Here is a 260730-nt window from a genome sequence, read left to right as displayed (position 1 = left end):
GTTTTCGGTCTTTTGAATAATATCTAAGGAGCTTATTTTTCCACCATATTTTACAGTTTGTCTTATAATCATTTAGATATTTTGGATATGTACATTTGAAATTTAAGTGGTGGGACAGGAAATGTACCAAAATCCTGGAATGTCCCTACTACTGGCTGCTGATGGCAAAGCAGTTTACCAACCTTTCTGTTGCTAATGATTTAAAGGTGGTTGCTCTGGTGTTGCTAAGGTGGTTTTCAAGGTATGGCTATGGTATAACTAACTGTTGATTGCTGCAGTGATGCTGAGGAGATACTCTGTGGTTGATAAGCCTACGGGTTTGTTGGAGAGATGCTGCAAAGCCGTTTCTACAGTGTTGCAGGAGTTGATGTTGATGTGGATGCTATAAAAAAGGGTTGGCTGTTAAGGTGTTACTTTGATTTTGACATGGTGCACCAGGTGTTTACTGAGTGTTTCCAGATGTAATTCAATATACAGTTACAGCCTTTGGGTACATGATTCATGGATTTTCATGTTTCAAAAGAACCTTTTAAATGGTTCAATGTAGCACCATTGTTTCAAGACAAAGAGCCCTTTTTATGTACAGTATAAAAACGTTTGGGCACCACCTAATAATTTTGATGATTTTTCTTTATAAATAATTGGTTGTCCAGATCAGCAATTTCAGTTAACTGAAATAAAGTTTTTAGGATTTTTAGGATTTAGAGAAAATGTGCAATAATTCTTTAAACAAAATGAGTCAGGTGCATAAATTTGGGCCCCAACAGAAAAATTACATCAATATTTAGTAGATCTTTTGCAGTAACAACAGCCTCTAAACTCTTCTTATAGCTTCCAATGAGAGTCTGGTTAAAGCTTCTGATTGAAGGTATTTTGGATCTTCTTTATAAATCATCTCCAGTTCAGTCAGGTTTGATTCAGGTTTCTGATCATGAACAGCCTTTACGCTTTAAATCACACCACAGATTTATAATAATATTGTGGCGGCTGTGGGTTGTGTGTGTGGCTGCCTGCAGGCATGTTTCTGCTCTCCTGTGTGCGAGGATGACAGGGGTGGGGCATCTCTCTTGGGAGGGGTTATGCAGAGAGGGTGGGCACCACTCTGGATCTGCCATCTGGGAGACACACAGCTGGGTTGGTGGCCTTTGGGCTATTTTAGCTCTGTGGTTATGGTTTTAGCTCTCCAAGTCGTGTTAAAAGACTGTAAGTGAGTGGCAAGCCTGTTCAATAAAGGAGCTGTTGAGCATTCAGCATGAGTTTCACGGGTCTTCCTTCCTCTTCCATGCCACATTTGGTGTCAGAAGTGACCCTGCTGGAAGATATTGAGCTGCTGGCAGGGGAAATCGAACGGCTGAGGAGGAAGACAGCGGACCAACGGACTAGAGGCAAGGCTCTCCAGCGGAGTGGACTCGGACCTGACGGCGTCAGCGGGCTGTTCGGAGGTTGTGGCCGGGGAGAGGACGACGCGAGCACGGCGGCGCTGGCTCCCAGAGCGGATGGCGCGAGGACGGCGGCGCTGGCTCACGGAGCGGATGGCGCAAGGACAGCGGACCAACCATCGGAGGCGGCCGCCAAAATGCTAGTGGCGGACAGATGCCGACAGCAGGGAGAGACACTGGGCGTGCTGGCATCGGAGATGGCCCTACTAACCCGCCAAGCTTACCCGACGTTTCCGCGAGCGGCCCAGAGGAGGCTCGCGTTGGATCACTTTCTGCGCGCCCTCGAGCCGAGCGAGCTGCGCAAACACGTGAGGCTGGCCGACCCGCAGACCCTGGAGTCCGCGGTGGAGGTGACGGAGCGGTCCGTACTCATCCTCTCAAGCCATCCTGGACCGTGGGGGGTGTCGCCGGTTGCCCGTGATTCGCAGAGGTGGGGTCGGAGCCGGTCTGATGCCCAACTGGAGTGCTGGCGCTGCGGGGGGGCGTGGCCACAAGCGAGCGCACTGCAGCCGGCCGGGAAACAGAGCCGGGACCACCCAGTGAGGGTTACGGTGGCCCCAGGAATGCTATGCTTACCCTCGGGATCTGATTCCGTAACTGCCGGACTCAGCGGCTATTTCCTGAAATGCACATTGAATGGAGTGACAGTGAACGCGCTGGTGGACACGGGCTCGTCAGTCTCACTGATACGGCCCGAGCTAGCGACGGAGGTGGCGGCCGAGTTTGTGACTGACAACAGCCAGCGCATCGCTCTCTCTTCAGTCACCGGGGATCCTATAGGTCTCCTAGGATTAACGGAGTTGACGATTGATGTCGGCAAGGGGCCCTTTCAACAACAGTTCTGGGTAGGACGCATCAACGACCCGTGCATTCTGGGCAAGGACCTGCTCTCACGCGTCGGAGCTATCATTGACTGTGCACGGGGCTCGGTGCTGGTGACTGGACTCCCCGTAGAGATACCGTTTGCGCGAACTGATCGGCCGTTTTCGCACGAGTTTCGCTGTGTCTGAGCGCGAGTGTACTAAAACTAGCCTTGCGGTTCATTCGATAAACACGGGTGACGCCCAGCCCATCAGGCTGAGGCCGCACCGTCTGGCGTTAGCAAAGCGTGTAGCGGCGGAGCAGTTAGTTCGCGAGATGGCGAGTACGGCATTATTGAGCCTTCGAGCAGCCCGTGGTCGGCCCCGGTGGTCCTTGCGAAAAAGAAGGATGGAAATTGGTGCTTTTGCGTGGATTATCGGCGACTTAACGCTGTCACGAAGCTTGACTCCTACCCGCTCCCCAGGATCGACGATACGCTGGACCAGCTGTCTGGCTCAGCCTGGTTCAGCTCGTTAGACCTGAGGAGCGGATATTGGCAGGTGCCCCTCGCGGCGGGGGATAGGGAGAAAACCGCTTTCTCCCTCGGCTCAGCCGTATGGCATTTCACGGTGCTTCTGTTCGGATTGTGTAACTCGCCGGCTACTTTTGAGCGTCTTATGGAGCGTGTTTTATGCGGAGTTCCGCGGTCGTGCTGCGTCGTTTATTTGGATGATGTCTTGGCGCACAGAACCGACTTCGACTCCGCACTGTCTCACCTTGAAATGGTGCTCGGCGCGATTCAGGCGGCTAACCTGAAGCTCAATCCGGCAAAGTGTAATCTGCTAAGGCAGCGCGTGAGCTTCCTGGGCCACGTAGTGAGCGGTGCTGGCATGGAAACCGATCCCAAAAAGACGGAGGCGGTCCGTGACTGGCCCACACCGCGAGACGCAAAAATGGTTCGCAGCTTCGTGGGGCTCGCCTCGTATTACAGGCGGTTTATTAGGGGGTTCGCAGACGTGGCAGCAACGCTTCATGCTCTGACTAAGCCTAGTGTGAAATTCCGCTGGTCTGACGAGGCGGAGCGGGCATTCGAGGAGCTAAAAAGCCGCCTGTGCAATGCTCCGATTCTAGCGTATCCGAAGGTGTCTGAGAGTTTCATTGTGGATACTGATGCGAGCAACCATGGCCTCGGAGCAGTCCTGTCGCAGGTTCAGGACGGCTCCGCGCGCGTAATAGCGTACTATAGCCGCCGCCTAGACAAGGCGGAGCGCAACTATTGCGTAACGCGCCGGGAACTACTCGCAGTGGTCGAAAGCCTTAAACATTTCCGAGCATACGTGTATGGGGTGCCCTTTCTGCTGTGCACTGACCCCGCCTCGCTACAGTGGCTCATGCATTTCCGCGAGCCCGAGGGCCAACTCGCGCGCTGGTTATCTAGACTCCAGGAGTTTCATTTTGAGGTTGTGCACCGCCCGGGCCGTGGCCACAGTAACGCGGATGCTTTGACGTGCCGGCCGTGTGTGGCCGCCGACTGCAAACATTGTGCTCGTGCTGAGGAGAAATCTGCTGAGACCGCACGCTGCGCTGCAATCTCCGGGGATGTTACTGGCGCTGTCGGGGTGGCTCAGGTGTCCGTAGAGCAGCTCCGCGATGCGCAACGGGCGGATCGCGAATTATCATGGGCAGTACACGCGCTCAGTGCGAACGTCACACCGTCGTGGGGGGAGGTGGTGCCGCTGGGCCCGATTGCTAAGGCGTTGCGCTCCAACTGGGCTAGTTTTAGTTTGTCCGACGGCGTGCTGTGCCATACCTGGGAGGATCCGGCGAACGGGTGGCGCGTTTTTCAGGTGGTGGTACCGCGGGCGCTTAGGGGATCGTCCTACGGGGAGTTCATGGGTCACCTGGGGCTGGGCACTTTGGTGTCACCAAGACTCTGAAGCGCCTGAGGCAATGCTTCTATTGGCCTGGGTGTAGAACCGACGTGGAACTCTTCGTGCACTGCTGTGAAGTGTGCGCTGCCAAGAAGGGCCCCTCGAGGGCGCCCTGTGCCCCACTTCACCCTTACCAGTGCGGCAGCCCGATGGAGCGGGTGGCCGTGGACGTGCTGGGCCCCTTTCCGGTGACGAACTCTGGAAATCGTTTTGTTCTGGTGGCGATGGACTATTTCACGAAGTGGCCAGAGGCCTACGCGGTGCCGGACCAAGGGGCGGTCACTACTGCGGATATCCTGGTGCGGGAGTTCTTTTGCAGTTTCGGGGTTCCGGAAGAACTGCACAGCGACCAGGGGAGAAATTTCGAGTCGGAGGTCATGGCGGAGGTCTGCCGCCCCTTCATCCGCAGAGTGACGGACTTGTGGAATGTTTTAACCGCACGCTGGTGGCGCAGTTGGCCATGGTGTCGGACAAGAACTGGGACAGGCACCTGCCGGTAGTGCTGCTGGCCTGTCGCTCCGCTGTGCAGGAGACGACGGGATTCACGCCGGCTCTGCTTATGTTCGGGCGCGAACTGAGGACGCCGGGTACGCTTCGGACACGCCAACTTTTGTCTCGGACCTTATTTCTTCGCTGGAATTGGCACACCGTCTAGCACGCTCCAACCAGTCTGCTGCCGGACAGAAGCAGAAGCGTGCGTACGACACGCGCTGCTTTGGGGACCCGTTGGCGGTGGGGGCGAGGGTTTGGCTATATAACCCTCAGCGGAAGAAGGGACTGTGCCCGAAGCTCCAGTCGGCCTGGGTGGGTCCGTGCTTGGTGCTGTCCAGGCTGGAGGAGGTGGTGTACCGTGATAGGCTGTCCCCCTATAGGCTGAGACTGTCGGACACTGTGGACGGTGGTGCGGAGCCTGCCGGCCTTGCACTTGTGCCTGACCTGAACTCTGGCTCTTTGGAGCCGCTGGCAGCCCTCCAGGCTGCCGCGGGCACGGAGGCCGCCCGCCCGCCTTAATGACTTTGTTTGCGACTGATTGTAAAAATAAATAAATAAATAAATAAATAAATGTTCTGTTGTACACGGGGTTGGTGGGGTCGCCGGGACGGCTGACCCTTGGGAGGGGGGCTATGTGGCGGCTCTGGGTTGTGTGTGTGGCTGCCTGCAGGCATGTTTCTGCTCTCCTGTGTGCGAGGATGACAGGGGTGGGGCATCTCCTTTGGGAGGGGTTATGCAGAGAGGGTGGGCACCACTCTGGATCTGCCATCTGGGAGACACACAGCTGGGTTGGTGGCCTTTGGGCTATTTTAGCTCTGTGGTTATGGTTTTAGCTCTCCTAGTCGTGTTAAAAGACTGTAAGTGAGTGGCAAGCCAGTTCAATAAAGGAGCTGTTGAGCATTCAGCATGAGTCTCACGGGTCTTCCTTCCTCTTCCACGCCACAATATTCAGGTCTGGGGACTGAGATGATCTGAGATGATCACTCCAGAACGTTGTTCTTGTTCCTCTGCATGATTGTGAGCAGAGTTTAGTGTTTAGGGTCGTTGTCTTGTTGAAGTATTCAGCCCCGGCACAACTTTAACTCACTGATTTTTGAACATTGTTCTCAAGAATCTGCTGATATTGACTGAAATTCATGCAACTCTAAACTTTAACAAGATTCTCAGTACCTGCACTGATCACACAGCCCCACAGCATGATGAACCACCACCACATTTTACTGTGGGGAGCAGAAAAGTGTTTATCTTTGAATACTGTGTTCTTTTTCCTCCATACATAAACAACCGCCCTCCAAATAACTCAATTTTAGTTTCATCAGTCCACAGAACCTTATTCCAAAATGAAGCTGGCTTGTCTAAATGTGCTTTAGCTTTAGCATACCTCAAGTGACTCTGTTTGTGGCGTGTGCACAGAAAAGGCTTCTTCTGCATTAATTATTCTTCCATACAGCCTCTCCTTGTGTAAAGTGCGCTGAACAGCTGAACGATGCACAGTGACTCCATCTGCAGGAAGATGATGATGTAGGTGTTTGGAGCTCTGGAGGTCTGTGGGATGACTATGACTGTTCTCACCATCCTTCTCCTCTGATTATCTGAGATTTTTATTGTTCTGCTACTTCAGGTCTTAACTAGAACTGTGCCTGTGGTCTTTTATTTGAGCCCTGATGTTGAACAATCTTTGTTTTCAGGTCATTTGAGAGTCGTGTTTTGAGGCTTCAATGTTGTCGCTTTTCAGAGAAGATGAGAAAAGAGGAGAAAAACTTGCAATTGGCTCCTTAACAATTTTTCATAATTGGATTGCCCTGTGTATGTAGGTCAAGGATCAAATAGCTTAACAAAAAATATTGTTAATAATTAGTGCTAAAGGTATTCAAATAAATAAAATTGTTCACCTGTCTAATTTAATTTAAAGAATCCTATAAACTCCATTTCACTTCTCAAATATGTGTTCTTTTGCTATATGATATATTTAACTAAAATTACTGATTCAAACAACCAATGATTTCTTTAAAAGGCCCAAACTTTTTCATACCACTGTATATAGCCTCAATTCAGGCTCACCAGTGTACAGTGTATCACTGAGAAAATAGCTGGATGTATAGAGGTTACATATTATAAAACAAGCTTTTAAGTTCTTTTTAATCAGAGTTCACAGTTTCTTCAAGTTCAGAGATCTCCTCGTGGTCTGTCTGTCTCTCCAAACGGAGTCTGGCACTGCCCTCTGCTGGACACACTCCGACTGAGTGTTTCAACCACAGACAGAGTGGCTATTGTACACAGCTGTAACTCAATACAGATCTAGAATTCATACACAAACTGAGACCCAGCACCTCCACCCACACACACCCACACACACACACACACACACACTCACACACTCACACAATACAGGTACAAGGTCAGTCCACCTGCAAAACTCAACTCACTGGCCTTTTAAAACTAAGCATATACAGGTCCTTCTAAAACAATTAGCATATTGTGATAAAGTTCATTATTTTCTGTAATGTACTGATAAACATTAGACTTTCATATATTTCAGATTCATTACACACAACTGAAATAGTTCAAGCCTTTTATTGTTTTAATATTGATGATTTTGGCAAAAAAGTAAGGAAAAAACAAAAATCCCTGTCTCAAAAAATGTGCATATTTCATCCGACCAATAAAAGAAAAGTGTTTTTAATACAAAAAGGTCAACCTTCAAATAATTATGTTCAGTTATGCACTCAATACTTGGTCAGGAATCCTTTTGCAGAAATGACTGCTTCAATGTGGCGTGAAGCCAATCAGCCTGTGGCACTGCTGAGGTATTCTGGAGGCCCAGGATGCTTCTATAGCAGCCTTAAGCTCATCCAGAGTGTTGGGTCTCAATATCCCACAGATTCTCTATGGGGTTCAGGTCAGGAGAGCTGGCAGGCCAACTGAGCACAGTAATACCATGGTCAGTAAACCATTTACCAGTGGTTTTGGCACTGTGAGCAGGTGCCAGGTCCTGCTGAAAAATGAAATCTTCATCTCCATAAAGCTTTTCAGCAGATGGAAGCATGAAGTGCTCCAAAATCTCCTGATAGCTGCATTGACCCTGCCCTTGATAAAACACAGTGGACCACGACCAGCAGCTGACATGGCACCCCACACCATCACTTGACACTGGACTTTTTTGCATTTTGGCATTTCCTTCTCCCCAGTCTTCCTCCAGACTCTGGAACCTTGATTTCAGAACGACATGCAAAAATTGCTTTTATATGAAAAAAGTACTTTGGAGCACTGAGCAACAGTCCAGTGCTGCTTCTCTGCAGCCCAGGTTCAAAAATGTCTTGATCTGGGGAATGCGGCACCTGTAGCCCATTTCCTGCACACGCCTGTGCACGGTGGCTCTGGATGTTTCTACTCCAGACTCAGTCCACTGCTTCCACAGGTCCCCCAAGGTCTGGAATCGACTCTTCTCCACAATCTTCCTCAGGGTCCGGTCACCTCTTCTCGTTCTGCAGCGTTTTCTGCCACACTTTTTCCTTCCCACAGACTTCCTACTGAGTTGTCTTGATACAGCACTCTGGGAACAGCCTATTCTTTCAGAAATCTCTTTCTGTGTCTTACCCTCTTGCTTGAGGTTATCAATGATGGCCTTCTGGACAGCAGTCAGGTCGGCAGTCTTACCCATGATTGCGGTTTTGAGTAATGAACCAGGCTGGGAGTTTTTAAAAGCCTCAGGAATCTTTTGCAGGTGTTTAGAGTTAATTCGTTGATTCAGATGATTAGGTTAATAGCTCGTTTAGAAAACCTTTTTTGATATGCTAATTTTGAGAGTTAGGAATTTTGGGTTTTTATGACCTGTATGCCAAAATCATCAGTATTAAAACAATAAAAGACCTGAAATATTTCAGTTGGTGTGCAATGAATCTAAAATATATGAAGTTTTTTTTTTCATTGCATTATGGAAAATAATGAACTTTATCACAATATGCTAATTTTTTTTAGAAGGACCTGTATGTGTGCTTTGTGTGTTTCAACCAATGGTAACACTTTATTTTAAGGAACACAAATTAGGCGCTTATTAATGTCTTATTATTTGCTTAACAAAGCCAAAATTTGACATTTATGAAAGATTTATTCACTACTTATTTGGCTTCATTCTGTGAAAGTGTTATTGGTGCTTAATTAGTGGTCTGTTATGTAGAAATGATTAATAATGGCTGTATTAGTTCTTAATTAGTTCAGAATAAACGGCTTGTACTCTTACCCTCTTGCTTAAGGGTGTCAATGATGGCCTTCTGGACAGCAGTCAGGTCGGCAGTCTTACCCATGATTGCGGTTTAGACAAACAAGTATCAGCAGTTACAGCGCGATAGGGCGGGACTATGCTTTGGATGATGTTCGGAGAAAAGACGCTAAAATTGGCTCTCAGTTTGAATGAACTGAATGAATATACAGGTTATGGTTTGCCCTCGTTTCTTGGACGGAGGGACCAATGCAGTGAGCACTGTGTCAACCAGCTGGATACCTGACTCTGACCCAACAGTCCCCGCAGTCCTTCTAAAGTTATCTGGCAAGGTGAGTCCTTAATTTAAACAGTAGCTCATCATAACACAGTTTAAAGAATCCACATGCTGATAATAAGGCTAAGTTTTTTAAGCAGTTTAAAAATTATAGTGAGGTGTACATTCTTGCTAAACTGCTTAGTCAACACAATTTAAGTTATGAGTTATAACTAGCTACCTTAGCTATAGTTTAACTAGCTAACCTAGCTTTAAGTTAACTAGCTACTTTATCTTTAGTTTAACTAGCCAACCTAGCTACCAGATAACCTAGCTTTAAGTTAACTAGTTACCTTTGCTTAAATTTAACTAGCCAGCCTAGCTTTAATGTAACTAGCTAGCTTAGCTTTAAGTTAACTAGCTACCTTTGCTTTAATTTAACTAGCCAGCCTAGCTTTAATGTAACTAGCTAGCTTAGCTTTATTTTAACTAGCCAGCCTAGCTTTAATGTAACTAGCTAGCTTAGCTTTATTTTAACTAACCAGCCTAGCTTTAATTTAACTAGCTAGCTTAGCTTTATTTTAACTAGCCAGACTAGTTTTAATGTAACTAGCTAGCTTGACTTTATTTTAACTAGCCAGCCTATCTTTAATGTAACTAGCTAGCTTAGCTTTATTTTAACTAACCAGCCTAACTTTAATTTAACTAGCTAACTTAGCTTTATTTTAACTAACCAGCCTAGCTTTAATTTAACTAGCTAGCTTAGCTTTATTTTAACTAACCAGCCTAACTTTAATTGAACTAGCTAGCTTAGCTTTATTTTAACTTGCTAAACTAACTTTAACTTAACTAGCTAACCTAGCTTTAATTTAACTAGCTAATCAAGCTTTAATTAAACTAGCTAACCAATCTTTAATTTAACTAGCTAACCTAACTTTAATTTAACTAGCTAACCTAACTTTAATTTAACTATCTAGTCTAGCTTTAATTTAACTAACTAACCAAGCTTTATTTTAACCTACTAACCAAGCTTTAATTTAACTAGCTAACCTAACTTTAATTTAACTAGCTAACCTAACTTTAAGTCAACTAGCTACCTTTGCTTTAATTGAACTAGCTAACCTAGCTTTAAGTTATAATTTATAGCTAGCTAACCTAGCATTCATTTATAAGTTATAATTAGCTAATCTTTAATTTATGTTATAACTAGTTAACCTATCTTTAATTTTGGATTTATTACTAGCTAACCTAGCTTTAATTTATAAGTTATAACTAGCTAACTTAGCTTTATTTTAACTAGCTAAACTAACTTTAATTTAACTAGCTAACCTAGCTTTAATTTAACTAGCTACTTTATCTTTAGTTTAACTAGCCAACCTAGCTACCAGCTAACCTAGCTTTAAGTTAACTAGTTACCTTTGCTTTAATTTAACTAGCCAGCCTAGCTTTAATGTAACTAGCTAGCTTAGCTTTAAGTTAACTAGCTACCTTTGCTTTAATTTAACTAGCCAGCCTAGCTTTAATGTAACTAGCTAGCTTAGCTTTATTTTAACTAGCCAGCCTAGCTTTAATGTAACTAGCTAGCTTAGCTTTATTTTAACTAACCAGCCTAGCTTTAATTTAACTAGCTAGCTTAGCTTTATTTTAACTAGCCAGCCTAGCTTTAATTTAACTATCTAGCTTAGCTTTATTTTAACTAACCAGCCTAGCTTTAATTTAACTAGCTAGCTTAGCTTTATTTTAACTAAACAGCCTAGCTTTAATTTAACTAGCTAACTTAGCTTTATTTTAACTAGCCAGCCTAGCTTTAATGTAACTAGCTAGCTTAGCTTTATTTTAACTAGCCAGCCTAGCTTTAGTGTAACTAGCTAGCTTGACTTTATTTTAACTAGCCAGCCTAGCCTTAATGTAACTAGCTAGCTTAGCTTTATTTTAACTAACCAGCCTAGCTTTAATTTAACTAGCTAGCTTAGCTTTATTTTAACTAACCAGCCTAGCTTTAATTTAACTAGCTAGCTTAGCTTTATTTTAACTAGCTAAACTAACTTTAACTTAACTAGCTAACCTAGCTTTAATTTAACTAGCTAAGCAAGCTTTAATTAAACCAGCTAACCAATCTTTAATTTAACTAGCTAACCTAACTTTAATTTAACTAGCTAACCTAGCTTTAATTTAACTATCTAGTCTAGCTTTAATTTAAGTAACTAACCAAGCTTTAATTTAACTAGCTAACCTAACTTTAATTTAACTAGCTAACCTAACTTTAATTTAACTAGCTAACCTAACTTTAATTTAACTAGCTACCTTTACTTTAATTGAACTAGCTAACCTAGTTTTAAGTTATAATTTATAGCTAGCTAACCTAGCATTCATTTATAAGTTATAATTAGCTAACCTATCTTTAATTTATGTTATAACTAGTTAACCTATCTTTAATTTTGGATTTATTACTAGCTAACCTAGCTTTAATTTATAAGTTATAACTAGCTAACTTAGCTTTATTTTAACTAGCTAAACTAACTTTAATTTAACTAGCTAACCTAGCTTTAATTTAACTAACTAAGCAAGCTTTAATTAAACTAGCTAACCTAGCTTTAATTTAACTAGCTAACCTAACTTTAATTTTACTAGCTAACCAAGCTTTAATTTAACTAGCTAACCTAACTTTAATTTAACTAGCTAGTCTAGCTTTAATTTAACTAACTAACCTAGCTTTAATTTAACTAACTAACCTAACTTTAATTTAACTAGCTAACCTAGCTTTAATTTAACTATCTAGTCTAGCTTTAATTTAACTAACTAACCTAACTTTAATTTAACTAGCTAACCTAGCTTTAATTTAACTAGCTAACCTAACTTTAATTTAACTAGCTAACCTAACTTTAAGTTAACTAGCTACCTTTGCTTTAATTGAACTAGATAACCTAGCTTTAAGTTATAATTTATAGCTAGCTAACCTAGCATTCATTTTTAAGTTATAATTAGCTAACCTATCTTTAATTTATGTTATAACTAGTTAACCTAGTTGTGAAGAAGCCTCACAAGCATATCCTACACTTCAGCACAGCACACTTCAGCTTCCATGGCACATGGCAAAAGTCATGGAACACAGTACTAGTTCCTCCCATCAGCCATAACATGCCTAGTTCCACTAGGTTCTAGGCAGATCTAACCAACGAGTTTCGGGAGCCCATTACCCACAGGATTTCCTTTTGTGAAATGTTGATCTTTATTGTCTCTGAAGATGTATTTGGGATTCTCACGTATGTTTCATTAAAAGATCAACTTTGTCACAGAGGACATGAGATACCTCTGAGATTAAAAACTGAGAATATTTTTTTGTAATGTCTTCCTCTCCTGGCCACAGTGGGGACTGCATGTACCCAAGTCATGTGCTGTGACTAGGCTTTGCCCCTCACCTGAGGCACATCAGTGAGACACAGCTGTAGCTCTTTCAGAGGTCTGATTGGAACTCGGTGTGTGTTGCTCTCTTAGAAGCCTCTGGCTGCATCTAGAAACTTTTGCTACTTCTCATCTCCTCCTCCTTCTTTCCTATGGCTCCTCTCCTACCCCAGAAGAAGGTGGAGAAATTGAGAAGAGAAGAGGTGGAGGAATGCAGAGTAGGAGCAGGAATTGGGGGAAATGGCACAGCTGAGCCTTAATGTTGACCACTAATAAACTGAGCCAATCAAGACACTAACTTTCAGCTCACCCTAATACTTCCCAGCCAATCACAGCTGCTGCAAACAGTCAGAAAATACATAGTCATTCTTTTAATTGTGTTAATTGTGAAACTTTCATGAAATATTTGTCAATCAAATAAAAAGTGGAAGCCTGTTGTTATTTGTTTTATTTAATTTTATTTATCTATTTTTTATTTGTTCCATAATAAGTGGACTGTTCTACAGTCATGTAAGGGTTTTTAAAAAAGTTGTATAATTTTTACACATACACAGGTGATTTTTTTTTTTTTATAAATAATTACTTTAATAAAAAAACGTGTGCTCTACTGCTTTGTGGGCGTGGCCACAGTGATGTCACTTCAAAATGTTTAAAACATTAGAAGAACTTAAGAACCAAAGCTTTTAAAACCATGAATAAACGCAATCTGTTAAATCCGCACAAACAGCAAACAAACTAGTTTAAGAAAATATAGTTTATTATGAATTAAAAGATTATTAAATCTGATGAATGCATTAATTAATGTAGATAATAAATTATAAAAGGAATGGTAAGACACTGTTATAAAGTGTTGCTGGGAAAAACTGTGCTGAAACTATTTAATAAATGTAAATTTTCACTATATATTTTTTACGTTATGGATTACATTATCATATTATAATTTTTATTGATATATATATATTTATTTATTCATTATTTATTTATTCATATAGTAATGCTTTTTGCATTTTCTCTTATTTTGTATTAATGTATTTTTTGTTAATGTATGGGTATTTCTTTTTAACTTTATTACTTTATTATTTATTTATTTAAAAAAAAGAAGTTCTCAATTATTTCTTTATATATTTTTATTAGGTAATAATTTGGTGGTGGTTCCATCATGCTGATCTGAACAACTAATGATTTATAAAGGAAAAGCATATAAATTATCAACTTATAACTTTTTCATACCACTGTATGATCTGTGCGCAGGTATTGAGAATCTTGTTAAAGTTTAGGGTCTCATGTATTCCAGTCAATATTCTTCTAAACAATGTTCAAGAATCAGTGAGAAAGCTAAAGTTGTGCCGGGGCTGGATACTTCAACAAGACAATGACTCTTAACACTAAACACTAAACTCTGCTCACAATCTACTAAAACATTCATGCAGAGGAACAAGCACAACATTCTGGAATGATCCTCTCAGATCCTCTCAGATCATCTCAGACCCCAGACCTGAATATTATTAAAAGATCCATGGTGTAATTTAAAGTGGGCTGTTCATGACCAGAAACCATCAAACCTGACTGAACTGGAGATGTTTTGTAAAGAAGCCAGAATCCAGACTCTCATTGGAAGCTACAGGAAGCGTTTAGAGGCTGTTATTTCTGCAAAAGGAGGATCTACTAAATGCAACTGAAATTACTGATCTGAACAACTAATGATTTATAAAGGAAAATCATAAAAATTATCAGGGGTGCTCAAACCTTTTCATACCACTGTAGATATTTTCTGACAATATTATATACAAAATGTAATAAATCAGTAATTGTTTAAAATAAAAATAAAATAAATAATAAAAATGAGAAATAAATCATTAGGAAGAGTTTTCATTAATTACATATTTCATTTAATTGTCCAATTGTGAAAAAAACTTAAATCATTTATGTAATTCTTGTTTATTTTTTGTATATCTTTGATCAATAGTTTATCCTAAATCATGTATTACTTAATTTGTTTATTTACTTATTTATCATTTTGTGCATGCTGTTGCACTATGAAATAATCAAATCTGTGAGCATCATCCATCAGAGTGGGCGGGTCTAACGCTGATCGGTGCAGGTTGATCGCCGAGTTGTAGGATGTATTTAAAGTGATTAATCAAATTTATTTTAAGGAATTTAAGGAATATACAGCTCTGGACAAAATTAAGACACCACTTCAGTTTCTGAATCAGTTTCTCTGATTTTGCTATTTATAGGTTTATGTTTAAGTAAAATGAACAATGATGTTTTATTCTATAAACTACAGACAACATTTCTCCCAAATTCCAAATAAAATTTTTGTCATTTAGAGCATTTATTTACAGAAAATGAGAAATGGCTGAAATAACAAAAAAAGATGCAGAGCTTTCAGACCTCAAATAATGCAAAGTGAATAATAGAACAGTAGTAATAGAGAGGCCTGAGTCTAAATAAATGAACAGTGCTCAGCAGAGTGGACTACAGTTCTGCCTTTAACACGGTCATTCCTCACAAACTCACAAACAAACTGTATGTACTCGGCCTGCACCCGACCCTTTGCAGCTGGCTGTTGGATTTCCTGACTGGCAGGCCTCAGTCTGTCAGGATTGGAGACAGGACTTCAGCCAGTATCACCACTTACACAGGCACCCCACAGGGATGTGTCCTCAGCCCTATCCTCTACACCCTGTTCACCCACGACTGTGTCGCTTCCCATAAGGACAACATCATCCTGAAGTTTGCAGATGACACCGCAGTGATAGGACGTATCAGTGGCGGAGATGAAGCGGCTTACAGAAGGGAGGTGACAAGACTGGTGTCATGGTGTGAGGACAACAACCTCGCCCTCAACAAAGACAAGACGAAGGAGCTGATAGTGGATATGAGGAGGGAGAGGAGACCTCATCAGCCACTGTTCATCCGGGAGCTTGAAATGGAGAGGGTGAACAGTTTTAAATACCTGGGCATCCACATCAGTGAGGACTTCACTTGGACATTGAACACCACACAGCTGGTCAAAAAGGCTCAACAGCGGCTGTACTTCCTGAGGAGGCTGAGGAAGTTCAGGATGTCTCCCAAGATACTCTGCAACTTCTACAGCTGTGTTATTGAGAGCCTCTTGACCAACTGTATCACCGTGTGGTACGGCAACACTACTGCGACGGACCGTACACGCCTGCAGAGAGTGGTAAAGACTGCGGAGAAGATCATCAGAACTCCACTGCCCTCTCTGCAGAGCATCTACCACCACAGAGTCCTCAGGAGAGCTGCCTCCATCCTCAAAGACTCTACCCACCCCCAGCAAGGACTGTTCACTCTTCTGCCTTCAGGCCGGAGGTACAGAAGTGTGAAATGCAAAACCACCAGGCTAAAGAACTCATTCTTCCCCACTGCTACCAGACTCTTGAACCTACCTCAGAAATAACCATTCACATTACTCTCTACACGTTTACATGTCAAGGACATTTCTCAGAGACACATGCTTACTTTACTTTGCAAAATTTTATAATTGCACTACTGAACCTTTTGCACTTTTTTCATATTCCACTGCTGTAGATAACATGTACTTACTTGTAAATAATATCCATACCCCATTACTGCTTTCATGTATATATTTCCATCATGGATGTAAAGTTAACACTAATTAATATTTATATTTTGTTTTTTATTCTTTCTTTATTGTATATTTTCTATTTTTATCTTTATGCGGCATACTTGGCGAGGGGCAAAGAAAGAATTTCATTGTACGAGGAAACTTGTTTCTTACTGTGCACATGACAATAAACTCTTTGAAACTTTGAAACAGAGTCGATAGTGATTTACATATTGAGTGTGCTGCAGTATAGTAGAGTTAATCACTAGATGGCGCTGTCTGTCTTAAATTATTTAATTGCTTTAAATTTCTGGCTGTGACCAAGGCCCAGCGAGTACTGAACAGCCATAACATTAAAACCACCTGACTAATAATGTGTCAAAACAGCAGAGTTGCTACATAAACGTCTGGTGAACAAGACTAACATTAGCAGTAGATGTTATAAAAAAATAACATTCTAGGAAGGTTCCACAAATCTACCTGACAATTTGGTTATGGGACATAAAAGGTCATGGGACAGGATCCTCATTTAAATATCATCGGCATATCAGTTTAATTGTAGAGGTAGTGTATATTGTAGAGATTGTGTAGAGCTGAATCTAGCCTGATATGCTCCAGCTCCAGCTCTCTGGTCTACCTGTAAAGTGTGGGGTTCTCCTGCACCTGAGTCCCATCATTAGATAATGATCAGTCCTGCAGGAGCTGGAGCAGGTCTGTTACAGCAGGAAAAAACTCATCCTCTGCAGGTGGAGTGCAGGACTGAGGAAAAGCCTATGAGTGAAAAAATCAACAAAATGTTTTGGTACTGGTTAACAGGAATAAAAGAGCATCAGTAATAAAGGGCCACCATACATATGTGGTTAATTAAAATTGATTGCCTTTGTTTTGCGTTATAGGGTGATTATTCATTTTATTTTTTAGAGAACAACTTATGTCCCACGTTATCAATTCATGTAACAAAATAAATAAGATATAAAATGTTAAAACACTGTAAAGTATAATACGCAACAATAAAAAAAACTGTAATAAATATCACAATAATAACAATAATAATAATAATGTATTCATATATTTTGCTACTTTGACTCAGACTTTGAACATATTCTGTTCTTATAAAACTTTTTAAAGAAAAAAAGGCTAAATTCATTTAATCACAGTGTTTACATTTGGTGAGAAATGTAAATAAATAAACATAACATTTTAAATGTGATAATAATACAAATGAATCTTTTTTTCTTTCTAATGAAGGCATCCAGCTACTCTATTTGCTGATGTGCAAATGCACTCACACAGCTTGTCTAATGATTGTAGAGCAGTATTGCCTAAAGGATATGACTCTCTAAAACAGATTAACATGATCCTGCGTTACCAAAATATTAAAATAATGACTTTTCTTATCTTTGTCGAAAGAGAAATAAAGCAGTATTGTTTCTCTGATAAACTGCTGAAGTGTTTCTGAGATATAGAAAAGAACTGAATGAGAAATGAGGAGATTTAAAACTTTAATTTAAACTTTTATATAAATTTAAAGTAGAAAGCTTAGTCTAAAAAATAATGAAGCCACATGTAAAAGATTATTTGGATTAAATAAATTAGAGGATTGTTCCACTGAATTTCAGAAGCAATTTGTTTAAATTAAATCTCACACTGGTCTTAAACAGGACTAAACCATGCAATAGATCCCTTGAATATTTATTTCCTATGGCGCCATGCCTTATGCCAGGCGTGGGCTATAGAAGGGTATAAAGCCCCCGGTATTGAGCTGTGGAGAGGTGGAACTGTGTTCCCTGGAATGATGGCGCTTTATTCAAAACTTTTTGTGTTGTGTGATAAGTTGAGGAGTTGAGGATGAATTCATGCTCATATTTACACTTGGAGGAAAAGTAGAGTAAATGTGAATAAATGTAAAATACACTGCCTGGCCCAAAAAAGTCTCCATCTGGATGTAAGTAAGTAAATGATGTGGGGTTGGTTGATGCTGCAGTTGGTCTGCAGGTTTAGGTTCAGCAACAGTATGTGCTGAAAGAATGAGGTCAGCTGACTATCTGAATATACTGAATATAGACCAGGTTATTCCATCAATGGATTTTTTCTTCCCTGATGTTACAAGCATATTCCAAGATAACAATATCAGGATTCATTGGGCTGGAATTGTAAAAGAGTGATTCAGGGAGCATGAGATCATCATTTTCTAGACCTTAACCTCATTGAGAATCCTTGGGATGTGCTGGAGAAGGCTTTGTGCAGCAGTCAGACTCTAAAAATTCTATTATAATATTAGAGTGACTTTTTTTTTGGCCAAGCAGTGTACCGTCAAAATAATAATAAATAATACTATAATAAACATTTCAATTTGCAAAATTTTTGACCCAGACATTCCTCTAAAAATGTCTCTAGAAATGATCAGTTTATTTTAAAATCACAGTGTTTTTTTACTTACACACATAAATTACTTTCACATTTACGCTTGGTGGACAACATATTTTAAAAGTTATAAAATGTAAAACATACAGTAAAAATAACAACAGATATTTATTTTATTTTATTTTTTTTTCCTCTAATAATGAAAATTGAAGGTTTTTTATTTGCATTTTCTATATCTTTATAATCTAAAATAAAAATAATGTGTTATCTACGTTTTATTATTACCTTTTGCTTGCTGTTAAACAATATGTTCCGTTATATATACATATTGGCAACTGTTAACATAAAAATAATCCAAAAATGTGATTTTATATAGATAAAAGTTAATAAAACTATTTTTAAAAAGGTAAATATATATATATATATATATATATATATATATATATATATATATTATAGGCGGGGTTAAAAACGAACTAGAGGCGCGTCTTCTGGTGGTGTGGGCGGGACATGTGTTCATAGGGGCGGGGCCTCTGAAGTGTTTCGCCCTTTGGTTAAAGTCGAAGTTGTGGTGAAAACAGGCCGAGCGGAGAGAGAGAGAGGAGCTGCAGTGGAGCATGGACTTCAGTTTACCTCTAAACCCCAAACCCAGGACCTGAACCAGGACCTGACCCGCCAGCTCACACCCACACCGGCACGGTGAGTCCCCGCGCTGCTCCGGAGCTGCTGAGAGGAGTTCCAGCGGAGCGTGAGAACTTCAGCTCTCAGCAGCAACAGGCGAGTCAGGAGCCTCTACTCAACCCTCTCTCTCACACACACACTATATACACACACCCGCCCTGATACAATGATAACTGCATAAACTGTGTTATTATAAGATTAATTTAGTCATTATCACTTTTTATGTGAGGAATATTTACAGTGTTTCAAACTGGTGGGTTGCCAGAGCTGCACCTGTGGTGTTTTTACTCATCTGTAACGTAGGTCTGTTGAAGTTTACAAAGTTGGGTAAAATTGAGAATATGGCTGCTTATTTAACTTACTATTATATGTTAGAACTTTTAGAGGTTCTTCTTTTAGGGTTCAAAACTGTAGATGAACCCATTAAGGAGTCTTTATGCGTATTCTAATTATTGCAGTGGATTAAGATTAATCTGTTTCAATATTTAGAGTAAGTTACTTGAAATAGATGGGTTGCCAGAGCTACACCTTTGTTTTTTTAGTAATTAACCCAGAGTTGAAAAAGGTATGGCTGTATTTGCTTCTTAAAACACTTATCTTTTTTTCCACATCCAAACAGTGGATTTTGATACAGACAGTGTGTTAGCCTTGCTCTGTGACCTTAAGGCCATTAGACTTCTACTTTTATTATAGTTTTTCTGACTAATTTAACCTCTCTGCTGTTGCTGTAGGTTAGAATTGACCACAATCTTGAGGTTTGAATATTTAGAGTAGTTGAAATTGGTGGGTTGCCAGATCTCTGTTGAGCTTATAAAGTAGAAAGTTTGTAGACAGTTTGGTTGTTTATTTTCTGTTTAAAATGGGAATTGTTAAATTTCAATGTGGTGGAACCCAGGCCAATCAGGAGGCAGTATATTACATGTTTTCCCATAGTGCACAGGGTTATGTATATAGATGTTCAGATGTTTCTGCCCTGGTTTAGTTTCAGCTCAAACCTAACAAACCTGATCCAGCTCATCAAAGAGATCAGGACCAGATAAGTGAGGAGGAGTGCTGAGGGTTTGGTTGGTTTGAATCTTTGGAGGAGGGCGGGTCCACTGGAACAGGGTGGGAGGACTTTACAACAATATTGAGAAATATTGGGGAGAGATTCTCTTGGTTTCTGGTTGGTAGAAGTTTTTAAAGATTCTAGTTAGTGTCTAAATCGATTTTTCTCAGGTATATAAAGAATGTATGTACCTGAATGTAGGCTGTGGGGTAGCCTGGTGATCCAGTAAAGCCTGTGAATGTTTCAGTTTCACAATATTGGAAAAAAATGAGATCACATCACTTTTCAGTCTGCAAAATTTATTGCAATATTAAAAACAGGAGTTTTCACTTTTCTCCAGAGTCGTTCTGACTGATTAAGTTAACTCAGCTCTATCTGTTACTGCAGTGGATTAGGATTAACCATAGTGTTTGGGTTTTATAATGTGAATCAGTTTTTAGCAGTGTGTATTAGTGTGTATCAGGTTTTAGCAGTGTGTGTGTCAGTTTTTAGCAGTGTGTAGCAGTTTGTGTCAGTGTGCATCACTGTGTATTAGTGTGTATCAGTTTTTTAGCAGTGTGTATCAGTTAGCGTGTGCAGTAGTAAAGGCAGGCTGTGTGAAGCAGCAGTCCTGCTCAGTGTTGTTGGTCTCTGTCGTTAAGGCCGTTCTGACCTTCAGTTTCACACCAGCTGAAAGTTCATTCAGAGTCTAATGAGCATTCTTTGGGCGGCCGGAGCTCTTTTCATATGAATATGAGTTGTAGGCCCAGTCCAGCGTTAAATGAGTGTGCTCTGTTGTTCTGCTCCTGCATCCTCTGTCTTCAGGATTCAGTATTATCTGGTGTGATGAAGGCACACCTCTCACGGGCACGGGCCGGTTACTCTCACCCCTCCTTCAGAACCTCAGTCTTCCATTGGACGATCAAAGCCTGGCTGTGGCATCATCCTCATCCTGCCATGTGAGAACCGTGAGCAGGACAGACGAGAGTCAAAACAGGGAGTGTGTGATATAGATACAATATAGATAAGCTTTATTTAAAAAACAAAACAGTAATATATTTGATATATATTATATTTGATTGTTCTAATATTTTTAGGGATTCACTGATGTGGGGATTCTGGGCCAACACTGATATCCAATATTATTTCTATTTACATATTAAAGACATTATTAATAGCGCTGCCACTATGAGCAGGAGGTCGCAGGTTTGAACCCCCGCTCATGCAGCTTTGCCATCAAGCTGCCGGCGCTCAGAGGGAGCACAATTGGCTCTGCTCCCTCCGGGTGGGAAGATGGCGCTCTCTCCCCACATCACTCCTAGGGTGATGTCCACAGCACAGAGCGTCTGTGAGCTGATGTATCAGAACCGAGTCGCTGCTCTTTCCTTCGAGCGCGCTGGCTGCTCTACAATGCTGCATTATTGGCTGTGTAAATTGGGGAGAAAATGGGAAAAAATAGAAATAAAATTATATTAAAAAAAGACATTATTAATGTAATTATTATTTTATTTATAATTAAAAAAAACATTAATATTATTAATTAATGTACCGCAAATGAATCATATGATCTTTAATGGAACATATGAACACAGAAAACATGTTTTGTAACTTTATTGGGAATTTTTTAAAAGTGTAATTCTGCAGTTTGGGGTTTGTGTAGTTGCTCTCTGCTGTGGAGTTGGGTTGAGCTTGACCGACCTTGTTTAACATGAAAAACCAACAAATTAACAGAAGGATATCAGAATGTTTCTTTTGTGTTCTTGGCTACTTTAAAGGCTAAACTGATGTCACTTACTCTTTGTGAAGTCATTTAAAGCAACAGCGCATTATTTAAAGATGGAATGTGGTGGAATAATAAGTCATATATACACATTTTATTTTCTAAAAATAAGGTTATTATTAGTAATCTTAACAATCTTAACAATAAAATATTTGACAAAACATATAAAACAAAAGATTATTTGGTGATATTTTAGATGCAAATGTTTCGTTCTTTGTGCAAAAACAGCATGATACTCTTCATTAAATAAAAATGTCTTTAGCGTTAACTTTGCAGGTAGTACTTTAATTGGTCTATAAATTACAATGGGAGTTCTGAGGTTTTCATTCTTTGATGATGTTGTATTTGATGCATCAGTTAAAACCTCTGCATACTAAATGCAGAGGTTAGTTTTTGCAGTTTAATTTGCCTGTCGCCTATGCTGTCGGCCAATCACAAGTGCCTTCGGGTCAATCGTGCAGTGCGTTCGGGTCATGGCGTTCGCCCTGTTTGCGTGTGCACATTGTTCATTTTCTCTGCAGTTCTGTCACATTGTTTACTGACGCCACGTGAACATTGTCTCTGCAAGATGTATTCTAAGACCCTGTTTATACCTGGTCACTTCATGTTATTAGTATCTTAATTGTATCCTGATCAGATTTTTTATCACATGCATATTTACTCTCGGTACACAAATGCATCTCTGAGTAGTCAGATTACAATCCAATTGCTGTTTAGGATGTAATATGCAATTGAAAAATTCACTCGTTACGTGTTCATTATTGCTGGTGTTTTGGTTGTACTGGCAGGAGTTTCACTTGTACTGGGAGGAGTTTAATTGCTGAATGTGTCTTTTAGATATGGATGTGTTTACACTGCTATAACACATGGAACAGTTGAGTCTCAGATCATCTTCTAAAGTGGTTTAAGTCAGTGGATTTGTTTTGACTGAATAAGTTGTGTTTACACAGGTATTTCTATTTGTTTTGGCCTTATCCAGATACTCTAGATACCTACTGGATACCTAATCCTGATACTTAAAACCCACTAATAGCCGTAAAAAGGGGTCCTAGACTTTGGCAGTGACTTTCCTGCCGACCCACCCACCAGAGAAGCATGTGAGAAAGTCAGTGATGGGCGGCTGGCTGTGGGCGGAGGGTGAGGAGGATATGTTAGCTGGCACAGACCGTGTGGCCTTCCTCTCTGTCAGAGGCCAGAACTTAGGCACTTCCAGAGGATACAATGAAAGGAAAAGGAGCTACATTAACACCCCCATGTCCCTGTTTGCTGGATACATGTGATACCGAGGCTGAAAGAAACTATTGTGTGGCCTCCTCTCTTTTTTTCTCCAGCGTGCTGCTTTTTCCCCTGCATAAGGGGACATGTCGCTATTTAACTCGCCCTCATTGTTCCCGTTTCTCCTCTTTTATGAAGGCTGGAGCGTTCGAGCTGCTTCGGCTCCTTTGTGTATCGATTGGAAACCAGGAAGACTTGCTTGCTCGCTTACACCCCTCATTATTTTTAAAATTAGTTTTAATTTTCACCACCGACGCTCCCCGCGCGCAGCTCCGCCCCTCTCTCCCTCCCTCCCGTGCAACAGAAAAAGCATCAGAAGTTGTTCATTTGTTGAAGTTTATTTGTATCTTCTAACATATTTAGAGTGTTTTTTAATCACTTTTTTCTCTCTCACAATGTTAATCCTTTACAGCTTCAAAAACATGTATTATGCAAATTAGACTTCTAGCGACTTTTAGGAGATTTTAGTAGGGAAAAAAAACGATTTAAATCGAAAATCTTTTTTTTTTTTTTTTTTTTTTTTTTTAATGGAAGATCTTTTTTGGGCCATATCGCCCAGCTCTACAAGACACTATTATGTGGCTTTTGCGATTTTACGCTTTTGATATCTTTATTCAAATTATATCGTATTATCAGCAATTAAGAAATCTATTGTGATATGAACTTTTGCCATATCGTCCAGCCTTAACTATAGGCATTAGGGGTATGCATAACAGGGCATCTCACCATGCGATATCATCACACTACATTTCCCACGATAACAACATCACAATACTGCGCTAATATGCGGCCCCTGAAGGCTCCTGAAAGCAGCAGTGATGTGTTTTTGTTGGTGAATGGATCTGTTGTGGCCATAGTGTCATGTCCGTCATAAAACCTTCATTCAGCCCAGACCAACCTGAGCCTTCTGTCGTGTGTGATTGAGAAGAACCATGAGAATAGTGTGTTTATTTGTTTGTGTTATCAGCCGAGTCCACAGGAAGCTGATAAAGTTCTTTTGATGGCTGGAGAGAGCTGATATGTATACTGCTTTGTGTTTGTAGAACTCAGGGGGTCATTGCTCAATGTCAAAAGCAACCACATGAATTAAAGTATCCTTTTTGAGCCGCAGATGTGCAACCGGATACCTGAATGAATGATATGTAGGTGAACAAGACTGTAGCCTACTTCAGTCTTGATCGACATGGAAGAAATGACCTTGAGGCCACAGCTCACAGCTTTCTGCACAGCTCTGCTGTTCGATGGTGGACTAAGTGAAAACAGGCTAGTGGATATTAATGTTGTGACAGCTGTGTCCGTCTTGGTATGATATTTTCTCGTGTTTCATGGACTTGAGTTCCCAACCCCAAGCTCCTCCTGGCCCTCACCTTCTTATCTTCCTGACCCCAGGCTCTGGACTCTAGAACTGTTTGCTTTCCTAGCTGGGATTTATTTTCTCAGAGGCCCAGCCTATAGCTTATGCTCAAGCCTCCATTTGCATTGGTCACCACAGAGTTAAGAATGTGTTGGAGATTATAGCGTCTGCGTCTGAGCTAAAACACCAGTTATTTAACTGCTCGTGCCCGTGCCTGTACCTGTTTGCTGTACCCATATGATCCATGATGTAAATGCACTTGTTTGCCTGGTGCTTTGTATGAATCATGGCTGGCAGGTTTGAAGTCACTACTACAGGTATTTTTGCTTTAGCCATGTTTGCTGTGTGATGATAACGATGTTAAGTTAATAACACACAGCTTAAGGAATGACTGTTTTCTGTATGTGCCTTTCTGTTTGCTTTGTGTTGTCAATAGCAGTGGCTTCCCTGTGGGCTGTATTTGGGATTTAATACAGACTACACACACACACATACACACACACACACACACACACTTCATTCATTGTTGAACACAAATAAACTCCATGACCTAATCAAAGGTCACCGGACTTTAAAGTCTCATTAGTCCCAGTTAGAATTTCAAAACATTTACAAGAGTCATTTGAATCTGAGGGCATCCAATTTTGGACCAATAATGAGATTATGGCTTTGTTTTTTCAGAGGTGAGCCTTTTCCAGAGTGAGGGATTTGGGATTTGGCCCATTTGCCCGGCATTCCCAATGGAGTCCTACAAAGTCAGTGGCCTTTCAAACACTGGACTACAGCAGAGCTACACCCAGCCTTCTCGTACAAGAGGCCAAAACAGCAGCTATGGACTGAGCATCAGAGTCCAAGGCATTGATGGACATCCCTATGTGGTGCTTAATAATCAGGACAGAGGGAACAACCCTTATGCTGCCCCCAACAATAATGGGTTCATTGACTCTGAAGGGTCCTTTATTGACAACTACCAGGACTATGACTTCAGAGGAGCCAGGGAAAACATGTCCAGTAACCCATTTGCAGAATACAGAGCCCAAAATCAAAAGCAAAAAGTCGGCCCTCACAATGGGGTCTCTGATCCCAGAGAGGCTCAGTTGAAGAAGACACCTCTGCTAAACTTTCAGAAGCATCCAGAGCTCCTCAAGCCTTATGACCCAGAAAATAACACCCTTGATAATTTCCAAAGTGTCCCACCCCAACCTCTCTCTGCTACTGAGACCAGAAACCTATATCCGGGGTCTTTACCCAAGGAGAAATCTACAGACGTTACAAATGCAAGATTTTCCAGCCTGGAACAACCAAAAAAAGCCATAGATCCACCAGCACAGGATGCAAGGCAACAGCCCCAACCACAAGCATTGTCTCAAACATATCCATCCAAGGTCCAACCTCAAACAGGTCCATCTAAAACCCAAGTGCTAACACAACCTCAGGCTGTTTCCAAACCTCAAGGCCATGCTCAACCCCAGATCTCCAAGACTCAATCCCAAACTCAAGTCAAGCCTCCGTCCCCATCACAGCCACAGCAACGCCTTCCAGTTCCACAAGCATCTTCTGCCACCAGTGTTGCCAATGAAAAGCCACCTTGTAAGACCCCAAGCACAGCAAGCAGCGCAAACTCCAGCCTGGAACGAAGTCGTAGACAACCCGACGTCCTTCCTTTGCGGCGGACTGACTCCAGCGGTCCTGTGCTTCAGTCATCACGCTCCCGCCATTCTTCCATGTCCTCAACTACGCCAACCAAGGAGGAGCAGCTGGAGGCACTGTACGCAGACACCATAAACCGCCATGAGAACCGCCGCTACATCCCCTTCCTGCCAGGAACCGGCCGTGATATTGATACTGACTCTATTCCAGGCGTAGATGCACTCATTAATAAATTCAACGGCAAAGAAGGCCAGCAGAGGAGAGGACGAACTGGCAGAAGAAACCGAATTAATCCGGAGGACCGCAAGCGTTCCCGCAGCGTGGACAGTGCCTTGCCCTTTGGTCTCCAGGGTGATGCAGAGTACCTGGACGAAGTGAGCCGAAACAAAGGAAGGTCCACTGAGCATCTGCTTAGGCCTTCACAGCTTCTACAGAAGTCCCCCCTTTCCCCACCGTCTACTTTTGGACGCAGAACAGCCTTCAGAGATGTGTCGCTGGTTAGCAGCGCTCCCGGCTCTCCACAGGGAACCGTCTCCAATGCTACAGCTTCTATTATGGGATATAAGAAGCCACCTTCCCGACCCTCCATTCTGCCTCTGGAGAGCAAGATAACTGAAGCAGAGAAGATAACACCAAGTACAAGGACTCTGACCAGTGTGGCTACAGCATCCCTGTCCAGACAGGTTCCTAACGGCAACAAGAAGACCAGTTCAGAGATTGATGGCGAGGTAAGAAAGGTCAGTTTTCTTCTTTTCTGATATGTCTTCTCATTTGTTGGACATTTCATAAGGTTTAGTTCAGGTGTAATTTTAGACCTATGTCTCTTCTTTACAGTAAGATTATACTGGCTGTATGACTTTAACAAAATTGTTTATTTTGTGCCACTAATTACAAGTATTGTATGGTTTTAGAATCTTTTGGTACGCGGTACAGAGACATTTCGGTCAGTGCCTTTTTGGTATCGAATTTCGAAACCAAGCTCTAATTGTCTCAGCTGTTTATTAATTAGCACTAGTTCAGACATTATTAATTATTACTATTAATAATTAATAATAATATTAATTAAAAATAAACATAATTACTCATTTGTTTGACTAGGCCTGTCACAATAATTACAATTTTGATTCATCATACAATATATGGACATGACCTCTATAATTTTTGTTCAGTTCTTAATTTGACCATTACCAGTATGTAACAGAGCATATTACAGGAATGAGGTGTGATGATTTTGTTCAAATACGTTTTTTTATTTATGTTTTGTTTAATGTAGAACATTAAACCATTTTTATAATTCACTTCCTATGTAATGTAGTGTATTTCTTCTTGTTGCGCATTAAAAATGTGTTTTCATATTAAGATATATGCGTTAAAATGGTAAAAAGAAAATATTGTTTATCGCAGTTATGTCTTTTATATATATATATATATATATATATATATATATTATATTATATATATATATATATATATATATATATATATATATTATATATATTATTGGTGCTATACTGCCTCTATATATATATATATATATATATATATATAGAGGCAGTATAGCGCCAATAACAACATATTTACTGTGGCCTACTAATGTCTCAGTTAATCATGTTTAATAATGTCTTAACTAGTGTCAATTAATAATAAGTGAAGACATTACTTAATGTTTATTACACTTGCAAGTACTGTACGTTTTGCTTCTTATAATATGTAAAGTGTTATCATTTTATCAGAATATTAAAACAAGTATGCTCTTTTTACTCAAAAATAAGTTCAAAATGAGCTCAAGTCATTGAGACCTGCAGAACAAAAACAGTAAATAAAAGTTCTTTCCCAACATGAGATAGTAGTATACTGTATTTTACATTATATTGAGTCTACATATAATCAGCTATAAAGAGCCACACATTTTTGATAGATATCACAAAACTAAAAAAGCTGAAATAAACATAACAGGAGTTTTAAATCTGTAGTTTTTTTTTAAGGTTTGGACAAGTTCACTGTTTTTTCTTTGGGAGGAAAATCTGCTGGAAACTTTCAGACCTGTTCTGATGTTTTATGTTTTTATGCTTTTTCCTGGAACAGACAACACCTGATCTTCTCAAAGGTCAGCAAGAACTTTCCCAACAAACACACGACGAGACCGCCAAGCAGATCTTATTCAATTATCTCAAAGATGGGTGAGTTCTCAGAAAACCGTCCTTTTCTTTTCTGTGCTCCAAACATGAAATCAGTGGACTAAAGAGAGATTTGTTCTTCCTGCAGATTCACATTCTCTGTCTTAGTAAAAACATAACCTCTGAGTAATGTTTAGACAGGCAGCCCCAGTTCAGAGCCGTGTATTGTTCTCTGGTTTAAAGATTTCTGCTCCTTCAGTTGCTTTATAAGATCTTGTAAGTGCTGTGGATGCGTCATTACATCAAAATGTAATTTTCCTATTAAATCTCCCAAACGGGTTTTATCATAGTCCAGCTCACAGTGATAACAGTGCATGCATTCAGACTTCCCAAAACCACACTGAGTAGACTCAGCTGTTTAATTAATGCTCCTACACACACACACACACACACACACACACACACGAACACACACACACACACACACACACATGAACACACACACAGTGTGAATCAGTACGGAACGGGCAGGAGGTATTCTGGCGGGGGTGACACATCTTTCCCTTAAGGCCATCAGCAGGTCAGTGAGACTAAACTGTGGTCCAGCCTCACCGCTGAAATACAGCAGATAGATAATACAATACCAGTTAAACCTTTAGACACACATTCTTCTTAATATTTTTGCTTTTTATTGGTATTATTATTACATTGTAGATTAATATTATAGGCTTAAAAACTATGAAGGAACACATGCAGTTAGGTAGTAGACAAAAAAAGTGTTTAACTTTCACCCCATATAAAAAACCCAACCCAGGATTGGGATGAGTTTGAGCTCAGAGTGAAGGAAAAACAGTTAATAAGAGCTCAGAACCTCCAGAACTCTTTTAAGAGAACCATTCCAGGTTCTGCCTCATGAATCCAGCTGAGAGAATCAGCCAAGAGTTTGCAAAATCAGTATTAAATAAAAAAGAGATACATTTAAGAACCTAAGTATAAAACATAAAACTTATTCTGGCTTATTTAACACTTTTTTTGTTTACTTTATAACTTCATATGTTTTCCTTCACAGTTTATTCTTTAGAATAATCTACAATATAGGAAAAAAAATATTAAATGACAAGGGGTACATCCAAACTTTTGACTAGTACTGTACAACAATCACATGTTCCCCAGGGATAACTGACTGTAATTAGGAGGAGAATAGCATCTCTGTTAGTCCCACTCCGGGTCGGAACGCTGTTATTGCACTATGCATCTTTGGTGGAGCATCACAGTTCCTCTCTCCAGAACTGTGTAACACTGAGTAACCTGAGTCATATTAGTGTACAATATTTATATAATATGTAAATATTTATAATAATAAATATATATAAGATGTAATATTACTCTTCCATTGTCGTCTGCATGCTTTTACCCCTTGAGATACTGCTCTGTATTAGGATAGATACTACAGTTTCAACCATACGAAGATATAAAGCATTTCTTTCACACTGTTGGTAGGAGAGATGGGCAATAAAATAAGATCATGGTATTTTAGGGTATTTTTTGCGATAATGTTATTTATGGTGATTACACAAAATCTGTTTTTTTTTTATAATATCACGAATATACCAGTACAACATAACAAATGTTTTTTTTTTTAAGTTTATTGTTATATAGATAACTCAGACTTTGTGTAGAATGGAATACTATCCTGTAAAAATCAAGTGTCTCCAAAATAGAGACCTTACGAGAGACTTAACTTTTCATAAATTTTTAAAACTATTTCTAACTTTGCATAGAAATCAATGTAGAATGAAAATTTATTCCAGTTAATTTTAGAGTATTTCTGTTGTAAGACAGAATGAATTACACAGTGTACAGAGCTGTCCAGAAGTATCATCTCTCCTCCCTAAAACATGCGTGAGTTTGTGTATGTATGTGTATGTATGTGTGTGTGTGTGATTATGTGCGTGTTTGCATACATATGTGTGTGTGTGTGTGTGTGTGTATGGCGCATGTGGTGTGTGTGGGGCTGTTAAGTAGGGCTGAATAATATAAGTGACATTGGCACAATTTGTTGTTTTGCATTAAATATTTACAACATACTTACAACATATGTATCACCCTAAAAAAAACAACCCCAGAAAAAACAGAAAATAATCATTTCTGCCAAACCATGACATTCTTGAAGTCATATAGTGCTTTGTTGGTATATCTGCTGGAAGATAAAAATGTTAAGTGCTTTTTCTTTGAAAAACACATTTTAGGCTTCAGACAAATGTTTTCATTTTCTTTTGCATTCCTATTACAAAACATATTAACAGATTTCACCCCAAATCAACATTTAGATATTAATAATCACTATTGAAAATGGGAAAATAAAAGATACTGGGTGGATCTGTCAGAAAGAGAGGATATTGTGCTGTGACTGTTGCTCATGTCCGCGCTGCGATGCTGAAGCGATGTATTGTGCGAGTCGGTCTGGGGTCGGTTCAGCTCCTCCCACAGGCTGGAGTCAGGAGGTCTGCTCTGCTCTGATTAACGAGGGCTAGAGTTCCTCAGAGCCGCTGCTGTTTCCTGCTGTTCCGCTCTAATCCCGGCGATCACTGCTCCACTTCAAAGACCTGCAGAGGAGTCCCGTAGCCCTGCCGCGCTCGGCACCGCACTCCGGTAACCGTGCACTCCGCTAACTGCTGCTTCATTAGACCCTCTGCCCTCACTCTACAGCTCTACACTGAGCTTCAGGGAGACTCCAGCCAACCTGAGATCAATACACACTACTGACAGCGTATACAGCACTGTTTTACAGACCTGATCACATTATTTATAATATTCTCTCTCCACAATAAGAGAATTTATACTGTAAAAACTCACATTAGATCCCATTAGAACAGATGCAGGTAAATATAATACAGAATACACTGCAGTTGTGATCAAAACTTACATCTGCTGGTTGTAATGCCTTCTATGATGTATTCCTGGTAACATGTGACACTGTCTCATAATTTATGTCGCCTTACAAGTGAATCAGCCTCCCTCACAAGATAGCACCTCACGACGTATATAGGCATGCACTAGGGGTGTGCCATATCGCATCGTACGCGATAATATTGCCAATATTTTTGAATATCGTGAACGATATTTTACCCAGAAATATCGTGCTATATCACCCACCCATAATTATCACATCAGGGTGCAACTTTTAGCTGTTTTAGCAAAAGATAAATTCACACTGTTCTCATTTCCCATTATATATCTACTAGAGACAGATTATATCTGTCCAGTATCATTTATTTTACTTTAATCCTGGATATATGGAGTCATGACAATCTGGATCCTTGACTTCTGTTACAAATCTGAAGAAATGTGGAATAATATATGCAAAACATTGTAGTTTTGTTGTTTTTGTCCACGTTTGGTGAATCAGGCAGTAGCTGTTTACAACATGTTTTCAAATATGCATCAGGAATCAGTTCCAAATGATGAAATTCTCCAAAAAAATAACTAAAGTAAATTATTTGTACATTGAGCATTCTAGAAACACTTTAAACAAGTTTTATTTATTCTGCTGCAAAGAGGTACATGGTTTAATTAGTTCTGTTTATTGTATAGTAGGAGGTAACATTGGGCCTCGGCTGTCACGAGCCATACCTGTCTGAGCAGTTTTAGAGATGCAACTCAACCAATGAGTAAACAGTTTTCTATTCAGACTATTCTTCATCAGTGGAGTACCTGTGAGATGACGACATGAAACTGTTCAGTTTTATTGTCACAAAGAAGTGTGTGTGGTTGGGGGGGGGGGGGGGGGGGTGTATAAGCAGGTTCTGTGCTGCAGGTTTCTGTTGTTGTACAGTAGGGCAAATGGAATGCAGACGCGCAGCCTGCGTTTCCTGCATGACTGTAATATATATGACTGTAATATGTTGGACCAGCGTAACGGTACGTCCAGTGCATGTACTGTAATATAACGTCCTGTACTGCTGTTCTGAAGCGTTACGGCTCTGACTGAACCATGCAGGACGAGTGTAATGATACATTCAGTGCATTAGACTGTAATATAATGTCCTGCACTGCTGCTCCAAAGTGTTACGGCTCTGACTTAACCATGCAGGACCTGCTTTAAGGTCCAGTGCATGTATTGGAATATAATTCCTGTACTGCTGTTCTGAAGCGTTACGGCTCTGACTGAACCATGCAGGACGAGTGTAATGATACATTCAGTGCATTAGACTGTAATATAATGTCCTGCACTGCTGCTCCAAAGCGTTACGGCTCTGATCTGGCAGTGCAGAACCTGTGTAGAGATATGTACAGTGCATTAGACTGTAATATTATGTTGTGTGCTGCTCTTCTGAAGCATTACGGCTCTGACTTGTCAGTGCAAAACCAGTGTCATGATATGTCCCGTGCATTAATCTGTAATATAATGTCTTGTACTGCTGTTCTGAAGTGCAGGGCCGACGTAACGATGGGTCCTGTGAAGACACATTCTCAGGCATGTGCTTGGCCGCCAGTAGGCGGAGTAATTAGGGGTGGCAGGTCAGGGGGTGACTGATCAAAGCTGAGCCCGCTTCCCTCTCAGCTCAGGCTAAGAGCCAGACTGATTTTTTTCCCAGAAATGTCAAGGATTAAACTCTAATCCACTTCACTCTCACACACACGTGAGCATGTTTTTCTAACTTTTTTAGATGTTAGGCATACATACTATATCCAAAATGTGTTATTTATGTATATATATACTCCAACTAGCCATAACATTAGTACCACCTGAGTAGGTCCCGCTTATGACTACAACACACAAGATGACCATTCAAGGAAATCCACAAGACCTCTAAATGTGTTCTGGTCTTTGGCATAAAGACTAGTGTTTGAAACATGTTCTTTAAGAACTGTGTAAGGTTGTGAGTTGGAATATCAGTAGATTGCTTAGTCCAGACAGAATATTGTGACTAATACTGTACTCCTGTATCTGTTTATCTGCATTTCACTCTGTTCTATAATACTCAGAACCCCACAGGAGAGAAAACCACCACAGATCAGGTATTATTATTATTATTATTATTATTATTATTATTTGGGTGATGGATCATTATTCTCAGCACTGCAGTGATTAGCACTGATTAGCTGGTATGAGTGGATCAGATACAGCAGTGCTGCTGGAGTTTTTAAACACGTCAGTGTTGTCGCTGGACTGAGAATAGTCCACCAACCAGAAATACCCTGTGGGCAGTGTGGGGAGCGTGTTCTGTGGGCACTGATGAAGAACTAAAGGATGACCAACACTGTAAACTGTGCAGCAACAGATTCAGATCTTCTGTCTCTGACTTTACTTTATCTACAGGGTGTTTCAGCTGTAGGTAGGAGTGTGTAATAGAGTGGAGGACAGTGAGAGATTAAACACAGTGTTTAAAAACTCCAGCAGCACTGCTGTATCTGATCCACTCACTGTACCAGCTCAACACACTTAACACCTCATACACCACCATCATGCTACTCAGTGCTAATCACTGCAGTGCTGAGAATAATGATCCTCCACCCAAATAATAATAAGAATAATAATAATAAGAATAATAATAATAATAGCTGATCTGTGCTGGTGGAGTTCTGAGTATTGAAGAACAGGGTGAAAGGAGGAGAATAATAAAGTATACAGAGAAACAGATACAAGACTACAGTCTACTGTAATTATTATACAACTAAAAAGTGTTTTACTACTATGTGATTAGGGCAGCTGATCAAATGGATAATAGGTGTATAAACAAGGAGATCAGTTGATCAGTTTGATCACCAATACACTACCGCTGCCCCAGCTAGTGAATTGGGACACGGCCGGTAAAAACGCCCTTATAATGAGAGAGGGATCCCAAGAATGGGCAGAAAACGAGAATGGGTAGAAACTAAAGTCACGCCAAGTGCAACAGAGAGACAGAGGAACAAAAGTTTGCCAGAAAAGCATTTTATTTATTTTTTGTTCATTATCATTCATTATAGTTCAAACAACCTCACGGGCCAGATGGTTCATGCTTGCGGGCCACATCTGCCCACGTGTTGCCTATTGCCGACCCCTGATACAATGTATAAAAAAAAAAGGTGTTTAAATTGCTTTTATACTAAAACCTGTGTTTCTTGCAGAAGCAACGACAGCGACGACACCACCAAGAGGAAGGTCAACCTGGTGTTCGAGAAGATCCAGACACTGAAGTCCAGGGCCGCGGGCGGCGTGCAGGCGGACAACAAAGTGAGCAGTTGTTGTGCTGTAGTAATTGGTCTCAGCGCAGAGCTAATGCTGTGAGCTCCTTATCGGAGGCCCGCTCAGAGCGGCTTTAGGCCGCGGAGAGGAAAAGCCAGCCGCCTGTATTTACCCAGCCTGCGCTGCGCTGCACTCCCGGCTAATGTTTAAACATGTGCGTGCTGAAGAAGAAAGCACACGGGTACAAATGTTAACGCTCTGCACTCGCTGCCAAAACCCCAGCCTCTCACTCCTACCAAGAAAAATGATCCGCACTTTTTTTGTTTCTTAATGCGCACTTGCCAAGGTGTAAAAAAGAACGATTGCTTTTGAACTCTTTGAAGTTTGGTAAATGATAGTCATGGGAAAATATTGACTGGAATGCATAAAACATGACTGTGGAGCAGCAGAGTACATAAAACATAGATCACTGTATTATAAATTAAGATTATGTGGCTCAGGATTGGATGTACTAAAATACAGTACAGAATGACTGTGTCCTTTTATTGATTTACCGTTGCATATGCAATACATGTCTAAACGTTTGTGGATACCTTTTCCAGTGAATGCAGCATTTATACTTGTTGCCGACATAGATTTGCAAGTGCACACAGCTAGTCCCTGTAGAGTCAAGGATTGCTAATAGAATAGAATTCTCTGTAGCAGATAAACATCAACTAGTTAGGATGAGGTGTGATGAGATGGTAAAATGATGTGTTGATCATCGTCCAACATTCTGACATCACTGAAGCTCTAGTAGCTGAATGCAATCAAATTCTCACAGTAATGCTCCTCAAGAATCTAGTAGAAAGTCTTCCCTTGACAGTAGAGACAGTTACTCCAACAAAAGCAGGATAAACTCTTTTGAATATGCTTATAGGTTCCATTTCAGAATAAGCCTCAGCTTGACGCTCTACCACACTCCCTTTGGTTAAGTCCACCAAAAAACAAAAAAAAGGAAATACGACAAGAAATCCACAGAACCATTGGGTTTAAAGTTGAACAGTTTACTTCTTCCAAGTTAGGTTACATTCTTCCAAAGTCCTTCCAAAGTTAACCAAAAAGGGGAACTTAACAAAGAAAGAAAGAGAGAGAGAGGTCAAAAAACTGTTTGGCTTTAAGGCTCCATCTTCACCTTCTTGTTCACCAACTGCCCTATACCCCTCCCTCTCCTGATTCTCTCTGGAACTCTTAGCCCCTCCCACAGCCTCCTTCTCATGGTAGAGTCCAATTACCCACAGCTAGCAAGGCAACCACTCTGTTCTAAATCTAACTTTCCACAATACATAAATGATCTATATAAATACCTAAATTCTATATATTAACATATGAACTGTAAATCCTTCAAATAAAAATTAATTGTACGTAATAATGAACTTGAAATATGTTATTCTTTCTAATAATCCAACAACCAGATAAACATTATATACATAAACTAAATTTAGGCTCTTACATTACCGGCCCCTAATTGTTCTCAAAGCTTTGAAACAATTACCAAAATTTAACTGAAAATAAGTAAGAGCCTTCAATCAAATTGGGCCTGCTAAATACTCATCAGTCATTGTCAGATTCATAAAGAAGACACAACTTTGTTACTGGGCGACACAGTTCATTGGTCTTGGTCTTGATTCTGACTTGACGGACAAAGCCATTCCTGTCTGGGAAAGTTTCCACTATTCTTCCAAGTGGCCATGAATTTCTGGGTGACGTGTCATCAATTATCAATACCACATCATTGACACAGAAGTTTCTTCCAGGCGTAAACCACCTCTGACGTTCTTGAAGCTGTGTTAGGTATTCTTTACACCAGCGCTTCCAAAAGAGGTCTGTGAGGTATTGTATCTGTCTCCATCTGCGATTGGCATAATTGTCGTCTTTGTTGAATACTCCTGGAGGTAACTCTGACTTCTTCTTGAGTAATAGCAAGTGATTGGGTGTCAAGGCTTCTACGTCATTGAGATCTGATGATGCCTTTGTGAGAGGCCTGCTGTTTATGATGGCTTCGGCTTCACACAGCAAGGTATGAAGACCTTCATCAGTCAAAAGTTGTTCTCTAGCTGTGATGTTCAGAACTTTTCTCACTGAGCGAATGAGCCGCTCCCAGCTTCCTCCATGGTGAGAACCTGCTGGTGGATTGAAGTGCCATTGTATGTCCTTTTGTTGCAAGTGTTTAGTGATCTTAGTGGTGTTCCATTCTTTTATTGATTTCTTCAATTCACTGTCAGCAGATCGCAAGTTCGTTCCATTGTCAGAGTACATCTCCTTGACTTGTCCTCTCCTGGATACAAATCTTCTTATTGCGTTAAGACATGCATCTGTGTCAAGTGAAGTTGCAACTTCCAAATGTACGGCTCGTATGGCAAGACATGTAAATATTACACCGTATCTCTTTTCTTGCCCTCTTCCTCTTTTCACCAGGAACGGGCCAAAGTAGTCTACACCAACTCTTGTGAATGGAGGATCATCTGGTTGGACCCTGCATTTCGGCAGATCCGCCATGAGCTGCTTACCAGCAGTTCCATGTAGTCTTTTGCATACAACACATTTGGATAAGAATCTTCTTATGGCTCCATTAGCTCCAGGAATCCAGAATCTTTGACGGAGTTGAGCCAACATATGATTTCTTCCTGCATGCGCTGTGACATTGTGTATATGTCTCAGGATGAGCAATGTGATGTGTGATTTCCTTGGCAAGACAATTGGCTGCTTGGAATCATCTGGTATTGTTGCTCGACTCAATCGTCCTCCAACTCTAATGATCCCATCTTGAAGTACTGGATTCAACTTGTAGAGTAGGCTGTTTTTCTTCACCCTTTGATGTTGCTTTAATGCTGCCAAGTCTTCACTGAAATTTTGTTTCTGACAAAGCTTTACAATTGCTTCTTCTGATCTGGTTAAATCTTCACAGTTTAGCTCTGTTCCCTTCAGAGATTTCTTGAACTGGTTCATCATGCTTTCCGAGTTTACTTCCTTTCTCTTTTCTTTCAGTTTCTTTAGCAACTCTTTTAATCTCAGAAACCAAGCAACTATCCGTTTCAGTTTTGTCCAGGATGAGTAGGCAGTCATCAACTGGTCCATTCCGTTTTGAGCTTCCTGAAACTGAATGACATGAGCTTGTGCTGATCTTCTGATCTCCAAGTCATCAGTGTCCAGCATTCCTGGATCTGGATTCTTGGGCCATTGATCTTGTGCACAATGCAAGAAACTTGGTCCTGAGAGCCAGCTTTTATTTTTTAAGAATGCTTCAACAGACTGTCCTCGAGAAACTTTATCAGCAGGATTCAAATTGGTACCGACATATCTCCACTGTGAAGCCTGAGAATGCTCCAGGATTGTTGCGATTCTATTCGCCACGAAAGTCTTGAATCTTGTGCTTTCACTGTTCAAGTACTTTAGCACAGTTGCGCTATCTGTCCAAAATACAGATGTGTGAAGTTCCAATTCCAGTTCTTTCTTCAGCAATCTGTCCATCTTGACTGCAACTGTGGCTGCTGTTAATTCCATTCTTGGTATAGTTGGAGCCTTTAAAGGTGTGACCCGGGCCTTTGCCATCACCAGAGTGGAATGAGCTTCACCAGATGCATTACGTAGCAGTAGATAGCTCACAGTTCCATAAGCATCTGCACTTGCGTCAGCAAAGTGATGTAGCTGTGCGAAAACTAATTCACCAAACTGTTTTGGTTTGATACATCTGTCAATTCCAAAATCTGCAAGCTGCTGCAAACTTGAAATCCACTTGTTCCAGTCCTTAACAATGTTATCAGGCAGGTTCTCATCCCAACTGTACTTCTGTCGGCATAAATCTTGCAAGATTCCTTTAGCTGGAAGTACTATTGGAGAAAGAAAGCCTAATGGATCAAAAATGGAACTGACAATGGAAAACAAACCTCTCCTAGTATGCGGTCGTTCTTTTAGGTTGATCTTGAACCTGAACTGGTCCGACTCAGCACACCACTGGATTCCCAATGCTCTTTCCATAGGCAAATTGTCCACGTCCAAATCCAGATCTTGAAATCCTTCTGCTCTGTCCTGCTCAGGAATTGAGTTGAGCACCTTTCGGTTGTTGCTTGCCCACTTTGTCAGTCGAAAACCACCCTTTGCCAACATGCTTCTCAAGTCAGTGCAAAGAGCAATCGCTGTGTTTTCATCTTTAACTGACATCAGAAAATCATCTACATAACAATTTTTCTTGACTGTCTTAACAGCGTGTTGTCCAAATTCCTCCTCAGAATCTGTAGCACATTTTTGAAGTGCAAAAGTTGCTACACTTTGCGATGATGTTGCCCCAAAAATGTGAACCAGCATCTTGTGTTCGACAAGTTCTTGTTCATAGTTTCCATCCGGCCACCAGAGGAATCTAATAAGATCTGTGTCATCATTGCTGACTCTGACCTGGTAGAACATAGCTTCTACATCGGCCATAACTGCCACAGTCTCTTGCCGGAACCTCATGAGAACTCCTACTAGTGAACTTGTTAAGTCTGGTCCTTGTAGGAGCTGTTGGTTAAGCGATGTTCCTTGAAAGCTCGCTCCGCAATCAAAGACAACACGCAATTTTCGCTTGACTGGATGTCTGACTCCATGATGAGGCAGATACCAGGTTCGTCCCTCAGTAGGCTCAATTTCAGCGCCTTGGAGCTTAACTGCATAGCCTTTCTTGAAGAGTTCATTCATAAATGCCACATATTCACTGTGAAACTTGACATCTCTTGTAAATCTTTTCCTCAAGTTCAGTGCTCGTTGCTCAGCAACTGATCTGTTGTTTGGGATACACATAGATTTGTTTCTCAGTGGAAGACAAATACTATAATGACCATCCACCAATGTTGCAGACAAGGACACCTTGTCAATAAACTGGTGATCATCCTTGGACATTTCGATGCTCTCATCTAGCCCAGCATCAGGAAAGTCTTGCTTGAATTGCAGCTGCCAGAGGTCTTCTAACTTGGCTACTGAAATCCGATTTACAGTGAAGTCTGACAATTTCTTTGCCTCTTTTGCATTGTATCCACTTCTAAGCGGTCCATTTATCGTCCAGCCCAATACTGTTCTTACGGCATATGGTCCATCATCCACACTATTAACCACTTGTAGTGGCTCCATTGCCTTGGGAACATTTGCTCCTATGAGCAATCCAACCTCCGACTGGATGCTGGGAAGTTTCACATCTTTTAGATGAGGCCATCTGTTAACATCCTTTTGATGGGGAATATTGTCTTTAGTCACAGGAATGGTTTTCTGTGAAAACACCTCTGAAAGTGCAATAAACTGGTTACCATCCAAACTACAGATCTCCAGTCCAGTCACAACGCAAGTGTTCATCATAGTTTTCTTTCCCATTGTCCGCAATAAGATGCTTGTGTTGCGCCCATTCATGTTGAGCTGGTTTATCAGTGATTCAGTTGCAAATGTAGCTGAGCTACCTGGGTCCAAAAACGCATATGTGGTGACTATTTTTGTTCCCTTCTGTGCTTTAACACGCACTGGAATGATGGAAAGAACACATTCTTCTTTACCGGCCCCAATAGCACCACAAGCTTCTGTTGTTTGTACAAGGGCACTTGATACAGATTGTTGCTCACAGACTTCCATAGATGTTTCATCCTTTGAGTCCTTATTTTTCACGTGCAGCAGTGTTGGATGTATTCGAGAGCATTCTTGGCACTGTGATTTCTCTTTACAGCTACTGCTCATGTGACCATGTTTCAAACATGCAAAGCACAGACCCTTGCTTCTCAAGAATTCAATTTTCTCCTGGTGGGGCTTACTTCTTAGTTTTCTGCAAACCATGAGTCCATGTTGCTCTCCTCCACAATAAAGACAAGGTTTACCGCTCGTATCAACAGCTTGTGCCTTTGGTGTTGTTTGTTGAGTGTTCTCGCTTTTGCCTTTATTTCCAATTCCTGGAGAGGCAACCGCAGTTGAGAACACCTTTGGTCTGACTGTCTCAGCATGTAGTGTCTTTGGTTTCTGTCGAACTGGGTCTCTCATGCTTGTACTGGTTTCTTTTATGTTACCATAGAGTGGATGTAACATATATTTTACTTGTTTGTTGACAAAGTCAACAAAATCCTTAAATTTAACCCGTGCCTTTGTTTTTTCTTGTAAGTCACAGGCAAATTTTCTCCAAGCTTCTTTAAGTTTATATGGAAGTTTGTTTGCCAGCGCCTTTATGTTTGCTGTGTTATCCAAGTCTTCCATATAACTAATGTCTGACATTGCATTGGAGCAGCTGGTGAGAAACAGTGCAAAAGACTGTAACGCAGCGCCATCTTCTGGCTTGATTATCTTCCAGTCCAAAGTCTCTTTGATATATGCTTCTGCTATCTTGTATTCATCACCAAAGAACTCTCTTAGCATCTGCTTTGCCTTCATGTACCCTGCCGATGGCTCCATGTGGATACAACTTTTCACCAATTCGTGTGGCTGTCCACTTGTATATTGCAACAGAAATTGTAGCCGATCACGATTGTCACTAGTACGACCTTCAATTCCATGCTCAATAGATCTAATGAAAGATTTATACTCAAGTGGATCCCCCTTGAATATTGGAACTCTGAGTTCGGGAAGCAATGACATTTTGTGATTCTTTACAAGGTACTCTGTGACATTGGCTTGTTGAGAGATAGCTATGCATAGACTATCAAATGCAGATTCGTGCTTGTTTTCAATGCCTTGTGTGGTCAAAGTTCCTGGATGCGTGTCAGGTGGAGTTTTATGCTCAGCACCGGATGAAGGTGAGGCCTTCAGTGATGGTTGAAAACTAGCATTCTTTGTTTTTTCATCTTGCACGCCAACCTTAGTGATGCTCTCAGCTTCTTGTCCACGTTCATATTTTTGCAAAACTTCCATTTTTGCACCAGACTCTGCCAGAGCAGTATGCACTGCATGCATTTCCTTTCTTGCCTTTAGTACAGCTTCTACTCTTTTTTGTTCAGCCTCAAACTCTGCTTCCCGCAGTCTTTTAGTAGCAAACCAATCTGCTTCTTCCTTTTCTAAGGCTAACTTTTCACTTAAAGCTGCAGCCTTTGCCTTTAATGCTGCATGTTCCATCTCAGCCCTCATTCTTGCAGAGGAAGTTGAAGACAACATGCTTCCACATTGTGAACCAGATCTACTTGCCCGTTTAGAGCTTGATTTTGAAGATGTGGACCTACTATCCTTAGGAGTTACTTGTTTATCATACTCTTCAGCCTGCTCAGAGCGTTTCATGACTCCTTTCATCCAATCCTCACATTTCCAGAAGAAGTCATCTAAAGATTTATTTCTGGAATCGAACCAATCTCTTTGATCATTCAAAAAATCATCCTCAGTCATGTATTGTTGCAAACCAGAATTTATCTCCAAAAATTCTTGGTGCAAACGATGAAAATCGACACGCAATTTGTTTTTAACAATGTCAGCATTTGCGTCATCTTCCATTAGCTGCTCAATCTTTTTCACCGTATTAGTTATTTGGGACAGCTTGCCTCTGCGTGCCTGAACTTGTCTAGATTTGTACTCTTCTAAAGCCTTCTCTGTCATTTTTACTATCCGTTTTCCACTTTTTGCTTCTTCATCCATGATGAATACAATTCCCACTTACGTAGTAAAGATTACAGTGCTGAAAACCTAGATTTACATGTGTTCCAATTCCTCCATAGAATGCACACTGTCCTCCATTTTGGCTTCAACTAGCATCAAGCAGCCAAACAAGAAAAATGACTTACAACTTGTGTTTTTTTCGACATCCAGTTTCCATCCTCCACAATCTCAGTTCCACAGCTTCCAAGTGTTCCATTAATCCATGTACAGCCAGTTTTTTGACTACAATATAGGTTCCATTTCAGAATAAGCCTCAGCTTGACGCTCTACCACACTCCCTTTGGTTAAGTCCACCAAAAAACAAAAAAAAGGAAATACGACAAGAAATCCACAGAACCATTGGGTTTAAAGTTGAACAGTTTACTTCTTCCAAGTTAGGTTACATTCTTCCAAAGTCCTTCCAAAGTTAACCAAAAAGGGGAACTTAACAAAGAAAGAAAGAGAGAGAGAGGTCAAAAAACTGTTTGGCTTTAAGGCTCCATCTTCACCTTCTTGTTCACCAACTGCCCTATACCCCTCCCTCTCCTGATTCTCTCTGGAACTCTTAGCCCCTCCCACAGCCTCCTTCTCATGGTAGAGTCCAATTACCCACAGCTAGCAAGGCAACCACTCTGTTCTAAATCTAACTTTCCACAATACATAAATGATCTATATAAATACCTAAATTCTATATATTAACATATGAACTGTAAATCCTTCAAATAAAAATTAATTGTACGTAATAATGAACTTGAAATATGTTATTCTTTCTAATAATCCAACAACCAGATAAACATTATATACATAAACTAAATTTAGGCTCTTACAATGCTTGACTGCAGAAGCAGTCAATGAAACTTTTTTCCCTACGTATAGTGTACTAATGATTTTGCATATTGTACAAGCTGTGCATATTTTTTTGTTTTACTTTTTTAAATGATGTGAATCTGGCAGTTGATCTTGTTTTTATTTTATTATCATTTTTTTTCCACAGTGAATAGACCAATAGAAATGTTTAAAAATCTATAATTTGTATAACATATGTGCATGATCACTTCAGCACACCTAAAGCATGTTAAAGTGTGCCGTCTAATCACATCTAAACTCTCCTCTGCAGCCTCCAGACCTGTCGGCCCAGGCCAGAGCCCTGCAGGAGCAGAAAGCTGAACTGGAGAAGGAGATTTCTCATCTCAGAACGCAGCTGCAGGACGAAAATAAGGTATTGTCTTCTGTCCCTGACTATGAGACTCACTCTCAGAGCTGTGATTACTGTCCTGACAGAGACATTAACAGGGAAATTAAAGCAGGTTCAGCTCAGACCTCCCGGGCAGTGTGTTTACCCTCCCGCGCCTGCGGTCTCCCGGCCTACTGAAAATCCCCCTCCAGAACATGTAATCATATTAAACAATTACAGGATTGTCAAGAAAAGAAAGGGCCAGAAAAGGCTGCAGATGATCAGACACAGCGAGTTTAGCTGCATGAAGAGGTTACCAGGGGTGAAGAGTTCAGGGAGAGGTCAGAGTTTACTGTTTAACAGTTCTGGAATTTTATTTAATAATTATATATGAATTTATTTATTTATTCATGCAGTATAGATTGCATTATAGTGTAAGATGACAATTATTTATTTTCATATGTTTAATTAATTTATTAACTCAGAATTAATTATTAAATTAATACCTGCTCAATTCTTGATTCTTCTAAAACCAAGAGTACTATAAAACAATCTATCGTTATTATTTGGTGTAGGTGCATTTTGAAGTATTTCTGAGGAAATTCAAGGAGGGAGTCAAATATTTGATTGTATTCAGCAACAAAAGTGTTAATAAGCACAGGATGTTAGATGATGTTGGTGTCACCTGGTCAGGTAACATATTTTATTGATGAATATATCCTCAGGATAGGACACACATTTTAGACATATGTTGGAAAAAACATTTTAGGGTGCCATTACTTTTGCACATGCCACCTTTAATGACTAGTAAATCTGTGAAACAGTATTTGTGCACTTCCAAAAAAAATCTATTAGTGAAGACTGGAAAGATGTATGTGCCTATGTTAAACAAAAAAAATTGCCTATGGTAATAAAACAATCTTTTTTTAGTACTGTATTGTACTGTATTGCACTATAAGGAGCACCGAATTTTAAGGCACATTATCCATAAATGTCTATTTTCTGGTTTATTTTCATACATAAGGCTCACTAGATTATATTTTAATATGCAACACTAGTAAGGAACAGAGGTGTCGCCATGTTTTACCTCTAATTCCTCAGGTCTCACTGCTGTAAAGCTCAAGTATTTAAACAAAACTGTAGTTAAAAAGAAGCATCAAATGAGCACTGGACATTATCCTATAAGATTTCTCTCCTGAAAACTGTTGATTTGAGTGAGTAAAGCGTTTATGTTTACTTACCGTAAGCTTAGATTTTCAGATTTTCACTAAGGCTGGGTGCAGCAGCTTTAGCATTAGCAGCTAACTGCTAGTGCTACACTGAGTAGGCCAGGGTGATATTAACTAGCGGTTCGTCTCATGTAGCTTGTTTTGTAACGCTTAACATGTAGCTTGTGTAAATGCGTAGGTTGCGGTACTATATATTTGTCTGTGCACGGCGAAGGAGCTAGCACTAAGCTAGCGTGGTTAGTTGATAATGCTAATGCTGCTCCAGCAGTGTTACCCGTGGTTAGAAGCAGGCAACAGGCTAGTAATACTTGAAAGAATAGTGAAAGAACTAGCTCATAGCGTGATTAGTGGCTAATGCTAATCAAGCAGTGCTAGTCGGGGTTAGCAGCAGGCTTTTTAATTTTCCTGTTGTTTTAAAGAACATTTTAAAGATACGAAACTGTGGGAGATACAGTTAATTTTTTGTTTCAGAGTCATAAAACCCATATACTGTTCTCTGTTGTGTTATAGAAGCAGAAGAGTCTGAGCGAGGCTCAGGAGAAGACCGGCGCTGGACTGAAGGACCTGCAGAAAGAGCTGGAGCTGAGCCAGGAGGAGTGCAGCAGACTGAGGGACAAACTGACCAAAACAGAGGCAGACCTGCGCACCACACTGGAGGAGTAAGACACGCTCTGAGAAAAAAGCTCTCTAATATATAAACTGTTAGGGCTGTGTGCTGGACTTACAGCTCAATATATCACTATACATATATATATATATATATATATATATATATATATATATATATATATATATATATATATATATATATATATATATATATTGTAAGCAAGGCAAGCTTTTTGGTGTTTGATTCTAAGATTTTAGGAAAACGCTTATAATATAAAAACACACATTACGTTAATAGAAATATGAGTAAAATAAGTTTATTTATACAATTATAACACTGAAATCTAACGGCAGAGTACAACACTAAGTGAAACACTTCTGACACCAATGTTCACATATAAACTAATTATAACAAATCTGAGATTTTCTTTAATTTTGTGTTGCTAAACAAAAGATTCTCACAGATCTCTCAGTTGGTAATGACCCTGCTGCTGCTGCTGCTGCTGCTCAGGGCTTCAGCAGTGTTGATCACAGTGTTCCTCTATCTCTCTGCTATAATGGCAGCTCTGTTCAGCAGGTTAGCGGAGCATTGTTCCTCTGCAGAGCTCCGTGTAGCTGTGTGCAGGTGGCTTACCTGAGATTACTCGTGCAGGTGGACGATAGTGCAGGTGTGAACACTGCAGGGACAGTTAATAGTTAATGGACTGCAAGTACTCACTCAGAGAGCAGCAAGATATGATTCAGTGCACAGGTGTTCTGACCCTGTGAAGCCGGTGTATGTGTGTGTGTGTGTGTGTGTGTGTGTGTGTGTGTGTCCTTTGTACACACTCAGCACTACAGTGTCTTGATTTTAATGGAAACCCAGAGAACAGAATACTTGGAGCAGCACTGCCAAAAAAATTAAACCACCTCTTTTAGTTTAGTTTAATTAGGGTTAGAAAAGTCTTATTGCAGAACATATATATATATATATACACACATACACACACAGCACCAGACCAAAGTTTAACTGTTCTGCATCCTCAAACTATGAAGAAAACCATATGGAGCTATTTGTTAAACAAAAAGTGTTAAACAAATCAGAATATGTTTTATATTTTAGATTCTTCAAAGTAGCACCTCTTGTTTAGATTAGACCATTTTGCACACCTTAGCTGGATTTTCTCAGTCAGCTTGAGGTATGAGGTAGAGTCATCTGGAATTCAGGCTTTCAGTTAACAGCTGTGCTCATCAAGAGTTAATTACCTGAATTTGTTTTCTCTTAATAAAGTGTTTGAGAGCATCAGTTGTAAAGTAGTGAAGAGGTAGAGTTACAGGTATACAGTGAATAGCCATATCTAATCTATGATATGAGAAGCAACAACTACTCAACTGAGAAAAGAAAACAAACTTTAAGAACTTTGAAAGTATCCTCGAGTGCAGTCTCAAAGACCATCAAAAATGTTATGATGAAACTGGCTCTCATCAGGACCGCCCCAGGAAAGGAAGTTTTACACAGGGCCATTTAGGTTTGGATTTTTCCCCCCTAATAATAAAAACATATTATATACCTATATATCATTTAAAAACTGCATTTTGGGTTTACTTGTGTTGTCTGTAACTGATATCTAAATTTGTTTGATGATCTGAAACAACTAAGAGTGAAAAATATGCAAAAAATGGGCAAACACTTTTTATTACCACTGATTGTTATATGTATGTATAATACGATTTGTCGATTAGTCAAAGGTTATGTCTGCCCTGTCCTCTATCTCTAAATATAAAGTGTGTGTATGTGTGTGTGTGTGTGTGTGTGTGTTTCAGACTGTTCCAGGTAAAGATGGAGAGAGAGCAGTATCAGACAGAGATCAGAGATCTGCAGGACCAGCTCTCAGAGATGCACGACGAGCTGGACGGAGCAAAGCGCTCACAAACTGAGAGTGCAGAGAAGGAGACCCTGATGGAGGTAACACACACACACACACACACACACACACACTGCAGCTGATGTTTAGAACACTGCTGCATTAGTCTGAACGCTGATAAACTGAAGGTGAAGTTCAGTGGAAGTTTTCTATGCAAATGTTTTTATGTTTGATCTGATCGTGGTCGGCGGTTTCGGCCGGTAGCTGTTTGGTGTCCGGCGCTGGATGATCACGTGTTTTATGATCCTCTCAGGACCTGATGCAGCTGAAGCTGGATCTGCAGGATGTGCTGGTGGCTAAAGAGGAGCAGGAGGAGGTGCTGAGGAGGCGTGAGAGGGAGCTGACCGCTCTGAAAGGAGCTCTGAAGGAGGAGGTGTCCACTCACGATCAGGAAGTGGATAAACTGAGGGATCAGTACGAGAAAGAGCTGCGAAAACTACAGACATCTGTGGAAGAGGCTAAGCAGGTACCACACAACTGTTCTCACTGAGCTGTTCTTCCACCTGCTGTTTATTCGTCCATCTTATCATTTCATCCCATTGTCCGTCCATCCATCCATCCATCCATCCATCCGTTCGTCTATCCAGTAATTTATAGATCCATTTGTCCCTCCATACATCCATACATTAATTTATGTATTTGTTCATCTATTCATTTCCTCATTGTTCATCTATTTATCCTAGAAACATATATGTGTCCATCTTTCAGTTAATCAGTTTATGTTCTTCCTTTCATCTCGTTCATCCTCTATTTATAAGCAGCTTAAAGGAGAAATCTGGTGTAAAATAGACTTGGATTGTAGTGAAACATGATAACGAGTACAAACTTTTGTCAAATATCCCACCTCCATTCACCTCCAGCATTCTGAAATATCGGGGTTTTAGCCGATGCTCCCAACATGCTTACAATAATAGCAATAGGGGCATAGCATTACCCATGCAAATAAATCAGACCTGAAATCCCACAAGTAGCTCCACAGTTAATGGTAGAATTCTGAGGGTCCTGACAAATAAAATGAGGAACTGAGAACTTTGAACGTGCAAAACTAGTTTATTAAAAACACTGTTTGTACACACAGTAGCTTCAGGTAGTTCTCCTGGCACTGCTATCATGAAATGAAGTCACAATATTTTGACTGACGAGCACGATTGAATAGGTAGGATAGCGGAACAGATTGCATAATTAGTGGAAATGCCTGAATATTTTATTATATATAAAATTTTTCCCAACCCCTGTTGGACCAGCTCCAGACCAAAACTAATGCAGGTATTTGCATAACATATCAGCTGTAGTTTCATTTGTGCTCATCAGTTGACTTAATTTCCAGATGAAGGCACCTGGAGAACTACTTGAAGGTACTGTGTGTATAAATAGTTTTTTTTAAATAAACTACCTGCACTTGTAAAGCTCTCACTGCCTTATTTTAAATGTCAGGGTTCTCAAAATTCTACTAATGAAGTGTGGAGTTTGTTAATGGTGTAAAAATAGACATTTATTTGTATAGGAAATACTATTCTCTATCACTAGCGTTGTAACTCTTGGGAGCATCGGCTAAAAGTGCTGTATTTTTGAATGTTGGAGTGAACAAAGTTGGGCTATTCAACAAAGTTTGTACTAGTTATCATGTTTCATTTCTTCCAATTTCACACCAGATTTATCCTTTAAAGCACTGATGTATTGATTGCTTTAGATATCAGTGGAATACATGTAAACTATGTAAAACGGCAGTGTGTGTGTGTTTTGTAGTGTGTGTGGTGTGTGCATGCGGTTCAGGTTATTGATGTACAGAGACAGCATGTTTCAGGCTGTGAGATGTTTGTGTTGAGCTGCTGGTGATTTAATTCAGGTGGACAGGAGGACTGAGCAGCGGTGTGTCAGCAGATCAGAGAGAGTCATATTTCATGGAAACTCCTCTCTTCGTGTTTATGTTGACAGGAGATCCAGGGCGATAAAGGAATATGAGATGAATGAGTGATAGTGAGAGAGCTGGTTTTAAAAGCTGAAGATATTGTGATGAATACATGCAGGAAAACCTACCGTATTTTTCACACTATGAGGTGAACTTCTAATTTCAATAAACTTCTAATTTCTGGTCTATTTTAATACATAAGGCACACCAGATTATAAGGCAAATTTAAACAACACTAGTAAGAAACAAGGGTGTCTCCATGTTCCCCTTCTAATTCAGTGACAAGACTTGTAAAGCTGAGCTAAGTTAAGTAAACAAATTCTTAAACAAATAACATTTTGGATGTTAAACTACACACATTTCTCCTGAAACTCCTGAAAACTGTTTATTTGTGTGAGTAAAGCGCCTCCATTTATTTACAGTAAGCTTAGATTTACAGATTTCCACTATAGCTGGGTGCAGCAATATTATCATTAGCAGCTAACCGCTAGCGCTAACTGCAGTTAGCGCAAGTAATTGCCGCCTGACAGCACTACATTAAGGAACCCTGAGTGTTCTGGTAAGCCAGGGTGATATTAGCTAGCGGTTTGTCCCATTAATCTTGTTTTAACACAGTAAACACGCAGTCTACAGTCTGATATACTCGCCTCTGAATGGTGAAAGAGCTAGCGCTTAGCACGGTTAGCTGGTAATGCTAATACTGCTTAAACTCCTGTATAGCACTGCACTTCAGCATTAAAATTAATACATAAGGCGCACCGGATTATAAGGCGCACTGACAATTTTTGGGAAAATGAAAGGTTTTTTAAGTGCACAGCACTGTTTATCTGTTATCAAACACCAGTCAGGAAGGTTTTGGGGGGGTCAGGAGGGGTTTTTGGGAGCGATCAGGAGAGGGTCCTGAGGAAAAGCTGAACAGTAACAGGTGGTGGAATGAAAGAGAGGTTTAAGAGGCAGGGGGTGATTTTTGTTGTATCTGCTATTCTGGAGCTGTCCTGTTTGTGCCGGGTGGAGCTCCTTCATGTCCTGAATGGGGCTTTCCTCTCACTGTGCACCCCCAAGGCTGAGATCACTTCCTGTCCAACAACAAAGGCACTTCCTGTCCGGAAGATGCAGTTGTTGTCTCACTGTAGGCCTCTGTTGGGAAGATAAACACAATAACATGCTGTAATAAACCGGTCATCAGGGTTATTTGTGCTGTAGTGCAGTGAACACATTGGCTTACTGTCTCTTCGTGGGAGTTTTGGTTTTAGGAATCAGAATGGAAGGTTTTTATGAGTTTGATGGATCATCGGACATGATGTTGTGGATTAGCAGGCATACATATGGCGTTTAATGTCATATTTAATCTTTCATGACCATTTCTTAATGTAGTTCTGTGCAGGTTAGAGGCAATCTAAATGGCCTCTGTTCTGATTGGATGCCCCTTACATAGCTTCATTCAAATACAGTATTGGTTCAAATGTTCGTGGAAAGTGGAATCTCTCCTAATAAAGGCATTTTAGATTTATTTATGTCATAGCTAACAAGCTTTTTATTCAGATTAATTAGCCTTAGAGTCTCACATTCTTTCCAAAGCATCGGCTTTGCTCACATCCGCAGAATGGTAAGAGTGGATGTGTGGGTGGATGTTTTAAATGTAGGGCCTTCAACCACAGATGCAGCTCCTTCTTATTGAAAGTGGGTGACTCTATGCAACCTCTTGTTTGGTTTTAGCTAATAGCTAATTTAGGTATTTATTTTATCTAACTCTGACATCTTTTGGACTTTGTTTGGAGTCTTGGAATACAGTAGAAGTGCCGCTGATGCTGAAAGCAGTTCTAATATTATACAAAATACTGAAGTACGATTTAAAATAAATCAGTAATTGGTTGGATAAATAATTGGCCTTTTTACTTATTTGGTTGCCAGATATCTACCAAAATGTAAATAAAAATGCCCTGTGTTGTATTAAAAAATATAGTGGTTAGCTCTGCTCACTCATACTGCAGTCCTTAGATGTGTTTTACTTTAAAAAAGAATTATATCATTTATAAACATTTTTTAATAGAAAATTCACTGGATCTTGCGGGGGAAATATAGTACAGTTAATGATAACTTTTTAACACATGCTATTAATCTCTAAACTTACTTTTTGTACTCAAGTTAATAACATGACCATGAACATAAAATTTACAGAGGCTGGTGGCCTCTGTAAGTGCGATTCATTACAGAAAATTGTTGTGTTGATTGACTCCACTAGAAAAAACATCAGTTTAAAAGAAAGCAGGATATGGGCCCTTTAAAACAATCCAGCTCTTATAAGCTCTCTTCACAGTGTCACAGTTCTGCAGTGCAGATCAATGTATTGTCACTAAGCATTGTTACACCCCTGCTGTGTTCAAGACCAGAACAAATAGAAAGTTTAAGCTGTGTGTGTGTGTGTGTGTGTGTTGTTATTGAGTGGTTTGCTCTCTGTGTCTGTGTTTGCATTGATGGCTCGGCCCCATGTGGAGCAGAATGCTGTAAAGTGGAGCACTGAATCTGCCTCTCTGCTGCTTAATTGCAGTGGCAGGCCGTCACTAATCTAATGGGGCGCTGATGGGGAGACTCGCTGGCCTGAACTGGGCCTTTCTATGTTTCTTTCATTTTCTTTTCATCGTTTCTTTCTCTCTCTCTCTCTCTCATTCACTTGCTCTCGGTTGTGTTGTTTTGTGATTGTGTGAGGTTGGCACTGAAGCATTCAGTGGGCCACTGTGTAGAGAAATGTTGGAGGGACATTATTGAGATGTTGAGGAGTATTATCATTATGAACAGACACTCTGCATTTATCACTTTGCTTCTCAGCTGAGCTTCAGATGGTCGGCTTTGAAGACTACAATGCAAAACTTCTGTAAACTTGACAGTAGTTACAATATTATTAATCATTACATGTTTTTATATAATGTTTCATTTCAGTATTATTTACAACATCCTTAACCATTCAAATTTACTAATGTTTAATAATGTCTTAACAGAGACTTGGTCTCTGTTTTGGTCTTTGGTTGTAGTAAAACACGATAAAGAGTACTAACCTTTGTTGAATAGCCCACCTCCGCTCTCCAGCAGCTTTCCAAGATCCAGCAATTTTGTGCAGTTTGTCCAAACAGGCTAGAATAGGTTTTAATAGAGCATATAAATCACAGATAAATCGCTTTTTACACAGTTATTCACACTTCATTGGTAGAAGCCGGAGAGCCCTGACATTTAAAACGAGGCATTAAGAACTTAAACATGCACAAGACGTTTATTAAAAACCACTGATTACAACCCATCGCATAACCCATGATAGTGCTATCCCATGATTTTTGGCATGCTAGTTTAAAAATTGTACTCAGGATGTTCCATATCCTCAGTAAATGAAAACATTTGATTCCAAGACTTTTTGGAGCTTTTCTGTTGGTCCATTAATTATAAAATTATGATGCAACATAAGAAAGAACTACCAAATTTGCATCATGGCCAAAAAGTAAAAAATAGTAAAAAATATATATAATATATTTTATTTTTATGTATGTTTTCTATTTTTAAATATATATATATATTTTAGGTCTGTTAAAATAACATACTGTTGTCATATTAAAAAACATATGCCACAGATACTATGATAATATAACCACATAATAAAGCTTTTAGTTTATTAGGTATATTCAGACATTGCACACACTTAATATCCTGCATAAATAGATAATATCCTGCATAAATACTGTATAGTAATAAACATGTTTTTAACCAATTTAATGTACTCGCTTATTCACATTTAATGGTAATAAGCAGGTATAACATAATGTGCTATGTCGAGGTCAGCTGATTAGGGTAATGCCCACATATTATATAATACATCTATACTTCTATGTATCACAAAAAGGTCAAGGTGGGATGAGATGTGAGGGTGCTGTGTCTACTGGCCTGTGTAAATATATATTGTAATGTACGCATGGCGATACGTTGTGATTGTTTAAATCAAATTTCATGGTATAAAAAAAAACATATTTAAGAAATCGGAGTTAAAGAAAAGTTTTCTACTTATCCAATCAGAACAATAGGATCTAATGTTAAAGTCCAACACTGCTACAGTCATATGAAAAAGTTTGGTCACGCCTATTAATCTTAATAATTTTTAGTTCTAAATATTATTTAAATATTAATATTTGGGTGTTTGTAACAGCCATTTCAGTTTGATATATCTAATAACTGATGGACACAGTAATATTTCAGGATTGAAATGAGGTTTATTGTACTAACAGAAAATGTACAATATGCATTAAACCAAAATCTCACCGGTGCAAAAGTATGGGCACCCTTATCATTTTATTGATTTGAATACTCCTAACTACTTTTTACTGACTTACTGAAGCACAAAATTGGTTTGGTAACCTCATCTGCAGCAAGATGATGCTGCAGCTCTTTGTGTCTGTGGATTTTCCTTGACTGTTCTCACCATTCTTCTTCTCTGCCTTTCTGATATTTTTCTTGGCCTGCCACTTCTGGGCTTAACAAGAACTGTCCCTGTGCTCTTCCATTTCCTTACTATGTTCCTCACAGTGGAAACTGACAGGTTAAATCTCTGAGACAACTTCTTGTATTCTTCCCCTGAACAACTATGTTGAACAATCTTTGATGAGCCCATGATGCCACTCTTCAGAGGAGATTCAAATAGGAGAACAACTTGCAGTTGGCCACCTTAAATACCTTTTCTCATGATTGGATACACCTGGCTATGAAGTTCAAAGCTCAATGAGGTTACCAAATCAATTTTGTGCTTCAGTAAGTCAGTAAAAAGTAGTTAGGAGTATTCAAATCAATAAAATGATAAGGGTGCCCATACTTTTACACCGGTCAAATTTTGGTTTAATGCATATTGCACATTTTCTGTTAGTACAATAAACCTCATTTCAATCCTGAAATATTACTGTGTCCATCAGTTATTAGATATATCAAACTGAAATGGCTGTTACAAACACCCAAATATTTACAACTAAAAATGATTTAGATTAATGGGGGTGCCCAAACTTTTTCATATGACTGTATCTAGTGGGTGGGGTTTAAACACAACACTAAATGAACCACTTCTGACACCAATCTTTACATCTAAACTAATAATTAAAAATCCATACTGTGTTTTTGAGTACAATACAGCATTGAAAAATAAAATATATATAAAACAGCATTTAATTATACCCCTAATATCTACCTGTATGGAGGAGGCTTACTGCACTGGGGCTCGTATTTACCACAGGTTCCTTCAGTGGGAACCCATGAAGGTGATCTCACCCCTGTCAGGGTCAGCGCTTAGACAGCTGTGCCACTCAGGAAATCTCCACGTTTTATATTTTTAGCTAAACTAACACTATACAGTGTACAGTAACCAGGTCTGGGCTCATCACCGGGCAGCGCTGTTGTTGGTGGTCCCCTGGGCCGGGGGGGGGTGATGGGACAGTGGGCGGGGCCGGTGTTCGCTGCAGGTCTGTGTGTGTTAGTGTGGTTTCCGGAGCTGCTGGTGACTCGGCTGTTTGGGAAATGGAGAGTCCCACAGGACGTGGTGTGTTTCCTCAGCTGATGATAGCAGCGCTGCTGTGGGCTGTTCCATGAGCTAGATTTAAGAGGGGGGGGGGGGGGGGGGGGGTTGGTTGATGGTAGGTGACAGCAGGAGGGAGAGGAGGAGAGATAAAGAGAAAGAGAGAGGGAGGAAGAGAAAGAATAAGGTTGTGAACAGCTTCTTAGGAAGTGGGGCTCAGCTTGAGTCTAGTGATGTGATGTATTCCATATGCTTCCTGTCCTGCTCAACACTTCCACAACTATCAATAGTTTGGCCCACTTCCTAGTGTAGGTAGTTTTATTGTGTATTGTGTGTTCTGTCCTCTGAAGGCCTTATATCTCTGTAATGAGAAGATCCATTTATCATTGATTTAACGTCTGTTAATATCATTTTAAAAGCCAATTCCATCTGAAAACCATTCAAAGCAGTCAGTAAAGTGTTACATACAGATCTGGAAAAAAAACTACCCTAAAAATGACGAGTTTCTTTGATTTTACCAAATTGAAAACCTCTGGAATATAATCAAGAGGAAAATAGTTAATGACACATCATCAAACCAAACTGAACAGCTTGAACTTTTGCACCAGGAGTAAAGCAGCATGAAGTTATCCAAAAGCAGTGTGTAAGACTGGTGGAGGAGAACATGATGCCAAGATGCATAAAAACTGGGCCTAAAAAACAGGGTTATTCCACCAAATATTGATTTCTGGAAACTTTTTAATATGAACTTATTTTTTGGATTATTTGAGGTCTGAAAACTTATTTGGAATTTGGGAGAAATGTTGTCTGTAGTTTATAGAATAAACAAAATGTTCTGTTTACACAAACATATTCCTATAAATAGCAAAATCAGAGAAACTGATTCAGAAACTGAAGTGGTCTTTGATTTTTTTTCAGAGCTGTATATCAGTTATAACAGTTTAGCCCCTGCCATTTACATAAGATGAAAAATCCTTTATTTTAGAATACACACAACCGTGTGGCTATTCACACGAGTCTTAAAAATGGATTATAGTTTTAATATTTACGAAAAGTCAACATTGATGTGTTCTCTCAAGCAAATAATCTGGAAACTTTTTTATGCATTATATTATATTTTCATAATCAAAATCAAGAATTTCTGCTTTTGTACAGTTTGGAGCTTTTTCTCTTCTGTCTGTTTAATCCCCAGTTTATTTACTGAAGTATAATCTTTCCTTTTCCATTTTTCATATTTCGCGTAGATGTTTTTGATTTGATTCTTTGAAATTCATCTGGTACTTGAACATAGTTCTCTAAAGACTATGTTCAATGTGCACCTAAACCTAAAAAGACACAATTAAACATATTTGAATATAAATAAACCCCCACTGTGATTGTCTTGCATTAATTATTTTTGTTTTATGTTTTAATATCCATTAAAAAATAATAAATCCATTAATAAACGTTTCAATCTTGAGGCAACATTTTATGTAATCACAGCAAACTTTGTAATTAATTAGCTTGTATTTTAAATGCATCAACAGGCATAATAAAGTTACATAGGCTTTTGTCCATAATATAAAAATAAATAAACTGTGAGACAAATTAAATGTGGCCTTTTGAATTAATAAAGAGAGGATTTGTGATGAGCGCAGTGATCTTCTGTTGCTGATTCTTCTTCTTTGTATTATCTTTGTTGTTGTCTCTATTAGCGCGGCCCCTCGGCCTATGGTAAATGGGGCACGGTGGGGTTGCAGCAGGACGGGGGCAGGCTATAGCGCTGACCTGAATTCTTCTGCCCATTGTTCTCTCCAGCACGGGTGCCTGCCCGGGCCTGGGTAGTCAGGGTCCACACTGCCAAAGCATGTGTAGGGCTGAGGGTCCCAACAGGCACCCCCTGAATAGCTCGGCAGGAAGGCGGTCTGTGGATGATTAAGAGTGGAAACAGAAAACTGAGGATTTCTCCTTGAACTCCCAGGGTTTGACCTTGCTGGCAGTCGATTAAAAACAGGAGAGCAGGGCATATCCTGCACGGCCCGCAGACTGCTGGAGGGGCCTGGAGAGCATCCAAGACATCTTAATACTAATCGAGAGGGCAGTGATACCTGTGCTGGTATAGATGGGGGGCTCTGTCTTGGCTTGGTATCAATTTGTGCTTCTTCTAGAGCTGGATACTGTAGCAGGCAGAAGTTTTAGCATCTGAGAAAAAGATATGTGGAGTTTAATGTGCAAAACACACTCACTGAGATACATTAAACACATTCCATGACTGTTTAAGGTACTTCTTTGTAGGCAATGTATTTCAGTTTGACACCATTACATGGTTGTGTTCATGTAAAAAGTATTTAGGTTGCAAATCGAGTAAAATATCTGTCAAAAACTATACTGACTTGCTGAAACGTTAAGACAGGTGTTGAATTTTGATTGGAAATAAATGTGACTCATTCATTTAAAACTGATTTTGGGTTAACATTAGGCTCCAGTGTTGAGTTTTGATTAGAAATCACAGTCACACATCAGCCAAACCCAACACTGGCTAGACATCAACCTCCGAACTTAGAGATATTGCAGTTTGGGTTGGGAATCAAAGTTACATATCTGTCAAAAAACAATAATATGTTGATGTCAACATTTTTCATCACATATCTGTCAAAAACCAGCACTAGCTTATAGTCAAGCTCACATCATTAGATTAGAGTTACATATTCCAGATCTTTCAAAAACCAACACTGAGTTCACATTAATCTGCAACATTAGACACCATTAATCAATATCTAGCAATCCTGAATTTTAAGCCACTCAGGCCACAGGACTCAGTCAACGACCCAGTACTGCGTACGTATACCTTCATGTGCAGGATGGAGCTCACTGCTGCTGAGAGGTTTCAGGTTTTGTTTGACTACACTGAAGGCCTTGTCCGTTCAGGCATGTGTGAGGCTGTTTAGAAACCCCTGAAACCTGCATGCTGGAGGAGCCCGAAGCCGTGACCCCGCCGCTCGGCCCAGCACCAACAGAACGCTCCTCATTCACAGAGAAAGCTTCTCTCCTTCGTCTCGCCGCAGACCAGCCCATTCCAGGAGACTTATGCTAACTGGAAGAGGGCCAATGGCTCTCAAGCAGCGCTCCTTCATTTCCACAGCGAGCTCTTCTCCCTGCATGCTCTCCTCCCCGTCTATGAGGCTTTTGTTCCACGCCAGGGCTATTGTAATTCATACCGGCAGGATGAAGAAACAGACCCAGGCTTATTTGGAGCCTCGGAGTGAAGCTTGAGCTTTGGTGCTGCTGCAGCCATGAAAGAGCGAGCACTTTGTGTGCGCCTGATAAAGTTTCCAGTGCTTGGAGAAGCTGCTTTCTCAGCTTGCGCCCTTATCTTTATCTGTGTCAGGCTCTTTCTCGTCTCTTTGTTCAAACAAGTGGTTGGGGTATAGAGAAGGGTAACGTTTGGACATTGGGGCCATGGCTTGATGCGTTGAGGATATGTAACAAAAAAAACTTAGAAATAGCATTTATTTAAAATTCTACTTTGCTGATAAAAATGCATATACATATACAGTCATGTGAAAAAAATACAGCACACGGCATAAAAATCTGCTCTTTTTGAACATATTTAATCATATGGTCATTTGAGCTTATTTTAACAGTAAGTATTGCAAGATAGAGTGTGTTCAAATATAATTTTTTACACACAAAAGCTGTAAAATGTTAAGAACACCAATGCAAAGAAAAGGTAGGACACATTATGTGTATAGCCGGTATTTTGGCGGAAATAACTTCAATAAGACGTCTCTCTGATATTGACTGGGAGAAAGTGTTTCCTACTCCTCCATGCAGTATTCTTTCAGTTGTGTGATGCTTAATCAACAGTGTGTGTATAGATAGTCTCACATATCCCTCTATTCTCCAAGCACCCTCTGAAACAATAAATGATTAAAACAGTAAATAAGTAAAACTGTCAGAAGAATGAAATATGGATAATATAATAATATAAATCTCCATTTATAACTAAGTTTATGCGACAAAGAATTTTATATCTGTCAAGCCCCAGTATAAACAGACAGAGACACTTCAGCAGGATATCCTGACACACTGGTTACACTTCCTTTCCTCTCTGCATTCCCCTAAAGAATGGGTTTTTCAGATTGCAGGTTTACTCAGCAAAGATATGGTGTTGATTCAACAATTCTTCATTACATAGATTTTTCTCATGTGCTTACACTGGGCAGATAACATCTAGGAGATGTTTCAAGAAAAATACAGTTTTCAGCTACTTCATCACCATTGCTGCTCATTCAGCGTATTTCCACCTAGTCCACTGAGTCACTGCATGCTTGTTTTGTTCTGTTTCTTATCACACAGCCTCAAGGTTGTCGTGTTCACGTGAGGACAGATATAATATCAGGAGGACAGATTGTTCCTCGCTGTGAGTTCTACTCTAATATTTACATTGTAATATTAAATTGTGTTGTTTTTTTACATTTTGTAACAAATAATTCAGTTTTATCTGGAAAAGAAGAGATAAGAACAGTCATTCAGAAATATCTGAAGCTCAAGGCTGTGAAGGCTAATGTCACTCACTGGTTTATGTGGGTGGACTGTTTCAGTTAACCTTCCTGTTACATTTAAATTAATGTCTTAAAATAAAGATGTAATGACTCAAAATAAGGATGTAATATCTTAAAATAGTGACATAATATCTCAAAATAATGACTTAATGTCTCAAAATGACTTTATGTGTCAAAGTAACGACAGTCTCAAAATAATGAAATTTTAAGGACTTATTATATAATCATTTAGTATCTCAAACTAACGATTTAATGTCTCAAAAATAATGACATAGTATCTCGCAGTCATAATATCTCAGAATAATGATTTAATTACTTGGAAAAATGATTTAATTTTCTTAGAATAATGATCAAGGATGTCAAAATAATTACTTAATATCTCAAAAATAAATAACAGATTTTAACATGGTGAGAATGCATCTCGAAATAATATATTTGAATGATTTTGTAATTTTATCTGGAAAATAATGAGTTAATATTTCCCAATATCTAAAAAAGCATCTCATTTCATAACAATGATTGTTGCCAAGTATGTCAAAATAACGAATAACAAAATAAAAATTAGGTGCATTTTCTTATTCTTCTTAATTTTATTTAAAGAAGTGATAAACAAGTTCCATAAAAGGCCTCCAATGTAGTCTAAATTTTGCATCCTCTTTTGTCACTACTGGGTCAAAAGAACTGGAACAGTATATATTTAAAAGTTACATGTATATTAGCAAACATAATGCAAATTTTACTTTACATTTACATTACATTACATTTGCCAGACTCTTTTATAAAAATAATACAAATAATGATGTACATTTAGCAATAGAGGACTTTTGAAGTTCAGGGTAAAAACATCTTTAGACAGGGCCTAAAGGAGGCTGAAGGGTAATGGTGGGATAGAGAAGTGAAGAAGGGGAAGAAGGAAATGAGGTTAGAAGTAGTTATTGTGTTAGAGGTGTTAGGAGAGGAAGTGCTCTTTGAAGAGCTCAGTCTTCAGGAGTTTATTAAAGATAGTGAGAGATTCTCCTGATCTGGTAGTAGAAGGTAGTTAGTTAGAGGTGTTAGGAGAGTAAGAGCTCTTTGAAGAGCTCTGTCTTCAGGAGTTTATTAAAGATAGTGAGAGATTCTCCTGATCTGGTAGTAGAAGGTAGTTAGTTAGAGGTGTTAAGAGAGTAAGTGCTCTTTGAAGAGCTCAGTCTTCAGGAGTTTATTAAAGATAGTGAGAGATTCTCCTGATCTGGTAGTAGAAGGTAGTTAGTTAGAGGTGTTAGGAGAGTAGGTGCTCTTTGAAGAGCTCTGTCATCAGAAGTTCCTGTTCTGGACACATCATTATGTTAAATAGTCCCAACAATATAAGGTTTAATGCTCTAAGAATAGTGGGATTTAAAGCTCTGAGATGAGTGAGTTTGAGGCGTAACGTGACTGAAGGGTTAGGATAAATACAGAGTGCAGTATTTTATCTGTTTTTCAGTTTAATCCACAGCGCTCTGCAGCCGTATTACAGACCTGTGATTAAAGCGCGCTTGCTCTGGGTTCACTGTGGGTCAGATGATTTTATAAGGGATATGTGTGATGATGTGAGAGTGGATTAGAGCAGATTACGAGTGAGAGGTGCTGGGGTGCGTGTGAAAGCGCTGGGCGAGTAGATGAGTGGGTGGGGGGGTTGTGTTTGGATGTGAGGGGGCTTTAGACAGGTTTATAGTTGCTGCTCTGTGTTTGGGGAAGGTTGTAAACGTCAGGGCTGAAGGTCTCTGGCTCCTGGGCTGATTTAGCAGGAGATGGAGAGAGTGATCTGAGAGGATCTGCAGTGGGAGTGCTGTGTTGTCATGATGTGGATGAAGAGCACCTGCTGATTGTTGAGTAGCTTTCTCTCACGATACATTGAATATGATAACGATGATATCACAATACTGCGATTCTATGATACTCAATAGATTACAAGACAATTCTCCACAATACTGTACAGCATCTGTGTTACTGAAGATTATAAAATATTCCTAAATAGTCAAATACCAGGAATTATGAATTTATTGTGTCACCGAATTTATCAACCAATATTTTTACTGCAGGTTTGACCCTATTCATGTGATTAGCACCAAGTGAGTATAAAGTGTCTTTGTTTCTTCTAATTTTATTCCCAAATATTTATCCATTTTCTGGCCAATTTACACAGCCAATTACCCAATCCATTCATTAGGACTCCCCCTATCACTAGTGATGCCCCAACACCAGGGTGAAGGGTGCAGACTGACACATGCTCCTCTGATACATGTGTGGTCAGCTTCCACCTCTTTTAGAACTTCTGCTGATGCAGCATTGCAAAGCGCAGTGACTTGGTTCTGATACATCAGCTCACAGACGCCTCGTGCTGCAGACATCACTCTAGGAGTGATGAGGGGAAAGAGCGCCATCTAACCACTCAGAGAGAGCAAGGCCAATTGTGCTCTCTCGGGGCTCCGGTAGCCGATGGCAAGCTACATAAACAGGATTCGAATCGGCGATCTCCTTGTAGTGGCAGCGCTTAGCCCACTGAACCACTTAGAGCCCAGAGCGGCTATGTTTTAATAAAAATATCCATATTTAACACCATAATGATGATAATGTATTGCAATCGAATATGATGCAACATATCACGATATCGATAATTTGTCCCACCCCTAGTTGAAGCAGCTAGAGATACAATGGAGAGCAATGACTGTAGATAATAAGAATGCCATGGTTCCATTCATTCCCAAAATCGTAGTCTGACTTCTTTTTTTTCTTCAGTCATTTTTCTCCTTTCTTTCTGTCTTTTTCTTTCTGTCTCTCTCTCTCTCTCTCTCTCCCTCCCCCTGATGATGCTGTGTCTGTGCTGATGGGGATTTACAGTGTTAGATACACACTGTGGTATTAAGCGGTTGTGAGTGAGGTGAGGACAGGTGTGTGATGAAGCTTCTCCTGCAGATCAGCAGCTGTTCTGGGGCTAAAAGCTAACAGAGGTACAGCATCTCCAGCTGTTTCCCATTACAGTGATATCCAGATGACTGGCCTTATTTCACAATCAATAATCAATTAAACAAAATGAACCATCACACATACTTAAAGTTTTACACACAATCAGATGTTTATTAATAATTTCTCTCATTACTAAGATAGTTTATATTATAGAAAATGCAGATCGCTTTAGAACAGATGCAGGTAAACAAAAAATACAGTAAAAAAGAAGAATTCTTGTTCTGAAGAATGTAAATGTTAAGATCATGTGAGTCTGATGTAATTCTGAACAGTCTGATCTGTTTATATGTCTGTAAAAGTTTACAAGCTCATCTAGTCCCTGTAGAGAAGTGCTGCCAGTATACTGCAATGTAAAATGCCCAATGCCAGGCTTGGGCTAAGCATCCTGACGCTCTAATGCTCTAGATGTTCAATGCAATCAAATCCTCACAGCATTGTTACAAAATCTAGTAAAAGCCTGGAATCTGGACACTAGTGACAGTTACACCAACAAAACAATATACAATCTTTTTAACTCTTGATTTCAGAAGAAGGAGACACTGAAAAATATTTACCACTGCAAAACAATAAAAATTAAAGTATTAATTAACATTTTCTTTAAAAAAAAACTGTTTTAACTGTTTTAAACGTATGTCTGAAAACTTTTGCCAATTATGTAAACAACAGTAACTTATAAAGACTAATACAGTTACATACTGTAAATATAAATCATCAGTACTTAAGTACAGAGTACAGGTGCATCTCAAAAAATGTGAATATCTCTAAAAAGTTACTTTATTTTAGTAATTCAGTTGAAAATGCAAAAATCATACATTATATATATGTGTATTAAACACACAAAGTGTTTGTTTCTTTTGTTGTTGATTATTATGCCTTACAGCCAAATGAAAACCCAAAAATCAGTATCCCAATAAATTAGAATATTATATAAGACCAATTGGTACTTTTGGCAGTGTGGGAAGTGTGGCAAGTCCTGCTGGAAAATGAAATCTGCATCTCTATAAATGTTATCAGCAGAGGGAAGCATGAAGTGCTGTAAGATTTTGTGGGAAAGCAAAACTGCACTGACTTTAGACTTGATAATAAAACACAGTGGATCAACACCAGCAGATGACATGTCTCTTTATCCAAACCATCACTGATTGGTGGAAACTTCACACTAGACCTCGAGCAGTTTGGACTGTGTGTCTCTCCACTCTTCCTCCAGACTCTGCTCCTCTGATTTACAAATGAAATGTAAAATAAATACTTTGAAGGCCTCAGAAAAACTGCTAAGAATCCCTGCAATGGAAATATGTACACTAATGTCTGAAATTATAAATTTAATTCTTTAAAGCCTCCTCTCACAAAAAAATGTATAATACTTTATAAATAAAAATGATCAGAATAAATCAATGCTCACTTTTATTTGCATTTAGCAAAATAAAAACATGACATCCCTGTCAAACATAAACCTATAACCTATATACAAATTACCAATATAAATAACTTTACATTACAACAGAGGCAGAGCTTCTTATTCTTTTGTAAACATATTTAACAGATCAAAACAAAAGTGCTTCAACCAGAATAGGGAATACAAAAAGCCTTCATATATAAAGGGAACATGATATCCCTGTCAAATAAACAAACCTATATAAACTTTAAATAACTTAGATACATAAACATAAACTACAAAAGTGTTTTAGTCAGAATAAGGAAGATGTTGTGTGTAGTGAATCTGCTTGAGGTGGAGGAACGGATGTATTACTGTTGCTGGTCGGCTCCACTCTCCAGAACAATTTGGAGCAAGCTGACACCTGAAGTTTATCAAACCTTTGAACGCCGAACCACTGCATTAGACCTGCCTCCCTCAACTATGCGCTCATTCTTAATCTAAAATGTCCTGCGATGAAAACGAGCGGGTTAGGGTCGGTTTCGTTTCATTGCGGGCGGGTTTTAGGTGCGGAGCTGAGATCCGCTCGGTTAGGGTCGGTTTTGTTTCATTGCGGGCGGGTTTTAGGTGCGGAGCTGAGATCCGCTCGGTTAGGGTCGGTTTCGTTTCATCGCTGGCGGGTTTTAGGTGCGGAGCTGAGATCCGCTCGGTTAGGGTCGGTTTTGTTTCATTGCGGGCGGGTTTTAGGTGCGGAGCTGAGATCCGCTCGGTTAGGGTCGGTTTCGTTTCATCGCTGGCGGGTTTTAGGTGCGGAGCTGAGATCCGCTCGGTTAGGGTCGGTTTCGTTTCATTGCGGGCGGGTTTTAGGTGCGGAGCTGAGATCCGCTCGGTTAGGGTCGGTTTCGCTTCATCGCGGGTGGGTTTCAGGTGCGGAGAGGAGCGCAGCCGAGATCCGCGCGGTTAGGGTCGGTTTTGCTTCATCTCGGGAGATTTTAGGTGCGGAGCAGAGAGGAGGCGACCCAGGTCTAGCCTAGCCTAGCCTAGCCTATCTGGCTACGTGCCTGTATAATTGCGTCATCACGCACTGACGTAGCCCGGCTATGTTCAGGGCTGCAGTGAACTGACGCCGCTAAAAAACGCCTGTCTGTAAATAATACATATCGATATATCACAAAAATGATATCACCGTTATTGAAACATTTCTTATCGCGATAAATACCGATATCGAAATATTGTCATCTGCTGGTGTTGATCCACTGTGTTTTATTATCAAGTCTAAAGTCAGTGCAGTTTTGTTTTCCCACAAAATCTTACAGCACTTCATGCTTCCCTCTGCTACTGACAACTTTTGAAGATGCAGATTTCATTTTCCAGCAGGATTTGGCACACTGCCCACACTGTCAAAAGAACCAATTGGTCGTATATAATATTCTAATTTTTTTTTTTACACTGATTTTTGGGTTTTCATTGGCTGTAAGCCACAATCATTCTAATTTGTTGAGATGCACCTGTTTGTAGTGCATGCATGCACTTCACAGTGATAATAATAGTGCTCTGTGAATTGTTTGTATTTAGAAATGATGATAGTATTATTATTAAGCTGGAATGCTCATGGATTGTACCACAGCCTGCTGTAATCAGAGGAGAGGTCAGACTGGTCTTCACTGAGACCAGAATAAAACCTGCTTTCAGGCCTGAGTGTGTTTCAGAATTCCTTGCGGGTGAGAGGTCACGGGGGAAGACTGTTGAGGGCTTTTTAGAGTGTGTTTAATTAGAGAATTGGCAGGACAGAATGCAGTGTAATGTTCTGTTTCTGGATGTTTGATAAGGGCTGTTCTACTGCAGGCTTTCCAGGAAGTGAGTGTGTATTCTGATCCAGTACTGTAGTGTAACCAGCAGAACACACCGCTCGACCTCTGACGCAGTTCAGCACAACACCAGTGACCATGGCAACCCTGTGGGTGCTGATCTGTACCACTCTGTTCTGTTTCAAAACCGTGCAGAGCTTCTCAGATTTCATAACTCTCATCAAAATCTTCAGGGCTTTCCATTTACTTACTGGACTTTCTCCTAAAACACTGCAGGCCCTATTTTATATAGTGATCTATAGCTCACTGGTCAATTGTACATTGCACAGCTGGATTAAGAGCGTGTTGGTATGTCTTTATTATTGTGCAAAAGGCATGGACTAATTCTCTTAATTAATCATGGGTGTGTTTTTGGGCGTAACGTGAAATAAACCAATCAGTGTCTCAGTTGTCATTCTCTTAAAGAGCCACGTGCGCTCTGACATTGGTACGTTTATATCTTAACAGCGCGGTGCTTTGTGCATCTCAGCAGAGGATACTGACCTTCGCGTTCATGCTGTTGATTAACTGTTGTCAGGGTTCATTTCAATCAGTGGAGCTCCTGTGTTTTCTGCCGCTTAAATACAAGCATGCCAGAAATTTACCTGAACGCATTTCACTTCCAGACCACCAAAACACTGTATGTTCCAGTATGTGTGCACACACTTTCTAATGAATGCATTCACTTGATTTAAAGTACACCCACTGCACACACAGATGTGCAAATGGACAGTCATTGCTTGTATTGTGTATTGTGTAAAGAAGAATAGGAATAAAATATCAAAGAAAATCCAGTTTGAGAAGTACATGATTATATATAATATTATAGGCATATAGTTCACATAGCTTACACAGTAAAAATCAGTACTGAATCTACAGTAAATATAATCGTAGAGCTTTATAGCATCTGGTAGGATCACAGATCTGTTTGACTACCGGCCTGAATAATTTAAAGCAAACAATAACGATTTTTAAACGTGTGATATGGTAAAAAAAAAAAGTGGCAAAATGACCAAAACATGCAAACCAGTGTTTGTTATTCAGACTTGTTATTGAGAAATGTTACATTTTGTTGGGTTTTGGCCAAAATGTCATATTTGTTTCTTCCAACCCAATATCATGTTACTCTAATACTGCATACACAGTGCATATTAATATCATAGCTTGTTAGGTCATAAACATCTGGTGAAATCTTACAAAATCTCCTGTATTCCTGTAAGTTTGGACAGAAGTTTTAGTTCTTTTCTTTCAGTGTTTTTCTTTATTTCTTTTATTTAATCACATTGTACATGTGATTGAATGTGATTTCATGTAAAAGACATGAAAACAGTTAAGGGACACATATGGAATTCTGTAGTAAACAGTAAAAAAAGTGTTATTCCTCCACATTAGTCCCCTGATCTAAACCTGATGAACTGAGATGGTGATTTGAGGTGATTTAATTGGGATGAGCTGGAGCTTCACAGCGTGAAGGAAAAGCAGCAACTACTGTTCAGCACCTCCAGAAACTCCTTCAAGACCCTGAGAAAACTATTTCCGGTGACTCTCCCTCATGAAGACACTGAGATTAAAATACCAAGAGTGTGCAGATCTGTCCTCACAGATAAATGTGATCCTTAGATAAATCTAAAATATAAAAAAAAATCTGGTTTTACACTTTTTTTTTTTTAATTTACTAAATAATTCAACATGTGTTCCTGTATATATTTAATATTGTCTTCAATATTAAATTTATAATGTAAAAATAAAAAAAACATAAAAACATTGAATGAAAGAGGTGTGTTTAAACGTTTGACTAGTACTGTATGTCATTTAGACGTAGTAGGATTAATCTTGCATGTCGTGATCTGGACAATAAAATTCTTACAGCAATGCTTCAAAATCAAGTTGAAAGGCCCTACTGGAGTGGATTTTTTTTAATACATTATTTTTTAATACTTAACAAAATTATTTTAAAAGAAGGAATAATGAATGAATGAATGAATAATTGAATGGGCAGGTGTCCCAATACTTTTGTCCATACAGTGTATAAGCATAACATCTTTTTTTTCTGCATTTAGAATGTGCAGCGAGGGAAAACCCTGACTAAAAACAAAAACAAAGAGGCAGATTAGCACCATAAAATATATTAATAAACGTTAACAATATAATATTCAGCTCTGTTTAGCCAGTATTGATTGTATTCAGTGTTTGTAACAGTGTATTCTTGGCATGTAGCTGGACTGCAGGTACTTATTAACAGGCTCCTCACCCAGGACCTCTTGACCTTTGTTGGTTGGGGTTAAGGCTGTAGTGAATTAAGAAGTTTGGTTAATGATCTATCCTCATGCTATGTGATTTTTACAGAGCACTGCACCAGGGGCTTCAGGACCATAAACACAGCTCTCATAAACCTAAACCTCTAATGAGCAGAGGTTAGGCTGAGGGTGACACTGCAGAATGTTAACATGAGATATATCACAATTACATACAGATACGTTATATTTAAGACACACTGCATCAAGAACCTTTATTCAACAAAAGCTGATCTATATATGAACTATATAAACAACATATTACTTTAATGTATTCACTAATACCACTTACTGTACACAAAACAAGCCTTATGCTCACCATGTCCAGAAGAAGCTCCGCCCACTTCTCTACAATACAGAGTTACTATATTCACTAATATCACTTACAACTTTACTACTGTACACAACACATCACCATGTCCAGAAGCATTCAGCATGTGCTTATTTAAGTTGTGGATGATTACTGAACTCATGATTTGTGTTGCAGTCCATTAGTTCTGAGGAATTTCAGATTCCTCTGTACAAATTGCATTTTCTGTTTGCATGCAGGTAAGTAAGTGTGTGTGTTTGTGTGTGTTGTTGTAGGCTCAGGCCAGCCCAGTCTACAGGTGTGTGTAATTAAAGGTGTTAATTAGCTCTATTGCCTGGTAATCTTCCTGCAGAGGAATTCCAGCCCTTAAGTAGCTTTGAGGTCCTGTATTTTTGTAGCTTTTGGCGACTGAGCTTTAAACAGAACTCAGAACTGTAGCTCAGCCTGTTTCACAGGGACTGTTTATTTTTATACGAGATGCTAGATGTTCAGGTGTTAGAGTTGTTAGTATTACAACTGTTTTATATTTGTTAAAATATAATGTAGGGGTGGGAATCACAGGGCACCACATGTTATAAGGACAAAATCTCAATACTGTTGTAAACGTGCAATGAAGAATATTGTTAAGTTCTGTGAAACTGATACCAGTAAATCCTTAATTTATTATTAATTGATTAATTCATAATTATTAATTATCTTTAAGCAACGAATTGGTAAAATATTATACCTGTAATTCCGATTGCTTCTTCAGCTTTAACTAAAGCTTTCTCTGTTAGGCTGGGTTCATGTATATTTCCGGTAGTTAATGTAATAAGTCAAGACTGTGATGTAACAGTTTACGGGCTCATTTCCAGCTCTCTTTTTTTTTTCCATTTTATTTAAATTTTTTCCCATTTTCTCCCCAATTTACACGGCCATGACTAGCACATGCCTCCTCTGATATATATGAAGTCAGCCGCTGCCTCTTTTTGAACTGATGCTAATGCAACACTGTCAAGTAGCGTCACAGCGCACTCGGAGGAAAGTGCAGCGACTCGGAGGAAAGTGCAGCGACTCGGTTCTGATACATCAGCTCACAGAAACCTTGTGCTGAGAGACGTTACCCCAACCTCAGGGCTCCAGTAGCCGATGGCAAGCTACATAAACAGGATTCGAACCAGTGATCTCCTGATCATAATGACAGCACTTATCCGAATGGACCACTCAGAGCCCCCAGCTCTGTTTTGGTTATGCTGGGTTTTCTTTTGAAGTTGGAACAACAGTGTTTGAAGTTTATGGTTTGTCACTTCCATGTTCTGAACTCTCATTATTTAACTTTATTCAGCTGTACCAAGATAAACACAGTCTGACATTCAGTGGCCCTTTCAGTTCAAACTCATGTGTGAAGCTTCTGATAACAGTAGTGTTTTCCCTCCTGTTTTGGATGGTCAAACCTGTTGTGTAACATACCTGCATATAACTGGTGTTCTACCTGCTCTTCCAGTTTCAGGACAAACCCTGCTGCTGTGTGTACTTCCTGCTGATTGACAGGAGCTGTCATTAACTCTGGATCTCTGTTCATTCACTAAAAAGCACAGTAAAGGAGCTCAGGCATCTGTCTGGACACATTTTGAGACACTGTATTGTCTGTGGGGCGTACACAAAGTCACCAGAAGCCTCCGGAACACGTCATGCACGCAGCAGAGTTGTGAAAACTGCCAGAGCTGGTGCCTCCATTCATAAGACTTGGCATGAAGAAATCGGAGTGAGCCCAAAAGCACTGCCGCCAAATCCTGCCTTATAAATCCACCCAGCCACCAGCGGCGCTCAGCCTAATTAAAGAATTTGGTCATGTTTACAGACAAATACTTAACGAGCGAGAGTTCTCAGGCTTAAAGAGACCGAGAACACGTTTAATGTGGCAGGTGCAGGCTATTGAGGAACTGTAGTGGTCATGCCCAGCTGACTCTAAATGGGCTGGGCAGATTATCTGGATTGGTCCAGTCAGTTAAATCTCCTCGGTCTGTTAGTGGTTACGGGGCTTTTGTGCCGGCCAGTGGTGTTTAAAGCAGCGTCCCAGGAGGCCTGCAAGTTCTTTTTTTTTTTTTTAGTCTCTATTCAGTTAGGACCGAGAACTTCCAGAGTGTACACACTTAAAATAAAGGGTGTACCTGCAGGAGGAGATTGGGACCAGGCCCAGTTTGTTTGATTAGCGTGATCGCTCGGGCTTGTGCACATACGCATCTTGAGTGATCAGTTTCTGAGACTGGACAACCATATTATACACAAGTCTGTTGAACACTGTTGGAACGTGGCGTCCACTTTAGCACTTCTAGGCAGTAAACACACACACACACACACGAGTGAATGATTGGTTATTTGATTATATGAGCACCAGCATCATTACAAAGAACCCCATATTTATTGAGAATTATTTCAAGATTCATCCCCGATTAGTGTTTTTGTCCTCTTTTTGTTGTGTCCTCTCAGCCTGATGTTCTATTAGCTGAAGAGACTGTAACTGGTTAGCATTTAGCCTTCCTACTACGCTGCCCTGAGAGCACAAATGGGCAAAGGGCCATACTTAAGGGCCCAACAGTGGCAGCTTGCTGAACCCATGTATCAAAACCAGTGCTGGGGCCCAACCGTAATCCAACAAGAACTATTGAGGGCCTAATAAACCCAGCAGTCAAGCGTATCAAACCCAACTGATCACTGAACATGTCAGTGATGCTACCTTGGTGAAAATCTTCCTATATGTGCAACACAATCAATAGAACATCACTGTGTTGCATAGTTAATATATATTTATAGTACGTATCAGATGCACTGTTTACATGTGGGCACATCATCTGTGGATAATATGAATTAACTTTGCTAATTTGCACAACATTTCTGTTTAGTTTTTTTGTTTGTTTTTAATCCAGCTTTTAGACGATAAAGTGTAATCTAAAATGATTGTAATAAATATTGGGTACCACGTTAAAACAAGACAACCTTTATAAAGGGTTTATAAATGGTTTACAATTAGTTTATTAATAGTTACTAATTAGGTTGTAAATGCCTTAAAAATCATTAATAATCAGTTATAACACATACATAGAAAGAGCAACAATATAGATGGCTGTGGGTTCACTATTTGGCAAACAACAGGTCATTGTTGCCCTTTCTACGTATGTGTTATAACTGATTATTAATGATTTTTAACCTAATTAGTAACCATTAATAAACTAATTGTAACCCATTTATAAACCCTTAATAAAGGTAGTCTTATTTTAAAGTGGTACCAAATATTGTATTCAGGTTCAGGTCAGCTTACTTCCACCTGCTTTTCTGCATTGAATTCTGGGTTCGTTGCTGTTTTGGAGATTAGTAAATAAATACATTATTGGGTTATAAATTAACTGCTCTCTCTTTGCTCTCCTCTGTGTGTGTGTGTGTGTAGAGTAATGCGACGGTGTGTAAACAGAAGGCGGAGGTGGACGTGGCGCGGGGGGCAGCGGAGGGTCAGGCGCAGCGCTTGTCTCAGGAAGTGGAGCGCCTGAGGAGAAGAGCTCAGGAACTGGAGAACGAAGTGGCAAAACTCAACCGTATCATTGATGAAGCCAAGCTGCAGGAGAGCCGGCTGGGAGAGAAGGCCAACCGCCTGGAGGTCAGACACACAAATATAATACATGTAAACACAATAAAAAATACCAGATGTAATTGATAAGAATAATTTATATACATATATTTAGTTTTAGCAAATCAACACATGATTGGTTGAGTCCACTCTCAGGTTCTTATTGTGTAAGGTTTTCAGTACAGATGCTGAAGACCATCTACCCTGAATCCGCAGGGAACTTGAACTTTAATCTTAACTGGAATTTTCTATGTAAATACTACAAGCATGACACTGAACAACGTGTATCCATGTTATTTTCAGTGTTGTGTGTAAAACGAGTTCAAAGAGCGAGTTCATTGAACACGCTCATTTTTTCGTATACGTTGAACTGAACGCAACACATTATTTAATAAAGAACTTGAACGTGATTTAGTTCACAGCAGACATCCCTGTAAATGAACGTTGGCTAGTTAATAACCTACTGGCAACGACGCGGAGAGCGCGGAGAGAAAGAGAGAGAGAGAGAGAGAGAGAGTGAGAGAGAGAGAGAGAGAGCGAGCGGCCAATGACGGGAGTGAGAGAAAGCGCTGAAATAAAAAAAAAATGTCTAGTGGAAGTGATGCACGGAGACAGACACCGATTCTCCTTATGAACATTTTCATCAGCTGGTAAGAAACCCACAATTACAGTATCATGAGCAAATATCTACAATGAGCAGTTTAAAGATCGTATAGTGATTTCTAGCTTGTAGTGTTAAAAAAAGTATTTATTTGAATATCTCACCAAAAATCAAAATGAACTGAACTAGTTCAGAATTAAAATTGTAAACTTTGAACATGAACTGTTCACTTTGAGCGTGTATGAACTGAACTTGAACTAGTTCAGAACAGCTGTGAACTGGCACAAGACTGGTTATTTTGTAGTCCTCAGAGATCTATAGGGACACTTCTTAAGGCCTGTGAGGGTCTGAGAGTCCCTAATTGAATATGTTTTATTGTACTGTGTCATATAATGATGATGTATGGTGTGTTTTGTGACTACAGAAAGAGAAGAGGCAGCTGGAGGAGTCTCTTGCTGAAGTTCGAGAAGAAGAAGAAGAGATGAGCAAGGCAAACCGTGCCCTGACCGCACGTTTGGAGGATGTACAGGTTAGGAAACCACTTCTGCAACACAACTCAACTCACAAATCGTGAAAAGAAGATGCACATATTTTTACCATTGCTTTGTTTTTGGAAAGATGTGCAACCATTTTTTCTTTATTTTTTTTATATCCTCCACAGAGAAATCTGACCAAGATGGTGCAGGAGCACAGAGAGCTGGAGGAACGTCTGAAGGATGAGAAGAGCCAGAAGGAAAAGTTTAAAAGTACAAAGAATGAGATTGAGGAAGAGAGGAGGTTGCTGGACAGAACTGTGGAGAAACTGCAGAGAGAGGTGAGATAAAAGTGAAAACAAATTGATATAGACAGGGTTTTTTGAAAGCATCACAACACAGTGAATTCAAGTCAAGACCAGATTTTACTGTTTTCTAGCTTTAGATGGTCTAAGGTGTTCTTTAATTGGTAATTTAATGTTGGTAATTTAGGCAAAAACACACCATATGCTTGTTTGCAAGCCAGTTGTGGTTGGTTGTGATTGGTCCCTGCTCAACTTTTTTAAAAGTTACATGGCCACTTATACCAGTTTTATATCAGTTGTGGCCAGTCTGTAGCAAATCTGTTGCTATGTGCTTTGCAGCATGGCCAACAGGCTTTAAATACCAGGAGATGAGTCTCAGAAGGTTGAAATGAAGGGCAAGACATCCTCAGCATGGCTCCTGATGGTGCTTGTGGTTCAAACAGTGACCTCTTGCTTCTTCTTGCAGTGAAGGTGATCTCACTGACTCTCTTTTTTGGTGCTCAAAGTTCAGGCATTAGTCTCTCGCCTTTATTCAAACCTTCTGTTGGTGCTCAAATTTCAGCAACTGGCCTCTCCCCATGACCCAGACCATTTACTGATCCTCAGAATTGAGTTACTGGTCTCTTACTGCTTTCATTTTGCAGAATTGCTTTTCAGACCTTCCCATGGTGCTCAAAGTTGAGGCGTCAGCCTTTAACCACTTCCCAAATCTTCCACTGGTGCTTAAATTCAGGTCCCACCCTCTTTCTGGTCTTTGTGCTACCAAGACTTTAAATTTGTGCTTAAATTTGTGCTTAAATTTATGCTTAAATTTGTGCTTAATTGCTTTCCAGACCTTTTGATGATGTTAGAACTTCATGAACTGGCCTCTGAATGCTTCCCAGATCTTATATTGGTTCTAAAAAATTGAGCATTGACCTCTTATTGTTTCCAAACCTTCTGTTGGGTTTCAAAAGTCCAGTCTCTTGCCTGTGCCCGGATCTTCTGTTGTTACTGGAAGTTCAGGCACCTGTTTCTTACTACTTCTTAGACCTTCCAGTGTATCATAAGGTTGAGGCACCTGTCTTTCACCATGTCTCAGACCTATTGGAGCTCAAAGTTTAAGCATCATCCTCTGACCATGATCCAGAGCTTCTGCTGGTCTTTAGAAATTAGGCACTGATCTCCAGCTTCTTTCTAGACCAGGGGTGTCCAAACTTTATTTGTTGGGGGCCAGAAGGAGAAATATTTATCTTTGACAGTGTTGTGCAAACTAAGATTTTTCAAATTGATGTTTAATTTCATGATGTCTCTTAATATTAAACTCCTTAATTACGGCAACTTTTAGACTCTTTGGCCCGTTTTTCTGCGCTAGAAATGCGCACCCTCTCCACTTTTAGACTCTTTTGCCCCATTTTTATGCGCTAGAAATGTGCACTCTCTCCGCTTTTAGACTCTTTTGCCCCATTTTTCTGTGCTAGAAAAGCGCACCCTCTCTGACTTTTTGGCCCGTTTCTGACACCTAGCGTTCAAACTTTGAATCTCACATTATAAAAACCTGCTTAACAGCGGGCCAACTTTCATTCTATTTCTAAAATATCTTGCGGGCCGCTCCAAAAAAGGAAACGGGCCGCAAATGTCACGCGGGCCGTAGTTTGGACACCCCTGTTCTAGACCTTCTGTTGGTGCTTTCAATTTAATCATCAGCCTCTTGCTACTACCCAGACCTTATGAATGTTCAGGTACAAGCCTCTCACTGCTTCAGGGATCTTCTATTGGCCTTCTATGGCCTCACACCACTTCCATTAATGCTTGAAGTTTATGTACCACCTATTTGCCACTCACTGTGGTGGTCTACAGTGTTTGTTTGTTGGGATACAGTGGCTTTCGCCACTCTTCACAGCAGTGGGAGACTAAACTATCTGCTTCTCACCACGTCTTGCACCTCTTGTTGGCAGTTTGATAAAATCTCAAATAATCAAGCTAGTTCTAAAGTTCTGAAGTAATTTAACAAAGCAAGAAACAGGCCGTATGAATGTTAGAGGCCTTGTCCTTTATTCCAGACAGATCCAGCTAAACCCCAGTAGGCACAACTGTTAGTGATTATGGAAGCTGAATGTGTTCTGTGTGCTCTCACTACAGTAGTCCTTTGTACATGGACACACACTGTGTTTTGCGGTTATTAACCTATGTCTGTGTGTGTGTGTGTGTGTGTGTGTGTGTTTAGATGAGTGACATTGTGGAGGCGTCCCAGAGCTCCACGCAGGAGCTGCAGGAGCAGATTGACGCGTATAAGGAGAAGAACAGGCGGGAGCTGGCCGAGCTCCAGAAGCAGCTGAGAGACGGAGGAGTGGAGCTGGAGAAATCTCGTCTCAACGCCAAGTCCCTGCAGGAGGAGGTGGGTGGGGCAGTGTTTAGCAACAACGACTAAACAATCACTCTACGCTGCCCAGTTTATCCTATAAACAAACGCAGTGCCCAGAACTCTGGAAATGTCCTAGTTCTGCCTCATTCCAGATCTCCTCAGATACCTGTGAGACGATGTTTATACACTGTAAAAACCTACCTGCTTTTTTATCATAGTTTACTGAAGCCTCAGTGACAGACTGATATATGAACAGCTGTGGACAGAGCAGATTCCAGTTTGTTTATGTCTGAGATTATCATATCATCAGGCATCCCTGATGAAAACCTTGCTTGTTTGCCAAAGAATGCATTTCCTGAGGATTTTATAGTAAGTTTGGTGTATAAAAAACAGTTAGTATGTGGCTTTGGCTGTGGCAAAAATGCTCACATGTTGTGCAACACGATTATTTACCACCCTGTTATTTTCTCTCAGAATGAAAAACAATTTTCTCTTTCTGTTTACAGAGGGCTTGTGGGAGAAAAATCCCCCGAAAATTTAAGATGTCCTCTGATTGGCCAGTGTATGGGGCTAGCAATGACTCACAGAACCCACATATCACTGTAACAAAACACTGAAATTATTACTGAGTCTTAACAGATAATGCCTCTGTTCTGTATTGAGTTGTTCTCTCTCAGTGTGGTGTGCGGTTATCAAGCTAAAGGTTAGCTTTTAGCATAGCCCACAATTCCTCCCTATAGTTTGGCTTCATGGGGCCCTATTTTTGAAATTAGGGCGTGTCGGTGTGTCTTTGGTATCATGAGGGCGCAAAAAATACGCCTTGTGTGGCTCGAAACAAGCAAAAGGCATGTACTAATTCTCCTTATTAATCATGGGTGTTTTGGACGTAATGTGAAATAAAGCAATCAGTGTCACTTGATATTTCCTTTAAGATGCAGGTGAGCTCTGACTCTGACTTTGGCGCATTCCTATCTTAACAGCTCAACACTTTTGTGCATCTCAGAAGATGATACTGACCTGCACGTTCACACTGTGAAGATACACCAGCAGTTAATTTAAAGAAACAGCAATGTAATTTTATTCTTTATTCTGTTTATTGTTGAGGTTAAAGTTGTGTCTGCAGCGGTCCGTGTGTGTGTTTTATGAGAGGGATGTACGCAGGATAAGGGCGAGCAGTGCACACCGATAACAACCGATATTCTTCAAATTTAACCTGTTCATTTGGCACCTCATAAAGCAATAATGAAGCAGTAACTTTCATACCTGTCAAGTCTCTCGTTTTGGCCGGGAAACTACCGTATTTTACTCCTCTTTCCTGCTGTCCTCCCGTAATAGTATTTTCCCGTAAATTTCCCGTATTATATTAGAATAAAAAAAAAAAAAAAAAAAAACATTATTTTTGAAGCGACAGGGCACTGGCCGCTGTGTGTCTCTTAACCAATCGTGGTGCCGGTTCAAAGAGAAGGTCTCGCCTTTCAGGAGCTCAGTTTAGTGTGGGAAAGCCCCGCCCCTCCCCTTGGTGTGAGTTCAGGCAGATAGTCGGAGCAGCTGACGTTAAAACATCTGGATGTACAGCGATTTTTCTAAAAGAAAGGTAACAGAGCTAACCATGTAAACTGAGATTGTTTCTGATAGCTAGTTATAAAGACTCTTCTCTGAATCAAAACATAAATTAAACCCACTTTGTGTTTAATAAAATACAGCTTGTGACTCAGTTAGCTTAACTTTAGAATTAGCTAGATATGGTCAGGGTTTGAGACAAAATACGTATATATATAATGCCCTGCCCTGATGTGCCTGATCAGCCAATAACTATCATTTCCAAACTCTATTTTATTAGTTCAGGGCTAGTTTTAGGGTTTGTTAGAATGTGTTCAAATCTAAAGAAATGTGGTGTAATTTATTATTTAGAAGGGGTAGATGGTTGAGCTGGAGAGAGAGAAAATGTGGAGAGGCTGAAATTAACTGAACTGATCAGGAGTGGACTGATCGATAGAAAGAAGTATTAATGAAAGATTATTAATTGTGTAGTCCCTTGGGACTAATATTTACTTATGGATTATATCTGGTCCATGTCCTTTTTGTAAATTTGTGCACATTTCAATTTTAATTTCAGTTTTAAATCTATTAAATATATATATATATATCATATAAGAGAGTGCATTCATGTAAGTATCTAGAAAAGGGTTTTTAATTTGGCTGTATTAAAAGAATTACATATGTAGGAATGTCCACAACATTTCAGTGTCAACAAAGGCAGACTATCAGATTTTGATAGTCTAATTGTATTGTTATTTTTAGTATATTTCAGTAAACCTGTCTTAAAATGTAAGGGATACTGAACCTCGGTTGGGATGTTGGGGCGGCGGAAAAATTCCCTTATTTTTAAGTCCAAAACTTGACAGGTATGAACTTAGTAAGTGTAATTGTGGGGGAGAGTAAGGGAGTTTAGAGTGCCTGTGTTCCAATAAAAATATCCATATTTGGCCTCAAATATTGATAATGTATTGCAAGTAAAAACAATACGATATAACACAATATCGATTTACTGTCAAATCCTTATTCTTTGGCCTTCATTTATTTCAGGGTGGCTAAATGGGTGCCTATGATCTGTCCCTGTCGTTTATAATTAGTTTGGGAAAACCTAATATACATCACAGCAGGACTGAAGTACAACCCAGCGTATAGAAACTGCTCCACATTCCAGGCCGGAGGAGTTCACTGGTGTAGATTTTGAATATAAACAGTGTGATGCAGCTCATAGTTTGCATAACTTTCATTTCTGTACCTTCCTGCTCTCGCGCTCCACGTTCAGAACAATAGCAGTGTAGTTAAACGAATGCAGTTTATTATCTGAGCTTTGTCTCTTGAAGGAGGGTGGGTTCTTCTCACCCTTTCAGTTTATACGCTCAACAAACCCTGTGACCCCTGACCTCTGCTGATGAGATGCAGTTAGGCTCCCTGAGCCTGTCACCACTGTGGCATGTAGGGAATGTTATTGTTTGATATGGGAATTGTAGGAGTCATTTGAAGGAGTGTGTATGTGTGTGTATATGTGTGTATGTGTGTATGTATGTATGTGTGTGTGTGTGTGTGTGTGTGTGTTTGTGTGTGTGGTACATGTAGGTCAATAGAGCCCAGCCCCCAGTCTCTTTAGGACTGAAGTGGATGCAGAACTGTGCCTGCTTTACCTACTCAAGTACTGCTTATATATGGGCCTCTACTCTCCACTACCTATTGATATGTAGAATCGTCCAATAGGCATCTACACTATGTGTTCAAATGTTCATGGACTCCTTTTTTAATGAATGCATTCAGACAGTTTAGTTGCACTCATTGCTGACACAATATCTAGTCTTGTTTCTGAACTATTGACAATAGAATAGGACTCTTTGGAGCAAATAAATAAACTTGAACCTGTTGCCACCCTTGCATTGATGATGATGTAAAGTCTGACCGCTGCACAAACTCTTCCTCAGCACATACAGTATACAGAAGGGGAATTTAGAACCAGTAAGCATTTTTCACATACCACTAGAGGCACTGCGGAGAAGTACACAGTGTAGAACAGCGCCGCCAAAGAAGCACACACAGCTCGCTAGATAATGCTAGCCAGTTAGCATATCAAGCTAACACCCTGCAGTGACTGGAGTGAGAGGAATGGAATTGAGCAATTGATCCACAGCTCTGACAAATGTTCCTCTTGTCCCCCAGACGAGCCAATCGGTCCTGAGTGCGGAATCATTTATTCAGCACAAGTAATAAAACTCCCTAAAACACTGGATATGAGGAATTAATCCAGTGGGATATGGGACAGAGTAAACCCAAAAATAATCCAGGCCTTATTTAAAGCTGTGGTGCTTTATATTATGTTTATCTCTAACACTAGAGTAACACACAAATCTACTGTATATAAAAGCCCAGTCATCCAAAAAGAAATAAGATAAAATAAAAATACTATGATATACTTTAAAACGATACAATCTTCAAAAATACTGTGATGTACATTTTTAGTTATACTAGCCAGCACTATGTTGAGGTCTGGACTCTGTGGTGAACAATCCATGTGTGAAAATGATGATCTCATGCTCCCTGAATCACTCTTTCACAATTCCAGCACCATGAATCCTGATATTGTTATCTTGGAATATGCTCGTGCCATCAGGGAAGAAAAAAATCAATTTATGGAATAGTCTGGTCTTTATTCAGTATATTCAGGTAGTCAGCTGACCTCATTCTTTCAGCACATACTGTTGCTGAACCTAAACCTGCAGACCAACTGCAGCAACTCTAGATCATTTTAGGTGGAGGTGGAGACTTTTTTTTTTGACCAGGCAGTGTACTAAACACTGCTTTTGTTATTCTTTCTCCTTGTAGCATTTTGTTTAAGATATTTGTTTAAAATGTTTTAAGCAGATAAAATACACTTTGTCTGTTTCATGCTGGCCTGCACACACATGTGTGCCCTAATTCATATGATATAGAAGGAATATTATTAAGGAAAAAAATTCAAACCTACATGGCCCTGTGTAAAAGTGATTGCCCCCTTGTTAAAACATACCGTCACTGTGGTTTCTGACACCTGAGTACACTGTCTCCAGCCACACCCAGGCCTGATTATTGCCACACCTGTTTTCAGTCAAGACATCACTTAAATAGGTCCTGCCTAACAAAGTGAAGTCCAACAAAAGATCCTTAAAAGCTGCACATCATGCCGAGATCCAAATAAATTCAGGAACAATTGAGAAAGAAGGTAATTGAGATTCCAAAGCTTTGGGAATCCAGCGAATCACAGTGAGAGCCATTGTCCACAAATGACGAAAACATGGAACAGTGGTGAACCTTGCCAGGAGTGGCCGGCCCCCCAAAATTACTGCAAGAGAGCAGGGACGATTCATCCAAGAGGTCACAAAAGAACCCACAACAACATCCAAAGAACTGCAGGCCTCACTTGCCTCAGTTAAGGTCAGTGTTCATGCCTCCAGCATCAGAAAGAGACTGGGCAAAAATGGCCGACATGGTAGAGTTCCTAGACGAAAACCACTGCTGAGCAAAAACAACATTAAAGCTTGTCTCAACTTTTCCAGAACACACCTTGATGATCCCCAAGACTTTTGGGAAAACATTCTGTGGACCGATGAGACAAAAGTTGAACTCTTTGGAAGGTATGTGTCTCAGTACATCTGGTGTTCCAGTACACTGCATTCCAGAAAGACGTTATACCAACAGTAAAACATGGTGGCGGTAGTGTTATGATGGTCTGGGGCTGTTTTGCTGCGTCAGGGCCTGGAAGACTTGCTGTGATAAATGGAACTATGAATTCTGCTGTCTACCAAAAGATCCTGAAGGAGAATCTCCGAACATCTGTTCGAGACCTCAAGCTGAAACGAACTTGGGTTCTGCAGCAGGACAATGATACAAAACACACCAGCAAGTCCTTCACCTCTAAATGGATGAAGAAAAACAAAATGAAAACTTTAGAGTGGCCTAGTCAAAGTCCTGACCTGAATCTGATTGAGATGCCGTGGTGTGATCATAAAAAGGCCGTTCAGCTCGAAAATCATCCAATGTGGCTGATTTACAACAATTCTGCAAAGATGAGTGACGAAAAAAAATCCTCCACAAGCTGTAAAAGACTCATTGCAGGTTATCGTAAACGCTTGGTTGCAGTTGTTGCTACTAAGGGCGGCCCGACCAGCTATTAGGTTTAGGGGGCAATCACTTTAATACAAGAGGGTCATGTAGGTTTGGATCTTTTTCTCCCTTAATAATAAACACCTTCATTTAAAAATAGCATTTTGTGTTTACCTGTGTTGTCTTTGACTAATATTAAAATTATTTTGATGTTCCGAAACATTTAAGTGTGACAAACATGCAAAGAAATCAGGAAGTGGGCTAACACTTTTTCACACCACTGTATGTAATAACTGGTAAGGCAGTCCCGGTAGAAGCATTTAGGAACTGTCAGTGCATTTCTAAGAATATTACAGGGCTGCATGCAATCACTAAACATCTGAGTCAACCCAACTGTGCATCTACTAATTAGACAAGGTGTCTAGACATTTTTAAAAAGTGTAGTGTGTGTGTGTCTGAGGTAACTGTGTGAGATATGACAGACAGTCTGTTGGGAGGAGAGAGAGAACAATAGAGAGAAGGACAGATATAAAAGAAGACGTAATGTTCTGGCCGTTCCCAGCACAGCTGTGTGTGTAGGAAGGAGAGGATGTGTGTCAGTGATGAAGGGAATTCCGGGTGGATGGAGGGTCAGCAGCCCTCTAACACACACACACACACACACACACACACACACACACACACACACACACACACACACACACAGGTTTAGTTAAATGCTTAATCAGGACTTAAGGGCACAAATTCTCTATATGTCCCAAAGGTTGTCCCCCTGCTTTCTAATAAATGCATTCAGTTAATTTAAGCTGCACACAATGTTGATACAGATGGCTTGTCTACTGCCTGTAGATGAGAAGAATTGCCAATAGAATAGAACTCTCTGGAGCACATAAACATAAACATAATATGACATTTTGTGCAAAAGTGAAACTGTGTGTCTTTTGTATGGATTTTATATATACTTCTGTATGCTCTGGCTATGTATATACAAACATCTATACTACACAGCTTTTTAAGGGGAGTTTTTTTAATTAAAAGGAAAATATACAGTTTGACTAGGCTCAATCCCTGTCTGAGACCCTATATTATAAAGATATTTTTAAGCCTAATCAAATCAAATTTATTTGTATAGCACTTTTTACAACTTGTGTTGGCACAAAGCAGCTTTACAGAAACATGATTACAGGACAAAGAGTCAGACAAAAGACAGGAAAAACACAGAAAATACAGAATACAGAACCCCCAGTGAAAAACTCCCTCAGAGCTGCAGGAGGAGGAAGGAACCTTGGGAGGACCAAGACTCACATTTAAGGGGGGACCATCCTACCACTGGTCAAACGGCTTTTAAATTAATTTTAAAAAGTCTTTATTACATCCACATAGGTTTTATATATTCAGGTGTATAGCAGCTCCACTAATGGCTTGTAGAGTAAGATGGATGATGAGCAGCTGATCTGTGGTGGTGGATGGAGAAGAGCTGATTTTCAGAAACTTCCAGTCTGGCCAGACAGAGGACATGAGAGCCTGAGGGTCCAACATCCATCGGTATCGGGTCAGACAGGTGGGCAGTCAGTAACTCGGAGGAAGGCAGAGAGATGGAATTAGTTTTGACTGGATTTATGTAAAACAAAGAATATAAAACAGTATCAGAGTGTGGCTAATGACTCAGAACTGAATAAAACAGCCTAACTAAAGGGAGAGAGCCAGAAGGTAACATAGACACGGAGGCTCCCTGAAGCATCCACCCACTCCACCGTCCACAAACCTGAGTGACCGTGTGCAGTGGGAGAACAGCAGCACCAGCATCTCAGTTTACCACAATTCCCTCTGTCCATGAACCCCTGAATCTGCAGCCTTATCTAAATGGAAAACCATTAATTACCAAAAGCTAAACTAAACAAGTAAGTTTTCAGTCTAGACTTAAAGATTGAGACTAAAAGATTGAGCCTAAGGAGCTAAAAGGGTTTTAAAAAGTGCTTTGCATGAAAAAGCGTCAGGTACAGTCAGGTACAGTCAGGGACACACTATTGATGTTGAGGATTGGTACCGGTTTGCTCTTATGAAAATGTATGAAAACAAACATTCACACATTTCTCAGATGTTCCTACAGCTGCTTCCTGAGTCTGATATGATCCGTGCCTGAACTCCCTGAACACACACCCTGCACACACTGTTGCGCCACAGCACACATTCTCTCATAACTGTGTTACTTATCTATTTACCATGTGCTGCTGCTGCTGTAATCACACATGCAGGAAGACACCTGTTCATGACACAAAAACACGCGCACACACACACACAACCAACCAACCGTGCGCACACACTTTCTTTAGAGCCACTTTACCTTCCAGGCCTTTGTTTATGGAGGTGTTTTACTCCTCAGTCAGGCGCTTTTGGCAAACACAGCAGCATCTTGTGGCAGGTTGTGTAACTGCAGAGATTCAGTTGAAAAGGCGGAATGCAGAGAACAGCATGTACAGATTTATAACCAGTATTGTTACACCCAGAAAAGAAAATATATTAGTTGCTTGGTGGGCGGTGGCTCCCAGCTTTAATTGAAAGAATTTTTCTCTTGTAGACATTCCAAAAGAACCATTTGAGTTATTGTGGGCGTAAATCTCTTGATTTAATTGCAGTAAAACATCATGAAATCATCATCACATTTGGAAGTGATCCAGTTTCTTTAGGTTTAGAATTTGTTTAAAAAACATTGAAAATACGAATATGGTGGGTTTCACAGATAAACCAATGTGGTGTATTGATTTACTCCGACCCCAGTTTATTTTATATCATAGTCTCACACTAGCTGAATTTGAATAAGGAGAAAACAGGTAGAATATCCATATTGTTGTGGAATGAACTGGGGTGGGGTGCTGATTGGTACTAGTATTCATAGATGTTGATAGACAAGCAATTCAGCTGTATCTAGCTCAGTACAGGAACTTCTAGATCCATACAAAAACCTCTAGCTCAATGCAAAAGCAATTTAAACAGTGGATCTAGCATTCTAGGTCAAAGCAGACACGTTCAGGTCAATACAGAAACTTCTAATTCAATAAAAAACTATTAGCTTAATACAAAAATGTCAAGTTCATTACAGGAACTTCTAGCTGAACACAGAAACTTCTAGCTCAATAGAGAAACTTTTAGCTCAACAGAAAAAGAGCCCAAACTTAAGGTATTGCCTTCTAGCTGTATAAACAGGGGGTCTGGCATTCTAGGTTAAAAAAGAAGTGTCCTGATCAAACCAAAAACTTCTTTCCCAAAGAAGAAACTAGCTTCTGTTTCTAGATCAAACAGTAGTTGTTTGAACTGGGTCTGACATTTAAAGAAAATAAGAGACCACTTAAAAATGATGAGTTTCTTTGATTTTGCTAAATTGAAACCCTCTAAAATATAATCAGGAGGAAGGTGGATGATCAGAAGCCATCACTTCTTGATTTTTTGCACCAGGAGTAAAGGCATAAAGTTATCCAAAAGCAGTGTGTAAGACTGGTGGAGGAGAACATGATGCCAAGATGCATGAAAACTGTGAATAAAAACCAGGGTTATTTCATCAAATTTTCTGTAAATAAATGCTCTAAATGTCAAATATTTTTATTTGGAATTTGGAAGAAATGTTGTCTGTGGTTTATAGAATAAAACAACAAACATATACCTAAAAATAGCAAAATCAGAGAAACTGATTCAGAAACTGAAGTGGTCTCTTAATTTTTTCCAAAGCTGTGAGTCTGATAACAGCCTCCAGTTCACTTGAAAGTGTTAACAGACTTGATTTTATGATGATATGTGTTTGTGTGTGTTTTTGTGTGCAGCTGGCTCAGCTGGATGAGGACCTGCGGCAGTGTAAGCGTGAGAAGGAAGAGGCGGAACAGAAGGCGAAGGCTCTGGAGCAGAAGGTCTTTGAGCTGCAGGTGGACGTTGACACCAAAGTTCAGAACAGCGACAAATCCCGACAGATCAAACTGATGGAGGTACACACCGACCTAAACTTCTTATTGATTAGATATTTTAAGGAAATGGCAGAGGAATTGCAGGCGTCTATTTAATGCAGCAGATTATAACCGTCTCATGAAAAGCAGGTTCTTGTAAAGCTTTTATTGTGCTGTGTGATGGAACTGAGCCTCTCAAAGCAGATATTGTTCTAGGAAATGTTTTTTTTGTTGGGTACCCACCACTCACTAGGATTCCCCCCATCACTAGTAACGCTCCTAGCAGTTTGAAGGTGAAAACTAGAACAAGTCTCCTCTGATACATGTGAAGCCAGACCCTGCTTCCTTTTTAACTGCCACTGTTTCATTGGGGTACAAGATAACAATAATCAATACTCACCCTATTAATTTGATATTGTGGGGTAAGTCTTTTGGATGCCATATACCAGTGATGCATCACAAGCAAAAATGATAAAATATATCACAATAAAGTTATTTGGTCCCATCCCTTCTGGTGCGATACTGGGCAGTCAGTGTGCTTGAAGTAAAGCACAACAACCCAGCTGCTGATGGCCCGGTTTTGAACCAATGACCCTCATATTGTAGTGACCACACCTTAGACTTCTGGACCACTTGACACCCATATTTACTAATAAATGACCATCTACATAAGGTTTTCCACCAATCTCAAGAACTCCTTTAACTAGAGAATTACCATATTTGTATTTAGGTAGTTTCTTGAGTTGACCTCAAAGTCCTTTACAGTTTGTTTCAGTTTTAGAAGAAGGACTAGAAGAGGCCTTGTGAGAATCAGTATTAGTACATGCTCTTGGCTCATACAGCAGATATCAGAACAAGGACGAAGGCTAGATCAAGACCAAACACTGAGAACAACTTCCACATTTACAAGCAGTTATCTACATTGTAAACCCCTGATGAGTACAGTGATGATTAGTGTGAAATGATAAAGATGATGATGAGTCTGTTGTTGCTCTGCAGGACCGTATCTCTCAGCTGGAGATGGACCTTGATGAGGAGAGGCAGAGTGGGGACCAGCTGATGGAAAGAATTGACCGAGGGAGAGAGCAGGTCAGTGTGTTTCATCACTTTTGGCATTTGAAATATGTCCCATAACTAAACAAAAAACAATAGTGAGCTAAAGCTAAACAAGCTGTGAGTGTGCATATTTAGCTGAGGTATAGCTTAACCAGGGGTGTCCAAACTTTTTTTGTTAGGGGCCAGAAGGAGAAATGTATTTGAAGTCACGGGCCACAGACTCTGTAATAAAACAAATAATGAAATATACCACTTTAAATAATACTTTTTCCTGATTACTTTCATTGACACACCATTTTACTTGACTTACTATCTTTATCTTTGACAGTGTTGTGTAAACTAAGATTTTTCAAATCGATGTTTAATTTCATGTCTCTTAATATTAAACTCCTTAATTACGGCAACTTTTAGACTCATTTGCCGTTTTTCTGTGCTAAAACTGTGCAGCCTCTCCGCTTTTAGACTCTTTGCCCCATTTTCTGCGCTAGAAACGCGTAATCTCTCCGCTTTTAGACTCTTTGGTCCGTTTTTCTGCGCTAGAAATGCGCACTCTCTCCGCTTTTAGACTCTTTGGCCCGTTTTTTCTGCGCTAAAACTTCACTCACTCCGCTTTTAGACTCTTTGGCCCGTTTTTTCTGCGCTAAAACATCACTCTCGTCGCTTTTAGACTCTTTGGCCCGTTTTTCTGAGCTAGAAATGCGCACCCTCTCCGCTTTTAGACTCTTTGGCCCGTTTCTGACACCTAGCGTTCAAACTTTGAATCTCACATTATAAAAACCTGCTTAACAGCGGGCCAAATTTCATTCTATTTCTAAAATACCGTAGTTTGGACACCCCTGGCTTAAGCTGTCCAACAAAAATATCACAGTAATTAAAATAATATTATGAAATAAAATTAAAAAATCTTTAAAAGAGAGCAAGGGCATCATGATGTCTGCCACTCTATTTATCAAATTCCAGTTTTCACGAAAGTTGGTCACCCTGTTATTGTCCACCCTGTTGTACGGATTGCCATAACTAGGTGGACAAAACTGCATAACAGGAAAAAAAAATTGTGTAAATTGTGACCCAATGTCTGTCTCAGCAGTGGCTGCATCTCTAGCTAGCTGAATGCATTCATTAGGGGAGGGGTGGTCACACAGATTAGAGTGTATAGTGTACCTGTGAGTATGAGAACGCTAAAGGCTCCCGGTTGATTGGTGCACTGTGTAGTAGGACGTGGATGAAGGGATTTCTGCATTGTAAGAGGATCTTGTGTAATTGTTCTTTTTGGCTGGCTGCCCCTGCATGTAACTCTGCCTGTCCAATTTTCATGCAGCAATTAAAAGGTCTTTCGAATGCGACGCCTCGGCCAACATTCACAGGCTGCCAGGCTTCTCAGGTTAGCCGAGGGCCTGCGCTCACTTTCCCTTTGTCTTACAGAGACCAGGGGTGACCTGGCATCCAAACTTTAGATAAAGTTTATGTTATGTTAAGTTTACAGTAGTTAAAATACAGTTTACCAGATTGTGGCTGAGTGTTGACAGTAGGGGTGTGCTATATCGTATCGTAAGCAATAATATCACCAACATTTTTGAATATCGTGGACAATATTATACCCTTAAATGTTGTGCCATATCACCCACCCCTAATTATCACATCAGGGTGCTTTTTTTGCTGTTTTTAGCAAAAAAAATAAAACTGTTCTCATTTCCCATTATATATCTACTAGAGAGTGCATTAGAGTGCATTATTAGTATTATGACATTCTGGATCATTGACTTCTGTTACAAATCTGATAAAATTCTTGTATTTTCTTTTTCTTGTATCTCAATTAGGGGTGTGCCTTATTATATATTATGCAATAATAAAATAAAATGTTCATTTTGTTGCAGTAGAGTATTCTAGAAAATTTGTTGTTTGTCATATCGCCAAGACTATCGTTATCACAAAAGTACTACGAAATATTGTGATATTATTTTAGGGCCATATCGCCCACCCCTATGTTGACAAATGTGACATTAATATTAATATTACATTAATATATGCTGTAATTTTTTTTATGGCAATAACAAATTCTCTCAATGGTAAAGCTAATTAGTAAAATTCCTCAGTATACTTTAAATATACAATAACTGCTATACAAACTTATAGACTATATGACTTATGTGTAATCCAAGGATAATAATAATGATAAATAAGCACTCAAATAACAATTCATTTTAAACTATGTCACTTAGAATTTAAAACAAGTATAACAAATATTAACCATTTAACTAATAACTAACTAACAACAAATCTATGTACAGTTTATCATTAGTTTAGTCAAAAAACAATTATAGAATATTCTAATTATAGAATAAAAAGGATCCAGTCATTGAATCATATTGTTAATATTCTTGATTTATTAAATATGACTGTTTTTCGTTTAAATGTATTTGTTTTTGCCAGTAATTTTAATAATTTGTGGTAAGATGGTTTTACACTAGAGATAAAATATTGTGTACAGATTTGAGTATCGGGTAAATAAAGTCTGTATTTTTTTTAAGAGAGTGTGTTGTAAGAGGAAAGCTCCTGTAGAAAGTGGCTGTGCACAGCTCATACCGGTCTCAGGCGAGTCAGGGGCATGTTTACAGTGTAAACTCTGGCCCTGGGTCAGCTGTTTCCCTGCTTTTCCTGCTCACTGTTTTTAAAGAAAATGCTCTTTCCTGTGACATAATCAGGCTGGGAGGTGAGGAGCACACCTGTACAGGTGCTTTTAGACAGGCTGTATCTGGATCAGGGCTGAGCTGATGATGAATAGGTGGGGGGGGGTAGTAGTGTAGGGGTGTCAGGATTTGGGAATAGAGGTAAAGTAACGACACTGTGTTGTTCTGTGAGTTCTGTGGAGACTGGGACACTGCGAGGGGTTACAGCGAAGTACATTATGGGGGCTGGGGTATTGGGGGGGCTGGGGGTATCAGGATGGGCACACCTGCGCCGCATGGCACCAGGTGCAGGGGTGAGCGTCTAAATGAGAGTAATTTTCTCTCTCGCTTTCTCTCTCTGTTTCTCTTTCTTTCTCACTCACTCCCTGATTATTCTCTCGTGTGTGTGTGTGTGTGTGTGTGTGTGTGTGTGTGTGTGTGCACATGTCGTGCTCTGCTGAGTTAGCACCCTGCAGCGCGGGCGAACACACACACCCCATCGCTCACCGCAGCTCCGCACTGTCACTCACTAATTGGCATAAAATATCATCCTCTATTATCAACCTCATACCAGCATACAGCCGTCCTCTCTTCCTCCACCCTCCATCCATCTCTCTCTTTACACAGGGAGAGAGAGAGAGAAAGAGATACAGGACCTCTGTTTTTATTATTTATTCATTTCTGCAACTATTTTATCATATCTTTTTTTATGGCGCAACACTGTAGAAATGAAACTTGGAACTTGAAACTTGAACTCAGAGTAGTCAGTGTAACGCTTATATAGCAGTATAGATTTTCTATATTCTAAAAATAATTAAACACACAGAAATGAATGTCTAAATAGCTGCAGCTCACAGTGAAAATTGTGTCGTTATCCCTCCTTGGTGATATCTACTTCATTAACGCTAATCGTGGAATGGGGAGCAGGGCTGTTAAATTTGGTATTTTATGTTTAATTCTTTCATACTGACCACTGGATATTAGGGGTGTGATGAGACACTACTATCACGAGAACGAGACGAGATTTAAAAATACAATTTTTAAGAAAACGTCAAAAATGAAAAATGGCTGGCAGACTGGTTTCTCTCACACATTGATTCTATAATAAATAGAAAAAAGAATCAGAATAAAAAGTAAAACTTTTCTAGGTCTTATATAGTGCAAACAATAAGTGCATAACCACAACCAGTCATATTAAGCCTATGGTTTGTGGTTTTTTTTCTCCTAAATCTCTTGTAATTTAATTATGCATAACCATAACCAGTCATATTAAGATTATGCTTGAAGTGAAACAGAGACAGAACATGTTTTTTAATACAGTACAGAGCTAAGGGATTAGTACAGCTGCCTATGAAACAGTCACGTGTAGGATTTACTTACAGTATTTTCTGGGGCTGTGAATCTTTGGGACAGTAAGAGCGGAGCTTTTTAAACTGTACCGTGGAGCTTTTTAACTGTGCTGCGAAGCTCACCTACTGTTTTTTTTCTCGTGCCACGAGATCTGGTCACACCCCTACTGGATATTCAACATGGCACCTCATGGCAAAGAACTCTCTCAGGATAAAGATAAACTGATTTCTTCTTAGATCAGGCCTCTCCAGGTTTGACCTAAGAAGCAGAATCCATATGTTCAATGTTGTATCCAAAGCTCCAAGAGCATGGGTTACTGAAGCCATGTCCTGCAGTCTACAGGACCAACATAAACTTGTTTGGCTCAGAAGATGTCCAACATGTGGTGAAACTGGGCTGCATGGCAGTTTGATAACAAAAAACAATGATAACCCACAACACCCCACCAAGAGGAGAACTGCCTGTGACTACATTTTAGAATAATATCTTGGGTATGGAATTACAAATATAGGTAGTTATCTAAGAAGTTAGTGTCTCGATGAATTAATAGGCGTTTAGGTAGTAAGGTATGTAATTATTTCTTGACTAAACTATTGATACTGTAGATAGATTAGTTGGTTAGTTAGTTGATTGGTTGAGTGGTTGGATGTTAGGTTGTTTGATTGGGACATATCTAAGCTGCTTTGCATATAAAGACAAGACTGTATACTCAGCAACATTTTTAAAATCTAGTATTTAGTCCTACATTTCTGATTTAAAAAAATCAATTATCAATTGCAGGATATTTTTGCCAGTAATAACTTTGACTTTCCGGAGTCAGAGGTGTTCTTTATTTGCAGTGGATGGAATTTGTGACTTAATATGAGCAGAATGTTTCTTTTGTCCTTCACACCTCGAGACTCATGTTGTGAGAAATGACGGAGGTTTCAGGACATTCCAGACTGAATTATTCCACATATTGCTCTCAGGTCGAGTTCAGGGAGGTGTGATGCAGAATGCAGACTAACGAGAATCTGAGAGCAGTGCTGTGAAATCACACACAGCACTGAGAACTGAGTAATTCTACACTCACTCACACCTTCTGTCAAACAGAGCTCTGCACGAAACTCAGTCCCTTCTTCTGTTCTTTTCCTCTGATACAGTAGATTTGTGTGATTGAGGTGTGTTGGAGTGTGATGGTGATATGAATGAATGTTGGGGGGAAGGTTTAAATATAATTTATGTTCAGTTCACTTTTACCAACTGCTGTATTTTAAACAGTAAAATCATACAGGAAGTAACTGTTTAACAATGTTCTGCTATAAAACTGTTCATCTTTAATTTTGCTTGCTAAAGGTGATGTGTGTGATGTGCGTGTATGTGATGATTCTGAAGGTGTATGATGCTCACATGAAGATGGTTTGTGTGTGTGTGTATTAATGATTGTGAAGGTGTGTAATGTTCATAGGAAGATGATGTGTGTGTAATGATGGTTGTGAAGGTCTTTGATGCTCATAAGATGTGTGTGATGATGGTTCTGATGATGTGCGATGCTGATATGAAGATGATGTTTGTGTGATGATTCTGATGGTATATGATGCTCATATAAAGGTGATGTGTGTGTGATGATGATTTTGATGATGTGCGATGCTGATATGAAGATGGTGTGTTTGTGTGTGTGATTATGGGAGTGATGCTTAAATGAAGATGGTGTGTGTGATGGTTCTGATGGTGTATGATGCTCATATAAAGGTGATGTGTGTGTGATGATGATTTTGATGATGTGCGATGCTGATATGAAGATGGTGTGTTTGTGTGTGTGATTATGGGTGTGATGGTGTGTGATGCTTAAATGAAGATGGTGTGTGTGATGGTTCTGATGGTGTATGATGCTCATATAAAGGTGATGTGTGTGTGATGATGGTTCTGATGATGTGCGATGCTGATATAAAGATGGTGTGTTTGTGTGTGTGATTATGGGTGTGATGCTTAAATGAAGATGGTGTGTGTGATGGTTCTGATGGTGTATGATGCTCATATAAAGGTGATGTGTGTGTGATGATGATTTTGATGATGTGCGATGCTGATATGAAGATGGTGTGTTTGTGTGTGTGATTATGGGTGTGATGGTGTGTGATGCTTAAATGAAGATGGTGTGTGTGATGGTTCTGATGGTGTATGATGCTCATATAAAGGTGATGTGTGTGTGATGATGGTTCTGATGATGTGCGATGCTGATATAAAGATGGTGTGTTTGTGTGTGTGTGTTTGTGTGATTATGGGTGTGATGGTGTGTGGTGCTTATATGAAGATGATGTGTGTGATGGTTGCTCTGATGCTCATATGAAGATGATTTATGTGTAATGATGATTGTAAAGGTGTCTGATGCTCATATGAAGATAATGTGTGTGATGATGGTTGTGAAGGTGTGTGATGCTGATATAAAGATGTGTGTGTGTGTGTGTGATGATGGTTGTGATGGTGTGTAACAGGTGGATCAGCTGAGGAATGAGCTTCTGCAGGAAAGGGCAAACAAGCAGGACCTGGAATGTGACAAGACTGCTCTGGAAAGACAGGTAAATGATAAAATCACATCATCTAATCACACTGTATCCATCGTACCAATAAATGAACATTTCTGACGCATGTGAACATGAAACTATTGGCACCATGCCTAAAATAAGGTGTGGTTATAGGATATAAAGACCTATAGGGGATGATTTGAGGTGGGGTGGGGCTCATCCATCATCCTAACTGTAATAACAATGCTCTTATAACTGAATAACATCAAGATGAGATGAGAGTGTATCCATATTTATACACATTTCAATAAAACATATAAATCTACCTTTTGAATGTTTGAGCAGTGGCGACGCCATGTTTACATTGCTACAGAAATGTGAATTCGTTCATACTCGGCCTGTGGGTCAGTGTTAAACAGAGGAGCAGCTGTTGCTACAACAGTGGACTTCCTGTGATTTGTTATTGTTTTGCTGTTTATTTTTAGAATAAAGATCTGAAAAGTAGAGTAGCTCATCTGGAGAGTTCTCAGAAGTCCAGTAAGGAGGGGCTGGTGGCCCAGCTGGAGAGCAGGATCCAGGAGCTGGAGGAACGACTGGAAGGAGAAGAGAGGTTAGAAACTCACAACTGCATTATTTATATCTTTTATTCTGTCTTCATCCTTCATCCATGCATTACTCAGCATACAGTCATATGAAAACGTTTGGGCACCTCTATTAATCTTAATCATTTTTAGTTGTAAATATTTGGGTGTTTCAGCCATTTCAGTTTGATATATCTAATAACTGATGGACACAGTAATATTTCAGGATTGAAATGAGGTTTATTGTACTAACAGAAAATGTACAATATGCATTAAACCAAAATTTGACCGGTGCAAAAGTATGGGCACCCTTATCATTTTATTGATTTGAATACTCCTAACTACTTTTTACTGACTTACTGAAGCACAACATTGGTTTGGTAACCTCATTGAGCTTTGAACTTCATAGCCAGGTGTATCCAATCATGAGAAAAGGTATTTAAGGTGGCCAATTGCAAGTTGTTCTCCTATTTGAATCTCCTCTGAAGAGTGGCATCATGGACTCATCAAAACAACTCTCAAATGATCTAAAAACAAAGATTGTTCAACATAGTTCAGGGGAAGGATAGAAAAAGTTGTCTCAGAGATTTAACCTGTCAGTTTCCACTGTGAGGAACATAGTAAGGAAATGGAAGAGCACAGGGACAGTTCTTGTTAAGCCCAGAAGTGGCAGGCCAAGAAAAATATCAGAAAGGCAGAGAAGAAGAATGGTGAGAACAGTCAAGGACAATCCACAGACCACCTCCAAAGAGCTGCAGCATCATCTTGCTGCAGATGGTGTCACTGTGCATCGGTCAAGAATACAGCGCACTTTGCACAAGGAGAAGCTGTATGGGAGAGTGATGCGAAAGAAGCCATTTCTGCAAGCATGCCACAAACAGAGTCTCCTGAGGTGTGCAAAAGCACATTTAGAACTAAAAATGATTACGATTAATAGGGGTGCCCAAACTTTTTCATATGACTGTATTTTAATATGATTACTGTCTTTTTAATACGGATAGATAATCACTTTCACACAAAACCCTTGCTGGTGTGCCTCTGAGAGTTGTTCTTCATATTGTATCATTTTTTTATGATAGATGGACTAATAGAAATGCCCCCAAAAAATGTAATAATATATAAAATTGGAATAAAGTCTTTAAATTGTTTTTTTTAAAGAATCTAAATTCAGTCAAATATTAACACCATAACAACCACCTGATGTGGGATATACCATTTCAGTCACCTAGCAACAACTTAGCAACACCATAGCAACCACCTAGTAATGCTATGCCAACCACTTATAGTTATCATGCAGCAATGCCATAGTAACTGCCTGAAATGAGATACCAATTCCACCATATAGTAACCACCTAAATACTACAGCAACCAGCTGGGATATTATCGAAAATTAGTGAAGCAACCATAGCAACCAAGTTTATTCAATAGCAATATACCAACTATGTGGCTCCAGTTTGTATGTAAAGGCTCTGTTGTTTTGCATCCTTTTTCACAAATGTATAATAAGGATTATATATGAATTAAAGACCATAAATATGAAATATAAATATGTTTTACAGAGACAGAGCCAACCTGCAGCTGGTGAACCGGAGGCTGGAACGTAAGGTGAAGGAGATGGTGATGCAGATGGATGAAGAGCATCACTCTCTGCAGGATCAGAAAGACCAGGTGAAAACATGATTACTACATCACTGTAGTTCTACTGAGGAACAGGACAGAACAGTGTTTTCTTAGGTGCTTCTGATAATGTGTCACTCAAGAAACTTCACTTTTTGACCTGAGGTGAATCTGCCAGTTGTTCTTAATAATCTTTCCATAATTTTATGATTAAAGGAAGAAAAAAGGCGCACTATCAATGAATATCTATTTTCTGGTCTTATTTTCATACGTAAGGCGCACCACATTATAAGAATTTTAGGAGACATTATAAGAAACTTCTAATTCAGCAGGTCTCACCGCTGGGTGGTGGTGGAGGGGGATAGATAAGTTAAGCTAAGTTAAGTAAAATTAAGCTAAGTAAAATAAACTGTAATAAAAAAGACTTTCTTTTAAAGTCATACGAGCACTGGATGTTAATTTAGACAGACTTCTATCCTGAAAACTGTTTATTTGAGTGAGTAAAGAGCTTCTGTTGATTTACAGTAAGCTAAGATTCCCAAATTGCTCCAGCACTAAGAACTAAACTGATAAAGAATAAGCTACAGAAGAAATAATCTTTTATTAACCCTATAGCAGGTGAATTGGCAGCATTACAGCTGCACAGAGAACAGAACGGAAATGTACAAACAATACACAGAATCTATATATACAACAAAAAAAAAACCACACAGAAATATAAAAATACTTGACAAATATGTAAATATGTGTTGTGGTGATCAGTGATATTTTGCGTAGGTAAATAAATATAAAAAGTAAGTAAGGAGTGATATTGCACATAGTGATGTTAAACTGTTTTTAATTATGTAGAGTAGAGCGCAGTAATACATACACAGTTTTATTACACATAGTTAATCGTGTGTGTGTGTATGTGTGTGTGTGTAGCTGAACCTGCGTCTGAAAGCTCTGAAGAGGCAGATGGATGAGGCGGAGGAGGAGATTGATCGGCTGGAGCACGGGAAGAAGAAGCTGCAGAGAGATCTGGAGGAGCAGCAGGAGGTGAACGAGCAGCTCCAGAACCAGCTGAAAGCTCTGCGCAGTGAGATGAGGTGAGAACCTGATCCAATTGAATTGATTTGTGTTGGGACAGTGCCTAGTTCCTAAATAATAAAGTAACTGCCTAGCAATGTATAGTAACCACCTGGGATACCATTGTAACCACCTAGTATTTTACATAATAATAACTAAGCCACAACCACAGATTAAGACCTAAAGACACCATATCAGCAACCGCTTAGCAACACCACAGGAACTACCTGACCTGGAACACCATAGCAACCACCTACTAACCAATTAGGAACAACATACAAAAAATCTGGGATACAATAACAACCACCGTGCAACAACTAAACAACACTATAGCATCCACCTGACCTGGAACACCATAGCAACCACCTACTAACCAATAAGGAACAACATACAAGATATCTGGGATACAATAATAACCACTGTGCAACAACTAAACAACAGTATAGCATTCACCTGACCTGGAACACCATAGCAACTACCTAGTGATCGTATCATACCATACACCAAAGCAACTATCTGGGATACTGCCACAGTATCTGGGATACTACCACTCTCTGTGGTAACTGCCCTCCTTGATATAACAAAGCAACAACCAAGTAACCATTTAGCAATACCTTAGCAACCAGCTAGCTGTTTAATAGCAACCACCACCTACCTGTGAAAAATGTGTGAAAATGTGAAAAACATTTGTAACACTAATTATATGTATACGAAACCACACTGCTGACCACATAGCAACACCCTCGTGACTGTGTGTAAGTGGGAACCAGCTGCACACCCTTACAGTGTGCTTTCTGCAGAAAATCTATTTTTCAATTACCTATTGCAATTACTGTATTTGGAGTGAGCTATATTGAGCTTAGAATAATGAGTTCATATATTTTTTGATTATTGCAACCAGTTACAATCAAGATTTTAATTGCAAAATTATTTTTTTTTTATTTATTTATTTTTTTTTTTTAAACCTTTATTTTACCAGGCAAATCATTAAGAACAACTTCTTATTTAACATTAATCATGTTTCTGTAAAGCTGCTTTGTGCCAACACCAGTTGTAAAAAGCGCTATACAAATAAATTTGATTTGATTTGATTTGATTATTTACAATGGCAGCCTGGCAAGAGGCACAGCCTCTTGAAAACATTGCGGGTGTTATAAGCAGAGGATGACAGTTGTAGCAGGTAGCACAGGTAAGGAGGGGCCATCCCAAGAAGAGTTTTGTAAATGAGCATATACCAATGAGAGGTACGACGGATGTGTAATGATGGCCAATTCACAGATGCGTAGAGGGAACAGTGGTGAGTAGTACAGTGCATTTGTGGCAAAACGAATAGCTGAGTGATAGAGAACGTCAAGTTTTCGAAGAAGACTATTACTGACTAATGTCACTTTAGCTGAGCGGTTTAAACAAGAACGCATTCTGTAAAGGAGGCCAATTTTAGATCTAATTTTAGACTGTAATTTAGTGATGTGAGTTGCAAAGGATAAGGTGCTACCCAACCAAATACCTAGATATTTGATGCAATTCATTTGCCATCTTTAACCCATTGCATCACCTTTCCACACTACTATGCACTAATACACACCATCACTGATCCTGAATCCTGAAGCTCAGAGTGCAGATCAGTGACTGAGTGAACAGTAGTACTGTAATACATCACCAACCATCACCACAAGAAAAGACTTATGACAGCACAGACGAGCTGAGCGTTATTGTATCCGTACATCTGATTACTGTTTCTCCTCACAGGCGAAAGAGCAACTCCGCCCCACTGCTGAACAACCTGGATGATGAAGACGATGATGAAGATGATATCAGCACTGATGGAGAAACATACTTTAGCTCATCTTCTGGATATAAACGCTCCAGCAGTCAGGATGCCCTCATCTCCACATTCTCCCTCTGAGTGCGCGTGTGTGAGCGTGTGTGAGCGTGTGTGAGCGTGTGTGAGCGTGTATGTGAGTGCTCGTGAGTGCTCGTGAGTGCTCGTGAGTGAGAAAAAGAGACTGTGCCGTCCACACTCTTGATGATGCAGTACCGGACACTGTTCCTTCCGTCTGCTGTTTGGCTGGTTGGTCCAAATCCAGCTGCAGTGGAAACATTCCTAATGCCTTTTTCTTTTGAACAAAACAGACGTTTTATTTTTCCAGTAGTTTTTTTTTGTTGTTTTTCTGTTTTTGTGTTTCACAAGAGACAACTGTTGAAATGATTTTTCTGTACACCAGTATTTTGATGCAATGCAGCATTTTTATATAAAGTGTATTTTTTTAAAGCTCCATCCTCCATCAAACATTGAAGTTTGTGATGATAACAGTGAAGATTAAGAAAAACGATGATGCAACGAATCCTGTAATTTATTAATCAGTAAAAATATGAAGGATTTGATATACTTTTTTGAAGGGCAGTAATTAGCCTATGAAGGGAAATCTGAATGAGGGACTATTGGACTCATTTCCTTTTTGTTTTTGTTTATGTGTAAAAATGTGTATCCATTTATGCAAAGTGATACAAAGACATTTATCTCTGCTCGTTATCGTTACGTTTTAATGTTACTTTATGTCACTGTTACTCTCCCTCCAAGCGTAAACTATATTATGTTACATCATGCTGCTTCACCTCATTCTTTGCTTTTTAACTTTTTTAACTTACTCCCGTGACCTTTTGACCTTTTTTTTTTTTTTTTTTAGAGCTGTAAGAACTGGGCACTCATAAAATGTAAAAATGACTAGTTTCTGAGACTCCAGACAGTGTTAACGGCTAAATATGAGATATGATTGGGCCTTCTATTAAATATATGACCTCATGCTCAGTGTTCTCATTAAGATCTACCCCAGCATTTTCCAGCTTGACCACTATCTGCTGAATCTGCCGAATACATTTGATGACCGCAGACGATCCTCCTGACACATGTCCCTGCTCCAGGTGCACAAATGAGGAAACCAGCTAGCAACACCATGGCAACTATTTCAACACCGTAGCAACCACCACCTAGCAATACCGTAGCAATGATTTCGCAGTGCTATGGAAAGCATCTAGCAACACTCTTCCAAGGACCTCAAACTTCCATAGCAACCACCACTCCTGCAAAACCATAGCAACCATTACCCAGCAATATCATAGCAAGAACCTGTTAAAACTTTTTAGAACCCACCAGGAAAACAACAGCAATCAGCACCCAGCAACACCATGGATTTTTTTTTTTTTTTTTTTTTAATTGATTAAAATCTGTGGCAGGTGCTGAAGTAGCTCTGATTGGTTCTATTAAAAGCCCAGAGTTTCTGTTCCATTTAAAGTGCAGGGAAACTTGTTAAAATGATAATATTTGGAAGCAGACCACTTATCTACCAATCTTTTTACTGATTTTTTTTTACTTTTTAACATAATGTGAATCTGGCTCTTGTTCTTTGTGTTGCGTTTCAATGTCATGATGAATGGACCAATAGAAATGCTCCAGAGTTATTTGGAATAAAATAAGTTTTCACATTGACGTCTATTGGAAATGAAGACGGTATTTTTCCTCCTTCTGTAAAGATGCTGTGTTGGAGATACAAGCTTTGCGCGTAACCTGGATGACTAATAAGATTCAGACAGATGTGGTTTTGGTCAGTGTGGGTAAACTCCTTTAACCTGTAACTGTCGCTGTAACTGTGGGAGTTTAGAGAAAAGCCTTAGAAATGTACAGTTTTTACAGTTCATCAAACCAACCTAACTCTTAGTAATTACTCAGCAGTTTATCATTAATTTCACTATTATGCAACAAACTTGTATCTCAATATATATATTTTTACATAATGTGAAGCTGGCAGGTGTTCTTTACATTTTATCAGAATTTTGAAGAATGGAACAAAAGATTATGCCCTAAAATAAGTACAATATATTTTTTTACTTTTTTTACTTGAAAAAATTGTTTTAATAAATAAGTGATTTTTCTACAGCACCATTCAATAAACCAGCTTTATTCTTAACCCTTTAATGTTCTCGCCAAGATTTATTTGGGAAAGTAATAAAAAATGCACACCTCTATAAAACATTTGTTTAAATGTCAGAGAACTGAAAAGACAGACTACTGAAACATACAGTGACCTCAAGGGCTGCAACTAATGGTTATATTGCTAGTTGATTATTTTAGCCATGCCCTCCATAGCAAATAAAAGATAATGTTAGAATTTGAAACCTTAGTTACGTGAATAATATTATATCTTAATCAAATATATTTGTAAAATACAATTTAATAATAAAACTCAAAGTGTAACTATACAAATGAAAGCTAACCCATCACAGCGTTTCTCTCCCCAGCTCTGTGTGTAGTGTGCTGCAGTTACAAATAAACAATTAGTAACAATAAAATCTAAAGTCAATGCAGTTTTATAATAAACAGTGTTGATTATGATGAAGGTTCGTTGCAGCCCTAGTGACCTCAGTCCAACTCCTTCTTTAGTAAGATATAGTGACTCAGACATTCAGAAATGTGCTCTAACAGTCCGTTCAGCAGAACGCTAAAGGGTTAAAGGTGTGGTCTAGCTATGTCCTGCTGTACAGGACATGTCCTCGGCTAAGCCCTGGTGATCCTGTCATTCTGGAGAGCCGTCCTCTTGTATGCAAGTTTTTTAAATAAATGTTGTTGACAATCTATGTTTTCTTTTTCTCTCTGTATTTTATTTGGAAATACACTGTGATTTACTGCACTGTATGTTCTGTGTGTTGAGCCTTTATTGTGCATTTCTGGCCTAAAGAAACATTCCAATGTAAAAAATCCCCATGATTCCTCACTGTTCTGTCAGGCAGCAGGAATTCAGGCGGTGTTCCCCAGCGCTCTGGAGCCGGACAGTAAAAGCTAGCAGTAACTTCTTATCTCTGTACTGAGGGAGGCATTTATTTATCCCAAAGTCAGCGAAGTATGCGGCCGCTAACTCACCGCCAGCTCACTCGGCTCGACCGGAGAGCGCTGAGGGAACACCAGGTTCCTCCTAATGCTCTTACTGTAATGTAAGACTGTTGCAACTTTGAAACCTTGTACCATTTAAAATGTTCGGTTCTTTTATTTTATTTTTTTACACTGTTTCAATATGCCAGCTGCCCTTTTGTGATCTTAGAAATGTCCAAATTTACTTGGAATAAAGCTTGTACTTGTAATCGTTTCAGATCCTGTGTTTTATATTTTAGATTCTTCAAAGTAGCACCTCTTGTTTAGATGACTGTTTTGCACATTTTGGCTGGATTTTCTCAGTCAGATTTATGATGTAGAGTCACCTGGAATTCAGGCTTTCAGTTAACAGCTGTGCTGAACCTATCAAGAGTAAATTACTTGTATTTATTTCAGTGGCGTGCAGTGAATATAGTGGGTACCCCTTCTGCAAAGCATCCCCTTCAGCACAGCGCTAAGAAGGGGTTAGGCAGCAATGGCCCCGCCCCCAGAGTGAAAATCATGAATCTGATTGGTTAGATTGTCCTTCGACTTTGCTAACAGACACATTACTGCACCCTTCTCAAAATCAGGAGAAGGGTCCAGGCAGACACAAGGAGGCAGAAACCATTTTAAAAAGCTCTGATTGGTCAGTACTGCTGTCAGTCAGATAAGAGTAATTTAGCAACTGAAAAACACAGACTAATGCTTTAAATTAGTTGCTTGTTTTTATTTTAGTTTATTTATAAAATAAGTCCATACACTTACATTTGCCTCTAAATGTGTTTGAAAGCATCAGTTGGGTATACAGTGAATAGTAGGGGTGTGACGAGACACTAATACCACGAGACGAGACGAGACAATATTGGGTTCACGATAACGAGACGAGACGAGATTTAAAAATAAAGTTTTAAAGAAAACTATTTTTTTGGGACAAAATCATATGCCGCAAACTTAACAGACTGGTTTCTCTCACACATTGATTAATAAATATAAATAAATCTATCTATAAATAAGAATAGAAATAAGAAATAAGAATAAAAAATAAAAATACAACTTTTCTAGGTCTTATATAGTGCAAAAAAATAAGTACAAACCACAACCAGTCATATTAAGACTATGGTTTGTGTTTTTTTTCTCCTAAATCTCTTGTAATTTAACTATGCAGAACCATAACCAGTCATATTAAGACTATGCTTGAAGTGAAACAGAGACAGAACATGTTTTTAATACAGTACAGATCTAAGAGATTAGTACAGCTGTCTATGAAACAGTCACGTGTAGGATTTACTTACAGTATTTATATATGGTTTGTGTCTTGTTGGTCACTGTTACTGTTTATTGTTTCCACTGGAGCCAAAATGCAGCCAGACATACAACTTAAAAGTGGCAGAAGCATCTTCTATATCAGGGGTATTTAATTATATTAAATAATTAAGTGCTATATCCTGTAAGATTGTTTGCACTGAATGATGTAAAAATATAGAAGAAGACGCCCATTAGTGACCTGTTCTATACAAATGCCCGAATTTTCCTCTTCTGCTGAGAGCTGCTCTTACACTCGCTGCTCCTGGGTTAATATCGTCACATTTAATCTCGCGAGATCTCGTGGCACGATATCTCTTCACACCCCTAGTGAATAGTGAATATTTCAGTAATGTTCTAATTAACCCATATTATGAGAAGCAAGAACTACTCAACTAGGTAAAGAAAAGAAATACTTTAAGAAATAAAGGTCAGTCAATTTCAAGAACTTGGAAAGTATCTTTAAGTGCAGTCGCAAAGACCATCAAAAACATTATGATAAAACTGGCTCTCATCAGGATCGCACAAGAAAAGAAAGACCAAGCTCGCTATCTTCTTTTGGGTAGTATACCTCTTGGTGAAAGCTTGTTGACTGCTAGACATGCCTGTAGGAAGTACCTGAAGACATTTTGTGCAGTTTTTTTTTTCAGATTCTGAGAGACTGAGAGAAAGGCAGCAAGATTGCTGTTTCAATAAATTGTCTGGATGTTTGTTTCACCACCCAATGGTGGAACAAACTACCTTCTACTACCAGATCAGGAGAATCTCTCACTATCTTTAATAAACTCCTGAAGACAGAGCTCTTCAAAGAGCACTTACTCTCCTAACACCTCTAACTAACTACCTTCTACTACCAGATCAGGAGAATCTCTCACTATCTTTAATAAACTCCTGAAGACAGAGCTCTTCAAAGAGCACTTACTCTCCTAACACCTCTAACTAACTACCTTCTACTACCAGATCAGGAGAATCTCTCACTATCTTTAATAAACTCCTGAAGACAGAGCTCTTCAAAGAGCACTTACTCTCCTAACACCTCTAACTAACTACCTTCTACTACCAGATCAGGAGAATCTCTCACTATCTTTAATAAACTCCTGAAGACTGAGCTCTTCAAAGAGCTCTTACTCTCCTAACACCTCTAACTAACTACCTTCTACTACCAGATCAGGAGAATCTCTCACTATCTTTAATAAACTCCTGAAGACTGAGCTCTTCAAAGAGCTCTTACTCTCCTAACACCTCTAACTAACTACCTTCTACTACCAGATCAGGAGAATCTCTCACTAGCTTTAATAAACTCCTGAAGACAGAGCTCTTCAAAGAGCACTTACTCTCCTAACACCTCTAACTAACTACCTTCTACTACCAGATCAGGAGAATCTCTCACTATCTTTAATAAACTCCTGAAGACAGAGCTCTTCAAAGAGCACTTACTCTCCTAACACCTCTAACACACTAACTACTTCTAACCTCATTTCCTTCTTCCCCTCCTTCACTCCTCTATCCCATTATTTCCCTTTGACCTCCTTTAGGCCCTATATAAAGATGCTTTTACCTTTAACTTCTATTACTTTTGTACTCTTGTATTTCAGCAGAATGAATAAATGAGAAGGTGTCGCAATATTTTTGTCCTTGTTTTTTTGTATGAGGTTTTGATTCATATTAAGTCATTTAAAAGGTCTGAACTGCTGGGAGAGTGTTTTTGGGGAGTGATGGGTACAGAAGGAATCTTGGCATTAGCTCTCTGAATTCATTTATACTGTTTAAACTAAAAACCTGGAAAAGTGCAGCAAAGCTCCCCAGAGTTAATCTCTCAGCAGTGTGTCCAATTACTTTCAGTCCATACTGTCCTACCTCTGAGCAGGTACTGCATTCAGAGCACAGCTGTGGTGGAGAATTCCTGCTGAACTAATGATGACATTAATGTGAGGTGATCCACTTCATTCATTACTAGACTCCATCCAACTATTTTTGGGGGACTTTTGGGCAGCACAGCTGTGTATATAATAGTCTGCATACTATGATGTGTATGTATATGTAATGTGTGTGTTCGTTTCCATACAAACATACATACATAAATACATTAACAGGACCAATTTGTCTTAACTATGTAAAAAAAAAACAGAGGGAGTCAGGCCTTTATGATTTAAAACTGTTTTAATGTTTTTGTTTTTTTTACATGCAGTAATAATACATATGGTCCATATGATTTCCTCGGGTTGCTCTTGAGGAAATCAGATTGTGCATGAATACTTATGTACAGTGACTGCTAAAAAAATAAAGGCACCCAGAGGTGCATTACAAGAGCCACAAGAGGGCGCAAACGTGATTCCCCCACCGCCCAATGAGGCTTCTCTGAAGCATCTTTTGGGATGTGTTCCTCTTGGTGAGAGATTGCTGACTGACAGACATGCCTGTAGAAAGCAAACACAAAATATATGTTGCTCAGTTGACAGACATTGAGAGAGTACACATCATTAGACATTATTGGACACATCATTGGAAATGTACTGCCAGTTGAGTTGCCAGATTTTATTACCAATCAAGCAGCTGCAATGGCAGCTTCAGCATCCTACGAGTTTAGAGCAGGATCTACAGGCCCAGTTGCAACATCTGTGGGAAATGTTCTGCAGGATGGCGTACGGAACCTACATGTCCAACTGCCTTCAACAGTCTTCTTTCAATTGTACAGTTTTCCCCAATAAATGTATTCTTTCACTCAATTTTAATCATACATTTACACACATGAAGATTCACTAAATTCCAACAACTACTTTTTTGGTCATTTGCTTTTGTAACCATAATACCATAATACTGTAGAAACACAAATATGAGTGTCTATATATATATTAGGGGTGTCACGATTCTCTAAGTCACGATTCGATTCAATTCTCGATTTTCTTTTTTCTTTTTTTTTTTACAGCAGAGAGGCCTATGCCAGTTTTAGATTAGTCTATGATCAGTCATTGGTTTTATTAATTACATTTACAATATCTTATTTCAAAAGGTGGGCTTGATATAAGTGATGCAAAGTGATACAAGTGATCTGTAATACACCACATTAGGCACTAATGGTCAAATTTAAATAATTTAATTAGGATATATGTGTAATGCCATCTAGTGGCTTTTTTGGTAGCAGCAGTGTGCACTATTAAAAAAGCAATGTGCAACATAACAAAATAAATAATAAAACAATTCAGGAACAGTCTTTTACAAAATAATAGAACAATTAGAGCCAAACAAACTGAACTCTATCCTACTATAACAGTTAAACATGAAAAATAAGACTTTAAGACTTTTTCAGTCCCTGAGAATGAGAAGTTTTTTTCTTTAATAAAGATATATTATTAACTTTATCTGAGAGAAAGATGCTCCTTAAGGTACGAAAACTATTAACATATTTGAGGCTACACAAAACAACTGTTATTTATATATTTTTGAGTTTTTCTTTAAGAAGATGAGAATGTCCACATTCTCTGGAGAAAGGGCTGCTCTTTGAGCTACAGTGTGCTGCGCCATTTGTGTGAGGGATCATCGATCCTCTTTTTGACTTCGATGCTCGAGACCATGACATCATTTCGATCGATTTCGATGAAATATCAAAATCGTGACACCACTAATACATATATCTTGCAGCAGTGTATTGGGTTGGGCAGCCAGAGGACTGGAAGAGAGAGGGATCCACAGGGAACCCTAACTGACCCCTGGTGTTGGTCCACATGCTGCTGGAATGCTGGGGGTGGGGGTGGGGGTGGATTGTGGGGGTGGTGGTGGGTGTGAGGCAGGGCTTAAGGAACTCCAGCTTCATCCTTTTCTCGCACGATTTACAGCTGAGAGTGGAGGAAGAAAGGCAGACGGACACAGAGACAATCTCAGCCAGTAAACAAAGGCCAGGCCTATTGTTCTCAGCTGCACTGGAGGAACTGAAGGACCTCTCACAACATAAACCAACAAACCTCCCTGATGTGAGGGAGCATCCCTCACCCTGATAAGGGGTCCCGGCTGGCCCTGATTACTGAACTGGGTGGGGCTTTGCTGGAGAGGGGGATCAGAGACCACCACCCATTCCTCACATTCCAAACCCTCTCCTCATGAACACACACACACAGCTTTTAGTTTAGAGTGTGTAGACCTGTTTTTCTGATCATATAACATCACAGTGTGTGTGTGTGGGGGGGGGGGGGGGGGGGTTTGAGCATGTGGAGAGTGTATAATGTATAAAGAGTGTTGGGAGTGTGTAAAGTAGTTTAATGACAATGTTTGTGGTGGTGTGTGGGAGTTTGTGAAGAGTGAAGGGAGTGTATAAAGTGTGGGGAGTGTCTGTGGACTGTATGAGGAGTGTGTGGAGTGCATGTGGGGAGTAAAGGGAGTGTTTGGAGGAGAGTATGTGGGGAGAGATAAGGGGGTGTGTTAAGTGTTAAGTGTGGTTGTGTGGCAAGTGTGTTAAGTTTATGTGTGTGGGAAGAGGGTGTGGGGAGAGTGAAGAGAGTGTGTGGAGTGTGTGGGGAGAGTGAAGAGAGTGTGTGGTTGAGTGTGTGGGAAGAGAGAAGAGGGTGTGTGGAGTGTGTGGTTGAGTGTGTGGGGAGAGTGAAGAGTGTGTGGGGAATGTGAAGAGGGTGTGTGGAGTGTGTGGGGAGAGTGAAGAAGGTGTGTGGTGTGTGTGGGGAGAGTAAAGAGAGTGTGTGGTTGAGTGTGTGGAGAGAGTGAAGAGGGCGTGGTTGAGTGTGTGGGGAGAGTGAAGAGGGTGTTTGTAGTGTGTGGTTGAGTGTGTGGGGAGAGTCTGGAGTGTGTGGTTGAGTGTGTGTGGAGAGTGAAGAGGGTGTGTGGAGTGTGTGGGGAGAGTGAAGAAGGTGTGTGGAGTGTGTGGGGAGAGTAAAGACAGTGTGTGGGGAGAGTGAAGAGGGTGTTTGTAGTGTGTGGTTGAGTGTGTGGGGAGAGTCTGGAGTGTGTGGTTGAGTGTGTGTGGAGTGTGTGGGGAGAGTGAAGAGGGTGTGTGGAGTGTGTGGTTGAGTGTGTGGTTGAGTGTGTGGGGAGTGTAGGTAAGGGTGTTTTTTCTTTTTTTAACAAAAGTGTTGGAGGACAGAGGAAATAGCAGCAGGAGTTTTCAGTGTGTTTTTGAGCTGTAGATCTCTGCTGCCCTCTTGCTGCAGTTAAGTGTTATAGCGTCTCTTATGCAGCTATGCTGTATGAACGTGTGATAATAGAGTTGTTTTGATTATGTCATATTGACAGAAAAATATAAATATGGGATATGTTGAACATTTTGGACGGCAAGAATTGTATTAAACAGGGAGTAAATTTAATTTAATGAAATTCAGAACATTTCAATAAGTTGTTGATCTACTATAACAATGTACACCAAACAATAATGTTATCTTATTACACTTAAAGTCATTTATTGTATGTATTTATTCTAATATATTTTTTTTTCAACAATATAAGTGTTCTTTGTTTAATCAGCTTTACTGGAATAGCCACAACAATGATTAGGCTGAGGGCTCCTTCTGATCTCAGCGGTATTCCAGGTCATGGCATGGTCTTGTAAAGTTGTTTCATTAGTGGTTCTTAAGGTTTTGCTAGGTGGATGCAATCGTACCCCTGGTGGTTGCTATGGTGTTGCTAGCTGGTTGCTAAGGGAGAACTTTAGGACAAGTTACAGCGGTGGATCTGGAGAAGAAAATCGGACAATCGGATAACATTATAGTTGTGCATTAAATTTAATAATAAATTTTAAAGATTGCATCAAAAAGGAAGATAATGTGAGATATTAAGATATGGAAAAAATATATACGTGTGTGTAAATAAAATGATTTAACATAAAGTATAATTCAAATATAATTTAGAATATAACAAGTCATTATTCATTGCTTATACATATTACCATACTGGATATTTATAATTTCATATAGTCAAGTAAAGTAGTATTTCTCTGTATCTCTCTCTCCATCCCTCTTTTTATCTTTGTGTCTTGTTTTTGAAAGGTGGCATATGAATTTAAGTTTACATTTGGTATAGTCTTATAAATAAATGTACCTATAATTGATTATAATGTTTAAAAAATACAGTACAAAATAGCTCAAATAAAAATAATCAGATGCATGAACTCAAATTAGGGAATTCCATGTTTTTTTTATATTTTTCTGTTATAGAATAATACGAATCTAACTGCAAATAATAATAATAATAATAATGAATCTATGCTAAAGTATGGACGGTTTTAAATGTATACAGTTGGGATACAGCTGGGATCTTTAATCATCCTGAACTGAGGCCTGTAAAATGATTTAGTAGAGGACCGTGTTACAGCAATGGACAGGATGCAGTTTGTGTGAGTGTAAATGAGCGATTGTCTCTGAGTTTATAATTAGATGCTAACAATCTAATGAATCCCAGGGAACTGCAGCTTTTAGGAGGACCGGCAGCAAATAAATGAAAGTATGAATAGAGGAAAGCTGCAGGCCTCTTTCCTCCTCTCTTCTTCCCTTCATTGTGCCCAAACCTGCTATTCATGCAGAGCTGACCAAGTGTGAAGCTGCTCCAGACCCACACTGTGAGCTCAGCCTAACCTAACGTTACAGACTGCTGAACAATGAAAACATAGTCTAGCCTAGAGTCTACCATCCACTAAACCAGAGAAATAGACACAGAAATAAACAGAGTCTAGCCTCTTTTAAACCAGAGAAATGGACAGAGTCTATTCTTCTTTAAATCAGAGAAGCAGATAGAGTCTAGCCTCCTTTAAACCAGAGAAATAGACAGAGTCTACCGTCCTTTAAAACAGAAAAATGGACAGAGTCTACTCTCCTTTAAACCGGAGAAATAGATTGCGTCTATCCTCCTTTAAAAAGAGAAATAGAATGAGAAATAGACAGAGTCTACCCTCCTTTAAAACAGAGAAATAGACAGTCTATCTTCCTTTAAACCAGAGAAATAGACAGAGTCTACCCTCCTTTAAACCAGAGAAATAGACAGAGTCTATCTTCCTTTAAACCAGAGAAATAGACAGAGTCTATCTTCCTTTAAACCAGAGAAATAGACAGTCTACCCTCCTTTAAACCAGAGAAATAGACAGAGTCTACCCTCCTTTAAACCAGAGAAATAGACAGTCTACCCTCCTTTAAACCAGAGAAATAGACAGAGTCTACCCTCCTTTAAAACAGAGAAATAGACAGAGTCTATCCTCCTTTAAACCAGAGAAATAGACAGAGTCTATCTTCCTTTAAACCAGAGAAATAGACAGAGTCTATCTTCCTTTAAACCAGAGAAATAGACAGAGTCTATCCTCCTTTAAACCAGAGAAATAGACAGAGTCTATCTTCCTTTAAACCAGAGAAATAGACAGTCTACCCTCCTTTAAACCAGAGAAATAGACAGAGTCTATCTTCCTTTAAACCAGAGAAATAGACAGTCTACCCTCCTTTAAACCAGAGAAATAGACAGAGTCTATCTTCCTTTAAACCAGAGAAATAGACAGTCTACCCTCCTTTAAAACAGAGAAATAGACAGAGTCTATCCTCCTTTAAACCAGAGAAATAGACAGAGTCTACCCTCCTTTAAACCAGAGAAATAGACAGAGTCTATCCTCCTTTAAACCAGAGAAATAGACAGAGTCTACCCTCCTTTAAAACAGAGAAATAGACAGAGTCTATCCTCTTTAAAAACAGAGAAATATACAGAGTCTACCCTTTGAAGACAAGCCATGGAAATCCTTCTTCACTGACTTCCTTTACAGGGCGATACCCCATGCAATCACTACCTGTTCCTCTGCTGAATTGCTTCATGGATGAACAATCTGCACAAAACTTCATGTCCCTGATCTTCCTCCTGTGGTACCTCCGCAGTCCACAAAACCCTGGAAGCTGACAGTTCGACGTAAGCAGCAAAAGGCAAAAGTGTATAATGAGAAATGTCGTGCTGCTACTCATCCTGGGATTCAGGTGGGTTCTTTCGTCTGCATTAGGAAACCAGGACTTGTGAGTAAAGGACACTCTAAATTCAGTCTGCCCAATAAAGTCATTGCAAAGCGTGGCTCAGCTACTTATCTGATGGGAAAGTGTGGAATGCTGCTCATCTTGGTCCTCTGTTGCTCCATCCACATCAATGTTGCCTGGGGACACTTACATCCCACACCAGATGCATGTGCCTGGTGCTTTGCTACAAACCATCGACCTAGGGTTCGCCGTGCTCCATTCTGGGCTAAGGACTATGTTACTTAATAGTGTAGGAAGAGGGAAGTAAGAAAACTACAACTGTTCAGTATGTTTTGTATATGTGCTACAAGAAAATAATTGTTCAAAGAAAAGAAATGTTCATTCTATGTTGTATACTGTATATGCACAACATACATGTTTCAATTTCTGGTGCTTTTCTACAAAAGTGGAAATATGTTATATATTGCACTCCTGCCAGTAGGTGTCGCTACTAAGTTAAAAAGAGCTTCATGGACAAGAGTTAGGAGGCTGCGTCCAGAAACTTTTGCTACTCCTCCTCTTCTACTCCTCCTTTTATACTCCTCCTTTCCTACCCCGGAAGAAGGTGGAGGAATCGAGGAGAGGAGAGGAGGAGGAGGAATGGAGGGAAGGAGCTGTAATTGGGGAAATGGGACAGCTGATCCCATTTAGATCGGATGTTGACTACCGATGAACTGAGCCAATCACAACACTAAGGCTGCGTCCAGAAACCCCGAAAGTGTCTCCTTTTTCCTACCGATCCTCCTCCTCTCCTCCGTGACCCGGAAACTGATTTCGTGACGCCATCCTGCCGCCTGTCCGAATACCGTAGGAGACGAAAGAAGCCGCTTAAAATCCACCTGTAGTAGGCTTCCAACGGAGGTTACATCAGTGTATCCTACTCCGGAAGACTTTTAAGGATTTTCCAATGACATCACTGCATCCACACCCACTGAGCACGCGAAAATGGGGAAGGCAACGCCCAAATATACGTCATAAACATATTAATTAACTAGGTTCCTTATCTAATTAAACAGCCAGTAAAGCAGTAATATAAGTTATAGTTTAGATAAACTGTATGCTCAGTAAAACTATATTTATGACCCTATGTGTATCATGTTATACATATAAAACATATATTATTTATAATATATATATATATATATATATATATATATATATATATATATATATATATATAAACATATATCATTTTAATTAATTCATTTATTTACTTATTTATTTTAACTTAGGGACTGATGAGGAAACTGAATCCCTCATAAGGCTGAGGTCAGACAGGGCTGCCAGAGTCACTGGCCAGAGATGCGGCCTAAAATGCGGCTGGGAGTAAACAGGATTTTATTGGAATATCTGAATTTTTAGCTGTGTGATAGTAATGTTCTGAAACGTGCTGAAAGTGAGCGTTGTGATTGGCTCAGTTCAACGGTAGTCAACATCCTATCTAAAAGGGATCAGCTGTCCCATTTCCCCAATTACAGCTCCTTCCCTCCATTCCTCCTCCTCCTCTCCTCTCCTCGATTCCTCCACCTTTTTCCGGGGTAGGAGAGGAGGAGTAGGAAAGGAGGAGTAGGAGAGGAGGAGTAGCAAAAGTTTCTGGACGCAGCCTAACTTTCAGCACATGCCGGATACTGCCCAGCCAATCACAGCTTCTGGATAGAGCTCTGCATACAAAAATAAAAATGAGAGATCAATAAACACAACTTCAAATTCTAGAGATCATAACTTTGACAAGCATATCAAGCTTCAAAATGCAGCCTGATTTGCTATTGATGAAGGTTGCATATGTATATGTATTTTAATAGTAAAATATGATTTCATTGAATGTAATAAAACAAATAACACATATAATAATAAATATTATATTTTTCATACATGTTGAAGTGAAAAAATATTTGATTAAACAGCATCAATGGGACATTACTATCATACACAGCTAAATATTCAGATATTCAGGCTGTATTTCTCTGGCCAGTGATAGATATATATATCGTGTTACAAATATGGGATCATTAATATAGTTTTACTGAGCATACAGCTTATCTAAACTAAAAATTATATTACTGCTTTACTGGCTGTTTAATTAGATAAGGAACCTAGTTAATTAATATGCTTGTGACGTATATTTGGGCGTTGCCTTCTCCATTCCAGTGTGCTCTGTGGGCGTGGATGCGGTGATGTCATTCGAAAATCTGTCTTCCTGGAGTAGGATGCACTGATGTATCCTCCATTGGAAGCCTCCTAGAGGAGGATTTTAAGTGGCTTCTTTCGCCTCCTATGGTATTCGGCCAGGCCATCCATGTAATGCTGCAGACCGGAGCCGCCAGTGGGCGTGGCTATAGGGCGGAGCATGTGTCAATCATTTTCGACTGCAGCCAATCAGATACTACACTTTCGTTGTCAATCAACTGACTTTAGATATTTTTAAATCAAAGATTAAAATACTCTTTTTCTGGAATGGCACTTTCGTGTTTTTTTTTTTCCTTTATTGCAGCAATTCCATTAAATCGTGTATATATATATATATATATATATATATATATATATATATATATATATATATATATATATATATATATAGATAGATAGATATAGATAGATAGATAGATATATATGAGAGAGACGTCAACATAGAATGGTTAGACTAGATAGAGCAGACAGAAAGTTCCAAATGATTCTCAGACCCCAGGCAGACCAGCACAATTAAAAGATAAGTGGATGTGATATAAAAGTGCATTGCAGCAGAATCAGCAGTAATATGCATTATGCAGTCATAACATAAGCAAATCTCCAAAGCATGTTTTTAGGGCCATAAGATTTCCAAGAGAAAGGAACAGAAACAGGACTGAGGAATTAAGACATAAAAATGGATTTTAAATATAAAGACTTTCTTTAAAAACTGTACTAAAACAGAAACACACTAGCTGTATAAGCTATTGAGTTATTGAGTAATAAAACATATATTTCATTTAAATATACAGTATCGGTCAAACACACCTTTCAATTCAAAACTTTTTTTATTTAAATTATGTTCTAGATTGTAGAAAATTTCTAGAAAATTAAGGGACACAAATGGAATTATGTAGTAAACAAAAAAAAGCAAATAAAAAGTGTTTGTTCTTCACAATCCCCTGAACTAACTGCAAAAGGGATGGTGATTTGAATAGTGAAAAGTGGGGCGTGCAATATTATTAAGCCCCTTTACTTTCAGTGCAGCAAACTCACTCCAGAAGTTCAGAGAGGATCTCTAAATGATCCAATGTTGATCTAAATGACTGATGATGATAAATAGAATCCACCTGTGTGTGATCAAGCCTCTGTATAAATGTACCTGCTGTGTGATCAGAGTCTCAGAGTCTTCTGTTTAAATCTCAGAGAGCATCATGAAGACCAAGAAACACACCAGGCAGGTCAGAGATACTGTTGTGGAAAAATTTAAAGCTTTTGGATTTGGATACAAAAAGATTTTCCAAGCTTTAAACATCTCAAGGAGCACTGTGCAAGCGATCATATTGAAATGAAAAAAGTCTAAGACCACTGCAAATCTACCAAGACCCGGCCGTCCCTCTAAACTTTCAGCTCAAACAAGGAGAAGACTGATCAGAGATGCAGCCAAGAGGCCCATGATCACTCTGGATGAACTGCTGAGATCTACAGCTGAGGTGGGAGACTCTGTTAATAGGACAACAATCAGTCATACACTGCACAAATCTGACCTTTATGGAAGAGAGCAAGAAGAAAGCTATTTCTCAAAGATATCCATAAAAAGTCTCATTTAAAGTTTGCCACAAGCCACCTGGGAGACACACCAAACATGTGGAAGAAGGTTCTGTGGTCACATTAAACCAAAATCGAACTTTTTGGCCATAATGCAAAACGTTATGTTTGGCGTAAAAGCATCACAGCTGATCACCCTGAACACAGGATCCCCACTGTCAAATCCTTTTCATTGTTTTAATTGTTACATACAGTTATGCTGAATATTAACAGTTTAATAAAGGAATGAAATGAGCTTATCAGTGATCACAGAAGAGGCAGTTCTCAGAGACTGACTCTGGTGAAGAGCTGCTTTTTCACTGAAACAGTGATGATGCTGACGGAGGAAATAAAAACAGCCGGTGTTTGGCAACCCAGACCTCAGGTCTGCACTCTGAACTACTCATCTGAGAATGCAGTGTTTCCAGTGTGACCAGATGAGTGAAGCCAACAGCGTAAAACTCCTGGAACTAAAACAATAGGCTGACGTCGTGGGTAAACCCTGTAGCTGTGAGTCAGGATATGGTTTATGTAAGCATACAGGAGGCTGCAGGGAGGCCAAACCTGTCCAAAGCCACTGATGTTTAGGGTTTGATGACACCTGGCTGTAGTTGGAGCTAATTTCTCTAGCATAAAATCTAATGTGTTCACTAGCCCTGGGAATACAAATTTTTATATTGATTAGATATTTTTGTATAATGCTAAATTTGGGTGTTATATAATGCATTAAGTAAAGGAACAGGGGCGGCTGGAGCCACGGGCACAGGGTCTTGATATCATTATCACTAACAGGACAGGGTCAAGCACAAAGACTAAGCACAACAGAAAACGAATGAACACAAGGGGTATATATAAAAAGTGGAGACTGGGAACACCTGGGGAAGGAAACGAGTGGGCAGGGTAACAAATGAGACAGGTTGGAACACTAATGACAGGGTGGGGCTAGAGCAGAGACAAGGGAGGAGACAAGTCAGACACATAACCAAGAAGCACGTCGCAAAGAAAAAACAGTCTGAAAAGCAGAACAGGAACGACAAAGAAAGAAAAAAAAACACAAGACATACAAAGGCTTAGGTGTGACAGTGGTGAAATACAGCAGAGATTTACTAGAGTTTGGGAAATATTTATATGATATATATATATATATATATATATTTTTACACAGGGGGAACAAGAGGCCAAATCAACCCATTTAGAAACAAACCTCACATTTAGGTGCACAGAGGCTTTAAAGCACAGAACTGTCCTGGTTTTTCCAGAGGAGACTCTGTAATGAAATTTATGAGGGATTTGATTTGAGTCTGTGTCTCGTCCAGGACAATTACATTACCACAGATCCTGTCCTAAAAGAAGCTCTGTGGTCCTCCTCCTGTTCCACTGATCCACAGTGAGTCAGTACAAATACAACCACAATACAGCCCAATTACAACATTAATTAATAATAAGAAATATTATCACAAGTGGATATCGTCCTTTAAGAAGTGTTGGTCAGGCAGCTGTAAACAATTCATTGTATCATTCCTCTCAGACTGTAGAAAAACTACCATCTTGAAGATTCCTACTAGGTTAAAATAAGACTTTTTAAAACTGCACATGATGCAAATTCATACTGGACAATTATAATATTCAGAGTTTTTACACTTACTGTGGATTCATACTGGATTTAAAAACCTTTACCCTACTGTAACTTCACATCTCTTACTACACACCGAGCAACACACAAAATATTCAATTCATTCCAGAATAAAGTCACTCCACTGTTGATGCTTTAAATGCGCTGAAGGTTCTCAAAAATGATTAGTGTTACACAGAAAAAACTGTTAAACATTTCAAACTACACACACCTCAGATTTATACTGGATCAACTTTACAGTTTACACTTTACAGTTATTTACAGATTCACACTGAATTAAACCAATCTACAGCAATTACCCCCAGCCTGCTAAAACTACACACACTGCATGTTCATACTATATTATCACTCCATAACTACTGAAGTCAGACAGTGTCTATGTTACCTTCTGTCTCTCTCCCTTTAGTTAGGCTGTTATATTTAGATCTGCTCTAGTCATTAGACAATCACACTCTGATAATATTGCATATTTTCTGTTCTTCATAAATCCAGTCAAAACTAATTCCATCTTTCCGAGTTACTGACTGCCCTCAGACCCTCAGGCTGTCCTGTCCCCTGTCCGGCCACACTGATAAAAGTTTCTGGAAGTTAGTCTTCCCCTTCACCCAGCACATATCACCAGTGGCGGACTTAGCAATTTGGGGGCTCAAGGCGAATTTAGCTAGGGGGCCCATCAACATTAATATGCAAGAAATAGGGTTGTGCCGATGGATGATATCATCGTCCATCCTCATTTATGACCCAACATTGCGATGGATGGTAACCATCGCGATGCCACGCCCACTGTTTTGTTTTTCCAGAAACATGCACTGACCTTCTTTAGGTCTCCTTCACCTAAAACTTTAGCAGGGATTGTACAGAAAAAGATCAAATCATGTATATGAGTCAGGGATGAAAAAATACCCTACTGCTAAATATGCCTAATTGGCATATTATTCCATTATTTATTATTATTATATTATTATTTATATCTAGGTTACAGCTTGTCTTCGTCTTGGTTTTTCTACATGTCTGTATTAATTTTAAACATTTCATGTCATTCATGCTGGTTGTGCCAGGAAACCTGCTCATTGTCAGCCAGTGTTGGGCACGGTACTTTGAAAATAAATTATGAAAATTCTATTATTATTAGAAAAATAACAAACGAAAATAAACCCAAAATGTGGACAAAAATACATACCTGTCAAGTCTCCCGTTTTGGCCGGGAAACTACCGTATTTTACTCCTCTTTCCCGCCGTCCTCCCGTAATAGTATTTTCACGTAAATTTCCCGTATTATAAAAAAAAAAAAACTTTATTATTGAGGCGACAGGGCACTGGTCACTGTGTCTCTTAACCAATGGTAGTGCCGGTTCAAGGAGAAAGTCCCGCCTTTCAGGTGAAACAGCCAATCAGGTTCCTGGTTTTGCGGAGCGCAATGTAGGAAAGCCCCGCCCCCCTCGCTGTGAGAGCTAGTCGGAGCAGCTGACGTTAAAGCATATCTGGATAAACAGCGAGGTAACGGAGCTAAACATGTAAACTATGATGACGCTGTTTCTGAAACAGACAGATCAAACCGACTGTGTGCTTAAGAAAATACAGCTTGTGACTCAGTTAGCTTAACTTTACAATTAGATGTTCAACCTGCCCTAATCAGCCAATAACTATTTCATTTTCAAACTGTGTTTATTAATTTAGGATTGCAGGCCTACTGTAAGCTATAATGAACGAAACTATTTATTTTATTAGTTCGGGGCTAGTTTTAGAGTATTGTGGTGTAATTTATTATTTAGAAGGGGCAGAAGAGATGGTTGATCTGGAGAGAGAGAAAATGTGAAGAGGGCTGAAATTATGAATTGATCAATAGAAAGAAGTATTAATAAAATTATTAATTGTTTAGGCCCCTTTGGACTAATATTTACTTATGCAATATATCTGGTCCATGTCCTTTTTGTAAAAGCTGATGATTGTCTAGAAAAGGGTTTTACTTAGGCTGTAGTATAAGAATTACATATATAGGAATGTCCACAATATTTCAGTGTCAACAAAGATAGACCTGTCAGATTCTGATAATCTAATTGTAGTTTGTTAAAGGTTCCCAGGTGGTTATTTTAGATTTATTGTAAACCTATCTTAAAATATAAGGGATTCTGAACCTCTTGGGTTGGTGGGCGACTCAAAGCAGGTGAATGAAAAATTTCCCTTATTTTTAAGTCCAAAACTTGACAGGTATGCAAAAATATAATCTAACGAATTTCAAAACATAGAAACGAAAAACTTTAAAATGGTATTAATATAATAAAATATAATAACTGGATCAAACAGTTTAGCGTCAGTCACAAGGAACGCGCGCGTCAGTCAAAAGGAAAGCGAGCGCGGCATTGCGAAAAAAAAAAAAACGTTTTAATAAATAAGGTCCTATCAAGTGAATTAAAATATGTGGTATTAAATGGTATTAAATTCACATGTTTACTGATATTTAATCAAGAGAAATCAGGCAAAATGCGCTGCGCTCTCTCTCTCCCCCTCCCTCCCTCCCTCCCTCCCGCAGCACGGAGCTAAATTCAGTGAGGCTAAAAATAATACAACAACTAAAATTAAGATGAGTAAGGACCTGTAAAGTAATAAAATATTGTCAAATATAAAGGATAGTTTGAGGTTTTGGGGAGCTGTTTCAATTATTTGAAACTGAAACTAACTGAAACGGATATTATTCTGTGCACTATTATATAGCTTTTGATTGTGGTTTGAATGAGTTTTTTTATTTTATATTAATTACTTTTTATTCATTTAAAATATTTTGAGTATTTTATTGATAAAAAAAAGCTTATCAGTTTTGGAAGAGCATCTGTTTTTAGTTTAGCCTCTTCCTCCTTTTTTTCTTTTTGTAGCAAGTGGCGCTTCATGGCTTGGCTCACAACCCACTTGTACACTTAATTTCACCTTAATTCCTTGCGTTGCGGTTCATGGCATGGCCACATGGCATGAATAGAATATTCCATTTTAACGCGAAAGAGAGGGGGTGTGGACTGAACTGTATTTCTTTGTAATTTATTGTGTTGTCTTTGTTTCCATTTTAAACATACAAGAATCACCATTTCTGAACGCACTATGTGTGAATTACTGTCCAAAGGGCCCCAATTACCAGCTGTAGGCCTATGGGAAGTTTGCAGCTAGTCAAGGGGCCCCTACAGTGGGCTGCAGTGAAAGGGGCCCAAGGCAGTTGCCTAGCAATGCCTCTATGCAAAGACCGCCTCTGCATATCACCCACTCAGTGGCCATTTTTTGCAGCGATTCAAAAATACGCATTATTACACACGTTATCCACCACCAATATCAGGTTAAGAGTTGTTATTATAAAAAAAAGCTTAAGTGTATATATTTTGCAGATAATATAGGGTATTTTAAGCTGAATGTAAGCTTAACTGTATATATTTTCCTTCAGCCAAACGAGCACTTGACTTCACAGATTTCTCTCCTGAAAACCACTTATTTGGGTGAGTAAAGCGAGTAAAGTTTATTTACAGTACCTAATACCACAATTTTTACTGAAATGGCCGATAATGCAGAGCTTACAACGCAGCTACGAGCAGAGCAGCTAAGGTTTATAAACCAAACCCATAAACCCACCCATTTTCTCATCCTGTTTAACTCAAAATGTTAGCCTAGCTGAGCTTAAGTAGCTGGTTAGCATTAGCTGAGCTAAAGTAGTTGGTTAATGTTAGCCTTGCTGAGTTAAAGTAGTCGATTAAAGTTTGCCAAGCTGAGCTAATGGAGTCGGTTAGCGTTAGCTGAGCTAAAGTAGCTGGTTGCATTAGCCGAGCTGAGCTAATGTATCCTGTAAGCGTTAGCTGAGCTAAAGTAGCTGGTTAGCGTTAGCTGAGCTAAAGTATCCGGTTAGCGTTAGCCTAGCCGAGCTAATGTTGTCGGATAATGTTAGCCGCGCTGAGCTAAAGTAGGTGCTAGCGTTAGCCGAGCTGAGCCAACACTTAGCTCGGCTAACACTACCCAACTACTTTAGCTCAGCTCGGCTAATGCTAATAGACTACTTTAGCTCAGATAACGCTAACAAACTTCTCTAGCTCAGCTCGGCTTACATTAACCGACTACTTTAGCTCAGCTCAGCTAACGCTAAACGACTACTTTGGCTCAGTTCGACTAACGCTAAACGACTACTTTAGCTCAGCTTGGCTAACGCTAATCGACTACTTTAGCTCAGCTCGGCTAACGCTAGTCGACTACTTTAGCTCAGCTCGGCTAACGCAAATCGACTACTTTAGCTCAGCTCGGCTAATGCTAATCGACTACTTAGCAACACTTAGCGTTAGCTGAGCTAAAGTAGTCGATTAGCGTTAGCCGCTCAGAACACACACAGAGTTGCTCAGAGCGGAGACTGAGGCTTTAATTAAATAATCGGCCTGCTAGTATCTAAAAAATGGCAATAATCTGCAAAATTAATCAATAAATAATCTATTCAATTAATTAAAGGTCCATCACTACTCCATGATTACTGATTTCAGAATATGATAATCACAGACACTGAAGATTCATACTGGATTATCACTCCATAATTACTGATGTCAGACTGTAAACACCACACACACTGCAGTTTCATGCTGGATTAAAGTCAGCGCACTGCACTGAGTAAAGTCACTCAATGAAAGTGAGTACAGAGAGCAGCACACAGGCTGGTTAATCATTTCTCTGCTCTGCAGCTCAGTGTGTTTGATGATTCAGTAAATGATTAACTGTACTGTGCAGGACCAGATATCTTCTGATCTGAAGGTCAACAAAATCTCACAGCTCATTAATTCATTCATGCAGAGGCTACATCACACCTCACGGTCACGCTCAGGGCAGGGACATTTCAGCTACGGAAAACTTTTTATAAATGAAGAGTTTTGAACAAATGTAGATTAAACATTGTGTTTTTTGGTTATAATGGCGATGATGGAAAAACAACCTTTAAACAGTACTCATTTAAAACTGTCTCAGAGGCTTTGGATAGAGCTAAAATTCGGACATTGTTTTATGTGTTAAACTTTACTTACATTAAATATGTGTATATTGTTTGGATTTTACTATTGTGAATTGTACTGTGTAGTTTTTACTGTGTTTAAAGAGACATTTAAATAATTATGCTCACTTTCACCTAAAAACATTTTGACTGTAAAAGAGCCCCAACAATTCTTTTAAATAAATATTGGTTTAATGTCATTTCAACACTAACCGATGTGTGTAAATAAACAAACAAACAAATAAAAGTTAAAATAAATAAATAGGTAAAAGTTTAAATAAATAAAGTTTGTTTTAATGTTGTTTTTTCATCATCATTAAAAGATGCATTCCAAAATATGATTTAGATTTATTCATTGTATTTTGCTAAGTGTAAGGGCTTCCCACAAATAATGATACTACTGCTGCTACTACTACTACTACTAATAATAATAATAATAATAATTGTCTGAAGGAGAGCTTACCTTTGTATAGCCAAATGTTCCATATATAATATAGATATATATGCAATAAAATAAAATAGAAATATGTAATCTAAGCAATAACAAGCATAAAACACATTAAATAAGTAAAATACATTTCACAATTAAATAAAATCAGATATGTGTTTTCTGCCCCCTGTTGGATTATCAATGTACTGCATTAACCAGAAAAATAAAAAATTGCAATTTTCTTGAGCAAGATTTTAACAGCAATGGTGAACTATAAAGAATAAATCGTAATATATAAAATGTTACTATGCTAATTATTTTATGATTCAGATTTTAATAGCTTTTTAAGATGTTAGATTTAAAGGGGGGAACTCAGGCATATTCCTTCTCCCAAAATGTAATTAATTTCATAGCACAGCTTCTAAATGGCAAGAACACAGTACACACTATAATAATTAAATATATATATATATATATATATATATATATATATATATATATATATATATATATATACATATATATATATATATATATATATATATATATATATATATATATATACATATATATATAAATATATATATATATATATATATATATATATATATATATATATATATATATAATAAAAGTTATACATATTTAATATAAGTAACATTTAATATACTCATATAAAATTATAATGTTGAATCAACATAAAATCTATTAATTCTGACAAAGCAGATCAACATTTCAACGCTTTATAGATGGAAGAATAAACAGTATTTAATCTACTTTTACATTTGTGTAATGAAGAAGTATTTTACAGTACAGAATATCTCAGTTTAATCTTTTTAAACACAATTCTTCAGGGAATCACTGATTCTCTAACCTTCAAGAGAGCAATTTTTTTTTATAATTCAGGTGTTATTTCCATTAAAATCTAAGTAAAAGTCAATGTGAACATTAAATCAGCACATTTACCTCACCTAGATTGACCCACTAATTAACTTCATCTAATTTTATAATTTATTTAAGCTGTAAAATAATGTTTGTATATTAAGGCCTATATTCCAGATCATCTGCAGTCATGTGACACTGTCATGTGATTGCTAATGTTTAGGTGTTGGGCTGAAGCTGAACTTCCACACCAACACTGAGAGTTTCCACAGCACTGAGCTGAGCTTTACCTTCACCATCAGCAGCAGCAGCAGCAGCAGAACAGGTGTAGTGTTCTCTTTATCTCTCACACACACACACACTCTCACACACACACACACACACACACACACACACACACACACACACACACACACAAACACACATATACACACACACACTCTCTCTCTCTCTCTCTCTCTCTGTTTTATTGACCTAAATCTAGTGATAATGTTGCCAAATCAGTATAATAACAACCATTGCAATACAATGTGGAGGACATACACTTTTTTACTTTTTAACTACATAATTCCATATGTGTAATTTCATATATCTTTAATATTAATGTACAGTATAGAAAATAGATTAAAGAAAAAAAAATAATTAAAATTACATAAAAAAAACTTTAATAAGACAAACAAAAAACATTGAATAAGAAAACGTTTCCAGATTTTTGACTGGTACGGTATATTTTTCAAACAAGTGTTTCATGATTTGGGATCTGTGTATGAAATTTGCCAAATTTTTGCCAAATTATGCTGAATTTTAGGTATTTTTAGGCGATTTTACTGTCCCAGACAAATGTGAGTCTTGAGTGTCGAGTTGCGGTCGCGTCATCTCGATGGTTCAGTATAAGAAGGTTGAGATTGAAGAGCGTGTTTAATTGTATCATAGGTCTTAAGACTTGGCTCACGCAAATAGTGCCAGTAACTGTGTCAACAACCAATAGGAGCTGGACATGGATGAGACTCCAGCGATGGCTTGGAAACCACGGTTCTCCTGGAGTGTAAAAAAGGAGGAGAAACTGGTGGAGCTGTGGAGGGTCTTTTTAGCCTGTGACTAAAAAATCTGTGACTTGTCTTTAGATATGAGAGGTCTTTTCAAGTAGTAGATACTGAGTCTTTTCAAAATTATGTATGGTTAGCATTAGTGTTCATCTCTCTGCTCTCTCTCTTTGGGTTACACACACACACACACACACACACACACACACATAAACAAACACACTCCGGGCTGGGTGTGTGTGTTGGGTGTGTTGGTGGTTGAGCTCCTCCCGATCAGGAGCAGCAGTGAAAGTCCTGAGAGCTGCAGGCAGAGGGAGGATCCCAGTCAGAGAAATGTGGCCAGACAGGTCCATCCAGAGGCCACGCCCACATAGCTGTCTCTCTACACCTGTTTTACCTACCTACCTACCTACAGCCAGCCTTGTAAACGGATTTATTCTCCTTGAGCTTTTCCACATTTTTCCTTTTTACACTCACAAACTAAAATGTACTTTTTGGGGATTTTATGTGATACAAAAAGAATATAAATTTTTAAAAAGTTGTATAAAGTGTGGTATTAATAGAAAATAGAGCCCACCTGTGTGTATTTTATTAGCAGTATGTTCTGAGTACTTGTAAAGAACATTAGTGATTAAACAGTAATATAAAATACATTTAAGTTTGTGGGTGTATCGTGGACAAAAGGTCCAAGGTCCAAGATGGCGCAAAATTTCTTCTTCTGCTGCCCTTTAATAAAGAATCTGAGACTACTTTTAGGTAGTGTACCTCCTGGTGAGAGTTGACTGCCTGCTACACATGCCTTTTCATAAAGACATTGCCCAGTACACAGATTTAAGGAGAGTTGCATCATTGGACTGAGAGAAGCTGGATGGTCTCTTCGACAAATTGCCCGCCATTTAGGCCAATCTGACAAAGCTGTTAGGAGAAGTTAGGAGCAGTAATTATGTGATTAAGTAACCTGCACTGCCACAGAGTGAAACTGTCAGGTTTGAGTGTGGTGGCTTTGTGTTAAATGCTTTAATTCTGCCATGGCTGCAGAGCGACACACTGCCCCTACTTCTGATGATGAAGATGAATTGGAAAACCATTGTGTACAGGACATAGTGCAGCCAGATGTGTTTCCTCGCATGGCTTCTAGCTGGAATTTTTCAGCAGGATAATTCTCACCTACACACAGGTGCCAGATATATAAAAATCCAGTATTTATGGGAGCAGCTTCAGTAACCTACAAGCATAGAGCAGAATCTACAGGCCCAGCTATAACAACCTGTGGGTACATTTGCTGCAAGATGTTGTACAGAACATTTAACCCTAGAGCCTGCCTTTAACTAGAGCCTGCCTATCTATGTTCCTCTCTCTCTTTCTCTCTCTCTCTCTCTCTCTCTCTCTGTAACAATTTCACTCTTTTTCTAATTCTATCACTTTCTCACCACCACTGATTCTCTCTCTCTTTCTCTCTCTCTCTCTCTCTCTCTCTCTCTCTCTCTCTCTTTGTCTCTTCACTTTTTCTCTATGTCTGTCTCATGTGAATATAAAACTGTTTCAGCAACAATAAAAGAAAAGTAAAATTTTGGTATTTATACTAATAGAGAAAAAATAATAATAAAAATGCCATGAGATGTTACTGACTCTCTTGCTCTCTCTCTCTCTCTCTCTCTCTCTCTCTCTCTCTCTCTCTCTCTCTCTCTCTCTCTCTCTCAGTCAGGAGGAGCCTGTCAGTGGGTGTGCATGTGTGCTTATGTGTGTGTGTGTGTAACTCTATCACTTCTCTACACAGTGCAGTATTGCTTTACACTCTGTTCTGTGCACACTGGAATACTTCAATCTCTCTCTTTCTCTGTATTTCTCTCTCTCTAATTCTCTGTTTGTCTCTCGCCTGGTCCTATCATCCGGAGGAAGGAATTCTAACAGGCCTGTTGCTCGGAGGGGAACACTTTTTTTTCCTCTGTCTTTAGCTCTTCCCCTCTCACACACACATATACAAACACACACACACAATCAGTCACTCCTTCAGTGGACAGTCACCCACAGCAGGGGGAGCCGGTGGTGACACGGAGTGTGTGAGAGTGTGTGTTGTGGACCGAAGGGGACATTAAGAGGGAGACATGCTGAGAAACGGCACAGCTGGTTCGGTCACTACCACAGCCTCTCTGGATCAGGGAAATGAGGTAAGAAGGACGGTGCTAATGAACACACACACACACACACACTTACTATGACAGTGTCAACAGCTTATTATGACAGGAGCTGTCTGTAGGTTGGTTGTATTAAATTATTATATACAGACTAATGCTTATTTTATTTCAGGCTGTAATATTGTTAATATTGGTAAAGCAATTCACAGTTATAAGTGTTATAGGTTTATTTTATTTAAGGAAAATGGTGTAAAAAGCCTCTAAACTGTAAACATATTAATTACTACATCAAAATGCTTAACTACTACAAAAAGAGTAACTGGAAAGTACTTGATGCTATAAAACTTATTTTCAAATTTTATAATCAATCTGCATTATTTAGTAATGCAATTATTTAGTGTTAATGATTTATTCAGTATTTACTAGGTATTGTTTAGTATCTATATGACTATAACTAGTGTTTACTGTGAAATATTCACTGTCATAAATTATTTAGTATCTGCTATTAAATGTCTGTCTACTATGACATCTTTAGTGTCAGCAATGAGACAATTAATGCCTAAAATAGTGAATTTAATATGTACTATAAACTATTAAGTTTCTACTGTGGCGTACTTAGTCATATTTAGCGTCTGGTATGAATTTTTCAGTAGCTACTCAATTTTCATTTAGTATCTACTATAATATATTAAGTATTTAAAAAGAAAATATTGACTGTATACTTGAGCAATTTAATATCTATTAGGAATCATTCAGCTTGTCCTATGAAATACTCTGCATTTGGTAATAATGGTTAATTGTCTACTATGGGTGAATTTGTTCTAAGGCCTATTCAGTATCTACTACTACTACTACTATCAATTATTCAATATTTACTCTCTACCTTCAATGAAGTGTGAGCCAAAATAAGTATTATATGAGTAATTATTAATAATAAGTTGTATTATCTTGCATCAAACAGGATGCACAAACGTTATGAAGTAATGAGAATGTACAGCTCCTGAAAAAATTAAGAGAACAGTTTCAGTTTCTGAATCAGTTTCTCTGATTTTGCTATTTATAGGTTTATGTTTGAGCAAAATGAACATTGTTTATTCTATAAACTATAGACAACATTTTTTCCAAATTCCAAATAAAAAATATTGTCATTTAGAGCATTTAGAGAGAAGATTAGAGCAAAGATTTGAGAAATTGCTAAAATAACAAAAAAGATGCAGAGCTTTCAGACCTTAAATAATGCAAAGAAAACAAGTTCATATTCATAAAGTTTTACGAGTAGTTAAGAAATCAATATTTGGTGGAATAACCCTGGTTTTTAATCACAGTTTTCATGCATCTTGACATCATGTTTTCCTCCACCAGTCTTACACACTGCTTTTGGATAACTTTATGCTGCTTTACTCCTGGTGCAAAAATTCAAGCAGTTCAGTTTGGTTTGATGGCTTGTGATCATCCATCTTCCTCTTGATTATATTCCGCTATAAACTACTATGAAGAATTTGGAATGGAGATTTAATGCTAAGAGTTTATGGTGTAAAATGATTGCACAGTTCAGTGCTGTAAAAGTTTGCTGTGAGCTTTGATGTGTCTTGTTTTTGAGGTCAGGTTTCCTTACTGCTCACACTTCCCTACTTTCCGGTTCCACTGACCGGTTAAATCTCTTAAACAATGGCGTAGCCCCTTCTGTCCCCCCTCTCTCCCACTCTTTCACTGTCTTTCTGCTCCGGGTCCTGGTCCAGCTTGTGCTGGGGTTGGTGTGTTGGTTTGTCCTGTAGGCTGTTTTCTCAATGCTCTGACCACCCTGTCCATCTCTCACACTCAGAGTTTAATAGCCTGTTCCCATCACTGCTAATCACCCTCAGCGTCCTCCGCTCATCCAGGGATATCTTTAGCACTGGGAAGTGTGTGTGTGTGTGTGTGTGGGGGGTGTGGGGTGAGGGGGGTATGTAATAAGAGCTGTCTCTGTGAGGGCCAGAGCCATGTCATGTTTATTTTATCAGCGCAGGGCATTGAATTGAGTGCAGCTTCAGTCAGCGGCTGCTGAGAGCCTGGCTCCTGGCTAATCAGCTAACTGCGCTCAGTTTAGAATCATATTCATACGTCATCCAAAAGACAATGATCAAAAGACTTTTATCACCAGACCCAGTTCTGTATATTGGTGTATATAAAACACATAAAGATAAGGGATTCACGATTATAGAGGAAGTGATTCAGTGTGTCATGAACTCTTTCACAATTCAGAGTCATTTATGAAAAAACACTGACTGCATTATTTAAAAAAATAAAGATAATGTATTATTTTATACTCTTATATACTTATATACTCTCTTTTATATTTTTCTACATCTGAAAATGGCTTTGGCTTAGAGGTGGGCAATGCAACAATATTTTATTATATTATAATAAAGTTTCTTAGCGCATTGACAGTATACATTTTGAGCATATTGAGGATACCATCAATGCCTAATGAAGTCACTGTACTCAGTATGGGCGCGTGATGTATATTTGTAGTTTATAAGAATTTGTTGCTACTGATGCACTTTAATTGTGATCACGAGAATTAAGATAATGTCATGTTTTATAATGCAATGAAAGTTGTTTTAAAAAAAGTTTTATTTTAAGTCTTTTTGTTGCATTTTTACTGGTTCATTTATTATGAAATTTGTCCACAGTTTAAAGAGCTGCCATATTTTAATTCAGTGTATATATTATGAATTGTCTAGTGTATACTATTATTCTGTATCTACTATAAATTGTGCATTATCTAAAATGACATTCAGAAACAGTGATGAATTAATCACTACCTACTGTAATCTATCCTTTTTTCACTATGCATTATTGGGTGTCTTCCAAAGTAGCACATTATCTTCTCTAATGTATATGAATATACTATGAATGTTGTAAAATTATTACAACATTCCATCATTAGCATTAATAAATTATAAAGTGCTATGTTGTTTAATGCTATAAACTATAGACAACATTTCTCCCAAATTCCAAATAAAAATATTGTCATTTAGAGCATTTATCTGCAGAAAATGAGAAATGGCTGAAATAACAAAAAAGATGAAGAGCTTTCAGACCTAAAAATAATGCAAAGAAAACAAGTTCATATTCATAAAGTTTTGAGAGTTCAGAAATCAATATATGGTGAAACGACCCTGTTTTTATATCTCAGTTTTCATGCATCTTGGCATCATGTTCTCCTCCACCAGTCTTACACACTGCTTTTGGATAACTTTATGCCTTTACTCCTGGTGCAAAAATTCAAGCAGTTCAGCTTGGTTTGGTCCATCTTCCTTTTTATTGTATTGCAGAGGTTTTCAATTTGGTAAAATCAAAGAAATGTATCATTTTTAAGCAATCTCTTATTTTTTTCCCCAGAGCTGTGTATAGGATCTACTGTGCCATGTTTGGTATTTACTGTGCATTACTTTATTCAGTTTCTACTGTAACATTATTATTTTTTAAATAACAGTAACATTTAATTTATTAGTTCTATGACATTCAGTTTGTGACATACAGTATACGACAAATCAAAATTTGCAAATATGACAGCAATTGTCATTTCCTAATTGTGATTCTCTAACTATGAATCACTGATGTAGATTTGAACACTGTCAGTCAATAGGTTTTGTTTTAATAATTTTTGGATGTGAAACAGTCATTTCCTGAATGCCATTCTTTAGGGTCATTTGGTTTCAGTTGTCCTGATGTCTGCAGTGATAATCGTGTTTTTGACATGTATCAGCTGCAGCGCTGCACATGTGAATCCACAATTTATTTGCATAATAGGTGGAATTTGTATGCACCACAAAGTGTTGCATACAGCGGCCGTCCAGTTCCCAGCAGCTTGATTAATTTCATACCCGTATCTTTCTCATCTTTCTCAGAACAGCACAGCACACTGTACAGAGTGTCTGATGTCAGTTCTGTTAATCAGTGCTATGATAATTAGTGAAGATGCATCATTTTTCTGAAAGGCCGGGTTTCCTCGCTGCTCATGACTCCCCAATTTCCTGTCAGACCGGGCATCTCAAACATGTAAACAATGGCCCGACTCCAATCTAGACAAACAAGAGCCTTCACTGACTTTCCCTTCTCTTCAATTACCCCCAGGCTCAGTTTAGTGTCAGCTACATTCAGATTCTTATTCTTCTTGTGTTAGCATCACACAGAATGAGAGAAAATATTACAGTTTTTCTCACAACAAGTTTTCTCAAAACAGTCAGTGCAAACAGCTAAACTCAATGAAATATCTGTAGCTCCTAGCTCGTAGCTCCCTCAGAATTCTTTGTTTTTGCTTTAAAAGCAAATTTTTATTTCAATCAACTTGTCAGTGGCATCAGAATGTCTAGTCTGTGTGTCATTGCCTCTGAACAAGGCAGTCAAAACACTTAGTCATGTTGTCAACAGTGTACAGTGTGAGTATACAGACATCCCAAGTTGCAAAAGTTGATTTCAGGGAGGTTATCCCCCCCCCTCCCCCGCCAAAAAAAAAACAAAACAAAAAAAAACTTGCACACACACCAAAGGATAACGAAACTTTACTTTTATATTAATTAATTTTAATCTTTTTCTTTTTGGAAGGCCCTGCCTCTGCTTTCCTTTTTTTTTTTTTTTTGGAAAAAAAGCCTTTATTTGACAAAAATTGACAGTTACAATATCACAAAAAATTGCTCAACACCAAAAACATTTCATATCATATTACAATAATTATTAATATTGCCTCCGCCCTGATCTGCTTTCTCTCACTCACTGAACAAAATCCCGTCCGGGAGGGGGGAAAAACACTACCCGCCCACACTAAAAACTGATTGGCTGTCTCACAGACTCTTTGCAGAGAACAGGCCAATCAGAACCCTCTCTGTTTTCTCTCTCTCCTTCCCACACGACATTAGAGAATAAAAGTCTGTGGCCTGTGTGCGCGTTTGGGGCGCTCGTTCTGAATTCCGGGAGACCATATGACTCGCGGGCATCAGGGAGCCACTACCGAAATGTGGGAGACTCCCGCAGCTTCAGGGAGACTTGGTTTGTCTGGAGTATATTGTGATGAAAACAAGCTTTTGATTGAAGTCAAATCAATTAAAACTGCATGTGTCACACACAAAATACAAACTTACACAAAACATAGTTAATCATGACTGTATGTGGGAGACTGACAGCAAGAAATTGGACTGTAATCAAACCTTTTGAGTAATATTCTTTTACTGTATTGTTTGCACTGCAATTTGTTGACAAAAAATCTGACAAAAATTTAGGAAAGACAGACAGCTGTTTGACAGCACTCTGTACACAACACAAAGAACAAACTACTTTACTTACTCTAAACAACCTGAGACAGCAACTTAAGAAATTATATTTCTTTCTTTTTTATGCATTCTGACTCTCCTCTTTGTTGGGCCACATGTTTTCATTCACATTACACTGAATATCATCCCCTGCAATGCTTTTGAACGATCATTGTTTTTTCAATATTTGGCTGCACCCGGCGACCAGCTTCCAGCCAGTCTAAGACCAGGATTTTACCAACTTAACCAACAGAGTTTTATAGAAATGTATAAATTATGCCTGAGAGATTATGATAACATGTTCAGCACTTTTGCATGTAATGAAGTAGGCAATGACCTAAAGCCTAAATGTTTTGGAGGGTGAGACAATTGCATGGATATTCAGTACAACACATTTTGATGAGCACGACAGAAGCAATGGATAATGCAAAAAACAACTGAAAATTGTACATGTCTATTTGCATGAATGACAAACACATTTGCAATATGAGAAACACAATGAGAAATGCAATTGTGATGTGCACAAATGACACGGAGACATGGAGATTGAATTTCAGTTCTGATCTGAGAAATGTACCAAACCAATTGAGAAAAACTGTAAACATACAATATAGAACCCCAGTGAGTAATGGAGGCAGGGAAACAGTCCCTCAGAGCTGGAGGAGGAAGAAACACTGGGACTCACATGTACCTTATCACATGTACTATCAAGGCTAATATATAAGGGGGGATCCATTCTCCTCTGATCAGACATCTTTTAAATGAATGTTAAAAAGTCATTATACATCCACATGAATATCTGCATATGTAATATATTCAGGTGAATAGCTACACCAGCAATGGAAGCAGATAGAGTTTATATAAACTTGATTGTATTTGGTAATAGAGAGTGAGCAACTAGACCGAGACAGGGGGCAAAAACTGGGCAGTGGGCAGCTGGTCTGTGGTGAGTGATGGGGAAACTTCCATCAGTCGGGCCAGACCAGAGGTGACCACTAGGAACATAGTAAGGAAATGGAAGACCACAAGGACAGTTCTTGTTAAGCCCAGAAGTGGCAGGTCAAGAAAAATATCAGAAAGGCAGAGAAGGCGACTCTGTTTGTGGCGTGCTTGCAGAAATGGCTTCTTTCGCATCACTCTCCCATACAGCTTCTCCTTGTGTAAAGTGCGCTGTATTGTTGACCGATGCACAGTGACACCATCTGCAGCAAGATGATGCTGCAGCTCTTTGGAGGTGGTCTGTGGATTGTCCTTGACTGTTCTCACCATTCTTCATCTCTGCCTTTCTGATATTTTTCTTGGCCTGCCACTTCTGGGCTTAACAAGAACTGTCCCTGTGCTCTTCCATTTCCTTACTATGTTCCTCACAGTGGAAACTGACAGGTTAAATCTCTGAGACAACTTTTTGTATCCTTCCCCTGAACAACTATGTTGAACAATCTTTGTTTTTAGATCATTTGGGAGTTGTTTTTTGTTTTGATGAGCCCATGATGCCACTCTTCAGAGGAGATTCAAATAGGAGAACAACTTGCAATTGGCCACCTTAAATACCTTTTCTCATGATTGGATACACCTGGCTATGAAGTTCAAAGCTCAATGAGGTTACCAAACCAATTTTGTGCTTCAGTAAGTCAGTAAAAAGTAGTTAGGAGTATTCAAATCAATAAAATGATAAGGGTGCTCATACTTTTGCACCGGTCAAATTTTGGTTTAATGCATATTGCACATTTTCTGTTTCAATCCTGAAATATTACTGTGTCCATCAGTTATTAGATATATCAAACTGAAATGGCTGCTGCAAACTCCCAAATATTTAGAACTAAAAATGATTAAGATTAATAGGGGTGCCCAAACTTTTTCATATGACTGTATAATTAGTTTTGACTGGATTTATGGAGAAAAGACAATATAAAACATTATCAGAGTGTGATTATCTAATAACTCCGGCAGATTTGAGTAAAACAGCCCAACTAAAGGAGAGATCCAGAAGAAAACACAAACACAGAGGCACCCTGAAACACCAGCATTCACTCACTCCACCGTTCACAAACCTGAGTGATGGTGTGCAGTGGGCTGTTATACTACTTTAAGTTGCACCTTTTGCAGGCATAGATGTGCAGTGCACATATACAGCTTGTCTAAATAATGAAGAGAAGTACTGCCAATAGAATTTGACTCTTTGGAGTAGATAAACAAGAAAATATTGGTCCCATGCCTAATAACAGATAAAGAATAGAGACAAAAGCAAATGTATTTATGAATTACTTAATAAAATGATTATGGTTACTGATTAGTATTAGGCTGTGGAGCAGTGGAACAGTGTTCTCTGGAATGGCTGTGGGACAAAATGTTGATATTGCGATACATCTTATCATTTTCATTTGCAATATATTATCGATACATGGTGTTAAATTAGGTGTAAAAAATTAAAGTTACTTTTTTCAGTAATTCATTTCAAAATGTGAAACTCATATATTATATAGATGTTTTACACACAGAGTGATCTTTTTTATGCGTTTATTTCTGTTATTGTTGATGATTATGGCTGTCCCAGACAATTAGAATGTTGTATAGGACCAATTGGTACTTTTGGCAGTGTGGGCAGTGTGCCAAGTCCTGCTGGAAAATGAAATCTGCATCTCTATAAATGTTATCAGCAGAGGGAAGCATGAAGTGCTGTAAGATTTTGTGGGAAAACAAAACTGCACTGACTTTAGACTTGATAATAAAAGACAGTGGATCAACACCAGCAGATGGCATGTCTCTTTATCCAAACCATCACTGATTGGTGGAAACTTCACACTAGACCTCAAGCAGTTTGGACTGTGTGTCTCTCCACTCTTCCTCCAGACTCTGCTTTACAAATGAAAATGAAATGTAAAATTTACTGATGATCAGTGATGGTTTGGAGAGTCATGTCATTGGGTTTTTATTGGCTGTAAGCCATAATCATCAACAATAAAAGAAATAAACACTTAAAATAGTTCACACTGTGTGTAATACATCTATATAATATAATGGATTACATAAATTAAGTAACTTTTTAATGATATTCAATTTTTTTTGCTGTGAAGTATTGTAGAGAATTGTTTTGCAATATATCGAATAGCGCAGAATCACAGTGCCTTGAAGTTGAGGCAGGTTGTGGTGATTTTTCATGATCCTGACCTTCCGAACACTTTTGTCACTGAACACAATCAAATCCACACAGCTGTCCTCCGGTCTTTAGTAGATATCCTGTATATATTTATCATATTGTATTTCTTAGCTTTTTCATGCAACACACTGACATTTCTAAAGTAGTTCCAGAGGTTTTACAGTCGTTTACAGTTTCGTAAACACTGTAATCAAAGTGAAACATCATCAGATATCTAGATTCTCTATAACTCGGTGAACTCATAGTTTCCAATACAAATCTCTCTTTGATATGATATCACTTAAACATATGATATTCTGAGGTGCTTCAATGTCAAAATGCAATGGGCCATAATGAGGCCATATTTTAACTGGAACATCTCTGATGTCTTATTTAGATTATATTCTCAGTAAGTGACTCAGACCTGTATTGAATTCAGCTGAAGGAATATTATGCAACCTAAAAGGGCTTTTCATTCCAAAGCATTTCAACAATTAACGTTGATACAGTGGAACATTTGTGCATTATAAAATTACTGACATAACCATTTAACCTTCCAACATGCATGATATGGACACACAAGTGTTTAAACAGAAAGAGAGAAAAGAGTTAGTCTGCATTTGTTAGAATAAATCTCTCCACTGTCCAGGTTAGACTTCCTAGACTTCCTAGAGTTTGGGGTTTTAGGCATTGCTGTGAGGATTTGAATGTTAGATGAAGCATCGTCTTTCGAGAAATCACAGTTCCACTGCTTCACAGCTCAGTGTTGGGGAGGGGATTTGTACCCCTCCTTATACCACACACCTTGCAGTAGGCATGGTACCAATAGGTTCATGCTTTTTTTTTTGGCTTACCACCTAACCCTCAGTTCTGGTAGAAACAGGAGAGTTGAGGTGCACATTGAATTCTGCGTGATTTGAGCAGCCGTGGTTTTATGTTTTTTGTATATAATCCAGGTTAGCACCCGAACATCCCTTTCAGACAGCTTCCTCTTACAGTGTCCACAGTTAATCCTGTTGGATGTGTTTGGTCCTTCTTGGTGGTATGCTGATATTACCCTGGATACCGTGGCTCTTGATGCATCGCAAAGACTTGCTGTCTTGGTCACAGATGCTCCAGCAAGATGTGCACCAACAATTTGTCCTCTTTTGCACTCTGGTATGTCGCCCATAATGTTGTGTGCATTGCAATATTTAGAGCAGAACTGTGCTCTTACCCTGCTAATTGAACCTTCACACTCTGCTCTTACTGGTGCAATGTGCAATTAATGAAGACTGCCCCAATTTAGCCATGAAACCTCCCACACTAAAATGACAGGTGGTTCAGTTTCATTGTCCAACCCCTGTATGTATATTAGTGGGATCAATCGATTAAAAAATTAAATCCGATTAATCACGTCAATATTCTGTGATTAACTGCTTTTGATCTTCTTAAAACGCAATTTGTTTAGTTAATATTTAAATGTAAATAAAAAAATTAATGTAAGCAATGTAAAATGCAATTTTATTTATATTAGTGGTGTCAATTTCAATACTCTATGCAGCTTAGAGTAGCTAAATGCATTTATTAGCAGGTGTGACCCCAATTCTTTGGAAATATATTGAGGACTTTGGACAAACTGCTTTCCATCATAAACAGTGATAGTCACCCACTGCATCTGTTTAGTTCTCGGAGCTGCTCAACCCACAGACTGAGGAGATCATTTTTCCCCAGAGCAATCAGCCTTTTTAACTCCTTCCGTTGGGGAAAGGATGCTGCTTTAGAATATTTCTTTATTTTTATTTGTTTAAATATAATACATCCATTCCTACACATGGTTAAAGTGTCCATATGCATAAATATGTAAAAAAATTGAAAGGTGTTACATTTTTTTTTAATATTACTGTGGGTGTACATGCATATGTACAGTACCAGTCAAAAGTTTTGGCATACCTTCTAATCAAATTATTGTGTTATTTTCCTACATAGTCATTCAGACTGTGAAGGAACACATAAGGAATTGTGTAGTAACTTAAAAGTGTTAAAAAAACAAAATACCAAAAATAGGTTCTCTTATCTGTGAAGCTTGTTACCTTGTGGTTTCTGAGGCTGGTAACTCTGATGAACTTATCCTGTGTAATAGAGGAAATTCTTGCTTTTTGTTTCCTGGGGCTTTTCTGATGAGAGCCAGTTTCATCATAATGTTTTTGACTGTCTTTGCCACTGCACTTGAGGGTACTTTGAAAGTTCTTGATTTTTTTGGATCGACTGATCTACTGATTTCTTAAAGTATTTATTTTCTTTACTTGAGTAGTTCATAATATGTGCCATAATATCGATTAATATTATTAATTAATTAAAACTCAAATAGTGCTATTCACTGTATACCAACTCTACTCTTCACAACTTTACAACTGATGCTCTCAAACTAAACATTAAGAGACAAGAACTTCAAGCAATTAACTCTTGACAAGTTCAGCACGGCTGTTAAGTTAAAGTATTGGTCCATCTACTGCACTGTTCTACCAAATCTCTTTGTATAATTGTCTATTCTTCTTGTGTGTTTTCTGTGTGTATTTGTCTTATTTTGTTGTTTTCAGGTACTGGATGCATATGTTTAGTTCAGGATCCAGTCTCTGTCTGTCTATTTACAGTTCTGTAGCTGAAATTAAATATGTATAGGTTTTTAAAGATTTATAGAGTGTAAAATAGACTATGCAAATTTAAATTAAGCTTTGCTTATGAATTTGCTCACTAATCTTAGATAGGATTTAGGAGTGTTAGAATTGACTGGACATTGACTGTGTATAATATATAATAAATGTATGCTTGTTGTGTGAACCTTTTAGAGGGAGGTCAGGAGGCTCAGACTGACTCTGCGCACTGACGACATTCCAAATGGACAGAAAGAGAAGACCACGAAGGACGCTTCACGCTCTGTAAGTGTTTTATTTCTTTTCTTATCTTTTACTGTAATCTGGACAGCCGGAAAACACATACCTCCCCACTTACATCATAACAAAATTCCCCTGTTCTGCACTGATGAACTCAATGCTGGTGTGTTTGATTAGATTTGGTTTTATGTTCAGAAGAAAATGTAGAAAAACATGCAGTACAGATGTAGGTATGTCCTCGTCACATGAATGAAATGTGAAAGAATTTAAAGAGTTTAAAAACCAAACAGAGACATCCAGGTGGTGCAGCTGTCTAAGTGCATGTCCCTATTATCACGAGGTGATGCCTGGTGACCTGGCCTCTGCATTATTGGTTCCCCTCCCTGGTCCTACACTCAGTTTCAGGTATGACGTATTACACTTTGTAGTTCTATAATAACTACAGGCTGTAGTTCTGCATCTGTTTCTTTGTATACTTTTATTAGTATTATCTTCCTTGTATTACCCTGTTTTTCAATACTCAGAACCCCACACGAGAGAAAACCACCACAGATCAGCTATTATTATTATTATTATTATTATTATTATTTGGGTGGAGGGTCATTATTATTCTCAGCACTGCAGTGATTAGCACTGATTAGCATGGTGGTGGTGTATGAGGTGTCAGAATGTGTTTTTCTGGTACGACTGGATCAGATACAGCAGTGCTGCTGGAGTTTATAAACATCTCAGTGTCACTTCTGCAGCGAGAACAGTCCACCAACCAGACATACAGTGTATTGAAACAGTTTCAGAGCTTCTGTTGCTGCAAAAGGTGCTAGAAGGTGGCAAGACAGGAGTGTTTAATAAAAATGTATGATGGCAGTTGCATAATACTTCATCTGCAGCCTTTTAACAAGCAATGAACTAGATGGATTAATAAGCATAATCGGTTACACTTTACATTAAGTGTTGACTTACTAACATGAATTAATGCTTTAGTTACTGTGAACAAGGCATGAGGTAATACATTAACAATGCTTTGGGAATGTTAATCAAAGATGGAACAGCAGCATTAGTTAATGTTACCTTCACATGAGCTAATGTTACAAGTGAAGCATTTTTTAAGATGAATAATAAATCATACACATTAACAGTGTTAACTAATGTTGGGTAAACAAGTAACAACTGCATTAGTTAATCTTCTTGTCATTTGCTTATATACTGCAGTTATGCATACGGTAATTCTAAATATTTATTAACTAAATATTAATTATAAATATAATTGGCTATGGTTACACTTATGCAGTGGCAGCCAGTTTACTTGTTTTATTAACTAATGTCCGTTAACTAATATAGTACATAAAACAAGTAAACTGGATGCCTCTGCATAAGTGTTTTCAAAGCTAATTATATTTATAATTAATATTTAGTTAATAAATATTTAGAATTACCGTATGCATAACTGCAGTATATAAGCAAATGACAAGAAGATTAACTAATGCAGTTGTTACTTGTGTACCTAACATTAGTTACCACTGTCATTGATGTGTATGATTTATTATTCATCTTAACAAATGCTTCACTTGTAACATTAGTTTACTTACATTTCATTCGAAGGTAACTTTAATTAATGCTGTTGTTCCGTGTTTAATTAACATTACCAAAGCATTGTTAATGTATTACCTCATGCCTTGTTCATAACAACTAATGCATTTATTCATGTTAGTTAGTCAACACGTATGTATATGTGTATAGTGTTACCAAATAATCAGATTTTGGAACTGAATTATACAAATTTTGAATATCTTAACAAATAAAGCATAATTATGTTTTTTTCAATGTGATTGTGTTACTTCCTGTTAAGTATACTCAATATGTAGTATTGAGCTGTGGAACTGTGGAACTCTGGAATAATGGAGAGCTGTCCGATATTTTTGGGATGAGTTGAGGACAAGGTGGGATGGTGGTTATCCAACATCCTGACCTCATTAACACTCTTGTTTCTGAATGCAATCAAATCAAATCAAATCAAACAAGTCCTCCCTGGAGAGTACAACTAATGAGCAGGTGTCCCAATACTTTTTTCCACCTTATGTCTCCTCAAGTGTATTCATACCCGAGAAGAATGGCGTGGCCTCAGAGATTTACTGTGCTTATCTTTGCAATTAAGGGTGTGGTGTATACACACACACACACACACACACACACACACACACACACACATTCAAACACGTGCACAGAAACACGCACACACACTGGACTTAGTGGTGTAATCTGTGTGTACTGCCTTTGGTCAAGCATGTTCTGTTAACAACGGAGAATTATAAAGCAATGTGGCTGAGCTCTGAGCTGATAACCACTACAGCTCTTACTTATATAAGCAGTGTGGACCATGTCCTCTCACTGACAACACACACACACACACGCACACACACACTTACAGAGGTGACACAGCCGCCCTGTTAAAGAGCTGCAGGAGGTTCATTTTATTTCAGGAGTAAATCGTTTCTTCTGTAATGTAAATTTGACTTTATGAAGAACAAATGTTTTTTCAAAGTGTTGTAGCGTGAGAGTGAGAGTACAGGTTTATCCACTGTTCTTTATTTACACACAGATGAGAACTTTCGATTAGTGGGTTCACATGTAAAAAATAGCTCAAAGACAATGCTAAAAAACAAAAAGAATGGAAAACATACTGTATGAAATCAAATAAAACAACTCAAATTTAGTTTTTAACATTTGAATACATTATTTATACATTTAATTACAATACATTTTATTAGAAACACTGCTAAATTTGATTAATATAAAGAAAAATAATTAGCAAAAATAAAATCCTTTGAAATATAGTTTAAATATACAAAGCAGCCATTCATAACATAGCTTTACAGAACATCTGTACTTTTCAACCATAATATGAGCACTCTCTGCCTTATATTGATGAGGTTCTGTAGATTCAGTACTGCGGTTTTAGTCAAATGTACCTCAATAGTCTCATTTTAACTATACATTTACGTCAGTAGTGCTATTATAATCAAACATGTACATTCAAATGATACATTTACTAGTAATAAATTTAACCAGCCGCAGTTGAAAACAATGATAGAGGAAGTTAGAGGAAACACTGCAATACGACTACAATAAGTCAATAACTTTTTTGTTCTGCCTGGTTTTGTAACCTGTGCTGTGAGATTCTCTCTGCTGAACGTACTGTAATCTACCTAAAGCCAGGTGTCCTGTTTACCCAGGGTGGCAGGAGCGTTCTGAGAGCTTGTTTACAGATGTTGTGGTCAGTGTGTGTGACAGATGAGTGTTTGAAAGGACGTGGCAGCGCAGCTTTTAAGGAGAGACAGTGATCATAACTCCGCGTGTGTTATGTGTTTGTGTGAGTCGTTATTTAATAAATGTATTTAGCGATATCAGCAGAAATGCTGAAGAGAATATCAGACACATATTTAGGACCCCTGCATCCCAATTACATACCACACACACTAATACTACTCTGACATGCTGAAAGTCATGGAACAGCAGTATTTAAGCTGATGATAAAGTGTTACCTAAGTATCTTACATTCTTTGAGCCACAGTGTCACGTGTTTAATGGGAAAAGGATTTAGAAGGCATTACCACCCACAGTGGACAGTAGTGCAATGGGTGCTAATCATTGTGACCATCTTCCAGGCTTTTCCATGTTTTTCCTTACCTTATGAAAAGGTTAAAATTATTTATTTCTTTTTTTGTAATATTTTTTTTTTTTCAAATTTTTCCCATTTTCTTCCCAATTACATGGCCAATTACCCAACCCACTCATTAGGACTCCCCCTATCACTAGTAATGCCCCAACACACCAGGAGGGTGAAGACTAGCACATGCTTCCTCTGAAACATGTGAAGTCAGCCACCGCTTCTTTTCGAGCTGCTGCTGATGCAGCATTGCCGAGCAGCATCACAGCACACTCAGAGGAAAGGGCAGCGACTCGGTTCTGGTACATCAGCGCACAGACGCCCGGTGCTGCAGGCATCACCCTTTAGTGATGTGGGGAGAGAGCACCATCTACCCACCCGGAGGAGCGAGGCCAATTGTGCTCCCTCTGAGTGCCGGCAGCTTGATGGCAAAGCTGCATGTGTGGGGGTTCGAACCTACAACCTCCTGCTCATAGTGACAGCAGCGCTTTAGACCGCTGGACCACTCTGTGCCCTTGAGTATGATTATTAAGCTACATGAATTAAACTAATTAAACTTGCTCTGCCCTGAGGCAGCAGATACTACAACTTTCCCTTGTTCTTCATGGACCCGACAAAAGCCCTGTAGATCCTGTAGATAACACATGGTTACATCAGAGTTAGTTAGATGCGTTTCAGGCAGTGTCCTTATGAACACCGCCTCGTTCTAAAGCTGCTACACTTCAGCAGAGCTCAATGTCTGTTCTGAATGTTCTGCTGACCTCTATGACTATCCACCCATCGAGACTCAGCGTCCCATAATAACCACACACTATCAGCTGAACACCAAGCAGCTATCAGCTGAACCTTGATGAGATTGAGGTGTGGAGTGGGTTCGGCCTGTACTTGTCAGGTCATGGTTTAGAACACACACACTCACACACACACACACATGCACTTACACACACACACACACACACACACACACACACACACACACACACACACAATATTCTTATTTTAATGGGTGTTGCTATATTCTGATATACAAATATGCTGCTCTACCGCTAACCCAACCCTAACAGCTTAAAATTTGTTAATGTTGCTATGAACATTCTGACCAATCACAGCTCCTGGTTAGTTTAGATTCACTTATGTATTATATATACATCAGTTATATTAGTCAGAATACTGCAGTCCATGCTTTATGTCTGTATCAGCTAGGTTCAGATGTTTTCAGTGGCCGTGTGCTCAGGTTATTCTGTCAAGTTATTGTCTGTTTTTTGGCCTCCTGTCCACACATAATGACAGTTAAAAGTGAGATCAGTTTTATTTTTATTTAACTGCAGAAAGTTGTGTCTCATCCATTTATTTATCTGCTCAAGGCATTTACACAGTGAGTCAATGGGACCATAGTTGTTTGGGCAGAGGGCCATGTAGATCTGAGTGTCAGCTGCATAGCTGTGGTAAGATATCCCATAATCATGCATCATTTCACCCAGAGGAATCATATATAAATTAAATAAGAGTGGCCCAAGAATTGAACCCTGGGGCACACCACAGGTCACTGGCACAGTCTCAGAAACATTATTTTACATTTCCACAAAGTATTTCCTTCCTTGAAGGTATGAACTGAACCATTTTAGGACAGTTCCAGAAAGTCCAACCCAGTTCTCAAGTCTATCTATGAGAATGTTGTGGTCAAAGGTGTCAAAGGCAGCAGAGATTAAACAGTAGTAGAAAAGACATTTTTACTAAATCTGTATTTAAGCGAATGTCATTGATAACCTTAATTAGCGTAGTCTTAGTATTATGATTGGGCCATAAACCTGACTGAAATTGGTCCAGACAGTTATTTATGGACAGGTGCTTTCAATTTTTTTCAATATTTCAGTATTTTTCAATAATTTTTCCAATGAATGGTAGATTAGTGATTTGTCTGTAATTGCTTAATAGGTTTGTATCTAGATTTTTTATTTACTATTTGAAGAATGTCCGCTGACATTGAGTAAAAGACATTCTTTAAAAACTTGGTTGGTAATGTGTCAAAACTGCAAGTGGATTATTTGAGATGACTCACTGTATCAATTAAAAATTCTTAATTAATAGCACTAAACATGTTGATCATGATGCTTTTGAATGGTTTTGGAGAGCACATGGGCTCGTTGGTGGATATAGATGTACTCATGGCTTGTCTGATATTGTGGATTTTAGTGTTAAACAATTTTGCAAACTCATTACATCTCTCAGTTGAAAGTAGCTCAGGGGACATATCTGTAATTAAGTTTTTTAGTCTGTCAACCACAGTGAAAAGATCTTTTTCCCGGAAAACCTTACAGCACTTTATGCTTCCCTCTGCTGACAACTTTTATGGAGATTTCATTTTCCAGCAGGACTTGGCACACTGCCCACTCTGCCAAAAGTACCAATTAGACCATTTAGTCACTGATTTTTGGGTTTTCATCATCAACAATAAAATACATTCCATATAGCTTTTGATTGCAGGATTTACTGATGGACCCTAGCACTTTCTAAAATCTGAGTTCACAGTCAAGTCTCAAAGTAAAACAACATTAAACAGTCCCACTGGAGTTACAACAGACTTCAAAGTGCTATTGTGCTATTGTCTGACAGGGCTGAAAAACAAAATAACAAAACAAACCAAAAAACAAAAATCTCTTGACAGTAAGATACTACGATACAGGTATCGCTATTATCTTTATGGTCTTTTTTCTCATTAAACTCTGACTAAAGGATTTCAACCATCTTTAATGTAACCATAATCTTAATGTAGTTTGTTGCCTATACCATGAAATATGACTTTGACCTTTACAGATTATGACTACTCCACCACAAATTATGACTTTTTCACTTCAGAGTAACAGACTACAGATTTTAACCCATATGACTCTACAATACAGATTGTTTTCCACATTACAGATTTTGCCATTCCACATACTTTGTCTTCAGCACTACAAATTATAACTTATAAAATACAGATAATGACTTTTACATATTGACTTCTACACCCCAAATGATGGATTATGATGTCTACGTCCCAAACTATGACTTGTACCCAACATATTGAGTTATTAATAACACAGTATAACTTTGTGACTTAAATTCTGAAGTTTTTTAAACAGTAGTAGATGTGGTTTAAGTTAGGGACAATGGGCTGTTCTGATTAGGGACAGATTGACACTAGGAATTTCATTACTTCATGTCTGTAGTTTCTGTAGGCCTGTAAGAAGGACCAGCATGAAACTGTAGCATCAGGAAGAGAATGTTCGGTTTCTGCTCTGTTTGATTAGAGCTATGAGTGGAATTCACTAAACTGAGAAGATACTGTAATTCCTGAGAAGATGTTTGCCATAATCTAAACCCTATTCAGATGCATTTTCAAGTTCTTATTAAGTATCCCCTATAACTGCATGCAAACAATGCACTGCTTGGTTAAATGATTCTTTGTTGGTTAAATGATTCTTTGTTGGTTAAATGATTCTTTGTTGGTTAAATGATTCTTTGTTTGGTTAAATGATTCCTTTCTAGTTAAATGACTCGTTTAATTGGTTAAATAGTTCTTTGCTTGGTAAAATGGTTCTGTGCTTGGTTAAAGGATTCTTTGTTGATTAAATGATTCTTTGCTTGGTTAAATGATTCTCTGTTGGTTAAATGATTCTTTGTTGGGTAAATGATTCTTTGTTGGTTTAATGGTTCTGTGGTTGGTTAAATGGTTCTTTATTGGTTAAATGATTCTTTGTTGGTTAAATGATTCTTTGTTGGTTTAATGGTTCTGTGGTTGGTTAAATGGTTCTTTATTGGTTAAATGATTCTTTGTTGGTTAAATGATTCTTTGTTGGTTTAATGGTTCTGTGCTAGGTTAAATGATTCTTTGATTGGTTAATGGTTCTTTGCTTGGTTAAATAGTTCTTTGCTTGGTTAAATGGTTCTTTGATTGGATAAATGGTTCTTTGCTGGGTTAAATTATTATTTTCTGGTTATATAGATCTTTGCTTGGTTACATGATGCATTGCTTAGTTAAATGGTTATTTGCTTGGATAAATGCTTTTATTTTGTAAATGCCACTTTGACTAGTTACCCCTGACTTTGTAATTGTTTTAATTATTTTGTTTATTTAGGTTAGGTTAAATGATTCTTTGCCTGATTAAATTATTCTTTCCTGATTCAATTATTTGCTTGGTAAAATAATTCTTTGTTTGGTAAAATTGATCTAGATAGATAGATAGATACTTTATTAATCCCCACAGGGGAAATTCATTTGTCCAGCAGCAACAACTATACAAAAATATACAAAAAAAACACAACCACAGAGTACACACGTCAACAAGAGGTGTTGTACAGCCTTATGGCAGTAGGAATGAACGACCTTCTGAACCTCTCAGTTTTATGTCGCAGCGAAAGGAGCCTGTTACTGCGGCTGCTTTTTTGAGCAGCCAGAGTCTCATGTAAAGGGTGTCTGTTGTTGTTAAGGATGGTTTGCAACAGACACCTCACCCTCTTCTCCACCAGATCCCCCACATAGTCTACTTTCCCACCCATCACAGAACCACACTTTCTGATCAATTTATCCAGCCTGTTACAGTCTCTCACAGTGATGCTGCTTCCCCAACAAGTCACCCCAAAGAACACAGCACTCGCCACGACGGAATGGTAGAAACTGCGCAGAAACTCACTGCAGATATTAAAGGATTTAAGCCTCCTTAAGAAATAAAGTCTGCTTTGTCCTTTTTTGTATACTGCATCAGTGTGCACTGACCAGTCCAGTTTATGGCTAAGGTGCATTCCCAGGTATTTGTAAGATTGAACGGTCTCAATGATTTGTCCTCCAATTTCCACAGGCCTGTGAGAAAATTTCTGTTGACGGAAGTCCACAATCATCTCCTTGGTCTTAGATATATTGAGGATCAGACCGTTTTTCCTACTCCAAGCTGTAAAAGCAGCTACAAGCTCCCTGTACTCCACTTCATTTCCTCCCTTCACACATGCCACTACTGCTGTATCGTCTGAATATTTCTGGATGTGACAAAGTTCAGACTTGTATGTAAAGTCAGCAGTGTACATGGTGAAGAGAAAGGGCGACAGAACTGTACCCTGAGGAGCCCCAACATTGGTCACTATAGTCTCTGAACTGCTGCTGCCCAACCTGACGTACTGTGGACGTTCTGTGAGGTAACTGTTAATCCATGTGATTAACAGCTGATCCACTCCCATCCGTTCCAGCTTCTCTCTCAGATTCTCAGGCTTGATTGTATTAAAAGCGCTGGTAAAATCAAAAAACATTATCCTAACGTACCCGCCTGGCTCATCCAGAAATGAGAGAGTTTTGTGAAGCATATACAAAACTGCATCATCAACCCCCATTTCTTCCTGGTAGGCAAACTGTAACGAGTCAACAACCTGCTCCACCTGTGGCTTAAGGACCCTAAGTAAGAGCCTCTCAAAAGTCTTCATAATGACTTATGTTAGGGCCACTAGTCTATAATCCTTTACCCCCGCCGGTCTACCTACTTTAGGCACCGGCACAAGGCATGACAATTTCCACCGGACAGGGACTTGTCCAGTGTGAAGACTCTGGTTGTATAAATTGCAGAGAGGTAATGCCAGCTCCGATGCGCACTCCTTAAGAAGTTTAGGTCCTACCCCGTCAGGACCAGCAGACTTCCCAGGACGCAGCCTCCTCAATTCAGTACGCACCTCATCTACAGTAAAGCATGCTTTGTAAACATTATCACATATTATTTATTTAATATCTTCCTGTTCTTAGGAAGCCTGTTATATTTAGAAAACATATAAAATATTTTGTCTTAGCGGATCATGCTTAGTCTGCATTGCACTATTTATTACTGAATAATATAAAACATATTTAATAAAGTACACATTTTAGGATCTTTTTCTCAGAAATGCACAGGATGAGTTTATGATCCCACACAGACTTTCTGGTGCGTCCTTATCTAGTAAAATCTAACCACTGGTCCACCTAGTAGCTTAAACAAATGGTACGTTTGAACATCTGTAGTCTTTAATTATCGATGACGCCGCCACCAGAGTGAAACCAGGGCTGGACTGAAGACAAAAAACACAGAAAGATAGAAAGCAGAGGGAAGGCAAGAAAACAGGCAAGACGAGATAGCTGAGGAACAGGAGGAGTCGGAAGAGAGATGTCCTGTGTTTAGAACATATTTAGTTACAAGAGCAACAATAACAGATTGTCAGCGATCCACCACCAAATTAAATAGGGTGTGTGGAGTAACCCAACCCGCATTAGGAGACGGCGAACTGGACGGACCACGTTACAGCTGCTGCACTACAGCTCAGAGCTCCTCTTTCACACTGATCTGGGGTCAGCTTCTCTCAGCTCACACACACAGTTACCATCCCACCAAAAACCACAGCACTGAAGTACGTCAGAGTTTTAACCCTAATCTGTTTCTGTTAGCAAACAGTTATTTTCACACGATTCCCTGTAATTAGTTAAAGAACACATAAGACCTGTTCACTCAAAGCATTATTATAATAAAAGCCTTAAGAAGTGGCCCATATGTGACCTTTATTGTGATTCTGGTTCTTTTCTTTCTATAATTGTAATAAACATTACAGTATGAGGTAATGTATCATAGTATTGCTGTCCTGCAAAAACATCAAAATGGTAACTTTAAAGGATAAGAGAAAAATATCCTTTATGGCTTTCAGCATAAGTCAATGTTGAAAACTTTACTCAAAGTATTTTGGAGCATTTCTATTGGCCCATTTCATTAAGAAATTCTGTAACACTTAATAAGGATAGTACTTAGTATGACACTAATTAACATTGTTAAATTAATATGTAATGTCTCAACTACTTATTAATAACACTAGTTAATCACGCAGGTTAAGAACCCCTGGTCCAGACCAAGAGCACCAAACAAAAAGTGTTACAGCCATCTATTTGGTTTGGTTAAAGTTGTATATTGTTGATGTGGATTAAATTAATATTTAACAGAAATTTTGTGTGATGCTGTAATCTGATTGGCTACTAACTCCACTATATAAGCGTAATGACGTATAGAGGACTCCAGAAGCTTTAAACCAGGAGCATCACAGTCTTTTGACCGTCGTGTAACTTTAAAAGGAATGTAACTTCATTTAGTTAGGAATTCATATTTTGTGTTGTATTATAAGTTCATAGTAAAGATGAAGCAACGAAGAAACGACCTTTTATTTTTGATACAGTCATATGAAAAAGTTTGGGCACCCCTATTAATCTTAATCATTTTTAGTTGTAAATATTTGGGTGTTTGTAACAGCCATTTCAGTTTGATATATCTAATAACTGATGGACACAGTAATATTTCAGGATTGAAATGAGGTTTATTGTACTAACAGAAAATGTGCAATATGCATTAAACCAAAATTTGACCAGTGCAAAAGTATTGGGCACCCTTATCATTTTATTGATTTGAATACTCCTCAGGCAACAATACAGCGCACTTGGAGAAGCTGTATGAGAGAGTGATGCGAAAGAAGCCATTTCTGCAAGCACGCCACAAACAGAGTCACCTGAGGTGTGCTTTTGCTTTTCTGCAGCTCTTTGGAGGTGGTCTGTGGATTGTCCTTGACTGTTCTCACCATTCTTCTTCTCTGCCTTTCTGATATTTTTCTTGGCCTGCCACTTCTGGGCTTAACAAGAACTGTCCCTGTGCTCTTCCATTTCCTTACTATGTTCCTCACAGTGGAAACTGACAGGTTAAATCTCTGAGACAACTTTTTGTATCCTTCCCCTGAACAACTATGTTGAACAATCTTTGTTTTTAGATCATTTGAGAGTTGTTTTGATGAGCCCATGATGCCACTCTTCAGAGGAGATTCAAATAGGAGAACAACTTGCAATTGGTCACCTTAAATACCTTTTCTCATGATTGGATACACCTGGCTATGAAGTTCAAAGCTCAATGAGGTTACCAAACCAATTCTGTGCTTCAGTAAGTCAGTAAAAAGTAGTTAGGAGTATTCAAATCAATAAAATGATAAGGGTGCCCATACTTTTACACCGGTCAAATCTTGGTTTAATGCATATTGCACATTTTCTGTGCATTTCTGTCATTTAAATCCTGAAATATTACTGTGTCCATCAGTTATTAGATATATCAAACTGAAAGGGCTGTTGCAAACACCCAAATATTTAGAACTAAAAATGATTAAGATTAATAGAGGTGCCCAAACTTTTTCATAAGACTGTACATGTCGCGTGTGAAAGAAACTTCGAGGTTCAAGGCTAGTGAGCAGCATGATTCACTCACAAAAAGTATAAACGCACACAAAAGGAAAGAGCCAGAAGGTAACATAGACATGAGCTCTGTAGTTATACACATTTTAATTGTATGTTCAGTTTAGTCTCAGAGGGTGAACTCTTTTGAAATGTAGCTCAGGTTAACCCCTGTTAGTAATGGTTCAGTAGCTCTACACATTGGTTTGTCTGAGGTTATATCCGGAACATTAAGAAGTCTCCACCAAGATCAAACCTCTACTGATGACCCTCTATGAAAAGCTCTGCTCTCGAGTTTCCCTGAATCTCAGAGAGAAGAGAATAGGACAGTATTGTTAGAAATGGCTGCCCTGTCCTGCTGTAGCTCTTTTGAAGCTGGTTTTGATTTCCTCTGATGGACTGGTGCCTCTTCACTCAGATCTTCTTGGCCTGCAGTGGACCAGTCAGGTTTGTTTCTGCTCCATTTGCTCTTACTGGTCAGTCTTCAGAGAGCTGAGATGTCTGGAGAGCAGACGTGTGTGAAAAACACTGCCGTCATTGTTCTCTTATCTCTGTGTGTGTGTGTGTGTGTGTGTGTTTGTGTGTGTAGGACATGCGTACGCCCACGCTCTCTGTGTGGTTCGAGAGCTAAAGTAGTGGTTTCTGAGGGGAAGCTTATTATACAAGTATTTAACCTGGAGCGTGTCCTTCAGAGAAGCTGTTTCTCCACAGTTAGGAATGCTGAAGAGTGTGTTTCTGGCCATTGGCTGCACGCTTCAAAACAACAGCTGTGACCAGAAAGTGTTCTTTGTCTTATTATGAATATGTTTGGCTTCAGTTAGAACATTTCAGTATTTAAAGTATTTAAAGCATGTTTTAAAGAGAAAAACAGGTAAAAGTTCTGTACAAATTCAAGAATTTTTCAAAGCCAAAACATACTGCATTTACCAATAACCAATATCAAATGCAAAGTTAACTAAAAAAATAAATAAATAAATAAAATAATAATAAAAAAAAAAATAAATAAATAAAGAAATCTAAAACATACCAAAGATCATAAAAAAACTAAAATGAGCTAAAACAGTGACAGGCTGTCTGAAGGTGGTTAGAAACCAGGAGTTTAAAATGATTTAGTGAAAGCAGCGAGCTGAGCTTTAGAGTTTCCTGTAGTGAATAGTGCACTTCATAACTGATGATTGAATTTTTTGATTAGTCTGATTCAGATGATGTTTATGTGGGAATGGCAGCTCTAGAATGGTCAGTGTACAGTGATCCGCGGGGGCGTGGAATTTGCTGTTCTGCTGTCTGCATTGTGTTGTGTGCGGTACAGAGTGGGTGCGGCCGCTGCGTGAACTCCATTACTACTGTAACAAAATATGTGCTGAGCTGAGAATAGGGGAATACCGCATCCTGCATGTGTGAGAACAGAACAGCTGGATCTGATTAACCTTGCTCTCTTCTCATTTCCTGTACTAGAGAGAGACAGATAAACAGCGCGACTGTCTCTTTACCACGAGTCTGTCTGAATCAGCTGCTTTTAATCTGATTATCTCATCCCTGCATTTCTCTCAGATTCTTAATGATCACACGTTTCAGCTTGGCGACAGCAGCTCTGTGCTGGAGTACCTGTTGTGCAGCATTTTATTCATACTAACGTTCTGTTTGTTTTGCAGTGTCAGGCCAACACACACATTCTCAGTAATGATGCCGAGATATTTATCACAATATATCAGACGATGCAGCAGTAAAGACAACTTGGGATGAATCTGGAATAACTGTTCACACAGTGGGTAAATGTGTGCAAAACCTGATTTGGCTCAAGGATGAAACCAAAACTTTATAAATGACCAACCTTAATGTGATTGAAATAATGTTTCACTGCTGAGAAAATAATTAACAAAATACTTATAAATCAATACATATAAATTAAACATTTTACTTAGTTTCAACACAAGTCTTTGTCTTATAAATATAATTATTATTATTTTACAAGCAGTTTAGTATAGTAAGATCATAAAACCATTTAACGTTTATATGTTAAAAAATGGAAAACAACAAAAACAGACAAGAAACTAAAGTTCAAACATAATTAAACATTGATTTAACCTTAATATGACATTGATTAAACTGGGAATAAACATTGAAATGCCATATATTAATGAACTTTATCTCATCCACGTCAGTTACACAGCATGAACTGTTTGGACAATTGTCAGATATGTGTTACAGTAAAAATATAGAACAAGAATGAACAAATTGTGAGGGCTGATGTAACCTTCTGTGTGAACATTGACTGTACACAGGTATACACTATAAATACTGTGGTATTTATTTAATGTTTCAAGACATGTACAACCCCAATTAAAATTAGCATTCAAAATTTACTGATGATGGTCAGATGAATCAAAATGAGACATTTTAAATAAGTCTTGTCCCAGAGAAGCGGCACCATTTCTGGATGGTGTCAACATATGGCTTCTTCTCTGGAAGTGCTCCTGAGCCCATGCAGTGATTTTAATAATGCCTATTATTAATGCAGTGTCACCTGAGGACCCGAAGATCACCAGCATCCAGTGCCTGTCACTTACACACAAGGATTTTATAACCAAGCTGACTGAACAGTTTAACTAAAATCAAATGAAACTCACACTGTGCTGGTTGAGAGCTGGATAATCAGCTAGCTTACCAGTATAGGGTATGTTTTTACCTAGAAGTCCAGTTTAAAACACTTCTGAGTTATTTTGTAAAGGTGGAAAACCTGTAAATTATATATACAATTTAAATACATTTTTAATAATAAAAAAAAAAACTTACATGCAAGCCATTATCAGATTTATAAATCTATATTTAAAGGGCCCATATCATGAAAAGCCTTCAGTTAATACAGTATCAGTCAAACTTTTGGACACGCCTTAAATTCGGTGTTTTTTCATTATTGGAAAATGTTCTGCATTGTATATTAATACTAAAGTCATCCAAACTATGAAGCAAAACATATGGAATTATATAGTTCGAATCCATATTATTGCAAGAACTACTCAACTAAGTGAACAAACTTTTACTTACTTTAAGAAATTAAGGTCAGTCAATAAGAAAATTTCAAGAACTTTGAAAACCATCAAAAAGACCATCAAAATTGTCCTGATAAAACTGACTCTCATCAGGACCGCCCCGGGAAATGAAGAGCAAAGGTTTCCTCTGTTGCACAGGATAAGTTAATCAATTTTAAATTTAAATTGTAGATGAATAAAAGAATAAAAACTTAGAATGAGATGGTGTGTCCAAACTCTTGACTGGTACTGTATACTTGCTATTTTTAATATTTTTAAGTCACTTAGTTCAGAGGGATGGAACATAAGTAACAAAGAGACGGAGGTTATTAAATGTGTTTTTAAAGCATTCCACACTAGAGTAGCTTTTGGAAGAGCAAACAGTATTTACTTATACTTTTACTTATTGTTACTGGAAATTGGATTTACAGTGTAAATGATCAGTCAACACACACGACACACAGCACAACAATAGAAAAGCCTCCAGCCCTGCTGTTGTGTAACTCATATATGTTGAGTAATCATATATCCTATAGGCAGGTGAAAAGCTGCGTATGTAACAGGTTATTGAGACTTATGCTGCTTTCAATTCATGTTGGAAATATCATTTTCTTGTTAATAAGTGCACAGGAACACCACCTCAAGCTCTTTTTACCAGTGGGAATCTGATCCTGACCTTCAGTGTATTAATATCATTGAATACATTGAAAAATTACTTTATTTTAGTAATTAAGTTCAAATTGTGAAACACATGTAGATGTTTTTTTGTTTTTTATTGATTATTATGGATTACAGCTAATTAAAACAGAAAAATCAGTATCTCTGAAAATTTGATTATTACATAAGACCAATTGGTACTTTTGGCAGTGTGCCAAATCCTGCTGGAAAATGAAATTCAGATATCCACACAAGTTGTCAGCAGAAGGAAGCATGAAGTGCTGTAAGATTGTTTTGGGAAAATACTGCACTGACTTTAGACTTGATAATAAAACACAGTGGATCAACACCAGCAGATGACAGACATGTCTCTCCAAACCATCACTGACCATGAAGTGTGCATACATATACAGTATATATACAACTTTGACCAACTTTGATGTATGCTTCAGGTCATTGTCTTGTTGGAAGACCCAACGACAACCTAACTCTAGACTGGCATTTTTTCATAGTCCCATGCACCCGAACATAGTTTCCTAAAGCAGCAAATCAGTCCCACAGCATTATGCTTCCACCAGCATGCTTTACTGTAGGAAGAGTATTTTTAGGGTTAAAGGCCTTGCCCTTCTTACGCCAAAAAAAGCAACATACATATGCTCAACACACAGCTCAAGTTTGGTTTCATCAGACCAGGACAGACTTCCAAAACTCACCCTTATGCTTCAGATTGTCTCTGGCAAAGTTCAGTCGGGCTTTGATGTTCCGCTGCGAGAGAAACTGAGTTTTTCTTGGACGATGACCTCAAAGTCCACCACAATAAACAGCCCTCACAACAGTCTAGTATAAAACCAGTCCAGAAAAAGCAAGTTTAACAACAATGATCTTATCAGAGGTCCGGGGATTCTTGTTGACATCTTTGATTATTTTTCACTGCAAAGTTTTAAAAAATCGTTTGTATTCTACCACGCCCATGTTTTTTTTTTTTTTTGTGCTTTGTGATGATGCAACCACACCTCTCCTAGAAACCGTAAAAAAACGCTTGGAAATGGCAGTATATCCTTCCCCCTGAAAATGAAGGTCCACTATCTTCTGTCTGAGTTGCAGACTGATTTCTTTTCTTTTTGGTATGATGATATTGCTTCTTACAAAGATTATAAAGCAGCCCTATAGAGTATCCCTTTAATTGAAGCGGTCAAGTGATACTAACTCTGCTTCTTGGAGTCACCTTAATAAGTTTCAGGGCTAATTGATTGCTCAGGTGTGTTTTCAAACCTAATTGATAGTTTGAAACCCAGTTAATTTGCTTTGAAAACGCACAAGCACATGGGGGCAAATCATTTTGACCATCTCAGTTTTCAGCAGATTTTCCATAAAGAAATTTTGAATATGTATTTTACATTCCAAAGTGGACCAAAATGGGACAATGTCAGGGATTTCACACACACACACAGACACACACACACACAATTTGTGGTTGGTGTTGTGGAGCAGCGGCGGACTGAGCATGTACCATCAAATTAAGTTATTCATATTGTGAGCGCACCACATTACATTTAATCTTTTTTTTACTGGAAAAAAACACATTTTGGGACGCTCTTTGGTAGGGCTGAAATAATAGGCACTTCATATTGTAACTGGTTACTTCATGAACGACAAAAGGGCACATATAGATGGGCACTCATTAGAATACATTATCAATATTTTTATATTACATATAGTAATCAAACCTGTAAAACTGAACACATGTAGGCTTATATATTTTTTATTTCAGTGATTTTGGCCAGTGTTAGACTGAGTATTGGATCGGCACAGTCGTAACTTCTAGCTTTTTTATTTGTTTCTTGGCCTGTCCAGGTTATACTTTGCCACTGAGGTTTAAACTTCTTCCATTACCTGTTGATCTATAACTTTTTCAAGACCCAGTTTTTTCAAATGCAGGAAAATGCCCTTAATTTAACTACCAGTTAAGGCTCATACACCTAGTACTGCTCTGTACAGTACGTCTGAAACTCTCTGTGATCTGTGTACAGAAGTCTGTTAGTCTAACCTGCCACTGTATTTTATAATTGCAGGAGCAGAAGACGATGAACGGCTCCTGGAAGAAGAAGAACGGTCTGATGCAGAGAGAGAGACCACCAGGCAGAGAATCACCTGTAGAAGATAAGGTATGACCACTGTCGACGAAAACAGGTTTGTGGGCTCAGTGCCCAAAGTCTGAAGTTAGCTGACGTTAAGTCTTTGAGTGCCTTAACCAGTGATGTGCAGACGCTATGGCCCAATGTGTTTGGGCAACTGCCCTTGTGCCATCCTTGGCTGATATTGCCCTTCCGAGGGAGGGGAAAAAATAATATAGGCAAATATGATTTCATATTTCAACAAGATTTTCTTTATAATTCGTAATTTTGATAGAATTTTCATAAAACAAAGTTTTCAAAAGTCAATCATTCAGATTCAGACACCTCAAAAGAGGCAAAAAGGAGGGGTGCGGGCGTAGCGGGGGAGATGCAGCACGCTTCACTAGAAAAAAAAAGCGCAGCACACGACCAGGCGGCGCTTCAGCCGACTAGCAGAGACACAAGAGGAGTTTGAAGATGGCGTGGGAGTAGAGCGACTGTCCTGAAGGTGAGCTTAAAATGTAGCCTTCACAGTATTACAAGACCTGATCACAATCAACTTCTCTAAAATCTGATGTCGTCGAGTTTAGGACGTTTAGTGATCCTAAATAATCTGACAGCACCTACTGTACCACGTTTAGGTAGCAAAAAAACCCAGACAGCCAGCTAGCTTGCAGTCAACGTTTTACATGGCTCAGGTTGTTTTGTGGGAGGCTAACCAAACTAAGTTACATGCAGCTGATAACATTTCATTTTATCAAGCAAGATGAATGACGGACATAAAGCACTATTCGAATTATTCACATGCACGTTGTGTTAATGCAGAAAATTCTAAATGCCCACGGAAAAGAGACGAATACAGGAGAGAGAGAGAGATCTGTCAGTACTTTCATTTTTCTAAAAATTGTCAGTGCGCCTTATAATCCGATTGGACTTATGTATGAATTCTATCAGTCAGGTATTAAGGAGCAGTAAAGCCACTCCTGTGAAGTACAGAGTTATACAGGAGTTTTAGTGAAGTTTGTCCAGCACCGAGGCTGGAGCAGTATTAGCGGTATTATTATTATTAGTCGCTAACCTCAGCGCTTACTACTTGCGCAAACTACTGACTGTAGTCTGTGTGTTGTTTATCATGTTAAAACAAACTACATGGAACAAACCGCAAGCTAATAGTGCCCTGGCTTAACGGAACACTCAGGGTTCCTCAGTCTAGTGCTGTCAGGCGGCATTTACTAGTGCTTAGCTCAGCTAGCTACAGCTAGCACTGCTGCTAACACTGCTAGCGCTGCTTCTAACCAGGGCTAGCGCTACAGCTAACCATGATAAAATACTGGAAGTCTAAGCTTACTGTTAATAAACAGAAGCGCTTTACTCACTTAAATAAACTACTATTCAGGAGAGAAATATGTGTAGATTAACATCCAGCACATGTTTGACTTTAAAATAAAATGTTCTTTGTTTACTTAGGCGCCCCTAATTCAGCGGTGAGACATGCTGAATTAGAAAGGAAACATGACAACACCCCTGTTCCTTACTATTGTCGCTTAAAATGCACCTTATAACCTGGTGAGCCTTATGTTTAAAAATAGGCCAGAAAATATTGAGTTAGCAAATAGCATAGTTATCTGGGCACCAATATCCTAAAAGTATGTCAAAATAAGTCAACTAAAGAGCACAAGCGAATAGGTAGGAAAGGCGAACAGATTGCAAAATTAATTCTGGGAAATGCATTATTTCCCACTGTCTACATGAAAGGTTTTACTACTCAGTGACTCGTCAGTCGACTTATCGTTACTTAATTTCCAGATAGCGGCTCCTGGAGAACTACCTGAAGGTACTGTGTGTATAAACATTGTTTTTAATAAAACAGTGTTTATATTAATACACTTTTAAAATTCACATTGGCTTGTTTTAAAAATCAGGGCCCTCAGACCTTTACCAGTGTGGAGTGGTTTATTTGAATGGGCAACACTATGCCCCTATCTCTAGCATTATAAACATGATGGGAGCATCAGCTAAAGGCACTGTATTTGGGAATGCTGAGGGAGAAAAGAGGTGGGCTATTTGACAAAAGTTTGTACTCATTATCATGTTTCCCTACACCCCAAGTCCATTTCACACCAGAGCTCTCCTTTAACCTGATTCTGAGTCCTGAGTCTGAACATAGCCAGTCAACACCCGTGACTGTATCTATGGTGGAAAGCTTATCTAGATCAGGCAACATGTTTGCATCCCGTCCTTTAAGACCTTTTAAGGACTAATAAAACAAACCTCTGAGTCTGTTATGGCCAACTCCACCTGTGTTAAGAGTAAATAGTGGCAAAAACTATTGAGTAAATTTCCCTACTCCACCATTCCACCCATCTTTTCATGCATTATATTACATATAAATCAAGTTTATTCAGAGTTCTGGAGCCTCCCAGATGTTATCAGTATGAGAACTTACTTAATGAAGTCAGGTGTTTCATCAAACATGTAGGCACACCTTTCTGCATGCTGTTATCGTGGAAGTGTGTAAAGTCGGAAGCAGTGGCGTAGTGCCACCAGGATGTGGCTGAGCTGTATAAACTGCGCAACTGATATCGTAGACTTTCAAATGTCGGGTTTCACAAACGAGACTCTTATTTAAGTCTGCAGTGTTGATTCTCCAGGAGAGGAGTTACCTCCATCTATTACTACAGGGTTCCCGCTGGTCCTTAAATTTACTGTGAATTTGCTGTAGGAATTAAATTTTTAGATGGAGTGTTTAATGCCAGTGGGAAAGCACATACGGTACTAACATTAGTGGTGAGTTACTGGGGAGAGAACTAAGGTAAGCATAGAGCTAGCTAACATTGGTGGTGAGCTAGCTAGCATTTCTGGGGAGAGAACTAAGATTAGCGTAGAGCTACCTAACATTGGGGGTGAGCTAGCTAGCATTTCTGGGGAGAGAACTAAGGTTAGCGTAGAGCTAACTAACAATAGCTGTGAGCTAGCTAACTTTTCTGGGGAGAGAACTAATGTTAGCGTAGAGCTAGCTAACTTTGGCGGTGAGTTAGCTAACTTTTCTAGGGAGAGAACTAAGGTTAGCGTAGAGCTAGCTAAAAGCAACAAGCAACCTAACATGCTAACATGTTCTGCATTACAATGGAAACAAATTGAAAAAGAAAATTGATAAATGGGAAACATTAAGTTTTAATTTTTAATACAATAATTTATTTTCTACTTAAGGACTTATGACTACATTTTTAGGTCTTAAATTATATGTATTAAAAAGATCTTAAAAAGCATTTAATATAGAGCAAGTAACTACTGTTACTGCTCAAACGCTTAGTTCAGTGTTTTCAACAGTATGAAAATTGTGTAGTGCACACACTCAACCGTTGCTAAGTGATCACAGACCAGTCACAGACGCCAAGCAAACAACTAGCAGGTTTAATATCTGGACCAGTCGGCGACTGTGAGTCAGAAGCAGCAATTACCTACAGTCAGTGTTACAATACATGTGTTTGTGAAGCAGCCAGTGAAAAATGTTGTAATTGGTGACACAATTTTACAGATCAGTCATATAGTGTAAAAACCAAAACAATTTGAGGCTCCCATTATGCTTGTGAGTACATCACAACCAGTCGTGTAGTGTAAAGAGCACAACCACCTGACCACGTAAACAGTCCTGTAGTGTGAACCAGACATTAGTCTCATGAAGCCTAGAAGATCCAGCTATTCAGAATATGATGAACCCCTGAATATGATTAAACCCTAAGCTAAAATAAGATCTCAGATCTCTTGTACAGTAACTGCTTGCTATTTTGTAAGTGCTATAAGTGAAAACATATGTAATGCCAGTGGGAAACCGCAGACAATGCGATGGGGATCGCAGACAATGTGCTGTCATGGTTCAGATCGTACCTCACTGGGCGCTCGTTCAAGGTGTCGTGGCAAGGACAGCTGTCCTCAGCCCGCTCCTTATCCACTGGGGTCCCCCAAGGTTCGGTACTGGGACCCCTTCTCTTCTCCATATACACCGCCTCTCTTGGTCAGGTTATCCGCTCACACGGATTTTCCTACCATTGCTTTGCTGATGACACCCAGCTATACCTGTCGTTCTCACCTGAAGATCACTCAATCTCTGCACGGATATCGCAGTGTCTCTCTGACATATCCTCTTGGATGAAGGAACATCACCTCCAATTAAATCTCTCAAAGACTGAACTTCTGGTTATACCAGCAAAACCATCTTTTCAACACAAATTCTCTATAAGTATCGACTCTCTCTCTCTCTCACCGACAAAGGTTGCTAGGAACCTGGGTGTTCTGGTTGATGACCAACTCTCCTTCACGCACCATGTGGCCTCAGTTGCTCGGTCCTGCCGCTTTGCGCTCTATAACATCCGAAAAATTAGACCGTTCCTGACGCAACAGGCCACCCAACTCCTGGTGCAAGCGGTCGTCATCTCACGCCTCGACTACTGCAATGCCCTGCTAACTGGCCTCCCGGCCTGCGTAGTAAAACCACTCCAGATGATCCAGAACGCAGCAGCACGTCTGGTCTTCAACCAGCCAAAACGGGCACATGTCACCCCACTGCTCATTGAGCTCCATTGGCTACCAGTTGATGCTCGCATCAAATTCAAAGCTCTTACAATCGCCTACAAGGTGATGACAGAACAGCTCCTTCCTACCTGCACTCGCCCCTGAAGGCTTACGCTACCTCCCGGCCGCTGCGTTCCTCCAATGAACGTCGCCTCGCTTTACCAAACAAACATTCACACAAAGCAATCCAGACTGTTCTCATACAGAGTTCCCCAATGGTGGAACAAACTACCTTCCACTACCAGATCAGGAGAATCTCTCACTATCTTTAATAAACTCCTGAAGACAGAGCTCTTCAAAGAGCACTTACTCTCCTAACACCTCTAACACACTAACTACTTCTAACCTCATTTCCTTCTTCCCCTCCTTCACTCCTCTATCCTATTATTCCCCTTTGACCTCCTTTTATCCCTATCCAAAGATGTTTTACCTTTAAACTTATTTTACATTGTACTTGACTATTGTAAGTCGCTTTGGACAAAAGCGTCTGCCAAATGTAATGTAATGTAATGTAATATAAGAATCCATATCTGTGTGGAGTTTCCCTGTTCTCCATGTCACCAAGTACAAAAACATGAAGATCAGATAAATCAGTTTGTCTAAGATAGCCTTGATGTGTGTTAATAACTATGTTTGTACAACTGTATGTATATCTGGATGCCCATGTATGGATTGGCACTCTGTACTGGGTAGATGGGGGTTGATGGGGTCTGGTTGAGAGTATACTAGAATAATAATAAAATAATATCATGATATTTCATGGTATTGTTGTGATAACGATACTCTTGGTGATATGACGAAATACTGAATAAAAAAAAAATTTTAAGAATACACTACTGCACCAAAATTAATTTTAAATTCTCTTATTGCATATGGTATGATATGGCACACCCTTAACTGAGATTTTAACAAGAAATTAATCAGTAACATTAATTTGTAACAGAAGTCAATGATCCAGAATGTCATGATACTAATAATGCACTCTACATATCTCCATATATTCAGGATTAAAGTAAAATAAATGATACTGGACAGATATAATCTGTCTCTAGTAGATATAAAATGGGAAATGAGAACAGTGTGAATTTTTCTTTTGCTAAAAACAGAAAAAAGTATTACCCTGATGTGATAATTAGGGGTGGGTGATATGGCACAATGTTTCAGGGTATCGTTCACAATATTAAAACATTTTGGTGATATTATCACGTACGATTTAATACATCCCTAGAGTACACTGCCACTGCCACTGCCACTTCTAGTGTGCTAGTGTGTGTTGCTTCAGTGCTGAGGCTGTGTTTGGTGTAGATTGTAAAGAATTTTTGGGTATTATAAAGTTGCTGTGCAAGTGTAACCATGTTTGTGGATATCCACATTTGCTAAACATAACATTAAATGAAACATTATATTTTTATATTAGATTTTTCATTATACTTGTGATATATAACCTACGATTTAGAATTTTACTATAGTAATGGATTCCAAACTTAATAATGAATATTATGTAACTATACAATCAGGAAAAGTGTGTGTGTGTCAGTCAGGCAGCACACTCTTTACTGTAGGCTGGCTTGCAGAAACACAACACCGTCACTTAGGACTTTGTGTCATTGTCTGTTTCCCAACCTCCAGAACTGACCACTCAGCAGAGCAGGACAAAGCCCCTGAGCATGCGCACACACACACACACACACACACACACACACACACACACACACACTCTCACATTTACAAGAGCATCTATATATGGCAGGTGTTCACACACAGGCACAAATTCTGTGATGTTCTCTCACACAAATACACACACTGTTAATCTAAAGATGTCCCATATGAATTGTGTATACAGTATATAATTTTATTCCACATTAATTTGGTTAATTTCTAATGGTCATTTTTTAAAGAAATACTTACACAATATTGAGAACAATTGCCAGATTTACAATATGGCAAGATACAAGGTTTCTGCATAGCAGCAAATATATGTAAGTTAAATAAGTTATTGCATGTTCATGAGTATTTATACATAACAACAATACACCCAACATGTAATAGATATATACAGTACGAGTCAATAGTTTGGACACGCCTTAACATGTTGTGTGTTGTTTTTTTTAACTTGTTTTGAAATGTTCTGCATTGTAGATTAATACTAAAGTCATGCAAACTATAAAAAAATGAAATTATTTAGTAAACAAAAAAGGTGTTAAACAGCATAGAATATGTTTATAGTTTAGATTCTTCAAAGTAGCACCTCTTGCCTAGATGAGTTTGTCACATTTTGGCTGGATTTTCTCAGTCAGTTTTATGAGGTGGAGTTACCTGGAATTCAGGCTTTCAGTTAACAGCTGTGCTGAACTCATCAAGTTGTCACTTATCAATTAGGTTACTTGAATTTCTTGTCTCTTAATGTGTTTGAGAGCATCAGTTGTAAAGTTGAGAAGAGGTAGAGTTGGAATACAGTAAAGAGCTCCATTTAAGTAATGTTCTAATCCAGATTACAGTTTCTTAACTATTACGGCTTTAACTTTTCAACTAAGTAAAGGAAAAGAAATGAACGTCATTCAATCCAAAAACTTTGGATGTATTCTCAACTGCATTCGCAAAGACAATCAAAATCATTATGATGGAACTGGCTCTCATCAGGACCGCCCCCGAAAAGGAAGAGCAAAAGTTTCCTCTATAAATTTATCCGAGTTCTCAGCCTCAGAAACCACAAGTTAGCAAATCCCCAAATATGCTAAAAAAAACAGTAACCAAAGTATTTTGGTTTGTTTAACACTTTCAAGTTTCTACATTATTCCTTATGTGTTCCTTCACCATCTGGGTGACTTCAGTATTCATTTACAGCAGGGGTGTCCAAACTTTTTTTTGGGGGGGTCAGAAGGAGTATATATTGAAGTCACGGGACACAGACTCTGTAATTAAACAAATAATGAAATATACCACTTTAAATAATACTTTTTCCTGATTACTTTCATTTACACACCATTTTACTTGACTTACTATCTTTATCTATCTTTGACAGTGTTGTGTAAACTAAGATTTTTCAAATTGATGTTTAATTTCATGATGTCTCTTAATATTAAACTCCTTAATTACGGCAACTTTTAGACTCTTTGGCCCATTTTTCTGTGCTAGAACTGTGCACTCTCTCTGCTTTTAGACTCTTTGGCCCGTTTCTGACACCTAGCGTTCAAACTTTGAATCTCACATTATAAAAACCTGCTTAAAAGTGGGCCAACTTTCATTCTATTTCTAAAATATCTCGCGGGCCGCTCCAAAAAAGGAAACGGGCCACAAAAATGGCCCGCGGGCCGTAGTTTGGACACCCCTGACTTACAATGTGGGAAAAGATAAAAATGTTGAATGTGAATGCATGTCCAACCTTTATTCTCTGGAATGATGGAGCTCCACCCAAATCAGTTGGGGATGATCCGAGGTGGTGATCATCATCCAGCATCCTGACCTCACTAAAGCTCTTGTTGTTGAATGCAGTTAAATCCTCACAGCAGTGTTTCTGCAGAGTCTAGTTGTAAGTCTCCTCTAAACAGTAGAGACAGTTACTCCAACAAAAAACAGGATACAAACTCTTACCCTTGAATTCAGAAGAACCACTGAATGAGCCACTTTTAGCCATAAAGTATATGTGCCCAATATTTCTATTTCTATTTTTTAGTTGTTTTGTTACACATACACACACACACACACACACACACTGGCAAACAGTCTGAAATCTGACCCGTGTCTCTATCTCAGCACTCCTGTGGTGTGGTGAGCAATGGTGTTGGACCCAGAGTGTTCGGGGTGGTGCAGCGGACGGGAGAGCAGCAGCAGCAGGAAGTGACTGCACGCGAGTGGCCAGTCAATACCCTGCGAGACGAGATGAGGTACATCAGAGAGGTGAGTATACACACACACACACACTCTCTCTCTCTCTCTCTTTCTCTCTCTTTCTCTCAAACACTCATTGTAGTATGATGTTAATTTTCACTGTACATGATCCCACACCCTATGTGGGATCAGGAACTTTACAGGGGGGAAATAAAACCATCTTAACTTTCAATGGAAGTCAATGTAAAAAGATTTTATTTCAGGTCATTTTGAAGAATTTCTGTTAATTCATTCGTCAGGACATTTTGACAGAGTTTAAGGAACAGTTTGTTTGTTCAATTTATGTAGTAAACTGAAAATCAATGTTTTATTAAAAATACAGTAAAGTACATTTGATGGAAACATGGTTAAGCTAGAGTAATAAACATTTTGAATTGTTCATAGTGATATTTTACTGTGACAGGGTGGACAGCTTAAGCTTTACCTCTTTAAGATAAGTGTGAAGACAATATGAGAAATATTAAGTAAAATTTATGATTAAAATGGTTAAAAGGGTGGAGTTATCCCAAGATGACAGGGTGAACAGGAAATCATTGGATATGGTTAAATTATTCATTTAGGTACTTTACAAAAGGAATTAATTTAATTTAAAGAATCATTAAGAAACGTTAACATGTTTTTTTTAAGTATTGTGTTATTTAACCATCTGTAAAAACTATTTAACTAAACCAGTCAGCACTGCAGACATGAAAAAACTGTATGGAATGAAAAAAAAAACTTTATTCCATTATTCCATTACATAGATAATATGGTGTTAATTCAGAATAAATCTGTGTTTATAAGTATACTATTATTACTGTACTTGTGTATATGATATAAGTAAAGAAATGATATGAGATTGCATTTACCTTGCAGGTGCGAGACTCTCTGGAGAAGGTCAGAGAGCGAATGTACGGCCAGTTTGGAGGAATGCAGCAGTCCATGCAGAAACTCTCTCAGGAGTTACGGGTGAGAATATCATAACCTATAAGCCACTAAAAAAGACAGAATAAGAGCAAATGCATCATTAGTTCTAAGACATGGAATGTACACTTGGAACTCTTTACCAGACAGAGATTAGGCCTAGTCCTACAATATATCCCATTTCCATCCTCTTAATGGGAAATCTCCGTACAGAATGCTGTGCAGTTCAGAACTAGACTTAATCCCTGTCTGAGAAACTACCCCTAAATGTTCAGATATTTGTGGACACCTCTTTCAATCAATGCATTTAGCCACTTTATGGTGCAACCACTGCTGACACAGATGTGCAAATGCAAACACACCCTGTCTAAGCACTGGACAGAAGGACTGCCAAAACAATAGGACTCTCTTGAGCAGATAAAATGAACCTATTCCCACATGACTAGTGCTGCTGTGGGCTAGAGTGGTCCTGACCTCAAAGCTCTCCAATCCCTGGACAGTAGAGACAGTTACTGCAACAAAACCAGACCATTTTTTTTATAATTCCCTTAATTTTATTTAAAAAAAAACAATGACTTAGCAGATGTTCCAGCACTTTTGTCCATGTTGTGTATTTGTGACAGGTCATCTTTTTTTTTACTGCACATAGTTAGTTAGTTTCATCGCAGTACCTCATCAGGAGACTACACTCTAAACAAACAGTGAGCTGTATCAAAATGAGTAGGGTTACCTGACTCACCAAACAATAGTGGAAAGGACCTATCTAGGCAAAGGACCATCTAACCATCCAAACTGATTTTTAAGTTGTCGTAATTTTTTATGACATTAACCTTTTACTAAAGAACTCATGAGGAACCTATGAAATGCAGCCGGCGGGTAGTATAATTCAGTTGTATGTTTGCTGTGTTCAGGCTAAAGGAGCTTCATCTGCATTGGCTTTATCCAAGATAATCAGACGTAGATCTCTCTTTAAAGCTGCTTTGTAACATAACATAAGTTAAAAAAACATGTGATGAAGACAAATACATTTTCGTTAAATGTTATTGTTCAGGTCATGCAGTTTGCCATCAGCTGCCAGAGCCCTGAGAGAGCACAATTGGCCTTGTTCTCTCTGGGTGGGTAGAGTAGATGATGCTCTTTCCCCTCATCACTCCTAGGGTGATGCTGATCAGTGTCTGTGAGCTGATGTATCAGAACCAAGTCGCTGCGCTTTCCTCCAAGCGCACTGTGATGCTACTCTGCAATGCTGCACACATCAGCAGCAGCTCAAAAAGAGGCGGAGTCTGAACTTACGTGTCAGAGGAGGCATGTGCTAGTCTTCACCTTTCTAGTGTTGGGGCAACACTAGTGATAGAGATATACAGCTGACTTGGGGAGAAAAAATAAGAGAAATTTTTAAATAAATCTTTAAAAATGTGTGTATGGTGATGGTACAGCTTTTAAGCTTTTTAAACTATAGACTTGTTCTAGTTTAATCCTAGTTTACATTAACAATGTCCAATTAAAATGCATTACAGTACAGGTTTAGGCTTAACCCCTGTGTGGAATGATATTTGTACCAGTAGGATTTGAATTAGAATTTTATAAATCTGAATGCTTTTCCTTAATATGAGTTTGAATAGGAAAGTTTGATATTGAATTATAGCTTTATAAACTTACCTGTATTGCATTTATTTAAATGTGTATTTTCAAATCTAATCTAGTTTGAAATGTAAGAAAATTAAAATAAAGAAATATATATTTTTATTCAGTTGTTATTCAGTTAATCACATTTAGATTAAAATTTCAGAAACACTTGGTAGGAAATTCAAACAAGTACATGTTGAAACTGGGCCCATGGTATACATCTTATATACTGTAGATATGGATTTTGGACAGTCGTAGACTAGTAAAAGGTCTGGTTAATAAAGTAGAGTTCAGGCCCAGGAACATGTTCATTTATTTTATCATAGAGACTGAATTACTTTGTGTTCCAAAGAGTAATACTGTATAATATTTGTAATCCTGTGTAATACTGTGTATTGCAGATGGCGAACTCTCAGAAGCGATATTTGGAGGCGGAGGTGAAGACGGGCAGAGCGGCTATGGACAGTTTTGATCAGATGAACAGCAGTCTGATATCAGCCAACATCGACCTGCAGGTATCAGCACCTGTAATGCAAAGAAAATTTCATATTCATAATGTTTTAAGATATATATTTGGTGAAATAACCCTGGTTTTCTTGCATCTTGGCATGTTCTTCTTCACCAGTCTTACACACTGCTTTTGGACAACTTTATGCTGCTTTACTCCTGGTGCAAAAAAATCTAACAGTTCAGTTTGTTTCGATGGCTTGTGATCATCCATCTTCATTTTGATTATGTTCTAGAGGTTTTCAATTAGGTTAAATCAATGAAACTCTTTTAAGTGGTTTAATCTTTTTCCAGAGCTGCAGACAGTGGTTATAGTGAGAGCAGGGCTCCAAACTCATCCATAAAATATGAATTTTATTAGAAGGCTGGTAAAAGCTATACTGATACTGTGTTTTTGTTTTCTATGATTTCATGTTTGGCTTGTTTGTGGTAAAGGTTAACAGTGCTGTTTTTTTTTGTTCATAGTTGTAGACACTGAAGAAATCCTGGTTCAGTTGTTACGTTTTGAATCATAAAGTTAACAAATCATGTGATACAGTTCAGATAGTTCTCTTGCGTTGGAGATGTGATGGCTCTGTGTTCTTCCACTCATGAACAGACGCATTAGTTGATTTATATAAAAAAAATCTATTACAAAATAGGACTCACTGTGATTGCGGAAAAAATAGTAAATACAAACTAATAATTATAATTATTATAATAATACATTTAGTAATTATTATTAAAAACATTCCAAAAGCAGTATGTAAAAAAAAACATTTTTTTATTGCCATAACTTTACCATGATACAGTGATTTACGCTATAATATACTAACGCTACATCTACTGGGATTTCTACTGGGAGCATGCTCTAATACGGTCCTTCTTTTGCATTATTACAGTTAAATATACACTAGGGACGATTTGACAAGGTAGGTCGACAGAACACCGGGGGGGGGGGGGCGGGGGGCGGGGGGCGGGGGGGGGGGTGCTGTAAACATGAATTACACTCTGTAAAAAGAATATAAATCTTACCTAGTAACCCTTTAAGTAATCAGGAACATTATGTAATAGTGTAATTGTTATGGTAAAATAGTGCAATGCAGCAATTAATTGGTTTATTTTGATATTTATATAAACATATACTTGGCGTATGTGTGAACGCTTTTACCTCATGCATCTCTAGTCTGCACATTAGTTTATATGCTTCTATGGGGCTATGGGGCATTTCATCTTTTCATTCTATTTATGTATTAAAAGCTATTTGATTAGAATAGGAAACATACTATTTGTTTGGTTTTACAATGAGTAGTAAATACAATACAGAGGTAAATACAGTCATATACACTTACACACCAACTATCTTGGGACAGGAAATAGAATAATATCCCATAGATTAAGTTCCATAATTCACATCACCTTACCATGTGCATCATGTACCATCTTGCCAGTGTTTAACCTTACTCATAAGATAACACCTAGCAACCTATACAGGTTGTCCCAACTACTGATTAAAACCATGTATAGATAACCTGTGAAAAACAGATATAAACCATAACAATGGCACAGCATATAGAACCAGGGAAGGGTGTGGAAGGATTCCAGATTAATCAGCTCTGAAATATCTGACAGCACTTTTTATAGGCACTTTAAATGTTGACACTCTGCTGAAAGTGAGAGTATAAAGAGAGAAAGGGTAACCAGTTCGGTAGGGTAGATATTACCCAGGAAATCTATTGTCTCTGACTACACACAAACCACAGATGAGCTATTCTTTATTGGAGCTCATATACCCTCAATTTATGTAAATATAGTTAATCAGTCAGAAGCACATGTTTGATGTATGAAGTTTGTTTCTTCAGTTTTGCACTGGAATTTAAAGGCTAAGGTAGCTAACAAGCACTGGAAGTATATATTAGTCACTGACTACCATTGTATAAACTGCAAACCTATTTCACTCAATTTATTATTTTACTCATTTTAAACAGAATTACATCTCTCTGACTCTGGTTGACATACTGTTGTTGATTTGACTTATTGGCAACAAGGGATCAATTAATAAATTATCATTAAAATGAACTCCAGAAGGCCACTGACCAGCAGTGTTGTGCCAGTTCACAGCTTTTCTGAACTAGTTTAAGTTCAGTTCATACATGCTCAAAGTGAACAGTTCACGTTCAAAGTTCACAATTTTAATTCTGAACTAGTTCAAACTTCAGTTCATTTTACTTTTTTCGTGAGATATTCAAATAAATACTTTTTTTCACACTACAAGCTAGAAATCACTATACGTTCTTTAAACTGCTCATTGTAGATATTTGCTCATGATACTGTAATTGTGGGTTTCTTACCAGCTGATGAAAATGTTCATAAGGAGAATCGGTGTCTGTCTCGGTGCATCACTTCCACTAGACATTTTTTTTTAAATCGCAGCGCTTTCTCTCATAGTCGTTATTGGTCTCTCTCTCTCTCTCTCTGTATCCCTCTCTCGCCCTCGCGCTCCACACTCTCCGCGTCGTTGCTCCTCTCTGTATTTCTCTCTCTGTATCTCTCTCTCTCGCGCTCCGCGTCGTTTCTCCTCTCTCTCTCTCTGTATTTCTCTCTCGCCCTCGTGCTCTATGCTCTCCGCGTAGTTGCTCCTCTCTCTCTCGCCCTCGTGCTCCGCGTCATTGCTCCTCTCTCTCTCTCTCTCGCCCTCGCTCTCCACTTCGTTGCTCCTCTCTCTCTGTATCTCTCTCTTTGTATCTCTCTGTATCTTTCTCTCTCTGTATCTCTCTCTCGCCCTCGCGCTCCGCGTCGTTTCTCCTCTCTCTCTCTCTGTATCTCTCTCTCGCCCTCGCGCTCCACGCTCTCCGTGTCGTTGCTCCTCTCTCTCTCGCCCTCGTGCTCCGGGTCATTGCTCCTCTCTCTCTCTCGCTCTCCACTTCGTTGCTCCTCTCTCTCGCTGTATCTCTCTCTTTGTATCTCTCTCTCTCTCTGTATCTCTATCTCTCTGTATCTCTCTCTCTCGCCCTCGCGCTCCGAGTCGTTTCTGGTACCCTGTGCTTTTCACAGATGAGAGCAGGTTCACACTGAGCATGTGTGACAGATGCTGTGGAGGACTTGATCCGCCTGCAGCATCATTCAGTGGTTTGGTGGTGGGTCATCAATGGAGGAATGCACAGACCTGCAGATATTCTGCATTATTATTATTTTTTTTCTTCAAAGTTTCATTTTTTGAGCTGCACACAGTACAGTGTTACTAAGCAGGTCTATTCTTTATAAATCATCAAGTGTGGAGGAAATGACTTGTTTGTCTAATGCTAACTGACACTCATTACCTTTCAGTACCTGTTAGCAACATTAGCCTCATAGCTCCAGGGCAAAACCAAATTTCAGACGCCAGACTTTTCTGTCTTGACTAATTGACTGTAATTGGAGTAAGAATTGAAGCACATTTCTAAGGTAAATGAGTGAACAGAAGGCCTGGAGTAAGAAGAGGTTAATGAGAGTTAATGAGTGTGAGTGTTTGGTTTGTGTGTGCTGTAGAAAGCTCTGCTGGATACCTGTAACGGGCGTGTGGGGAACAGGGAGGAGATGAAGGCTCTGCGCAGCTCTTTTGAGAAAACAGAGGAGAGACTGAGGGAGCGGGAGAGACAGCTCGCTGCTGCTCAGGCTGAAAACCAGGCACTAAAACTACAGGTACTAAACACTAACACATAAACACTAATACACTCATACATGAAAACCATAGACTGAATCTAGAGAAGAGATGAAAGTATGAGAAAATGTGATTAGCACATAATTAAAGCTCAATCTGTAAAAACACCAATTTACTATTTATTGTATAAAATATTAATGATCACAATATCAGCATTATATCTTCAGTTAGCATTAGCTATCTATCAAATTGATAATATTAATATTAAAGGAGCTTGCAGAATTTCTTTTTATATTTTTATGTATGTAATTGATTTTCTATAGATTAATTATTTGCATGTGTCATTGTTATTATACACTATAATTATTTTCATTCATTATATCTTGTTATTCTTTATGTAAGATTTTATATAATTCATAATACGATTTTTTAAATAATTCATCATATAATGATCACACTGATGTTGCAGAAGTTGCAGAATTTGTAAAACAGTGGCTTTGAAATTAAGATCTAGACAAATACACATAAAGGAAAGAAAAAAACTAAAAAAAAAATGACCAGAAACTTCTGACACACCCAATGTATAGAAATGCATGGGAGGGTTAATAGAGATCTGTGTCTCAAAAAATGTTTAAACACATCAGATAATGAACAAGACAACAGCTGTACTCACTGTATACCATCTCATAGGTGTTTAAATCCCACATTTAGTGGCTTCTGCTGTCTGGAGCGATAGAGAAAAGCAGAGAGCGAGTTTACCATCAGCTGCAGCTCCACAGAGATGTTCAGCAGGGTTGCCAGGTCCAGTAAAAAAAAACAGTGTCTAAAACCTGTCTAAAACACAGTACAGTTTGCAATGACTGCTTTTTGGCGGGTGTTCTAAAAGTAGCCTAAACCCATTCATATTCCTGTCAGTTAAACTATTACACAAAACTTCCTCACAATAGAACACTTTAATAAATGTTTTAATTAAAACATGGTCAAATTCAAAGTAATATATACATTCTGTTAATATTTTCATAAAAGTCATATTTAAGTGTCCTAGAATGTCCTAAAAATAACAATGTCACCTGTGAATGTCACCTATACTACTATACTGTATACTATACTGTACTATATGTTAATTTTAATATATGTATGTCAACTATCAAAATATCCCGCAGAATCAGTCTAGAGCTCTAAAAGTTATTGGGTCATAACCGTCACCAATAGAAAGAACAAATGGAGGGAATAACAAAAATAATCATGACTAACCAACTAATCGAAAAAATAATAGTCAGATTAGTCTTATACTAAAATTGTCATTGGCTGCAGCCTTAGTGGTCAGATGGTCATTCTGATTGTCCCAAATACACACATTTATTCACTCAGATCTCACACGCGTGTGTGTTTGTGTGTGTGTGTAGGTGGAGTCGTCGCAGGAGGCCAGTGCGCGAGCGGTGAAGGAGATGAGTGCTAAACTGCAGCAGCAGTACGAGCAGCAGCTACAGGAACAGGAGAAGAAACACAGGCAGGAGATCCAAGCTCTACAGGTACACACTCCAACAGTGTAAATATACATTTAACACACACACACACACACTGTAACACTGACAAAGTTACAAATTACTAACCAAAATAACATTCTGTTATTTTCATGCAAAAACTTTCCATGAATCTCCAAAATAGCTAATGAACATGTTTACATACACTGCCTGGCCCAAAAAAAGGGTCACCATCTGAATTTAACTATGCAAATTGGTATGAGCCTTCCATTGGATAATTACAGCATGGGTGATTATATTATGTTTCAGCTGACAACAAGCTATTAAACCCTAACTGATGCAGTGAGTAGCTTCTCATTCATTAAACAATTATGTGGAAAGACTTATCCTGTGGTCGTGGAAAAGATTTTAATCTGTTTTAGAAGGGTCAAATCATTGGCATGAGTTCAACAGAGAAATAATGTACAGAGATGGCAAAAACTACTAAAATCTGGTAAAGAACTGCCCAAGGCATTATTTAACAGTGGAAGAATGGAAAGGAAACATCATCTTCAAGAAAGAGATGTGTTGAGAAAAAATATGGTGAATGGCAATTACTTAAACATTCTGTGAAATCAAAAAGTAGAAAAACATCACTAGAACTCAGGGCTATGTTTAATAGTGAGAGTAAGAGGATTTTCACACCCACAATGTGAAGTAAATTCAAGGGATTGGGACTAAACAGCTGTGTAGCCTTAAGAAATCCACTTATCAGTGAGGCTAACCAGCAAAAATGGCTTCATTTTTCTGGAAAGCCTAAAGTCAAATCAAATCAAATTTATTTGTATAGCGCTTTTTGGCACAAAGCAGCTTTACAGAAACATGATTACAGAACAAAGAATCAGGCAAAACATTAAACATAGAATATACATGATACAGAACCCCCAGTGAGCGCGGAGGCAAGGAAAAACTCCCTCAGAGCTGCAGGAGGAGGAAGAAACCTTGGGAGGACCATCCTACCACTGGTCAAATGGCTTTTAAATTAATTTTAAAAAGTCTTTCATACATCCACATAGGTTTTATATATTCAGGTGTATAGCAGCTCCACTAATGGCTTGTAGAGTGTGATAGATGATGAGCAGCTGATCTGTGGTGGTGGTGGAGAAGAGGTGACTTCAGAAACTTCCAGTCTGGCCAGACAGAGGACATGAGAGCCTGAGGGTCCAACATCCATCGGTATCGGGTCAGACAGGTGGGCAGTCAGTAACTCGGAGGAAGGCAGAGAGATGGAATTAGTTTTTACTGGATTTATGTAAAACAGAGAATATAAAACATTATCAGAGTGTGGCTAATGACTCCGGCAGAACTGAATAAAACAGCCTAACTAAAGGCAGAGAGCCAGAAGGTAACATAGACATGGAAGCTCCCTGAAACACTGGCATCCACCCACTCCACCGTCCACAAACCTGAGTGACCGTGTGCAGTGGGAGAACAGCAGCACCAGCATCTCAGTTTACCACAATTCCCTCTGTCCATGAACCCCTGAATCTGCAGCCTTATCTAAAGGGAAAAACATTAATTACCAAAAGCTAAACTAAACAAGTAAGTTTTCAGTCTAGACTTAAAGATTGAGACTGTGTCTGAGTCCCGAACATATTCGGGGAGATTATTCCAGAGTTGAGGCGCTTTATAAGAGAAAGCTCTTGCTCCTGCAGAGCTCCTCTGAATTTTAGGAACTACTAATAAACCAGCACCCTGAGATCTAAGTAATCGCGGTGGTTCATAACAGGAGATGAGGTCTTGTAAATACTCAGGAGCGAGCCCGTGTAGGGCTTTATACGTTAACAGGAGAATTTTATAGTCTATGCGGAATTTGACTGGAAGCCAGTGCAGTGCTGATAGTACTGGACTAATATGGTCAAATTTTCTCGTTTTAGTAAGGACCCTGGCTGCAGCATTTTGAACTAGCTGAAGTTTATTTAAGTTACTGCCGGAACATCCAGACAGTAGCGCATTACAATAATCTAGCCTTGAGGTAATAAAGGCATGTACTAATTTTTCTGCGTCATGCAGTGATAGGGCATTTCTTAGCTTGGCAATATTACGGAGGTGTAGAAAAGCTGTTCTAGTAACATTAGATATGTGTTTATCGAATGCTAGATCTGAATCTATGATAACTCCAAGGTTTTTAGCTGCTGAACTAGGGGTGGCTGAGAAGTCAGCCAGATTTAGCATTAAGATAATTTATTTCTAGCAGCTTTGGGGCCTAATAGGAGAACTTCTGTTTTATCACTATTTAATAGAAGGAAGTTGTGCGACATCCATGATTTTACATCTTCTACACAATCCTCGATTTTCTTTAATCTCACTCTGTCATCAGGTTTGGCTGATATGAAGAGCTGCGTGTCATCCGCATAACAATGAAAATTCACATCATGTTTTCTAATAACTTTGCCCAGTGGGAGCATATATAATGTAAATAATAACGGTCCTAATATAGAGCCTTGTGGAATTCCATATCTTACCTTGGTATAACAAAGTTTGGACTCTGGAGCAAGTCTCACGCTTTGAGCGTGTGACACACGCACCTCAGTGAGTTCACACACTCACATGCCACACATGGTATTTGTCACGCTTGCCAATCCATCAGCTGCACATTATAATGTACTCCTATTGAGTCATTCAGAATATAGATCACTCTGTTGTTAGGCAGACCTAGTCAAAGAGGGTGGAGTTTCAGCCAAAGTGTTAGGCGCGAAGAACTGTCCTCTGTTTTCTTTTATTTTTGAAAAACATCTGTAAACCTCTTTGAGGACTGTGGTCATAATATAAATATAGAATGTGTGTAAATGACAGCTGTCCATCATTGGCTAATGAAACAATCAGTAGCTCCGCTACAGTTTATGTTCCCCTGGTGATTGGTCATGGTCCTGCTGAGTTCAGCCTTACCCACTTTCAGCCCCACGCATTCTACATCTAGAGGAGAATGATAGTGGTGAAATACAGCAGAGAATGTTTGAAAATATTCATAAGAAATGCTCAATTTAGACTGGGGAATAAGAGGAGACAAATTAACCAAACTCATAAAACTCACATTTAGCTTTAGGGACACTTCATCCAAGGAGATATAGTGTAGGCTTATATTAACTATTTTTTTTTTACTATTTTTTACAGATTTAGTAGACTTTATCATGTGATGAATTTACTGTTAAAGTATAGTTGTACACATTTCAATTATAGAATAATAATATATAAATTATGAAATTAACACAGAATTTCTCTAAAGTGGAAATTTAAAAAATTGAAATAAAAATATTGTATTTGAGTGTTTTTGAGTGTCTCATAACTTCCCAGCTGGCCACTAACGTCAATAAAATGTTGGTCATGATGTCCGATAACATAAATTTGACATCAGGATAACGCTTTATACTGTTACGTGCCTGTAGGGTTTAAGCTGCCTGCTGAGAAACAAATGACAGAAATTTTTTGTGACTGCTGCTCCCCCTAGTGGCACCTATTGAACATTGTGGGACATGTGAGACATGTTGGGAGGGAGGGTTTAAAAACCTAAAATAAAAGTGAAAACAGTTGTAACACGGAGAGCTGCAGTTATAGTTGTCTGTTCTGATCACTCTCAGGCTCAGCTGGAGGAGTACATGAGGCGGCTGGAGGAGGCAGAGAGGAACGTGAAGCTGGCGGAGGAGAAGATCGCTGAGAGAGATCAGAGGATCAGCGAGGTGGAGCGGCTGATGAACTGCATGGCTCAGGTCAGTCTCAGGATAAAGCTCTGTGAAACTCTGGATGGCAGACCAGGTACACACCTGTAGAAGTGAGGCTGCTGATGGAGCTGCAGCGCTCCCTACAGCCTAGATTAGCGAACTGCAACAGCAACTAATAAAAACCCTTATACAGACTCTTTAAATGATGTGCAAAGTTCCTTGCAGCCTCTGTCCTTCACTTTAATTCATGAAAAAAAAAAGTTGCTTAAAATAGGAGGAAAGGAAATAAATATAATATTATGGAGTAAAAAACATTTTTGACATCATGAATGTGCTTCAGTAAAAATATAAATACCGTCTTTTAAAAACAACTTTAAAAAAGTACAATTTATTCAAAAAGTTACTTGTAACAATGTAAATGTAGCATGTTAACACCTACCTCTGTTAATAACAACCCCAAATCAGAAAATGCAAATACAAACAAAATCCAAAAATGCAGTATTTGTTACCTTTACTTTTTACCTTTAATTTGATTTTTTTTTCACGGATTCTTCTGGTCTAAACAAAATTAATTGGATTATCCAGCAATATTCTGTGATTAATCATGATTAATCACACTCTTTCTTCTTCTGAAGACTTCTGAAACATTTATTTCCATAGAAAATGTGTGGTAAACTATGAAACGAAAAATGCGAAAATGAGTGCCCTGTACTGTTGGATTCTTTATACTTTATAATGTGTTTGCAGGAAAAAAAAGACAAAATAACATTTAAAACCCTGCATCACTTGGTTTCAGAATATCTATAAGGGCCGTACTGTCCATTTGGAACTTTTTTTAGAATGTGTTTAAGGCATGAAATGCAGAAATTAATGTTTATTACCATCACAGATTAAAAATAACACAAATTGCCCTTGCTGGAGGGTGGACTTTGCATTGCACCTTAACCTAAATTTCCTTAGTTCATCTTTTAAACCACAGAATTCCAGAAATGTTGTTTTTATTTTGCAGGAAAAGAGCCAGCTAACGCAGCAACTCTGTGAATGTGAGAAGCGACTGCGCTCTCTGAATGGAGAAGACCAAGTAGACTCAGGTGCTCCTAAGGCAAAGTAAGTAGCACATAATCAGCACTGTGGATCACTGTGGTCATCTCTAGTGACACATTTTCTCTAGATTTTCTCATAAAGGCAGTGATGATAATGATAAAGCTGTGTGTTGTGTTCCAGGTCTGAGCAGCTACAGTTACAGAGGGAAGCTTTGGAGCTAAAAGAGAGAATAAAGCACCTGAATGACATGGTGTTCTGCCAGCAGAGGAAGGTTAAGAGCATGATAGAAGAGGTGAAATGTTAGAAACACTCTATACATAGAGAGCATGTGCTCAGGCACCTTCTTATTTAGCTTACTCTGGAGAACTATTTGTGTATATTGTCATATTTGGTCACAAGATTGAAGCAAAAGGGGGAATTTGAGGTTTGTTGAGAACACTACTGAATTCATGTTATATTACATTACAATACATTACATTTGGCAGATGCTTTTGTCCAAAGCGACTTACAATAGTGAACTACAAAAGTAATAGAAGTTAAAGGTAAAAACATCTTTAGACAGGGCTTAAAGGAGGTCAAAGGAAATAATGGGTAAGAGGAGTAGAGAAGAGGAAGAAGGAAAAGAGGTTAGAAGTAGTTAGTTAGTTCGTTATAGATGTTAGGAGAGTAAGTGCTCTTTGAAGAGCTCTGTCTTCAGGAGTTTATTAAAGATAGTGAGAGATTCTCCTGATCTGGTAGTAGAAGGTAGTTAGTTAGAGGTGTTAGGAGAGTTTAGAGCTCTTTGAAGAGCTCAGTCTTCAGGAGTTTATTAAAGATAGTGAGAGATTCTCCTGATCTGATAGTAGAAGGTAGTTAGTTAGAGGTGTTAGGAGAGTAAGTGTTCTTTGAAGAGCTCAGTCTTCAGGAGTTTATTAAAGATAGTGAGAGATTCTCCTGATCTGGTAGTGGAAGGTAGTTTGTTCCACCATTGGGGAACTCTGTATGAGAACAATGATGATGAAATCTTTATTCATATGCTGTACAATCTAGGACTAATCCCTGTCTGGGGAAATGTGCCTATATGTTCAAACACAATCCACATTTATAAAATAAGCACCAAGAAAAAGTTGTAGGAATGGAATGACACTTTATGGTTTGGTTTCCCAAAAAGGGTTAATGCCTAAACCTGAACTATACTATGTATTGTGATTGGACATTCTCATTTACAGAGATGTGTAGTCTATGACTAGGCTTAAACGTATGAATGTAATAATAATAATAATAATAATAATAATAATAATAATAATAAATGTAAAGGATTGCAAAATATATTGCACATATCCCTGTACTGTTAGTGTCCCTTATTATTATCCATTTTTCTCTCAATTGATGGTGCTCTATTCCATCAATTCAATCATCTGACTGATGACATCACTGATAAAAATCAGACAAAAACCTCGTGAACAGTTTCTAACAATGCACAAAAAAAATTATTTTCTGGCATATAAAGGCTACTGTGCATGCGCAGATCTCCACAGTGAGGGGGTGGGAGGGGTTTCCTCACAAGCACTCGGACTCTCCTCCACTCTCTACACAAGCAGCAAGCTGATTGGCTCTTTTTGTTTGAGGACAGAAGTTTGTCAATAAACAGGTGCCATGATTAGCACAGCAGGACACACTCTTTAATACCCATGATGTGGGGAAAAACAATGAGTGTGCTGGTGTTCCAATACTTAACAGTAGGGGTGTGCCATATCATATCATACACAATAATATCGCCAACATTTTTAAATATTGTGAATGATATTTTATCCTGAAATATTGTACCATATCACCTACCCCTATTTATCACATCAGGGTACTTCTTTTTTTGCTGTTTTTAGCAAAAGAAAAATGTACACTGTTCTCATTACCCATTATACATCTACTAGAGACAGATTATATATTTCCAGTATCATTTATTTAACTTTAATCCTGGATATATGGAGATATTCGGAGTGCATTATTAGTAGGGGTAGGCAATATTATATCGTATACAATATATTGTGACACAGAAATATCGTGATATTAAAAATCCATATTGTGATAAAAGGGATGTTCTTTCTTAAAAGTGGTCTATTATTTACTGTGAAGCTTTAGTTGTATTTATTGTATAATTGTTTTAGTTTGCAGTTTATATGCATGCACTAAATATTCTGCAATATTTTTTGCTGCATTATATTATTTTATGCTAAATTATTTATTTTGCCACATTATGATTATACTGTTATACTATTATACTATATTCCTGAAATGAATGAATTATTTTAGTTTTCCTATATCGCCAAATATATCGTTATCTCAAATATACCCTGAAATATCGTGATATTATTTTAGAGACATATCGCCCACCCCTAATTATTAGTATCATCACATTCTGGATCATTGACTTCTGTTACAAATCTAATAAAATTCTGATATTTTTTAATATCTCAGTTAGAGGTGTGCCATATCATATTGTATGCAATAATAAACATTAATTTTCATTTTGTTGCAGTAGTGTATACTTGAAATATTTGTTTTATATTCAGTGTATTGTAAGTGTTAATACTTACAATACTCTTATAGAGTATTAAATCTATTATCTATTATCATCTGTTCATTATCTTAATTCTTGTTTTTTGCTTTTCTGCAGGTGGAAACCCTGAGAGCCAGCGTGGCCCAGAAGGACATGTACATATCAGATCTGCTGGATAGGATAGCGATAGTGGAGTGTGAGGTAAACGCAGGGGAAAAGCTTGCAGGTGGTGTTTTTGACTGGCACTCGATCCCAGATCGCCCAGAATGGCCCATGCTGAACAGCATCCTCCCCATTCTGGCTGCTGTAATCTGCGTGCTCTGTGCTTTACTGTTGTTTCACTGTGGACGTTTCACTCTGAGAGAAGCATGTCGGAGAAAAGATCTTAGACGGGATCTCTGAGCATGTCTGATTATCTCTGTCTGTCTCTGTCGTGTGGAATCTGTCCTCTGATCTGACTCTGTGCTCTGCTCTGCTTCCTCTCCTAGAATAATGAGTTAGAAGACAAGCTGAAGTATTTTATGTCTGTACAGAGCGCCAGCGAGAATAAACCCCTCACCAGAGAGATTGGCGTGGGCTGCGACTTGCCTGTTAGGTAATGAGCGGTGGATCAACTTACCGTTACTAACTGACCTGTCCATGCTCCGCCCACAAACTCACTGATATTGCAGAACATTGGCGACAGCACATTTTAATTTAATGAGAAACTGTAGCACACAAGTTTTTATAGTGTCTCTATAGGTAATTACACACTGATCAGCCATAACATTATGACCACTGCTTTGTTTCCACAAACTTTATCCATCTTATCATCTCCACTGATCATACAGGACACTTTGTAGTTCTATAATAATCACAGAATGTAGTTCTGTGTAGTATCTGTTTCTCTGTATACTTTATTTTTATTATCCTCCTTTTACCCTGTTCCTTTATATTCAGGACCCACATGAGAGAAAACCACACAGATTATCTATTATTATTATTATTATTATTATTATTATTTGGGTGGTGGGTCATAATTCTCAGCACTGCAGTGATTAGCACTGAGTAGCATGGTGGTGGTGTGTGATGTGTTAGTGTGTGTTGAGCTGGTACAGTGAGTGGATCAGATACAGCAGTGCTGCTGGAGTTTTTAAACACCTCAGTATCACTGCTGCAGTGAGAATAGTCCTATAGTCAGCATCCTGTGGCCAGTGTCCTGTGGGCACTGATGAAGAACTAGAGCAGGGGTCAGCAATTAAGTTTGGCCAGGGACCAGATATTTTACAAGCCATAACCCAATTGCAGAACAGTTGATCTCAAAGCAGGTAAACCCAGAAAGAGTGGAAAAAATAAATAAATGAACACACCGCTCCTCACGCAGGATCAAACCTGTATCATCAGGGTTTTAGTCCAATACACTTTCATTGCCCGGGCTAGTGAATTGGGACACGAATGGAAAAAAAATCGCTTTTATAAGGAGATAGGGAGCCCAAGAAAGAAAAAACGAGAACGGGCGGAAATTAAAGTCACACCGAGCGCGACAGAGAGACAAGGGATGTGAACTAAAGCTTGCCAGAGAAGAATTTTTTTATTTTTTATTATTATCGTTCATTATAGTTCAAACAACCTCATGACCCAGATGTTTCATGCTTGTGGGCTGCCTATTGCCAACCCCTGGACTAGAGGATGACCAACACTGTAACCTGTGCAGCAACAGATTCAGATCTTCTGTCTCTGACTTTACTTTATCTACAGGGTGTTTCAGCTGTAGGTAGGAGTGTGTAATAGAGTGGAGAACAGTGAGAGATTAAACACAGTGTTTAAGAACTCCAGCAGCACTGCTGTATCTGATTCAGCAGTAAAGAATAGGGTAAAAAGAGGATAAAAATAAAAGTAAAATGCAGAGAAACAGATACAGGACTACAGTCTCTAATTATAGATCTACGAAGTGTCCTATATGATCAGTGGAGCCAAAAAATGCATAATAAATGTAGAAATAAGGAGGTGGTCAAAATGTTTTTGTGCTTGATGAAGTTTGTTGTCATATAATCATGTTATCTTGGTTTCTAGGCCATTTAAGGAGCTGCAACAAACAAACTGGGAATGAATTTGGAGGAAATGTCCCATTGAACCTAATTAAAAAGCAAAATATCAATATTTTAATATATATATTTGGTTATTGTTGATAATACAAAATCTTTATATATTTTAACATATTAGACCATTAAATAATATTTTTAGGCCATGAGATCATAGGTTGAGATCACAAATTACATTTCTAGTGGCCTCAAGATAATATATTGAAGGCACAGAAAAATATTATTAATTGTATTATTTTATGGCCTCGGTATATCATCTTAGCCATAATGTACTACTATTTTGCTTTATTATATTATTAAAAAAATATATCTTATAGCCATAATATATTATCATGTAGCTTCAATTTCTTATGTTATGGTCTCTATACATTAACTTGTGACCTCAATATATTAAGTTGTGGCCTTAGTGTATATTATGTAATGGTCTCAATGTATTATTTTGTGGCCTTAATATAACAAGTTTTGATCTTAATATTTTAACATGTGGCCTCAATATAATATATTTTGCCCTTAATATATAATTTTCTAGCCTCAATATATTATCTAGTAGCTTTAATGTATTGTTTTGTATGTTTGATATATTATCTAGTGGCCCCAATATTTTATCATATCTCTTCAACATATTTTATTGTGACCTCAATATATTGTCTTGTGGCCTCCAAATATTATTCTGTCCTCAATATATTATCTTGTTCCTTAAACTAAACTATCATGTGGTCTTAATAGGACCAACAAACAGTTCTAATACATACAAATAATTAAATAAGTAATTAAATGAATAAAAACCTAAGCATATAAAAAAGATAAAAGAAACAACCACTCACAAAAGATTAATCAGACGTTTTAGATCAGTTATTTAGTCAATATATTATATTGAGGCCACATGTTAAAATATTAAGATCAAAACGTGTTATATACACGGTCCAAATTCTATGTACAGTTGTATTCAAAATTGTTCCATCCTCACTGCAATAAAGTGTTTTTTACTTTGGTCACAATCAAATAAAGACTTGAATAATAGACAAATATACTTCTAATATACCAATTAATAATTCTAATAATTCTAATATACGAATAAATGTACTTTTTGTGATTTCCTCATTGACAAAATTATTTAACCTCTTAAAGATGACCACTTTTTTGAGAACAGAAGTTTCAATCAGGCATTGAAAGGTAGGTGATTAGAATCAGCACTTTTCGAGCAGCACTTAAACAGATTTAAAATGACTTTAAAAGAAGATACTCAGCTCCATCTAGACAGTTAATGGTGTCATTGCATCAGGAAGTCCAGGGAATGGTCAAATAAATCTAGAGAATTGCTCATCATAAGCAAGGATATGGATATAAAAAGGGAGCAAAGACATTAAACACACGAAGAGACACAATTATAAGCATATTTTGCAAGTTTAACTGCTCTCTGGTACCTGAAACGAAATGTGGAGAAAAACCCCTGGCTGACAGCTGAGAAACTGCGACAGGACATCAGAGGAAGGTACTCAGGTTTTGGCCTAGACCGTAAGGCACACACTACGAGAGGAAGGCCCCCGTGCCAGAACTGCTTGTTTGTAGAAGAAGGGCTGGGGGATTCTGGAGTGACCATTGCAATCGCCCAACTAAAATCCTTTAGAAAACCTCTGCCCAAGAATGTCAAAGGAACTGGAGGCCTTTCCTCGTGAGGAATGGGCTAGGATACCTGTAGATCACTGCAAAAAACTTGTGTCAAACTATGTTTCACATCTGAAGGACGTTATTACCGCCAAAAGAGAGTTATACTAAGTACTAATGTTGAATCTGACTAAAGGAGCTGAATAATTTTGACAATAAGTCACAAAAAGGACATTTGTTGGAATATTAGAAAAAAATACTGTTGTAATTTAAGTTGCATTTGTCTATTATATAAGTATATTTGATATATTTGATCTGATTGTGAACAAGATAAAAAATAAATGTTAAACTTGCTAAAACACTACTGCAGTGGGGGTTGAATATTTTTTAACACAACTGTAGCTTTAACATTAAACAGAGTTTAGTATTTTTAATATTTAATTTTTTGTGTATATATATATATATATATATATATATATATAAAAGTTAAAAAGTTGTCAAAAGTTTGGACAGATGATCAGTAATAATTATTCCTTATTTCTATTATTTACAAATTGTAGCTTAATGCAGACATGCAGTTGTGCAGTCGACAAACAAACACCTGATTTAAAAACACAACACAGGTGCTTTGGAATAGCTTTAACATAAAACAGAGCGTCCAACAGTTTCTCATTCTTTCAACCCCTTCAGCTAGTTAATACTAAATTGTTAACCTTCAAAACTTGTCTTGGAGAGCATCATAAACACATGCATAGCAGTCAACAATCTCTCATCAAGAGGTACACTATCCAAAAGTAGCCTTTTATAGGGCAGTGTAAGAAGCACTTTAATGCAATTTAATCTTGTGGCAAGACTTAGTATATAATCAGATTACAGCTACAGCCATTTACATATCAGATATAATTATTATAATACGGGGTAAAATATTTTCTATCAGTGTATTTTCTAATAAATACATTAAATATTTTAAATTGTGTTCCATTGCTTACACAGTCATTTTTACATTAGAATAGAATTCTCTGGAGCAGAAAGACAAACATGAATCTATTTAACCATACATTTGTGGGTGGAGCATGAATATGTTAATACATTAAATTATATAATCACACAGCTTTACAAAAAGCTTCACAAGCACTTCTAATTTCTTTCTGCTTTTCCCAGCCGGCCTGACGCTCAGGCCTCTGAGACTCCGGTCCAGTCCAGGCCCGCCCCGTCAGCGCCGAGACCCCCGAGCAGACTGGACTACAGTTTACTGCGATACACACCGCTACAGTACAGCAGCATGCTCACGGGGCCATACACTCGGGACACTGCTACTAGTCCTACAGAAAACACCACACATTCAGATTCAGCCCGGCCCAGTGATGAGGGAGTGACCTTATTATCATCATCATCATCCTCCTCCTCATCCTCCCCAGAGTCAGAACTGTCCTCCTCCTCCAGCAAGAGCCGGGCCACATCCAACCCATCCAAGATCTACACGCCGTTTATGAGGCTAATGGAGATCACAGCTAAACTGAATGTAGAATAAGCTAAAGTGAAGTGAAGGGTGCAGTGCCCTGAATCAGACAGTAAATATGTATTTGTATATATTTTTCCTTTTCATTTTGTAACATAAATTAAATTATATCCTGATCTGTGAATAACTTTTATAAATTTTATTTTAGTAGCATGTGTGGATGCACTTTTTCTTTTTTGTTATTTTGTTTACAAATATGTATATTTGGCTTTATGGTATGGAATTTGGAAAGTCTGTATTACTCTGTATTTTACAGTTTTATACGTTTATTTTCAGTTTCCTAATGTTCTGGTTACAGCTTTGAATTACTTTCTTACACAAATAAATAATAAATAATATCTTGTAGTATAATGTAGTAGTATTCATATTATAACAGGCTCCCTGTAAGTCAGAGGTGTGGGGTGTAATACAGCGCTGTGATGGTCAGTAATTGGCTGGATTATTAGAAGTGTGCCAATGGCATCAGATCATTTTCACTGCCAGAAAGAAGCAAGAGACGAGGACCAAATCCCTCCACATTGCCACTGTGTGTGTTTATAAGGGTACAACTTTAATAAAGAGATTATCTGCACAAAGTGTGAGAGCTTCTGACCTTCTGTTGCTGGAAACAAGAGCAGGAATCTTCATCAATAGATCACATAAAGAACCACTGCAGCGCCGTCTGGAGGACAGAAGCTGGTAACGGAACATCAGAAACCTAACTTTATAGTAGGAAGGGATACCCAATAAACTAAATATATGTTATGTTCTACATATTGATACACAGTACAAGTCTTTAATCATAGTTTGGACACACACTCATTAATATTTATTTTTTATTTGTATTATTTTCTAGATTGTAGATTAATATTAAAAGAATGCATATGCAATTATGAAGCAAACAAAAACAAAGTGTTAAACAAGCCAATTATGTTTTATGCTTTAGATTCTTCAATATTTGTAAGAAATTTGAAGAAGCTAAGTTTTGATTGCTTCACTATAAAATATACGTGTAGAAAATAAAGAAAACACATTAAATGTAAAAGGGAGTGTCTAAACTTTTGCCTTTTTGTTTGGTTTGAGTTTGAGTTATTGATGTATATTTATAGATGTAAATAATTTAACCAAAACCTTTTTCTCGAACAATTTCCATATATAAAAATGCTTCACTATTACGAAAGCAAGTGTGTAAGTTGTAGGACACAGCAGACATAGCAGTTTATATTTAATTTTATTTAACTTTAATAATTCTTTAGGAAAAGATTTTAAGTGTGTTTTATTTATTATCAGAGAAAGTAGGAGTGAGCGTGTAGTTTGGCGAGAGACTTTTATTTTAATATACACTTTTAAGAAAACAGTAGGGTTTTTTGTTTTAGTTTTATTACTACTAGCAAAACTAATATTACATAAATTATTGGTACATTATACCACTATCATTACTTTTATTTAATATATATATACGTGTGTGTGTGTGTATGTTTTATTTATTCTCTCGGAGAGAGCAGGAGAGAGAGTGTAGTTTAGTTTGGGACTTTTATTTTGAATTAGCAGTGGCACGCTTCACTGTCAGGTAGTGGCGGTGGTGCTGTGAGCGGGTTAGCTGTGAGGCTCTGAGCTGATTCACTGTAGAGTTTAATATTAGAGTTTATTATAGAGTTTTTCTGTATTTATTAGATTAATTCGGGTGAATTCAGCGCTCTGCAATGATTCTTACCGCCGCTGGAGGTTTCAGGCTGAGTCCGCCGCAGTGAGGCGAGGTGAGGTGGAGATGTCCGGCCTGGCGGGAGAGCTGAGCGGCCGCAGCAGAGAGGAGCTGCAGGAGATCCTCAGCAGACAGGAGAAGATCCTCCTCAACAAGTCAGAACTCTGTATTATATTTATACACAGAACCAGTCAACACTTTACACACCTTATATTCAGTGCTTTTATTTTTATTATTTTCCTTCATTGTAAATGAATAATGAAGTAATCAAGACTAGGAAGGAACACATAACATGTAGTAACTTAAAAGTTTTTAAACAAACCAAAATACTCTGTGAAGCTCTTATCTGGGGAGCTGTTAACTTGTGGTTTATGAGGCTGGTAAATCTGATTACCTTATCCTGTACAACAGAGGGAACTCTTGATCTTCCTTTCCTGGGGTGGTCCTGATGAGAGCCAGTTAAATCATAACGTTTTTGATGGTCTTTTCGACTGCACTTGACGATACTTTCAAAGTTCTTGAAAAGAAAGTATTTTTTTCTTTACTTAGTTGAGTAGTTCTTGCCATAATATGGATTAGAACTTTACGTAAATAAGGCTATTCACCGTATAATAACTCTACTTCTACATAACTTTACAACTGATTAATATTGAAGACTTGAAAACAATTAAGGGAGTTATGTAGTAAACAGTAAATAAGTGTTTTTCCTCAACATTAATCCCCTGATCTAAATCTGATGAACTGAGATGATGATTTGAGGTGATTTAATTGGGATGAGCTGGAGCTTCACAGCGTGAAGAAAAAGCAGCAGCTATTGTTCAGCACCTCCAGAAACTCCTTCAAGACTCATTCAAAACTATTCCTGAAATTAAAATACCAAGAGTGAGCAGATCTGTCCTTTAAGTTAAATGTGGCACTTAGAAGAATCTAAAGTATAAATCAGATTCTGTTTTGTTCACCACTTTTTATTTACAGAATAATTCAGCATGTGTTCCTGTATATCTTCATTGTATGTCTTCCATTCTAAAATTACAATGTAAAAATCATAAAAGAAAATAAGAAGAGGTGTGTCCAAACTTTTGACTGGTGCTGTATATCCCCTCTGACTGCTGGAGTTTGTTATTTAGTGAAGCTCTTATCAAGCTCAAGCTGTAGTATCTTTTACAGCTGATAATAAGTAATAATCCGGCAGGTGATTTTAATCGTGATGATGTCAAGTCACAAAATAAAATATAAGCAAAGCATATAAATTGGGATGTGAGCTCTATGGGAGCTCTATGGGGCCTGTCAATTGATTCAATAATTATGGATAACTAACGATTCGTTTAATATTCTGTTAATCTTTTAATCATTTGAAATATTTTGGTTTATTGATTATTAATTGGATAAAAGGAAACATATATTAATATAAATGTAACATATTTTCCAGATATTGTTCCGATATTAAAAAATTTAGAGATCTAATGTTGTAATTTTAAAAGTAACACACAGCCTACCATTATTAAAAATGTTAGTTTACATGAAGAATTAACCTGAGATTAACTTTAATCTCATTAATATTGTTATTTAATAATACAATAGTGTATGTAATGTGAATATACACTCAGCTGTGACACTTTAACGCAATGTCAGGTCAAAAAGACCTTTAAAAAAGGGTTTAAATTTCTTATGAAAATTTACTATATAACTGCTGCTGCATTGAAGGTGGAAAGGAAAACTTGCTAAACGTATGTAAGAAAGGGTCACAAATTACACCATTTCCCACTGTGGGAAATAGCTGACTCACCTGGCTGCTCTTCACAAACACATTTTTCACAAGAACTTTCAACATGATTACATAATGAACATGTAGTTCATTATTATTTTTAATTTTTTCAGCTCTTAGCTCCATTCAGCTCCAGTTATATAGCACTCACTCGCGGGCTCCATCTAGAGTTTAACATTCTTTTACTGATATAAAAGTGGGGGCAGTATGAGGTCAGACTCTTTATAAACAGCTCTGGTAAAGCAGGGAATGCGTTTTGGACCCGTGGTTCTCTCTTTCTCTGTAATTCCATTGGTAGTATGTGGCCGCTGCTTCTGAATCCCAGTCACCGACTGGGTCAGATATCTGACGTGCCAAATATTTGGCAGGCATCGCCTCAGCGAGCATCTTTCAGCAGTTTATACTACACAACTGTGTGAGCACCGAGAGATCCCTGATTTGCCTCTGAGCAGAGTTTTTGCGATCAACAAAAAACTGTCTGCGACTGAAAAACTGGGCTAAAATCATGTAGTGTAAACCTGACCTAAGGTTAACGTATTCGCTAAACATAAGTGTGATATAAATTAAATTTTAATAAAAAACGCGTTCATATTTTGAGATTTTACACTGTTTTTATCAAATGAACTAATAGTGTTTGTGTGGTTTCTACAGGAGGTTCGTTCAGACCCTTCCGGATAAGGGGAAGAAGATTACAGACTTTGTGGAGAAGGTGCGGCAGGCGCTGGAAGCTCTGGAAGAGGAGGAGGAGAAGCAGGCCAGTCTATCCGCTATTGGAACAGAATTTCAGGTCCGGTATCAGCAGGCTTTAGCTCAGCGCAGGAATGCTGAGCGAGAAACTGTTAAAGAGGAGGAAAACTTGCTGGAAACCGGCAGAACGAATCAGCCAAACACAGAGGGCGTCATGGAGGCGTCCACACCTGCTGGCGGTGCAGAAGATCTGGTGGAGGCGCTTGGACGGGTCAATCTGTCTGAGGAAAAGAATCGTCCTCTGAGAGACACTGTTATTAACTCTCCACCTAGAAACGTCTTCAGTGCCACACAGTCTCAGAAGAAACCACATTATATAGAAGTGTTGGACAGAGCGGATGCAGATAAGCAAAAACACAGATTTAAACCTAATCAGTGAGTAAAGACCCTCTCTCTCTCTCACTTTTACAGTTTAGCTTTTAGCTAGATACTGTTTCATCAGTGATCACAATCTCCAAAACAGTAACTTTAAAAGTTTAATGCATTTTTTTTTTACTATAATAATAAAAAAAAATGTTGCACCATTAAAGGCAATTGGTGTTTTCAAATACAGTACCAATCAAACGTTTGGACACAGTTTAAATTCAGTGACTTATTTTATTTTAACATTTTCTGCATTGTAGATTAAAAATGTTTAGACTAAAAATGTTTAAAAAAATGAAAAAAAAAAAAAAAACATATGGAATTATTTAGGAAACAAAAAAGTCTTAAACAAACTGGAATAAGTTTTATATGTCAGTTTCTTTAAAGTAGCACTTCTTGTTTAGATGACAGTTTTGCACATCTTGGCTGGATTATCTCAGTCAGTTTTATGAGTCACCTGGAATTCAGGCTTTCAGTTAACAGCTGCGCTGAACTCATCAGGAGTTAATTACTTGAATTGAATTGAGGTACAGTTGGTATACAGTGAATAGCTCTTTTTAAGTAATGTTCTAATCCATGTTATGGCAAGACCGACTCAACTAAGAGAAGAAAAAGTATCCTCAGGTGCAGTTGCAAAGACCATTCAAAAGTTTATGATGAAACTGGCTCTCATCAGGACTTTCTTAAAATGTGATCTTGTGATGTCAAACCAACAGGAAAATATATGTGTACATATCTTTGTAGTTTACTGTTGGTTTGACGTCACATTTTAATAAAGGTATAAAGATTTATACAGTACTCGTTTTGCAGGTATTTTCTACATTTTCTAAATTTTTACTCTGTAGGGTTTTGGGGATGGAAGGGTTTAGTTTAGTTGGGGTGGGTGTCACAAAATATTTTGAGCCTGAAGAAAATTAAGATCTGCTCTGTAGCGTCATAAGTGCATATCACTATCATGTGAAACTAAATAAAACACTAAAACTGGGGTTTTTGTTTTTGTCTTTTCAAGACAAAGACATAAAGGGTCAGGCTCCTCCTCTCCCGGTCACTCCTCTGGCAGTGCCACGCCCCTCTCTGCTGAGGCTCGGAGACAGAGGGACAGAAAGCACCTGGATGACATCACTGCTGCTAAACTCCCCCCACTGCACCACAGCCCCGCCCAGCTGCTCACCCTGGAGGAGTCGGCCGCCCTCCTGAGGGAGCAAACCAGAAAACAGCAGGTACTGTAAAGCTGAAGATGTTGTTTATAAAAGTCATCACTACACACCTCCAAACTTCATGTAGCTTCAGAGTTCATCACTACACACCCCCAAACTTCATGTAGCTTCAGAGTTCATCATCACTACACACCTTCAAACTTCATGTAGCTTCAGAGTTCATCACTACACACCTCCAAACTTCATGTAGCTTCAGAGTTCATCACTCACTACACACCTCCAAACTTCATGTAGCTTCAGAGTTCATCATCACTACACACCCCCAAACTTCATGTAGCTTCAGAGTTCATCATCACTACACACCCCCAAACTTCATGTAGCTTCAGAGTTCATCATCACTACACACCTTCAAACTTCATGTAGCTTCAGAGTTCATCACTACACACCTCCAAACTTCATGTAGCTTCAGAGTTCATCACTACACACCTCCAAACTTCATGTAGCTTCAGGGTTCATCACTACACACCTCCAAACTTCATGTAGCTTCAGAGTTTATCATCACTACACACCTCCAAACTTCATGTAGCTTCAGAGTTCATCACTACACACCCCCAAACTTCATGTAGCTTCAGAGTTCATCACTACACACCCCCAAACTTCATGTAGCTTCAGAGTTCATCACTACACACCCCCAAACTTCATGTAGCTTCAGAGTTCATCATCACTACACACCTTCAAACTTCATGTAGCTTCAGAGTTCATCACTACACACCTCCAAACTTCATGTAGCTTCAGAGTTCATCACTACACACCTCCAAACTTCATGTAGCTTCAGAGTTCATCACTACACACCTCCAAACTTCATGTAGCTTCAGAGTTCATCATCACTACATACCTCCAAACTTCATGTAGCTTCAGAGTTCATCATCACTACACACCTCCAAACTTCATGTAGCTTCAGAGTTCATCACTACACACCCCCAAACTTCATGTAGCTTCAGAATTTATCATCACTACACACCTCCAAACTTCATGTAGCTTCAGAGTTCATCATCACTACACACCTCCAAACTTCATGTAGCTTCAGAGTTCATCACTACACACCCCCAAACTTCATGTAGCTTCAGAATTTATCATCACTACACACCTCCAAACTTCATGTAGCTTCAGAGTTCATCATCACTACACACCTCTAAACTTCATGTAGCTTCAGAGTTCATCATCACTACACACCTCCAAACTTCATGTAGCTTCAGAGTTCATCACTACACACCTCCAAACTTCATGTAGCTTCAGAGTTCATCACTACTACACACCTCCAAACTTTATGTAGCTTCAGAATTTATCATCACTACACACCTCCAAACTTCATGTAGCTTCAGAGTTCATCATCACTACACACCTCCAAACTTCATGTAGCTTCAGAATTCATCACTACACACCTCCAAACTTCATGTAGCTTCAGAGTTCATCACTACACACCTCCAAACTTCATGTAGCTTCAGAGTTCATCATCACTACACACCCCCAAACTTCATGTAGCTTCAGAATTTATCATCACTACACACCTCCAAACTTCATGTAGCTTCAGAGTTCATCATCACTACACACCCCCAAACTTCATGTAGCTTCAGAATTTATCATCACTACACACCTCCAAAATTCATGTAGCTTCAGAGTTCATCACTACACACCTCCAAACTTCATGTAGCTTCAGAGTTCATCATCACTACACACCCCCAAACTTCATGTAGCTTCAGAATTTATCATCACTACACACCTCCAAACTTCATGTAGCTTCAGAGTTCATCATCACTACATACCTCCAAACTTCATGTAGCTTCAGAATTTATCATCACTACACACCTCCAAACTTCATGTAGCTTCAGAGTTCATCACTCACTACACACCTCCAAACTTCATGTCGCTTCAGAGTTCATCACTACTACACACCTCTAAACTTCATGTAGCTTCATAGTTCATCACTACACACCTCCAAACTTCATGTAGCTTCAGAGTTCATCATCACTACACACCTCCAAACTTCATGTAGCTTCAGAGTTCATCACTACACACCTCCAAACTTCATGTAGCTTCAGAGTTCATCACTACACACCTCCAAACTTCATGTAGCTTCAGAGTTCATCATCACTACACACCTCCAAACTTCATGTAGCTTCAGAGTTCATCATCACTACACACCTCCAAACTTCATGTAGCTTCAGAATTCATCATCACTACACACCTCCAAACTTTATGTAGCTTCAGAATGTATCATCACTACACACCTCCAAACTTCATGTAGCTTCAGAGTTCATCACTACACACCTCCAAACTTCATGTAGCTTCAGAATTCATCACTACACACCTCCAAACTTCATGTAGCTTCAGAGTTCATCATCACTACACACCTCCAAACTTCATGTAGCTTCAGAGTTCATCACTACACACCTCCAAACTTCATGTAGCTTCAGAGTTCATCATCACTACACACCCCCAAACTTCATGTAGCTTCAGAGTTCATCATCACTACACACCTCCAAACTTCATGTAGCTTCAGAATTCATCATCACTACACACCTCCAAACTTTATGTAGCTTCAGAATGTATCATCACTACACACCTCCAAACTTCATGTAGCTTCAGAGTTCATCACTACACACCTCCAAACTTCATGTAGCTTCAGAATTCATCACTACACACCTCCAAACTTCATGTAGCTTCAGAGTTCATCATCACTACACACCTCCAAACTTCATGTAGCTTCAGAGTTCATCACTACACACCTCCAAACTTCATGTAGCTTCAGAGTTCATCATCACTACACACCCCCAAACTTCATGTAGCTTCAGAATTTATCATCACTACACACCTCCAAACTTCATGTAGCTTCAGAGTTCATCACTACACACCTCCAAACTTCATGTAGCTTCAGAGTTCATCATCACTACACACCTCCAAACTTCATGTAGCTTCAGAGTTCATCACTACACACCTCCAAACTTCATGTAGCTTCAGAGTTCATCATCACTACACACCTCCAAACTTCATGTAGCTTCAGAGTTCATCATCACTACACACCTCCAAACTTCAAGTAGCTTCAGAGTTCATCACTACACACCTCCAAACTTCATGTAGCTTCAGAATTCATCACTCCACACCTCCAAACTTCATGTAGCTTCAGAGTTCATCATCACTACACACCTCCAAACTTCATGTAGCTTCAGAGTTCATCATCACTACACACCTCCAAACTTCATGTAGCTTCAGAGTTCATCATCACTACACACCTCCAAACTTCATGTAGCTTCAGAATTCATCATCACTACACACCTCCAAACTTCAAGTAGCTTCAGAGTTCATCACTACACACCTCCAAACTTCATGTAGCTTCAGAATTCATCACTCCACACCTCCAAACTTCATGTAGCTTCAGAGTTCATCATCACTACACACCTCCAAACTTCATGTAGCTTCAGAGTTCATCACTACACACCTCCAAACTTCATGTAGCTTCAGAATTCATCACTACACACCTCCAAACTTCATGTAGCTTCAGAATTCATAATCACTACACACCTCCAAACTTCATGTAGCTTCAGAGTTCATCACTCACTACACACCTCCAAACTTCATGTAGCTTCAGAGTTCATCACTACACACCTCCAAACTTCATGTAGCTTCAGAGTTTATCATCACTACACACCTCCAAACTTCATGTAGCTTCAGAATTCATCACTACACACCTCCAAACTTCATGTAGCTTCAGAGTTCATCATCACTACACACCTCCAAACTTCATGTAGCTTCAGAGTTCATCACTCACTACACACCTCCAAACTTCATGTAGCTTCAGAATTCATCACTACACACCTCCAAACTTCATGTAGCTTCAGAGTTCATCATCACTACACACCTCCAAACTTCATGTAGCTTCAGAGTTCATCACTACACACCTCCAAACTTTATGTAGCTTCATAGTTCATCACTACACACCTTCAAACTTTATGTAGCTTCAGAGTTTATCATCACTACACACCTCCAAACTTCATGTAGCTTCAGAATTCATCATCACTACACACCTCCAAACTTCATGTAGCTTCAGAGTTCATCACTCACTACACACCTCTAAACTTCATGTAGCTTCAGAGTTTATCATCACTACACACCCCCAAACTTCATGTAGCTTCAGAGTTCATCACTACACACCTCCAAACTTTATGTAGCTTCATAGTTCATCACTACACACCTTCAAACTTTATGTAGCTTCAGAGTTTATCATCACTACACACCTCCAAACTTCATGTAGCTTCAGAATTCATCATCACTACACACCTCCAAACTTCATGTAGCTTCAGAGTTCATCACTCACTACACACCTCTAAACTTCATGTAGCTTCAGAGTTTATCATCACTACACACCTCTAAACTTCATGTAGCTTCATAGTTCATCACTACACACCTTCAAACTTCATGTAGCTTCAGAGTTCATCATCACTACACACCCCCAAACTTCATGTAGCTTCAGAGTTCATCACTACACACCTCCAAACTTCATGTAGCTTCAGAGTTCATCACTACACACCTCTAAACTTCATGTAGCTTCATAGTTCATCACTACACACCTCCAAACTTCATGTAGCTTCAGAGTTCATCACTCACTACACACCTCCAAACTTCATGTAGCTTCAGAGTTCATCATCACTACACACCTCCAAATTTCATGTAGATTCAGAGTTCATCACTACACACCTCCAAACTTCATGTAGCTTCAGAGTTCATCACTACACACCTCCAAACTTCATGTAGATTCAGAGTTCATCACTACACACCTCCAAACTTCATGTAGATTCAGAGTTCATCACTACACACCTCCAAACTTCATGTAGCTTCAGAGTTCATCACTACACACCTCCAAACTTCATGTAGCTTCAGAGTTCATCACTACACACCCCCAAACTTCATGTAGCATCAGAGTTCATCATCACTACACACCTCCAAACTTTACGTAGCTGATTAATCACAACAGTATTCTTTGATTAATTAAGAAAAATCACAATTGTTTTTGTTTTTAAAATTAAAGAGTTTAATAACAGACATTTAAATGTAAATTAACAAATGAATGTACGATTGGCAATTTGTTATTTATTATTTATTGTTGTCAGTCAATTAAAAAATAATTGTAATAATTAAAACAATATTTTGTGATTAATCATAATTAAATCATACATTCAAGTTTAAATGCTGGTATGTTGGGGAGGGAGTTAGAAGAAAGAGTGGGTAAATTTAAGAGTTAGTGAGTGTAATCCACCTTTTTTGCATAAATAAAAAATAATCCAACTTCTGAAGTTAACTGTAGCAATACTGTATTTACATTGCCGAATAAAACTGCATCACTAGGCTCTGTAAACTTGCCCACATGATTAATTTGCATAAAAAATAAAACAGAATAAAACAATACAATTTAAAACTGTTGACAGTATTAAATGTGATATTCTACAGGGAGCCAGTGGAGATTTTATACAGCAAGTTTAATGATTACGTGAGCGAACAGCAGAATTTTTACCATCTGAATTTTGTGTAAGCGAATGAAGGAGTGGGAGGAGTTTGTGTAAACAGGAGGAGTTTATGTAAATGAGTTGCAGTAATCTAGGCAGCTTGAAATTAAAGCATGAATTAGGGTTTCTGCATTAAAGTGTAAGAGAGATTTACAGGAGTCCTCCAGGTGAAATTGTGTTGAAACTCAATTTTATATCAATAAAAGGTCATTTCATTACCATTTTCATAAGAATACATATTTTAATTAGGAGGGAGGGAGTGAGAAGAAACAGTGGGAGAGAGTGGGTAAATTTAAGAGGTAGTGAGTGTAATCCACTTTTTTGCATAAATAAAAAAATAATTCAACTTCTGAACTCAACTGTATTTAGCAATACTGTATTTAGATTGCTGAATAAAACTGCATCACTAGGCTCTGTAAACTTGTCCACATGATTAATTTGCATAAAAAAAATTATGCAATAAAACAATACAATTTATGCAAAATATGTCATAAGAATACATATTTTAATTAGGTTACAGCCTGTGCAAAGTTAAAATGCTTAAAATTACAGTAACAGTATGCTGAAAAGTCTTTCTGCATGTTTTCTTCTGTTTCTCAGGAGGTGCAGGCCAGACTGGCTGCCCAGAAGTTGGCTGAGGGTCTGACTGTGACTATGAGCGGCTATAATCCTGAAGGTGTCGCTCTGGGCACCTACAGAGAAGTGCATGATGATGGAGCTGTCTCAGATGAAGACTGATGAAGAGTCTGGGCTGTTTTCAGCTTTCTGAAATGAACACTGTTGGGCACAGACTGGAGTTCGAAGCTGGCTCTGCCTCTGGGTTCTACCTCAGCCTTTACACACAGAGAGGCTTTTAACTCAGAGACCGGAGAGAGTACACTTATTTAATACCGTCTTCTACTCAGGTGTCTTCATGATTTGTTCTGTCCATTTCAGAAACGAATAATCTGCCTGTTCTGATGGTGATAAAACATATATATACTTAACCGTATCTGCGTATCTGGAACACCTTGCCTGCTGCTGGGGGTCTGAAGAAGATACTGTGGAACCCAGTATAGGTGTAATGTGGAGTGCTCTTACTGGAATAGTCCAGCATTTTTAACCTGAATTTCCTGTTGCTTTATTAAAACACGCCATTTGTTTCTCTGTCTCAGTACAGGTAACATTTAAGGGGCCTTATGTGACACCCTACTGGTGGACCCCCATCCAATTTGGTCATATCAATTATAAAAAAAATAATAAAATAAAATAATATATATATATATATATATATATATATATATATATATATATATTCAGTTTATATATTAATGCATCTAAAAAATAATAACATTGAAAAATTACTTTATTTCAGTAATTCAATTCAAAATGTGAATCTCATATATTATATAAATGTATTACACACAGAGTGATCTATTTTAAGTGTTTTTTTTTTCTTTTATTGTTGATGATTATGACTTACAGCCAATTAAAAAACCCAAAAATCAGTATCTCAGAAAATTACAATATTATATAAGACCAATTGGTACTTTTGGCAGTGTGGGCAGTGTGCCAAGTCCTGCTGGAAAATGAAATCCTCATCTCCATTAAAGTTGTCAGGAGATTTTACAGCACTTCATGCTTCCCTCTGCTGACAATTTTTATGGAGATGCGGATTTCATTTTCCAGCAGGAACACATATAGAATTATGTTGTACAAAAAGTGTTAAATAAACCTGAATATGTTTTATACTTCAGATACTTTAGATTTGCTCAGTCAGCTTCATAAGATAGTTACCTGGAGCGGTTCTCCCAGTTTTAAAGCTCTGAAAGGTTGAAAAATGCTGGAATATTCCTTTAATACTTACGATAATGAGGAACTAGATCAATCTATGTATGAGACTAAGTGCTCTCTACATGTGTTTTTATGAGTTTATCTCCTTTTTCACCTCTGTGAGACATCCTAAAGGACATCCTACAGCCAGACTGAGTCTTAGACATGTGTGAGATATTGGAACATCATGTGAAAAACAGATTCTTATTTTTGTAAAACCTATTTTGCAGTGAGTATTTAAAATAAATAATACTGACTAAATAATACTGATTTTTTTTTTCTATGGGTTTCAAGACATGAATGATATCATGACTTTTGGCCTTTTGTATTTAGAATTCTATCGCTATCGTCTTAATAGGACTTCAGAATACACAGAACTCATTATTTTTATAATTTTCATATTAATTACTTTTTATATTCATTTACATGCACGCTGCCAAACAGGGTGGAATATATTAGGGAACATTTAATGAAAACAGAGCTAAAGTTGTAGACATGTTGAAATGTTCATGGTGACCTTGTTGTGTTTTAAAGATGGAGCTTGATTTTTATTTTTTAAAGATGTTTTAACCACCATCTTATTTTACATGGTGGACAGCTTAAGTGTTACGTCTTTGAGCTCAGTATGGAGAAAATAGGATAATAAATATGAAGTTAAACTAATATTAATAATGGCTGAATATGCAGCAGCAAGTGTTTCCAGGTCCTTGAAAAGGAAACCACGTAAAGGTTGTTATGTCACTGGGATGTAAAAAGTTACTTTCTTTAAGGGGTGGCGTCAGATGCTGTTCTTTAATTAGGCAAACCTAGGCATTTGCCTAGGGCCTCGACCAAATCTTTCCTCCATAGAGGCCCCCAAATCTGACCATCCCAGCTACAGTAAATACACCAAAAACAATGTTAATTTGTTACTTATGTAAAGTAAAGAAAAACATATTTCTATTAAAAAAAACAACAGAAATATCAGTAGAATACCGAATTAATGTCTAAATACTAATTGACCAAACACACATACCCCCCTCCGCAGCTTGCATTGAACTAGTCCATAATATGATGACGTAGCAATGTGCCACACGACCTGACTTCAAACGAAAACAGCGGGAACTGTACGAGACTAGAGTGAGAGCTGTCACAGTGAAAATGAAGCGGAGTTATGAAAGTGGTTCTGCTAAACGAAAGAAACGGGCAGAGAGCAAAAGAATCGAAGATGCACGGCCAAAATGCACCTTTTTTTTTACACCTCCTGGACCGATCAGCGTTTTCGGGGCCGTTTCCGATCGCTGATCGTCTTTCACCACGATCGGCCGATCGCCGATACTGATCTTCGACGGGGCCAAATGCCACATTAATGCCACACAGGTGCCAGGCAAACCTGGTACAGATTCCCCTAATTACATCCACGCCTAAGCAAACACTGGTAATTTACACTGATAGTAAATAAACACAAGTGTTACTGACCAAAATAAACGCTTTTTACGAGAGATATAAGTTGTGTTAATATTTATAAGATAATACCTGACAAAATCTGTTTTAACTTATCTAACCAGCCTTTACTGATTTCTGCTCCAATAACCCTTTCAATAACCTCCAATAGCCTTTAATAGTCTCCAGTAGCCTTCAACAGTCTAACCTTGCAGCCGTGGTGTGTCCACTAAACTCTGTAGTTTTATACAACAGTTAGTTCCGACCTCACAATCTGATTGGTTGAGAGGTGTTTTAGCTGTGATGATATTTCGTGATAACCAGAGCCATAGAGAGAGAGAGTCGCGACAACGGAAGTTCAAAATCCTTGATGGTCACGTGATTCATGGAGATTTCAGATAGTTCCAGGAAGTTCTTGGTGGGCAATTTGAGCCCATAAACACAGAGACAGAATTGCGATTTTGGGGCACTAATAATAATATATAAATAATCCTCAATTAATTATCTATGTATAATGAAATAATATATATATATATATATATATATATATATACATACACACACATATATATATATATACACATACATACACATATATATATATATATATATATATATATATATATATATACATACATACATACATACATATATATATATATATATATATATATACATACATACATACATACATATATATATATATATACATACATACATACATACATATATATATATATATATATATATATATATATATATATATATATATATATATATATATATATAATTTCATTATACATAGATAATTCATTGAGGATTATTGTGACCATATATTGACTTATTTAAGGCTTATGTTATTCTGTGTGAATCCAATATTGTAATCCATAAGAGAGTTTTTATAGGCTAAATTTGTATGTTAATTAATATTAATTTCATGACACTGTGCAAATGCAGTCGCTACAAGTAAAATTTTAGGTTCAAAAGAAGATGGAGAAGTTTTGGCTTGCATATATTTAGAGTTTACTGCAAAAATAATTTAATCAAAGGATACAAAGATCTGCAAATATTCTTAAGTCACCACCTGAATATTTCATGCAGAATTATTTGGATTAAGAAAGAGGAACCACATTATTTGCAACAGCTTTATTATTTTTACAACAAACATGAGATGATATATAACTTTAAAGACTGATATCAGAATATAGAGAGGCTACATACAGAAAAACAAAGTACAGAACACATGTAAATCAACTAAAGGAAAATAGTACATTGCACATGTAAATAAACCAAAGAATCAGCACAGATTACATAAAATGGGGTTTACTTGTGTAGTTCGGAAGAATGAACCCTGGGGAATACAAAAGCAGGAAGAGAATAAGAAAATTGAGACATGATTGCATTTAATACATGAATACAATTAAACATTTTGGAAACATTATCTACATTTTATTATTATTATTATTTAATATAAAATGAAGACAAGAAAGATGATTGTATTAAAGTTGTTATATTTTGTATTCATTATTTACTTATTTTATATTTATATAAAACAAACAATAACACACACTTATATTTATTGGGTTTGTTTTTGGCACACTATTACTAGTGCATCTCAGAAAACCTGAATATAATGAATTTTTTTCTATCATAGTTTAATAAAAAAAAATCTGTCAAATTTTATAATCACTACATATAAAGAGACATATCCCAAAACTGTTTTTGTTTTACTTTTCTAAAAGCTCATGAAAAAACAGAAATAATAAATCCCTAAAATATTTAATTTAAAACTTAAAATATAAATTGTTAGATGTGTCACTGTAAGCATAATTAATACAAAAGATGACTGTTAATTAAACAATATTAAACATTTCTTTTGAGATGCACTACTATTAAACATAACTAATTATGCTATCTTAAATTACACATGCATTGGAAAGTGTTTTTCCCTACTGTTGACAAGCCTATATCCTTAATCAAACATATATAATAAAATAAATATTGGTCATATCACCTTAAATCATATCTCTGTTAAGTTAGTAGTTACTAAGACAAACAGTAAGATAGCTAGTTAGCGTTAGCTACCTGAGCAATAGGTAGCTATCATTTAGCTAAATTCTGCAGTACTACTTAGTACTTAGTTTCCACAGTAGTCTGTATTTATTAAGCATTTATCTCTTGTTAGTGTTTAAAGTGCTTTCTGAAATGAATAGAGTTAAGCTTTATTTATCTAGCTAGTTAGGTTAGCATGGTCTACCTGGATATATAAGATATTTATTTAGTTAGCTTAGCATGGTCTACCTGGATATATAAGATATTAAGATATTTAATTAGTTAAGCATGGTATATCTGGATATATAGGATATTGATATATTAGATATTAAGATATGTACTTAGTTAGGTTAGCATGGTCTATCTGAATATATAATATATTGATATATTAGATATTTACTTAGTTAGGTCAGCATTGTCTATCTGGATATATAAGATATTAAGATATTTAGGAATTTACAACTAATAGGCTCTCAGTCATTAATGTTAAATGCCAGTAACTGTATTCGCGTTGTCCTGGCATAGATTTACTCCCCTAAATCTGCTTTTTAAAAGGGGATTAATTCACTAAATGCTTCAGTGCACATGTTAGTTTGATTCTGATGTCCTGATAAAACACAATCAGATTATTTAAGCGTACTAACCTGTAAAAGTGGACCACACATGGTGTATCCTGCTCCAGCTTCACTGTGCTGATAGTATTTGCTGCTAACTTCCGGGAACTATTGACAGGCTCCACGGTCCGCCATTGCTGTAAAAAAATGGTCCATTGGAGTGAACGGAGTTGACGCAACTCTCTCTCTCTCTGGTGATAACATCACGGCCTTCTCAAACTAAACTTGTATCTCTCCGCCGACGCGTTGCGGAGTAACGGCGTATATACACAGGACACCCGCAGCAGCATTAGCTTAGCACAGGCTAGCGCTCAGCCGCGGCACGCTCGCCCGCAGCGCTGGCTCGTCTTTCGTGGAAAAAAGGGAACGGAAATCGCTCGGTTATGCCCTCTTACAGCCAGAACGCTAACCAGCCAGGCTAGGCTAAGCTAAGTTAATGCTGAGCTAAAGCAAGCTACGCTAACCTAACCACAGTCCAGCCAGCTAGCTAAAACCAACACCACCCAGGAAAATAAGCAGAAATGCTAAAATTCGCGGTTTTCACCTTAAGACGACTCCACGGAGCAGGAGAGGAGAGTATTAGCGTTATTTCACGCTCCTAACGTTACCATCTTCACTTATTCCCAATTTTGCTTTCAAGCTAACTTTCGTGGTGTTAGTCTGCCTGAACCATACACTGTATGTAGTTAAGTTGTGGTGGAACTACTTTTTGGTGGAAGGCTCAGTCCATATTAAAGCATATTCAAACTGAATTTCTTAAAGTTCTTTGATTTATTTTCTTTATATATTTAGTAAAAAAAGAAACTGTTGTATAAAAGCAATAGAACACTCGAGGTTGTGTGTTATCGCGAATAACATCACGGCTGTGATGATCTACAATACTTGCCTTCGGCTCGTGCCTACGACCGCATTACAGCTGTGATGTTATTTCGCAATAACACACTCCCTCTCGTGTTCTATTGCTTAAATAAACATCCTGAGGTTAGCAGCGCGCTAACTGACCTGTTTATAATGTAATCCGAGCAGTGACTCCGTGACAGCTGCTCTAAACTGCTGCTGTTAGCTGCTTGGGCTGAAAGATGAACTGTAGAGAGCTGTATTATCCGTTTAGTGGGGTTAAAACCTTTATTTCATACACAGATAAACTAAAAAACGCTCCAGACTGACTGAGCTGAGCCCTGTAGCCCGTGGCTGGGCTGTAGCTCTGACTGAGTAAAGGCAGCTGGGCTTGTGCTGCTGCTGCTGCAGCTCCCACTAGTGGTTGGATGAGGAACTGCAGCTTCCTGTAAGCGAGCAGTTTCACCGGTTTCACCAGTTTCATCCACACACAGCTCTGATAAACTGCTTAACCCTAAACTCCTGAATCAGATCGGCTAAAATCAGAAGAATATCTGCCGATCGCCGATACCGTATTTTGGATGAAAATTGGCCGATACAGATACACTGCCGATCGATCACTCCATCTCTAGTTATTTGGTTTATGTGTGTGTGTTTCAAGAATGAGGGCCCCTTGTTTATATTTTGCCAATGGCCCCAAAATGGCTAGATCCACCCCTGGGTGGCGTTATCACATGATGAACTCTTGTTTAAGTAGCTTAACATTTTAACAGAATTAACTAAACTTATACCTCTTTTTACTGGGCTACAAACTACTACAAAACATGTTCATGTGCATTACACTACATCACTCTCACATAAAGGGATCTCACCAGCTCTATTTTTACCAGTATCAGCCCCTTTTAGAATGAGCTGTTTAAGGGCACTATGACTTTGATGCAAACAAGCTGTTGCTGGCCACACCATGCATATGCTGAGCGTTTACCACATTAGGGTTAGTTTGTGCTAAATAGCAAAACACAATCAAGCTAGTTCATGCTTAACTGCAATTAAAGCACAAAACTTAGGTACAGATCCCTCCCTCAGACAAAGTCTGCTGGCTAATCCTGCTGTGAACTGTCTGAGGTTCTCCAGCAGGGTTTATAACTGAGGAGTGGTGACAGGGTAGTTCTATGCAGGTTTTCTTATTGTGATGTCACAATAAGGGAGCATCTAAACAGCTCATAGAAGCAAATGATTACTGACACAAAACGCTTGAAAATGGATGGGTGGAAGTTCAAAAGCACGGAAAAAGTTGCATAATATGTCCCCTTTAAGAAAACATACTTTACAAAATGCTAAAAAATGTAAAATAAATAAATAAATAAATAACCCTAACCAAGCAACACCCCACACCAAATAAAACTTTGTCTTTAAAGTGAAGGTTAACATGATTTCCCATTATAATGTGTTCATTTACAGTAAATCTGGAAAAATATATTGTTACTCAGTGTTTGTAAGAAATTTATGCTGTGACACATAAGGCATGTTATAATAATGTATGAATTACCCAATGTGGAAGCACTTAATGTTATGTCATATAGAAGCAAAAACAGCTTGAGTTTAGTTCTGTTTTTCTACTGAATAGTTTTGTTAACCCTTCACTCGGTTTAATTACAGCGACAGAGACTTGGCCGTCTTTAAAGCATGTGATGTTATCAGTGCAGGAATCTGTGACCTGCCTCCGGTGATTAATTTATGCGGTGTGAAATACTGAGGCTTGAAAGAATTGGCCCAATTACTGTATTACATCTGGACTGCATTTAGGTCGTGTTACGGCGCGGAGTGGTAATGCCGGATGGGATGGCAGCAGCAGGAACGGCAGCAGACAGACATGACATACGGCGAATGCAATCCCTGCTCTTAACGTGCAGATAAGAAACGTCAGCAGCCGCAGAAAACCTCCCGGAGCTTTCATTCACACTAAATCTCTCCAGACGCTCTGTAAATGTCAGAGGAGCATTTCTTTAAGGAGGATTCAGGAATCTTAATTAGGAGTCTGGAAGAGGATCATTTTAAGAGATGATAATATACACTGTACTGCCAAAAATATTTACTGTCCCATTCAAATCATTCAGTTCAGGTGTTCCAATCAGTTTCATGGCCACACAGGTATTTAAAACCAAATACCCAGGCATGCAGACTTTTACAAAAAATAGTGAAAGAATAGGTAGCTCTCAGGAGCTTAGTGATTTACAGCGTGGTACCAGTCCTAAAATGTCCTCACTAAAAAAAATATTCCACAGTCAACTGTCTGTGATATAAAAAAGTCAAAGTGACTGGAAATGACAGTAACTCAGCCACAAAGTGGTGACCTCTGTTTTAAATATGCAGTTTGATTTTTATTTTTTATTCATTATTTTAATCACTGTCTAATTTTACAACCACATGGTGGACAGCTTAAGTGTTACCTATGGCGTCACATTAATGTCTCTCGGGTGCTTTTTTCAGTTTTGGGGCGGGGCCAGGGTCGCCTCCCTCATCGAACGCTATTGGCTGATATCTCCAGGGTTTGTGACGGTCCGCCTACCTCCACGAGCCGGAGAAGTCCGGGGAAAGAAGGACAGAAGGAGAGTTAGCTAGCTGGCTATGCTAACATCCAAACAACCCGCTCTCCAGCGCTGTTTGCCCGGGTATAGTGCCCGAAGCACAGTGTTGTGCCAGTTCACAGCTTTTCTGAACTAGTTCAGGTTCAGTTCATACTTAAGCAATAGAACACGAGAGGGAGTGTGTTATCACGAATAACATCACGGCTGTGATTTGGTCGTAGGCACGAGCCGAAGGCAAGTACTGTAGATCATCACAGCCGTGATGTTATTCGTGATAACACACGACCTCGAGTGTTCTATTGCTTTTATACAACAGTTTCTTTTTTTACTAAATATATAAAGAAAATAAATCAAAGAACTTTAAGAAATTCAGTTTGAATATGCTTTAATATAGACTGAGCCTTCCGCCAAAAAGTAGTTCCACCACAACTTAACTACATACAGTGTATGGTTCAGGCAGACTAACACCACGAAAGTTAGCTTGAAAGCAAAATTGTGAATAAGTGAAGATGGTAACGTTAGGAGCGTGAAATAACGCTAATACTCTCCTCTCCTGCTCCGTGGAGTCGTCTTCAGGTGAAAACCACGAATTTTAGCATTTCTGCTTATTTTCCTGGGTGGTGTTGGTTTTAGCTAGCTGGCTGGACTGTGGTTAGGTTAGCGTAGCTTGCTTTAGCTCAGCATTAACTTAGCTTAGCCTAGCCTGGCTGGTTAGCGTTCTGGCTGTAAGAGGGCATAACCGAGCGATTTCCGTTCCCTTTTTTCCACGAAAGACGAGCCAGCGCTGCGGGCGAGCGTGCCGCGGCTGAGCGCTAGCCTGTGCTAAGCTAACGCTGCTGCGGGTGTCCTGTGTCCTGCGGGTGTCACGGCTACAACACTTCTCAACCAATCAGATTGTGAGGTCGGAACTAACTGTTGTATAAATGCTCAAAGTGAACAGTTCACGTTCAAAGTTCACAATTTTAATTCTGAACTAGTTCAAAGTTCAGTTCATTTTACTTTTTTCGTGAGATATTCAAATAAATACTTTTTTCACACTACAAGCTAGAAATCACTATACGTTCTTTAAACTGCTCATTGTAGATATTTGCTCATGACACTGCAATTGTGGGTTTCTTACCAGGTGATGAAAATGTTCATAAGGAGAATTGGTGTCTGTCTCCGTGCATCACTTCCACTAGACATTTTTTTTTATTTATTGAAGCGCTTTCTCTCACTCTCTCATTGGTCTCTCTCTCTCTCTCTCTCTCTCTCTCTCTGTATCTCTCTCTTTCTCTCTCTCTCTCTCTGTTCAATGAATGCGTTCTTTTGAACTCGTTCACGCACAACACTGCCGGAGCGATCCGCTCTGTCTACCCGGGCTCTCGCCTGGAGTGGCCAACTTGTCGGCTCTATCTGCCAGGCTTCAGTGCTTAGAGCAACCGGTGCTGTTTGCCCAGAAAGCCAGTGGCTCTAGGCGCTAACCCGACAGAGCCGGTGAGCAGTCGCTCCGGGCATACAGAGCGCGAGGAAAAAAACACCAGAGAGGAGAAAAATGAAGCTCGAGAGCAACATTTTTTTCAGCGCGCACACTTTTTTTGGCTCGCTAGTTTCAAATTTGTTAATTTACACACGCAAAATGTTAAAACACGCTGGTTAATTTTTTTCACCAGGTATTTGACATTAATGTGACGCCATAGTTACCTCTTTAAGCTCAGTATGGAGACAATAAGTGAGATTAATATTATTGATGCAACAGCATGTGTCTTCAGTCCCTTAAGAAGGAAACCACGTAAAAGTTGTGATGTCACTGGTGATGTCAAAGGTTACTTTCTTAGAGGGGCGGCATTTTCACTTGAACTTTCGGACACATTTAAGTATCTTAAAATTTTTATGAAATTAACTAAACTTTAAAGGGGACATATTCTATCTTTTTACACAGGTTGGAACATATACATACACATATATATATATAGATATAACTACAAAAAATCAGTCTCACAAAAAGTATGACTCAAAACCTCAAAACATCATGTGGTCTTCAGATTAGCTCAAGAACAGTGTTTAAAGAGCTACGTGGAAGCCTCCCATCACAGGTAGTGGATGTAGTGGGGTAAAACATGCCGCTCTGGACTCTAGAGTGGTGGAGATGTGTTCTCTGGATTGACAAATCACACTTTTTCTGCCTGGCAAACTCAAGGATGAGTCTGGGTTTGGGCAAGTAGAACTTTACTTGTCTGACTGCATTGTGCCAAGAGTAAGGTTTGGTGAAGGAGGTATCATGGTGTGAGGTTGATTTACAGGATTTGAGCTCGGCCCCTTTGTTCTATTTAAAGCTAATGCTTAATGCTTCGGCATACCAAGACATGTTGGAAAATTTTCTGCTCCCAACTTTTTGGGAACAGTGTGGGGACAGGCTTTTCCTTTCCTGAACTAAGAAAGGTCCATAAAGACATGGATGAGCGAGCTTGGTGTGGAAGAACATGACTGGCCTGCACAGAGTTCTGACCTCAGAACACCTCTATCGGGTTTCTGACCTGACCTTTGGGAATAATTAGAGAGGAGATAGAAGAGATGAAACTGTTATAGCTGTAAGGGTTGGGTCTATGGATTAAGAATGTGATGTTGCTCAAGTTCAGATGCATGTAAAGGCAGTGAGTACCTTTGCCAGTGTAGCAAAACAATGCAATTGCAACCTTTTAAACAGCAAAAACTGGAATATTGGGGGCTTTGAGTGGTCCAGCGGGCTTAAAGCTCCTGTTATGATCAGGAAATCACCGGTTTGAATCTTGTTCATGTAGCCTGCTATTGGCTGCCAGAGCCCTGAGAAAGCACAATTGGCCTTGATATCTCCAGTTGGGTAGATGGCGCTCTCTCCCCACATCACTCCAAAGTGAGCTATGTATCAGACCCGAGTGCGCTGTGATGCTGCATCAACAGCAGTTACAAAAGAGCCGGTGGCTGACTTTACATGTATCAGTGGAGGCATGTATTAGTCTTTACCCTCCTGGTGTGTTGGGGCATCACTAGTGATGGGGGGGAGTCCTAATGAGTGGGTTGGGTAATTGGCCGTGTAAATTGGGTAGAAAATATGGGAAAAAATAGAAAGAGAGAGAAAAAGTAAGTGTAATATCCCTTATACATAAACTAAAACTAAAATAATGACTTTTAAAATATACATATTCATGTTAATAGGATCTCTTTGATAACATGGAGCAATGTTCAGTTGTGGTCATGTATATGTATTAAACAATAACTTGAAAATATAATCATTGTGACTGTCCTTGTTTTACACTTGTTTTACAAGTCATGAGGCAAATGTGTATTGGACAGTAATGAAAGCTTATAGCTGTTAATTTGAGATGTGTTTGTTAAACTGTATGATTGATTCCAGGTACACACTGGCCCCACTGCAATTCTGACCAGAATTTATTAAATTAGTGTGATATTTTACCACAATAGGGTCAGCAGACAGTATGACAAATATGAAGAAAAATGAATATTATTCATTGTTGAACATACAGCAACAAGGGTTCAATCCCTTGAAAATAAAAGTGAAAATGTTGTGATGTCACTGATATTTGAAATACTGCTTTTTTCAAGTGGGCGGGGTAAAACAAAGATGACAGGGTGAACAGGGAAGTCTTGGAGATGTTTAAATAGCTTATTTTTTTTTATAAAAATAGATAAATGAACAATTGACTGCTCTAAATTGTTAAAAAATATAAAATTTAAGAATAGGCTTTTGAAAAACGTGTTATTTACTGTCTTAAAAGAATTGAACTTAACACACTTAATTCAGACATGCAGGCAAAAATACACTCCCCAGATCAAAGACAACTGTGTAAAACATACAAAAAGGACTGCAAAGAGAAGGCTAACAGTCCTGTATATGTGTAATAATAATTGGATGGGTATTGCAGGACAACAGTAGATGCCACTACAACTCCATGCCACTGTTTTTTAAATCACTAATACAACTTTAGCCCGTTTTATAGGTAACTGAATATCATAAAGTGTAAGAAATCAAATAAATAGGCACAGTTAAGTTTGTTGAACTACTGTTTGTAGTTTAATATGAATATGTGGTGATATAGGCGTGTAATTTGCACGGTGCTGAGTTGATGGCTGTCTTAACCTTCAGACACTAAACACGTCTTGTTTAAACATCGCTCTGGGTTAGGGGGTTAAAACTGTGCACATGTGAATTTTCTCTGAACGATGTCTGTAAGTATGATTTAGCGCTGGGTGGACTGGGAGAGGAGAGTGATTGAAGTGAAAATAAGTGGAAGCTCAAGTCTGGGCTGATGCTCTGCGATAACCTCTGCTGATTGCTGCCCGTATCGTGTAACACACACACACACACACACACACATCTGCACGTTTGTGTTTATAAGGTTTTGTGTGATGAGCTCAAGATTGCATATTTATATACACTACCAGTCAAAAGTTTTAGGACCTTCCTATCATTTAGTAGTCTATTGGTAGTGTTGTATGGCACGGACAAGCTGCTTTTTTATTTTTTTATATTTTATCTTATTAATGACTATATTACTGCACTTCACCTGTCAGACCTCTAATTCTTCTCTTCACTGCTGTAACTGATACGTGGCCCAGTGTTAAGCTGAGCTAAAGGTGCTGTTGCCATGTGGGTCAGCCAGACGTGACTCTTCCTGTAGCAGTTTTCTCCAGTTTGCAAGAGTCTTTTGAAGGTGTAGGAAACAGTACTCACTACTCTCTGACTTCATCTGTAATTTCGTTAAAGAAAAGACTTCTTATTTTAATAGTTGCAGAGTTCTCTGTGTTTCTCTGATTTTTTTTCTAGTTATTATGATGAAAGTGCGAATGTGCTGTGTGTAAGTGTGTAAATGCTGCAATAGTGAATACAGTAACTCCATCTGTTCCAGCACTGCTTTACTACAGACAAAGACTTTGGAAATTATCTTATTTTTGCATCAATTTCCAAAGCTCAGTTTATTTCCACTGCAACAGAGCAGCTGTAAACTGTTAATCAATTACTTGTTTCCTAAAAAGCACCCCCACCTTTTTTCAAATGATACATTTTTCCAGCTTTCATTTTACAATATACCTGTTCTCCCTAAAATACATAGTTTCCCTTTCCTTTTTCCCAAAAATAAATAGCAAAAAATGGGTGTGTCCTAAAACCTATGTTAGTGTACCTGTCTGCAGTAGATCTTCTCTGTGCTGGTGTCACTTAAAGCCCACCTTGCTCGTGCTTAGAGAAGCAGTGGGGCTGTTATCAATTACTGTCTAGATTGGTTGTTCCTCAGCGTTGCCTGTGGACGCTGATATGGCTTGTTTGAAGCTCAGTGTCTGATTTGGATGCCAGGTACTTTAACTTGTTGGTTTTTTGGCAGTTGTTGGTGCTCACAGCCAGCTCCAAACCCATTGCCTCAGATTAATAAACTGCCTGTGGAGTCTGCTAGTGATTTTCTCAGAACAGCACGTCCGAAATCACGTCTCCTCTGGGAGCTGCGAGCCGAATGGGAGTAAAACAATAAGTGTATATAATTTCTAGGAATGCCTGTTTAAAGACTTGCCAGCGTGGCATTATGTTGAGAGTGTGTGATGTATATATTGGCATTCGTATCCATTTAAACCACCAGGGGAACGATCGCTCGCATTCCTTCCTTCACAAGGTCTCAAACTCTGAGCTCATTCCGCTTTCATCCACCATGTTTTAGTTCTTATCCTTCTTGGTTTTCAAAGTGTTTCTGAGCTGAAGGTGAAATAATGCAGCGCTGGGAATTTTCCGGCAGCTTCCTGCAGATAGAGTTTCACTCTATATCTCTTCAACCCAATTAAAACCATCTCTTTCTCTTCACTTGGACACAATTGAATTACATCCTCCAGGTTTTTCTGCCTTCTTTTATTGGTGTTTTGATTTACGTCTCGTTGCTGAAGTATTCGTGTCAGTGTCTATTTCCTTGCAGAATGTGGGAGTTGTTTCTTTTTTTTTTCTTCGTCTCTCTTTCTGCCTCACTGGGGATCTGCTTTCACTGTAAATCAGCTGCCCTCAGAGCAGACTGTGTGCACTGAGGAGTTTCATTGAAGAGCCAGATTTCAGAGGAGAACCTGCGGTTCCAAGATACTTTTATGATAAACAAATTACTTGTGTTATCATACCAGCGCAGCAGGGGGTGCTGATATTGCACAAAGTTACAGGCTGTCTGGTGACATCCCCAGAAAGTTCTGCTGCACTGTGCCTTAATGTTTCATTTATTGAGTTGCACTCAGAAGAAAGTGTGGGATTGTAATACTATAGAAGATAAAGGTTACCAGGAACAATACATGATTATAATATGATTAAAAATATGATAAAGACTTCTAAGCCACTTTATGACAATCTGACACAACACTGCAGCAGTTTTGGCAATGTTGACATAGTATTAAACCAACAGTCATCATAATTGTCTGTGTGCATGTTGTTGTGCGTCATGTAGCCATCTGTCAATGGTGCTGGCACTGCCTGCTGAATGTCTGCAATATTGGCTGTTGTGTCACTGTCAAAAAATATTACCTACACAACAACCTGTGTCTGAATGAAAAACTATCACAACAGGACGACCTCATATAGTCTGTCAGGTATAATGATGAGGCCCCTCAAATGTCAAACCTGCCCTATTCCTATTCCTGTTGGTTATTTCTTTTGCTTGCAGCTGCATGTTTTGGTGATGAGTGTAATAGTGTGAAACTGTCACATTCACATTATGTAAAAATGGCAAACAATTATTGCAACAAAAAAAATGGTCACAATAGAAATATGAATTGCAATAATTGCAATGTACCAGAATTGTCTGACATTTCATTGCCACTTTTGAAACATGAGATTAATTTTACCAAAACCTCTGTTACAGCTATAACATTAGAAATTGACCCTACACTTAAAAATGAACACAACTCACTGTTCACTCTGGAACTCTCAGGAATGTCTCACTGATTTGGCCAGACACAGATAAGCAGGCAGTATTATTATCTGTGTGTGATTTTAAGATTTAAATGTGTTTGAGGAGAGAGAGACAGAGTGTGTGTCAGGGTTTGGAAGTAAGACGCTCTGTGATTGGCTCTCTGATGGCCTGATGTTGGGGTGGTGAGACGGCTGTGTTTGGCTCTCTGATGGCCTGATGTTGGGGTGGTGAGACGGCTGTGTTTGGCTCTCTGATGGCCTGATGTTGGGGTGGTGAGACGGCTGTGTTTGGCTCTCTGATGGCCTGATGTTGGGGTGGTGAGACGGCTGTGTTTGGCTCTCTGATGGCCTGATGTTGGGGTGGTGAGACGGCTGTGTTTGGTCCGCTGGCGCTGCAGACGTTTGGAAAGTGAGGATATTGTGATTGAGAGTGCTGTGAAGAGAAACACTGCTTATGTCATCTCTGATGTCTTCCAGCACACACACACAACCGGCGTGGCCTTGCAGCATCTACATCTGCTTCTTCATCAACTCCATGTGAAGATTCAAGGGCGATTAAACCTGTGTTTAAATTCGGAGGCAGGGCGGGGAGGAAACTATTCCCTAATCCCAGTTTCCATTCATTCCATTCGAGTAATCAGAATTTTGAAAGAGGGCCAAACTATAAAAATAGGCTTTAGAGAATGACAACAAACCATACTGACGTTTAAAAGATTCCAAAATACTGTATACAGAATATGTGTGGGAACACATCTTGTAATGAATGCATTGAATTTTGGTGTTTTAAGCTTCTCTGTATAGAGAAGTATTGCAATACTTAATTGAACAGAACTCTTTGGAGTTAATACACATGAATCTACTGGCACCATGCCTAATGCCAGTGTGTATTATACAGAGGGGAAAAGCCCCCCAGCATTGAGCTGTAAAGCAGTGACACTACATTTACATTTAGGGTATTTATCTGATGCCATTATCCAGAGTGACTTACAAGAGTGCTTCATTCTTTTCTTCGAAAATATCTGTAGCTAGTTTGTAGACTAGAATTAGAAAGAGACATCAAGCTTTGATAATGTTTAAACACCTTGGAGAACAGTGTTAGTTTAGGAAGAAAAATAAATTGAAATCTTTGAAAAGATGAGTCTTCAGTTGCAGTTTAAAGACCTTGAGTGACTCTACTGTTCTGACACCCAGTGGGGGTTCGTTCCTCAGTGCAGGACAGAGAAGAGTCAGGATGTCTGTAGAGCCATACTGGAAGCTCATAGAGCTCTAAGCACAGATCTGGCTTTGAGCATCACTATCAAGCATTAAGGAGCTGGTCCTCCATCCTTCATCATAGGAGGAGCTTTAACTGTGTTTTTTGTTGCTCCATCCAATATTTCTGCACAGTTTGGATGAGGAATTTCTACTGCTTTCTGTAATAACTACCTAACACAGTACTGTACTTTTACTTGCAGTACTTCAGTAGTACTATTGTTTTTAAAAAGTACTATACTGCAATACTTAGTATAAGTATACAACATTATGAATACTTTAGTGTGAAGCCCAAAGACATGTCAATTTCTACTCAAGTCAGTTTTTTTTATAGAGCACTTGTCTCTATTAAAGCATTGAGTGCATTGAGTGCCAATCCATATCTGGGCATACAGTTATACACACACACACACACACACACACACACACACACACACACACACCAGGGGTATCCAATTTAAAGTGTGAAAAATGGTTAGATTATTGTAATGCGTTACTGACATATATACAGCGCTGGAAAAAAATAGAAGATGGATGATCACAATCCATCAAACCAAACTGAACTACTTGAATTCTTGCACCAGGAGTAAAGCAGCATAAAGTTATCCAAAAGCAGTGTGTAAGACTGGTGGAGAAGAACATGATGCCAAGATGCATGAAAACTGTGATTAGAAAACAGGGTAATTCCACCAAATATTGATTTCTGAATTCTTAAAACTTTATGAATATGAACTTGTTTTCTTTGCATTATTTGAGGTCTGAAAGCTCTGCATCTTTTTTGTTATTTCAGCCATTTCTCATTTTCTGCAAATAAATGCTCTAAATTACAACAATTTGGGAGAAATATTGTACGTAGTTCATGAAAAACAGCAATGTTTATTTTACTCAAACATATACCTATAAATAGCAAAACTGATTCAGAAACTGAAGTGGTAATTATTTTTTACCAGAGCTGTATTTAGTAACAAGTACTTTATTTCCAATCCAGTTATCAGATTAAAGTTACTTATCCAAGTCACTGTGTGTTAACGCAGGGACGTGCACAGGAATCTTGAAGGGCAGTTGCTCTAACCTGAAGAAAGGGCAACGTGCATGTGAAAAATTTTAATAGTGCTTTATGTCCATCATTCATCTTGCTTGATAAAATGAAATGTTATCAGCTGCATGTAACTTAGTTTGGTTAGCCTCCCACAAAACAACCTGAGCCATGTAAAACGTTGACTGCAAGCTAGCTGGCTGTCTGGGTTTTTTTGCTACCTAAACGTGGCACAGTAGGTGCTGTCAGATTATTTAGGATCACTAAACGTCCTAAACTCGACGACATCGGATTTTAGAGAAGTTGATTGTGATCAGGTCTTGTAATACTGTGAAGGCTACATTTCAAGCTCACCTTCAGGGCAGTCGCTCTACTCCCACGCCATCTTCAAACTCCTCTTGAAGCGCCCCCCTGGTCGTGTGCTGCGCTTTCTTTTTTTTTCTAGTGAAGCCTGCTGAGTGTCCCCCGCTACGCCCGCGCCCCGCCCTTTTGCCTGTCTCTTGAGGTGTCTGAATCTGAATGATTGACTCTGAAAACTTTGTTTTATGAAACTTCAATCAAAATTACGAATTATAACGAAAATCTTGTTGAAATATGAAATCATATTTGCCTATATTATTTTTCCCTTCCCTCGGAAGGGCAATATCAGCCCAGGACTAAAAAAGGGCAGTTGCCCAAGCACATTGGGCCATAGCGTCTGCACGTCACTGGTGTTAACATTTTCTTTAGTGAAAAGATTATTTTTTGTGCATTTTCTTGCTGGAAATAAATGCATTATTTTGAGCTTTTATCAGATTAATATGACAGTATCAAGTTGGTTGTTTACTCTGTGCTGCAGGAAAGTGCTACCTATCTTGAGGAACACAAGGTCAAATCTGAAGAAACGTTCGTCTCAGCAGCACAGTCAAGCTTACAGAGCAAGTCCCACCAGTAAAGTGAGTATTAGGCGTGTTGGATATAAAGCTGGGCCTACCCTTGCTGGTCAATGTCAGACAGTCTCCACCTGCAGCCCGTGAGAACTACTGTTTCTCACTCACTCACACATTAAACTACTCACCATCACACACTGCTGACAGTCCTCACTGATAATAACCTAAATAAATGCTGACACAGTTTTACACTGAGCTAAACGGTGGGTCATTCCTGTTTAGTTTCACTTTGGTTTTATTGATTTGCTGGTTAAAGTATTGTGCAATAAGCAGAGCTTTTCAGCTGGAGTGGAACAGTCTAATTCTGATGGAGTATAAACTTGGTTGAGGGTGTTTAACTGATTTATTGGCGTAGCCTCAGCTATTCATTACAACATGAACGAAAATCGCTTAACCCGCTTTTTATGCTTCTGCATTAATCAACACAGAAACATAAGGAAGGTCTATATATCAGGAAAAATCAAGTCTAACGGTAGAGGTGCAGCAGCAATGATGTCAGCAGAAATTCCAGCACAGCAATATCACTTTCATCACTTTCTGTTCAGACAAAACAGGATAGTACATATTTAGTGCACTAACCTGATAAACACTCTATTAATATTAGTATTAGTGTGTAGTATTCCACTTAAAGGTGCATTATGTAGGACCTGAGAGCGAGTGTGTGAAATGGCTACAGCAGTCCAATTTAAAAAAAACACAGAGAGTAGTCTGCTTCGCCCACCCCTCCTCAGCCATGAAACTTATTTGGGTTGCCAAATTCAGGAGGCTGAATCTACACAACGTTAAAACTAGTAGAAGAGGCGTAGAGTACGAGCGAGTGGAGAGGAGAAATACAGCAATTCTAAACTCTTCTTAAACCCGTATCTAGAGTTATATTGACTGTATGTTACACGAGGGAGAGCTAAAGCTCTGCGATGTGCCATAACGAGCGAGCTCCGCGGTGTGCCGGACCGAACAATCTCCGCGGTGTGCCGGACCGCGCGAGCTCCGTGGTGTGCCGGACCGCGCGAGCTCCGTGGTGTGTCGGACCGCGCGAACTCCGTGGTGTGTCGGACTGGGTCAGTCTTGTATTCTTTTTGAGCTCTAAGTCTCCACCGTTCGAACTCACTGCCAGTATTCACTCTTGTTATATTCTTGCTTTGGTCACTGAGCTTTTTGAGACATGCTGAGGCTTTTTAAGCTGTGTAGCAGCTGAGTTTTAACTGAACCAGCTCTGCTAGCTCCTTTGCTGTGCTGCGCTGCTGTAGTGCTGGCAACCTCGGTGGGCGGAGTTAGTGTTGGGGAAGAGCAGCAGGAGGAGACAGAGGACAAAACAAACACAAAACCCCAGGACGGCCTGCACATTTAAAATAGGAACGTACTTCTGAAGCCGTGCTGACAAGAGCTGCCAGTACTTTCACTCAACATGTTTCCTTAATATCTGATGGTACAGCCTGGTAATTTTATTATTTACTACTGAAAATTAATTACATAGTGGTCCTTTAAATGCAGCCTGTTATAAATACACAAAGGGCTAATGAGAATAATGGCTAACAGGTGTGGGTGTTAGATATATAGTCAGATAACCTGAGCACATGGGAACTGTCTCTAATATGTTGAGAGTGAACACATTGTGAGAGGGCCGTGGAAGAGAAAGCAGAACACACAAGCGTAACAGTACCTACTGAAAGAAAGGGTGAGTAAAGTTTATAGTCTTCAACTAAACTCTAGGGCCAAAAATGATTTGGCCCATGCCTAGGCTGGGAATTCAGACATATATGACAGTAATGTAGTTTTAGTTGTTTTGTTTTCAATCATTTAATCAATTAGTTGAATTAACATGACAGTATTAATTATAAAACCTGAAAAAAATTGATTTTGCTAAATAAATGTATTTGCTCATTGTGTGTTTTCTTTAAAGCTCCATATAAAATATCATGTGCCTTGTATAAACACCAGAGGGCAGCAATGACCCTACTTTTGTGGCCATCTGAATCAGAGAGCACTCTGACTCAGTACTCACTATGTGTCCAAATGTTTGTGGACGCCCCTTTTAAGGAATAGAGTAATACTTTAAGTTGCATTCAAGCAGATAAACAGGAGCTTTATTGCACAATGCCTAATGTCAAGATATATATATACAGTGGTATGAAAAAGTTTGAGCACCCCTGATAATTTACATGAGTTTCCTTCAAAAATCACTGGTTCATTAATTTCAGTTAAATATATCATATAGCAGAAGAACACAGTGATATTTGAGAAGTGAAATAAAGTTTATAGGATTTACAGAAAGTGTGCAATAATTCTATAAACAAAAGTAGGCAGGTGCATTTGTGAAGGCAGCTTTTTGTGAAGTTTTATTGATTTAAATACCTTTAACACTAATTATTGTGTTACTGTGAGGAACATAGTGAATAAATGGAAGAAACACAAGCACAGTTCTAGTTAAGACTCAAAATAACAGGCCAAAATCTCAGATAAGCAGAGGAGAAGGATGGCGAGAACAGTCACAGTCAACAGACCAACTCCATATACCTACAACACCGTCATCTAGCTGCAGATGGAGTCACTGTACATCGTTCAGCACACTTTGCACAAGGAGAGGCTGTATGGGAGAGTAATGCAAAAGAAGCCTTTTCTGCGCCACAAACAGAGTCACTTGAGGTATGCTAAAGCTAAAACACATCAAGACAAACCAGCTTCATTTTGGAGGTTCTGTGGACTGGTAAAACTAAATAGAGTTATTTGGAGGGTGGAAACAGAACATAGCATTCCAAGAAAAACACTTTACTGCTCTCCACAGTAAAATTTGGTGGTGGTTCCACAATCACTCCAGTTCATTCAATTCAATAGCCTTTATTTCAGAAGAAACAATAAAATGAGCAGATGTCCAAAAACTTGCACTGTATGTAGTCAGGATTAGGGCTTAAACGTGTCTGACAGGTTTCCACCATAAATAATGTCTAAATTTTACTAAAGGACAGATAAACAGAAAAGCTGGTGGATTTAAATCTCACTCTTAATATACTGTCCTGCCACATGTCATGAGACAAGAGCTTGTATGGGAGCCCATTGACTTTTGCCACTGTCCCATTGATGTCAGTCGCTTGTCTGTTCACATGGACAATTCTAGCCAAATGATGCCAGTCACCATCAGTACCATCCGCTACGGTGACATACTCCCAATACAAATGTGACACTGTGGATTTTAAATGTGCGCACAATTTCAGAAACTGAATATCCGATTCATCTGAGACCCACAATCAGGCATTATTCAAACTCTGGCCTTTGTTTAGCATCATTTAAAAGAAAACACCTCACAGCATAAAAAAAGTTTGGGCCTTCCCAAGCTGTTTTCTAAGGTAACACTTCATGGTTATTTGACATGCTGCTGTCCCATGACTTTTGGCATGTCAGTGTCACTTTCTTGGATTTCTTCCATGTAATTCAAGCTGCCCAGTGGCAGTAATGTACCTGCTTTTTCAGAAAAAAATTTACTTCTTTTTGAAGTGTGTGGGTGTGTAAACGCACAGGCTACAGTCTGAAATACTCACCTTTTAATGACGAAAAGAGCTAGCGTTAGCATGGATAGTGGCTAATGCTAATGATGCTCCAGCAGTGCTAGCTGGGGTTAGCAGCAGGCTACAGGAGGATAAGGATTTTAAGGGCGCCTTATAGTGCGAAAAATATTGTACAAAGACTGATTGTACACTACACTGTACAGACGCCTTTCCAACAGAGAACATACAGCAGAATCTGGATTAAAAGGACTATAAATTAGAACAAAATCGATTAAAAATGTAACATCATAAAGATATTATTGCCTACTCTAAGACTGTTGTGTTGCTTCATTTGAATTTAAAAAGTCACAGATAAACCCACACAGCGAGCAGAGAGAAATGGCATGGCGTACTCTGATGAAGACTCATTCATATGTTAGCCATGATGCTAACAGGCGGCCTTGATAGAGTTATAGCTTTGATGCTAGCTCAGAAGTTAATATTATAACAGCCAGTCTTGGCAGTTTTACAGTCTCAATGCCAACAGCTTTGATGCTAACATACACAGCAGCCTGACTTTTAAGTTTTTGAGCAGGTTAGCTGTGAAGCTAACAGCCAGCCTTGGCAGGGTGAAAGCTCTGATGCTATTAGTCAAGCTCAAAGGTTTGGAGTGGGTTAGCAGTGAAGCTAAGAGCTGGCTTTTGCAGGGTTTTAGCATTGATGATGACAGACACAGGAGCCAGGCTTGGGAGGTTTAAAGGGGGTTAACCATAAAGCTAATAGACAGCCTAAAACCATACAATTAAAAAGGACCTCAGGAAAACTGGACAGATTGAACATTCTAAGAACATTCTAAGAACTGTAACACTCAGAAAATGTTTTATTAATCTAAATTTGTTAGCTAGGGACGTGGCTAAAAACAAACCATTGTGTATGCTCTAGTACGCCATCTCCTGGCTCATTTAAGAAGATGTTGATGGTAACGTTATTGCATAGTTTTTTTTTTATCACCATTCTTCCAGAAAGGAGCACCTGCAGCCTACATCAGATAAAACTTAATCTCAGTTTCTGCAGACAGAATCCAGAGCTTCCCCTAATCCAGGGATATCCTCTGTTTTTATACCACAGTCCACATCTGGGCCTGAGCAAACCCACTTGCTCGGAGAACTTTGTAGAACAATTACGAGGCAGCTGTTTGGTCTCTCTGCTCTCCAGAAAACAAGAAAACGAGAGAGATTTGAGAAGTGGGGGGATGGGGGAGGTAGAGAAAATGAGAGAACGAGGACAGAAGAAATTGGGCAGAAATTTGTGGAGTCCAGCAGTCGGTGGCCAAGAAGCTGCCATCTTTCTAGCCGCCCAGCGCCTGGCCTGGCACAGCCTTGAGCGGGCAACTCTGAGACCTGTCAAAAACTCATCACTGTGAGGAAGCCGTCTCAGCGGGGATGTGCCGGGGTGCCAGGGCTCGGTGGGGGAGAGAAAGCCGAGCCGCTTGCCCAGCGGCACGGCCATAATGAGCAGGAAAATTCCCATTCTTGTATCCAGATTAATGTAACAACAATGCACTTCTGTCCTATTCACCCCCCTTCCATCACCTCCCACCTCTTTGTATTACTTGAGCCCCTTTTCTTTTTCTTTTCTTCTTTTGCAAATCAGATATGAGGAGAGTAGTTAAAGTGATAGTTGTACACACTTACGGATCAAAAACAGCAGATTTTCAACATTATCCCACATGTAATTTATTACAAATAGTGGAGTCACAAAGCATTATTTGAGCAATGCCATCATAAAAGCTACTTTTGGTTTAAAAAAATAATCATTTATTCATTTAAACTCCTAATCAGAAATGGTTAGGTTGGGACTCTATAAAACACAAGTAAAAATAGACACTCTTTCCTACATATACATTTATCTGGTCAACTTTAATTAATTTACTAATATACAGCTCTGGAAAAAAATCAGTTTCTGAATCAGTTTCTCTGATTTTGCTATTTATAGGTTTGAGTAAAATGAGGATGTTTTTTATTTAATAAGCTACAGACAATATATCTCCCAAATTTCTAATAAAAATACTGTAATTTAGAGCATTCATATGCAGAAAATGAGAAATGGCTGAAATATGACAAAAAAGGTGCAGAGCTTTCAGACCTCAAATAATGCAATGAAGACAAGTTCGTATTCATAAAGTTGTAAGAGTTCAAAGATCAATATTTAGTGGGATAATTCTGGAAATAAAGCATAGTAACTCTGTATTGTAGAGAAGTGGGCGGAGCTTCTTCTGGTCAGGGTGAACATAAGGATTGTGTTGTGTACAGTAGTAAAGTTGTAGTAAAGTGGTATTAGTGAATATAGTAACTTTGTATTGTAGAGAAGTGGGCGGAGCTTCTGGTCATGGTGAACATCATAAGGCTTGTGTTGTGTACAGTAGTAAAGTTGTAAGTGGTATTAGTGAATATAGTAACTCTGTATTGTAGAGAAGTGGGCGGAGCTTCTTCTGGTCAGGGTGAACATAAGGATTGTGTTGTGTACAGTAGTAAAGTTGTAGTAAAGTGGTATTAGTGAATATAGTAACTCTGTATTGTAGAGAAGTGGGCGGAGCTTCTGGACATGGTGAACATCATAAGGCTTGTGTTGTGTACAGTAGTAAAGTTGTAAGTGGTATTAGTGAATATAGTAACTCTGTATTGTAGAGATTGTTGGTGATAAAGGTGTGTAAAGTAATCTCTTGTGATTCTATCAGTTATTGTTGAATGATGGTTCTTGGTGCAGACCGTCTGAGGAATCGGTGATACGGGGTTCAGCTTAAGCTTATGCTCTTATTCTTTATATACTGAAATTCCTCCCAATTCTTTGAATGGTTTAATGATATTATGGGCTGTAGAGGGTGAGATATGCAAATCCCTTCCAATCTTTCTTTGTTGGAACATTGCTTTAAAACATTTTCTCACGCCCTTTGAACTTTTTTTGTAATGTGTAGCGAGCCTGAATGCAGGGATGAATTAACAAATGAAATGAAGTTGGTAAATAAAAATGGACAGTGGTATTTCCTGTATCAGTGCTAGGACTGTTGCTTTGGGTGGGCGTGACAAATTTGCAGGCAGGCCCAATTCAAATCTCACTCCTTGTGTTGGGGGCAGGGTGCTAAAAAGAAGAATTACCATCTCTCTGACACCTCCTAGAGTGTGTTGAATCCTCAGGGAGGAGCTTACTCATCAAACAACGTATATATAGCTCTGGAAAAAAAATGAGAGACCGCTTAAAAATGATGATTTTCTTTGATTTTACCAAATTGAAATCCTCTGGAATATAATCAAGAGGAAGATGAATGATCACAAGCCATCAATCCAAGCTGAACTGCTTGATTTTTTGCACCAGGAGTAAAGCAGCATAAAGTTACCCAAAAGCAGTGTGTAAGACTGGTGGAGGAGAACATGATGCCAATATGCATAAACATTGTGATTAAAAACCAAATTTCTTCCACCAAATATTGATTCATGGACTCTGAAAAGCTCTGAATCTTATTTGTTATTTCATCCATTTGGAATTTGGAATTTGATTTAGGAGGAATGTTGTCTGTAGTTTATAGAATAAAACAACAATGTTCATTTTACTCAAACATAAACCTATAAATAGCAAAATCAAAGAAACTCATTCAGAGACTGGTCTTTTATGTTTTTCCAGAGCTGTATATGCTTAAAATAGTTTAAACTGAGACTTTGGGTCAAACTAAAGTCTCAGTTTACCTTTGTTAGCTTTAAGAATAAGTATATTAGAACTTAATTATAATTAATTATTAATTATATTAAGCTTCCATTTTTTTGGAACTGCAATACACTAGCCTTGTAGCTTTAGTGGTTCTTGGTTATGTCCAAATGTTTGTGGACACCCCTTATTATGAAAGTGGTAAGCTACATTAAATTTACGCATTTAATGCATTTCCACAGAATTTTGCCTTAATTTGTCACTTCACTTTCAGTGTCCTTAGTGCCTCGTTTTAAATTTCATGGTTTTAGAATTCTATCAATAAATTTACCAATGAATGATGTAAAAGTAGCCATTTATTTGCATGGGAAACATTATGCCCCATCGCTTACATTGTAGGTTTTTTGTGAGCTTTGGCTAAAAGCTGTGTATTTCGGAATGGTGTGGGAGAATGGAGGTGGGCTACTTGACAAAAGTTGACAAAAGTTCATACTCATTATTATGTTTCACTACAATTAGAGTCCCTTTTGCTTCTTTAAGTTGCTCGTAGTGCTGACACAGATGTGCAGGCGTACACACAAAGCTTGTCCATTTCCTGTGGACTGATTGGCACCATGCCTAATGCCAGGTTAGCATGGGATAGTCATATAAATCCTCCTAGTATTGAGCTGTGGAGCAGAGGACAGAACTGCATAGACAGTAGAGAATTAGGATTTAAAATGATTAACTCTTATTTAATAGTTTTGTGATGTAATAACATACAAGCACAAATCCCAATACTTCTCTCCATACAGAGTATGAATGTATATAGTGCATAAATTAGTTGTTTAGGCCAAACTATCGCTTTAAACTCCCCCCAGTTGGTAAGATAGTGCAAAGCTCATACAAAAGCGGGGAGAAGATCCATGAATAATTTTAGAAAAGCCCTCCGCCTCGCGCCTTGGAGGAACCCGCTCCGGTTTCCTAGGCTCCGTGTGCCACTTCCAAGCAATGGGCCGCTCAGCCCGCCGCATGCGTACATGAGGTCAGTCCAAAGCTGTCACTGAGCGAGGCTTGACAAACACAATGTAAATGCTGGTTTTAATTATTTTTGTGCTATTCATGTGAAATCATGCTTCCTCATTAGTGAATGCAGCAACTGACAAGCACCAGGAGTGTGAATTAGCCGCTACTCAGGGAACAGAGCCAGCCATTACAAATGGAGAGTGCTAACTTCATTTAAAGGGTCATGAAATACAACCACCGAAATGTCAAATATCATTACGGCCCGCTCACTTTACTGCCTTCCAGGTGTGAGAAGGGAGAACCTGCGAGGAGCCGATGGGGGTTTGAGGGACAAACTGAAGGTCATACATGTTCTCTTTTACTTAAAGGCTCTGCGTAATTAACCCTAAGAGGTCAATGTGATAAAAATGCATTAACATATTCCTCTGTCAAAAGTTTTATAGGACACCCACATACAGTCATATGAAAAAGTTTGGGGACCTCTATTAATCTTAATCATTTTTAGTTGTAAATATTTGGGTGTTTCAGCCATTTCAGTTTGATATATCTAATAACTGATGGACACAGTAATATTTCAGGATTGAAATGAGGTTTATTGTACTAACAGAAAATGTGCAATATGCATTAAACCAAAATTTGACCGGTGTAAAAGTATGGGCACCCTTATCATTTTATTGATTTGAATACTCCTAACTACTTTTTACTGACTTACTGAAGCACAAAATTGGTTTGGTAACCTCATTGAGCTTTGAACTTCATAGCCAGGTGTATCCAATCATGAGAAAAGGTATTTAAGGTGGCCAATTGCAAGTTGTTCTCCTATTTGAATCTCCTCTGAAGAGTGGCATCATGGGCAACTCATCAAAACAACTCTCAAATGATCTAAAAACAAAGATTGTTCAACATAGTTGTTCAGGGGAAGGATACAAAAAGTTAACCTGTCAGTTTCCACTGTGAGGAACATAGTAAGGAAATGGAAGACCACAGGGACAGTTCTTGTTAAGCCCAGAAGTGGCAGGCCAAGAAAAATATCAGAAAGGCAGAGAAGAAGAATGGTGAGAACAGTCGAGGACAATCCACAGACCACCTCCACAGAGCTGCAGCATCATCTTGCTGCAGATGGTGTCAGAGGGAGAGTGGGAGAGTGATGCGAAAGAAGCCATTTCTGCAATTCTTCCAATAAACCTAATTTAAATCCTAAAATATTACTTTGTCCATTATTTATTAGATATATCAAACTGAAATGGCTGTTGCAAACACCCAAATATTTACAACTAAAAATGATTAAGATTAATAGGGGTGCCCAAACTTTTTCATATGACTGTATATGTCTTGTTTATTTTTGCCATTTAAGCTCTTTATGTCCAGTAAATAACCTGACATGGTACCAAATCTACTGATGCAAAAGTTAGCAGTAAACCTTTTAGAAAACAAGTCATTGGCTAACAGCTGTTTGGAATTGAATTGGATACAAACAAGTGCTGGAAATGATAGAGTTACTGCACTCTCTACTGCAGCATTTCCACATTCACACACAGCACACTCACACACACATCATAATAACTAGAAAACACAGAAACACAAAGAACCCTGTAACTATTAAAAGTCTTTTCTTCAGAAGAATTACAGATAAAGTCAGCGAGCAGTGAGTACCATTTCCTACACCTTCCTTCAAAAGACTTTTGGAAACTTTAGAAAACTGGTACAGAGTCACGTACGGCTGACCCACATGGCAGCAGTGCCTGACAGGTGAAATGCAGTAATAAAGTCATTGATAAGATGAATAATAAAGCTTATCATGGCCATGCAGCACTGCAGCTACAGGACTACTAAACTATAGGGGTGTTCTAAAAATTTTGACCAGCAGTGTAGCTTCACAAATGAGGTGGCCATGTAAGTAATTACATTTACATTCATGTAGACAGAGCTGTATTGGCAGCATCTTTGTTTTTTTCCATCTGTTTCAGTGTCCAATAATGGCAAAAACCTGGTAACATTATAAAGGCATACAGTTTCTCTATTTTCTTTGAATAACTGAGCCAAAATGCTGTTTTCCTCCTCAAATCAGGACTGTACACTATAAACATCTTTCTCAAATTAAACATAAAATCTCTTCTGATTAAAAACACAAGCTTGTTGCGATTGAATAAAAGCATTGAATCTGTACCTTTCACAGAGGCCCTCAATACCAATTTGTCAGTAAACTTTAAGGGAGAAATATTTAATGGGAAAGTAATTAATTATTATTTATAGATACAATCCAGGCATTTTAATGTGTACTGTATCAACATTTTTGAAACTGGGAAATTTAAACATTTTACTGTTACTTGCCAACTTGTCAGTTTAATTCTTTAATGTTCGTCATTGTCAAAAAGTGTTTTAAAAGGGTTTTAGAAGAAAATTTATACAGTTTTAAGAATGAAAACTTTGTAAAAATCTAAAAGCAGGGGTAATAGTGTACAGTGGTGTGTTTAGTGCTGGTGTTGTGAGCAGGGGTAATAGAGTAGAGTGGTGTGTTTAGTGTTGGTGTTGTGAGCAGGGGTAATAGAGTACAGTGGTGTGTTTAGTGCTGGTGTTGTGAGCAGGGGTAATAGTGTACAGTGGTGTGTTTAGTGCTGGTGTTGTGAGCAGGGGTAATAGAGTACAGTGGTGTGTTTAGTGTTGGTGTTGTGAGCAGGGGTAATAGTGTACAGTGGTGTGTTTAGTGTTGGTGTTGTGAGCAGGGGTAATAGTGTACAGTGGTGTGTTTAGTGTTGGTGTTGTGAGCAGGGGTAATAGTGTACAGTGGTGTGTTTAGTGTTGGTGTTGTGAGCAGGGGTAATAGAGTACAGTGGTGTGTTTAGTGCTGGTGTTGTGAGCAGGGGTAATAGTGTACAGTGGTGTGTTTAGTGTTGGTGTTGTGAGCAGGGGTAATAGTGTACAGTGGTGTGTTTAGTGCTGGTGTTGTGAGCAGGGGTAATAGTGTACAGTGGTGTGTTTAGTGCTGGTGTTGTGAGCAGGGGTAATAGAGTACAGTGGTGTGTTTAGTGCTGGTGTTGTGAGCAGGGGTAATAGTGTACAGTGGTGTGTTAGTGCTGGTGTTGTGAGCAGGGGTAATAGAGTACAGTGGTGTGTTTAGTGCTGGTGTTGTGAGCAGGGGTAATAGTGTACAGTGGTGTGTTTAGTGCTGGTGTTGTGAGCAGGGGTAATAGAGTACAGTGGTGTGTTTAGTGTTGGTGTTGTGAGCAGGGGTAATAGTGTACAGTGGTGTGTTTAGTGCTGGTGTTGTGAGCAGGGGTAATAGTGTACAGTGGTGTGTTTAGTGTTGGTGTTGTTAGCAGGGGTAATAGTGTACAGTGGTGTGTTTAGTGTTGGTGTTGTGAGCAGGGGTAATAGTGTACGGTGTGTGTTTAGTGTTGGTGTTGTGAGCAGGGGTAATAGTGTACAGTGGTGTGTTTAGTGTTGGTGTTGTGAGCAGGGGTAATAGTGTACAGTGGTGTGTTTAGTGTTGGTGTTGTGAGCAGGGGTAATAGAGTACAGTGGTGTGTTTAGTGTTGGTGTTGTGAGCAGGGGTAATAGTGTACAGTGGTGTGTTTAGTGTTGGTGTTGTGAGCAGGGGTAATAGAGTACAGTGGTGTGTTTAGTGTTGGTGTTGTGAGCAGGGGTAATAGTGTACAGTGGTGTGTTTAGTGCTGGTGTTGTGAGCAGGGGTAATAGTGTACAGTGGTGTGTTTAGTGTTGGTGTTGTGAGCAGGGGTAATAGTGTACAGTGGTGTGTTTAGTGCTGGTGTTGTGAGCAGGGGTAATAGTGTACAGTGGTGTGTTTAGTGTTGGTGTTGTGAGCAGGGGTAATAGTGTACAGTGGTGTGTTTAGTGTTGGTGTTGTGAGCAGGGGTAATAGTGTACAGTGGTGTGTTTAGTGTTGGTGTTGTGAGCAGGGGTAATAGTGTACAGTGGTGTGTTTAGTGTTGGTGTTGTGAGCAGGGGTAATAGTGTACAGTGGTGTGTTTAGTGTTGGTGTTGTGAGCAGGGGTAATAGAGTACAGTGGTGTGTTTAGTGTTGGTGTTGTGAGCAGGGGTAATAGTGTACAGTGGTGTGTTTAGTGCTGGTGTTGTGAGCAGGGGTAATAGTGTACAGTGGTGTGTTTAGTGTTGGTGTTGTTAGCAGGGGTAATAGTGTACGGTGGTGTGTTTAGTGTTGGTGTTGTGAGCAGGGGTAATAGTGTACGGTGTGTGTTTAGTGCTGGTGTTGTGAGCAGGGGTAATAGTGTACAGTGGTGTGTTTAGTGTTGGTGTTGTGAGCAGGGGTACTAGTGTACAGTGGTATGTTTAGTGCTGGTGTTGTGAGCAGGGGTAATAGTGTACAGTGGTGTGTTTAGTGCTGGTGTTGTGAGCAGGGGTAATAGAGTACAGTGGTGTGTTTAGTGCTGGTGTTGTGAGCAGGGGTAATAGTGTACAGTGGTGTGTTTAGTGCTGGTGTTGAGAGCAGGGGTAATAGAGTACAGTGGTGTGTTTAGTGTTGGTGTTGTGAGCAGGGGTAATAGTGTACAGTGGTGTGTTTAGTGCTGGTGTTGTGAGCAGGGGTAATAGTGTACAGTGGTGTGTTTAGTGCTGGTGTTGTGAGCAGGGGTAATAGTGTACAGTGGTGTGTTTAGTGTTGGTGTTGTGAGCAGGGGTAATAGTGTACAGTGGTGTGTTTAGTGCTGGTGTTGTGAGCAGGGGTAATAGTGTACAGTGGTGTGTTAGTGTTGGTGTTGTGAGCAGGGGTAATAGTGTACAGTGGTGTGTTTAGTGCTGGTGTTGTGAGCAGGGGTAATAGAGTACAGTGGTGTGTTTAGTGTTGGTGTTGTGAGCAGGGGTAATAGTGTACAGTGGTGTGTTAGTGTTGGTGTTGTGAGCAGGGGTAATAGTGTACAGTGGTGTGTTTAGTGCTGGTGTTGTGAGCAGGGGTAATAGTGTACAGTGGTGTGTTTAGTGTTGGTGTTGTGAGCAGGGGTAATAGTGTACAGTGGTGTGTTTAGTGCTGGTGTTGTGAGCAGGGGTAATAGTGTACAGTGGTGTGTTTAGTGTTGGTGTTGTGAGCAGGGGTAATAGTGTACAGTGGTGTGTTTAGTGTTGGTGTTGTGAGCAGGGGTAATAGTGTACAGTGGTGTGTTTAGTGTTGGTGTTGTGAGCAGGGGTATATAGTGTACAGTGGTGTGTTAGTGCTGGTGTTGTGAGCAGGGGTAATAGTGTACAGTGGTGTGTTAGTGTTGGTGTTGTGAGCAGGGGTAATAGTGTACGGTGTGTGTTTAGTGCTGGTGTTGTGAGCAGGGGTAATAGTGTACAGTGGTGTGTTTAGTGCTGGTGTTGTGAGCAGGGGTAATAGTGTACAGTGGTGTGTTTTGTGCTGGTGTTGTGAGCAGGGGTAATAGTGTACAGTGGTGTGTTTAGTGCTGGTGTTGTGAGCAGGGGTAATAGAGTACAGTGGTGTGTTTAGTGCTGGTGTTGTGAGCAGGGGTAATAGAGTACAGTGGTGTGTTTAGTGCTGGTGTTGTGAGCAGGGGTAATAGTGTACAGTGGTGTGTTTAGTGCTGGTGTTGTGAGCAGGGGTAATAGTGTACAGTGGTGTGTTAGTGCTGGTGTTGTGAGCAGGGGTAATAGAGTACAGTGGTGTGTTTAGTGTTGGTGTTGTGAGCAGGGGTAATAGTGTACAGTGATGTGTTTAGTGCTGGTGTTGTGAGCAGGGGTAATCGAGTACAGTGGTGTGTTTAGTGCTGGTGTTGTGAGCAGGGGTAATAGTGTACAGTGGTGTGTTTAGTGCTGGTGTTGTGAGCAGGGGTAATAGTGTACAGTAGTGTGTTAGTGTTGGTGTTGTGAGCAGGGGTAATAGTGTACGGTGTGTGTTTAGTGCTGGTGTTGTGAGCAGGGGTAATAGTGTACAATGGTGTGTTTAGTGCTGGTGTTGTGAGCAGGGGTAATAGTGTACAGTGGTGTGTTTAGTGCTGGTGTTGTGAGCAGGGGTAATAGAGTACAGTGGTGTGTTTAGTGTTGGTGTTGTGAGCAGGGGTAATAGTGTACGGTGGTGTGTTAGTGTTGGTGTTGTGAGCAGGGGTAATAGTGTACAGTGGTGTGTTAGTGTTGGTGTTGTGAGCAGGGGTAATAGTGTACAGTGGTGTGTTAGTGTTGGTGTTGTGAGCAGGGGTAATAGTGTACAATGGTGTGTTAGTGCTGGTGTTGTGAGCAGGGGTAATAGTGTACAGTGGTGTGTTTAGTGCTGGTGTTGTGAGCAGGGGTAATAGTGTACAGTGGTGTGTTTAGTGCTGGTGTTGTGAGCAGGGGTAATAGTGTACAGTGGTGTGTTTAGTGCTGGTGTTGTGAGCAGGGGTAATAGTGTACAGTGGTGTGTTTAGTGTTGGTGTTGTGAGCAGGGGTAATAGTGTACAGTGGTGTGTTTAGTGCTGGTGTTGTGAGCAGGGGTAATAGTGTACAGTGGTGTGTTTAGTGTTGGTGTTGTGAGCAGGGGTAATAGTGTACAGTGGTGTGTTTAGTGTTGGTGTTGTGAGCAGGGGTAATAGTGTACAGTGGTGTGTTTAGTGTTGGTGTTGTGAGCAGGGGTAATAGTGTACAGTGGTGTGTTAGTGCTGGTGTTGTGAGCAGGGGTAATAGTGTACAGTGGTGTGTTAGTGTTGGTGTTGTGAGCAGGGGTAATAGTGTACGGTGTGTGTTTAGTGCTGGTGTTGTGAGCAGGGGTAATAGTGTACAGTGGTGTGTTTAGTGCTGGTGTTGTGAGCAGGGGTAATAGTGTACAGTGGTGTGTTTAGTGCTGGTGTTGTGAGCAGGGGTAATAGTGTACAGTGGTGTGTTTAGTGCTGGTGTTGTGAGCAGGGGTAATAGAGTACAGTGGTGTGTTTAGTGCTGGTGTTGTGAGCAGGGGTAATAGAGTACAGTGGTGTGTTTAGTGCTGGTGTTGTGAGCAGGGGTAATAGTGTACAGTGGTGTGTTTAGTGCTGGTGTTGTGAGCAGGGGTAATAGTGTACAGTGGTGTGTTAGTGCTGGTGTTGTGAGCAGGGGTAATAGAGTACAGTGGTGTGTTTAGTGTTGGTGTTGTGAGCAGGGGTAATAGTGTACAGTGATGTGTTTAGTGCTGGTGTTGTGAGCAGGGGTAATCGAGTACAGTGGTGTATTTAGTGCTGGTGTTGTGAGCAGGGGTAATAGTGTACAGTGGTGTGTTTAGTGCTGGTGTTGTGAGCAGGGGTAATAGTGTACAGTGGTGTGTTAGTGTTGGTGTTGTGAGCAGGGGTAATAGTGTACGGTGTGTGTTTAGTGCTGGTGTTGTGAGCAGGGGTAATAGTGTACAATGGTGTGTTTAGTGCTGGTGTTGTGAGCAGGGGTAATAGAGTACAGTGGTGTGTTTAGTGCTGGTGTTGTGAGCAGGGGTAATAGTGTACAGTGGTGTGTTAGTGCTGGTGTTGTGAGCAGGGGTAATAGAGTACAGTGGTGTGTTTAGTGTTGGTGTTGTGAGCAGGGGTAATAGAGTACAGTGGTGTGTTTAGTGTTGGTGTTGTGAGCAGGGGTAATAGTGTACAGTGGTGTGTTAGTGTTGGTGTTGTGAGCAGGGGTAATAGTGTACGGTGTGTGTTTAGTGCTGGTGTTGTGAGCAGGGGTAATAGTGTACAATGGTGTGTTTAGTGCTGGTGTTGTGAGCAGGGGTAATAGTGTTATGTGGTGTGTTTAGTGCTGGTGTTGTGAGCAGGGGTAATAGTGTACGGTGTGTGTTTAGTGCTGGTGTTGTGAGCAGGGGTAATAGTGTACAGTGGTGTGTTTAGTGCTGGTGTTGTGAGCAGGGGTAATAGTGTACAATGGTGTGTTTAGTGCTGGTGTTGTGAGCAGGGGTAACAGTGTACAGTGGTGTGTTTAGTGCTGGTGTTGTGAGCAGGGGTAATAGTGTACAGTGGTGTGTTTAGTGTTGGTGTTGTGAGCAGGGGTAATCGAGTACAGTGGTGTGTTTAGTGCTGGTGTTGTGAGCAGGGGTAATAGAGTACAGTGGTGTATTTAGTGCTGGTGTTGTGAGCAGGGGTAATAGTGTACAGTGGTGTGTTAGTGCTGGTGTTGTGAGCAGGGGTAATAGAGTACAGTGGTGTGTTTAGTGTTGGTGTTGTGAGCAGGGGTAATAGTGTACAGTGGTGTGTTTAGTGCTGGTGTTGTGAGCAGGGGTAATAGTGTACAGTGGTGTGTTTAGTGTTGGTGTTGTGAGCAGGGGTAATAGTGTACAGTGGTGTGTTTAGTGCTGGTGTTGTGAGCAGGGGTAATAGAGTAGAGTGGTGTGTTTAGTGTTGGTGTTGTGAGCAGGGGTAATAGTGTACAGTGGTGTGTTTAGTGCTGGTGTTGTGAGCAGGGGTAATAGAGTACAGTGGTGTGTTTAGTGCTGGTGTTGTGAGCAGGGGTAATAGAGTAGAGTGGTGTGTTTAGTGTTGGTGTTGTGAGCAGGGGTAATAGTGTACAGTGGTGTGTTTAGTGCTGGTGTTGTGAGCAGGGGTAATAGAGTACAGTGGTGTGTTTAGTGCTGGTGTTGTGAGCAGGGGTAATAGTGTACAGTGGTGTGTTTAGTGTTGGTGTTGTGAGCAGGGGTAATAGTGTACAGTGGTGTGTTTAGTGCTGGTGTTGTGAGCAGGGGTAATAGAGTAGAGTGGTGTGTTTAGTGTTGGTGTTGTGAGCAGGGGTAATAGTGTACAGTGGTGTGTTTAGTGCTGGTGTTGTGAGCAGGGGTAATAGTGTACAGTGGTGTGTTTAGTGTTGGTGTTGTGAGCAGGGGTAATAGTGTACAGTGGTGTGTTAGTGCTGGTGTTGTGAGCAGGGGTAATAGAGTACAGTGGTGTGTTTAGTGTTGGTGTTGTGAGCAGGGGTAATAGAGTACAGTGGTGTGTTAGTGCTGGTGTTGTGAGCAGGGGTAATAGAGTACAGTGGTGTGTTTAGTGCTGGTGTTGTGAGCAGGGGTAATAGTGTACAGTGGTGTGTTTAGTGTTGGTGTTGTGAGCAGGGGTAATAGTGTACAGTGGTGTGTTTAGTGCTGGTGTTGTGAGCAGGGGTAATAGAGTACAGTGGTGTGTTTAGTGCTGGTGTTGTGAGCAGGGGTAATAGTGTACAGTGGTGTGTTTAGTGTTGGTGTTGTGAGCAGGGGTAATAGTGTACAGTGGTGTGTTTAGTGCTGGTGTTGTGAGCAGGGGTAATAGAGTACAGTGGTGTGTTTAGTGTTGGTGTTGTGAGCAGGGGTAATAGTGTACAGTGGTGTGTTTAGTGCTGGTGTTGTGAGCAGGGGTAATAGTGTACAGTGGTGTGTTTAGTGCTGGTGTTGTGAGCAGGGGTAATAGAGTACAGTGGTGTGTTTAGTGCTGGTGTTGTGAGCAGGGGTAATAGTTTACGGTGTGTGTTTAGTGCTGGTGTTGTGAGCAGGGGTAATAGTGTACAGTGGTGTGTTTAGTGTTGGTGTTGTGAGCAGGGGTAATAGAGTACAGTGGTGTGTTTAGTGCTGGTGTTGTGAGCAGGGGTAATAGTGTACAGTGGTGTGTTTAGTGTTGGTGTTGTGAGCAGGGGTAATAGTGTACGGTGGTGTGTTTAGTGCTGGTGTTGTGAGCAGGGGTAATAGTGTACAGTGGTGTGTTTAGTGTTGGTGTTGTGAGCAGGGGTAATAGAGTACAGTGGTGTGTTTAGTGCTGGTGTTGTGAGCAGGGGTAATAGTGTACAGTGGTGTGTTTAGTGCTGGTGTTGTGAGCAGGGGTAATAGTGTACAGTGGTGTGTTTAGTGTTGGTGTTGTTAGCAGGGGTAATAGTGTACAGTGGTGTGTTTAGTGCTGGTGTTGTGAGCAGGGGTAATAGTGTACAGTGGTGTGTTTAGTGCTGGTGTTGTGAGCAGGGGTAATAGTGTACAGTGGTGTGTTTAGTGTTGGTGTTGTGAGCAGGGGTAATAGTGTACAGTGGTGTGTTTAGTGTTGGTGTTGTGAGCAGGGGTAATAGTGTACAGTGGTGTGTTTAGTGCTGGTGTTGTGAGCAGGGGTAATAGTGTACAGTGGTGTGTTAGTGTTGGTGTTGTTAGCAGGGGTAATAGTGTACGGTGTGTGTTTAGTGCTGGTGTTGTGAGCAGGGGTAATAGAGTACAGTGGTGTGTTTAGTGCTGGTGTTGTGAGCAGGGGTAATAGTGTACAGTGGTGTGTTTAGTGCTGGTGTTGTTAGCAGGGGTAATAGTGTACAGTGGTGTGTTTAGTGTTGGTGTTGTGAGCAGGGGTAATAGAGTACAGTGGTGTGTTTAGTGCTGGTGTTGTGAGCAGGGGTAATAGTGTACAGTGGTGTGTTTAGTGCTGGTGTTGTGAGCAGGGGTAATAGTGTACAGTGGTGTGTTTAGTGCTGGTGTTGTGAGCAGGGGTAATAGAGTACAGTGGTGTGTTTAGTGTTGGTGTTGTGAGCAGGGGTAATAGTGTACAGTGGTGTGTTTAGTGTTGGTGTTGTGAGCAGGGGTAATAGTGTACAGTGGTGTGTTTAGTGCTGGTGTTGTGAGCAGGGGCAATAGTGTACAGTGGTGTGTTTAGTGTTGGTGTTGTGAGCAGGGGTAATAGTGTACAGTGGTGTGTTTAGTGTTGGTGTTGTGAGCAGGGGTAATAGTGTACAGTGGTGTGTTTAGTGCTGGTGTTGTGAGCAGGGGTAATAGAGTACAGTGGTGTGTTTAGTGCTGGTGTTGTGAGCAGGGGTAATAGAGTACAGTGGTGAGTTTAGTGTTGGTGTTGTGAGCAGGGGTAATAGAGTACAGTGGTGTGTTTAGTGTTGGTGTTGTGAGCAGGGGTAATAGTGTACGGTGTGTGTTTAGTGCTGGTGTTGTGAGCAGGGGTAATAGTGTACAGTGATGTGTTTAGTGCTGGTGTTGTGAGCAGGGGTAATAGTGTACAGTGGTGTGTTTAGTGTTGGTGTTGTGAGCAGGGGTAATAGTGTACAGTGGTGTGTTTAGTGCTGGTGTTGTGAGCAGGGGTAATAGTGTACAGTGATGTGTTTAGTGCTGGTGTTGTGAGCAGGGGTAATAGTGTACAGTGGTGTGTTTAGTGTTGGTGTTGTGAGCAGGGGTAATAGAGTACAGTGGTGTGTTTAGTGCTGGTGTTGTGAGCAGGGGTAATAGTGTACAGTGGTGTGTTAATGCTGGTGTTGTGAGCAGGGGTAATAGTGTACAGTGGTGTGTTTAGTGCTGGTGTTGTGAGCAGGGGTAATAGTGTACATTGGTGTGTTTAGTGCTGGTGTTGTGAGCAGGGGTAATAGTGTACATTGGTGTGTTTAGTGCTGGTGTTGTGAGCAGGGGTAATAGTGTACAGTGGTGTGTTTAGTGCTGGTGTTGTGAGCAGGGGTAATAGTGTACAGTGGTGTGTTTAGTGCTGGTGTTGTGAGCAGGGGTAATAGAGTACAGAGGTGTGTTTAGTGTTGGTGTTGTGAGCAGGGGTAATAGTGTACATTGGTGTGTTTAGTGCTGGTGTTGTGAGCAGGGGTAATAGTGTACAGTGGTGTGTTTAGTGCTGGTGTTGTGAGCAGGGGTAATAGTGTACAGTGGTGTGTTAATGCTGGTGTTGTGAGCAGGGGTAATAGTGTACAGTAAATACAGGAGTGATTACGGGGCCTCAATATGAAGTGTTGTGCTCATGCCAAAATGCCGTGTGAAAGCTGGAAGCTCTTGTGTTTCTGATTGGGGTCTGTGTGTGTGTGTGTGTGTGTGTGTGTAAGCGTATGAGTGCACCTTTGCCTATAATTCAAGAACAAATATGTTCCAAAATTGTGTTAGTTGTAAGTTACATTTTTTACAGAAAGTCATGTTTTTTCATTACTGTGTTTATCAAGTTCCCATATCTCTCCTCATAGAGTCTAGTATTATAATAGTTCATTATATCAGCAGCTGGTTTGGGAAATCAGAGTTTAATGATGCTAAATCTGGTGAGTTGCTGATGGAATTGAACTTATCCACTGGGAGTGCCTGGTTTCGGCCAGAGCATCCAGGAGAAATCTGTTGAAGAAGATATGTCCTTCTGTACATCATATACTGTAGATATACAGAACAGATTTATTTTCACCATTGACAGTGATGATATGTAGAATACATAAAATCAGTACACATCAGTATTTAAACTAGTCTTAAAGTGGTATTTTAAAGGAGAGCTTTAAGTAAGGTATTTTCTTGTGAGTGATGTTGAACACTGGCCAGTGTGCTTATGTTAAGGACAGGTGAATTATGTGAGTTGGAGTAAAATCTTTTAACATTCCTTCATCCACAGTGTCACACAGGGGGGTGGTGGCGCCTGGCTCGAATTGTCCATGTGAAGAGAGACGTGACTTTGGCTGAGATCACATTCACATTCAATGCAGGAGACCCCGCCCCCATATCCCACAGCTCAGTGCAGTGTTCTACCATGGGACAAGGCAAAATCATGGGACACAATATAATTTCTGTCCAATGACTTTTGGCACACATGGTACAAATGTGATATTTGTATGATGTGTGTATACTGTGTGTGTGTGCTCTTGTTTGTTTATTTGTTATAAATCTTGTTTTGTCAACAAAACAGGAAGTGACTTTGTGCGTTTCCCCTCATCTCAGGGCGAGCTCTATCTTTCTCCAATAAAGGAACGAAGCTCGGTCCAAACTGTAATCGTCTAAAGCTGCTGAAAGCTGTCACGATTTAAATGTGCTAATGGTGTTTAATTTCCATTTACAGTTTTTACCCTACTGTGCAGACTGTGCCTCTGCTGACGTTCTGTGTGTTTTCAGTGTTTTTGTGGTTGTTTGACCTGCAGCATGTGAGCATTTAGGATTTAGCTAAAGCCAGTGAAAGCTTCTGTGCTGAGCTTAACCCTCCTGTCGTGTTCGGGTCAAATCTGACCGATTTACAACACTCGTAAATATTGTGTTTGCCTCAAGGCCTTATGATATCCTCCACACTATGCAATTGAACACATAAAAGTGATGATCACCTCTTTCATTGAATTTTGAGTGTTTTATTCAACCTTGTTACACCTGTGGTGTTCCCGGTCAAAAGTGACCGCCATAGGAAATGAATGGGTATCCAGAATATATTCATTCATCAGACAGAAAACATCCCCATACACACCACCCCAACTCACTCACTCACTCACACACTCACTCACTCATGCACACACTCACTCACGCACACAATCACAAACACACTCACTCATGCACACACTCACTCACGCACACAATCACAAACACACTCACACACACTTCAGATTGAACAATGTCTTTTGCGGGTACACTTCTCTTTTCCGTGCTTATGTCCTGATCCTCCCACGTGAACCAACTTTGATACAATGCATCATATTTTCACCCAGCCTGGACAGGTGTCTGTTATGTCCCTGACTCCAGGGTCAACACGGTATGCGTTGGTATCTCATGTGGATGACATCAAGTCCAGCTTCCAACCCTTTTTACCAGAGTTCATTGAGGGAATTATACTGGAGATAACAAACCTGGAGGGGAAGCGAGTGTTTGGGGACACCTGGAGAGAAATCGACCTGGTAGACCTCCAAGCCTACATAGGTCTGTTGATTTTAGCAGGAGTATATCTCTCAAACAATGAGGCTACAAAAAGGGAAAACAGGGAAATATGGAATAAAGATCTGGGCAGCAACTGATGACAGGAGCAGCTATGCCTGGAATATGCAGGTATACATGGGAAAACCCATGTGAGCTCTGTGCCCCTAGAGACAACAAAACATGCCTGGGGTGCTGCAAATGTGATGCCTATGTTTGCAAGGTCCACTCTGACCTGAGTTTCACATGCCACTCATGTGCATTAATTCCCATGCGCACACACACACACACACACACACACACACACCTTCATGTTGAGTTTTGTCTTTGGTTTTCAATTTATTATTTATAATGTTCAGTTTGTAATACATTTTCAGTGCCTATTTGTACTTTCACTGCAGTTATCTTATTTATAATTCTATAAATTCAGGTTAAACACTGCTTTGAGACATTGTTCACAGCTAAAAAAATGTTGTATAAAAATTTGGTGGTGAAAAATGATTTCTGTGCTAATTTAAGAGCGGTTAAAACTGACCGGTCAAATTTGACTGGGAACACTAAAGTAAGGGGCAGGAGGTGAACACGACAGGAGGGTTAATGAAAAACACAGAAAGGGACAATCCACTCTCTAACATCAACACTGTAAAACTGAAATGGATTTCCACATTGACATTTCATGTATAATAGAATAAGAATCAATACTGTGTCCTATAGATTTTGACATGTCTCATTAAAGCTAAAGAACACAGCACTGAGCTACGGTGGTATGAAAACGCTTGGGCACCCCTGATAATTTTCATGTTTTTCCTTTTTAAATCATTGGTTTATTGGATCAACAATTGCAGTTAAATATATTATATAGCAGATTATAGAAGAAGATTTGAGAAGTCAAATAAAGTTTATATGATTTAAAGAAACCGTGCAATGATTCTTTAAACTAAATTAGGCAGGTGCATGAATTTGGGAACACTTGTCGTTTTTTTTTTTATTTGAATACCTTTAGCACTAATTACTAAACCCAAAATTAGTTTGATAATCTAATTGACCCTTAACCTACATACACAGGTGAATCCAATTATGAGAAAGAGTTGAGGATTAAAGTTTTTCTCCTCTTTGCACCTTCTCTGAAAAGCGGCAACATGGGAGCCTCAAAACAAAAATCAAATCTCAAATGACCTGAAATATTGTTTAACATGGTTTAGAGGAAGAATGCAAAAAGCACTCAGAGATTTCAGCTGATCAGTTTCCACTGAAAGGAACAGAGTGAGAAAATGGCTCAGAACATGATTACAGGCTCAGTTTTAGTTAAAACTGAAGTGGCAGAACAAGAAAAATCTCAGATAAGCAGAGGAGAAGGGTGGTGAGAGCAGTTATAGTCACCCACAGACCTCCACACAGTAAAATTGGTGGTGGTTCATCATGCTGTGGGGGTTTGGTGTGATCAGTACAGGTACTGGTAATCTTGTTAAAGTTAAGAGTTGCATGGATTCCAGTCAATATCAGCAGTTTCTTAAGAACAATCTTCAAAAATCAGTGAGAACGTTGAAGTTGCGCCGGGGCTTGATACTTTAACAAGACAACAACCCTAAACACTAAACACTGCTCAAAATCTACTAAAGCATTCATGCAGAGGAACAAGTACAACATTCTGGAATGATCAGCCCTTACAATCGCCTACAAGGTGATACAGAACAGCTCCTTCCTACCTGCACGCTACCTCCCGGCCGCTGCGCTCCTCCAATGAATTTACCAAACAAACATTCACACAAAGCAATCCAGACTGTTCTCATACAGAGTTCCCCAATGGTGGAACAAACTACCTTCTACTACCAGATCAGGAGAATCTCTCACTATCTTTAATAAACTCCTGAAGACAGAGCTCTTCAAAGAGCTCTTACTCTCCTAACACCTCTAACTAACTACCTTCTACTACCAGATCAGGTGGATCTCTCACTATCTTTAATAAACTCCTGAAGACAGAGCTCCCCAAAGAGCACTTACTCTCCTAACACCTCTAACTAACTACCTTCTACTACCAGATCAGGAGAATCTCTCACTATCTTTAATAAACTCCTGAAGACTGAGCTCTTCAAAGAGCACTTACTCTCCTAACACCTCTAACTAACTACCTTCTACTACCAGATCTGGTGGATCTCTCACTATCTTTAATAAACTCCTGAAGACTGAGCTCTTCAAAGAGCACTTACTCTCCTAAAACCTCTAACACACTAACTACTTCTAACCTCATTTCCTTCTTCCCCTCCTTCACTCCTCTATCCCATTATTTCCATTTGACCTCCTTTAGACCCTGTCTAAAGATGTTTTACCTTCTATTACTTTTGTACTTCACTATTGTAAGTCGCTTTGGACAAAAGCAGCTGCCTAATGTAATGTAATGTAATGTAATGTAATGTAATGTAATCTCAGTCCCCAGACCTGAATATTATTGAAAATCTATGGTGTGATTTAACGCTGGCTGTTCATACTCAGAAACCATCAAACCTGACTAAACTGGAGATGTTTTGTAAAGAAGAATGGTCCAAAATAACTTGTGATTGTTGTCAGAGTAGCTAGTCTGTTTACATGGACAATTTTTATCAGATGCGGTCACTATCTGCTCTGTCCTTTGTGTGCTGTTCACTGATCACTGTGGGTGGTGATTTCTTTTAGGGGTATAAGATATGGACAAACTATTAGGTCAAAATTAATTGGACAAATATACCTAATCATAAATAAAATGTCCTTTGTCCATCTGTACTGTGAAGTGCTGTCCAATCAGCCCTTGCTGCATTTGGTTGAACCTGAACAGAAAGTAAATCCCTGTATATTCACCCTTCTGCTTATGTCACATCTTTAATAAACACTCGTGACCCAGTGCCACAAACTAGGTGGCACAAACTGTGCCATGAACAGTTTAAACTGGATCAATTACAGATCCAGACACTGACCCTGCACCCATAAATAGTCTGTGTTTGGGGTTTCAGAGGGGGACGTGTGTGGTGTCGTTGTTATAGGGGGTCAGAAGTGACTCAGAGGGCGGAGTGTTTGTCTAGCCTTTTAACTAAATTTATTCGGGATGTTTGCCTTCCTGTGCTTTTCTGTTCAATGCCAATGTGAAGGAAAATAGAATTACACACAGCACCATGACAAATGGAGAATGCATCACAGTCTGGCAATCGCTCATCGCCTGCGGATGGTAATTCTCGCCGTACAGGTGCCACGATTTAGAGTAATAGAAAGCAGATCTGCTCAGAATCAACCTCTTCTCTTCTCTTCTCTTCTCTTCTCTTCTCTTCTCTTCTCTTCTCTTCTCTTCTCTTCTCTTCTCTTCTCTTCTCTTCTCTTCTCTACTCTACTCTACTCTTCTCTTCTCTTCTCTTCTCTCCAGTGTTCTATTCACTTATCCTATCCTACCTCCAGCCCTCTCTTTTCCCGTATTTCTCTTCTCTTCTCTTCTACTCTCCAACCTCATTTTGTCTTGTCTTTTCTTCTTTTCCCTGCTTTTCTCTTCTCTTTGTCATTCTTCTTCTCTCCAGCCTTCTCTTTTCTCCTCTTATTTTCTGTCCAGCCTTCTCTTTTCTCTTCTCTTCTCTTCTCTTTTCTTCTCTCCAGTGTTCTATTTACTTCTCCTATCCTCTCTCCAGCCTTCTCTTCTCTTCCCTCCAGCTTTCTCTTCTCTCCTCTTATCTTCTATCTAGCCTTCTATTCACTTCTCTCTTATTTTTTTTTTCTCTTTACTCTTCTCATATCTCCAGCCTTCTCTTCTCATCTCTACTCTCTTATTTCTCTTCTGCAGACTTCTCTTCTCTTCTACACTTCAACCTTGTTTTGTCTTCTCTTTTTCTCTTCCCTGCTTTTCTCTTCTCTTTTTTATTCTTCTTCTCTCCAGCCTTCTCTTTTTTCCTCTTATTTTCTGTCCAGCCTTCTCTTCTTTTCTCTTTTCTTCTCTCCAGTGTTCTATTCACTTCCCCTATCCTCTCTCCAGCCTTCTCTTCTCTTCCCTCCAGCCTTCTTTTCTCTCCTCTTATCTTCTATCTAGCCTTCTATTCACTTCTCTCTTATTTCTTTTCTCTTCTCATATCTCCAGCCTTCTCTTCTCTCCTCTACTCTCTTATTTCTCTTCTCTCCAGCCTTCTCTTCTCTACTCTCTTATTTCTTTTCTGCAGACTTCTCACATCTTTATCCTTCTCTTCTCTTCTCTTCTACTCTTCAACCTTGTTTTGTCTTCTCTTTTCTTCTCTTCCCTGCTTTTCTCTTCTCTTTTTTATTCTTCTTCTCTCCAGCCAAGGGCGTAGGAGCGGGTTTGATATTGGGGGGGACACATTTGCCAGTATGAACCCAAGCCCACTCTATAGTTTCCTAGAACAACATTTGTGGAAATTACTTTTAATTAAAAGTAAATTATTATTATAAGGTGATTTAATAACCTAAACATGTTACTCCATGTTACAGTTACTGTTGTTAGAAAAAAATATGCATGCAATGTCTGAATTATATACATACGACAAAAATAATCAGTTATCACCTAATATTTAAAATAATTTAACAGATTTGTTTATTATTATTATTATTATTATTATTATTATTATTATTATTATGTCATGTCAATTCTGTTGTATATTTACATTTTCTCTCGCGCTTTTATTTATTTTTTTACTGAAAGCTCTTCTTAAGATGGTGTCCTTTTATGTAAAAGAATGTAACTTTACGTTTCATAGAGATTTTTATAAACATCAGGACATGTGGTCTTACTGTGAAATACAAATGAACAGAAGTCAGGTTACAGCAGTGTTTCTCAACCCTGTTCCTGCATATTCTACTGCATATTAACACTGTTCTGCATACTCTAGAGCTTCCTCTGTTTAAAGGCATTTAATAGAGTAAGTGGTGGTATGATGTTTAATACACTGCTGAATATACATAATGATTGAGTTATGATCCATAGGGGGCTAAAGGATTTTAACAGGTAAACTCAGTAAAGGACTGTTTATTGGCTGATCAGCTGGACCAGGTGGAAAACACATTTTTAGGGCAGTGATGATCAGGGTTAAGAAACTGCTTTAAACTACAAACATAAAGTACTGTACTACATTCTGGCTATCCACTACATCCAGCTTCTAGATAACTAGTTAGCTAAATGAATTTTCGTTCATTATAGCTCACAGTAAATCCTGCAATACTAAATTATTTGAAAATGAAACAGTGATTAGCTGATCAGGTACAGGTCAAGTAGAACATTACGTATATAGTTTATTTTTTTCTTTAACTCTGACTCCCAATCTAGCTAATTCCAAAGTTAAACTAACTCACTAACACAGCTGCAGTTTATTAATCACAGTGTGTTTAATCTGTGGGCTGATTCAGATATGTGTATTTTTATCCAGCTATCAGAAACACATCCTCACAGTTTACGTGGTTAGCCTACCGTTACCTTTCTTTTAGAAAAATCTCAGTATATCCAGATCTATTTTAAAATCAGCGGAAGCTGCTGGAGCCTGGTCCCGCTGCTAAATCTCACAGCGAGGGGGCGGGGCTTCCCCAACAGCACACTGCCTCTCCTCCGCGCGCCGCAAAACCAGCAAGCTGATTGGCTGTTTCTACTGAGAGGCGGAACTTAATACCTGAACCGGCTCCGTGATTGGTCCGGTCTGTCTCCTCATTAATAGTACAGTTGATCTGAGCGAAACTATATCATTTTTGGGGGGGACAAATCCACCTGTTTCTAATATTGGGTGGGACATGTCCCACCTATCCCCCGGCTCCTACGCCAATGTCTCTCCAGCCTTCTCTTTTCTCATCTTATCTTCTGTCCAGCCTTCTCTTTTCCCTTATTTCTCTTCTCTTCTCTTCTCTCCAGTGTTCTATTCACTTCTCATATTCTCTCTCCAGCCTTCTCTTCTCTCCTCTTATCTTCTATCTAGCCTTCCCTTCAATTCTCTCTTATTTCTTTTCTCTTTACTCTTCTCATATCTCCAGCCTTCTCTTCTCTTCTCTACTCTCTTATTTCTCTTCTCTCCAGCCTTCTCTTCTCACATCTTCATCCTTCTCTTCTCTTCTCTTCTATTCTCTTCTCTTGTCTTCTCTTTAGTGTTGAATTTACATAATATTGCTATGGTTTTGCAGTGTGGAGGGCAGGGGGTTTATTATGTGAACCTGATGAACTTCATGCTGAATGTTCGAGCATCCTCTGCTCACACAGTTCAGGCATATGCTAGTCTTCACCCTCCTGGTGTGTTGGGACATCACTAGTGATAGGGGGAGTCCTAATGAGTGGGTTGGGTCATTGGCCTTTTAAATTGGGGAGAAAATGTGATAAAAATGAGAAATAAATTAAAATGCATTTATTTCTGAAACTGCACTTTTCCTCTTTGAGGCTTCGTCTCTAGTATTTACAGTATAGACTTTTGTTGGAAATTTGAAACATGGCGGATATTTCTGGCTCATAATATCTATTCACCTTATTCTGCATAAAGACAAGGAGGGGGCCACATATGTTTACTTTGTGTTAGAACCTTCAGTTTAGCCGCAGATCATTGATATTAATGATAACCACCATGATAATCAATGTACAGAATGAGTGATATAATATGATCAGGTAGTTCTAAGAAATGTATGTAGCTTGAACAGCAGAATTTTTCAACACAAAAAGACTGCAGTGTTGAGGAACTACATTTAATTTACATCCACCACCTTCCAAAGAAGAGCAGCTGCATCTGTGGTTGAAGAGCTACATTTAAAACATTTATAAACATATTTATATGTCTTCTTATACCATTCTTTGGATGGAAACCCACACCAAAAAAAATTCTAATCCAGAGAAATGACTCAGATCTGGAACTTCAGTAAAGCAGACTCATCGAGTGGACTTATGTCTTCTGCAACAGTCTCAGAGTACCTAATGCACCTGTGTCATTCAAGAACTGGAGTTTCCCCCTTCTCAGAATGGTAAGAAGAACATACGTATGGACTTTTGGGTGGATTTAAATTGAGCTCCTTTAACCACAGACACAGCTGCAGTAGAAAGTATTTTAAAAAGTTTGTAAATTGTCCCAGAGATGATTTAATGCATTAAATAAATGATGACTAATCAACAGTCAAGTGTGTCCCAAAATGTTTGTCTAAAAAATGTATTTCCTTTGATTAAGAGTGTTTGCCATATATCCTATTACGTTACTTTTATGTCCCTGTGTCTCAAGTTTTCTAATATGTTTCTGCAGCCATGCTGCATTGGCCAGAAACAATAATCAATAGTGTCAAATAGGGCCACAATGTATGTGGTGTCCGCTTATATGCTGTAAATAATATTAAATAGACTGTTGGAATGGTAAGCTAGCATTGCTAACTAGCTAATTATCACAAGAGTGTCCACAAGAGTAATTACTTCAGACTGCATTCCCTTTAATATGAAAGAAAGTACGAACTGACCATAAATTCTAACCCAAATACAAAAGAAAACAAAATTTTAACAGAAGGGACTGGAACCACAGCATTCATGTTTCTACTATCATTGATCTCAAATAACAGAGCTGAATCCATTCTTTTACCAAGTTGTGATGCTCCACGATATGGCGTTTGTCTACGTATCATGTCTTTGAACATCATTGAGCTGTTTTCTCTGGTGATGTCTCCACTGATGATGATGTCTTCACTTGTTTCCCCTCAGGCCACTTCATTGCGAGGCTCCTGCGATCTGACGGGTCAGTGTTTTGACAGCCTTTGATGCCGTTAGAGCTGGAGCCACTGCTGATTGTCACTTCCATGGGATGAAGCACAGCCAGGCAGGTTTTCTAATATTGTTTTTCAGTCAGGTTCTTAAAAATCCCCTTTCAGAACTCACTGTCTTCTCTGTCTCATCTTTAATCAGAGATTCTCTAATGTGACAGATCAGAGGCAGAGTCACCCAGCGTGGGGGCTCCTGTCTCCATGTCTTCAGTTTTAGGTGCTAGCTTAGCTTACAATAATATACAGCTTGTCACTTTCTGAGAACACTGTTAGACTATGTGGTAACACTTTATAATACTGTTCCATAGTTAATAGGTAACTAAGCAGGAACTAAGCAGTAACTAATTAATAGTGCTGCATTAACACCTAAATATTTTCTATTAACTACCAGGGAGTACTGAATAATTACTCAGTAAATAGTACTGAACTTATGATTATAGTAGTTCACTATTAACTTCACAATAATTACTGAGACTTGCATATCTCCCAGAGAACTACTTACTAATTATGTCTCCTTTATAATAACTATTCATTAATTACTGCTCAAATCAACATTAATTACTGAAAACCCTTACATCCCACCTGGGGAACTATAGATCTAAATCAGGCATATTTGAGTTAAATGCATATTAATTCAAGGCATATTTGAATGAAGCAAGTGACACCATTTGTAGTAGTAGTAGTTAATTACCTTATTATCCTCAGTTCCTTCCAAATATTAGCAACATATAGTAAAATACTTCAGTGTGTATTACTCTGCTTAACCATCATTTTTGAAAGAAAAAAACAACATTATAATGTAATATTATTGCATAGAAGACATTGATGAAAGTTCTCCAGAAGGCATCTAAGACTCTAAGAATGACTGTAAGACTGTAATAATGTAAAAGTGCATCTTCAGCGTTTGCAGTCTCACAGAGATTTATTTTACTGCGCATTATTAGGGTAATTACGGTAATTTCACAGCGGACGCAGCTCTCCTGGTCCTTCGTGTAAATTCTCTGCTGTGCGCTGCTGCTGCTGCTGCTGGAGGAGGATTAAGAGAGACTCTGCTGCTTTCATATTTCTGTATTTGATTGAAAATAAACTAGTAATCAAGATATTGAGATCTTTTCCAGCTGATTTTACCCCCGGATCAGAGGAGGACTCTTTGTGGGTTGTTAACCAGCTTTAGGATGTGTGTTAGCTAGGTTAGCTAAGTTGTGTGTGTAGTTAGCGTTAGCCAGCTAAATTAGCTAGATTATGTGTGTGTTAGTTAACTGGCTAAATTAGCTAGGTTATGTGTGTGTTAGTTAACTGGCTAAGTTAGCTAGGTTATGTGTGTGTTAGTTAGCAAGTTTAAATGTGTGTTAGTTAGCTAGGTTATGTGTGTTCGTTTGCTAGCTAAGTTAACTTTTATGTGTGGGTTAGTTAGCTAGGTTATATGTGTGTTAGCAAGTTAAATGCGTGTGTTAGTTAGCTAGGTTAAATGTGTGTTAGTCAGCAAGCTAAGTTAGCTAGAGGAAATGTGTGTGTGTTAGCTAGGTTACTATTGTTAGCTAGTTTAAATGTGTGTGTTAGTTAACTAGGTTAAATGTGTGTGTGTTAGTTAGCTAGGTTAAATGTGTGTGTGTTAGTTAGCTAGGTTAAATGTGTGTTGTTATTATTATTATTATTATTATTATTATTATTATTAATGTATATTTCCCTTTATAATACTGTGACATGATCTGCAGTAACTCCTAAAGAAGAACACAGTAACTCCTCAGTAATTAGTAATTAGTTACCATGTTTCTCACTTTATAATACTGTGGTATGATTTGCAGTAACTCCTAAAGAAGAACACAGTAACTACTCAGTAATTAGTAATTAGTTAACATGTTTCTCACTTTATAATACTGTGACATGATCTACAGTAACTCCTCAGTCATTAGTAATGGGTTACCATGTGCTGCTGTTAACTCCCGAAAAAAGAAGACAGGGACCCCTTATTAATTATCTATGAAGAACACAGGGATGCCTAGTTCGTTATCTAACACAAATATTTATTCATTTAAACATGATTTCCCCCAGAATAAAGATGTAGGACACAGCCTAGAGTAAAGCTATATGTGAGCCATCACTTCTACTGAGCACATCTCCAGGAGGACTGAAGAAGAAGGTTTAGAATAAACACCTGTAACACACTGACAGAACATTACAAAAAATGGGGGTTAAACAGACTACTGCACATTTCAGTGTGTCTAACATTTGGAAGATATTGAGCATACTAAGGTAAGTAAGGTTAATATATGATAAGTGGTGTCACTGACTTTAATATCACCACTGATAGAATAACCTGCAGCAGCAGATAAACACACTGATAGAGGCTAGCGGTCCGGGGCTGTGGAATTACCGTAATTACCCTAATAATGGGCACTTAAAAGTCTGTGAGACTGTAAGGCTAAAGATGAACGTTTATAAGGTTGGTGCTGAAAATTAAAGCAGTGACCATTAAAACAAAATTGAGTACAGTCAGTTTTAGAGTCTTCTGGAGAACATAAATAATGTCTACTATGTAATAATATTACGTTATAAAGTTTTTTTTTTCTTTCAAAAATGGGGTTTAAGCTGATTACGACACACTGTAGTATTTTACTATATGTTGCTAATATTTGGAAGATAATGATGGTAATTAAGGTTACTACTACTACAAATGGGGTCACTCAAATATGCCTTTAATATCACCACTGATAGAATAATTGTTTGTGTAGACTGATTTAGATCTATAGTTCCCCAGGTGGCATGTAAGGGTTTTCAGTAGTTAATGTTGATTTGAGCAGTAATTAATGAATAGTTATTATAAAGGAGACATAATTAGTAAGTAGTTCTCTGGGAGATATGCAAGTCTCAGTAATTATTGTGGAGTTAATAGTGAACTATTATAATCATTAGTTCAGTACTATTTACTGAGTAATTATTCAGTACTTCCTGGTAGTTAATAGAAAATATTTAGGTGTTAATGCAGCACTATTAATTAGTTACTGCTTAGTTACCTATTAACTATGGAACAGTATTATAAAGTGTTACCGACTATGTTTATTACACTAGTATATATATTATGATGTCTGAGCTTTGTCTAGACTTTCTAACCATTGCAAAGGGTTAGAAATTGGTGGACATAAATATGACCTAAAACATCATCAGTGTCATGCCTGACTTAACAGGCAAAAAGGAAATAAGAGACAACTGCTGGGATGTAAAAACGAAGCAGTAGAATTTAATTAAAAATAAACAACAAAACTACAATAATAAGTCGAATAGAGCAACACACTAAAGTTGGGCAAAATAGGAAACAAATATAAAAACTGACAAAGCAAACTGGACTGGGCCAAAAGAAACAGGGACTAAAGAAACAAGGAATAAGTGAAACTGCCAAAACAATATAACCAGGAAGTAGTATGGGGAATGGGGAAAAACAATGGGAGCACTAGACTAGAAAATGGCAAACAGAAAACTGCTAAGCAGAGCTTAGGAAAACGGCTAGACTAAAAAAGTAAACTGGGCAAACAAACACAATAAATAAAACAGGGATACTTAAGCAGGGAGGAGTCCAGGGAAACACCAGGAACTAGGGCGAAACAGGCTTGGGAATAAGAACGCTTTGTAGAGCTGCAAACAGGCTAGAACCACAAGGAAACACAGACCATGTGAGCGACCAATACTCAGCGACAGCAGAGAGAAACAGCGTGCTTTTAAGCCACTCTGCCCAGGTGAAGCTGATCTCTAATCAGGGCTGGATGGCTGCGTGTGCGTGCCCTGATTAGAGGAAGTCCTTATTTGGGCATAGAGTGCTTGGCTTGGCTGGACGGGCCTGACAATCAGACTTTCACTAAAATATTATACATGTTCATTTACAGGAAAATAATCATATTTCATATTTGTGGGTGGCAAAAGTATGTGAACCTTTACTTTCAATGTCTGGTGTGATCCCCCTTTGCAGCAATAGCTACAACTACACACTTTTAGTAACTGATGATCAGTCCTGCTCACTGGCTTGGAGAGATTTTTTCCCATTCTTCTTGAACCATTTTTTGACTTGTGGGCTTAGGGTCATTGTCTTGCTGCGTAACCCACCTGCTCTTAAGATTTAATTCATAAACAGATGTACTGTACACTGCTAGAGGGGTATGAATATGAAAGCTTAAAAGAAGTTGCTGTTCGTGTGATTGTGTGAATATATCAGCAGCATTAAGGTTGGAATTAATGTGATTGCATAAATATAGTTACAGCTTTTAAGGTGGAAATAGTGAGATTGCGTAAATGTAGCAGCAGCATTTAAGGTGAAAATTAATGTAACTGTAAATAGAGCGTCTGTATTTAAGGTGGAACTAGTGTGATTGTGTAAATATAGCAACAGCATTTAAGGTGGAATAAGTGTGATTCATTTGCAAGGGCATTTCAGCTCTCGTCTTTAGTGTTTAAGGTGGTTAAAAAGCTGGTAATGCTGAAGAAAATAAAATTATCCTCTACTATTAAAGACACGCTGGACTTGGTAGTCCTTTTTTGGTGCACTGTCATGTTGTTCAGCCAGCTTGTGCAAAGCAAAACACCATGCATGAGGCAGTAAATTCAGTGTAAAGGGAAATGTGTGTAAATTAGATTTTTGGCTGAACTATCAGCAGCTCTGGCTCAGTTCCCCCTGTCCTTCAGTGCCCTTTTCTTGCTCATCCTGTGTCATGCTCGGGTAAACAGGAATCAGAACGCTGTGGTGACAGTTTTAAGATGATTTAGGCCCGTGTTCTTCCTCAGACTGTGTATGAGAATATGAATTGGGTCTAGTTAGCACTTCACTGCATACTCAGTGCTGTGCTCTGAGGACACATAAAGATTATTGTGCTGCTTTCTCTTTTTACAGTCTGTGTTTCTCTGCGGTTCTGCAGGTGACGGTGGGGATTTATCAATCATTGTTTGCTGGCTTTAGGCCAGGGTTAGCTCAGCACTGGCTCTGTGCAGGCCGGTGTAAAGCCAGATGAAAATTATGATGTATTAAAGAACAGAATTTCTACACTGTGAATACACAATTAGTTTCAATTCACATGAATAAAGTCTGTTTTACATAAAATTGGATAGTTCCAAAATTACTGACTTTTTAAAAAACATTTTTGGCCACATATACTTTTTCATACAGTGGCATGAAAAAGTATTTGCCCCCTACAGATTTCTTTTGTTTTTGCTACTGCATACTGCATACTGATATTTTTCCAGTTATCAAGCAAAGATAACCTGATAACCAATCTGGCCCTGTGAGAAAAAGTGTTTGCCCCCTAAACCTAATAACTTAACCTTAACCTAACAACTGCAATCAAGCTTTACTGATAACTGGCAACGAGTCTTTCACATCTCTGTGGAGGAATTTTGGTCCACTCTTCTTTACAGGATTGTTTTAATTCAGACCCATTGGAAAGTTTTCCAGCATAAACTTCTTGTTTAAGATTATACTTTGACTCAGCCACTCCTAAACTTTCATGTTTCATGTTGCCAATCAGAGGTTGACTTGTTTGTGTGTTTTGGCTCATTGTCCTGCTGCAGAACCCAAGTACACCTGAGCTTGAGGTCACAAATAGATGGTCTGCTATTCTGCTATGTTGTCTGGTAAACAACAGAAATCCTGGTTTTATTTATGCAGCAAGTTGTCCAGGCCCTGAAGTAGCAAAGCAACTGAGTCTGATATATGTGTTAGATATATGTGTTAGTCTGTATGAACTATACACCGTTTTGTAGTTAAGTTACAGTTCTATCACAGTTGTGGTGGAACTACTTTTTGGCGGAAGGCTCAGTCCATATTAAAGCATATTCATTCTTAATTTCTTAAAGTTCTTTGATTTATTTTCTTTATTCATTTGTAAAAAAAAAAAAACTGTTGTATAAAAGCAATAGAGCACTCGACGTTGTGTGTTATCACCTACGACCGAATCACAGCCGTGATGTTATTCGTGATAACACACTCCCTCTCGTGTTCTATTGCTTAATTGTATTATATTATATTATTTCGTGTAGTATCTTTCTGTGTTGTATCTTTTAGAGGTATTAAACCCTTAGTGTATCTGGGTCCATTCTCAAGCACTGTGAACAGTTTCTGTAGAACAGAGCGTGTTTTAATAATGCAGTTATCCAGCAATTTAGAAAAATCAGTGAGAGAGAGAGAGAGAGAGAGAGAGAGAGAGAGAGAGAGAGAGCAAAACAAATAGCAGAGCAGAAACTGGCAGAGGGAGTTCCCAGCTGTGGTCCGGCTGGAGGGAGGTCCTGTGTGAGTATTCTTTAATGCTGACACCTGCAAGCCATTGCATCAGGATTTACAGTGCAAAGAGCATCAGCCTGGGACATGGAGGGAGAGGGGGGGTCCAGGGATGGAGTGTGTACGCTGTTTATATAGGAGAGAGTGAAAGAAATACTGTAACAGAGTAAAAGGTGAAAAAAAGAGAGATAGAGAGCAAAAGAGAACTAATTAGAGGCAAAATGAAAGAGAGTGATAGAAAGAGAGAGAAAGGGGAAATTAAAAAATAGATAGAGAGAAAAAGAGTGAGAGAGAAGTAGAAAGAAAGAAAGACACAGGTGAAGAGAGAAACAGAAAGAGAGATAAAGAGAGAGAAAGACACAGAGAAAATGGGGTAGAGAGAGGAACAGACAGAGAAAAAAGAAAGAGATAGAGAAAAGGAAACACATTCAGAGAACTACGTATGCATTTACAGTAAATAGCTCTGAGAGCCTGAGACAGGAAATGAGGCCACGAGAAACATCTCATCAGCACAAATTAGCATCGTTGAAACATCTGTCCACTCAGTGGCGCTCCTCAGATGTGTGCTACACTCGCGGGCTGAGAACACATCTTTACCTAATCACTGCCCGAGTCATTACTGCAGGTTCTTGGCTCTGATGTAGATGATCTGTTTGGCTGGAGTGGAGTTCTGGGCGCTGGTGTGTCCGTTTCGATGCACTGTAGTGAAGTGATGGTGAATATTCTAGATTAACTGCTCAGGCCAGAAGCTGCAGTGAGAACTGTACAGCGATGAGTCTAAAAGTCCCTGTCCACTTGCATATATATCACTGAGGGTGTTGCAGCAGGGGAATCTGATAGGAGTGTATAATAATAGTATTTCAGTCTTACACACTAAGAAAAGGAAGTACAGATTTGTACTTAAAAGGGTACAAAGCTTGTCGCTGGGGCTGTACCTTATATTGAGGTACAAAAAAGTACCTTTTAGTGAAAGTCCTTTTTTGTACCCATGGTGTTTTTGTGCCAGTAAAGATTATAAAGATTATAAACATTATCATCAACTAAATATGGCTCAAAAACTTGATGATCCAAAATTGTCTGGTTTTCAAATAAAAAATGTGCAATTAAAATATATATTGTTTAATAGTACAGTGGCACAGAATACTGAATGTACCCTTTGGCAGGTTAAATGGTACAAATTTGTACTTATTGCTGTTAGAAATTACTTTGTACTTCAGAGGAAACAAATCTGAACCTGTAAGACTCTTAAACTCCACTTAACAAACACACTGCACTGACACCAAGGACAAATTACTGTTTACTGTTTACCAACATGGTCACTTTACTTGCACTGAGACACTTTATCTCCACTGCTCTAATTCACATTATCATGCTGCTATAGCACACTTGCACTCTGGACTTCATGTTGCTGAACCTTCTACTCTCTATTTATTTTTTTTATTCTTTGGGATATTTATCTATCTATTTTGTATATTCTATTTCTTTTATTGTATTCTTTTTTTATCTATATATCTATTAATAACAGCTCTTTGGGTGTAAAAACTGGATTGTGAGATCACAATTTCGTTCTACCTCATATACCACATGTGATGCGAATGACAATAAAATCTCCTTGAATCCTTGAATCCTTGAAGACCAGTATTGTACCTTTGAGGGTACAATTATGAAGAGTGTACCTTCGAGTACAAAAAAGTACTCATATCGTACCTCTGTTTTTTAGAGTGTAGGGAGTTTAGAGTGTCTACGTTTCAATACAAAATATGTATCACAATATTTATCACAAAGAAAAATGATTTTATTCAATATTTTGTCACACCCCCTAAATGTGTTGCGCCATGAAATGCTGGAATTGAAGTATATTTAAGGAGGACTGTAAAATGGACTTTTGGTTTGATGATAAAGAGTACTTTATTCAACCTTAGTTATATATATAATTTAGAAACGTATCAATATGCTATATCTAATGTCTGTGTTTGTTAAAGAGTATAATACAAAGTATTTCAGCATGAAAGCAGGTATTTTTAATGTGTGACAGCATCCTGAATCATTACTATATCTCTACTGTTTGTAACAAATCAAACTGTGTGAAAATCGGGTAAAAATTGGTAAAAGTTGTGATTATCATAGGTGTATTAAACGTCTTTCTTTAGTGTAAATAAATGCACTGGGCGCCAGTTGCTATGGCGTCTATGTATACAGAGCTTGAGCTAGCGCTATGGGATGTAAACAGTGTTTTTTATTTAACTTCTTGTGCACTTTTTTAGTTATTTTAGTTGTTAACTTTTTAAAGTCTTGTTTTAAATGTCAGGGCTCTCTGGATTCTACCAATGAGGTGTGGATCTACTTTGAGCCTGATAACGGTGTAAAAAGTGATTCATCAGGGCAAAATATGCCCCAAAGTATAGTAAAGAATTAGTAAAGAATGCTGGGCAAAAAGCACAAAATTACTGGATCTCGGTAAGCTGTAGGAGAGCAGAGGTGGGCTATTCAACAAAAGTAAGTACTTTTTATCATGTTTTACTACACCCAAAAGTCCATTTTATACTGGAGTTCTCATTTAAGAAAAGGAATGAAGTTCACCAGACACCAGTCACGGGAACTATAAACATTTAAAAACCTTTTGTGATTGGGCTTGTTCATTGTTTGGCTTTGTTCTGTTGCTTTGATTGAACAAGGTTCTGACGCATCACTTATACACTCTCTAAAGCGTAGTTTCTCTGGACGTTTTCCACCCCTGCAACGTGCCAGGCATGGTGAGAGAACAACTGACCGTTGTTAAGTGCTCTTTGTTAATGTAGAGCATGATGTTGAAATGTTCTATGTCATTGTTAACTAACCTCACCCCTCGTTTCTCGACTCCCTGGGGTGTGGTAGTGGATGCCATTTTACAAACATAAGGATTGCTCAATTTTGGTCATTGTGCTGCATTTTCCATCCACATAATTGCCCATGCAGCGACTCCCACAGACACTGGAGCGTGAACGCTCGGCGCTGACCGGTGGAGGTGCCCATTCAGCCCAGAACCGTGGAGGAGATGGAGCTGGAACTGAGAGCACAGTGAGAAATGAAATTAACACCTCGCTCTCTTAGGAGAGTGTGTAAATGTGTGTATGTGTACATGTGTGTGTGTTCTGGATTCTAAAGAAATGTGTGTGTTGTTAGGTGCCGTTAGACAATATTCCTCTATTGTTAAAGCAGTTCCTCACACGTGTTAAAAAATAAAGGCTCCTAAATGGTTCCTGGCTTGGGTGCTGTGAGTTTTTAAAGGAAAATAAACTTTAATTGGTACATAACCTCTGCATTGTATGGAGATTCCTTTGTGATGTAAAGAGGGTTTTCTTTTAATGATACTAAGGCTTTTCACACTCACATTACATTTATTTGACATCTCACAGCTGTACAAGTCATGTGTTAGGTATGATGAGATCAAATTATGCCTTTATAATAATATTTCTAATAAATCAAGTCTAAATATGAAAGAATAGGTCCAAAAAACATAATGATAAAAGGCTTTCTCACAAACATGTGAGACAAATACAAGGAGCTAAGGAAAAGTATTAACATTTCATGATCAATTCCATTATTAAAAATATAATATGATACATATTCATTTTATGATTTTAGATATATATAACATTTTAATGTTATTAATTACTCAATGTATAAGCCTTTTATGTCCAAAATGTCGACTTCACATGAGAGAAAAAAAATCAATAAGCAATTAAAATCAGTTTTGTGAAAGATTAGAAAAAATAGAAAACAAAACCTTAATAGAGGTATTAGGTATTTAGATTATCCTCTTGAGGCCCTGCATACTTATATTGGGACATTACATTTCTGCTCCTCTGCATCATGATACTTTATTGTTTTAAAGCGTTGACCCTTTGGCCTCATATGGAAATACTGACCGTACAGTCTAGTGCTAACATGACAACATTACACTCAATTAATTAAAATCAAAATGACTGGAATCCCAGTCAAAACTTTCTACAGCCAGTCCAGACAGAAACATGGATCAGCTAACAATTCTCATTGAGTTTTATGTTTAAAACTAGTTAATTCACTTACTGTAGATAACATTTAAATTAGTCCTTCTGATCCCAAAGGGCAAGGGTCTTTTTACATGTTGAAAGAAACTACTGTTCCTCATTGTGTTTAGCAAAAATGTCTTGAATGTATTATTTTTTTTATAATTGTTAGGTCCTTTTAGTCTTCCCATTCCGTCTTCCCACTCCATCGCCCTAACCACCACCACCCCCCCCTCCCCCCCTCGCTTCTGTCGGACCGTCAGGAGCACCCCTTCTACCTTACCCGGTCGCTCCTGCTACGCATGTGGGTCGGTGGCTGCTTTTGGGGCCTTTAAACTACATGTACAACATGTGCATCATTCCACTCAGTCGCTCAACACTACCTTTCCACTTCAACCGATTGCTGCCTCCAAGGACCTCACCCTCCATGCTGTCATTCCAGTACATTCCTATACTCGAATAGGCTGCCAGCACCTTCAAACACCTTACTTAATTATTCCCTACCTTTCTTTCGTTTGACTTCCACACTGCCTTCCCCATGCATCGGTTCATCCTCTGGCTTTCTCAAAGACTACAAGGTCGGACTTCCAACACTCAGTTGTTCCCAAGCCTTTCACAGTCAGACCTCTTCTTAAATCCTTGCAGTGGTCGAAAGTTCTGATTTAATTTTTGGGGCTTCGGCTTCACGCTTTACAGCGAAGCTGCCCCGAACTCCACCCCAATACTCCGAGTTTGCTTCCCCTCTTTTCTTCTTCTTCTCTGCCCAGTCAAGGGCGTGGGTCAATACTAGCAAAGTGGAGTTATGTATTATAACTAAGTTTTGGGAGTGATCCACGCCCTCGCTCCGCCCACTTCCTTCCCTATTTAAACCGTCACTTCCTCTCTACCTGCTCATTGAACAAACCTCGCACCCACCTCCTCCCCATCTTCCTCCTTCTTTAATTTTATTCTCTTCTCGTGTTTCTCTTCATGTGAGGGGGGCTTCGGCTTCACGCTTTACAGCGAAGCTGCCCCGAACTCCACCCCAATACTCCGAGTTCGCTCCCCCTCTTTTCTTCTTCTTCTTTGCCCAGTCAAGGGCGTGGGTCAATACTAGCAAAGTGGTGTTTATATCTGATTTTTGCTGTGTGATGTTTGATCATTTTTTGTGCTGTCCTGGACTGATTCCTGGACATATCCCAGTTGTTTGCGTTGATTGAATTGAATGTGTTTAATTATGATAAAAAAAAGCTTTAGTTCTTAAGTTTTTCTTTTAAAACAGTAACAAAGGGATTGAGGCAGGCTGCATGTGTAGAGACAATTTATTTAAGAGTCCTAGTCAGGTCAGGCACAGGCAGGCAAACACAGCACTGGCAAATCCATTATCTACGGTGGCCGAGAAAGCCCAGCGCAGTGCAAATTGAAAAGCGCTGCAAAAGCAAAAAACACATCCATCAAAATTACAACACAGGCGCAGCAAATAGAAAAACGCGCTGCAAATAGAAAAACGCGCTGCAAATAGAAAAACGCGCTGCAAATAGAAAAACGCGCTGCAAATAGAAAAACGTGCTGCAAATACAACCACAACACAACGGAAGTGAGTCACAACACAACGGAATTTTCCCGGGGGACCTTAAAAGATGCTGTACCAGCTGTATACAAAGGACAATAAGTGGCAAACAAGCTTCTGAAAAGTAAGTTATGTTTATTACCTGTGATTACCACGGTTGTGTGCATATTATTAAAAGTTCTGCTTCACAAAACGCCTTGTTTGCCACTTATTGTCCTTTGTACACATAGTGAAGTCCGAGACAATAGATCAAACACAAGAATCTAACAAACACTGAGAACTCAGGTTAATAACATGGAGACTACTCAGAGAGCAAGGCACACTGAGCTACTTAAACAGAGCCCCAATCAGTCCTCTGAAGTTTTTGTAATGTTTTTGTAATGTCTTCCTCTCCTGTCCTCACTGAGAGGAAGACATTACAAAAACATATTCTCAGTTTTGACTTCTTTAACCTCAGAAGCATTTCATGTCTCATGTTTGTCTATTTCTATTTTTCCTAAGCAATTTTAGCATAAATGTGTGTGACAAAGTTGTTCTTTAAATAAAAGTTAGAATCCTGAATATGTCTATTTTTTGTCAAGGGTACGCAAGTTTTTGCAGTTTTTCCAGGCCTCCCCATTATCCCCCAAAACAGCCCAAATATGGGTCACATTTAATCATGAATTCAAAGAGAACAGAAAAGATATTAAAGTGTTTTAAAAGAAAAAGTAAAGTTTCTTTTGTTAATTTCCACTCCAGACCCCACTCCAGTGCCCTCCCAGTGATGGTATCAGAATGGGAAAACTTCACAGAGAGAAGCTGAAGTATAAAAGATGATGGCGGGGACAAAGAGACAGTTTTTTGTCTGTGTTAGATCTTGTGTGGCTGATGTGTCAAACTCCATACAAGTCTGCTTATTGTGTGGAAGTGCTGCACACTTTGATCTGGGCTTGTTTTGAAGGCTTAGTCAGTGGCTGCGCCTTCCAATCGTCCTTTAGATTCCGTGTCACTTTACGCGCTAATGCTGTCTGACAGCTTTAGTAAACTGTGCTTATAATCTCTGAATGAACACCCTTCTACATGTCAGTTGGTTTAAATATATTATGGGATTTTTCTGTGTGTTGGAAAGAGTCTCAAGTTTGCAGCGCAGCTGCAGTGACAGATACTCGGCAGTAAGTTCTTGTTATGGGTTTCATTACTCTGTGTCTGTCACCAGCTATTGCAGGTGTGTTTTCTTTGCTTTGGCCAGTGCGAGGTCTGTCTTTATGTGTTGTATAATTAACTTATGGCACCATCTGTTTGAATACTAGGTGAAAACATCCCACCCCAGTTTACAAAACTTACCATCAGTGTGTAGCGATTACACCCAGGCTACCTTTAGTAAACTTGTATCTCATATTATATATCATAATTAACAGCTTGCTGCAGTGACTGAGCTGTTGTTGTTTTTGTGTTGGGTGTATTAGAGCTTAGATTGGGCCTAAAAATGCACCCTGACCCTACCTGAGCCCATGTACTGTCTCAGCCCTACTCAGCCCATGATCTGTTACTATGAGCCTGAGCCTGGTTTAAACTCCACATTGTTTAATAAGTACAGTGTTAAAAAAGTAAAATCTGTTCAGAATAATGTGAGTTAGCTAAAAATCTGATGTGTGGTTACTTCGGGTTTTGTATTGTAAATATAGGATCAGGGTGAAATCATAGATGTATGTTTCTTAAACCCAGTAATGTAGCTGTAGATTCATTAGTGTAAATGTAAGAATAAGCTAAATATACCACTTCAATACAGCAATGTGTGCACAGCTTTATGGGTCAACTTTTATTTGCTTTATTTGTGTCGTTTCACTTCCATAAAACGCAGGTATGCCCCAAAACATCTGATTGAAGCTATTTAAACCCTGTAATGTGAACGTAGCTGTAGGGGAAGTGGAATTTGTGCCACTAATAGTCTTGGATGCTGTGTGTTACAGTTGGACTTGGACTCGTTTGGTTGTGTGCATTGCTGCGGTTGCAGCTTTGCCGCTCTCTCACCGCGGCTGAGCTGTCAAATAGACTGCATTTACAGGCAGAGTAAACTGTGGTGGAGCGCTGGCAGCGCTTGGCCTCCTCTTCAGCCTTCACTTCTCTCCTTTCTTCCTTTGCTCACTGCCTCACTCACTCTCTTTCCCTTGTTCCCCATTCTGTTCGATCCTCCATGCCAGCTCTCGCCCCACACCCTCCAATTATCTGACGACGATGACCCGCAGAAAACAAGAAAATATGAGTCATTAATCATTCCTGCTTGGCGGAGTGGTTCAGAACGCACAATGGCAAATGAAGCACACATGCTGGCCGTATTCTCCACGGGCACGTTAAGATAACTCACCGGCGCACTTCATGCAGCTATTATGGTAAATATCTCCAATTAAAGCATGCCTGAATGCAACCTTATCTCATTGTTATCTTTGACCGCAGGCCCGAGCGTGGAGGAGTGAGGTGGAGAAAGAAGGAAGTGCAGTAGCTGAGTGACGCAGGGAGAGAGCAGAGAGACGAGTAAGGTTTAGAGGAATGGAGGAAGGTGAGAAAGAATGAGAAGTGCATCGTTTGTCAGGGAGAAAGTTGAGGGTATGGCAAGGAAAAACATGAGTGTGACTGTGGAACATTAGTCATAAAGTGATCAGAGTTCAGAGACAAATTCATTTCACACAATTTCCTCATCTTACCTCAAGTGTTTCAATTGGACAAAACGTCTGAAGTTTGCATAATTAGCTTTTTACTGGAGCTATAAGACTAATGTTGCTAATGCTTAATTGTTGAAGCCAGAGACTGTAAAAAAAGATGGACGCTGTGACATTGTTCCTATTCATTCAAGGAAAATAAAGATAAGGTAACAATTTGGTGTTGGTTAATATGTGTAGATTCTTATTCTATGTGATGTTTCTAATGTGTTACTCAGTATGACTAACTGCTAGGGTTCAGGAGATTTTAGCTTGTTTTAATGCAGTTAAAAAAGTATACCTATAAAGTATACCTTACTTTTTTATCTTGTCTTTTTTTAATCAAAAATCAATTTTTAATCAAAATAAGGTGTGAAGTTTAGCATTTTCCTTTTTTTCCGATTGTAAAGTGCACAATGTTTAGTAATATTTAATGGCTTTTGGTAATATGTTTTACTGCAGAAATAAATATATATATATATATAAAAGACCATCAAAAACGTTATGATGAAACTGGCTCTCATCAGGACCACAGACATCTCTCCGACTATGAATGAAGAATAAAGAATTTCTGACATGAAAAATAAGTCCTGTGAGCGTCCATTGGTCAAAAGCATTGATGGATGCATGCGTCCTCTAATTACAGATAAGAGACAAATAATGAAAACATGTGATTTCTTAGTTAGAGACTCCGTGAGAGACAGAAGACGAGATTCTTAACGTATCTTTATGGCCATGTACGATCTTAACCATAAGATGCATTAATGGCAAATTTGTGATTTTGGTTGTGGTGTAAAAAGCTCATGTGTTTACCCCCACTCTCACACACATTATGAAACATGTATTAAAATGAGCATGAGCTTTACTCTGATTGGCTGATTTATTTGCAGAACTACTAATTGCTCCCGGAACCCACATATTTTATAACATAGTTTTAATACTTTAACAATAGCAATAACAATAGCCATTAATTTCCCTAGGCTTCATTTCCTGAGTCTTGAGTATTAAAAATGATAAATGGTAAATAAACTTCAGTCTCACTGACTTCAGATACTTTATATTGTGGTTTCAGGTCGCCTTGTGAATGCTGTGTCTCCAAACTGCTGCTTTCCACTGGTTTCCCCATCATCAACCCCATCACGCATCCTGCCTGGTAAAACAAGCCTTTTTACATATTTGTATGCATATAAATATCTTCCATCTGTCAGACTGTAAGTACATCCCCTCCTACCTGCGTATTAAAACTTTTTAGTGGCTTCTTTTGTGCTCCGTCTGGCCGCTCATCATTGGTTCCAGATCCTCCCTGCCTGCTGCACGTCGAGTTAATGGAACATGCGTATGCAGGACATGGTGCTTTTAACTTCTGTGGTTCACGCTTGTCATGTTTCACCGTTTTTTATTGTTGCTCTCCTTGCAGGAGTGAATCACGAGTTGGATGTTGCAGAGCTGAGCTGATCAGAGCTGAGTTATGTGGGCAGGGTCCAGTCCAGCTTTTCTGCCGTTTCTGTGTCCTGCTACGTTCCGGTTTCTTCCATACTAGGAGAGCCGTGGCCCAGCTGGCCTGGTGGGTTGGGGCCTGGCTGGGTGCAACGTGTCCCTGGCTGGAGGAGAGCGTTTGTCTTCTTTCTCCTTATCTCCCAATCCTGCTGTCCGCCGAGGCATTAATCACTGCAGGGCAGCAGCGTTTACGAGCCCTGCTCCTTTTTATTAATCTCTCCCAGCTGCCTGCGACGCAGCGCTCCACTCCACTCGCTCGCACAAAACACCTTCAGGCGCAAGCTGCGTCTTTCACATGTGGGCCGGAAACAGGCCTTTTAATCCACCAAACCACAAATAAACCCCATTAAGAAGAGGAAGGGATTCCAATGTTTTTTTTCTCCACTCTTCTAACAGATAGATTTACATAGTGCTCTTTTTTCTTTCTTTTTTTTGGAGGAATTGTTGTGTTTACAGGGCCCATTTTGGGGGCTTTTATGGTGAAACGCAATCCCATGCCTTAGATGGGTCTGAGACAGTAAAGGCCGCTAACTAGCCCCTAATGATCGCTCAGAACAGTTAGATGCCCCGTGGACTGAAATAACTATAACTCATTTTTCACGTGTGTTTAAGTGCCGCTGTGAGCGTCGCGTTGTTTCTTTCGTGTGGGTTAAATCTGCAGCGGCTGGGTTCTATTCTTTCTAAGCACAGACATGCTTGTATTAATAACAGAGGGACAACAATTCAGGGATGCATTCTTCACATAATTTCACTTCCACTGTTTTCCTTTTTTTCTTTCTTTTTTTAACTCTTATTTACCTTCACAGGCTCATCAAAACTCCTAGCTCTTTCCTTTCAGTTCTCTCTCTCTCTCTCTCTCTCTCTCTCTCTCTCATTAGCTTTCATCAGATGGCAGGCGTCCCACGCTCACAAGGCTTTGCTCTTTGCTTTTTTTATTATAATTTTTTTGGTCTTGTTTTACTGGGCTTTCTCTGTCCTCCCCCCCCCTCTTTTTCTTCATCTCCTCTTCCTTTCACCCCCACTCTCCCTCTTTCCCTGCCTCCCTCCCTCCCTCCCTCCCTCACTCTTTCCCTCGCTTCCTTCCTTTCCCAGAAATGACACTGTCAAGTTTTGAAACATCTCTTTCTCTGTTGGCACCAGCCCTGCCTTTTTTCCTATCCGTCGCTATCTGTTTCTCTTTCCACGAGGACCACACAGACGGATGACATGCGTGAGGCTCGGTCCGAGCTGGGTGGCCCTGCGCGCTGGGGAAGAAGCGGCGGGTGACAGCAGCGGCAGCCTTCAGCCGGCGCGAGGAGTAATGCATGTGGACAGTGTAAAAACCCGTCTCCTGGAGACTTCAGGAGAGGAGAAAGAAAAGCCTTTGGCACTCATAGAGCCCAATGGCAGCCACGCTCATGATGTGCTCAGGCACTCATGCGCTCTGGCACTCTCTGGCACTCTGGCACATGGTCTGGACAGAGCGTCCGTTACATGCGCTAGATCCTCCCTAGTAAATGAGGTTTCGCACGTATCCACGCTGTCCAAACAAGACTTAACAAACGTCCCAAAGCGTCCTTTTATCTGCCACTTCAGCCCAAAGAGAGTTTGAAGTGTCACACCAGTGGCTGCCTCAATCTTATCTCAAGGGAGCGAGGAGACCATTCTCATTAAAATGAAGGAGTTGTCATCGCTTTCAAAGCCTCTTCAGCAGTTCTGGCTGATATCCCTTCCATTCACTTCCCTTCATTCGCTTCTCCCGTCAACCATTCTTCATAGGTGTCGCAGCTTACGCTGAATGAATCCACCCAGCTGCAGGATCTGACCCACTGGCCGACTCAAACAAAC

The 260730-nt window shown here is 39.0% G+C and overlaps 3 protein-coding genes across 7 annotated transcripts; all 3 read left to right on the top strand.

Moving 5' to 3' along the window:
- The first annotated feature begins 19045 nt into the window (after nt 1-19045).
- On the top strand, nt 19046-100735 carry cgnl1 (cingulin-like 1). 4 transcript variants are annotated; one of them, XM_049471065.1, is made up of 19 exons: nt 19046-19198; nt 25298-27003; nt 28352-28446; nt 34498-34603; nt 43275-43376; nt 45071-45219; nt 46973-47114; nt 47327-47539; nt 71298-71504; nt 72500-72604; nt 72737-72889; nt 75060-75230; nt 84647-84805; nt 85763-85852; nt 92307-92390; nt 92822-92946; nt 94477-94585; nt 95459-95622; nt 97352-100735. In XM_049471065.1, the coding sequence occupies exons 2-19, from the start codon at nt 25357-25359 to the stop codon at nt 97506-97508; spliced, it is 3978 nt and encodes a 1325-aa protein (XP_049327022.1). In that variant the 5' UTR covers nt 19046-19198; nt 25298-25356; the 3' UTR covers nt 97509-100735. The 4 variants fall into 4 exon arrangements, with proteins under 4 accessions (XP_049327022.1, XP_049327023.1, XP_049327024.1 ...); XM_049471066.1 differs by having other exon boundaries at nt 19047-19276; nt 34501-34603; XM_049471067.1 differs by having other exon boundaries at nt 19048-19276; nt 25298-26994.
- Nucleotides 100736-121722: 20987 nt separating this feature from the next.
- On the top strand, nt 121723-183321 carry myzap (myocardial zonula adherens protein). Of its 2 annotated transcripts, none has more exons than XM_022670484.2 (15): nt 121723-121802; nt 124222-124688; nt 135911-136000; nt 153620-153712; nt 161987-162130; nt 162977-163069; nt 165052-165165; nt 168665-168817; nt 170183-170308; nt 173878-174006; nt 174968-175065; nt 175183-175294; nt 177656-177739; nt 178072-178133; nt 182386-183321. In XM_022670484.2, the coding sequence occupies exons 2-15, from the start codon at nt 124626-124628 to the stop codon at nt 182753-182755; spliced, it is 1731 nt and encodes a 576-aa protein (XP_022526205.2). In that variant the 5' UTR covers nt 121723-121802; nt 124222-124625; the 3' UTR covers nt 182756-183321. The 2 variants fall into 2 exon arrangements, with proteins under 2 accessions (XP_022526205.2, XP_022526204.2); XM_022670483.2 differs by having other exon boundaries at nt 121724-121802; nt 178027-178133.
- A 961-nt stretch (nt 183322-184282) lies between these two features.
- On the top strand, nt 184283-196090 carry polr2m (RNA polymerase II subunit M). The gene is made up of 4 exons (XM_007230460.3): nt 184283-184579; nt 186841-187311; nt 188309-188519; nt 194615-196090. The coding sequence occupies exons 1-4, from the start codon at nt 184491-184493 to the stop codon at nt 194750-194752; spliced, it is 909 nt and encodes a 302-aa protein (XP_007230522.3). The 5' UTR covers nt 184283-184490; the 3' UTR covers nt 194753-196090.
- Nucleotides 196091-260730: the final 64640 nt, after the last annotated feature.

This window comes from Astyanax mexicanus, chromosome 23 (assembly GCF_023375975.1).
Source record: "Astyanax mexicanus isolate ESR-SI-001 chromosome 23, AstMex3_surface, whole genome shotgun sequence".
Lineage (NCBI taxonomy): Eukaryota > Metazoa > Chordata > Actinopteri > Characiformes > Acestrorhamphidae > Astyanax > Astyanax mexicanus.
This window is presented reverse-complemented; position numbering and strand designations above follow the sequence as displayed.

Bases quoted from the DNA above. Each gene is read 5' to 3' on its own strand.
- myzap (XM_022670483.2), top strand. From the start codon at position 124,626: ATGCTGAGAAACGGCACAGCTGGTTCGGTCACTACCACAGCCTCTCTG. The intron at 168,818-170,182 runs GTACTAAACACT...GTGTGTGTGTAG, and splicing joins ACCAGGCACTAAAACTACAG to GTGGAGTCGTCGCAGGAGGC. The intron at 175,295-177,655 runs GTGAAATGTTAG...GCTTTTCTGCAG, and splicing joins TTAAGAGCATGATAGAAGAG to GTGGAAACCCTGAGAGCCAG.
- polr2m (XM_007230460.3), top strand. From the start codon at position 184,491: ATGTCCGGCCTGGCGGGAGAGCTGAGCGGCCGCAGCAGAGAGGAGCTG. The intron at 184,580-186,840 runs GTCAGAACTCTG...TGGTTTCTACAG, and splicing joins GAGAAGATCCTCCTCAACAA to GAGGTTCGTTCAGACCCTTC. The intron at 188,520-194,614 runs GTACTGTAAAGC...TCTGTTTCTCAG, and splicing joins AGCAAACCAGAAAACAGCAG to GAGGTGCAGGCCAGACTGGC.
- cgnl1 (XM_049471065.1), top strand. From the start codon at position 25,357: ATGGAGTCCTACAAAGTCAGTGGCCTTTCAAACACTGGACTACAGCAG. The intron at 47,540-71,297 runs GTACCACACAAC...GTGTGTGTGTAG, and splicing joins CTGTGGAAGAGGCTAAGCAG to AGTAATGCGACGGTGTGTAA. The intron at 71,505-72,499 runs GTCAGACACACA...TTGTGACTACAG, and splicing joins AGAAGGCCAACCGCCTGGAG to AAAGAGAAGAGGCAGCTGGA.